The 233,523-nt window shown below is 41.5% G+C and overlaps 1 protein-coding gene across 1 annotated transcript; it reads right to left on the reverse strand.

Moving 5' to 3' along the window:
• Nucleotides 1-10,483: 10,483 nt before the first annotated feature.
• On the reverse strand, nt 10,484-200,030 carry ext1b (exostosin glycosyltransferase 1b). Its single transcript, XM_079570924.1, has 11 exons — nt 198,645-200,030; nt 59,866-59,959; nt 55,649-55,756; nt 53,199-53,318; nt 44,330-44,462; nt 39,627-39,745; nt 33,488-33,583; nt 21,912-22,001; nt 15,221-15,381; nt 12,502-12,673; nt 10,484-11,016 (listed from the first exon to the last, which is right to left on the reverse strand). Exons 1-11 carry the CDS (start codon nt 199,595-199,597, stop codon nt 10,831-10,833), a joined length of 2,232 nt encoding a protein of 743 aa, XP_079427050.1. The 5' UTR covers nt 199,598-200,030; the 3' UTR covers nt 10,484-10,830.
• Between the last annotated feature and the right edge of the window lie 33,493 nt (nt 200,031-233,523).

Genomic DNA, 233,523 nt, shown 5'->3' on the forward strand with positions numbered 1-233,523 from the left:
CTCTTGGCTTAATACAGCCTTTCCAAAGACATTGTTTTAGTTATTAACATGATTCTATGTAATGTCAAAGCAATATCAATGTTTTTTTGTCAAATTTTATCTTGTGGCGCCCTTTCCAAAGTGATCATGATTACCAATACGCACTGTGAATTATCGAGATGCAAAGAATTTTATGGTAATTAGCAAATTTGTCTGTTGATTTTTTTTGGTGCTATGTCAATTGGTCTTCAAGCATCATATGTTTATGCTTCTCCTTGTATCCTGCCTCACTGTGATCAATTGTCCAATGAAGGAATAAGTCTGAATATTAAATTAAAGTGCTTATAACACTTTCATTTCATGTATATTTTTGTAATGATTACTTAAAGTGCACATGATACATTGGACACAATTTTTGCTAAAACATAGTTAACACTAGCCTGGCCTTAGCCATCCGGAAACCCCGGTCAATTATTATTTCCCTACATGTACGTCTGGGTTTGATCTCAGTGGCTGCGTTACTTCGGTTGAATTTCTACCTACCATTCAGTGAGCGGGGGAGGTGGGGGTCAAGCATTTACGCTGCATTTGCTGGTTGTAGTTTGGCAATGGCGGTGGATACAAAAGTAAAGGAAGCTCTTCAATCCGTTCTGGCTCGGCTCCCAAATATCCAGAAATTAAAATTGAAGCCTTGGAATATGCAAGGAATGCTCCCAAGAGTTATGATGGCTGCTTCACTAACTCGGGGCATTACATACGTCACGACCAGCGAAAATCAGATCCAATCGTTTCAAAGGAGTTCACCCGTCCCACCTGATAACGGAGCTCAATTGTGAAGGTCCAGACCCTTGTATGAAACTAAATGAGTACGAGGGTACGGGAAAACCAGGCTAAGTCAACACAATTATATTTAAGATTTTGCTGAAAGTTTCACCCAGCTTTCTTTAGTTTTTTTTGTGACGTTTATAGTTTCACTTCATGATTGGACACTGACAGGAAATGACATAGATCGAGGCGAACAATTTTAAACTTTTGCCATGCCAACCATGTTATGCCAACAGACGGTATCGCGGCATGGAATGGGCTGTGGCCTTTCTCCTGAGGGGGAACGAAGTATCTTTTGAGAAACAATTTTTTTTTACGTTCTCTGGCGGAATATAAACGTATTTATCACACACATATAAAGTCAAGTCTAAATCAGGTCTTTGGATGTTTTCACAGCAGATTGTTCACTAGAAGTAATACAAAAAGCGTTAGCATGTAGCATGATGCTAACATGAAGCATCATGTTAGCATTCTCCGTTATTTAGGTAATTATGAGCTGTTGAACCACTTTGCTCCTCTCCGTGTCTTTGTATCTTTATTGAGTAGAAAACTATATTCATAATTCAGCATTTGTAGTATTGTAGAAAGTTTAGATTTTTCTCCTCTTTGTTTCCCCCTCAACTGCTAATTATTACCTACACCAGATGTTATCCATCTAAATAAGTCATATTTTCAAAAGCATTAAAACCTGTCATGTGCACTTTATTGGAAATAAGCAAAAACCTTAACATTATTGCGTTAATCAACCGTGGCTGTGCTTCCTAAATGTCCTCCCTAATTATCGCAGATGGAGTCGCTGTTCAGCTTCTTCTAAACCTTTTACTATGGAGCAGAAAAGGCACAAACCTGAAGTTGCAGACTGGGGGCTCTCTAAATCAGAAACACACTGTAGCAAAACGCCGAGTCTCTGCACTTGGCTCGAGTTGCTGTGGACATGCCATCTTCAATGCCTTGTTAACCATTCTGTTCAACTATTAAATTTCGCTGTGATTTTTAAACCAGTTATTTTCCGCTCGGTATGTTCTGCACAAAAGCACGCTGGCAAAACAAGAGTAGCCATTCTCTCACAATTACCATCACAAGCGGTAAGAAAAGAAGGAAAGTTCCCACGAAGGATTTGACTCCACTTATTATGTGTAAATAGGACAATAATCAGGGTTTCCGCAGGGCATTAAATGATTTGTGCCAATATCATTCAAAAGATTTCTTACATTATGACATTGTTCAACACATTTTACAGTATATGTTTCTTGAGTATACCAAAATGATGGTCTAAAACATATTCATCTGCAGTTTTGGCGGAAATTGACCACATTTTATTTCAATCAATCCAATCAATCCAATCAATCCAATCAATCAATCAATATTTATAAAGCGCTTTTCATACCGAAAGGTATCACAAAGTGCTTTACAGATTACAACATTTAAAACAATATGCCTGGCACAACCTCCCATATATATATTTTATATATTAGGATTAAATAAATAGTTGAAAGCTAAACTAAACTGTGTGTATAACTGTGTATCATCAGCATAACAGTGAAAATTGACTCCGTGTCTCCTGATGACATCACCAAGAGGGAGCATATACAGATTAAAAAGCACTGGGCCTAAAATTGAACCCTGGGGCACGCCACATGTAATTCCATGGACCTTAGAAGGGCAGGTATCCATACAGTACTTTCCATGAACATCCTGTCTGTGCGGTAGGAAGTAAACCATTTGTGTACAGCACCGTACAGCATTCTCTTCGCTCCAAAGTTGCCGTTTGGTTCCAATTCTCTTTCCCCAGTTTGATGAAATGTTTGCAAATCTTGAGTATTTGGGCATTAAAAAGCGTTAGATTTGACTTCTGCCTTCCTTCCAATTGGAAAAGACCTATTCAAACATCTTTTGTAGGCTTGGGATTTGTGTAGTTTAGCAGTTCATGTGTCAATGCTCCTGGACTTGTTGTGCACAGTGAACTAATTCTTGAATTTAAAACGTAATCAGAAAAATTGCAGAAGAACATTTCCCTCAAATCATTCATTTTAGACAACAATGTGTTTAATAATTCCTAAATGACACTTCCATGTGCAATCCCCGGCGGCCGTGGTCCTTCCTCTCTCCTATTCCATTTAGCATTAGCTCAATAGTTCAAGAAAACATCACAGACAGTGAGATACATTAAACGACTATAAAGTATTTATACTGATCACAGGCTCATTATTTTTTTGAGCGGCTCTTTCAATATCTTGGTACCATTTTCATTTTTAATTAGTGTTAGCCGTTAGCTTCAAGACAAAAACACGGCGATGAGCATGGAAGTTTCCTACGGTGAATTCTTTGCTCCTGACGCCATGTTTTTAACATGATGCTAGTGAATGTCCACCAGTAACTCACTGCCTGCCATGTAATCTTGAGGTGTTTATTTTTTTTAGAGAAGACCTCATGAGGAAATGAGCAAGCGCCGACTGAGGATCCACTCGGAAGTCATGTGATGCTCCTGTGCATATAGCCTATTGTGTTGGTGATGCAGAAAAAAAGACAGCAGTGGCTTTCAGCAAAGTAAAAAAAAAAAAATCAATAGCGTGAGTCAAGAAGCGACTTATCAAGCTCTTCTCACAGCTGTAATGCAGGGTGGGCTTTGTGCTGCTACATTGTGCGACTTTATGACCAAACAAGTCTAGTGGGGTTTCTTTCAGTGGTCAGACAGAGGGCAAATGATCAGGGTGATACTCACAGTGTCATGCAAAACAGATTTTATTCCTGAAGTACATGAGTAAGTTAAATACCACACCCAAAATACATCCTGGACTTAACTAAAGCCCTCTATAAAACACTATCAAAAAGTGACCGACTGTACAAATCCCTGTTTTTCGAGAATACATAAGCTCATCTCTCTCTCCTCCGTGTGTCTGGGGTATTTTTAACTTGCCCTTAACACGTCCAGACCCCACAGTGACAGAACGGCCTCGCGGAAATGAAGCGTACGTGTCGAGAGTAAAAAAAAAAGGGGATTTTTACCACACAATGAATAGACGCATTTTACGAAGTCCTCATGTGACTGTGCAATACAATAGGTTTTTGTTTAGACTCATAACAAGAAGTAGTAACACGATAATGTACCTCATGTAATAGTTATAAGGTTTCATTCATGTTTTTAGGCACCCATAAAAGTGTGTTTGGACTTGAAATGTAGGTAAAAGAAACAACATTGTTCTAATTACTGATTTATTGTTGCTTTTCTGTGCGATACAGTTGCAACAGGAAGGAAATTCCCCCGTCTTCTATCTCACAAAGGACACAGAGAGATGCAGTTATGAAATATGAGTTTATTTTTTATAAATCATTCTTACAAAATTGGCATTTGTCTATTTCAGATGTGACCTCTATAAAAGTCCTCTTGTTAATTACACCCTCGAGGGAAGAGAAGGCATCAGGACAGTCCCAAACCGCAGATAAACAGTTTTTTTTGTTTTATATAACTCGCTGCTGATCGATGTTGTTTTGCGTTCTGTCTGATAAATAATCCTAAACATGCGTCGTCGCCCGTGGCAACAGTGTCCGGACAGGAAGTGAATGAGGAGGAAGGGAGGTGGGCGCGATGGCAGCGGCGGCTGATCCAGTGTATGAAGGCAGGGCTTATCTTTGAAATACTGACAGCTCCACGTTTTAACCACTCAAAACATGTTGATTTCAAGGCACAAATCAAGAACAGACGAGCGTTTATAACGTCCGCAAATACCGGGATATGAACACAGATGATTGGCACGTTTCATAAAAGCCTTTCCTGAAGCAAACAAACACTTGCATAAAAGAGTTAGAATATTTGATAGGTCCCCACAGAGAGTTTTTGGTTGACTTGACAGGTGTTTTTGTTTCTTGGGCGATGTGTTAGCTCAATCATGTTAAATATCATATTCCACTAGCAATAATAATTCATTTTGGCACCAAACAAGTAACTCTGACCTTTGTACTTACAGTAAATAGATGCTAATGACTCTGCATTGTGAAGTGGACATACGTATCATGCATCATTGAGGCTTAAGACATTATTTTTCAGTTTGTATAATGTCTATGAAAGGGTAAAGACAGTAAGGAAGAAGAAACTGAGCTGGTTGGTGTTTCGAACTGGCCTGGAGCACCCTCTGCAGGCAAGAAGATAGGCTTTAAAGGAATAGTTCACCCGTTTTTCCATACTGAGATCTTACCTGAGCTTAGACGAGTTGATGCGTACCTGTCTGGTCTTTGTGCAGGCCCTCAGTCACGCAAAAAGACCAAAGATGTTGTTGGCATTTGGTCTCTCCCAATGTATTCTTATAGCTTCAAACGGGGGTGAAGTTGGAATGGATCTACCAGGCTCTTCCACAGGCACGCACAAAGACCAGACAGGTACGTATCAACTCGTCTAAGCTCAGGTAAGAACATATCTCAGTATGGAAGAACTGTGTGCCCTCAGTCACGCAAAAGGACCAAAGATGTTGTTAGCATGTGGCCTCTCCCAGTATATTCCTATAGCTCCAAACGGGGTGAGGTTAGAAGCGACTCTTCCATGGGCACGCACAAAGACCAGACAGGTACGTATCAACTCGTCTAAGCTCAGGTAAGAACATATCTCAGTATGGAAAAACAGTGAACTATTCCTTTAAAATGTCGAGGAATGGTTTCCCTCTCAAAACCGTGTGACTAAAGTGAAAAAGACACTTTTCCGGGTATGTTTTTGACGCGAGATCAGCGTCAAAAAAATGGTTAAAAGCTCAATAACCAAGTTGACTTTGCGTGATATGTCTTAAGTATTGAATATGAAAGACTGGCAATTAAATAATTTACAAACACTGATTATGATTCTGTGATATTGTCGAGAAAAATGAACTCTCTCTGTTCTAATAAAGATAAAAACAGCTGTCATACCACAATGAACCAGTTGCTCTCCCAAAGATATGGACCAAAACCAGCTGTGGAAACTCCCTCCAGTTGAGATATTCCCCCTGTAACATCTATCAAACTTGGTTACGTCGACACACACAGACTGGCACACATCTTTCCAACTTTATTTGACCAAGCTGCGGAAGAGTAAATTTACCATTGAGCCTTCCTGCTCCCGTCTCCCATCTGCCCCTCTGAATCGGTGCGGCTTTTAGTGGGATTTTTCCAATTTGCCTCCCGCCGCGCTCCAAGATGTCGCGGCTCTATTGAATTTACGATCGCTGCTTGGTCGGTCGGCATCTTTTCCACATCTTTCTCCCAAACCTACAACACTTTGAAATGAGTCTTTCTTTACCGGCGAGCCCGTTAGATAGATGTTCGTAGCTTTTTGCATGTACCTTGGAGTCTTGGCACAGTGGGAGAAACTAAAAAATACATGTTAAAATGATCGGCTCCCATTAGCAATGATCTTGATGTGCACCTCGTGATGATGAAGTGTTTAATAAGGTCTACTGTTTTGCAAAACCATACAAAGAAAGCGGTCTCTAGATAGTGGTAAGCAGTAACTCAAAAAGACATAAAAAGCTTGTATTCCACATTGCGCTCTGAGCATGATAAAGTGCCATATGGGTTTGTGTGCAGAAGTTGTTTGTCTCCGTTATTTGATCATGCAATGCTTCAATAAACTCGGAGTAAATATTCCCAGCCAAAGAACTCGAGAACATGGTCCACTCACAGTGTAAGCGAAACCAGATTAAAGACGTCTGAACTACCAAGGAATAAAGGCGCAATGATGTGGAGAAACTAGAGCTGTGTAATGAGTCACAAAACAGGAGATGGGGTAATTGATGTGTTCTGGACTACACTTCCCATAATGCTCTCTGCTGCAATTTGAGTGCCTGTAATTTTATTTCTATTAAGAGCGCACACCGGGGGTAATTTATCAAGAGCCGTGATAAATGGCAAGTGCAAGATGAAAAATAAAATATGCTCTTTTGTGGTTGCACCAAATGTAGCATTTTATTTCGCCTGTGTCACAGCATTAGAGTCCCACATCTGATGTATAAATGAGAGAATGCAGTGTGGGAAGTAAAATGCACAAATGACTTTGCTGCTGATCTACCTGGAAATTAGATTCATAGTCTCAGTGGGACTGTGCTGGTTAAAAAGGACAAATAAAATAAAGCGAGCAAACGCTTGGTAAATGTGTTTGTGGTAAATGTTTCTTTGTAATATGCTTATAAGGTTAGGGGGTTAAGGACGGCAAATGTCACGTAAGTTATGTTTCACTCACATCGAGCTTACACATATTAGAATCTAGAAGGTCTTGGCTTTCAAATGAGGTACTAAACTGGCATATAGGTTCTCCAGTCAATACGCTTTGAGATTTGGTTGTGCATAATTGGAGAAAAATAACTAACCCTAAACCTTTAAGTTTAAACAATCAACTGTCCATACTGATAAAACCACTTTTTTCATTTACAGTGGGTTCAAGAGGTATTCATACCTGATTATATTATATCTAACTCTGACTAATTGTTCAAAATGCTCCTATTGAAACTTAAAGCAGTACTAAGTAACTCATGCCTCTAGAGGCCATAAGCGCCACTGCAGGTGTTGTAGCATGTTACGGTTTTTTACTCATTAATTGTCCGTGAGAATAAATACTACGCTGACAGAAAAGACAAAGGGAGAGAGGGATATTGTACATCCAATTACACAATGGAGATGATTGTTTTCACTCAAACTTGGCTGTAAATATTGTTTGTGGCACTATCCCGCAGCTAGCTTTGCCCGTTAGCCTGTTAGCGTCTTCTTCGTGATTCCATTAGTGTGTATTGTGCCTCCGGGTCGGAGCAGGGAAAGCTGCAAGTGTGGTTTTCTGGCCAGAGACACCAGGGGGAGATGAAAGACCCCTCAATCATCCCATTAACACTTGTATTACCCCCAGAAGGACTACGAAAATGATTTAAGGTAAACAAGTTACTTAGTTCTGCTTTAAGATTTCCCTTTAAATATTACTTCAAAACCTTTTTATTGTCCATATTTAATATACCATTGTTGCGTAATTGGTTTATATTTCTACCAACATAGAATAAATTAATGATTTTAGTTTTGAACTGCTACATAATACATTTGAGATAGTCTAAAGACGTCCTAAAACTCTCTGATTCTACTTTGCTTGGCTTACAGACGCGCATTTGTATTTTATCCAATGGTATCCATTAGTCCGGGCTAAAACTGTATATGGATTTTTATTTTTGATTATTTTGTGCCTTATGCCACACTAAAACTCAGTTTACACAGTATGCTTTAAACTCCCATTAAAAAGCTCTAGCATCGACCAGAAGCGGCCAAAAATAACGATATGGCACAAAAACCTCCTCTTTGACACTTTAAAAGGCGGGAAATACTTCACATTGACGAGTAAAAAAACACAACTTGACACTTTTGAAAATGACTGATTAACACTCTTCGCTCACAAAGGCCACTAAAAGCGCAGCACTTTCACTGAAGTGTCCAAACAAGTGAACGGGTAATAGCAGCTTCAGCGCTCAGACAAGGAAACAGCCAATTATTATGCGACGTACGCAGTTATTTGCGGGGCATTTGTAGCCGTGATGACCAATGAAGGTCTGTTTGACGACAGACAGCGGCTCATCTGCTGAAAACACCAAATTAAAGGCTGAAGTGAATCTGCGTGTGGCGAATGGAGAACAAATCGGATATGCAGAAGAAGAAATAAAAGCAAAGTCAAACCAATTTTAAGAACTGTTAGCTCTTGTGTGGGAAACGGAAGTCAATCGACCCAAATAGTGTTGAGTTGTTTTTTTAAAGGGAGAGTTTAAAAATGTTAAAATTATGTATTTTCCTCCCCCTACATGTTCCAGCCATGACCTCATTCTAATCCTGCACTGTCACACAAAAAGGTGTTACTTCGGGTCCAATTTACCGTCATGCATGAGCTTAATATAGAAGCTGCAGTTACGCATAAGACCAACTTGCATCTAGTCTCTTTAAATCCAAATAACAATATAAATTAACTTTAAAAACAAAACCTTGTCAATCCTTTCAGTCCATTAGAATCATCCTCTCTGTAATGACTTCAAAGGCATAGTCTGAACTTAAAGGCAAGAGGAGAGCGACTCTTAATTTTACTAAAAAGCGCTCACATTGTTTCCCCAAATGCTAATGTCTGAGGCCATGAAAGAAGTGCGGAGGATTTCTGGAGCTGGAATGAGTTCGGGAGCAACGTCACGCACCATTTCACTCCGAAATGTTCATTTGAGTCGTGCTAACGGAGGGAAAATGGACCCTATGCAGGCTTACGGTCGGATGAGCCAAGTTTGCAAAGCGCTCTTACACGCACTTTGAAAGATGAAAGAAAGAAAGAAAAAAAAAAACTCGAGATGAGAAAAGTACAAGAGCACGAGAGGGAAATGGGATATGAAATTGTGTTTTTTTGGGGGCTATCTTTGTGATAACAGAGAGGCAGATAGAGCGTTATAGCGGCGATATCAGCAGAGAGCAACCAGGCACAGATACAGGGCTGTTTACCGACGTGAGGCGATTTGTGGATAGAGCCGCCAAAGGGAAAGATAAAACTGAGATGTGGACAGCGCCTTGAAATAACAGCACAGTTCACCAAAATAAAAGATTGAAAAGTTTACAGTGAAGACCTAATTTAGTCACAGCCCGGATTCATGCAACTACCCAAAGACGGTGTGGTTCCTATGCCGACAAAGATTTTATATCATTGATGATCCAGACTTTTTATTTTCAATCTACAGCATTAACCAAGGTATGAATTACTGTGGTCTTAAAGGGATATTTCAGGATTTTTGACATAGGGCCTCATTTCCTATCCAGAGTGTTGTTGATTTCTGGAGATATCTATATATATTCAATTCATGCATTCCTTATATTTGAAGAGTGTAGTGGGGCTAGGCTAGTGCTAGGCTAGTGCATGTCTATGGTAACTTGTAGCCTACATTAAAAACAGTCTGACCCAAACACAGTGCACCTGAGGCAAATCACTTATAACACCAGACTACCAATGCAAATGTCTGTGTTGACTGAACAATTTTTGCCTTTAAAAGAACTTATATTTGAGCAGCATCAGCTTCCTGGTTGTAGCTACGCAGCGGCGGAGTGATCTGCTCGGTTACCGGATCTACAGTAGTTTGTTTACCTGCGGCCGGCATTACTACACAAGGAATTCACAAAGAAGCTTTCTACAAATCAGATATGGCAACGTTTGGAGGACTACCCGATGATTTTGAAGAGGTTTCAATTGCGGGCTACTAGTTACTATAGACATGCACTAGCCTAGCACGACTAAGCTCTTAATGTAAGGACTGCATAAATACAAATAAAAAATATCCAGAAATCAACAACACTCTGGATAACTATATAACTAGGAAATTAGGCCCCTGTGTCAAAAATCCTGAAATATCCCTTTAAAGCTGCACTATGCAACCTTTTTATGTAAAAAAAAAAGAAGGATACCAAAAACCCCAAAAAACAATTGATGGTTGCTTGGGCCCACCGTGATGGTAAGTAAAGGCGCTAAGCTAACCACCCAAGCAGCCACTAGGCCACTGACAGGTCAAATATGCACAAATACCTACATTTGTTTCATATAAAAGTTGCATAGTGCAACTTTAACATAATGTGATGATACTGTAATTGATTGGTGCAAAAAGCTGATATGTTCATTTTCGTGGGGTGAGCAAAATTGGCACGAGGCTTTAACGAGGATATTTTTTTATGGAAACATTCTCCTAAAGATTCAACCAGGCTATGGATGTGTGGATTATGGGCTTCACTGTTTCCGATAACGATAAGCTGATTTGTACAGAAATCAAACCAACTCTCATGATTTCGTCCTGATGCGCAGTACATTTTTCAAACTTCCCTCTTTCACGATTCCCGCTCTTGTGCCAAAGCGGGACAGTCATTTTCCTTATACAAAAAAATATTCTATAAGTTCATGTCAGTAGTGTTTTTGTCCAGCTCTTCTTTTTTTTCTTCTAGTTTTGTCCCGTTCGCGGCTGTTTTTTTTCCTCAGTCCGTTTTGTTTTGGGGCGCCCCCGGTGTGGGAGGGGGCCTGTCCCGTCAGAGCCGCTCGATGTCTCTGTATTTCTTGCGCAGGATGGAGACCTGGTCCTTGAACAGAACGGGGTCGAGCCTCATTTGGGAGTGGACCAGCGGCATGGCGCCAAACCAGCTGGCGAACTTGTTCATGCAGGTCTGCCGCTGGGCAAAGTGGTCCGGGTCGGCCCATCGAGACGCCCGTGATGACTGCAGGACAGAGAGGCAGAAAGAAACGGGACATGGGGAAGGTCAATGAAAGTTTAACACATTTACAGTTGATACATTTGTGTTTAGAGTTTAGAGTAACACTATTAAGCATTTGTACAGCAATGGAAAACACCCTGCCTGACCAAAAACAAAGGGTTGGATCTTTTGACATCGCAGAAGCTCATTGAAACAACGCTACAGCAAATGTGTGCTGTAGTCAAATGTTGTGTTCATTTTTCACAGAGATCTAGTATTGACTCCTCCGAGCTCTGTTGTCGGGGACTTTGTGCCCCTGGTAGGGTCTCCCATGGCAAACAGGTCCTCGGTGACGGGTCAGACAAAGAGCGGTTCAGAAGCCCCTTATGAGAGACCAACAGGCCCAGTTAGAACAATGAGGCCGTCCTTCTGTGGACCTGGATCTGGGCAGCTCCAACGGCTGCCCCCGCGACCCCGGGAACGGAAAGTAGAAGAAAATGGATGGATGGATCTTGTATTGATGAGAGTGGGACCACTGTGCAAAGCCTTCTCCAGAACATCCCAAAGATTCTCAATGGGGTAAGGATCTGGACTTTGTGGCGGTTGATCCATGTGTGAAAAAGATGCTTCATGCTCCCTGGACCACTCTTTCGCACTGTGAGCCTGATGAATCCTGGCATCTTGGAATGTGCCCATGTCATCAGGAGAAAAGAAATAATAATAACCTGGTCATGCAGGATCTCATTCACAATGTTGCTGAAACTAAACCTGCCCAACTGCAGAAACCCCAGATTATAGTTAGTTAAATAAAGGTCATGCAGTGCACTGGATTCAGCTTTTTATTATTTTGTATTCATAAAACAAGTGACTAATTGCTGAGAAAAAAAAAATGGTTTCAGAGTTTAGTTCCACTTTAACCAAGAGTGCTGCTTACTCATGAGTGCCATCACTGACTCAATATAGACAAGCTGTCAAACGAAATCGAAAATGTCTCTTGTACTCTGTCCTCGCTGCTTTCCTAAGACCCCAAACCAACTAGAACTATTTCTGACGTGTCTTGTCTGCACTGAGTTGTTCGAATTGCCTGTACTTTGGATGTTTGCAGACAGCACTTGCTCCTCTGTGTCTCTGCTCTGACAGAGACCGGTCCTGTTTACAGCCGCTCCTCCGACCCGACGTTTTAAAAGAAATGATTCATGTTGTTCACAAGCTGCAGCCGCCTGCCCAGACTGAAGACGAAACAAGCGCCTTCAGCGGGAGGCTAAATGTCCACTAGTTTTGATCCAAACAAAACAAGAGAAAAACAGCACATGTGCCCAAGGATTTTAGTATAACTGTACGGAGTGGTTGAGTTTAAAAATGTTAACATTCACCAAACCATCTAAATGATTGCAAAGACACTTAAGAACACAAATGATGTCTCTCTAATAGCATTCATCTCATCCTGTATGAATTAAACACCACTATTAGACACTTTTCCATCATTATACAGAGTGAAGTGCAAGTTACCTGTCCCATCATGGTCTCCTTGTACTGCTTCTTCTGCGTGACTTTGATGGGGGGCAGTTTGGTGACGGCGGACACCAGGAAGTTCATCAGGATGTCCTCGCAGTTGGCCAGCTGGTCCACCATGGCCTTCAGGCTCACTGGCAGAAAATGTGTGTACAGGAAGTGGTAATACCTGGAGCAAAAACAGGACAATCATAAAAAAAAAGGCTTTACATTAATCGTTCACAAATATTGATAATTCAGTGATTCATTCCTAGCTGTCACGTTTCCATATTTGCGACCTTGAACCAGACACTTGACTCATATTGTCTGTATAGTATGAAACAGTTTTTGGTAGGTGGTCAAAACTGAATGAAAGTTGGTAGCCAGGCCTCTGTCAGTCTGCCCCAGGGCCTCTGGTGCACCTGCACAAATCCAATACCTGGCTTTCAATTCTGCTACTGCTTATAAACTCATGGTCAAGGTCAAGGTCAACTTTATTTCTATAGCACATTTACAACAACCACGGCTGCCCATAGTGCTTCACAACACAAACAGATGATAAAAACTATGAATAGAAATACAAACGAGGCATAATAAACTAATGCCTGTGAAGAACTGGGAAGTTTGATCAAAACTTACACGCTTCCTTTTTCATTGTAAAACAGAAAATGTGCTATAGGTCCTTAATCTCTTAATCGCCACCTTCACAGAGCACATTTTCTCCAGTTTTACCCAAATCTACAAGCTTCTCGACTGGTGCTTAAAGAGGCCAGTGTGGTGCTTTATTTGAAAGACCTAAAACGCATCTAAGCTTCTTCCTTGTTTAATCATCACGTTTTTGTTGCGTTTTTATCATCATAACTGTAAAATGTGACCAAAACCTGTCAAATAAGCAACAAAAACGTGATGAAGACGAGCAACAAGGACGAAAATGTGACAATGATAACGAGAAAGAACCTTATATTAGTTTTGCAGGTCGGTTAAGGCGGGGTTTAAGATTGATATAATCTACACAGAAAATAAAATGTATTTCAACTCCAGGGGTTCTATCACAGTGTATGTTCCCTGCAAACCCTCTACAAACATGTCCTGTTACGTTTTTGACTCTTGTATTAGTTGAGCAGGTTATGGTAATGATGCCGGATGCATTTAATTTTGATTTTAAAAAATAAATATCAAATTCCAAGTCACGAGAAAAATGGCAATGAGATATTTTTCCAAAGTTGGGTTATAGCCTAATCATGGAGCGCCAGATTGTGATGGTGCATAAAAAAATATAACTAGTCACAGAGCCCCCCAAAATGCTACAAAAACTAAAAATCTTGGAAACGGGTGAAAAGTGGAAGATATTCAGCAAATTGTAAAAGAAAAGACTCGATCTCACAGTGCTGAGGATGACAGGGTGCTCAGTAAATGCACCATTTCAGCGTGATCATGCTATCCAGATTTGATTGTATAAGAATGCCTGTCTTGGATAATGCCGCGCTACTTTCCAGACTGAAAGTGTGTCTTATTAAAAGTGATCAGCCGTTGGTGTGCAATGATTGGCTGATTCAGATTAATGGACTGTTCCCGTCACATCACACACGGCTGGATTGGACCTGACAGGACCAGTGGTAAAACTAACACGGGCGGCGAGACGCGCTGGAGCCGACAAAGTGACATTTTCGTGGATAAAACCGAACATGCCCAGCGTCAGAGGAGAGTTTCCTCAGGCAGTGCACAACGAGAGCCACAAACTTTTATGTAATCGGCACATTAGTCTTATCAAAACACAGCAAGAGAGAAGACATGGCTGTGAACTGCTGCGGCAAGAAAATACAAGAAAAATGCACAAGTAATCAGCTAATGTTTGAATGAAGAGCGGGTTTAATTAAATTAAGTGAAGGAGAACAATATGCAAATTATACTAGACAATTATTTTGGTCATTAAAAATCTTCTGCAAATATCCTGTCTCCATTGATCCTATTGTGTATGTACAGTACCTTTTTTTATGTATTGATTTTTCTTTTATTTCAAGACTGTTTTACCTTATAGATTATCACTGACGGCCGCCTAAATAATCATAATAATTCATTCATAGTTTGATGCCTTCAATGAGAATCATACAACGTAAATTGTGTTGAAAATAAAGAAATGCCAATAAATGAAATGTGTGTCCAAACTTTTAACCTCTTAACCCCTACCTGAATGAGCACATTTTCTACAATTTGGCTTTACCCAAATCGAAAAGCTTCTTTGAAAAAAGCATCAAAACAGTGTCCAAAATTTGACGAAAACAAGGATGAAAAAGCCACAAAAACACATCAGAAAAGAGACAAAAATGTGACGAAAAAGTGGCAAAAATAAAACGAAAATGTGGCAAAAATATGATGAAAAAGTGACAAAAATATGATGGGAAAAGTGACAAAAAAGTGATGAAAAAGTGGCAGAAATATGACGAAAAAGTGACAAAAATGTGATGAAAATTTTATGAAAAAGTGATGAACAAGCAACAAAAAAGTAACAAAAGAGTAACAGAAAAGTGAGGAATTTGGCAGGTCTTATCTTTCAAATGAGGTGTTAAAGGCCTAAAGACTGTAACATTTTAGATTTGGGTAAAGCTGAACTGGAGAAAGTGCACTTATGCCTAAGATATCCGATAGGTAGATAGATAAGTTACAGAAACTCTCTTGCCTAAAACACGATCCCTCCAGTGTTTTAGTGCCGTTTCCTACTCGACGTCTGAAGCCGTACCTGTGGTAGATGGCTGCCCCGGTGAGGACCATGGAGTAGTCGTTGGTCCATTTGGAGGTGTAGCCCCAGCGCTCCTTGTTACTGTCCCAGAAGTGACTCCGAGCCGGATACCCCACGATCCGCTCCGGGAAACTCTGCCACACGGTGAAGGCGAAGTCCACCTGAAAACACAACATGAGAGGATTTTCATCACCGTGCCTTTTTACTCCCGCTTTCGAGACTTTGCTGCTCACACCAAGAATTGTCTAGTAAATGAGGTGAATCTTTAATGCAACAATTAGGATTTAAAAACACATCAAATGGCTCAGGGACACAGCGCTCTCCATTTCCATTATTTTATGCAGTTTATGAATATATTCACTCTTAACTCGGTTTTAAATCAAATGTATTGCTCTAAAATCTCTCACTACTCAGTTTTTCTACCAAACTTTCAAACTCTCTGATGCGTCCGTGTGATGGATGGAGCTGTCGGTCGAGTCGGTTGTGTTTGGATTCTCCCTTCGGCGAAAACAGGCATTAGGAGATCTGACTGTGATCTGTTCAAAGAGGCATCTGGCTTCCCCTGGTGCGCCGCCAAAAGATGTCCCTGGGAAACAAGAGCCCTCCTCCCCAGTGCCAAACAGGACAGAGTTACCCAGAGGAGGGAACGGAGATTGAGAAACAGAAAGGCACAAGAAAGTATAGGACGTCTTGCAATGGGATTTAAATGAATGATTAATAACTTGATTTGATGGTTCATAAAAGGCACCACTGAGGCAAGGAAGGGGCTCTAGCTTTGCTGACTTTTTCTCTCAGATTAGTTCATTTTTAGTCCTTATTTCAACCCATTTTGTCCTGGCATGAATTGGTTTTACGCAAGTCATGGATGAGTCCTATTATACTGCTTTTCATTTTATCGCAAAAAGGAGATTAAGGATTAAAATGTGTGGACGCAGAGCATTTCACTTTAAGGCCCCTTTTATCCATTCGATCTTATTTACATTCTTGATATTTTCACACCTCAAAACTCCTCGCTTATGCCTAAGTTTTCTTGTTTTGTAAATGCTATTACTTTGTATTTATGTAATTGTATTTCATTTTGTCCAAATTAGTGATGGGATTTACGATTTTTTTCTGGGAGCCGCAGAGTCTTTGGGATCCATTCATTTCAAAGAGCCGTTCAAAAGACTGGCTCTTTTTCATAGAAAATTTGAATAACGCCAGTCAGACAACCCACAATATCTAAAACATGATCGATAACTTAAATCAGGGGTCTCCAACTGGCGGACCTGGGTCCAGATCCGGACCTTCGGAGGCTTTAGTCCAGACCCCAAAGCCTTTTCATCCTCTCAATATACTCAATTTCTAAAGTTGAATAAAACCATATCTCAACAATTTGAATAACACTGAAATCAAGAAATCAAGATGGCCGCACGAGCAACTGCGTGAGCGTTTGCTGAGCTGGTCTGCATTATGAATTAAATTTGCCAAAACTTCATGATCGATCCAGTTGCTGGTCCAACAGCCTGACAGACAACTCTAATATTTGCACTTTAATATACTGGATCTGTAGGCTGATGTGAGTGGTGCCCTTTGTTTTTTTCAACAATGGCCACTGAACAAGTCATCTACGAGTCTCTTCAGCGTTTGAGAACTGATCTGGTCTCTCACTTTGACTCGAAAATGGATCAACTTCATTCGACTTTGAATACAATCCAAGGCTCAATTACCACGCTCGGTGAGCAAGTTTCATTTATGGAACAGAGAGTTGGCGCAAATGAGGACAACATTACCGCTATGGATGCACGTGTGAAACTCTTGGAGAAGGACAATGCTTACCTAAGAGAGAAAGTCGATGATCTTGAAAATAGAAGCCGTTCCGCTAATCTTCGATTTCTGCGGATTCCAGAAAAGGCTGAAGGCCGTGATGTGGTGGGCTTTGTGCAGAAGTTTGTTCTTGAGCTACTGGGGGCAGAAAACTTTCCCGTGCCACCAATCATTGTACGGGCTCATCGTACCCCCACTGCAAGGCTATTCGATTCTAAGGCCGGTCCCAGACCAATACTGGCCAAATTCCTAAACGCACAGGACAAGATGAAGATACTCCGACTGGCCCGTGAGAAGGGGACGCTGGTGTTCGCTGGAGTGCAAGTCCTCATCTTCCCGGACTACAGTGCTGCATTAGTCCAAATGCGTCGACTGTTCAATCCAATCAAAAGAAAACTTCGCGAGAAGGATATCAAATATTCCCTGTTGTATCCGGCAACGCTCAGGATTGACATCGATGGAAAGTTCAGTTCGTTTCACTGCCCCGATGATGCTGAAGCCTTCTTTCGGGACGTCGTGGGATCTCCGTAGCTGGTGATGATACTTTCCTCTCTTTTTTTTTTTGTCTGCCCACCGCGTGAATTGAACATGCTTCGATTAATCTAACAAGTAACTCCCACTGACTCGTTTTTTGTTTTGGACTAACAAAGTGGAGTGATAAGTTGCTTTCTGTTTGACATTCTCTTGCCGGTGATGTTTGCCGTAAACAGTGTCGCCGTCGTAAAGTTGTGACGTCACCTTCATAACTTTCCATTTACTTTTTTCTACATAAAAAATGTGCAGTGCAGAAGTAACCTGTAGCTATATATATCTAAATATATAAATATTTTTTTTTCTCTGCAGTAAATAATTAATTTGAAAATATGTTAAATACTGTTTTGTTTTTTTGCCTGATTGTAGGGTTATGTATCTGCTGTAAAAGACCAGTAAAGAATATTGGCAACAAATTATTTGTTTAATACATTTAATGTGCAGACTGAGCTTTGCTCTTCTTGATTTTGTTTAGTTTTATGTTTGTTTGTTTGTTTATTTATTTATTTGTTTGTTTGTTTGTTTGTCTGTCGTATGTTGGTCCGTTTGTGTGTGTTTGTCCTCTTGCTCCTATCCTCTCCCTCCTCCTCCTACTTAGTCATTTTAGTCATCTGTTTTTGTTTTATGAAACATTGAGACGACCAAGGGTTTGAAAGTCATTCATCTTAATATAAGGAGTTTAGTTTCTAAAATTGATCTTTTAAGAGTCTGGGTCTCTCAACACAAGCCTAACGTCATTACCCTTTCGGAAACCTGGCTGCACAAAAATATTTCCGATGATGAGATAAAACTTGATGGTTATGTTTTATACAGAGAGGATCGAGGCTCAAGAGGTGGTGGTGTCGCAACGTATGTGTCTTCCTCATTAACATCAATGCGTGTCTCACCCACTGTTGAACCCGTTCATTTTGAATGTCTAATTATTAACATACATTTTCATAAAAACAAACAATTAACCATTATCAATATTTATAAGCCCCCATCAGTTCCCGCTGATTCTATGAAGTGCATTATTTCAACAATAAGCTCGATCAAAACGAAAGAACTTATGATCTTAGGGGATTTTAACAGTAATTGGCTCCATCGATCATCGACAAAAGACAAAAATTTAGTTAGAAGTCTCAATCTTACCCAATTAATCACTGAACCAACCAGAGTTGACCAACGTTCTTCTTCACTCTTGGATTGGATATTGGTCACCCATCCAGATAGAATATCTGTCTCAGGAGTTCTGTCAGATTGCTTTAGTGATCACTGTATTGTTTTTTGTGTATGGAAAATTCAACTGTTGCTCCAAAATTCATTACGGTGAGACAAACTAAACATATCAACACTGAATCATTCATTAATGATATAGTTAATATTAACTGGGACAGATATCAGCTTATCCCGTTTGCAGAGGATGCATGGAATTACTTTTTTTCTGAAGTGTCTAAAATAATTGATAAACATGCTCCTTTGAAAACATTTCGTGTTAAAGGCAGGCATCTGCCTTGGATTAATTCTGTGTTGCTTGATTTATTTAGAAAAAGAGATCAAGCTTGGGCTAAATATCGCTCTTCTAAAGATCCTGCAGATTGGGAAATTTATAGAAATCTTAGAAATCACTGTAAGACACAGACTAGAAATGCAAAATCAGACTTTTATAAGGATGGACTTGTGCAGAATTTGAATAATCCGAAACAATTCTGGGGTCAACTTGACCATCTTCTCAATAAATCCAAAAGCAAAACAGATCATGTGGTAGTAAATAATGATATGGTTTCTGATCCTTCAATTATCTCTCAAGCTTTTAATCAAAACTTCTCTACCATCAGTAGCAATACAAATAATTCTTATTCTCTGTCAGGTGGCCTAAACAGACTACGCACTGGTCCCTCATTTTCTTTTTTGAAAATTTCACCTCTTGATGTTTATCATTCTGTATGTGGGTTAAAAACGAATTGTAGTTCTGGTCCAGATGGTCTTGATGTAAAGTTTCTTAAAATTGCAGCACATGTGCTGATGTTTCCATTAGCCGATTTATTTAACTTATCTGTTGAAACATGTTCATTTCCGTCTATTTGGAAAACAGCCAGAGTTACACCGCTTTTTAAAGGAGGTGATCCCACTGACTTAAATAATTATCGTCCAATATCCATTATCTGTACTGTTGCTAAAGTATTTGAAAAAATTGTATTTAATCAACTATATCACTATATTAATGAATGTCACATTTTAACCCCTGTCCAATCAGGATTTAGATCTGGGTTTTCTACTACAACCGCTCTGCTTAAATTTACCAATGATGTATTTTGTTCTTTTGATCACAATCAGTTTGTGGGATCCTTATTTCTTGATTTGTCTAAGGCTTTCGATATGGTAGATCATTATTTACTTCTTGACAAATTGTATGCAATAGGTCTTAACACTAATACAGTTCTGTGGTTTAGTTCGTATCTTCACAACAGAAAACAATATGTTCTTTTTAATGGTTCTCAGTCAGGAAATTGTGTAATTGAAAAAGGGGTGCCTCAAGGTTCAACTCTTGGTCCTTTATTATTTTCTATTTTCATTAATGACCTTCCTCAAGCTATTACGAATTGTTCTATTAGTTTGTATGCTGATGATACAGTACTTTATTTTTCTAATTCAGACCCTTCCGTGCTACAAAATCAGTTGCAGCTTGATTTCAGTAGTGTTCAAAACTGGTTTTATAACAATAACCTTAAACTAAATCTGAAAAAATCATGTTGTATGCTCTTTGGCACTCATCATAATTTACGTTCTTCTCCTGATTTACATATTCAGTTTAATAATGGCTCTACTGTTCATAAAGCTGACGCAGTGAAATATCTTGGACTCTGGCTCGATCCTGAACTCACTTTTAAACCACATATAGATTATATTACAAAGCGAACATACGCCACTTTAAATCCTATTTTTCGTTCAGCAAATTGTTTTACACAGGAAGTCAGAGAAAGAGTGATCACTCAGCTAGTTTTGCCCATCATTGATTATGCCGACACTATTTATCAAAATACATCTGATTTGTACCTTAAGCCACTGAATATTCTTTTCAACACCCTGTGCAGATTTATTTTGAAATGTCCATACAGTACCCATCATTGCATTTTGTTTGAAAAACTCGACTGGTTGCAGCCATACAATAGACGCCATTATCACTGGATTATGTTTATTTTTAAATGTATTTACTTTAGCTGTCCGCAGTATCTGGAACATTTTTTTATTCCATTTACATCCACATATTCACTCAGAAGCACTCACTCTCTTACTTTTACTGTCCCACGTATTAATAAAGAAATAGGTCGCAGAGCTTTTCAGTTCAAAGCCCCCTCTGATTGGAATCGTTTACCTTTATCCATTCGTTCTTTAACATTGTTTGGTTTGTTCAGAGCCTCCTTATTTTCTCACCTAAAAACACCTTGTTTATGTCTTTAAGTGTATTTGTAATTTTGTACTTTTACCTCATCTCTTGGAATTGTTTTCTATTGTTTTCCTTTGACTATATTTCTGTTGTTGTTTTTTATTTTTTATTTATTTATCTTTATTTATTTATTTTTTGTAAATTTTGTCTAAGTATCTTGGAGGGGTTTGGGAGGACTATGGAGCAAGTTTGTTTTGTCTGTGTGACTGTCCTAATGTGTGTTTTATCATGTCTCTGTCCTGTCTTTTACTGTGTAACTAGTGTTTTGTGTTAATGGACCCCCTCGCAAACGAGATGGAACATCTCAAGGGGCATTCCATAAATAAACTTACTTAAATCACAACATTATTGGTTCATTGATCATCTCTGATATGTAAATAGACAACCTGTGCTCATGTCTTAACATTTTCAAGAGCTGCATATGCCCACACCTTGGACAAATGTCGAAAGTTACGAAAGAAAAGTTTGCGGACCTTGAGCTGCTTTAGTTGGGAACCCCAGACTTAAATCATCTAAAATTACAATGGGACCGATATTTACTCTTCGGAAAACATGTTTCACTTTAGTGCAAAAAGCATTCACTTGTGTCGCCTGCTCCATTGTTGGGCGGATTCTTGTGTTCGTGCAGGGGAAAAAAATCTGTCTCTTTTCAGAGATCCGGTTCGAACCGACACCGTTCATAAGAGCCGCTCGGTCATGAACGTCTCATCACTAGTCCAGACATTCTGTTTTGTTACTCAAAATGTTCATTTTTGTTTCATTGTGGCTATATTTGTGTTTTGTCCTATGCATGTATCCTATCCTATTGTATCCTGTTTATTGCAATCTGTGTCTTGTGTTTATGAACCCCCTCGAAAACGAGATGCCGCATCGAAAGGGGCACTCCATTGATGACCCAAACTAAACACAAAGTTAGCCTGTGTGTACCTCTGTGGTGGAGAGCACGGTGTCTTCGTCCAAACTCAAAACGGCATCGGTCACTATGGTCTCGTATGGAAGGAACCGGCTGCTCATCACCTGCAGGGGGCGACAGAGAGAAAACAACATCAGCGTCTAAATTCATATTTATATACAGTTTTACACTTACACACTCAATATACTACCATAATACCCTTGAAAGTGGATTCTCATTGGATAAAACCATAAACCTGCTAAATAAGCCACTTGCAACCTCCAACATTCCTCATCCAAGTCATGTGGTTTCAAGAACATGACAAAAACTCTGCCTTGAAACCCAGATTGTGTCTTTTTAGCCGTTTTCTGGCAGAATAACAACTTATTTATTACACACAAACAAAGTCAAGTCTAAATCAGGTCCATTTGTTTTTTTTTCACAGCAGATTTTTCAGTACAAGTGAAAAAACAACAGTCATGGCTAGCGTTAGCATGTAGCATGATGTTAGCATTGTCCGTTTTTAAGTATTAATGGGCTGTTGAACTACTTTGCTCATCTCCATGTGTAAATATCTTTATTTAGTAGAAAAATATATTCATAATCAAGCATTTGTTTAAGTAGTTTTTTGAAATAGCCTACGTTTAGATTTTTCTTCCCTTTGTTTACCCCTTAACTGCTTCAAACATGACCATATATGGGCATTTGCAAAGGTCGGTGGGATATGATAATAGACATTCACATCAGAAGACAGTGATATAATTCATCTGTGGCTGTCGTCTATTATTCCAGCTCAATTAATTAACGTTAAGGTTGTTTAACGTGAAGTAAAAGATCTCAAGTTCCACACGGTCCCTTGATTGTTATCATTTTTTTGTAAGCAACGTATCCTTTTACTACAGGAGCAAATTTAGAAGTTGACTGCACTAGATGACCCACAGAGGCGCTTCTCACATGTTTGCAACCTTGATCTATGAAAAAAAGACAAAAAAAGCCTGTTGTTTTGTAATCAATACAGATGAAGAAGACGATGACTCATGTTTTCAGCTCCTGGCACAAACAGAGCCTTCCTCCAACACAACCACTGATCATCTAACGCCAAAATGAAAAAATAAATAAAAACAAACATGAATATTTAGAGGAAACGCGGCGTATCCCATGGCTGAGTGGGCGGAGTCAGAGTTCAAACATCTCCGGGACATTTAGACGGTGGCGGCTGGTGAGGAAACCACCCACTCACAAACTCGCTCATCGCCCATGAGGGGAATGTATTCAGTGCAGATACAAGGTCAGGGCACTTCGCAAACACCCGGGATGGGGAAATAATAACATATGATCTGTTTACGGATTTAAAAGTAAGGATGTGCAAAACAAGCTGGGCATAAATATAATCCAATTGAAGTTTTTTCTGTCAAATATTGTGATTGAAATTGGATTGGATCGGATCACTAGGCAAATATAAACAACAGTGGAGTAATCTGAAGAAATATGTGTTTGTGTTTTTTAGAATTTTAAGCTTCAGCCAATTTTATAAGACCTAAAGAGACTGGATATATATATTTTTTTCTAGGATAATTTTAACCCGGCATCTGCAACCTTTGATTCTAGAGCCACATGTCGCCCAATTAGCCAAAGTCAAGTCCTGCTTTAACCCTATTTGAAATTTGAACCATCCGAATTCCTTACACAATAGCATCTATGTCCTGCTCCGAGCTCCTAACACTTAAGACGTGGTAAGGTCAACTGTTTGATCTCTATGCAGTTAGGAACTACACTGCAAAAAGTAAATATCAAGCATTGGCTTAAATGACTTGAATTGAGGAAATGTATCTTGTTTTGAGCGGTTTTCACTCATTTAGACACTTTTCCTGATTGGACCAAGTTTACTTTGCTTGTTTGAGGACATTTCAGACCAGTTCTAGGGTAAATCTCACTTGAAATAAGAAAGTAAAATTGCCAATGAGATAAGACCATTTTTCTTACCCCATTGGCAAAGAAAATGACCTGAAATAAGGACGAAATGTATCGAAACGAGTCAGAAACATCTCAGAACAAGTGAAATAATCTTGGACAAATGCCCAACAACTTCTTAAAGGAATAGGCCACCGTTTTTACATACTAAGATATGTTCTTACCTCACTTTAGACGTGTTAATATATCCCCGTCTGGTCTTTGTCCGTGCGCTCTGCCAGGCAAACGGAGCACATACGCAGCCTCTCCCACATGTCACATAGCTCCAAAAAAGCTCACGATAGAAGCTACCAAGCTCTTCCACGTGTTCCCTATTTAAATAAAGTTACGTGAAGTGTTTTCATGCGAAGTATATTTACACAGAAATGTAACATGTCGATTTTATAAGCAAATAAAAAGGGGGACTATATTGTGAGGCGTAATGATACGAGGAGCACAGCGTCCGCGTAGTAACTCCTAAAGACTTCCCCCGCTCACTTATAAAATTGACATGTTACATTTCTGTGTAAATATACTTCGCATGAAAACACTTCACGTAACTTTATTTAAATAGGGAACACATGGAAGAGCTTGGTAGCTTCTATCGTGAGCTTTTTTGGAGCTATGTGACATGTGGTATGTGCTCCGTTTGCCTGGCAGAGCGCACGGACAAAGACCAGACGGGGATATATTAACTCGACTAAAGTGAGGTAAGAACATATTTTAGTATGTAAAAACGGTGGCCTATTCCTTTAACTAGTCAAAACAGCTCAAATTTGGATTATTGTGCTCAAATTGAGATGTTTATACTAATCTAGTTAATTACTTTTTGCAGTGTAGAGCTTCAGCAGCATTTTCCCAATTCGACCATCCTTACCAAGGGCGGAAAACACAGGGGAAGTGACATCACCGACAGCTGTTTCAGAAAAAACTATGTATAGGACAACAAAAACACTCCTACTACTGGCCATGGACTTCAGTGACTCAAACATGAACCACAATATAAAGCGATATAAAGCCAGACAGAAAACGGACATGTTCAGATCTGCTCTTCGACTGGGCAATGTATGCAAATCAGCCATGTGGCTTCAAGTTTCCTCTAAATGAAAGGAAAAGCACAAACTGCACATAGCTCCTAATCGCTTGTGAGGGACCCTATGCCAAAGAGGTATAGTTAGCATTGAGGCTAACTAGGCTTCCGATCTGACAGCACTATTCGGAGGCTTCTTATCATGCCGGACGCTGACGCACATCCGGTTTGGCGTTAGACATCTTACCAATTTACCAGTTTCGGCTCCAGCCACAGACTTAAAGGGACTATGCAGAGTTTAAAAATGTCAAAATTATGTATTTTCCTCCCCCTACATGTTCCAACAGTGTCCTAATGTAGTGTCCTAATGTGTAGAATGAGCCCAGACCTTTTCACCACAACTGCCTCTAAAATCCTGCACTGTCACTCAAAAAGGTGTTACTTCGGGTCTGAAGGGCCGTCATGCACAAGCTTAATATAGAAGCTGCAGTTACACGTATGACCTGAGGTGGCAGTAGTGAGTTTAAAATGGCTAACTTGCATGTAGCCCTTTTAAGTGCTGCAGTCTAATCTGAAGGCTTTCTTTAGATCTGATTCTGGTCCTGGTTTGTACTGGATTAGCCCTGATTCAGTCCTCATATTCACAGTAAGTATATACAGTTAAAATGTCATTGTTCGCAGCTCCATACAGATAAGGACTTTGTATTTTCGGGGGGGGGGGGGCTCCAAAAGGTTGCAGAGGTCTTGCCCAGCCCCTCGAGATAGTTAATTTACAGTAAATTGCAGCTGGGGCAAACTGTAAGGAGCAGGGGGGGCAGTCGCTTGTGACCAGGACAGTGTGTAATGCTCTCGGAAATGAAGCTTAGCATTGGACTAAAGTCTGCTGTAAAAAACAGAATTGAGACAAGATTTTACATGGTTCAAAATCATACTTTTTGTGCCGGCCCTCAGGAAATAAGTGGAGAAGGCGTAAAAGTAAAACCTTTAGTAAATGCTTAAGGACGAGCAAAGCTAAAGGGAATCCACATGGCAAGTGTTTAGTTGGCAGAATAATGCATGTTAATGTTTGAGCTCATTCTCTGCTGCTGCAGGTGAGAAAATGTAAAGGTCTGTATTGATTCAGAGCCTATAGAATCCACTGACCTTTTGGGAGAGTTTTATTGGACGATGTGCGGCTGCGGAATACAAATGTACGGCGCTGCATAGAGGAGTAATAAAATGTGGAAAGGGAATATACATAAGTCTACATTCTGACATAAAATTGTTGCACAGCTGCTGTAGTTAGGCTACAAGGGTGCAACAGATGCCCTTCCTGATATAACAAATGAATCATCCGCAATGCCTACTGTACATTGTGAATTAGGAAGTGAAATACCTCAAAAAGTAGATGAAAATTAGTAGCAAAAGTCTTCACTATAGCTCGAATTAACACAAGCATTTCCCTTCGTAGTAAAAAAAAACCTGAATTATTTCAACGCATAAAGTTTTTATGAAGCTAAAAAGGCAAAGACATAACCCGTCAGTGCGAGTGTTACATAAATCAGCTTCTATAGCCTAATAAAGTGACTATATTTAGGCCGGGGCTGTACGACTTCAAAGTAACATTTTTCCGTCCTTCTTCCTGTCTCTGAAACATGTCACCTACATTTATAGAAATAGCCCGGCGTTGTTAAAGATGTATGCGAGTCGTCACCGCCTGAAATATTCATGTGCGAAAGGCGGAGGAGGGAGGAGCGCGTGGGCACAGGCTCAGATCGACGCCGCAGACGAGATATGGATCAAAGAGGAGAGGGTTTCAGGACAGGCTGGTGGTGAGGGGCTTATGGGGAAGTTATAGGTTAATCCTCCCGACCCTCAACATCTGGAGAGGACCTCAAACTTCATATTACATAGACTTTTATGGCCATATATCATCAATTCATTAAAAGCTTTGACATAGGGAGCCAATAAGCATGAACGAAACAAATAATTGAAGACTCAGTAAGGTCGACAATCATTTTTGGTTGATCGCTATGATTATTTAAAAAAAAGTTGTAACAGTGACACAACCCTAGGGCTGGGCGACCAAAACTCATATCCCGATATATTTAGGTTGAATGTCGATATACGATATACAGTATATCGCGATATTTTTTCCGCAAAGTGAGAGCTGTGAAATTAAATGTTAAGTTGAAGCCAAATATGATTATTTGAGTAGAGTAGTTTACTGAAAACTCACTATAAAATGTAAACATGAACACTGTATAACAAAGCTCTGTAAGGTGCACGCTTAAATAAAATAATATCTTAAATAGAAATAGCCTAGTAAATAAAATAGGTCAATCTTTTTCTGAGGGCAGGATTTATAAAGTGCTCGGTTTAAGATCAACTTGTTTGAAAATCATCTTGACATTACCTGTTTCTTTTTGTTAAAGAGACTTGATGCAAGATGGTCATTTTGTTCTCACTACTGCCACCTCAGGTCGTACACGTAACTGCAGTCTCTATATTAAGCTAGCGAAGTAACAACTTTTTGACAGTGCAGGATTTTAGAGGCATTTGTGGTGAACAGGTCTGAGCTCATTCTACACATTGGGACACGGCTGGAACATGCAGGGGGATAAAAATACTTAAACTCCGTATAGTCCCTTAAACTTAATAGCTTATCTGAATTTGACATATCCTGATATACGCGATATCGTCTACTTCCATATATCATTTAAAAACATGTTGATTTATCTTAAATATCGATACATCGCCCAGCCCCACACAACCCCGCTGTTATTTTCGAACTGGACCGAAAGTAAGGCAGAAGTTTTGGTTTCCAGGGTGTCAAACGCTCATACAAAAAGGAGCTCTATTTCATAACAAGATCCTCAAAACAAAATCTTCAGTCTGCCTGTTCACGGTTCTCCTCGATGTTTCTCTTCTTTCCCCAATGGGTTTTATGAGGGGTTTTTTCTCGCCAAAAAGACAACTATTCATCTGCTGCTTCACTGTCAATTGTTGGATATTTGGACATTACATTTGTTTGTCTGTTTCACTGTTTGATAACTGCGTAATTGTGGATTTTCAAACTCGTCTTCTGTGTGATCAGGTCAGCCCTGTGAGTGAGTGAACGACGGAAAATACTTCTGTAATAAACAGACTTTTCATGAAGCACTTCAACTTGCACAAACACAAACACCAGTTTTACAAATTTAAATTCCATCCTAATATGTTCCTGAGTAGTTGAGCGACAATTGAAGATGTCAGAATTCTGGAACAAGGGTTTGTGCAAACATTTTTCACAGGGGTGGCCAATTGGAGAAGGGCTGGATATCTGTAAATTAGGTTTGCAATAACTAAACTATATTTTGGCTGAAAACAAACCAAAGTTGTATCCATTTGTAAACTCTGTGTGAATGTATCTGCATCAATGGAAAGGTTTTAAATAAACGGTGTATTAATGTATTTATTTATATCGTAAATTGTGTAGAAAGGCCAAACCAGGGACGTGGGCTGCGAATCAGCATTAGATAGAAGCTCTTTCTTGCATCAGCCACAAACCTGAATGGTAACTATGTTGATTGCATTGTCCCTGATGAAGACATTCGATGAGATCATTTGCAAAAGCAGATATCTCTGTTTTTAATGTTTTTCAGAATCGTTTTGGATATTTCTTTCTCTACTCTTCAGATGACACCTGTGAAGCTTAAAGGAACAGGCCACCGTTTTTACATACTGAGATATGTTCTTACCTGGGGTGAAGTTAAAAGTTGGAAGCGACCAAGCTCTTCCACGGGCACAAATACCAGACAGGTACGTATCAACTCGTCTAAGCTCAGGTAAGAACATATCTCAGAATGGAAAAACGGTGGCCTGTTCCTTTAAGCTGTGTAAATTTGATTATTGTGCCTGGGGTCCTTTGTGCCCCCATGTCTATTTAAAAAAAAAAGAAGAGAAGATGAAGTCCAGTTTTAGCCCAATGGGGACATACTGGATCCAAAGGAACCACCAACGTAACTCTTACAGGAGGAACGCACAAGGGTTATGAACTAGTGACTTTATATTTTCATGGCTCTGAAACAGACCTTGTAATGAAAAACACTGCTTAAAGGAACAGGCACCGTTTTTTCATGCTGAGATATGTTCTTACCTGAGCTTACAGAAGTGATCACAATCTATCACGGGCACGCACAAAGACCAGACAGGTACGCATCAACTCGTCTAAGCTCAGGTAAGAACATATCACAGTATGAAAAAACGGTGGCCTGTTCCTTTAAGATTGAGTATTTGCAAGCATCTGTTGAGTTTTTTTTTTGCAAATGAACTCTTCATTTGCCATCTAGAACCATGAAACAGAGCAATAGTGTTAGTTCATTCCATAAAAGGAACCAACTTTTTTTTTAGTGCTGTCCCTTTACCCAACGGCTTGGACCTTGGAAACTAAAGAAACAAATGTTTTTCTGTACTTGTTTTCGATACTTCCCCCCCCCCCAAACATAATTAACATCCTCATCATTTTATGGCACAGAGCCCGACCAAGGAGGGTCACTTAGTTTAAGGTGGCACCGAGATCAGCCAATGTCTTCGAGGCTAGTGTGTAAAATCAGAATTTCGAACATAAATGTGCGTGCAGTATCCTGGGACCTTAATGTGTTATCTCAGCCTGTCTCAGTGAGTTACCGAATCAGATTACATCTAGAAACTCTCATGACTTGGAAATATCAACTGCATTCACAATAACACTGCACATTGTCAAAGCAGATCATTTTTCAGCAGTTTGATTGATACGAACACCACAATTTCTTATCATTTAAAAAAAAAAAAAAAAATCGTAAACCTGCAGACTACACCTCGGATTTCCTGCCCCGGGCCTCTGTTGGCGCTGGCCCCTCACTCGAGTCTGAATCTCACGCTCGCAGGTTTGATTGACAGCTTTGACAAACACCGCGAAAAACCCCCGGACTATCTCGCTCTGACTGACACTGATGCGGAGCCTCTCAGAGTGATTGGCAGCTTCGGATAAATCCTGGCTGTAAAACACAGGTAAAAGTGCAAAACTACAGATAAACGTTAGCTCACGCGCTGACGCCGCTCCACTCGTCATCCTCGAACTCCGGAGGGGTCGGGTCGCGAGGAAGTCAAAATAAACACAAGAGACCCTTCGAAGTAAAAGCCTGATAATCCTGTCATAATAAGTGCCACTGAAGCATGCTGGGAGCTCGGAGCTACAATTCGCTGGGGGCTTTGGAAAATCTTTTTCTCAAGAGCAGTGTAACTTTATCTGTTTTTGGAGATTTAGTCAGTGTTTAAACTGGACTGCCATAGTGAGGGAGATAAAGGCATGGATTGAAAACATATTACATTTTGCTTTTACTGTATTTTGCCAAACTTAAAGCTCTCTACACATTTGTTCCACCTGCTATTGACTAAAGCACAAACTAATAACTAAAAGTTCCTGATTCATTTATTCATTAACAGTTTATACTGCTCTATAGATGGGACTGCTTCTATAATTATCCCTGGGCCAAGGAAATAGTCACAGTCTCTTCCATTTCGGATTTAAACTATATGTATGGAAACAGGCTTCATTGTAGTCTCAAAACAATGGAAATATAACATCTGCAAAAAATCAAGGCTAAGAAGTTGCATTCACTATTCACAGACTTTGTTCCCTGTGTGATTTTAGTGTGGTGGAGGATGAGTTTCAATTTGTTTTATATTGTCCACTTTATTTTGATTTGCGAAATCTTTTGCTTGAACAAGTACATACACTTAACCTGAGGAGTTTTGGTTACCTGTTTTTTAAAAGGAACAGGCCACCGTTTTTCCATACTGAGATATGTTCTCACCTGAGCTTAGACGAGTTGATGTGTACCTGTCTGGTCTTTACGTGTGTGCTCAGTCACGCAAAAAGACCAAGCATGTGGTTAGCATTTAGCCTCTCCTCCTCTCCTCTATGGGGCCAAACGGGGGTGAAGTTAGAAGCCACGAAGCTCTTCCACGTTTCCCCTGATTAAACACGTTTACATGAGTAGTTACACGATCCAAGTATAACTACACAAAATTAAAAATGTCGATTTTCTAAGCGCATTAGAAGGGGTACTATATTGTAAGGCGTAATAATAATAACACCTTCGGAGCACTTCGACATCCAAGTGCTCCTAAGGTGTTATTAACATGTAACTACTCATGTAACCGTATTCAAATAGGGAAACATGGAACAGCTTGGTCGCTTCTAACTTCACCCCCGTTTGGCCCCATAGCTAACAACATCTTTGGTCTTTTTGCGTGACTGAGCGCTAGCACAAAGACCAGACAGGTACACATCAACTCGTCTAAGCTCAGGTAAGAACATATCTCAGTATGGATAAACAGTGGCCTGTACCTCTAAATAAATCAAATCAATTGTATAACCCAACCCTTCATTTTAAGCAGTGGCAATAATTCTAAAGTTGCGCCTGGTCAAATGGAATAGTTCAGTAGCATGACATAGGCTTACTCTGATTAAAAATGTCTCTGTTAACCTCACAAATGTTACATGCTGGAGTGTATAAACCAGTATAAAGTGCTAAATGAATTGCAACCACCATATTATAGGCCGATTATTCCAAAACCAAAGTAATAATGAGATGACAGAGACATTGGTGGAGGAGGGGTTCGTTCTCTCACAGCAAAAAGGTCTGATTTCTGGTGTGGAGCCTCTGAGTGAAGTTTTCATGCTCTCCATATGTCTCCCATCAACCAAAAACATGCACAATAGGCAAAAAATCTAGATCTGGAGATGAGTCCCCACTGCTTCTGACACAGCCGCATTGGAGGAAAGGTCAAATGCACAAACTTCGCGATAATAAAAGTACACATTAACCTCAAGTAGGGGCTCGAATTAAAACAGCTCGCTACCTAATCTTCAAAACAAATTGCACTTCCTCACGAACTAATTAAAAGTTTGAGCGCGGGGAAACTATATCCTATTGTTTTATTCCTGCACGGATGAGAAAATGCAACTTTTGAGCTTTTTTGTGTTTTTTTAGAGTAATGTGAATTATTGGTTAAACAGAAGGGACTGATGTAATGGGGCCTGTGCCGTCCTCTGGAGAGCCTCTCGCCACTCCTCACTTAATGAGATTTGTGCCGTGATTGAAAACGAGGCAAACAGAGGCGTGTTGGAAATAAATGCGCGTTGCCATATTAGCCGCCGTCGGTCCGCTCCTTATCTTTCAAACCGATGCGCATTAGCTGTTTTCCCGCAGTATTATTCCCATTACCGAGTCTTAATTAAAACCACACAAACTGTCCGCTAATGGGATGAGGGCTGCACAAATCGAAAGCCATTAAAAACTTAAGAGTGGGAGTGGGTGAGCGCGGAGGGATCCTATGGCCCTGTACAGTTTGGGGATCGGGTTGCAATATTGTGTTTCAGAGAAGGCCTGAGCGATGTCTTAGTGTTTAAAAATAGATAGTCAGATCGCAGAGCGCATTTCGAACACATCCCCAAACATTAACAATGGAGAGAAGACGGACATGTTAACTGCTGAACTAATACGAGGATCAGCATTTACAGAAAACACTGGAAAAAGAATCATCATCTTAAGCAAGAAATGGCATTTATTTACTTGAATCTCTTAACTGAGCACATATTCTCCCGTTCGACTTTACTCAAATCTTAGTGACTTATTTGAAAGCTAAGTCTTTTTCCTCGTGTTGTTGCCACATTGTTGTCACTTTTCTGTGCTTTTTTTGTTGCAGTTTCATCTTCGTTTTCGTCACTTTTTTGTTGCAGTTTCTCATATTTTTGTTACATTTTCATAGCTTTTTTTGTTGTGTTTTTGCCGTTTTTTGTTGCGTTTCCATCTCGCTTGTGTCTCCTGTTTGCTGCATATTCAATAGAATAGATGCACATTGGCCACTGTATAAACCTGCTGTCACTTTGCCTCTGCCCAGGGAGTACAGATGGAAATTAGCTTGTAGCTATCTCTGGTCTGTGCAATACATTTGTTGTGCAATGTCCCTGTCAAATAAAGATAATGTGTGCCTAAAGCTCAATATATTGAGGCAGGAATCAACCACGATAAACAAAACTAACTTCAAAGCTTAAAAATTACTGTTAGACTATTTAAAATATCCCACAATGAACATGAGATACAAGGAAACACAAATTACTCTGGGTAAAAAAACACAACATTACATTAGAAAAATGGGCAATAAATATGCTGAAGATAAATATTAAGCCCAAAAACTTATTGTTTATCTGTCATTTATATATATAGTAGTTATTGTGACAGCCATAGATATAATTCCTCAGACTCCCACAGATGACTGAGAAATATATAGTAGATATATAGATTTAAACAGCTGGTAAAGTACAATAAACATCTAGGATGGATTAAATTAAAACTAGTAAAGAGTTCTCCTTCAGTTTTCAGTTTCAGCCGCCCAAATATTGACAAGAGAAAAACAATCGGCCCACACTTTTGATTAACTGCAGCCCGAGTCTTAACTATGCGGTTGGCAGGTTTTATGCACACATGCCTGACGGAGACAATTATTTCGTTGGTTGCAGAGGATGTTATTACACCTAATAAACTGCAGCCTTAGTAATTTGCAAAATACGACCATTGAGATGCAATTAATCCAACAGTCTAATCTCAAAGTGGTGGCTCGTACCTTGTTTTCACCCTCGATGACGATGACCGGGACAGACGTGGCGGGCCAGCGGTGTTTAGCGGGGAGCGGTTTGTCGGAGTTCCACAACACGATTATCTGAAATTAGATTAGCAAAACGAATACAAATGTGAGATGTATTGTTTCATTCGCAGAACAGGAAGTGATAGTAACCAGACATAGAAGCAATACAGTCGACAAACCAAACCCTCCATTGCATTGAAAGTGAACACGGTTTCAAACCAAACACTGCGTTCAATTACCTTCCATTATTTTGCTGTTTCTATAGCTTGTTTTTCTTCCCTCTCCCTTTCGACAGTGTGACATTTGTGTGCCCCGCGGCTGCAAATGTCACCTAATAATGCTCTGATTGAACTTCAAAGATCAGGGCAGGCAACAGCAGCGGTGATAAAGTACCTCACAAAAACAACACGATTTTACTCACAATCCTTTGCAGACATGATTTCACCTCAGCTCCCTCCGTGCGGCGTGTCAATCTAGTCTTGTTTTACGTGATTTAGTCGTGTTTCGGAGGCAGGATAATCGTGTTGTGCATCAGTGTTTGACAGCTGGACATGCTCTGGTGCCGTTACTTAACCTCTGAGCGCACGCAGACGGCAGACGGCATTAAAGTTTCATATGAACACATGTGGAGTGGAGATCTCTCACACATGAGCACAAGGTGAAGTCTGGAAATGACACGAGAGCTTCACTCTGAACATGAAGAGTGAAGGCAACAGACCCGACATATAAGGAGGCATATTTGACCAGCGGCTTTGAGCATTTGAATGACTTTATAGGACTGCTCATATGCAGCTGGAATATAAGTAGTGCACCTGGTAAAGTATTCCCACTGATCGGTTGGCATTTCTAGACCAGCTCTCGTCAGTGCATTCTGTCGTCGTGTCCTTGGGCAAGACACTTCATCCACCTAATCTCTGTGTGTGGAAACCGTGCTTCATTGACCAATCTGACACTGGCAACAGTGCCTCAGTTTCCCCTTCACTAAAACATGTACAATCCCCTTGGGGCCAGGTCTTCCTGGAAAGAGATTTTAAATCTCTGTGGGACTTTCCTGGTCAAAGGCCTTACACACAGAGATAAGTAAGTGCTTTATTTGTCATGGTACAACTGTACAACGAAATTGTTTTCAGACATAACAAAACAAAACAAAACAAAACAAAACAAAACAAAACAAAACAAAAAAGGAGCTATGGTCAGTTTCAAATTATTAGTTGAGGATTGAACTCATTTCTAACCTCAGCAGGTTTTTGGCATCAGTGCTACTTCTGGGTTTACGCTCATATTATGAGCCGACACCGCGCAGCCGCCTCTTTTTTGTTTTGTTTTTGTTTTGTTCAGATGTTGTAAAAACAACATTAAATTGCCATTTGATTTCGATACTAACAAACAGTCTGCACAATCTTGTACAATGTACTAATATTTTTAGATGAAAACATGCACAATATGAATAAGAGTGAGTGGTTGGTGGTGGTCGGAGGGGCCGATGGCACAGATTGGCAGCTTCACTTCCGGCAGTCTACCGCAATGGGCAGCTGTGGCTACAATAGTATCTTACCACCACTATGTATGGTGCGAATGAATAATGACTACAGTGTGGCGCTTTGAGAAACACAGGCCTGTAAATCTTTATACAAGTATAAGCCTATTAATCCTACGTTTTGAAAAATGTGTGTGATTTTGAACAACTAACTATTGTACTTTCCGCTCTTTATCCAAACTACTTAAATTCAGCCTCCAGGAGCAGAGATGACTCCGTTCCTAAAAGATAAGATGCTTGCATTTCAATTTAGCCGCGGGTCGTGCAAAACCATCATTGACTAGAGCTCATAAATCTGTTTAGATGTATGAAGGTGCTCTCTGACACCGAGTATAAACAGAATTATGGTGAAAAATAAGCAGCAAATTAGAACCATCAACAATGTTATTAGTGATGTGATATCAATATTTCAACTCTTCCACATGTCAGCTCTCGTCCGCCTTGCCTTGGAGCTACACTCACTAAATCAACTCGCTGCTCCTTGATGCAAAGCCACAAGAATTTGCTGCCGGGGATCAATAAAGTTTCAGATTATTTTGACATTAGCGACGTCACCAGCTGCAGTTTCCCACAGAGAGCAGCGCCGTGACTGGACATGTTCAATACAGAGCTGACAGGGCAGGCGCAGAGAGAGTTCAGTTGTGTATATAGTGCACAATATATGACAAAGACAGAGTGAGCTGGTGCTTAACCCTTTATAGGGCAAGTGACTATTGGTAATTTCAGCACACTTTACGTATGGCCTCCCTGCTCCACAACAGTATAAGGAAAAGAAGCATGTAGTCTTCACTAAGCCAATCAGAACAGATCACCTAACGTCACAGAGCCCACTACTGTGGCATTTGACCAATCAGCAGAGACCGGTCACGCTCTCAACTTCCTGTTTTCTCCGAAGTCTGAAAAGTCTGGCTAAAATCATGGTCAAACTAACCATGGTAAGTTGATGAAACTCACACATTGTATTGGTGAATAATTGTGCTCAGTGATGATACATGTGTTGGTTTTGGAGGACGTAGTGAAATTACAGCATGAAAAAGGCAGGCACCATATTTGATCATACGCCCTGTTCACTTAAACCTAAAGCTAATTAGTTTTGTCCATATGTGGACATGCCTGTTGCACTTATTATTCATACGGTATTTTCTTGACAAAAGAACCAATAAACCCTAGGACTATGTTTTTATGTGGCTGAAGGTTATTTTTAGTAAAGCACAATCACAAAAGCTTTTGCCAATGACAGGTGTGATCATTCAAACATCAATATCACAAAACACAATGTCTCCTGAGTACCAGCACCCCAGAGATCTGAAAGTACGTTATGCATATTTTACATATAAACCTTTGTATTTTATTTTTTTTAGGGCAAGGAACCAAAGATGATAACTTTGTTCACATTGATATTCTGCATGAAATACACTTGTGTTATGTCCCCCAATAACACTCTTAAGTTGAAATTATTTATTTCAAAGTATTTCAATGAGTGCCCTTTAAAAGCTTAAAGTTGAGCTATCACGCTTTTTCAGGTTTCTGGTTGTCAAACTCATCTTGATCATCATGTTATATTGGTTAGAAAATGTGAAATCTATCTTTAACAGTTATACGTAGAAAACCACAATCTTTCTGACAACTGACATGCACTCCTTAACTGATACAATATTCAGATGCCTTTCAGGAAGTTGTAAATGTCAGAGCAACAATGGTAGGCTCCAAAGGCAAGATGGCAATTTGGTATATGCACCAATTCAATTAGCAATGTGAAATATTTGTCAATTAGCGGATAAAACAGCCAGACATCAACACATTTACCAGATGATTCAGCACATGTCCAGAAGTGCTTTGTCCTTGCGGTGAGTACTACACACTCCATGGCAGGAAACTGTCTATTTTCACCCAGTCAGTTCACAAACCTTTGCTCTCTGCTCCATTATCTCTGAGTAGATACAGTGTTGCTCTGTTGTGTATCAGTCGGGGAAATCTCATCGCCGGACGAGAAGCGCAGGAGGAGCGGTTGCACGAGAGCCACATGCACGCCCGCAGCGGGAGGTCCACAGTCTCCGTGCGGGCCGAGAACCCGCCTCAGAAGCTTTCGAGTGGCCAATTTAGCGTGGTATACCGTCAGCAGCATGCCTCCACTCGCTCCCATTCATTCATTTATTTATTTATACCCAGGCTACTCGGAGCACGGAGGCGAGAGAGAGAGAGGGGAAACACAGGCAGCATTCGACCCGACATCGAGGAACAAGACACAAAGCACGTCAAGAACATAAACAGCAAGCGGGAGTGACAGTCCGCTCTCACACAGACAGTCAGGGTCAGTGGACGTGCAACCAGTGCTGCTCTGCTTTTGGGAGGCAGCTTTACTGAGACATGCAAAGAGGACGGGCACTCGAAAAGATCCGGGTGAAATAGACAATAAAACCCATAACATCTATATTTTAGAGGCAACCGCTATTACAATTCTGCCACTATATCTACCAGATGCACATATTACTCACTGCTTTTATGGACAATTTCAAATGCAAGCCTCACCCGCTTTCATCAATCGGCTCAAAAAATGCATCTAACAAACCCAGTCTGCGCCCTCTCCACCTCACAGAGACTGCACACAGAGGAGTGCCCTCCGGGAGCACATTTCATTTCATTTCCAACTCCAGTAAAAAAAAAAAAAAAAAAAAAAACATCGATCCCATCTCCTGCTGTGAGCTGCTGCCATGGCGACACATGTGACTCACACCCATAGTTTCAACATCAGAGACAAGAGGCAAACACACTGGTACGGGAGACAAAGAAAACTCATGTTGCCTTTCATTTTAACCAACAGTTTAAGCAATTTGTTTTTTCGTTACAAAATGATGTGTAAATCTCAGTTAGATGGAAGATTTCACTGATTTTGCAATATAATGTTGCTTCTTGCAAAATGGAAATTGAGTCACCCAATGTAGAATAGAACAAAAAAATTGATAGCACTTCAGACTACAGCCCGCAAGTTCCATGGTACAGGGAACAAGAAAATCTCACTTTAGATTACACATTAGGTAAGATCTATTTGTTACCCCTAAAAGCTGGCACATCTAAAGGACGACACCTGCAACTACACGATGTACACCTTTATTACAATTTTTACACCTTTGTGACACTTTGCACTCCTCTATTAAGCCTTGCACTTAAACCTCCTACCCTCTGCCTTAAAGGAATAGGCCACCGTTTTTACATACTGAGATATGTTCTTACCTAACCTTAGACGAGTTAATATATACCCGTCTGGTCTTTGTCCGTGCGCTCTGTCACGCAAACGGAGCACATACGCAGCCTCTCCCACATGTCATATAGCTCCAAAATAGCTCACGATAGAAGCTACCAAGCTCTTCCATGTGTTCCCTATTTAAATAAAGTTACGTGAAGTGTTTTCAAGCGAAGTATATTTACACAGAAATGTAACATGTCGATTTTATCTCAGTATGTAAAAACGGTGGCCTATTCCTTTAACCGAGCGCATTTTCTCCTGTTCAGTTTTACCCTAATCTAAAAGCTTCTGGACTGGAGCTCATGGTGCGTTCCAGGCAACTGGTAACTGGTAAATTTACCACTACCCACTTGGAAAAATGCCTTGGAACGTCGCTCGAACTGGTAATTACAACTTGTAAACTCGGAAACCTGAAGACTGCTACAAGTTCGTATAGATGAAGACAGTAATGGCGCCCCCCAGTGGAGCAGCGCAGCTAATGATAGAACCGTAACAAAACCACAGCATCAGTGACGTGAACGTTACTTTTGGTCACAGCTTTCAACATAACGTTATGTTGCATGTTTGTAATTAGATCTGGTTTGAAGAAACGTTCATATAACGTTAGTATCGTATGAGGTAACTGTTGTAGCATTAGCAGTTTTGTTTACATACGACTTCAATCACCTGGAACGCACTGAGGTCGTAATATAATATAACTGGTAACTTTCAAGTGGGAAAAATACCAGTCACAAGTTGCCTGGAACGCACCATTACAGCACACACATTTATTTATTTTTTTTGTAGTTTTTTGTGTTGTATTTGTGTCGTGTTTTTGTTGTCAACTTTTTGTTGCTATTGTTGTTTTATCATCACACTTTAGCCGTGCTTTTTGTCGCTTTTTATTGTGCTATTGTTGCTTTTCCGGCGTGTTTTTTGTCACTTTTTTGCCACTTTTTTGTTGTGTTTTCATCCTTATTTTGTCACCATTTTGACGCTTTTATCGAGAAGCTTTAAGATTTCAGGTTATGCCAAACTGGAGAACATGGTACAGGTGGGAGTAAAGCGTTTAATGTGTAATTACTTTCTTGTGGAACTCGTGGGCTAAAGTGTTACCGAATCATCTTTATTGCCATTTTAAAGTGCAATCCAGTTGGTGTGCCATTAATAAAAACATTAAAAACTTATATTAAAAAAACACACACATGCTTGTACGCTCATCAGTGAACATCATGCCCTTGTTTCATGATCATTCACATTTTACTGCACTCAGTGTGGAACCACTGTCTGCTAAAATATCACAATAAATATAGTTTGGCGATATATATATCACCATCCCAACAAAGATGGCCTCATACCTGAGCGCAGTACTGGGACTTGGCCACTGACACCAGCAGCTTGAGGATGGGCTGGGACTGAGAGACCAGAGGCGACACAGCGTGGATCACTGCGGTGAACTTTGGGTACGGTCTAACACCTGGAAAACAAGCACACAGCACATTAAACAAAGTCAGTTATCACTAGGAGTTATCACATCTGAACACTACAAATTCAAAAAGGAAAAGTGCATTTGTCACAAGCATATAGAGTTTACATAAATGACTAAGCAGAAAGGAAAAAGCAGGAAGAGCCCATCAGCCGCGAGGGAGAAAACGTGACGGTAGAAGATCCTGCCATTACACAAAGAAGAAGAATAACAAGAGGGAATCTTTGCGTGTGTTTTGCAGATTGAACACTTCGACAGCTGCTCACAAATGCGCAGCCCTGACAGTGAAGAGTGCAGTATTTTTGAAGTACTGACAGGATTCGCGCTCCCTCTTGTTTTTGGAGTTTGAGAGCGTCTTCAAAGGGCCTTATCACAGTGATGGCTGACAGTCGGCCGCTGCTGTTGTTTATCGGCTTCGCTAATAAGGAAATCTAAAGACCGGCGCGTGTAGGCGGTGAGATGCTTGTATCAATTAAAGCAGAGGCTCTTATTGTTGCTTGGCTGGTCTCTACAATGTCTCCTATTGTTTGTTAAAGGTTATGTTACATTGTTAAAGCTGTAGCAAAAGATTACATGGATTGCAAAGTGGATACATCCTGCAAACTTGAGGCTTAAAACAGTCTTTTGGATTCCTCTGCATTGATATTTCACATTTTTGATTTGAAATAATGCAAAGAACAGACAGGAGCAAGTCTTTACTCTCAGCTAACAGCATGCTAGCAAATCAATGCCACCATAATGAAGACACTGCAAGCCGAACTGCTCACAATGGGTCCGGTGATGGAAAACAAGCTCGATATGACCCCTTTAAAACGTAGGGCCTTATTGTAGCTCAGCTGGTCTCAACAATGTTTACGTTTGTTTGTTAAAGGCTACATAACATTAGCTTTGGCTCCATATAACACAGTTCTATTCAGTAGGCTCGATCGAATTTTCCACTAAAATAGACCTCAGGATGAGCATGCTAGAATACACAATACTGAAGGAAAAACAGAACGCCGATGAACACTTTTGCGAGCTGCGATGAGAACATTATGTGGACAATTGCTGCCTTTTGGTGAGGTTTATGGAAGGCAGATACTAAAAGAAGGAAGCAGCTTTGAAGGAAAGCTACATGCTAGTCTTATGCTAACGCCAGCTGAAGTTGTGCTAACAGCGGCTAAATACTATCATCGGCAAAATCACTTTTTTCAATAGCGGTATGTTGTTGTGAAATATTAACGTCTTTAACTGAGCATATTTTCTCTGGTTCAACTTTACCCAAATCAAAAAGCTTCTGGAAAAAAATTGTGAAAAAAACACAGCAAAAAAAATCATCAAAGGAGCGACAAAAGTGATGAAAAAAGCACGTAAGGATGAAAAGATAAGAATCAGCTTTTGTAAAATTAGCATTACGACAAAAAGTACAGTTTTCTTCGCCCTTGAGCAGTTTCAGCTTCAGTGTAAAGCTTGTGTTTTCACTCACAACGGTGCAATAAAGATGCAATAACAGCTTTTAAAGTGGGTTTTCTTTTGGGGCTCTTTAGTCAGAATCCTTAAGTAATACAGGCAAAAAACAAAAAAAAAGGAATATACAAGTAGATCAAACAAGCCTGTGGATAAAGTGTGACTTCAACTAAAAATAAAACTGCAACTCAGGCTGAAATTGAGCAAGAAATATCGGGAGAGACAGCTTGTAAACTTTTCCCATTTAAATCTAATCTACGCGGAACCAACAGGCCATGATGCAGAGATGATGGCATTAGCAGCCTCCTCTCCACCCCTCAGCGACTTCCATGATTAGGGATGTAGGCAGTCTTAGTAAACAGTCCTATAGGCTGCAGTATAACGGAAAAGAGACACGGAGCTGTGGCTTTGGATGTACATAGACGACAGACTTTCATCAAACATTGAGCCCAACCTGAAGCATTGTGTAAATAGTAGCTCCACATTCTGTTTTCTGCCTTTCGCACACAGCACGAGTGGGGTTTACAGTCTAATTCCATGTAAAATATTGGCTAATTTGCATTTCTATTTACTTTTACGTTAAATAAACGGAAGAATTGGTGGCAATGCTGTAGAATGATAAGCAGCAAACTGGTAGCATGGACATTTATAGCATTTGAAGAGACAATATATATCATTTTCCATTCCCTGCACACCACCAGGCCATCGATAACCATCATGAGGTTATGCAAAGTCCTACAACAGAAGCAAAGTTGACCTGAATCTCAACCAAACTAGCACAATACATGGAGTCTTTGTGTCTCAGGGTCCTGGACTGATAATACAAACAGCCTCAGCCTCTCTACACAGCTTTGAGTTTAACTTTATTTACTCCACAGGGAAAATCATCCTCTGCACTTTGACCCATCCTTCAAAGCTGCTTAGGCCGTGTGTGAGGAGCATCTCCAGACCTGGGTATAGCTCCGTTATCAGGAGTGCATGTGCATGCTTTGGATGGATGGGGGAAATCTGACCACTCAAGAAACACCCACCCAGACACAGGGAGAACATGTAGTCTCCACAGAAAGGCTCACATAATCCTGAAATCAAACCCAGGACTAGAGGTCGATCAAGGTCTGGGTATTTTACGATATCATGGCTATCGGGGGATCTAACACTGATATCTCTCTTTTTTGCATTGGGCATTAAAACGAGCCCTGGAAGAAATGCAAAGGAGATCCGCACAACTGTATATGCTCACCAATTTTTATTGCTCACATTGGCAGAAGTGACGTTTCGGGGTCTTAGCCCTTCATCAGACAAAAGTTGGTTAGCATATATACAGTTGTGCGGATCTCCTTTCCATTTCTTTTCCCATTGTATTGTATTTTGGATCCAGCTCACTGGTTTAGAACTGTGGATGCCGTCCTACAACTTCCTAGGCCTGAGGGGAACTGAGAAACATTGCAAATAAAATTGATCACAAGTTTGTACACCTCAGATCATATAAAATGTACTGTTTATTGCAGACTTTTGCCTAAAATTTCAGAAACATAAGAGACAGAGACGTTTTTTTGTCTTCAAAACAAGCTCCCTTTGAAGTATACTAAACAGGAACGTCCTGAATAAATCAGCACTTTGCCCCTAATAAAGCACCCCCTGCTGTCACCGTTCAACAACACTGAGACATTTACAGGTTAGAGGAATCATACACAGGATTAATCCCAAAAATCAGCCTGAGAAAAACCCATATCGTTCGACCTCTGCACTTCTTCCTGTGAGTGTTAATAACTCCGCTCCCAGGCCTCCTCTGAGACTCATTAGGACAACACCTATCTCCCTACTATTACCATAAAACATCAAACTACTAATGACCCATAGCTGAGATGACGTACAAGTGGAACTGACACAAAAACGCCTTAGCTTGTGACACTATGATTGGATTTCCTTCTTCTAATATCGTACTTTAGTCAATATGCACAATTAATCATTAACGTATGAAACATTAACACCAGGCGATGCGTTTTTAATGATTTTGAATGTAAAATGCATTCCCCTGTCAGTGAGCTCGTCTCCTGTCCTTCAGTGTGTCTCTCCCCGACAGCCTCGCTCTCTCGCAGCTGTCACACATGAAGCTTGTCGCTGCTCATCCATCCCCACATCACTCCGCCGCACCAGCTCCATCAGTCTGTGTGACGGAGCATCCTTCAGAGGGACGCCCCGGCTGAGAGGGGCGCGACAGGAGGGAGAGATGGAGAGAGGCGCCGGGACAAAGAGGTGCCGCTGAACCAAAGCCAAGACGATGGATACGGGAGTGAAAGTATAGACATATTGGATTCTGTGTCATGATATTTTTCAAAGTACAACTATAAACTCACTGACAGAGGGAAGATAAAGAGGAATGAAGAAGTAGACATTTATCCTTTGGAAACCTGCACTGTCCATTTATATTTAGTTTTGTATTGTTGGTAAGATGACAAGAAGTCTTTGATTAAATTTGGCAGGTGAGTGAATAGGATTCTCTCTTTTTTAATATCTTTATAACAACAGTCGCGACCAACAACGACATAGACGTTGTTGGTCAAATCAACAAAACAATGATATGAAATCTTGAACTGATGAAGAATTCCCCAGCTCTGGTATATGGTTCAGTAGTTTTATAGCGAATAGTATAGGTGATCTGTCAAAAGTGTGTGAAGTTGGATAGAAAAGACCAGGGAGTTCAATCTTTGCTGCTGTAGAATGAAAGGGGAGGTTCAGAGGATGGGACAAAATTGAGTTGCAGCCATAGGAAGCAAGAGAAAGATTCCTTCTATGTTTAAGTGGCACAAGTGACAGTATCGCGATATCTGCATTATTTACTGTGTGTAATTGTATCCCAAGATGGTGTGAACAGCTCATCTCTGTAGTTTTTCAATGAATTCAGTTTGGGTGCACTTAGGGGGGGCCATGCAGGAGCGGCATATTCAAAATGAGCAAGAATACATTGGTCCATCACTATAACGCTGTTCACTTTTTGGGGCATTGTTGTTTCGTGGATTATTTTTAGTACAATTTATCCTTACAAAAAATATCCCACCATCCACCAAAACAAAGAAATCGATAAGAGGAAGTGAGTAAAAAGGCCCAGCAGCTCAGCGTGGCACTGACCTAGCGTGGCGTAGTAGAAGGGGAAGTCTCCCAGGTAGGGGGAGTACTGAGGCAGAGCGAAGAGGCCGCCCGGGTGACTGTTCCACATCAGAGGGCTCCGGGACCCCTGCTCCAGCACGCGGTCCTGGATGATCTGCAACACAACAAAGGTCGGGGTGAATTCACATGTTCAAACTCGAAGAATATGTCGTCTTGTGTTGAATTGAAAATATGTAGGGGTCATTTACAGAGAGACAGAATGATTAAGGTTTTTTTTTTTCTTCACAAAATAGAACTCTGGTCTGGCTCGCCTCGATTGCTAAACATTAAGGGTTCATGACAATTGTACTTCGATACTATTGTGATATTCACTACAACCGTTTCAACACAGAACCTTTAACCTCTTAAACCCCAGCAAGTGCATTTTCTCCCATTCAGCTTTACCCAAATCTAAAAAGTTACAGCCTATTGCTTTTTCATCACTTTGTTGCCACTTTTCTGTTGCTCTTTAGTGGCATTTCTGTCACTTTTTCATATTTTTTTTCACCTTTTTGTCATTTTTTGTTGCATTTTCATGCTCGTTATCGCCCCATTTTTTTTGTTAACTTTATTTATAAATTTTACATTTTACAATTATGCAAAACCATAAACAGACAAAGTATAACTTTAATCAAAACACACTCTACCCCTTACCTAAACCCACTGTACATGCCCAATTAGTCAAAGAGGAAAATTAAAAAGATAAATCAATCAATAAAGGGAGGGAGAACATTGAATAAGAGTGGTAGTTGCAAAGAGACATGTAACCCAGTAAGAAAAAATAAAAATCTTAGCCCAAAACATTCTGAAAAGGAACATTTTCAACATAAAGTAGAAAGGGTTTCCAAATTGTTGAAAATTTGTCCTGAGAACCACCTGCACCGAGTCTGATTTTTTCACATTTAAGAAAGTACATCACATCTTTAACCCATTGAAAATGAGTGGGAGCATGTCGAGACTTCCACCTCAGAAGTATCAGCCGTCTAGCCAGCAGTGTAGTGAAAGCTACAACATCTCGGTCAGAAGAGGAAAGAGAGGATGGAGATGGACATACCCCAAACAAAGCTGGAACAGCTTTAGGAGCAATTCTTGTGCCGGTTAGTTTTCGCCCCATTAGATTTGGGTAAAGCCAAACTGGACAAAACGTGCTAAAAAAACCAAAAATCTCAAATCATTTTGTTTTTTTCAATCAAATTGTGTCCAAACAATTAAAAATAAAAGATCAAAAATACAAAATGAATAAAATGATGACATTGCACATTTCTAGGTTACTATGTGTTCTTGTTTTTGGCTGATGTTTCCTCAGAGATTTTCTTGCAATACGGATATTGGGTCCCTAATATTGCAAAAACGACATTGAGATATACAAGAGATACACTGACCTTCATACAAGAATGAAATTATGAGCATGGACCTAAAACATCATGTACCTCTTGCAACTACGTTAGTTAGATCTCACAGATTTTTCTTAGTATTTAAGTTTGTTGGAAAAGGAAAAACAGGCTTATATAATACGACCATTATATACAAACCTGCATGACAAATCTACATCTGTGTAAAGCGTTTACATCGGCCTTGACTAAACACACAATAACTGCGTTTCCATCACTGGACTAAAATGCGCATTTCGAAGTTGCGCATAATTTACGAGTGATGGAAACACCAAATTTCGCATTTAAACTCTTAATTCGCATAAAAAGTTTATCCGCTCGCTTGAGGTGTTTTTTGATTTGTGCGCATAACTGTTGATGCGTATTTTGCGAGATGGAAACGCAGTTTGTCGAATAAATGTCATGAAGCGAATAAACAGACGCTGGTGCTAGCGTCGTTTCCATGGTAACATGGCTGCTTATGCTGGGTTTAACGCGCTTTAATGGGATTCTTAACAAAACGCATCAGTTCGTGACATGACACGATTCACCCTCTGTTCGTGGAGTTCGCAGCGGAGCGTGTCCTTTCGTGATGAGGAGTGGCGCTTCGTAGTTCAGCGTGAGGGCATTCGTATAGCATTCGTACAGCATTCGTACAGCATTCCTTGAGCAGAATCACTGTTTTCACGCACAAAATTGATGGAAACACACGCTACGCCGAAAAGTACTTTTTCGGACCTGCAGCAGCAAAAGGAAAGTCACATAAACTCGGCCAGTCCGCGCTCCAGGCCCGGGACAGCCTCCTCCTGCGGTCGTTCCTCCTGATGTTTGGGAGCCAGACCCTGCCACCCCTATTGCCCCCCCCGCTGGAGAACCCCACTGTTATATATTTGTCACGATTTTCCCCGCGTTTGTGGGGAAAAAGGGACAGTAAGAAGTGCGCCTTTCCCGCGGTCCCTGAATGCATCTCCCACGCTGCCTCCACTGACCAAAACAACAGCGCGTGGTTCCAGCAGCTACACCACGGAAAAGTTAAGGCTTATTTACAATCTTAGACACGTAAAGCAAGCGGTGATGGGCGCGGGGCAGGTGAAGACAGGCCTGTGTTTGTGGATTATAAAGTTTTTCCAACTGGAGCTGAGACTGACCAGACGAGTGAGAATCATGGATAAAGAGGTTTAAGAGCAGCAAGTTCTCCGACGGATCCTCAGAAGATCGAGTGCACAGTGAGTGTAGTGTTTTTATGTTTATTCTGTGGAGTAAAGTCAGCCCAAGTCGTGCAGCTATTGAGCCCAACGAGTCAGGGGCGCACGGCGGAGCGAGACGTCCCTGCTCCGCCTCCAACCCGGTGTGCGCAGCAGCGATCTTGTCCACATTCGGCCAATTCTTGACAGATTTTTTGACAGAACGCGACAATTCCCAATAACACGCAGCAGCACGCAGCAGTGCGGGACGCATATTCGTGACCGTGCGCAATAATTCGTGCCATTAGGCTAATCGTAACACGCAGTAACAGGTCGCAACAGTTCGTGGCGGCGCGTGAAACCTCTACCCCCAAATCACTCACATTCGTGATCCTCGGCCACGAATGTAGATTCGTGGCATTCGTGACTTGTCGCCGTTCTGTGTAAACCCAGCATAAGAAGGACAGGTTTGTGTGGACAGAGGATGAGATTGTGGCCCGGTCTCCATCTTTGGCTCTAATTTGCCATAGTTACAACAGTGCCTTTATTCGCTAGAACAGCTTGATGGAAACACGTAAAATTCGCATCTGTTATACGCTTTGCTTTAGCGCATTTTGAAAAGATTCGCATTTTGTTTGATGGAAACGCAGTTAATGACACATAAAGTCATTAAAAACATATATTCACCACAGCCTTCACATTTACAGCAGCTGCGGAACATTTCAGTTTTACTAATCAGCTTCAGAATTGCCAAGTAGCGTTGAAATTGAAATGGAAATGTATTGAAGGTTTTACTCTGGTAATGGCCCATACAAATCATTTTCCAAATGCCTCCGTTCGCGCAGGCAGCGGATTTTCATAAAAGCGTCAGGATGAAAAACGTAGCTTAAAAAACATTTTGATTCGGAGCGGTATTCAAAGCCTTGGAGTCAATTGTCATAAAAAGTGAGAACACCCGCATTAGCTCGGAGTTGGAAGGTACTTTTAGCCTTTTTTTGCTTTTGCTTTGTGCCCACTAAAAAGACATTTATCGATTGTGTCAGACAGGGGTGAATTGTCGGCACAAAGCAATAAGAAAGCGGCGATATTTACTGCCGGCATTTTAAAGAGCATTTGGGTTGGGCTCTCCCACGTAAAAAAGAACTTAAAAAGAATATTGTATTACATTTCACTTAATAAAAAGCATAAATAACATGCATTAGGTCCTCTTCTGTATCAAAAGCACACGTCCCGTCTTTAAACAAATAGAGTCAGTCAAGCGGGAGGTTTTTGTCGATGTTTCTCCCCGAAGATGCTCGTCGTTATCCTGTCACTGAGATACTGCCGCTGTGCCCTTGAGCAAGGCTAAATTGCTTCAGTAAAAACCGACGCAGGTTCATGGCAGTGTTTTATGGGGGCTATAGAGTCTGGAACAGCTGCTGGTGTGTGGTAACTCATCAAACAGATATATGGACCCCACTGAAGGTAACTCATGGCAAAGGCAGTGCACTCGAACTCCACAAAAAACAGCAGACCCCGGAGCGTTGGACGTGGGGCGATGCCGAGAGCGCAGTCTGCCGGGTCATACATGGTTTATAACTGTGTAGTAATTCTCCATGGCTGTGTCCCAATGGCCATGTTGTTCTATAGTGCATTATATGGAGTTAACAGCCGTTGTGTCTATGATGCTGATGGACGGTTCCCAGATAAATAACCATCACATGTGTTTGATATGGGCAGGATCTATCCGGTTAACCTCTTAACCCCCGCCTTAACTGAGTGTATTTAATTCCAGTTCAGCGTTACCCAAATTCATAAGCTCACAGCCTGTAGGCCAGTGTAATGCCTCATTTGAAAGCTAAGGCCTACAAAAACTCATCTTAATGGATCTTTTTCCTCACACTGTCATCACTTTTTTTGAAAATGTTCTTCCATCGCTTTTATGTTGGGTTTCCAGCACATTTTGGCCACATGTTCATCGCTTTTTGTCACTTTTCGGTTGGGCTTTTTGTTTGCCACTCACTTTTAGGTCACATTTTTGTCGCTCTTGTTTCTTTTTTGTCCTTGTTTACGTCTCATTTTTGTTGCTATTTTGAGAAAATGAGCTCGGTTCAGTTGGGGCTGAAGAGGTGTTAAGTATAGGGCCAGTTGGAAAATAGGGAAACAATTAAAGGGACTATACAGAGTTTAAAAATGTTAACAATGTTCCAACAATGTCCTAATGTATAGAATGAGTCCAGTTCACCACAACCGCCGCTAAAATCCTGCACTGTCACTCAAAACGTTGTTAATTCGGGTCCAGCTTAACATAGAAACTGCAGTTACGCGTAAGACCTCAGGTGGCAGTAGTGAGTGTAAAAAGACCAACTTGCATCCAGTCCAGTTAAGGCTATAGGAAAATGCTTTAGGGTTAGGTTTGGTTTATTCAGCAATATATAATGACATAAACCATTACCCAGAGGATGACATCTGTTTAAGACACTGCCTTTGTTTATATATATACTTATTTTTGGGGTCCGAACGTGCTGTAGACAACTCAACATTTCCCACAGTGCATTCCTAAAAGTAGCGAGCTGCGATGGGCCACTGTAGACCACAATGCATCGCTAGAGTCGGAGCAAAACAGCCGACGGCAGCAGGTCTTTGAACTAAACATGACACGAATTAATAAAAACAGGTATTTTAATCACGTGTTGTGTATTTCTCATGAAAAAAAAAAAAAAAAACACTTTAATGTAACCCATTACGATGAAAAGTGAAAAATGTTAAAGGGGCTGGATGCAAGTTCGCCATTTTATACTCACTACTGCCACCTCAGGCCGCATTTGTAACTGCAGCTTCTATATCAAGCTTGTGCATGACGGCAATTCAGACCCGAAGTGACACCGTTTTGACAGTGCAGGATTTTAGAGGCAGTTGTGGTGAACAGGTCTGGGCTCATTCTACACATTAGGACATGGCTGGAACATGTGGGGGAGGAAAATACATAATTTTAACATTTTTAAACTCCCTACAGTCCCTTTAACTGCTGACCTTTAACTTGAGCTGCTAAATGATTGATAGCTTCCCCTCTCGGACAAAAATGTTGAATAAAACGTATCTGACTAATATTCATCCATAAACATTAAACTGTCAATTGAATTTCCTACAGAAATCCGTTATTACTGGAGTTTAGTGTAGTAGTGGACATTCAGACAAAGCCCGAGATTAATTAAAGTTTTCTTCAAATAAAATAATGATTGATTGGTTTCTATCAACAATACAATAAGGTTATGTCACGGCGTTTCATCCCACAAATCCAAATGCAAATAAAAGCGAGTACTTTGGTATTCAGCGTTGCGTTTTATGTCCATCTTTACGGCCCTACAATAATGTCACTGTAGTGCGAGAGCGGCTACAACTGTATACACTGTAACAGGTTCATAAATCAGCCTGAGGCACTTCGACAAAACCACATAAAAATTCATCACGAGGAGGCGGGACTGTGAACACCTTATTCCCCCCCCACCCCCCACACCGCAGTCCTTGAGGCCCGTCGATAACCATTCGCCTCGGACGAACGGATTACCTCAAAAATCCTTTCTCCTCGCGATCAAAAACATGGACTTACACTGGTCAGAACTGGCCGCCTTCCCCACCTTTGAAAGGCAGGAGGAGGGTGCTTGGTCCGCTCTGCCGCTCCCCTCCCGCTCCCCCCCCCCCCCACCCGGCCCGGGACGTGATGGACGACTCAATCTCGCCCCCGAACAGCACAATCAACCAATTAGAGCATGATAGATAAATCTGTGTTGGAGCCGGCGGTTTAGGGGCACTCGTTTTATAGGTGGGTTTAATAGCCGCTCTAGTGTAGTATATCTATAAAGGAGAAATGACCTTGTGATTGGTTGACACTCGCGCGCTTCCTGAAGGGGAAATGTAACGTGATTGGTGGAAGGTTTCGGTCGGATTCAGCGCGGTGGAGGTGGTGGGGTTAATAAAGAGAGCTGTATCGAGAGGAAAAAAAAGGATGCAGCAGCTACAGAACACGCCTCGGTGCACTGGATAAAACGCAATAGTGTGCAAGTTCCAAGACTGGTTTGGTAAAGTGTGGACACCAGGAGGCAGAAGATTTGCAGTGAAACCATAAATCCTCAGGTCTAGGTTCAGCAATACTATGTGTCCAAAGAACGAGCTGACGAACTGAACATACTGAATGACCAGGTTATTCCATCAATGGATTTTATCTTCCCTGATGGCACGGGCATATTCCAAGATGTGGTATGTCCGCACTCAGATCTGCTGCCAACACATCTGTAAATACATCCACACTGCTGTTCTGTGCCCACATTGTGAAAGAGTGGTTCAGGGAGCGTGAGACATGGATCGGCCGCCACCAGTGATTCGTCGACTAAAATATTTTTTCATGAATTTAGTCAAAGTAATTACTTTGCTGACTGAAATTAGACAAAACCAAATAAAAAGTGAATGAGACTGAAACTATGAGTAAAACGTCCACATATTTTCATTGACTAAAATATGACTTTATAAAAATGAAAAGAAGTGACTGAAATCATTAGAACTTCCAATGACAGATTTACTTAAATTCACTGCTAAAGTACCAGCTCTGAGCTTTGTTCACGTGGGAGGACCTTGATTAAATATGATTATACTTAATATTATAAATGCAAAGTTGTCTAAATTAATCTGATCTACTAAATTTACCTGTTATTTTCGTTGACTAAAACTGGACTAGAAATGAAGAGAATTATTTGACTAAATCTTGACTAAAACTAAATGACATTTTTGAAAAGACTAAGACTAACGTCAGATCTGAACTCCACTGCAGCTCTTTGGGATGTGCTGGAGAAGGCTTTGCACAGAGGCCACACTCTCCCATCATCAACACAAGACCTTGGTGAACATTAATGCCACTTCTGCAGTCTTCTGACACTGCAGAAGCGTCTTTCAACAATTCCAAAGCGAATGTTTGCTGTAATCAAAGCTAAAGGCGGTTTAACGAAATATGAGTGACATTTTTTTTGCGGCGACTTTTCTATTGGTGACGCAACGTATTACAGGCTGCTAAAATAGTAATTATTCCTTCCGCATAGTTTGGCGGTGACTGTGACATTTCTTTTGAGTTTTATTCAAGAAAGATACAATTATCACCTTTATTCCTTTGGCCTTTGATCGAGATTAATCAGCAGTGGAAATCAGTAACACTAAGAGCAGTTTTTAAGCTTGTACTTTGCTGTTGATATCAATATTACGTCTACTTCCATAAAATATGATTTGATTTGATTATATGAGGATTGCAGTTTCATAATCAAACACTGAGATATCGAGACCAAGATTCAGATGTACATTCCGCCTGTTTAGATTTCGTTAGAGTTGCTCTTTGGCTCGGAGGCTTCACCGTGAAGCGAATTAGATGTGTGAATAGAGAACAGGGCATTTGTATCCACAGCATGAAGCCGGCTCTGAGTCTATCCCTGCATCTGTAAACAACACGCCTCCACTCAATAATAAGGAAAAGGCTCTGTCCCCCAAGACACGGCGCTGTTACTGTTAATAAAGCCAACCTGCACCACAGCGAAGAGATTACTTAATTTGTCAAAGGATATTTCCATCTGCAAAGGGACACCAACAACTAAACAAAACAAATGGTGCTCAATGGGGATTTTAGAGTCAATACGCGGGTGATATTTTGACAGATGCGTCTGACCTTTAGTGTGAGAGATAATAGACAGTGAGTGAATTCTTCCTGCTCTTTACATGTACCAACATCAGTCTTGGTGGAACATACTGTGTACACACTATTTACTCATTATTACTGAAAAGAAAAAGGCAAATGGACATTATGCATAGTTGCCGACATTTGGAGAATCATCCAGTTCTCTTCTTCAAGGGAAAGAACCGTTACTTTCCAACAGACGTTAGATTGGGAAGAGGTAACATACAGGTGTTATTGTTTATTCCTTTTGGGTTGAATCTGGATAATTGAGGACCATTTTTGTTGGAATTATCAGAGTTTGGGAAGTTTTGCTTGGTGACTGTGCAGTCAATAACACCTGTTGGGTTGGAGTAAGTCACCACTTCCCAATCTAACATCTGAGTAACAGCTTTGGCCCTTGAAGAAGGGGCCAAAGCTGGCCAAAGGCCACTTTATAAATGATAAGATGCTATGGAGGTGAGATATTTTGGTGTTTGGTAAAATGGTAAAGTAACTTGGGTGCCATTATAAAAAGTGGTCTAAATTTAAGCCTTTTCCAACTAATGTCTTGTTACTTAAAGCCTCCACAGCTGTGCGGATAGAATGATTTATGGTCCGTGTCTCACCTCCAGTGTGGTCAGCACTATCTTCTCCACAGACGAGAAGTAAGCCTCCCACAGGAACTGGGTCTGCTGCCTCAGAGACAGGATCTTGTCCTGGTGGATGGAGCGCACTGTGGTCGGGATCTGAAAAGAGGCAAAAGAAAAGCCGACAGGTGAGTGCAGGCGGAGCAGGTCTGAGCAGGAACAGACTTTTCAAAAGTAAACAATCAAGCTCCTCCCCCTTCTCTCCTGATTGGACCTGACAGGCCGCTTCACATGAAAAGCTCGTCTCATTGGTCAAAGTGGTATCCTGGGGATTGCGATTAGTTGCTGAAATCAGCGAAGGGAGGGACTTAAGAAAATAATATTATTATCTAATTGATTGACTGCGGAATTCTTCCGCAGTCAATTATTGGTTTTCATGTTCTTTATTATTATTCCTCTTCCATCTTTTTCCCGATTTTCTAGAGCTTTCAGCACCTTCATGCTTTGTGCAATTTATGCAAGTTATGCATCAAAATGTTCCGCATGTTAAGGAGAAGGGTGCTATTACTTTTGGGACTTCTGCAACTTACGTTTTTTCCGCAATCGGACAAAATGTCGGAGATTTTTCCCATTGACTTATAATGGGGCTGCCGCAAATCCATGCTTTTCTGCACTTTTTTCTGCATTTTGTGCAATTTCTGCACTTTGTGCATGTTCAGCTTCTGCAACTTGTGGGTTTTGAGAAAAAATTGGCCTTCTGCAGTTTTCCAGTTTTTTTATACGAGAGTTTGAAATTTTTGCATTGGTGTGTATGGGGGAATCCAGCCAATGGGGAGACTCCAGGCCTTTCAGCCATTTGTGCAGCTTCTGCCAATCAAGCACTGAGGCCATTTCAACAGTTTGACCATTTATGGAATATAAAAGTTTATGCAATATTAACAATGTATGCAAAGTAACCACTTTGTGGGATTTAACCAGTTTATGCATTTTAAAGCATTTATGCAACTTAAGAGTTTATGGCATTTAGGATTTTTGAATTTTAAAGAGTTTATGCAATTTACATAATTTATGCAAATTAACCCATTCATGCATTTTACCACTTTATGCAGTTTATACAGTTTATGCAACATGACATTTTATGCATTTTACCAGTTTATGCAAAATAGATTATGCAAATTAGGCAATTTATGCAATTTGAACAGTTTATGCAATTTCTGCATTCGCTTCCCGCAATTCCGCAGTCAATCGCAATGGCGCAGCCATTGCATTTCTAGTTTTACTTATGCTTCCTCAAATTTCAGACCCAGGCAGTCATGTAGCCACAATCTATTATATTTGTAAAACATTTAAACTTACAGACTATCACTTTAATATGGCGTGTACAGCATAGGATTTGCAGCATTTTTTTATGGATTTCGTGAGAGCATTTTTGCTTTTATTTTTAATGAAAACACAATCATTTCTCTGTAAGATCAACGTTAATTCCAATGTGTGAGAATGATTTGGAATCGAAAGATTGTAAAAGATATTTGCTCTTTTAAGAACATGTCTTTTGTAAATGCCAATACTTTGAATTATTAAACGTAGAAATAAGACATTTGAAACCAGCCAGAGGGGCCTTTCTGTGTGGAGTTTGCATGTTCTGTACTCCGGTTTCCCCTAACACTAAAAACATGTACAATAGGCCATGATGAATATAGTGTGTGGTTGGTGGTGGTCGTAAGGGCTGATGGCACAGACTGGCAGCCTCACTTCCGTCAGTCTACACCAACAGCAGCTCCGGCTACAATAGTACAGAATAATGACTACAGTGCTGCGCTTTGAGAAACTTGGTAACACAGGCTTGTACAGAGCAATACAAAAGTGTAACCCATTATTACTAAATGCTTGTATGTCTGTTACATACAAGTCATGATTTTTCCCAAGTGCTGCGGCTCTGTCACTGAGCCATGTAAAAATCCCAGGAATTAAAGTCTTGCACAAACCAAATACTGAAGAGCTTCATGAGCAGAGTCACAATTCTCAATGTTTGTTTTTTTGTACATAATCTGTTTAAAACCGCAGCCTCCTGCCGTCTGCCTGATGCTTCTCATCGGTGTCACGCTTCATTCACTTCAGGTATAACGTCCGTGTAATTACTTTCTCTCATGCCGCTCTCAGGACAAACAGTTTTCTTACTTTGTTTATTTCTGAGAGAAGCTAAAGTCAAGGACAGGATGTACGGGAAAAAATGTGTTCAATTCACTCCTATCAGTCAATAAAGGAGACCTACAAATGAAGTAGTTCTGCCGCTGCTGTGCTTCAATCAACACGTTTTCCAGAACCGGTGGCAATTTTGCAATATTTTGATAGACTCAGAATACGTAGAGCATCTGTGAGCACTCGTGTAACATATTTTGAAGGCCAACAAATATGGTGACAACCTTTTCGGACCCACCTCGTTGGCTTTACAAATGAAGTTTCTGTAACGCTGTGCACATGTGGTTTACCTGCAGCAGGAGCCTCTCGTCCCCGATGACAGCAGCTGTTTTCCAGTCAATGATCTCAGAAAATGGCAGCTCCCACCCGTTGCTCAGCATCACCGGGACACACGCCGCCTACAACACCAGACATTGCATTAAACAATTACTTCTTCTTCGTGCCACAAAGGCATTGGGATCTGAATAATCAGTTACATCATTGGAAAGGAAAATGTAGGGCGTGGGATTTCATGAAAAGAGTTTTAGAAATAAACTGAGCTGAGAGTGTGACATCATAAACTCATCTCTTGTTTGTTTGAGCTTCCATTGTCTCACTGACATTTAAGAAACTCTTTCTTTTTAGGACGTCCTGGCCCAAAAGGGAACCTAATGTACATGTTTGCAGCGGCTCTTGGTTTGACAACAAAGGCAAAAGGTTATGTTTATGCATTACATTGGTTCTACTTTGAAATGCTTTGTTCCGTGTCCTGCTGAGGGTGAAGGTTCCTCATCCAGGGGTACAGGGACTGGGGGTACTTGAGCGCTTAGCAGGGGGTACTTGGAATGACCTCAGATTTAACCTCTTAACGCCTGAACCAAGCACATTTTCTCCAGTTTGGCTTCACCCAAATCTAAAAGCTTCTTGAAAAAAGTGTCAATATAGTGATGAAAACAGGATGAAAACCCCAAAAAGAAGCGACAAAGGAGCGACGAAATCCTGCCAGAAAAGCAACAGTAATACAACAAAAAAGTGACTTAAAGCAGTACTAAGTAACTCCTTCCCCTAGAGGCCATAAGCGCAACTGCAGGTGTAGTAGCAAGTTACGATTTTTTAACTTATTAATTGTCTTGGAGAGTAAATACTACGCTGACAGAAAGGCGAAGGGATAGAGGGTTACTGTGCATCCAATTATACAATGGAAATATTTTTTTTCACTCAAACCTGGCTGTAAATACTGTTTAAAGTGACGTTAGCCTGCAGTTAGCATGTTAGCTTCTTCTTCGTGATTCCATTAGTGTGTATTGCTTTCTCCGCACCGGTGGCAGTCAAGTTGCAAACATGGTTTTCTGGTCAGAGACACCAGGGGGAGATGAAAGACCCTCCAATCATCCCATCAACACTTGTACTACCCCCAGAGGGACTACGAAAAGGATTTATTAAGGTAAACACGTTACTTAGTACTGCTTTAAGAGCGAGAAAAAGAAGACAAAAATGTAGTAAAAAAAATGATGAAAAAGCGACAAAAACTACAGAAACACGACAAAAAGCGACAAAAACTACAGAAACACGACAAAAAAAGAGACAAAAACGTGACAAAAGTGCTTTTAAAATGTGACCAAAACGCAGCGACAATGCAACAAAAAAGCTAGGATCAGTTTTGTAGGTCTTAGCTTTCAAATGAGGCGTCACACTGTTGCTCTCCAGTCCAGAAGCTTTTAGATTTGGGTAAAACCAAACTGGAGAAAAAGCATTCGGTTAAAGGGACTATACGGAGTTTAAAAATGTTAAAACTAAGTATTTTCCTCCCCCTACATGTTCCAGCAATGTCCTAATGTGTAGAATGAGCTCAGACCTGTTCACCACAACTGCCTCTAAAATCCTGCACTGTCACTCAAAAAGGTGTTAACTCGGGTCTGAAGTGCCGTCATGCACGAGCTTAATATAGAAGCTGCAGTAACGCATAAGACCAGAGGTGGCAGTAGTGAGCACAAAATGACTAACTTGCATCTAGCCCCTTTAAGGTGGGGGGTAAGAGGTTAACCTCCGCCTTACATTTTCTGTAGTTCGGTTTTGTCCCAAATCTAAAATATTCTTGAAAGAAAGAGTCAAAATTGTGGCGAAAATGAGACGTAAACAAGGATGAAAACGCAACAAAAAAGCGTCAAAAACACAACCAAAAACGCAAAAAAGTGCAATGCAAGGTAGGTCCGTTTTGTAGAGCTTAGCTTTCAAATGAGGCGTTACACTGGCCTAAAGGCTGCAAGACTCAGTCAAGAAGCTTTTAGATTTGGGTAAAGCCGAACTGAAGAAAATGTGATTGGTTAGAAAAAAGTGACTGCCTTTTTTTTTTAAACAAAACTAAATACTGAATATTTTGAGTTTAGTTGACCACTTGTAAAAATATTGGCAGGATATTCGAGGTCGAGGTCACTCAGAGTGTGAATGAACGAGTCAAGGGGCGTGTGAGACAAAAAAAAGCTTTTGTTCTGGGATAGACACAAAAAGACAAATTACGCCAACCAGAAAAGAACACAATGACCTGCCGTGTATCACTGTGTATTTACCCTGAATGCTTCACACTGTATTCACTGAGACAAACTACTCCCGCTGTATGAAGAGCAGTCAGACGTGCGTTTTAGTTCAGTATTAGCGGTAAGAGCTCTTGTCTGCAGGCAGAGAAGGGGGAAAGGACAGAGGAAACGAGAGGAGAGGAATTCATGTAGAGAGCTGAGGGAGGGAAGAGGGGGAGAGTCGAGAGAGAGGGGAAAGGTTGTAAAGTGAAGAGGCACTGGAGAGGTGCGGACACTCGGCCATTAGCATGAGGAGCTGATGGACATAAGGGGGCTGAAAGAATATTCATTTAATACAATTCTTCTGCTGGTTCCCATTAGCGCTTTAGAAACAGGCAGCAGCAAAAACTTAACGCTTGTAAACGGCATTTTATTGCCCAATTACTAGATTTTCTAACTCCCACCTTCTCTCCAGTCTGGCTTTACCCCATTCCAAAAGCTTCTTGAGAAGAGCATCAAAATAGCGACAAAAATGAAAAACAATCAGGATGAAACACAAGAAAAGAACGGCAAAAATACGCAACAAAAAATTGGCAAAAACTGCGCTGAGGAGAAATATCACTTTGGTCTTTCAAATGAGGTGTTACACTGGCCTAGAGGCTGTACACTCCAGACAAGAAGTTTTTAGATTTGGGTAACAACGAACTAAAAAAAATGTCCTTGGTTAAAGCAGGGGGTAAGTAAGAGGTTAAAGCAGTACTGGGTAACTTGTTTACCTTAATAAATCCTTTTCGTCGACCCTCTGGGGGTAATACAAGTGTTAATGGGATGATAAGAGGGTCTTTCATCTCCCCCTGGTGTCTCTGGCTAGAAAACCACAATTGCCACTTCGCTGCATCCGGGTCGGAGGCCCCAATACACACTAATGGAATCATGAAGAAGAGGCTAGCAGGCTAACGGGCAAAGCTAACTGTGGGCTAGAGCCACTTAAACAGTATTTCCAGCCAAATTTGAGTGATAAAAATTATCTCCATTGTGTCATTGTCTTTTCTGTCAGTGTAGCATTTACTCTCACGGACAATTAATGAGTAAAAAACCTAACATTCTACGACACATGCAATGGCGCTTATGGCCTCTAGGGGCATGAGTTACTTAGTACTGCTTTAAGCTACAAACGCATATTTAATTTCATAAGATTTGCAAATATTCCATCAAACAGAAGAAAGAGGGTATATGTTGCTATCCTAAAGCAAATTGGATACAACAGGCAGCTTTCGAGCAAAAAAAATTGGAAAATTTGAGCCAAAACCGCAGCCAGATGTGTTTCAGAGCATCGGTTTTGTATTTATGACAAACTTGTGTGTAAATATGCTTCAGCAATGTTATTATTTTTCTAGAAATAAAGATTTACTGCCAGTTGGAATCCAGTTTAATGCTTTTAATGACATTTAAGGCCCTTATTTTTGGCTTAAAGTAATTGAATTCCCCATGAAAAACCCTGAAACATATCATCATGTGCTGTCGACTGATTGCGAGATAAAAAGGCTTCGTAGAATTTATAGAGCCCTGCAAGTTTTGAGCAATATCCCGGAAAGCTCGGGTTAATGAAACGGCAAATAATCGGATTAATAATTCTTCCATTTCAAGTGGTTTTGGGCCACACTTCAAAGGCTTTTTCCTATTTGTAAAGATTTGTAGATGGGAGCAGAAGCCTTTGTAAAACTAAATGCGAATTTTCTTTTATCTTGACACATGATCAGACGGAAACAACAGTATTCAATTTGCCGGCGACGCTTTGATCATTCCCGCTACATCCTGTTTTGACAAAGCCAGGCTCGATTTAACTAAAACTTGTACCCTGCGAAAAGCCCTCCGATGAAAGAGAGAGTTCAGTTTCCTGCGCCGGTGGTGGTCCGGCATGTTGTTATTAAAACTACGGGAGTAAATTATCTAGTGATCCTTTAATATGACCCGAATCAAATCTAAATGAAAACTCGGTGGGAGGTGGGACCGACCTGCAGCGCTTCCAGGAAACGGAAAGAGCCGAGGCGGCGTCCGCGAGGAACCAGACAGAAGGTGGAGTTGTGGAGCATCTCTTTGTAGTCGTATCTGCAAAGGACACAAGAGGAGAATGTGGTTAGATGGATGGAAAACATGCTTCAGTAAAATTAGAGCCACACTGTGAAAAAATGCAATCTGATCTTAGATAAATTGCTTGAAATGTGCTTGATTTCGAGCAGATTTAAACTGTTTAAAGTGATAGTTTGTAAGTTTAACCGCCTGGGTCTGAAATTTGAAGTAACATAACTATTACATATCAATAATATATTTTCTCAAGTCCCTCCCTTTTCTGATTTCAGACGAGACGAGCTTTCCTTTGAACTGGCCTGTCAGGTCCAATCAGGAGGGAGGGGGAGGAGCTTGACCGTTTACTTTTGCAAATTCTGTTCCTGCTCTCCTCATTTTCCAAATGTCACAAGGTCCAAGTTTACTTTCAAATTTCACTCTCTCTCTCCTCACTTTGCAAAGTTACAGACTATCACTTTAAAATAAGACAAAAGTAGATGAGATAAACAATGAGACGGAAAAGGTTTAGGCACAAAAGCCGTTCTTGATCCATTGGCAATAAGTTAGCCAAAATCTAATCAAAATCAGCAAAAAATCTACACTTTTAACCTTCAAACCCCCACCTAAACCGAGCACATTTTCTACCAAAAAAAAGTTGCAAAAAATAAAAAAAATCAGACAAAAAAGAGACAAAAACACAACAGCAATGCTTAAAAAGTGTGACAAAACTGTGACGACAATGCAACAAAAAAAGTCACAATCAGTTTTGTAGGTCTTAGCTTTCAAATGAGGCGTTACTCAGGCCTATGGGCTGTAAACCTCAGCCAAGAAGCTTTTAGATTTGGGTAAAGCGGAACTAGAGACGCTCGGTTAAGGTGGGGGGTAAGAGGTTAAGTCATTTGCTTAACAAAGCTGATGATTTCCAGTTTATGCAACACGCCCAGGTAAAAAAAAACCTAAAACAAATACATTTACTTTATAGAAAATTGACTCTTTAAACACATAAATTGTCACTTAAAGCCACACTGTGTAAACAATTTGCATTGTACTGTTGCCAGCATTGCAAAACATACTCCTATTGACCAGCTAGACGCAGAAAATAGCATTTTTCTAGTGGGTAATCAAAGAATGGATTTGGGTGAGGACCTAACCTACTTAAATCAAATTATGTAGGTGCATTTCGTCAACAGCTCAATGAAGACGAGCAAGAGATGTCCCCAGCTCAAACTACCAAAGACAAATGACTTTCTTCAGATCTAGACCATCAGCATGTTCTATCAACTATTACACATCTCTCACACAATAGAAAAGACATGAATGAAAAAATACAATACCATCGGCACCACAGGACAACATTTGTGATTAGAATGCACACCTTTGTTTATTGTACAGTATGTATGATCTTCTTTTTAAGCCAATTGTAGCGAAGAAAAGCTAAATATTTACTGCTTGCTGGGACCCCTGCTGTTTTATGTGCCACAGTAATTCCCCCCAAATCAAAGGAAGTGCTTTGATCGTTGCAAATATGCAGATCACAAAACAAACCGATGCAATCACCAAAGCGTTTAGGTAATTAGACTTTGTTGGCGGAGTGAGAGAGAGAAAGGCAACAGAGAGGCGCGCAATAAAGAAATATCTAGGATTCAAACAAGTTGCACTTGGGAACGACAATAGGCTGCTTTCCACAATTTAACCACAACAGAGTCAGCCCAGTACTTGATAACAGCGCGGTACAGCAGTGATGGTGGTGGTTCTGTCATGCTTGATAGTAACAGGCAACAACAATCAAGTTTGTCTTCTTTAGCATGATGCCTGGTTGGGTAACTGTGCCCTTTCCAAACCATAATCTCTTTCTTCCACTGTCACTGTTGTTTAGTCAGAGCTATCGCACACACGACGACATGGCCCTTTATCTCCCAGTGCAGGTGTATGTGCTGTGGACGTGCTTGTATCTCTCCAAATGGGACGATCAACCAGGACTGGGCAATGAGCCGCGGGTGACACCTGCCTCCACAGTTGCCACACAAGATTTCCGAACAAAGACAAACATGTAATAGGAAAAAGCGTGTTTTAGAGCAGTGGTTCCCAAAGTGGGGGTCGCGGGACACTGAAGTGAGCGTCGCAAGATGATTTTGAGATAATATTTTTTCCATTTCTGACTAGGCCTGTCACGATAATAAAGATGAAGTTCGATATATTGAGGCAGGAAAGTATCGCGATAAACGATATTATTGACTCTAACGATACTAGATACCGTCAAAGTTGTTCATTTGGGTCCGAAGTGCCATCATGCATGAGCTCAATATAGAAACTGCAGTTACACATAAGACTTGAGGTGGCAGTAGTGAGTATAAAAATGTCAACTTACATTTAGTCCCTTTAAAAAGCAGTTTTACAAAGAAAAATAGGGGGGAAAGGCTACGATAAATATCGAGCCCAAAAATATATCGTTTATGTGTTATTTATTGAACGATAAGTCGATATAGTAATTATCGTGATTTTCTGACATTGAATTTGATGTATTTTTGATTGAATACAGCATATTTTAGTTAAAGTAAAGGGACTAGATGGAGTTTAAAAATGCTAAAATGATGTATTTTCCTCTCCCTACATGTTCCAGCAATGTCCTATTGTGTAGAATGAGCTCAGACCTGTTCACCACAACTGCCTCTAAAATCCTGCACTGTCACCCATAAAGGTGTGTATAGTGAGTATAAAAATGACAACTTGTATCTAGTCTCTTTAAAGCAGTAAGTAACTTGTTAAACTTAATAAATCCTTTTCGTAGTTCCTCTGGGGGTAATACAATGTGAATGGGATGATTGGGGGGTCTTTCCTCTCCCCTGGTGTCTCTAGCCAGAAAACCCCAATTGCAACTTACCCTACTTGGGTAAGTGCCACCAATACGGTGGAATGGAATCCCGAAGAAGAAGCTAACAGGCTAACGGGCAAAGCTAACTGCGGGCTAGCGCCACTTAAACAGTATTTACAGCCAAGTTTGAGTGAAAAAAAAATGTCTTGAGTGATTTTGGGGGTCCTGAAAAGTTTGGGAACCCCTGTTGTAGAGCATCAAATTAACAAGATATTAATAGATTTTAGATTACGGCAAAACACAGATAGGAATAACCAAAAAAAAGGGAGGTATCGCTTTGAAACTGTAGATTACACAAATAAAATAAAATGAATGATGTTTTTCTGCTGTATATACTTTATACAAAATAACAAGAGCAAAAATGGCTAAACTTGCCTATACGTTGAGCCGGGTTTAAATGTATGGGTCTAAAATGATTTAGGGTGAGTAAAATGTGGGACTGTAGGTGCTACTTTAGTGCAGATGTTTTGTCAAGACTGAGAGAAAAATGCATTTTGAGAAAACTAACTTCCCATAGACTTTTTTGCCCCCCCTTTCTGCACAAGGTCGAAAAAAGGCAACCTCATTTCAATAGAATAGTTTTAAAATGACTAAAAGCCAAACGGAGCGGAGCCAGTTTCTCATCTCTTGTCTCTTCAAAACACTTCACTGCTTTGCTACAAAATACATTTAAAGCCCTTTCCTTTTCCTACAGCTTTTACGACAGAAAGGCTCAAACTGATTGTATCCAAGTCCAGATACGTCAAGCAAAAAGAGTTCTGCAATACTTTATCATTGTTTCAGATCTAGACCAACATTTTCTATTAACCGTTACACATCGCTCACACAACAGAAAAGACATGAATGACGACAGTGAAAAAGAGCACATCCCAGCTTTAGAAATAGCCCCATATTGCAGTGCATAGGGTTACTGAGGGGGCTGTGGGTTAACAGAGTGCTCAGGCAGGAAATCATTCATCATTTGGCCACGATCCATCTCTGATCTGATCCTGATCTATATGGGGAAAGGTTACAGTCACACTCCACATGCACAGCCCTGCGCTCGTATTGACCAGAGCGAGGGGAGTGCTGAGGCAGCGCTCTGTGGATGCACCAAGGGCCGGGCGAGTAAACAAGCAAGTGAAGGATAAACCACTTGGAGAGCACGAATCCAAATTCATCATCAAGGGTCATGAAAAGGTCAGAATCGTAAGATCGTTTTGACGTGTTTGATGAGCTTGACATGATGGATGCTGTATAAAGATGGTACATTCAGCCTCCCTGGTTTGTTAAGAGTTGAAAGATTTCAAAACATGTACAATAGGGTCCAGTTTGAGACCAGGAAGACTCGGGCTACAAAAAGAGTAAGAGGATATTCAAAGTACTAATCATCTGCGCACAATCCTCTTTGATGAAAAGGGTATGCTGCTGGTTGGATTTTTGTCAACTGTTTCAATAAGATGAAGCCACAGCATTTCATAATAATAATAATAGTAATAATAATAAAAATAATAGTAATAATAATCAGAAATAAGGCATGAGCACCCAACACCCACTTGACATGGGCGAAGGAAGAGCTCATCACATGTTAAATATGTCAACACTCCGTGGTAATATTGAGTTTCACCTTCTAGGGTTGGGTGATTTTGTAAAAAAAAAAAAATCTGGATTATTTTCCCTATATCAATCAATCAATCAATCAATCAATCAATCTTGATTTTCGATTCTATTTCGTTTTTTCATAATGAATTAAATACATCTTGCTGATTCATAAAATTTGAAACATCTTTAATTCAAACTTCAGCTCAAACAAAAACAAATGCTTTCATCAAGTATCATTTAACACACATGAGTCTCCCATTGTCTCGTCCAAACTCTCAAACTACTGTTTGTGCCAAAGACATGGCTGTAAACCTGTCAATTATAAAGTCCTATGACGATTGAGATCGACCAAAGTAGAAATTGCGATTTCGATTAAATTTCGATTAATTGCCCAGTACTCAAGTACCCCGAGGGTTCTCCATACCCCTGGTTGGGAAACACTGGTCTATAACAGGGGTAGGTAACGTCAGGCACAGGGGACAAAACTGGCCACCGATGATTTTCAAAGACCTGCTAAAGTACTAGACATGTGGAAAAATACTGTCAATTCCTTTCCATTTCTTAGCAGAACCCCCAATTAGGCCATATATGATGTACAACACTGGCATGTGCATTGTTGCGTCAAATTGGCCACAGGCGGCTGTGAAAATCCCACTGATAATAACGGCTAAGAAAATGCTTGTTTAAAGTTGCACATTAGAGGGTGCAACAGTTTGGGGGCATAGATCCCACTCCCTGACTTTGAGTGGCAAAGTTCAACGAGCCATGGATAAAGTGGTGCTTTACTTGGAGGGTCTGGCCCTTTAAATTTGAATGTATTCTATCTGATGAGGGACAATGCACAAAAGTTATACTCACTCAGAGGTTTGCTTGGATAATAACCACTGTTTGTTCAGGTGTTTAAATGTACTATACTTTGTGCATAACATAGTCTAATTTGCAAAAGTGTTCCAAAGGCTTGCTGCTTTATAAGAAAGTGGTGTTTTGACGATGAAGAAAATCGTCCCGCCAAGCAAACTTGCCTACCCCTGGTCGATAGGCTTGCATGACAATCTTCGCACCTCGGTCTCTCAAATATAGCCCACACTGGCTAATCCAGGCTGACGCAGTCTGAATGCCTCTCACTGGAGTTACCTCCAGGTTCGTCTCATGTAGAAGGAAGTGACAGCGCTGCTAAAATCGCACCTACGCAAATGTTTCCTTTTCTCTCTCCTTAGCGAATAAATCTGACAGGTGCGAGCGCTCACACCATCTCTCCCCGTCACCTGTGAAGCCGCGGTGGGCCTATCCCCACACCAGCTGTCAGGCCTGGACCGGAGAGGCACGAGAGGGTATGAATATGAAGATTGCACAGTGAGTAAGTGACGGGTGTTAAAAGACTTGTGTCAAAGAAATAAGTGTTGCTCGACGATGTGAGATCGCAGTGATGCTGGGTCCATAAGATGAAGGGTGTTGCCCCGAGGAGAGAGGGATCCAAAATGGCAGCTGCTATTTCTGCATCAAATGGTGCCGATATTACACAGTGAATTTGGAAAGATTCTTCACGATTGTAGGCGTTTTGTCCTTGGATTTTCTCAAGATTTCTGAAGTGCATGGGTCGGGGATATGATGAGGAATGATTATCCAGTGAGAGTCTTTTTTCACCTTCAAAGGCATTATGGCAGTGGCACAGATGGAAGAGCGGGTCGTCTCATGATCAGAAGCTCAGGGGTTCGAATCCCACCTCCTGAATGTGCACACTGTCATAGTGTCCTCCAGTGTCTGCGTACATTGGTGCATGAATGAGAGTGCAAATGGGTGAGTGGTTCCTTGCTGTAAAGTGCTTTGGGTGCCTGATGTAGGTGGAAAAGCACTATATAAGTTGAGACCATATTACCATTATAATTTCTTTCCAAGCATAGCGTATATTGCATTTTGGATATTGATTACAATGAACATTTTAGGCATTTTATCCTAGTCCATTTCAGGATTTTCACTGTAAAAATTGTTGAGATTCAGTACACTCTGTCAGGTCAAAAATAATTATCATAAACCCTTTCCTAAAGTAGCATAAATGGATAGTGATTGCAGTGGCATGTCCTTAAATTGCCTGTAGCAGCAAACCTTGTATTAAGTATCAATAAAAGTGCGTGTTTTGTCTCTGATGTAAGACACAGCCATTCACAGCGATACCACCATGTGATTGTTCTGAAAGACCAGGGTATTTCAGCCAAACATAGGATTGGACTCTTTAAAGATGGATTTTCATGAATTAGTGAAATCACAGTTTGGACTCTCTTTATCTGCGCACCCTCGAAACCCCCAACAATAAAGACAAATATATATATATATCCATCTGTTGGCTAATACATTCAACGATTTAAGCTTTAAACAATGGTTGCTTTCAAAATGGAAAATGAAATAGCATTTGCCAAATCACAAAGCTCAAAGCACATTTACGTCACATGATTTGGCCAACATAAAATGAAAAATAAAACATTGCCCTAATCCGTCTGTTCTTAGCCGTCACCACAGTAACGACTCCACGCAGTTGCCCTGGAAACCTCCTTCGTTAGTGGCTCTTAATTGCACCGGACACAGCAGTGCGTCTCACAGACAGCGGGAGGTGAGAGAGGCTGTACCTTTAATAATAGCCCCACGAGGAGGTTATCTAGGGTCAAATTCAGCTGACCGCCCAACTTCACATTTCCATAACACACCTACACTGGCCCCCTGTGGTCCCGATGCGTCACACGCCTCATCTCATTTCTAATTTTGTCTTATCGCTCCTGAAGGAAACATCAGACAGATCATAATGCACCCGAGCAGAGGTTATAAGGTCGGGCTGTGCTGTTGTTATTGGAGAAGCTCATAAAAGATTAACAGATCTGATCATCAGACTTGGAATAATATAGGGAAATGGGCCTCCATCCAGTGGTGAGTCAGTCTGCACAATTTTAACGATAGCGAGAAACATCATTGCAAACTGCTAAAACTATAATTGCGTGTACTTTATCTAGAAATGGGTACAAGCTTACCCATGTAAACCTGCAAACCATTTTGTAATTTCAAGAAAAAAGATATAACCTACACTGAATTAAAATGAAACGTGTTATGTCATTAAAGAAGAACTAAGTAACTTGATTGGGGGGTCTTTCATCTCCCCCTGGTTTCTCTGTCCAGTAAAACCACTCTTGCAACTTTCCCTGAACCGGGTCGGAGGCGCAATACACACTAATGGAATCACAAAGAAGAAGCTAAGAGGTTAACGGACAAAGCTAACTGCGGGCTAGCGCTACTTTAGCAGTATTTACAGCCAAGTTTGAGTGTAATTGGGTTGTGGCACAATGTACAATATCCGTCTCTCCCTTTGTCTTTTCTGTCAGCGTAGTATTTACTGTCACGGACAATTAATGAGTAAAAGAATCGCAACATGCTACGACACCTACAGTGGCGCTTATGGCCTCTAGGGGCATGAGTTGCTTAGTTCTGCTTTAAAAGACTTCCAACAAATACAAAATCAGGAGCAAGAATAAGGCAAAAATGGATCTAAACTAGGCCAAGAAAGAACATGGAGGTCATGGTGGAAGGGTGATACTACTCCTCAATGGCTTTTTGAGATTTGTTAGAGGTGAACTGATTTGGGTTTTTCTAAGGCCAATGCCGATTTTTGGGATTTCTACTGGCGGATGCCGATATGCACGGCCAATATTTCAAAATGTCTTGTCTCTAATCCTGTGCATGATGCTTCTTAAAATGTGAAATGTTCAGTGTTGAACTGTGACAGCGCTTTATTAGAAACATAGGGCTGATTTTCATGACATTCCTGTTTAGTTGGTACTTCAGAGATACCTCGTTTTATGGACAAAAATCAGCAGATTCTAAAGCACAAACGGTGAGTCTCTATCTCTTATGGTTCCGAAATTCTAAGCAAAAGTCTGCAGCATAAAATTTATAAAACACAATCCGAGGTGTACAATCTGAAGCTCTTTTCAGTGCAAAAAACAGAACTCTCTAGCATTTTCAGCTCCGGAAATATCACCCTTTTATACCGAAATATCGGCCCAATATATCGGCTGATCGATATATTCGGTCGACCTCTAGATATTGTACAGTTTTATATTTCTAACAGTGTTCAGTAGCGGCCTATAGAAGCTTAACTTCTCCTCTACACCCGGCTCACTGTGCCCACTCGATTTAGTGTCATTAGTGTAGACCCTCTTTCTTTCAGGTTGGTTAAGTGCGCTCCGGGAACAGACAGGCCCTTAACGCAGAGAAAAAAAGGACCATGAGACACTTGGAAACCCTAGATTCACTGTGAGCCGCACCACTCCGGCTAATGTACTTATTTACGGGCGGCTGACAGCTACCAAAAAGGTCTGCTCTTGGCGGGACACTCTTCGCTGAATCCTGGTGCCAAATGCTCGCCAAGGAAGGACCGCAGTGGCTTTCTGTGTCTCGAGTGCACGGACAACAAAAACAACCACAAATTGTCAAGAAAGTCTATACGGGTGAGGGCAAACAGCCGGGCCAATTTAGCGCTTTTGTTGTGGTCACTGCAGCTCCGGGAATGAAGAGGACGACGGCAAATTAGGCGCAATATGGTGAACCATGAAAAACAGTCAAGGAGTATTTACTTAAAGATGCTCTTCTGCCTTCTCCATGACGGTCTCTCTGTCTCTCGAATGACAGCATGAGGTCATTTTGGGATATCCAGTTCACTTTGTAATGGTGAGCTCAGGTTTCCATGAAAAAAAGCAGGGAAAATAAACCTCAACGATGAGTCATTAATTATAGAAAGACAAGCCTGATTCTCTTTATTCCTCGGCCCGAGTTTGAACTTGATGCAAGGCGACTGTGTAAAGAACATCAAAGTTATCGTACGTGGTTTTGAAGCGGGGCGGACTGGGGGTAATTGTGGTCGGATCGTCTATTAGAGGATGGTCAATGCTGTTTTTATCTGAAGGGCAGCTGAGAAAGCATGCTTGAAATACGGCGAGACAGCTCTTAAAGGAATAGGCCACCGTTCTTCCATACTGAGATATGTTCTTACCTGAGCTCAGACGAGTTTTCCGAAGACACCTGTCCTAAGATGTTGTTAGCATTTAGCTTCTCCTCCTTTCCTCCATCCACAATATGGCACCCCTTTTTATCCGCTGAGAAAATCGACATGTTTGATTTTGTGTAACTATACTTGGATCGTGTAACTGCTCACGTAACCATATTTAAATAGGAAAAAAATATGGAGGAGCTTGGTCACTTCTAAATGCACCCCCGTTTGGCCCCATAGAAGAGAGGAGGAGAGGCTAAATACTAACAACACCTTTGGTCTTTTTGCGTGACTGAGCGCACGTGTAAAGACCAGACAGGCACGCATCAACTCGTCTAAGCTCAGGCAAGAACATATCTCAGTATGGAAAAACGGTGGCCTGTTCCTTTAAATAAATTAATAGCCTCTCCAGTTACAGGGCAACACATTATAGTCCAACCTATACAATGGCCGGAGATAGAAGCTAATTTACTAATAGCCTTTTCATCAATGCAACAAGTAAAGCTTTATAGTAAGTATCCTGAAGGCACAGTATATTGCAATATCACTGAGGTCTGACTAAGATTTACATGTTAAGGTAACTTTAAAATGTGCAAAAGATCAGTTTTAGTCATGGTTTTCCTTATTTAGTTCTATTTTAGCCTAGCAAATGAAATAGTTTAGACACATCAAATATTGCAATTTCTTTCTTATATCATAGCCCTACTTAATTGTAGTGCTAACCTTGTGCATCATTATCGACCAAATAGTTGTTCGTCAAACAGGTCCAACATCCTATAAAACGTGAAACATATTGTGGAGTTAATCCCGGGAGATCAGTGCAGATGTGCATGCACAGAGGCTTGCGGATAAAACGAGGCCATGTTTGTCCCGTCCTAACGGTGACGGACTGTGTTTGAAGTTTAAACTCTGGGGGGGACAGTAGTCAACTCCGCTTACGCTGAATATTTATAACGATTCTCGAAATGTGATCGATGCCCCGTGGCCTTCATCTGTCTCCTTAATATTTCACTGAACATCTGCCCGGACCTTTCCAGATGCCGGTGGCTGCCCATTTGTCCCAAAACGCCTCCTCCGCCATCATGCATTTGTAAATCCCGCGTCTAATTCGTTAGCCTAATTAGCGCTCATTAGCCGCCTTATGCTAGCTCCCATTAGCTCTGGAGAATATGGATAATGCTAAGGTCCAGCGCCAGCGTGGCCGAATAAACAACAGCTTATGATCCAACTCATAAAGAAATGTCAACGCTATCGCCCGCAGACCCACAGATGGCCCAGCCTCGTAAGCTATTTATATTCATCGAGAACATGATGAATTACACGAGGGTCGTCACAAAACCGATGCTAATCGATACTAAAACAGTTTGCTCATTTGCTAAGGTATTGATGTCTTTTTTTTAAATGAGGTCTACAGTAAATTGTTTCACAACGGTCTTGACCTTAATCAGTAGCACGACTAAAGAAGGTGAACATCTGCATTATAGAGGGTATGTAAGTGATGTCACAGCATGGCAACAGAAGCATCATCAAAATACTGCACAGTCATTTTCATGCAAAACAGAACTGGACAATTCCTAACTCAACACTGATACATTACCACTGATCTAGAATATGTTAAAAGACAAAGGCAGAAGTACACTAGGAGTCAACATTTCTTAATACTCACTTAATTCATGGACTGAGTATCAACTTTTTACTCAGCCTGGTATTTAAATTGAGCTTTTCCCAGAGTCGGCCCCCACCTCTGCCCACGTCTCCAGGCCTGGCCAGGTTTAGTCTGCTTTCAGAGCTGTGGAGCTAAATGGGGCATTCGTCATAAAAATTACATGGAAACTATGAGGTAATGGCGGTGGCTGCTCTGACTGTGCTTCTTAATAAAATGAACAGAGGGCATTTGGTCAGTGTGAATACCTGAACCATGAGCTCATGAGTTCACGCAGAAACCCCCCAGTTTCCTCAACCTACTGCTGAGAAGAACTTTGCTCTTATATGCAACTTCCCTGCAGTCCAAATGACATTAGCCCATGAGCCATATAAAAATGAAGCCCAAAATAAGTGTATATATTGTGTGTTATGCATCTAGTACAAAGCATTTCTGTCGATTGTGAACGAACAGGCTGGTTGTTGTTGTTGTTTAAGATAAGATTAATTCCTAGTTGCTCTTTTTCATTGTGAAATGGGACCAAAAAACATGTGAAGGATTGGGATGCTAGAAATATTAAGTTGGGAATAAATTTGGACCATTTTAATATAGATATAGGGCTTTGGATTTAATTGGTTGAAATAAGTTGGCTATTCCATCACTAAGCTCGACTTTGTGGAGCGCATAATAGACAGAAATTCAAATCAATATTTGCAAAGCTTCAATAGATAAACTGGCAGATAGCATTACAAAGGATGTGGTATTCACTAAGCTGGAGATTCACTTTTATGAGTATGTTTTTCAGTGGCCAACATACAAACTGACTTGAAGCTTGAATGATAGCCAAGCTGATTTTTACGAAAGAAATGTGCGGGTCAATGTGAAAAAGGAATTAAAGCAAATATTTAAATTGAAACAACATAAAGGAGTAACCAGTACTGAGCCTATCCAGAATGACAGTGTATTATCCATCAGAGCAATCGTGGCCAGATGAGACGGAAAACAATGACAGATGTTCACACAGATGTTGTTCCAGTCGAATATGCTCAGTGCTCGGCGCCATTGCAAATGCATCATATCAAGCATGCTGTGCATTTGGTACAGTGTTTAGTGTTTTAGTTAAAAGAAGGACAGTAAATTAATTAAGTACTGCAGCCTGTGTGTCATTGTTTGAATCCTATGAAGTTCGGTTTGGTTCATTGATATTTCGCAATACTCTCTTTGCCTTGCCCTGGGCTAGAGGCAGGGAAACGTGCAGCCACATATTAATTTGTTTTATTTGCAATTTAAGTAAGTAAATAAGTAAGTAAGTAAGTGCTTTATTTGTCATAGTACAATCGTAAAACAAAAGTGTGTTCAGGTGTTAGTCCTGAGCTGCTGCGACTGATTGTGCCGCCATTGTGGGCCGACCAGCATGTTTTTGGAGGTGGGGGAAACCGGAGCACCCGGAGGAAACCTGACTGGCTGCCTTCAGTCTCCTCTGACCTTCTGAAACAGTGCTCCGCCTCCTGGGGTTGTCCTCCTCCTCCTCCTTCCTCTTCCTCCTGTGCAGCTCCCTCCGCTCCACAACAGTCTTTTAACATCTTCTGGGAAGAATTTAGCAGTTCATCCGTTTGATTCTCCAGTGAACGTCCATTATCCAGAACACTAGTAGGGATAGAAGGCATGTGTGGCTTAGCTGTGAGTCTTGCCCGGATACCTCCTTGTTTGTCCCTTTTTTGCTTCCCGTAGCGCCTCTTGTGACGCCTCCACTGTGCTGCAGGTGTGGGGACTCTTGGTGCCTCTTCAGTGTTTTAGATGAAGAACTGTATAGGTCTCAAATGTCTTTAGCTCATAAGCTGCTTTCTTCAGGACCATTTTGGACTCTTTGCAGTAAAAAAAAACATGGCCAAATATATAATATTCTACTTTTTTTAGTGTGTTCTAATTTTTTGTTTATTTTCTTATTGTTTATATTTCTGCTCCTTAAGATTTTAGCTTTTACTCCTTGTACATAAGATACCACTTTTTACTATTATAACTATTTGCACATTTCCTGTTTTTTGCACACCCTGAATAATGTTTTTGAGAAGGGAATTTCTCCATTGTGAGATCAATAAAGGATTATCTTATCTTATATAAAAAGCATCCAGTAAAATGATGTGGAACCCAGAAACCACAAATGCAGTTTGCAGAAACACAGCTGTACCAAGAGAAAGGGAAGTTACTGCTTGTTCACGTGCCACCATGATACATAGATTTGTAATTGAAAAATATTTTTGATACATATGGGTTCATGAATTGTATCTAAATGGAAATCAGTAACAGGAACGGAAAGCGGACAAATGGAGACAATAAATTCCTTCGAATACATACACATAAAAAACAGCCGTAAGTCCTTTATTTCCCACTGGTTTGATTGGTCCAGCCTTTAGCTCTGCTCTCTGCTCTCTCTCCCATTACAGCCTCTGCAGGGCTAAAGACATGACAGTGCGCTATAGTTTCTTTATGACATCCCTGTGACAAGTGTGAGAGGATCCGCTCGGCCCGAGAAAGCCGACACCGTTTTGACTTGAAGCACTGTCTGCGCTCGGTGTTAACAGGACATGGATATAGCGAGGATCAGATACAACAGGCCCAAATGTGACAGGCCTTTCTGCTCCGTCGAAAAGGATTTCTGGAGGGAAAACGCTGAGTGAAAGCTCCATGTATAATATATATGTTATTCAGTTTCCCACTATATTGCTTGAAGTAAAAAATACATCTTTCATACTGCTTCACTGACCGTAGGGACTCACTGATATCGGGTTGCTATATAAGCTGGACCTAGCAGCCAGTTTTCAAATGGAGAAATTCACAACTAATTTTAGAAAACATATGCTAAGATGTAACATGCCAGGACAATTTACTGTAAATAACAGTTAGAGTTTAGATTTTGTGCTTCACCAGCTTGACAAGTTTCTACACTTCACTACACCTTTGCCATTTCATTAACTCTCCACACTCTGCGGTGGTAAGCTAGTATTGTAGCCACAGCTGCCCTGAGGTGGAGTTACAGAGAAAAGGACTCACGTTATTGGCTCTACTACTTGACAACAAATCAAGTCAAGTATGTGAAGAACTATTCATCATGAGTTAGGCATTAACAGTAGTAGTTATGTAGTTATTAAGTGTTATTAAGTGTTAGTCACACTTTACCTCTTTACCCCTGCCTTAACCGAAGCGTCAAAATAGCAAAAAAAAAAGACAATATGCAAATCAGGATGAAAATGCCGCAATAACAGCATCAAAAGAGCAACAAAATGGTAACAAAAAGCATCAAAAACAGATGACAAAAAAGTGCTGAAAAAGCAACAAAACAGTTACAAAAGAAACGACAAACGCACAGCAAAACAGGCGACAAAAAGCTATTAAAAGGCAACAAAAAAGCGACAAAAACGTAGTCGAGAAGCTTTTAGATTTAAGGTGAAGATGAACTGGAGAAAACGTGCTCGGTTAAGAGGTTAATGATGAATAAGAGTTAACTCATCATTTATTAAAGGCACACTGCGCAACATTTTGAACTATACTGTTGCCGGCAAAACAAAACATGCTCCTAATGACCAGCTCAACACAGAAAGTCCTATTACTGTAATAAAAGAATGGATTTGGATCTGAACCTAACCTGTTTAAATCTCAAATTCTGTTGCCTTTAGTCACATCTCCATGGAAACGAGCTGGAGACGTACCCACTCCCGGTAAAGTTTACAGTCATATACCTCAGGAGGGGTGAGCCTCATAAATGTTTGTTTGTTTGTATATTTATGAGGTATTTTTCAATGATGAAAATATCTGTCAGAATATAAATGCTTGTATTTCAATTTTCTTTATTGGGTAAAATTCTGTTTGGTGTGGCTTTAAAGGGACTATACAGAGTTAAAAAAATTATGTATTTTCCTCCCCCTACATGTTCCAACAATGTCCTAATGTGTAGAATGAGCCCAGACCTGTTCACCACAACTGCCTCTAAAATCCTGCACTGTCTCTCAAATAGTTGTTACTCCGGGTCCCAAGTGCCGTCATGCACGAGCTTAATATAGAAGGTGCAGTTACATGTATGACCTGAGGTGGCAGCAGAGAGTAGCCCCTTTAAGGCTAAATAAGGTGATATACTATGTCTCCGAGCTGGCCTGGTGTCGCCTCGGGGTCCCCCCAGAACAGCTGGAGGAGGTGTGTGTGGATCGGGAAGTCTGGGCATCTCTGCTGAGACTGCTGCCCCCGCAACCCGGCCCCAGATAAAGCGGAAGAAAATGGATGGATGGATGTTATAAAGAGTTACCGTTTTACTTTGAACTTTGATGCCCAGGAGCACTGACATTCAAGCGAAAACTAAAATATGACTTTGTTAAACTAATATAAGAATCGTCTGTGTTTCAAACTTGTTTTTTAGAAGCCAAAGGTTAGAAGGTTTCACATAATTTCATTTGACCTTTATTTAACCAGGAAAGTCCCACTGCCATTACAAATCTCTTTTTCAGGGGAGTCCTGGCCCCAGAGGGGAACAAACAAGATAATAACATCCCATAAAGACAGGATACTTTGCAACTGCGTCCAAGATGTCTTCCACAGGAGAGACAGGTTTGACTGTATCAGCTCCAGCCTCCTCCGACCTCATCAAAGACCATGAGCAATATATACGGTAGAGTTTGCCTTCCAAGAAATTCAAAGACGTCCTTTTCAAAGGCCGCGGAGCTGCTGCTATTTAAACAGGAGCTGTCCAGTGCGCCGGGCTGCAGGTGTGCGGCATAAAAACATGTCCGAGCATATTCAGAAAGATGGCCCTTATAGTCATGCACTCTGCGCTTCACAAAAACTTCAAAATCAGTTTAAGTCAGCATCCTCTCCTCTCCCCGCAGCTACTCACCGTCCCTTCAAACACGAGCGGCTGAATATTTTACAAATACGCCGATAACAAGGAGTCGTCCCGCTGAGATACTAATGCGCTGTGACGCTTTTATCCATGCAATCTTTTCAATTTGTCCGCACAGATTTCTCCCACCGCCGACAGATGGAGGCAATTTTCGGGATACACTCAGTGACTAGAAAGTAAAGTCCCGACAGCCGCACGCAAACAGACTGGTCTCAAGGGAACGACGATGGACGACCAGTGCATACAAGAAACAAAATAACGGAACGGACTGATTTTGAATTATTAACTCGGTAATGAGAGAGTAGAGGGAACAACACATAGACAACAGATTATTTAGCCAATGGTGTTAAAAGAGATTATCAAGCTACAAATGATCTCCACAATTCACACAACACATTTTCAAATGTATTTACCAAAAAAAGTAAATTTCTTCACATCTTTTGAACCAAATTGTATCTTTTCAGCATGTCGGGTGCCATCATTCCAGTCAGTGAAGCCCTTACAGCAGCGACATCTCATAGACGAAGCATTCGGAGCAAGAGATGAGTCCAGAACAGCTGTGGCCCCTTCACAGGCCTCTGGGACACCCCTATTTTTGTATTCTGTGTGAATCCTTCAGTGTAGAGCTGTCAGATTTAGATATATAAAGATGCTCGACTGCGCCTGGGAACATTTAAAACGCGCCGCGGCTAAAAATATCACGCTGACAAATCTGTAAAGTCTTGAATAGCTATATTCACCGTTCAACTCGTGTGACTACAGGGATGTGCCACTGCAATGATCGTCCTTGTGAGGAACTGGGCTGGGTTAGAAATGAGTTTGAAACACAACTAATGGTTTAAAATAGGGCTGCAAGGTTTATCGATATTGAATCAAGATCAAGGTTTTGACCATTGCAATAACCTAACCTCAAGAGGCTGAAGGTTTGTTTTCTCTTCACTCTCTGGTATTTGAGAGATAGATGTTCACCGATCAGAATTGTCGAGCCTTGCGATCTCAGGTTCAACTGCAACAGATAAAAGGTCAGAGTTTCCAAAGCCTATTCTAAAGTGTTTAGATAGATGCTTTGTGATCCCATAGATACAGACGGCATCTTTGCAAATGCCCGTATGGTCATGTTTGAAGCAGTTGAGGGAGAAAACAAAGAGGAGAAAAATCTAAACGTTCTACAATTACACCAAAACTACTTTAACAATACTAAATTATGAATATAGTTTTCTACTAAATAAAGATACAGAGACATGGGGAGGAGCAAAGTGGTTCAACAGCCCATTAATATTTAAAAAACAGACAATGCTAACATGATGCGTCATGATGGTAAATGGTAAATGGTCTCAACTTATATAGCGCTTTTCCACCTACATTAGGCACTCAAAGCGCTTTACAGCAAGGATCCACTCACCCATTCATACTCTCATTCATACACCAATGTACGCAGACACTGGGGCCAATGTTGGTGAAGTGTCTTGCCCAAGGACACAACGACAATGTGCACTTTCAGGAGGTGAGATTCGAACCCCCCGACCTTCCGATCATGAGACGACCCTCTCTACCATCTGTGCCACTGTCGCCACCATGTGGCTACTACTAATAATAATGGCTTACACTTTTATTGTGCTTTACAAGCCTGTATTGCCAAGTTTCTCAAAGTGCTACACTGCCGTCATTATCACTCCACACTTGGTGGCGGTAAGCTATTGTTGTAGCCACAGCTGCCCTGGGGTAGACTGACAGAAGTGAGGCAACCACTCAGTCAGTACATTCGCCCAGGCTTCCTGGTTTTCCCAAACGGTCTCCCATCCAAGTACCGACCAGGCCCTTCCCTTCTTAGCTTCCGAGGTCTGACGGGATCGGGCCGAGCAAAGGAGGCACTCAACAATCTGCTGTGAAAAACATCCATATAAGCCCAATTCAGACTCGACTTTATTTGTGTGTGATAAATGAGATTATATTCCACCAGAAAATAGCTGAAAATTGTGAAAAATTGTGTTTCCCAAAACATACTTACTTCCCCCTCAGTGAGGCTACGCCCCCTCCTATGATGTGTTGCTGTCTGTATCTATCCCGGACTTAATTTAGTCACGTGGCTGTCCCTCAGAGGTACTCTGAATGTCGGGGAAAGGTGGAAGCCGCCTCCAGAAGAGGGTGCTGTTCACATACAACCAAATGCTTATGTGGGGCAATTTGTGCGAGACTGTTTTTTCTTAGTTCACTCATCATTTTAGCAGTTTATGCATTTAATCGTATGAAACATAAAAATCGCAATTAGGTTTTTTGTCAAAATCATGCAGTCCTAGTTTGAAATGTACACACTGCCTCTTTTATTGTTTGTAAATAAACAAAACCGGCGTAGGGCCTCCAATCAATGTTTGGCGAACCATTTACAAAAGAAAGCCTCTCTTTTCTAGCAACCCTTTTTTCCACGACTAAAAGCAGCGAGAGAAAGAGGGCGTCAAAAAACACCCTGACAGGCCTATCAACCTCACAATGATCTCTCCTCTGCCAAAGCGCTCGGAATAAATCTAACAGACAAAGGGATATATTTTTTTCTTCTTGGCGAGCGCATCCCTCCGAGATGTGTATTAAAATGCACATCCTGCCTCGCTCTAACCCCCGCAACTCCGAAGGCAGCGCTGGCATTAGGCTGGTCCCATCTGTGACAAACAAGGGTCCAGCTCTGCTCCAATCGGCGAGCGCTCGCTTAATCAGGGCTAATTTCATGTGTGCAAAATGACTCTAATGTATTCTCCCCTCAAGACGCAGCCGCTCAAAAGACAGAGCGGGTTTGCTCACTGCCACCTGGGGCTCACGGCACAACACTGACGGCAGGCCATGGTCACAGGCAAAGACCTTGCACAGTGTTCTAGGTCAGGGGTAGTTTGGTGGAGGGCCGATTTTCCTGATCGTCAAAAGACCAAAAGTATCAGTGTCTACAAATACCAGTGCTGCCAGGGGTACGTATACACATAACAGGGGGTACTTTATATTAGATATTTCAAATCTAAGGCGAAACTGAGCAGTATTTCAATATTAATTTAAGGCCTTAACCGAGGGCATTTCCTCCAGTTCAGCTTTATCCAGGTTACACACTAAAGGCCAGAGTAACACCTCATTTGAAAGCTAAGACCTACAAAACTAATCTAAATGGAGCTTTTTCGCTGCGTTGTTGCTCTTATGTTGCGTTTCTGTCACTTTCTTGACACATTTCCCATCGCTTTTTGTCACTTTTCTGCTGCGTTTTCCATACAGATGTCTGTCACTTCTTCAGCATATTTGTGGCACTTTTCCCACCGCTTTTTTTGTCACGTGTTTGACGCTCTTTTGTTGCATTTTCATCCAAGTTCTTGTCTCATTATTGTCGGTATTTAGACGCGTTTTTTTTTCCGAGAAGCTTTTAGATTTGGGCAAAGCCAAACTGTAGAAAATGTGCTCGGTTCAGGCGGGGGTTAAGAGGTTGATTTAAAGGAACAGGCCACCATTTTTTACATACTGAGATATGTTCTTACCTGAGGTTAGACGAGTTGATGCGTCTGGTCTTTGTGCGTGTGCTCAGTCACGCAAAACGACCAAAGATGTTCATGGCATTTGGCTTCTCCCAATGTATTCTTATAGCTCCAAACGGAGGTGAAGTTAGAAGCGACCAAGCTCTTCCACGGGCACAAAGACCAGACAGGTACGTGTCAACTTGTCTAAGCTCAGGTAAGAACATATCTCAGTATGGAAAATAACTATGAATGTACAGTGCATAATTATATGTATTCCAAATACAGTATAATCCTTGTCTAAAATGTTACAGAATTATATGTATCCAAAGCTATTTCTGTAGATGTCACTGATGGAGGAAATTAGCAAATTTGTCTGTTCTGTCTCTTGTCTACCACTCTTGTCTACCAGAGTTGTTTGATTAATTTTCTTCTCTTTTCTTTTCCTTTTTCTAACCAAACCTGGACACTAGGGGTGGGACAGAGGGGGTGTGAGTGAGTGTGTGAGAGTGTAGTATCTATGTGTGGTGCTGTCTTATTGTATTTTTGTTTCCTTAAATTGTACATGAAAATGTATTGTGCATAACTGCTCATACTAAAGACCCATTCTCACAAAGGGCGAGGGGGGAAAAACTTTAAAAAATTGTGCTGCATATGGAATTGGTTTGTAACATGATAACATGCACAACTCAATAAAACCTTGATCCCCCCCAAAAAAAAAAAAAAAAAAAAAATGTAGTTAATGAGTCAAGGATCAAACCCATAATATGAGTGTCCGAAGAACCTGAAATTGAGATTTGAGACTTTCCAAATAATGAGGCTTTTTGTTTACTCTTTTGATACACAGTAAAAGCTTTTTTCCAACACACATCTCCACTGCAGCCTGTCATCTGTTTTCTCCCAAGAACAAAGCAGTTGACCTACAGTCTGTGATGTCAGAGCAGATTTTCCCCCGTAACAGTGTCATACAAAATTCATCCGTGTGGCTTTATCAAATATACATGCGGCCGGCGCGATGTATGGACTCTGCTCTCCCCTTCTGCCTATTAAAGAAATCATTTGAGCTTGACAGGGGCATCAAACGCGGGGGTATGTCTGCGTCCCGAGACGATGGGGTAAGACAGTCTTGTCCCCCCCCCCCATTCCTCGCCGGCCCGTGCCTGGGAGGGAGGGCGGGGCCGCTGCCAATCACAAAGCCAGATCTGAGCAGAGACGTGGACTGCCCGGTGAGTCTGAGAGCCGCGGCTGTCAGTCACACCACCTCATCACATCGATTGTCTGTCTGAGCCCATCTGCCATCCGCCGCCATTCCAATATGGAGGAAAAGCATCTCCAGTTTAAGAGGAAAGGCTCACCAGAAACTTGAATATGAGAGAAATGATACGGCAGCCGCTTCCATTGATTTAATAATCTGTAAAAATTAAGAAACACTAATTCTCTTTAATAGCTACAAAATGCTTCATTTTCACAATATGTCCTGACAGGACTCAATCCGGAATTTACAACACTACGCAATCGACCCTCTAATCAGATTAAAGTATTTCATGGAACCTTATGTTTTGACTGCCTGTTGTCAAAGCAAAAACAATCATCTTCTTGGCGATGCCCTTTTCCAGGGAAAGTTATGAGTCAGGACAGGACAGAGACTGGCCCGCTCACAGAAAAGATGCATATTTTGAAGCTATTTTTCACTAAAACCACTATGGAGTTGCCAAAACATTCTTTGGCCAAAGGTTTAAAAAATATATCTAGACATATAGGCCTACACCTTCATTTCACTACAGTTTTAAATGGGGGAGTATTATGCAAAACCAAAGTTTTAGAACTTGCAAGCATGTAACAATACTGTTCTCTCATCCAAACACATGCCTGGAGTTGTGTTTGGAACCACTAGCGCATCTTTGAGCCATTTTTGAATCTTCCACAGTGGCTATTTTCAGCAGCTCAGCGAAAGAGGAGGAGCTTTTGGGGAAAGGAGGAGGTAAATCCTTCCATCGTGGTGTAAAATCTCTCGCCATAGCTTCACAACAGCAACACAAGGCCAGTAATCATTTTTCTCCTTTTTTCTCTTTATTGAAACAGGTGGAGGGGAGCAAGAGGTGGGCAAGTAGGAGGGGCTTTAGGAGGGATCGCTTGGATAATCAGGAAGTGAACCTTCTGGATATTTTCCTTTAGCTGATTTAGATCATTATTGCATTTTCTAAGTAAGACAGTGATAAAGATGTGCTTTAGGTTATTACAAAATGACGGCAGAAAGCGTAATATTTTAAGACCATTTAAGACAAACTCATTTTTGAGAAATTTTTCCAACATTCCATTTAAATCTTTGACATTTTCATCTGCCTTCTTGCTCGTGTATGAATTGTGCTCTACAAATAAACTTGCCTTGCCTACGTGTGACTGCAATAGTGGTCCACATTTCATTTGAGCGAAGGCTGAACACGAAGGACGCCAGGAGAAGAAGAATCGCCCGCCGTGACGCAATTATGCCTCAATTTAGACCATCACATCAATTATGCAAACATTATTCAAAAGCCATGTCAGATTAGAGCCTCTTCAACTCCTCAAACCGCGGTTAGAACAGACCTAAACTTCACCCCCAGCTGTCACTAACCATGAATAGAAGTCAGCTGGAGGTCTGCGTTGAGATTCAGCTCCTACAATACAGAGTCTGCTGTAATGTAATGGGGTTAACTGTGTGTCTACATGTCAAATGCTATCGTGGGACGGCTGGGCGACTGACCCGTCTTGTCCAAACGCAGTCACTGTAGGAGCCGAGCTACTGATAAGAAATGAATGGGAAAAAAGGCACCTTGAGGAAAAGTGAAGAGACTCACTATCGCACTCCGCCCGAAGAGCACGGATAAGGTTAAGAAGAGTGGGTACTTTTATATGTTCGCTTACTCATTTCATTGAAACATATTCAACACAACATTTACAAACTTTATCAGGGGTTTGACATATGTTTTGTGACGTTAAGTGTTACTTTCATAATGGACATATAGCTATAGGAACAAGGCGTGACCAGAGGCAGGCAGGGTATAGTCAAAAGCAGTGACCCAAATAAATACAAGTAAAGTAAAACAAAAAAAAGAGAGAAAATGTTGTGATATAAATTATGAGAAACGAAGCTTGTAATAATGTGGGGGGAAAAAGTAATTCATGTGGCCTTATGTTTTGACTGCCTGTTGTCAAAGCAAAGACAATCAACATCTTCTTGGAGATGCCCTTTTCCAGGGAAAGTTATGAGTCAGGACAGGATAGAAGCGAGAAGGAGGAGAGGAGAAGAGATGCATATTTTTGAGGTATTTTTCACTAAAACTATTAAGGAGTTGCCAAAACATTCTTTGGTCCAAGGTTTGTAAAAAAAAATTATATATACATATACCTTAATTTCACTACAGTTTTAAATGGGGGAGTATTATGCAAAAGCGACTTCTTAAAACTCGCAAGCCTGTAACAATGCTGTTCTCTCATCAAAACACACACATGGAGTTGTGTTTGGAACCACTAGCGCATCTTTGAGACATTTTTTGAATCTTCCACAGTGTTGTGCCAGAAATGATGAGAAACAAAGCTTGTAATAATGTGGAAAATAGAAGAAAGAAAAAAAGAAAGCACTGAAAATGTACATAAAAATGTAGAAAAACTGTACTAATCTTAAAAATACTTTTAATGTTTGCATCATGTGATAACGTCATGGGTATTTAAGCGCACTGGTGTCTTATTGACTCTTTATGCCCTGACAAAGACTTTTCATTTTAGTGCCACGGATTCTTGCCCACTCATCATCTTTTTCGTAAGGGTTTTTAGCTTTTTTTTCATAACACTGTCTCCATCCTTGTTGCTGATGTTGTTACTACTTATGTACATTATGACCCAGCACTCCCTTTTGCTATTTTTAACCACAACCGACACATAGGTCAACAAGAAGCTTTTGTCAAGTTCTTGTACTTAAGTAAATGCAACTTAATAAGCAGAGTTAACATTTTAAATTATTGCAAAAATACTATACATAAGGGCCATGAGCGAGACCCACTTCTATCCTTGCAATGTGGAATTCTCCTTATTCGTGGAGAAGAACGACCAAATATTAAACATGATTAGTCAAATTAAGCAAAAAATGCTGCTACATGTGTGGTTTTGGCAAAGGTTAAAGGCTCAGTGTGGCCGAAATGTCCCATAAATATCAGCACACACTTGGATATTGTTACATTCCAATTCAAAATATGATAAAGTAGTTATCCTTTCACGGATTCACCTCACTTAAATATGCCAGAAGGTCGTTGTCACATGACGCTCTTTTCCCGGGGACGATCCAGGTCTCATGTGACTGAACACAGGGCGGGGTCAAGGCGGGGTCACCCCAGAGTTCACAGGTCACACTGATCCCCTCCCGGACGAACAAAAGGAGGATTAAGACTTTGAGGAAGGGATCTTTGTGGCTCACATTTTGGCAGGGCGGGGAGCTGTCTGTCTGGTAATTATTACGGTCCTAAAATATCAAAGGGGATTACTTTCGCGCTCGAGAGGTTACCACAAAGATAAGTATTGATGCTAACATTCCCAACAAAATGTACTTTGAAGACAATTGTGACTAAGCTTTTAACTGTGTTCAAAGTGATAGTCTGTAAATTTGGAAAGTAAGGAGAGATGAAGTGAGAGTTCCTAGTTTGCAAAATGAGTAGCGCAGGAACAGAATTTTCAAAAGTAAACAATCAAGCTCCTCCCCCTTCTCTCCTGATTGGACCTGACAGGCTGGTTCACAGGAAAAGCCCGGCTCATTGGTCAAAGTGGTATCCCGTAGATTCTGGTTATTTGCTGAAATCAGGGAGGGAGGGACTTTAGAAAAAATATTATAATTTAATAATACCTTAAACTTCAGACCCAGACGGTCAATTATACACAATCTATTAAATTTGTGAAACACTTAAACTTACAGACTATCACTTTAACCTCTCCCTCACTTTCAAAGTAATGCAAATGCTTTTTATTAGATGTCACAATATGTATTTCAACAAAAAAAAATGGTTTATTCATAGGTTTAGTCTTGATTTGATGTTGATCTAGGCCTTGTTGTCCCTGGAAAGTCAAATATTTTTTAAAATGTGAAACTTTTTTGAGAACCGCTGACTTAGGCATTGATAATAGGAGGCTAAAGCACAAAGATAAGTATTGGTAAAGTTCTACGTGGGATTGGGATTACATATGGACAACCAAAGGGCCAAATCCATTGAGATACATAGCAAATTAGCTTTAAAAAAATATGGTTTGGACAAACACAAAGATGTATGAGGAGAAGGATACTGAGATTAGAGCTGGCAGAAAACAAAAGAGATGATTTATGGAGTGAAAGGGGACATGAAGTCAGATGGTTTCAGTGGGACGACCGCTTCAAACTCACAGCAAATATTTAAAAAGTTAAAAAATGTCTGCACTACAAATGTCTCATTCATAAAACACAGAAGTCAATACATGCACAGTAGTCGATCTATGTTACCGTCACTCTGTATATGCTTCAATGTGTGAAAACAAACCGCAAAGTGAACTCTTGAGTTTGAACTTGCTGTCCCCCGCCCTCCCCTCCTCCCCTCCGCTCTCCTCCCCACAGCGCCCCCTTGTGACCCCCCCCCCCCTCACCCCCCAGCTATCACAACAGCTCTGCACCCGTCTGGCCCCGCGTGTACAGGCAACATCTGTTCGGCAGCGTTGCACCGAGAGGTCAGAGAAAGACACGCTCGGACTACAGCTGTGCCCCGGGGCTTGTGGGAACTGCGGTCTTCAACCTCGGTGTGGGAGGGAGAGGGAGCAGTGGGAAAGTGCGAGATAACTCCGAATGGGCAGGAACTCAGTATTTAGCTGTATTGATGATGCTTCACTATTTTAAATGGTCTTTAGAAGAAATGGTACTTTCCGTAACTAGGCTGCGGCACTTTAAAAGGGTTTGTACAAAAAAAAAAATGAGATGACTTCAGATTCCGGGCTTGTTACGGATACGGGGAGATTCGTACCACGGTGTCAGCAGAATGTTAAACGAACATGTTGGGGAACTGTAGTCATATAGTCTTCAGAAGGTCAGCATTTTTTATATTTCAAATCCCAAATGAGCAAAGGCCCGTCAGTACATTTGAATATTAAGGGTGAGTGAAACTATTTTGCATATATTTCATGCATGTATTACACAGATTCGCATATATGAGACATTAAAAATTCAGCACTTAAAGCATCAAACATTGAAAAGTTTGTGGCGAATATGTAAATATTGTGTGATCAAGGACGTCAGTGGCGCAGTTGGTGGAGCGGGTCGTCTCGTGATCGGAAGGTCAGGGGTTCGAACCCAAACTCCTGAAGATGCACACTGTCGTTGTGTCCTTGGGCAAGACACTTCACCCACCCTTGCCTCCAGTGTCTGTGTACATTGGTGTATGAATAAGAGAGTGAATGGGTGAGTGGTACCATATTGGTGTCTCGGTTGTCACCTTCACCTTTAATTAGCTACTTTTGAGCTGCTATGATTTTGTGTGGTCTTAGCCTTTTATATTGTGTGTACTTTCTGATGTTTTTGAACTTTACTTACTTACATACATACTTATTGTAATACTGCGTAAGCCTCGAATTCAGTAAAGTTCAAAATCCTACTTTGGACCTGCCAAAATTCACATAACATGGCTTTGAATACTAAACCACAGTCTCGCTTCATAACAAGGACGTTCTGAATTTACAGCCAAGAAACAAATGATAGTTATTACATGAAGAGGAGACAAAATATCCCTTTGCTCTTGTAATCATGTTGTGCAGCCCAAACCAAGAACGAAAATCAAGTGTTATAGATCAGTGTTTACTAACCAGGGGTACACGGCCCTTAGCATGGTGTATTTAGAATTACCTCAGATTAAAGGAACAGGACACCGTTTTTTCATACTGAGATATGTTCTTACCTGAGCTTAGATGAGTTGATACATACCTGTCTGTACTTACATATTCATATAGCTCCAAACGTTCCTTTAAAAGGTAAAACTGAGTAGTATTTCAATATGACTTTCAAAGGAAAGTTAACCCAATGATACATCAGTAAAACGTTTTAATAAGAGAGTATTTTAGCTTTATTTTAACTCATCACTCTACTAAATACTGAATAATCTGAGTTTATTTATCTGAGATAGGGGAGACCCGGAGTATAAATAAAAAACTTAAGGGGTACGTACACGAGACTAAAACGGTTGGGAACCACTCCTGTGGATGGCCCCGCGGTCGCCCACTGCTACTGACAGGATGTACAATGAGCATTTAATGAAATTCCCCTAAGAACATGAAGAAAACTGTCACAAAACAGCCCATTCCACAACCTTCCACTATTTGTTTGTCTGCCCAGTACTGTACACAGGCACAATCAAACCTGAGCGTAAAGAAAGTCCCTAAAGGCCTTCAGGCGTCAACTGGATCCGCTCTCTGTCCGCCGCGCCTTAACATCCCGACTAAATCCTCTGTGCGTTAAAATTACCGCTTTTATAAGCCCTTAAACAGCTTCGCTTTGAGTAGAAAATGTTCCCGCAGGCTTAAATCTCCCCTTTAACTCAAATAAAGACCCCACTGTTGGAGATAATTCTTATTTTGGGACGGCCCGTAATGTGATAAAGTCTGAGAAATCATTTGAAACGCCACGGCCGCGCTCAGACAGTGGCAGCGGTGAAGTGGGTGACAGCTAAAACTAATAAGCTTTGTGCACGGAGGGCGGCACTGTATCTCTGAGGTACCAAAGAAAAACTATCGGAGACGTGGCGCGCCATTTTCTGAGAACAAAAAAAAAAAAGAAGAAAAGGCTCGCCACGAAATCCCCTTTTGCAGGAGAAGAATAATATCAGCAAAAAGAATAATATTTGCAGCCTACATTACAGGCCGGGGAATACAAGATGGAGAGCGAAACTAGGCCGAAAGCCAATTTGGACTTTTGTGCCAATCCTTTGTTAAAAATTGAATGCAGAAACTTGTCCGAGGTGTTACCTAAAAGCCTCACAGAAGCTCCGCTCATTTTAATTAAACAGTACAGCAGCAATCTGTGAAGCAAAACCGTCAAATTTGTTCCGACTAAAAGCTGGTTTTCAGAAGGAAGTGGTAATGAACGGGATCCACACCACTAATGGGTGAATACAGATCATCATTAAAAATTTAAATAAAAACTGACTTTGGTTAAAAGTTAAACATGATCATTGTGAGTTGTTACAGCAGATGGAATCAAGCATTTGAAGTAAGATTCAGCCCTACAGTATGTGCCTGTCCGTGCATGGGAGTGGATCTCTCCTTTATGTGGTTCTCCCTTAGGTTTCTCTTTTCTCCGACCGAGTTTTAGAGTTTTTTTTTTATTGCTGTGAAGGAGGGGACACCTGGCGCATGTTTCCACAATTGCCGGGACATTACATATTTGTTTCACGGTTATGATGTTTAGTGCAGCCCTGTGAGGCAACTCCAGTTGTGATGTTGGGCTGAACCCATAGAGTGTAAAAAATAATAGACATCGCCTGCTCACTCCTTCCTGTTTACATTAATAACTATTTTCGAAAGGGAATTCATGCTGGATTTACACACTCCTCCTACCCAGCTCTTGACCGAGCATGTTCCTAAAAAGAGCAAAAGGGCGGGTTTCAAGGTAGACTTGGCCATCGTGGGGCGTGTAGTTCGGTTGTAACTGCATCCGCGCCATTGGCTCTCATGCTAACGGTCTGTCAATCAAAGGCAGGCCCTCATTAATATATGAGAGTTCTAAATTGTTCCTTACGAATATCCGCCTGGTCCCTTTAAATGTGCCCAACCCAGTGTTTTCACAGGAAGAATATCTAGCTGTAGAAAGTTGAAAAAAAATTTGGCACCAGACTTTAAAGTGGTTTAAAACGCCTCTAATGTGCAATGCTTTCTAATGGAAAACTAGCTTGTTCTGCCCTCCCCATATGGAGGTATTACAGCAATGGAAGGCAATGGCTACACCCAGCGTCTTCGTCATGAAACTCTGCTACAAGGGGCCATTGGCTATACCAGGGGTCTGCAACCTTCAACATCAAAACAGTCACCGAAGAAAGTCTCAAAGAGCTGCAATATTAAGTAATAGCAAAGCAAATTTTTTATTTGGTAGTATGATGATGAATTAATGAATTATGTAAAATATCAAAAACTGTCCTGATTGTAGCAGAACTGGATGGTCCTTCCCTACACAATTTCAACAAACCATTTGTCACAGCCGTCGTTCTGGCACAGATTTTGCATCATACTATTGCAGATTGTCACTCACATAAATACACATTATGGGCGCACTTTTCCAAATCAACTACAGAGTCCAGACATGACTCATGAACCTTCAGCTCGGATTTTTCCACCAAAGCTCAAAAGAGCGGCATGTGGCTCTTGAGGCAGTGCTTGCCTACCCCTGGGCTGTACAAACACAACTTATAAGCAGCAATTGTCCAATCAAGACAAATGTACTTGAGTAATCATCTGTACTCTGCAGTTGAATCAGATGTTGATTTACTCACCATTTCTGGCCAAAGGTGGACTGTTTCAATGACTGTAAAATAGTGATGGACTAAGTGAGAGTGACTTCACTCGTAGCGTTTAGCGTGGGCCGAAGCTCGTTCATGCTAGAAATTTGTCTGGGTTTCCAAACAGCTCCTAAGGCAAAAATAAAAATAGCAAAAGGAAGATATAGCATGATCTTATGCGTGTGAAGACAAACGCGAGGAGGCAAGAATGACTGTGTTTAATAAGGACTTAAATGGTGAATGGAAAGTCTATTGCAGCAAGGAACGTCCGGAGCCTGCCCTCATATCCTGTCAGCTCATAGCAATGCCATGTCCATGTTTTTCACAGTCTTTGGGCAGACTAAAGGAAGAGGGTTAGCTTCCCTAGTCCCGCCCCTTTTTATTCAAAGGCTACTGTCAACCTGTTAACCTGGTAAACAAATCATTGCAAATCAAACACACTTGAATATTTTTTGTTAGAAAATGCGATATTAAGTTTCACCTTGGCCAATATCTGGGATCAACTTGAGCTGCAAACAGAAGACTCTCTTCTATCCGCTCACCATCAAAACAAACTGCCTCTCAAACATCAGCGCCATAGTATCGGAACAAGCAACAGACTTCAACGCAATTGTTCCTTTTCGTCCCCGTTACACAACACAACAGGATGACTACTTTATTGCCAAACGGTCACAAAACGCTGACTCATCGCGTTCGCAGAAACGTATATCGCCGATTGAAGAAGTAGCATCGACCCTCCGCTCGCTGCTCCGTCGTCATTTTTTTTGGTCTCGAAATGACACGAATCCGTGGTTTATGTCGTGTTTAATCAGAGGCCGTCTCCATGGAAACGTGGGAGAGAGCGCAGAGATCTCCTGAAGCCGATAAACCATCTGTTCCCTCTCATGGTGAAGACGCGGCTCCACATATGAACGTAATAACCGCAATAACTGTGTCAAGAGTCAAAGAGCGGTTTCTGAGCGTGGGCTGGTCTTAATAAGGCCACGAGGAGCATTTAAATATTGAGATTCAGGTGGCGTGGGCAGAGCTGGAAATTGCTCAATGTGTAAAAATAAGGTGTTGCTTCGAGGCTAATTGTGCAACTCTTTGCAACTGAATCAAAATCGCTGTTGGTATGATGGCATTGAACGAATCACAAAGACTGTTCTTGGAAAGCAACACATTTTACAAAGCCTTCTTTAATATAACCTATCTTTATTGAAAAGCTAATTAAGTCTAGCTTTCTGTCCCGGATCCATCAATCTCTGACCACATATTGTTGGAAATGGCTCCCGTTTGATTTGCTCAAGAAGAGGACAGACTTTCAGCTTTCGCCGTGTCTTTAATCACCCAAACAAACCAGTGGGGGCTGCATAAAACGGGATTCTGTTAACAATCCGCCTCGCAGGTAAAAACAAAAACAGTGAGCTAGGAATCAAACCCAAGCGTCGGTGTTTTGTATAACTAGATGTGTCATATGACCTTTGAGCACAGTCGAGCCACATTTCATCCAAACTGACATGTGATGCTCGGTGGGTGTGGACCGAGGACAAACCAGCTGAAAAGATTTCGAGTTCAGTTTCACACATTGACATTTGATTGCGTTACAAAAGAAAAAAAAAAACATTTATGGAGGCGTTCACCTTGAGAAAACACTTTTTTTTTTTTTTTACCATTTCGAATATAATGGCTGCGGGTACGATTACCAAGGACGAGATGGGTTTCGGCGTGTGAGTGGGTGGAAATCTGCGCAGACCTGTAAGCCACTGATATACTTTACATTGGCAGGTGCAGCATGAGGCGCAGCTGGTTCCTGTTTGAAAACCTTGAACAAAATGTCACTAAACTAGAGGGGAAGGATATTGCTTTTAAAATATAGATTATACTAAATTGTAGTCTTCTGTTCTCACCACGTTATAATGTTGGTGCCTTGTCAACAACATACCCTGGAGCATTATCTGTCTTCATTCAAACGGTTCTCCTTCTTGGATAGATCGATGAATGCGTTATTGATCCTGGGGGAAATTCATGTTTCAGCAGTTTTTGTTGGAATGATATGAATCTATGGTTTATGTCCCCTTCTACAGATGAATCGATTGTGTTGTGTCATAGATGGAACACGAAACTACCCTCCACCATTTAAACATCCATAAAGCAGACCCCCTTTGGAACACCTCTGTGCGTCACAGTGCCATAGATTTGCTAGCAGCTGGAAATAAAAGATTGCTTTGTCATTCCAACTACTGCCTGCAGAGGGTGCTCCAGGATCTTTTGAAATCCTGACCAGCCCATTACTTACTCCCTACTGTCTTAGTCTCTTTAGAATTATAAGGTTCTATCTGACATGTTTGTTGAAATCGAGTAATTCACATTTTGTTGTCAAACCTTTGGTACATTTTTGAGGTTTTCATGAGCAAAAACAAACTAATTACTTCCATTTTGGTCTATGAGTGGTTAAATTTGAAACCTAATTATCTCAGAACTACTCAGAAGGAACCTCATCATTTTAAGGGCACATCTTTTCTTGGCTTTCTATCACATCTTTAAATCAATGCTTGGTACTCAAAAGAACGTTTAAGGGCTAAATTATGGATATGATGTCCACTTTAAAGTCCATATAATTTTGCTTAAAGGAACAGGCCACCGTTTTTACATACTGAGATATGTTTTTACCTGAGCTTAGACGAGTTGATGCCTACCTGTCTGGTCTTTGTGCGTGCGCTCAGTCACGCACCACGACCAAAGATGTTGTTAGCATTAGCCTTTCCCAATGTATTCCTATAGCTCCAAACGGGGGTGAAGTTGGAAGCTACCATGCTCTTCCACGGGCACGCACAGAGACCAGACAGGTACGCATCAACTCGTCTAAGCTCAGGTAAGAACACATCACAGTATGGAAGAACCGTGTGCCCTCAGTCACGCAAAAAGACCAAAGATGTTGTTAGCATTAGCCTCTCCAATGTATTCCTGTAGCTCCAAACGGGGGTGAAGTTGGAAGCTACCACGCTCTTTTACGGGCACACACAAAAACCAGACAAGTACGTATCAACTCGTCTAAGCTCAGGTAAGAATATATCTCAGCATGGAAAAATGGTGGCCTGTTCCTTTAAGAGTCTAAAATGCCTTTAAAGCACATATGTCAAAGTCAAGGCCCGCGGGCCAAATCCGGCCCGCGAGAGGGTTTTTTCTGGCCCCTGGGATTATATAATTTTATTATTAGAACTGGCCCGCAGGTCACTGCATGCCAGCAGCATCCAGGTACTTTACACGCACCAACGCACTACATTTCCCACAATGCAACGGTGGCGCTTCGAGCGGGAGGCCACTTCCTTTCATTATTCATCAGCGGGCATTAGCATCACTTCAAAAGTCAACTTTCAGATAGTCTACCCTTAAAAATGGCAAAACGGAAGGTGGACACTGAGAACTGGACTTTTCTGTGTGACATCACGACTCATCTGAATAGTAGTATATTTTTAGGTTTTCAGTCTGTTTAATGGGGATCACTAGACTATATGCGGTCATTACATTTTTTTCAATGAACATTCGATCAGTCCGGCCCTCGGCTTGTTCCTAAATTTTTCATTTGGCCCCCCATCCATTTGACTTTGACACCCCTGCTTTAAAGGATGACAGTTTGAAATAATGTTGTCTGTACATAGTATATACATGCATCCTTGTTACGAGGGGAAGACATTACTGCATGATTAAAAGCTCCTTCTCTCGTGCTTTCTCAATAGCGAAGTGTGGAAACCATTCTCACTCTGGCTCCGAAAGCGGCGCAGGATTAATCGTATCTGGATGCAGTCGGCGTCAAAGCCAAATGTTAATGTTGGCTGTTCACCCAGGGGCTCGCGGCGCGTCTCCCATTGAGAAGTCAGGCATTTCTGCGGTGCACTGGAGCAGGGCGCCGGGGCCTTCTCCTCTTGTACCTACTACAGAGGCATATTGTCGACTCCAGTTCTCACAGCATTCCTACCTCCTCTTCATTTCAAAGGCGCAAACGCTGAGAGCTAAAAGGCAAAGACACATGGGAACCAAATAACAAGGTGCGGAAAGCAAGGGGAGCTGGAAGTATTAGCACAAATTACCAAGACACTTTCTCAGCTCAGATGTTTAGGGGATAATCACAGCGCTGCCTGGTAAACAAGTGCGAGCGGCGACACCTTTTTCCACACAAAGAAGCAAGCTTATCTTAAACACCGCCGCTGCTGAGAAATAGGACTTGGGAAGCATTGTATTAAAACTAAACTACTTCAATTTCTTGCATGTGATCATATCAGTTTAATCCTCTGGCAGCATATATTATGAAACAATTCTATGCCATGGCCAGTTTATTTGTAGAGCACAAACTGGATTGTATTTAAAGTAGGTTAATTACACAGCATTTTCACAATCACTAAGTTTCTGTAGCAAGAAAAAGGCATAAGTAGATTAAAAAACTACAACAGAAGGAAGTGGCTTACTGGCACCATAGCAATACAATTATTCAACTTTCTAAAACTATACTGGAACACTCACAGTCGACTTTGCGAACTTGCAGAACATACGGTAATGCTTGCGTTTATACTTGATTGCGAAACACGTTTTCTCGTGTCGTGGCAGCGCTGGAAGCCGACTTAAAGCCATATTGCGGGAATAGATTTACCTCCAACCGAGCGTCCCATTACCGAAACAATAAATGCTAATTGTGATAACGTTGTGGTTAAACAGACAGAACCCAGTGTTTGGTTTTGTGCTGGCAACAGTGCAGTTCAATTACAACAACAGGCATAAAGCAGGCGCCTCCGTCTGAGCTCATCTGTTCTCATCAACAGCAGTCTGCCCAAGCACTCACCAGATACACATTAAAAAGGGCTTTATGTTGACTTTTCAATCCCCGAAAAGCTCTTTAAAAGTGAAATGTTCCTACTAACTTCACTAACTTTAAAAGCCCCCCCAACACGGGATGACTTTTATTTTAATTAACATAAAAGCATCCAAAGAAACTTGGATTCACTGCCAAATCCTATTTCTTACCTCACAAGATGCATCCATACTTCGTCCTTGCTATTCAAATATAACATAAGCGACTCAGGCAAAAGTGAAAAAGTGATTTACTGAAAACATTCATTACAGAAATTCCACTGCGACTGCCTGTCACAATAATTACTCTATCGACTTATCAATAAATGACACATGAACAATACAATTTTGGGCTCCATATTTACTGTCAATACATGTATTTGCCTTTTCCCCCGTAACTGCAGTTACGAGTAGTACCTGAGGTGGCAGTAGTGAGTATAATAAATGACCAACATTTCATCTAGTCCCTTTAAAGGTGCATTAAGCAACTATTTTGTGTAAAAAAAATAAAAAATAAAAGTTGACAGTATTTGACCTTGCAGTGATGCTTGCCATCCCCAATGGCCTAGTAGGATGCTCCAGGATCAATAGTTTTTTTTTTCACTGCCGATTGAACCGTGTCCATGGTTACACATGCATTCCATTGCGAAGACCTACCAGAAAGCTGAAATTAAATTGATTCTGTAGCATCATAGGAGCCACTAGGATTGAAAGCGAAGTCGCCAAGCTAACCACCCATACAGCTTCTGGGTCACTGAAAGGTCAAATATGCACTAATATGATTTTTTTTTTTTACTACATAAAAAGTTGCATAATGCATCTTTAAATGTAATTTTTAAAGTTAGATTCTGTGGCATTATAAGTTCATAGTTTATCGTGATTTTCCTGCCTCAATACATTGAACTTTAGATTTTGTGACAGGACTAAACTAACATTTCAACTTCTACTACATTATTGTCACTAAGCATAAGGTCTCAGTTGTTCAGGAGCAATCAAAAGTCATCTGGACTCTGTTGGTCAGAACTGAAGACCTTCATGACTACAGGCGAGAGTAGAAACGTTGAGTGACAGGAGATTCTGACTAGATGAAGGCAAAAGGACACTATCATCTACTAACAGCTGAGATGAACAGAATCGCTGACAAAGGCCAGCAATTACTCTATCTATGAAAACAATTTTAAAGAGACACTGTCTATTGTTTGGCATAAAATGCAATTGTCATGTAGACAGGTACTGGCAAGAATTATGATTACTTGGCGAGAAGACAAAATGAAAATAAGTGTTATCAATTGAATTAAGCAGCTTTGATTTTAAAAACAATAATCCACTTTGGGAAAGGAAAAACATTGTTATAAGCACAACCCTCTAAGTCATAAAATCTACATGGCATTATCTCAATTTCAGGCAGACGCTCCAATTTAAACTTCCAATCTGAACTCTAGTGAGACCGACTTGGCTCTTGCTTTATTAGTGATAATCAAAAGACCGAGGTACTTTTGGCAAATTGACAGGGGGCTCAAAGTTTCGCCTAAAAAAGTACATAATCAGCTAAATCTCAGCAGGGCTCCAGTTCAAAGCCCGTATCTCTGGTCATTTGTCCAGCCCGGGCGCACATCCAGCTCGTGTGTGTGCGCCGCTAACCTAACTGGGTCATCAATGGAAGAAGGGGCGAGGCTTTCTCAGGAGACCTGCGCATCACGTTTCTTCAGCCCCAGTAGTTCAAAGCAGCTCAATAAAACATTTACAACACGGTTAAGCTTTTCTCTCTCCTGCGTGCTTCCTTCGGCCTGCGCTCGTATCTTCTTGGCTGTTACTGGTCTTGACTGTAGAGTTTTTCCCCGGCTTTGTGAACGACCTTGGGTTAAACACATTTAATTAGCGCTAGCAGGATCCATACGGCCCCCTCCTATCTCTTTGCCTCCCTCCTGCTGGGGGCTCAGAGCTAGCCTAGCAGACTCACAGGCTAACAGCGCTAAAGCTAAGGCCGGGAAGAAGCGGGCGGGGCACAATTCAACATAATGCATGACTAGGTTCATGTGACACTATAGCAAACTATTAATCATAAAAGAGGCTCAATGTGGATTTTATGCTTGGTTACTGTTCTCAACAGTGAGTTGCCCAGAGAGGGTATGCAGGTGAGGTCACACCAGGGCAAGTCAAACAATGTTAAGGTATGAATTGTATTTGTTTTTTACAAAATTGATGGGGGGGCGTTTTCAAAGAAAATCAATAATTATCAATAGAGGGTAGGCAGCAGGTGATGGGCAGCACGGTGGCACAGCGGTTAGTGCTCATGCTTCACAGCTAGGAGTCCCGGGTTCGATCCCCGTGCCTGCATAAGGTTTACATACCCTGATTTTGTTTGTTTTTTTACTATTTTTTGAAGAATATGAAAGATAACACAATTTAGTTAGTGGTTGTGTACCAAAATGACCCTGATCAAAAGTTTACATACCGGAGTTCTTAATACTGTGTATTGCCCCCTTTAACATCAATGACAGCTTGCAGTCTTTTGTGGTAGTTGTGGATGAGGTTCTTCACTATTTCGGATGGTAAAGCAGCCCATATACTTCTGAGCAAAAAGCCTCTAGTTCCTGAACTTTCTTGCATGAACAGCACGTTTGAGCTCTCCCCACAGTGGTTCAATGATACTGAGGTCAGGAGACTGAGATGGCACTAACAGGACCTTCACTTTATTCTGCTGGAGCCAGTGGCATCAGCAAATCACCTCCATATTACACAGTAGGTATGGTGCACTTTTTTGTTGTCAACAAGGCCAATGTATGTATGCCCAGTGTGTGTAAACCTTTGAGCACAACTGTATATGTTTCCTCCAGGTGCTCCGGTTTGCACAATAGGCCAGTGAAAGTGTGTTTGACAGTGGAAGATGGAAATTAGCCCCATGTGTGTTCATTAACAGGCACTGTCCCATAAACCAAAAAAATAGCCACAGCATAGCAACAACTTGACGACAGAAGCCAAAGGAGTGTGATAAAATTACAATCAATGAACTATGCGTGCTTCAAATGCAAAAGTCCCTCGATATAGGTCACAAATACAACCTTGATCTTTGGTTTGGTGAAAGAATACCTTTGACCGTGAGCCTAACATTTCTCTCTGAATTCCCCTGGTCATCCTAAGATTTTTCCTGAAAACCTCTCAATATAACTCTGGCACAATGGTTTAAAACATGCTGCTTCTGTCTGTCTGCCAAGCGTCACCTTCAGCGCGGGTTAAGGTTTTCCCATTCAAGCCGGTGGAAGCCTATGTACGGCCTTTCATGTGTTTGACAGGGTCCATGCAATATGCTTACAGAGAATACTTAAAGCCACAGCGCCCCAGGGTGCCTTACAGTAATAAGGGACATGAGAGGCTCAATGCTTCAGGTTAGTGTCTGCACTGAAGGCAGGGCACACTTCAAACGGGGAGCAAGAGGAGAGCACAGAGGAGGCCAGATGTCGGAGTGAGGGGCGGCGAGATCTCAAGATCAAAACATTCGACATATGCACTATTAAAGTTACGGCACATCTGGGTTTGGTTGCACTCGTAGCACTGTTTTAATTGGGGACTGCAGGTCTAATCCAACATTGACCAGGGGTTTCAAAACTCAAATCGAGCAGCAACATTTGAAATTGTAAATGGTTTTAGATACTTTGTTAAGCCATGGAAACTCAGTCCTTACTCTACACAGAAAAACAAGAAATAAGCTGATATTTGGCACAGGGTTGAAGATATTTTTGTGACAAGCTATGATATGAAGCACAGCAACGCAGAAAATAACCCATATAAAAACAAATATTTTTGCTGGATAAAGACAATACGAACTCTCCTACAGCTGCCCTTCAAAATGAGAAAAAGTCCACCCGGGAGCGGACAGAGTATAAAGCTGATCCAATCTAGAAGCTCTGAACATCTGGGAAATAAAAAGGTCACTTATATTTAGACGCTGCAGGACACGTTTGTTTCTTAACTCTTGCTCTGAGCCCCCGAAGCGACTCACGACTTAACATCACAAGGCAAATTAATGTGGCGTAAATGACAGCGCACTGTACGGATGATAGGATGAGTCTGTAATTTATGACACAAAATGCAAGAGGAGGCTGGCGACAGACGCTTAGTTAACACAATGCAACGTGATATGGAACTTTCTAAATCTTGAAGCTTCTGGACTGGAGAGTGTGATGTCTCAATTGTCACATCAGGTATTTCTTTAGCAGTTATTTTATATTATTAGGCTAATTTAGGTATTTCTATCATAGTTTCTGACCCAGTCTTGAATTGCTTTTCGCTAACATTAGCATCCGCTAGCTTTAGCATGCTATTGCTAACCGCAGAATTCTGCGCGACGATCCAAAAAAAATTGCAAAGGTTAAAACTAACTTGGCAGTTGAATTCCCCAGGTTCTTAGCTTTACTATGACATACAGCACCCATATTCACTTAGATGTAGGTGGTTAAAAACAAAACTGGTAGCAGATATTTGTAGCCGATACCTGATATCAGATTTTTTCTAGTATCGGCTCTGATATCCGATACCAGTATCACATTGGTGCATCCCTAGAGTTTTCATTCCTTTATTTGTTGCTTTTTCATTGCTTTTTCATCATGTTTTCGTTGCTGTTTTGATGCTTTCGTTCATGTGGGGGTGAAGAGGTTATGGTTGCACAACAGACTCATTTGTAAAAAGCTGCTGTACTCAAAGGTAAGGAGTGCCAACCTCGAGCTTGACCATAAACCTGCAGCTCAAGACACAAGGACACAAATCCAGACAAAATCTCCCTCACCTGCAGAACCCAAATGTCATTTTTAGCACACATTTCCACATCACTTAAGCATCCGGAAATAAAATAAGGCTATTACAGTATGGCCACGTTCTTATACCGACCATTAGCATATTTACAGCCTGCCAATGGCAAATTAGTGGTGAATAAGAAACACTGCAGATGAGGGGTAAACAGATTATCATCAATTCACTAAACGGACTAGATTGGGAAGACATTTAAAGTGTGTGTAGAATTAAGTGCTCTATCGGCTACTTCCCTCCTGCATATTCAAACTGTCCCTTCTGCCGAACGCTGGAGGAGAAATTTTCTGAGCCGCTGATAAGTGACATTTAGGCCTTATTTCGCTGTAGATAAACCATTGTAGCGCAATATTAGCTGAAAGCGCAGGCTGCTGGTAATGTCCCCGGCACCATCAGTCTTCTTTATGACTATTTGTGCAGGAAGTCTCATCTCCCCGGAGGCCCCGACGCTTGAGAAAGGAGGAGAGTGAATGTAAAATAGGACCAAATCCGCGGGGACCCGGCTGAGGAGAACCAAGGAAGATCTGGACTAATTAGGGAGCACCGAAGCACCCAAGGGTTCCTCCGAGGGCGCGCTGTTTTGCTGGAAAAAGCGGGGATTTCTCCACTAAAGAGCGTGTAGACAGAAAGTGATTAATGCATGGCGCTTGCTCGCGGGTCCCCTTTGCGCGTAACATCTAATAGGGCAAACTTTTAACATGTCATAGGGCAATGGAGAGCCAATTCTAATCGGGCAATGAAGGGCGAGTAACCTATTAGCAATGTGTGGCTTAGCTGTATTAACGAATGCAACCAGTGAAAAAGTCAACTGCAGGGAACGGTGGTGACAGAAATGATTATAGCCAATATATATGCAGCCTATATATGGCAAGTGCAGGATAGAACATTGTAGCACATGATTTTACTATGTTCAGTTAGGTTTAGCATCTAATAATCAAGGGAAAATGAAAGACATGAAAGAAGACTCCCCTCAAAATAAAAAAAATAATACTAAAATGTGTCATAGGGAGCACTTTATTATGATTTTAAAGCTGCTTATTAAACTGTTAAAGTTGGAGGTTGTTAAAGGAACAGGCCACCGTTTTTACATATGTTCTTACCTGAGCTTAGACGAGTTGATGCGTACATGTCTGTTTTGTGCGTGTGCCCTTAGTCACGCAAAACGACTAAAGATGCTAGCATTTGGCCTCTCCCAATGTATTCCTATAGCTCCAAACGGGGGTAGAGTTGGATGCTACCGAGTTCTTCCAGCGGCACGCACAAAGACCAGACAGGTAAGTATCAACTCGTCTAAGCTCAGGTAAGAACATATCATAGTATGGAAGAACTGTGTGCTCTCAGTTACGCACAAGATGCTGTTAGAATTTGGCTTCTCCCTGTATATTCATATATATATATATATATATATATATATATAACGGGTAAACTCAGGTAAGAACATATCTCAGTATGGAAAAACGGTGGCCTGCTCCTTTAGGTAAAATCTCTCAGTTGTCACATCCTGATTGTTTATTCGAGTTAACCCCACTACCCCCTACCTCAACTAAAATGTTCTTCATTTTACCCAAATCTGAAAGCTTCTCAACCTGAAGGTTAACAGCCTATAGACCAGAGTGATGCCTCATTTGAAAGCTAAAACCTACAAAACTGATAGTAACTTTTTTGTCGCATTGTCGTTTGTAATTTTTGTGGCTTTTTCATCACTTTTTCAATTCTGTTATTGTTGATGTTCCGGCACGTTTAGTTGTTTTTTTTGTCAGTTTATTGTTTTGTTTTTTTATCAATGATTTCTTCTAGTTTTTGGCGCTATTTTGACGCTTTTTTCAAGATGCTTTTAGATTTGGGTAAAGCCAAACTGGAGAATATGTGCTCGGTTAAGGCGAGGTTAATTAGAAGCACATCTCAGTCGGAGTTCATAGCGAGAAAGAGTTGAGAAGTGAAAAGGGCGCATCACCAAAGCTAACGCTAGGCTAACGTAGCCCTGACTTCCTCATTCGCACAGGAGGACAATATATTTAGACACAGCACATATAAATGCTGCATTTGGAATGTAGATCAATGGCAAAAGAACTTTACTCTACTACAAGAAAATAATTTGATTACAAATGAGGTCCAGCCCAACAATGAGCAGTAGCCATGGATGTATTACAAAAATCTGGTTGGGTGCCGCCCCCATTGACTTTTTGCCAATTTGATAAGAGGCGCAGAAAGAATTCACCTCATAAAGCATAAGGAAAATCATGCTTCAACAAGCCTCTAGTTCCTGAACTTTCTTGCATGAACAGCACGTTTGAGCTCTCCCCACAGTGGTTCAATGATACTGAGGTCAGGAGACTGAGATGGCACTAACAGGACCTTCACTTTATTCTGCTGGAGCCAGTGGCATCAGCAAATCACCTCCATATTACACAGTAGGTATGGTGCACTTTTTTGTTGTCAACAAGGCCAATGTATGTATGCCCAGTGTGTGTAAACCTTTGAGCACAACTGTATATGTTTCCTCCAGGTGCTCCGGTTTGCACAATAGGCCAGTGAAAGTGTGTTTGACAGTGGAAGATGGAAATTAGCCCCATGTGTGTTCATTAACAGGCACTGTCCCATAAACCAAAAAAATAGCCACAGCATAGCAACAACTTGACGACAGAAGCCAAAGGAGTGTGATAAAATTACAATCAATGAACTATGCGTGCTTCAAATGCAAAAGTCCCTCGATATAGGTCACAAATACAACCTTGATCTTTGGTTTGGTGAAAGAATACCTTTGACCGTGAGCCTAACATTTCTCTCTGAATTCCCCTGGTCATCCTAAGATTTTTCCTGAAAACCTCTCAATATAACTCTGGCACAATGGTTTAAAACATGCTGCTTCTGTCTGTCTGCCAAGCGTCACCTTCAGCGCGAACAACCACTGAAGTCCTAATGCTTTTTACACGAGCCTAATGTATGCCTGTAATGCACCACCGAGGGACGAGATTAAAACAATGTATGAAATAGGTTACACGGAAATCCCATTCCACGGCTGCTTTATTTAGCATTAAATTAATTTACTAATCAAGTCAAATAAGGCTCAGAGAAGGCGAAGCGTGAAAGAGTAGACAGTGGGCCGCTGAAAAATTCATTGTGGAGTCCGTAAAGTCAACATTAATCCTGTAATTTATGAAGCTCAGACAAAGACGACTCTGCCTATATAATAATAGCTAATCAGCAATAGCCTTTTATAGACAGGATTTGACCACTTTCTTTGTCTCTAATCCAAACAGGCTTTTAAACAGCGGCCTAATGGAGGTAATTCATCACTGCGTCTCCTTGTGTTAGAGGTTTAGCACCACTTAATGCTTCTCCACTTTAATAGTCTGCTCATTTGTTATAATTGCTTCACGTGTTAAAGCAAGGTCAGACGCAAATCATAAAAAAAAAAAAGTCCCCCAGCTTCGGAGCAATTTAAATAAACCTAAGCGCCAGACATTTGTAATACGGAGCTCGACTGTAGCTTTAGATCGACTAAATACCTATACCTGAATGTAATTAGTGCCGCTAAATGATATTCTTGGGATGACACTTTGACTTCATAAAAGCAGAGTGCAAGAGGTAATATTACTGTAGGGATGGAGAAAATGCAAATCAAATTGGAAGCTCGTTTATCAAAAAATAAATATGACAGTGCTTGGGGCGACTGTGTCTCAATGGTTGAGGCATTGTCCATGTATACAAACATATCAGCAGTTCGAATACTGGCATTGGCTAGTGCATACTGTCACTAAATCCCACATTGTAGAAGAGTGAATGAGTACTTTACAGTGACTGTAAAGCAACTGAGCATCTAGAATCGCGGTAAGCTGTAAAATTAATGCATATGTAACCTCTTAAAGGAACAGGCCACCGTTTTTCCATGCTGAGATATGTTCTTACCTGAATTTAGACGAGTTTATACGTACCTGTTTGGTCTTTGTGCGTGCCCGTCGAAGAGCCTGGTAGCTCCCAACTTCACCCCGTTTGGAGCTATAGGAATATACTGGGAGAGGCCAAATGCTAACAACATCTTTGGTCGTTGTGCGTGACTCAGTGCACGCAAAAAGACCAGAAAGGTACGCATCAACTCGTCTAAGCTCAGGGAAGAATATATCTCAGTATAAAAAAAACAGTGGCCTGTTCCTTTAGCTCCCGCCTGAACCAGCCGCATCTTCTCCAGTTTGGCTTTACCCAAATCCAGAAGCAAATCCAGATCTGTTTAGATCAATTCTGTAGCTTTCAACTGAGGCTGTAACCTTTTAGATTTGGGTAAAGGCGAACTGGAGAAAATGTGAAGAATGTGAAGAATCAGGATGCTTCAGATATGTAAAGTTAGGTATGAGTACACTAACAAACTAACATTTTAGCGTTTTCATTATTTATTTGTCATGAAAAAAGAAAAAAAAAACAGGTATTGGGCCTTTAAGTAATACTTCTTAGACACAACTTATGGTACGAATATTTCTATTCTATTTTGATTTTTTTTTTTCTTGGCACAAACATGTCTTAAGAGAAAGGCTTTGCCCTGGTTTGACTCTACCATCATCAATAAAAGATCTTTGTGAAAAATGAATGCATCACTAGACGGAAACGGAAATCACAAATAATCACAGCTAAAGGCGGTTCAGCAAAAGATAAGCGTGTGTGTTTTCGTTTGTTTTAGTGGCAACTTTCTGTGTTGGCCGGTGCAGTGTTTCGTGCTCTTGAGTGCATCAAGCAGCCAGACTGTGAGCTGAATCCTATTAGACCACAGAGACATTATGACCCAGCGGTGGCTAAGGTGACTTTCACACCTGTGGATCACACTCCAGTGCGTCTTGGCCCATTGACTAAAATGTCGCCGTGGGGCTCGTTCGCCTCAAAAGCTGCTAAGAGACTCCTTTACTTACACTCGACGCACGCAAACTGACAGACAGATGATCAGCCGCAGCCAACTGTGCATCCCATTCAAAGCCAAGACGTCCACTTTGTACAAACAAGAGAGAGCTCCCAAGGACACCATAAATGGATGGTTAATTCAAGTGTTTTCATGCTCAGTAGTTGTAAGAAAAGGGCCTTATTTTCCAGTGTTAGCCAGAGGAGACTTGCTTAAAAGACTCTGTACAAGCTGTTGTTTAGAGAGAAAAAGTGTCATTGAAGAGAATTTGTTAATGACCAGGAAAGCCTTGAAGTAGCAAGGCTTGGGAAACGCTCTTTTGTTCTCATAAAGGAATGGAGGTCAAAGGAATGAAAACAACGAAGAAGCTTTGATACAGGGTAAAATGGGACAAATGTGCTTTTGAACATAACATGGAATATTTGCTTCTCAAATAGGAGAGCTCTGAGAACCGGAAATGAGTTTTACGCACAAGGCCTATGTTGAAGAAGCCAGGACTAGATTAGACCCGAACCACTGAGTCCAGCTGTGATTTATGAAGAGGTCTATCTGCGTTCAGGCTGACTGGCATCTGCACACTGCTGATGCTCGCTCTCCTGTTCTCTGCTGGATTTATCACAGCTTTAGGCTGGATCTCACATCCCTCTCTCTCCCTCTCCCTGTCCCTTGCCTTCCTCCTGTATCTCTCCTCGAAGCGGCGTGTCAGCCATGAGCCCTCCAACTGCGATGACAAATGGCGCCGGTGTTGGCTGGAGCAAAACAAGCTTCTAACGGCGCCTCAAATGCCAAAACAGGAGTAAAGACCATGGTACACGCTTGACAAGATGTTCAGAGTAGATGTTGGATGCCGAGACATGTGTAAGATTAATGACAAAGACCCTCTCCCTCTCTGTCTCCATCTCTTTACCTACTTATCTATTGGTAACTGTCTAAACATTGCGATGAAGATTATTACTATAAACATACTTAATCGGGACCAAAAAACACGCTACGATTTTACTAAACTAGGAAACTCATGACAAAAACTGAACTTTTGCACATGTTTCAGTTTCCATGTGCTTTGTGTGTTAGCAACAAATGTGCATATCTAGTCCAAATGCGGCCCAATCTTTGATGGACCTCAAGCTTCCGCAAATTTTGTAATTCTACACAACTATAGCCTCAAAAAGTAAAATTTCTCTGTGTCTGAGCTGCATTAATCTTCCAAGTCTAAATGAAGGTGTGGGACACAGTTGAAGGTTTCAACTGAATGGGGTCGTCGATGAAAAAGGTTTGGACACCCCTGATCCCTAGTCTCTAAATTGGATCTTGAGATGTGGATTTTGTGCGCCGACAATAATTTAGTATGAGGCTGCACAATATATCGCCAAAAATATTGTATCGCGATATTAAGTGATGCAATATCCGTATCGCGAGAAACAATATATCACAACATCACGTTTATCTGACTGAGATCGACAAAAGTTCAGTTTTAGTTTTATCGTTCAGCCCTAATATTGTCCAGTCCTAATGTCCACATGTGCAGCCTATTCCCTTACATTACTAACGTTTTAAAGTACAATAGTAGTATTTTTAGCTGCAAGCCCCTTTGGAGTGTTGTCAATGGGGCACACATGTCTATCAAAGGCTTGCTCCGATGTGCTGTAGTGAACTAAAGCGTCACGGTTAGAAGAAGAGCGGGGACAAAAAAAGAAAAATGCACTCTGCGTGGCGATGATATGTGCTTGAGAACATACGTGTCCACTCCAGCGGCTGCGACGTATCAGCTTGTGGATGAAAAGAGAGAGCGGGTGTTGGTGGGAGGTGATGAGGGGGCTTGGCTCGCGAGGGGGCTCTTGACTCTGTGGCGGTGTCTTTGAGAACCACTCTGCTCTCTGCAGATAAGTGTATGGGATTTCAGGGTCGGTGGCAGTGACAGTGAAATGAAGGCAGGCGGGTGACTTGGCCTGAAAGGAGCCGGTTCGGTGATAACACACTACCAGGGGAAAACCATTTTTGCGCGTGGTACTTGAGAACCGCTCTCAAGAAGAAAGCAACAAATTTGAGTCTGCTCTGATCCCCAATATCATGTCCGAAAAGCCTGGAAAGTCACACATTTTCCCATGTAGCCAACTGCAATACCACAACAATACATCTGGCCACGTTAAGCACACGCCTCAGCCTTAGCATTGTTCTAAGAGTAATCCCTCTAAACTGAGGAAGCACCACAGTCTCCTCCCTATAGATCCAAAACCAAAGGCGAGTCATTTCCTATTAAACCCACACAGGCCCGAGTGCTGTGCAGTGGAGGGGCAGCGTCTGTGCGGTACAACGGGAGTGAAGGAAGATCAACGTGGCACTGTTTGGAACTGACAGCACCGTCCCTTATGGAGAGGCCACTGAGGAGGTTCAAACAGGATACAATAGGATACAGAGGCTGGCTTCTATCAAATGCAATAGACCTGGTTTCTTTATTATGGTGCAGTATGGTGCAGATGAACTGTGTATACGTTACACTGCTGCATTACAGAAGCCAGAATTTAAGACTGAAATGTTTAAAATGGAATGATACAAACCTTAGAAGAAGAATGAGAAGAATGATTAGGAGGTGAAGAAGGAGAAGAAGGAGAAGAAAAGGAGGAGAAGAAGAAAGAGAAGGGGAAGAAGAAGAATGAGAAGAAGGGGAGAAGAAAAAGAAGGATGAGGAGAAGAAGAAGAATGAGAAGGGGGAGAAGAAGAAGAATGAGAAGGGGAGAAGAAGAAGAATGAGAAGAAGAGAAGAAGAAGAATGAGAAGAAGGGGAGAAGAAGAAGAATGAGAAGAAGGGGAGAAGAAAAAGAAGGAGGAGAAGAAGAAGAAAGAAGAAGGGGAGAAGAAGAAGAATGAGAAGAAGGGGAGAAGAAAAAGAAGGAGAAGAAGAAAGAAGAAGGGGAGAAGAAGAAGAAAGAGAAGAAGGGGAGGAGAAGAAGAATGAAAAGAAGGGGGAGAAGAAGAATGGGAAGAAGGGGAGAAGAAGAATCAGAGGAAGGGGAGAAGAAGAGGATGAGAAGAAGGGGAGAAGAAGATTATCATTCTTATTTTTAGAATAACTTTATTGTCATTACACAATTGTACAATGAAAAAAAAATGCCCATCTGATCTTGGAGACATTTTAGTTAACAGCAATGTTGCGAGAGAGAACCCATGCCTTGGTGGAGGTCAGTACAAAACCAAATCCACATTGGTACATATTTTTGCTCTGAACCTTTACAACAACAAAGGCAGAGCAATAGGGAAGCGTTGCAGAATGAGCTACAAGTTGAATGTAGGGCGGTTATTGCCTTGTCATATTTTCTCATTGGGCTGTTTCTTGAAACCAGAGAAATATATGAAGCAAAACTCGCCTGACAGTTTCATACAGGTGGAATTTATTGCGGAAGCATTATTTTTTTATTGCACATATAAACTTTGCAGGTGTTTTCTTGCAGTGAATAATATTTTCATATGTGGGGATGTGTCTACAGATGATTAATGCAAACAATAATGTGAGGTGTTTTGATAATTGTAGAACACCTTGAAAATCCAATAAAAATATGTCAGACTTTGTTCCTCATTACAATACCCAATTAAATGCAGAGGGAACAGACCTTTGCAAAGGCACTGCACCTTGTCTTGCAATGGTAAAGTAACACTGGGCCTGGTTATGGATTCAAACAGTGATTTTGGTTGCACTTACTCGCCGTAATAACATATACCTATGTTTCCGATGACATCACGCATAGTTCTGTCGGCCATTTTGAATACCGAAGTAGCATTATGCTGTACTACAACCTGTAACAATATCTCTACTCAGGATGAAAATTAAAGACAGCTGACTGACAGTGGCATTTTTTTGTACTTGTAATCATTACTCAAGAAGATAACAGTAAAATCACAGCCCCAGAGACGCACGTTTATGAAGAAACCAGCAAATGTGTCACAGACGTAGCAGCTCTGTCTGTTGAGCTACAGCAGGATTTACTAAAGATCTGCTTCACTATGAAGACTAAATTAACACATCAAAGAGTAAACAAAAAACCTTTCTCTGTGAATTTTAGAGTTTGTCATGGCAACAGAGTCTCAGTCTGAGTCAGTGTTTAAGCTGCTCGAGACGTTAGCATGCTACTAGTTAGCACCTGTCAATCAACTGTCGATGCCTTCAACACGATAAACACGTGTGTGTCTCACATCTATGAACACTGAGGAAATCCTACAGTAACAGCTCAGCTCTGACCTCTGTCACATGTTGTATATAAGGCTAGATGTTTGGAGTGTGGTTCAGGGCTTTCGCTTGGAGAGGTCAGAGCTGAGCATTTGAAGCTAAATGCTAACCGGTAGCATGCTAACGTCTTGAGCAGCAAAAACACTGACTCACTAGTTTCTTCACATAAATGTGCGTCTCTGGAGCCGTGTTTTTGTCGATCAGTTGTCTTCCATTGTCCATCATCCTGAGTAGAGATATTGTTACATTTGTAGTGCTGCACAGTTCTACTTCGGTATTCAAAATGGCCGCCATAACAGCAAAAGTCACATGACTGAAAAGCATGTATAGGATGGAAAGAGGAGTAATTACAAGTAACAATGGGCAAGGCTTCCATATTATTTACTACCAAGCAAATCCAGTCAATTTCTAATATTATAATTAATATACTTTTACGCACCAAACCATTCACTTTCAAGACCAGCAAACTATAACGGCAAAAAACCCTCTTGGCGTAGTTAATAAAGCTGTACTTCGGTCAGTCCGCTTCCACGGCAGATTTATTGTGGCACGAAAGCGGAGTGAAAATTAGCCAGGTGTTCCACGACTTCCAGTTACTCTGCGTCAAAACCAGTGCCAGAAACATCCCCCAAAACATTTGTCAAAAGCCAGATGTTTATAGCATTTCTGTCAGGTAGAAAAAGAAACAATCACTCCACGCGTGCGGCTTGCCAAAAAAACTAAATGATACAAAAGACACCAAAGAACTGTTTGTGCGCTGCAGATTTGAAGATACAAAGAGGCAGTTTGTCTAGGCGTTCGGAAAAAACTTGCACTGGAGGTTTTCTTATCCGCTTTGTCAGCCGTTGATGAATGGGTCTACAGAAAGAAAGGCTGTGTAAATTGACTTGGCTATAAACTAAATAATAATAATTTCCAGCGGAGGGGGGAGGAGATCCGGGAAGACACCTCGAGCTAGTTAAGGCAAGTGAACGGAGACGTGTGCCAGTCGGAGGGACTATGCAAAAACAAAAATTAAAAAAAAGCCCGACCTATTGCACAAGTACACCAATAGTGCACTGCCTGGCCCAATAAAAATAAAAGGGGGCACCAAAAATAAACATGTCATGCGCTTATATTTAGTCAGACGCTGCGGCATTGTTTACATAAAAAGCTTCTGCGATGTCACAAGGTTTATTTTGTCCGGTCTTGCATCAATTTTTCATCTTGTATCGATGTTTCTCCATATCCTTCCTGTTGTTAATAATGCATTGGACAGTTCTTCACCCAATTAGAGCGCAATCTCCCGAGATGCCAGTGGTTTCTCCAACTCCCTTCACCACAATTACGAGATGTGTCTTTCGGCTTAGTTATTGTAGAAATGAGAAGCTACTCATTGCATTAGTTAGAGTAAATAACTGCATTCCTGTCAAATTTCCTATAGATATAATGGGTTAAAACTAAGCTCCGGCCACAATATTCTTTCTTTCTTGATATTTTTTGTTGCCAAATTTGACCATCCGCCATCGGAAGAAAACACGCAATTGAAAAAATCTTAAAGTGACCCTGTTGTGTCCACTCAACAGCTGTTCTCAGACCACAGCACCGGCCCGTATCATGCTATAGGCTTGCCCCAATGAAGAATACAGCGGTGCAGGGAGCCAGTGAAGCGGGGTTAACGCGGAGGAGAGAGAGGCAAATGTACCACCTATAGCACCATTTTGTCTGACTGATGAGTTCAAACAGGACATGGTAATAGCCTGTCTCCAGCATTCCCCTAACCATAAATCTCTGGCTGAGGGAGAAAAAAAAAATGGGAGAGCAATCAGCTGGGAACAAGAAGAAGAAGAAGAAGAAGAAGAGAGTGGTTTGGGTGTGCGTGGGTCGGCGAGAGAGAGAGACAAATACAAAGTGAAATTGGACAATAAAAAAGCGTGTGCATTAAAAACACAGGAGGGGTGCAGTAGACTGGGGAGTCGGAGGCTGTAATCAGAGACGTGGTATGAAGATATGGCTCCATGAAGACTGAGGATAACTATTAAATAAAGGGGGAAATTTCATAGCATCATCTGCCGTTTCTCACTATTATTGTATTGCACAACTACTGCGCTGTACTGTACTGTATGGTGGTGTAATTGCATTATGTCACGTGCCCATCCTGAGGCAGCTCTCCATTTATCCAGACTTGAGACGCCTGGCCTATGACCTACTGTATTTATAGTTTACTGCTGCTAGTGTTGAAGCTCTCTCTGACCAGTGTTAACTTTATATATTCTGTCAGGATTTTAGCCAAAGTAATATATGACCAAAATTAGACTAAAACTAACTTCAAAACTATAATCTCCAGAAATTTCTGTCAACTAAAAAAAGACTAGATCAAAAGAAGGGACTAAAAACATCTGAACTTCCAATGAAACAGTTTGAAAGAGCCTCGCATCATTTAAAGTCACTGCCAAAGGAACAGGTCTGTGCTTTTTCCATGAGCAAGAAGCTCACTGAAGTAGTGGATCTTGATTAAAGATCAGCACATGGCGGCGCGGTGGCGCAGTGGTTAGTGCTTCACAGCTAGATGGTCTTGGGTTCGATCCCCGGTGGAGGGGCCTTTCTATGTGGAGTTTATATGTTCTCCCCATGTCTGCGAAAGTTTCCTCTGGGTACTTCAGTGTCCCCTACCACTAAAAACATATACAATAGGAGTGTGGTTGGTGGTGGTCGGAGAAGCCGACGGCGCAGATTGATGGCCTCAGTCTCAGGGGCAGCTGTGGCTACAATAGTAGCTTACCATCATTGAGTATGGAGTGAATGAATAATGATTAGATTACAGTGTGGCGCTTTAAGAAACTGGGTAGACACGCTTAAAAAGCGCACAATCGTAAACCATTAAATAGGTTTGATAATAAGTAAAATTAATGTAGTTAACTTTACATTTATATTGCTAACCAAAAACGATGTCTGTAAAAGTAAATTACGTTTTTGTCAAAAGATTAAGACTAAATCAAAATAATTTCTCAAAATGAAGTGAATGAAAACGTCCTTTTTCATTCACTCTATACTCTGAGGTGGTAAACTACAATAATTGCCACAGCTGCCCTGGAGTAGTCTGACGAAAACGAGGCTGCTAGTCTGTGCCAACTGCCCCACAACCACAACCAACCACTCACTCAAACATCAGTGAAGTGTCTTGCCCAAGGACACAACAACTGTCTGAACCAATGGCAGCAGTGCCAGTCTTCCAACTATAAGACGACCCGTTCTACCATCTGAGCTGCTGTCGCCTCACGAGAAGTACTAGAGCTAAAAAGTGTTGGGTTCCATTTCCAGTGGCACAGGAGCAGTGTGTAAATCCTCCACAGCTGCAGACAGAGATGGATGTGGGGCAGTGGATGATTTGTAGAGACGTGAGATTCGATTTTGGGCGCATCAAAAAGCGGAGCCTTCGCCCTCGTCACTGCTTCATTTGATTAAAGACTCGCAGACAAAGGGAGGCCTCTGCTCTTCCCTTAATGCAGTTAAACCATTGAGCACGGGGGCTTTTGGCAGCGGCGGCGTGTGGAGCGCGGCCAACGTGTACAGTGAAAGAGCCCAGAGTGGAGCAGAAAGGTGGCAATGGAAATCAGTGGGGGCTGTCCGTGCCAATAACTAATGCTTTTGTGCCGGGCCTGAGAATCGATCAGCCCCCGACCCGCACTGTTTATCATTCAGGACCTTTCCACAGCTCAGCCAACATCCGGCATGAGCAGCGGCAACACTCAGGCCGCAGCAAGAGCCTGCAGGATTGGGTTGTGGTCGTGCTTTATTGTATGGAAAGTTGTCAACTGCATTTGGTTCATCCTTAAGCGTCATGAGAGCAAATTGTTACCTGGTTAGTCCTTCATGATTAACCAGATAATGCAACATTAACTGATGATGTTACTGAAATACAGTATCAGGCTTTAGCCATAGGAATGTGACGCCTATTTAGCTTAACTACTGATCTGATCATTTTCTTGTGAACCAAAACAATAAAAAGGAAACAACTTTCACTTCATGTAAAGAGTTTTTGTAGGAGTGAATTAGTCAGCGTTACAAATGATATGAGTAAAAGGAAAAAGTAGAAGTAGGAGTAGTTTAATAGTCACAAAGACACAAATATATCATGCAATTTCAAAGAACTTCGCCAACAACCCAACATCCTTACTCCTAATTTGTGACCAAAGGATTTAGTTTAACTTATTTTGCCTAAAGCTTCCACAATTAGTGCAACAAACCCCCTTCCAAAGGGAACAATATTATATGAAAGCTGATACTGATATCCACCAAACAATTCAACTTGGTTTGTGAAAGAGCTCTTGGATGCTCCACATCACTGCTGGCAAAATATTCTGTGGACTGATTAACCCAAAGTTAAATTGTTTGGGCGGAACCAATGGCCGCTGGCTGCCCTGCTTTTTGACCACAAACGTGGGGGCCGCCATTGCTCCGCCGTTGCTGCAGTACCTCCATATTGCCGCTAGGCCCCCATTGAAAAGCATTGGACTTTAGACACGTTAAAAACTACTTTAAAGCCTGGTTTCAATTGTTTCAACGCTAGACTAGGCTAGATCTTCCTCCTGAGATAACGCTGGGTTAATAACACTATATGAAACCAGGCTGGTTTTCGTAATATGATTTTTTGAAATCTCGTACTTAATGAGGCTCGGACTGTTAGCATTGGAGCAGCGCGAGCTACACGTCACGCAAGGGCCGAGTCTACGGTGAAAATCCCGCCCGTATGTCCTTTTTAGGAACATGCTTCGTCAGAGCTGGGGAGGGGGAGCCTGTAAATCCACCATGAATTGCCCCACGGCCGTGGTCATTCTGGTAAACGGGGAGGAGTGAGCATAAGACGTCCATTATTTTCTACAGTCTATGGGCGGAACACACAACATCATGTGTGTGGGGCGGTTTTGTTGTCTCAGGGCCTGGACAACTTCCTATCATCAATAGAAAAATTAATTCACAAGTTAATCAAGATAATTTGCAGAAAACCTGAAATTCACAACAGCGTGGAATAAGTAAGTGAACCCTTGTATTAAATAGCTGGCTAAGCCTGTAGTTGCAGATTAGACGCTCACAACAATCAGGATGAATCTTGGACCATTCCTCTTTACAAAACTGTTGCAGTTCAGCGAGATTCCTGGGTTCACTTACTTTGCCCTCCCTGTCCTGTGAATGTTTACATGTTATGGCCATTAAAAATATGATAATGTAATTGTTTGGGTGGTATTACTTTAAGCAGTCACAATTCAAGTTCATATATTGATAGAATCGGGTATTCGAAATAGAAAACACTACCACTAACCCTCCTGTTTGCTTACTTACTTCGCTGACAACTGTTGGTGGACATTCACTTGGAAACAACTCTCAGCTCTGAAGTTTTGCAGTACCAGCGTTTGCGTCTCGTGAATGTAAATGAAGTGTTCTCAGCAGCAGCAGCAGCAGCAGCAGCAGACCCTGTACAGTCAGTCTCTCCTCTGACTCAGACGCACGGCCTGCTCCGAAGCACAATGTGGTCTGTGTGCTGCTCCTGCTGCATCCAACCCCACACATGTCTGCCAACAGCCCACTGCAAGGCTGTGTGGAGGAAGTCTGGACTTTATTGGGCTGGGAACAGGGACTGAAGCCTCGGACAAGGCGGGTTTCGGCACAAAAGATTAAATACCAGGAATGACAGGCGTGTGGAGGATAATCCATAATTGTCAACGTATGGATTTGGATATCAAAGTCCAGTACTTCTTGAGAACCAAAGCGATGCCTTGTTTAAGCATTTTTAAGCTATTTCAAAAGGTTAGCAGTGACGCATTTACATTCAAAACAGAAAAAAAAAGTCGTCAAAAATCCAACATCCCTGGAAGGTTTTCTGTCACGCTCGACGATGTAAAAAGGTCACTGTCAATTCAAATAGCAGCACATACTTTGACTGAAAAACGCTTCTTTAGATGGTACTTTCCAACGCTATAGACATTAATTCAACTGGTTTATGCCACTTCTTTCATTCCCCATTGATACAAAACATGACAAAAAAAATCCCCCCATAATGAAACCTGAATCAGCCGCACTCTCTCGCTCTGCCTGCCCCCTCAGCCTGGTGTCGGTTTGAGGTCGAGATGCCCTGCTCCAGCCAAAACAGTGGCAGCACGTCCGCAACACTGAGGCGAGCCGCGTGGGAGACAATGAGCAGCTTTCAAGAGATTTATGAGAGCCACAGAGCCACCGACACGAGCTGAGCAGGCGAAGGCAGCAGATAAAGGCGGGCTTCAGGCCTCACAGTGCACTTCGGAGCAGATGGAGAGGAGGTTGCAAAGAGAAAATCAAACTATGATAGCGTTTACTCTCAGTGGTTGGAGCGACCGTGGCTCAGATGGTCGGGCGTGTCGTCTTATGACCGGAAGCTTCGCGGTTCGGATCTCAGCGCCTGCATGCACCGCAGTTTGGAAACCACCCCAGAAAATAAAATATGTGCATCAGTAGTAACAGATCGAGTCACAGTGTCACGGAATAAGGCTGAACCATTTTGTGGCGGGTCGTCTCATGATCGGAAGGTCGGGGGTTCGAATCACGGCTCCTGCATGTGCCCATTGCCGTTGTGTTCTTGGGCAAGACACTTCACCCATGTTGCCTCCAGAGTCTGCATTCACTGGTGCATGAATGGGTGAGTGGATCCTTGACGTAAAGAGCTTTGAGTGCCTAATGTAGGTGGAAGTATAATACAATACAAGTTGAGACCATTTGCCAATATTATTTGATTGAATTTTTGTTTCTCATTTAGATTTATTTGTCATTATGCAGGTCAACCCACAGTCAACAATGCATTGAAATGTACTTGGAGAACCTGTCAACTCACTTATATAAGGCCATACCGCCTTTGCTATGCTCGATCCCGTCAGACCTTGGAAGCAAAGCAGGAAGGGCCTGTTTGGTACTTGGTGGTGGTGGTGGTCGTAGGGGGACGATGGCGCAGACTGGTTGCCTCACTTCCATCAGTCTACCCCAGGGCAGCTGTGGCTACAATAGTAGCTTACCACCACCAAGTATGGAGTGAATAAATATTGCAATGTAAAGCGTCTTGTGTCCAGAAAAGCTCTATTTAAAACCAATGCATTATTATTTATATTATTATTATATATATAAGAACAGTATAGTACACGCAATCTTCATTCAGCCACACTCACATATTAACCTTTTACCTTTAACCAAGCACATTTTCTTCAGTTCGGCTTTATCCAATTCTAAAAGCTTTGTGACCTAAGAATTTACAGCCTCTAGGTCACTGAAACACCCAATTTCAAATTGAAGACCGAAGCTCTTTCCTTGATTTGTTGTTAAGTTTCCGTCACATCTTTGTTTCATTTTCGTAACATTTCTGTTGCGTTTGTCATGTTTTAACAGTTACATTACACTAAAAAAAACGAAATGTAGCCGAAACGCTACAAACAAAGCAACGAAAACATGACAAAAATGCAACAAATCGATTAAAACAAAACAAGGAAGAAGCTTAAATGAGTTTTGTAGGTCTTAGCTTTCAAATGAGGCGTTACCCTGGCTGAGAGGCTGTAAATTGTCTAAACTCCCAGGTCAAGAACCATTTAAATATGAGTAAAGCCAAACTGGAGAAAATGTTCTTGGTTACAGCGGGTGGTAGGGTTTAAAACGTGCAAGAAAGAGAGAGAAGGAGTGAAACATGTTGGACAAATAATCCTTTGACTTCCGTGATTCAATTTGGAATACATGTTTTCAAATTTAAAGATTTCACAGCAGGCATTTTAAAGGCACACTAGTCAACATTTTGGATTAATCCGCTCTCAATGCTCTTTTTGCAGTTTGTAACCAAATAATGGATTTGGATGTGAACCTATAGCCTCTAGTTAAATCTCACATTAGTCTGCATTTAGTCGGCATCGCCATGGAGACGAGCTGGAGACGTCTCGCTCTCAGTGAAGTTACAGTCAGGTCTGAGGAGAGATGAGCCATGTCCAGGGCAATCGATACTTTAGAGAAGACTGAAGTGACACAACATGAACTACTCATGCAGGAATCACATGTAAACACAGAACTTTGTGAACCACTAATTGGAACCATTGAAGTCGTGATTTCAAATGTGATTAATCTTGCTACTACAATATGGTAATTGAAGCGCACATCCTTCCTTGTGACTTGGAGGCTTTTCATTTGCACTGCATGAACTGAACAACACGCCGATTCCCGTTTTTGCACCAAGAGCATTCTTCAGCACTCTCATCTCAGCCTGGGATTTCCCTGCATATACTATCGCCCTCTGACTACTTGACATTTTCTCAAGCATTTGAAGCTCACAACAAAGACATCAACGCTAAGCTCTTCAATAAAATATTAATTCCTCTCGGTGCAAAAAAAAAAAAAAGAGAAGAGAAATCACCCAGGTGCTCCCAGTGTTAGCCGTCAGCTGCTAAAGTTACAAGTTTGAGCAGGTTTTATTCGCAGATATCGCGAAATATGTCTGGTGTCTGCTTTTTAAAGATGTGAAAAGCGAGTCGAGGAATGTGAAGGAGATCTTCTCTGCAAATTAAAAGAGGCACATTTGGCCTTTTCAGAACCAGCCTTCACCCATTTAGCGCTAAAGTAGATAATCTGCAGTTTTGGCAAAAGGAGGGGGATTCCTTCCCACAGCTCAAAGCACACCATTAGAGGCATAATGCCGCCTCTTTAGACGGGAATCTGCATCTTATTTAGCCGCGTCTGTGTAAGCAACAGCAGCCTGTGGGATACAGGGATGGGCGACAGGTTATGGAAGCTGGTTTGCAGATATGGATTTTCCCAATCTTGTAGTCCGTATAAATCAAGTTACTAACGCAAAAATAACAACACTAACTATATCGACAAAACTTTGTAATTTTAGTATTGCGAGATGTCAAATTTAGATCTATTTCAGCCCTGTTTTTGTCTTGTTTTGACACGTATGCTTCGTGTACCACAACTTTCCCACAGAATTCTTCTCAAACTTAACTTTTAAACATTTAAAAGAATCCTAAAAATGCTACAGTGTGAAATTCCTATCGACCGAACATTTCTAAACACCGTAATCTTAACAGCGAGTGACAAACTCATTTAGCTGAATCAACACCTAAATAATCACATGTACTGGCACATTTAGTCGTTTCTCGCTCATTAGTTTGCGTTGGTCTTTGTCCCTTCCCGTAACAGACTGAAGTACTTTGGGCCTATGAGCTAAAGCATGTGGGATGTTGTCCCAACAGTGCGGTCTTCGCTCTGCATTTCCTCATGTAAAAAGTATGGAGCACGGAAAGATGTCGTCCGTATTAGAGTATCTTGAATCGCTACGACACAAACTATAGCAACAGTGCTTTGTTATCACCATTATTCTGTGGTTTGGGCGGATATTCAGCTGAAGTTGACACAGAAATGCTTGTTGATTGTAGCGAGCACAGTGGAAATCAATGTGTGATAGGGTTTGTCTGAATATTAGAGATGCACCGTTCCATCGATAGCAAGACTTCCTTAAAAGTGTCATCGCAAGATCAATAAAGTCTGATCTTTTCTTGCAAATGAGATTTTGCAGATCATTTATATCACGCAAGGGCCGAGTCTACAGTGAAGATCCCGCCCGTTTACACTTTTTAGGAACATGCTTCGTCAGAGCTGGGGAGGGGGAGTCTGTAAATCCGCTATGATTTCCCCCTCGACCGTGGTCATTATGGTAAACAGGGAGAAGCTGTCCATTTATATATACAGTCTATGGTTGCCACTAACATTAGCATAATGTTGCTAGCCGTGCAAAATGCCGTGGCTAACAAAATAAAATTGCAGAGATTAAAACTAACCCATGAGATCCAAAACTGGTATCGGTTCAGTATCGGGTATTTGTAGCCAATATTGTTTTTTTCCCCCAGTGTCGGCTCCGAAATCCGATACCAGGATCATATCAGTGCATCCCTAATGAATAATGAGATATGCATGCGTGGTCAGTCAAGCTATTGTTAGCACAATCGGGAAACCAGACACAGCCCTATAATATTTTCCCATATGAAGTCTCACTATATGTTTACAGTTCACAAAAATGGGCCACAAAAATGTGAATAGCAGCCATGTGATCAAGGAGGAGACTTCCTTCTCAAAGCTCAAAGCAAACCATGAGGCAGTAGACTTAAGACGAGAATCTGCGTCTCGTTTAGCCACCTCTGTAAAAACAACACAAGTCTGCGCCCTGTTAATATTCAAGACATGTTCGGCGCGTCACGTCGCCAGTTCCCACGCTCCGACCCTCACACAACGCAGTCACAACTAACCCAATTACTACAAAATTTACAGAGAACAAAGTCAGGGCTGCCTCTAAATCTAGTGTGTTCGGTCTGAAGTCAAAACAGAGCATTTGAACAGACAGCGAACCGCTAAAGAGGACACAACTTAGATGATCTCGATAGCTCGCAAATGTCAATGCTTAATGTTACAAGATAATGCCACCAAAACAGAAGCAAAACAAGGCGCAGAGCAGAGATATGAACATGCAAATACAATGAATAAATACACTTTGCCACTCCACTTTCTCTAAAATAGTAACGCTGTAAATGTATTAAATGTGAGCATTGATCATGAACACACCCATAACGGGCCATCTCTAATCTGGTTGTAAGTCATGTGAAACTGCCTCAAAGCCTGCTCTAAACCCAAAAGTTCAAATCCTTTGCCGTCTAAGAGCGAATTCAAAACCTCGTAAGAATGTAGGCATCAAACAGCCAAAATGAAAAACAAAGGGATTTCTTACCTGAATGTGGTAAAGTGGAGGCAGGTGGAGAGAGTCAAAGCGTCAGGGGGAGAAACCGGGGAAAAAAGACAAAGAAAAAAAAATCATTAGTACAGTTTAAAATACTCAAGAAAGAACCAGCTGTTTGGATGTAATACCTGGTTTATGTTAGTAGCAGTAGTAGTTGAAGTAATGGTGCAATTTAAAGGGACTATACAGAGTTTTAAAATGTTAAAATTAAGTATTTTCATACCATTTTGCATTTAAAATAACTTACAGTATATTTGAGCAGCATCAGCTTTGTGGTTGTACAAGCTACGAGGTGGCGGAGTGATCTGCTAGAAAATAGTCCCTCAAAATGCGATCATTCATGTGATGCAAGGTCAGTTATATTCCAAAAATTATTCTATCGACACAGACATTTATATGGTTAGTCTGGTGTTATAAGTGATTTGCCTCAGGTCCACTGTGGAGCGTGTCAGACTGTTTTTAATGCAGGCTAGCTGATACCATAGAAATACGCTAGCCTTGCACTAGCCTAGCGCCACAAAACTCTTCAAATAAAAGAACTGCATGAATTACAAAAACATACCTCCAGAAATCAGCAACAATCTGGATAAATGAGGCCCTATGTCAAAAATCCTGAAATATCCCCTTTAATATAGAAGCTGCAGTTACACATATGACCTGAGGTGGCAGTAGTGAATAAAATGGCTAACTTGCATCTAGCCCCTTTAAAGTTGTAGGTGGAAAAATTAATAACTTCAGACCATTTGGCAATGGCGATAATTTTGCGTAGCCCTATAACAAAGTAACAGTATATGATGAAATTATAAATCATATAAAAAGGCAAACAAATCGAAAAACATGAAGTCAAGAAAAAAGTAACATTTGTAGCCACTTTTGACGACTCTATTCAAGCTGTTCACTTCATTTTTCAAAGATACCCGAAAGAAACAAATGACCACTTTTCCCACTGAAAAAAAAAAAAGCATAACCTACAAATCTGACATATTTCCAAATGTCAAAATGCTGAAAAGTGCTCATTACAATGCCATTACGAAGTGAAAGCAATTTACACAAATGTCAAATAATGATGAGGCATTCACCGGCCTTCACCGCAGCCCTCCCCTCCTTTTCTCACTCTGACAACCCCCCCACACACACACACACACACACACACACACACTCACTCAGCCGGCCACAGCGGGTTGCCAGGTTGTGGTGAAAACCCCAATTAGAAAGAGTGGAGAGCGGCGGGAGGGCGCAGCTCAAAGCACGGCACATGACAGAGGTGACCCGTAAAAGGCACCGCAGCTCCGTGTTCCCACCGCTCTCTGCCTCCTGCCCGCCCGGGTGGCCACATCAAACACACCCGGGGTCAGGGAGAGGTGGGTCTGGCACGGAATATACATGTACTACGACAGATTGATTGGGAGAACGCACCTTTATTTTCGAGAAGCTCTGACATGAATGTAACCAAAGTAGGAAGCTAATACCGGTTTTCACTGATTATAATTGACTTGAAATCATAACAACGCCGCCCAAGAAGTGACTTCCTGTTTCGATCCCGCACACCAAAATAAAAGCACCAGCTTATTGATTAGTTCAGCAGTTCATTTGTTCAACTTTCTTTCTGCCTAGCTAAAAACAGATAAAACACTTAAAGTGTGTGTTTAATTATATTCTTGTAATGTTGCAAGTACCCGCTAAACTAATTATTGAGACGAGCTGTGTGCTTTTATTTTGGCGTGCTGGATCGAAACAGGAAGTCACGTCTTGGGCGGCATTTGTCCTTATATTGTCCATACAAGCATTAATTATTTATGAGTTATTTTTGGACATGTCGCTCTTACCCTCCGCCTTAACCGAGTGCATTTTCTCCAATTCCGCTTTACCCAAATCTAAAAGCTTCTGGACTGGAGCTTACAACCTATAGGCCAGTGTAATGCCTCATTTGAAAGACCTACAAAACTGATCATTACTTTTTTGTTGTGTTGTCGCCGCATGTTTCTCATATTTTTTCTTTTGTTTTTGTTTGTAGTTCATCGTTCCTTTTTCATCGCTTTTGTTCTTGCCTTTTTATTCTGTTACTGCCTCTTTTCCGGAACATTTTTGTCGTTCTTTTGCTGCATTTTAGTTGTGCTTTTTTCCTCGTTTCCATCACTACTATATCTTCACAAAAAGATTTCTTTACTTATCTAACAAAGTACAGCAATTCATTCATTAATCATAACTAAAGACTTCAACCTTTGAAATTCTAATCACACTCAATGATTCATATGATAATTATGCTGGTTACAGTTTCTCACAACTGATTACTAAATAACTAACTTCTTTATATTCACTGAGTCCTGGCTCAACTAAAGGGTGTTTTGGTGCCAGAGCCAGGGGAGAAGGAGGAGGACAAAACATTTAGGGTGTATTCAGTTTGGTCCACTTTAAACGGACCAGGGTTCGTTTTATGCATGTGTGTTTTCAACAAACGAATCCTGGTGCGGATCAAAGAACCGGACCGAGACCCCCTTTTTCAGGTGGTCTCGGTCCGCTTCCAAACAGACTCTGGTGTGGTTTGCTTCAGGTGTGAATATAAACTGTTGATCCGAAAAAACTCCAGGATAAAAAGGCCTTTTTGGGTTTAACAAGCCACCGTAGCAAGGCACCGTGGGAAAAGTTAGCCCTTAGCTACTGCTAATGCTAATACTAGATGGATGCTACAAACAATTTGCCGTCAGACCTGTACCTCCTGGATATATGGGCAGATGTGCACTAACCCAACAGCTAGAAAAGACGCGTTCATGCGTTCATGTTCAGCATGTTTAGTGAGGGGGCTTCGAGCGGTTTCCTGAACAGAACAAAGTGAAAAAACGTTGCCAAATTTAAATGTGTACGAGATGCATTAAAGAAGAGTGGAGGAACAAGACCAACAGTTTGTCCCGAGGAAATAATAGAAACAGACAGCTCAGCAGACGACCCTTCATCCGCACAAAACACCTCTTCCACCAGCAGCTACTCCAGTGAAGCTGAGGTTAATGGTTAGTGGTTTAGTCTCTTATGTTTCTTTTATCACAGTAAGCATCAAATATTCATTATTATTTCATTTGTCATTGTTGTCCAATGGGAGCATCGCTCGTCACACACGCGCATTTGTTTACAAAATATAGTTCTCTTGCAAAAAGTACTGTGTGAACGCGAACCGCACCAAATGAAAAAAAAAAAAGAGTCAGCTTTTGGTCCAGACCAAACAAGCGGACCAAAGGCCTTTTCTGGTCTGTATATGAGTCTAATGAAACAAACAAGGCAGAAAAATACTGTATTTTAATATTTTTCTTGCAGTTTTATTCGCTTCATAATTGTACCCTGAAATCATAGCAAGAAAACTAATAATAGTGAATCCTTCTCGCGATTGTGTTGAGCTCCTGAAATATGACAAATATGAAGCCATCATTCATGCACAGATCGCCGCCAACTTCTCCTCATCCAACTTTCTGCAAGTTTGAACAAAAAAAAACTTGGAGCGACTTTGGAAGAGTAGATTTGATATGAAAAATATGCAGCAGGAAGTGGCCCTTATCAAGATGGATGAGCTGAAGGACAACGTGAACGTGACACTTTCCGAGTTCACCATCCAAACGACTTATTCTTTTCTTTTATTGTTCTTTTTTTTCCTTTTTTTTCTTCCTTAAGCCATAAAGCTAAAGGTTATACATGAAAGCTAAATGAATATCGTTTCTCTGTTTTGTGAAGTTTGATTCTCACTTCCTGATTGAAAGTCAAAAGCCCATTGTGAATGACTTCTCTCTCTAAGACGTAAAGCCTTCAGTTTCTGGCAGCCAACAGCCAATAATTAAGTTCACTATGTAATCTAAAACAACAGGAAGCATTGAGTGGGAAACAGTTTGATTGCTAAGCATTTTAAAACGTGGTATCAGCCTAAATGGGCTCTCGCCGCTCAGAAGAAGATTACTGCGGCTTGCTCAAACTTGAACCGAGATAAAACTGCTTCAGAACAATAAATGCATTGTGTTTGGCTTCAAGAGGAAATCCATCCCACTCGGAGATTATCTTCTTTCCTTGTTCTTTTGGCTTTTATCATAACATTAGGCGGCACTCAGGCGTAACTAATGTGGATTAATCTAGCCACGGAGGATCACACAAGAGCATTGGGACGACCCCAAGCATGGATAAATATGACAAGAGAAGCATATGAAGACAACAGCCTCCTAAGAGGTCACTAATGTGCTGCCACTTCCAGAAAGGGAAGAACTGAAACTGACTTGCTAGCTGTCCATAAAATATTAAAGCCACACCGCATAGAATTTTACCCAATAAATAAAATTGAAATACAAGCATTTATTTTATGACGGATAATTTCATCTTGAAAAATACATTTAAGAGGCTCACTCCTCCTAAGATATGACTGTAAACTTTACCGGGAGTGGGTACGTCTCTAGCTCGTTGTGATGAAAGGCAGTGGAATTAGAGATTTAAACAGATTAGTTTCTCATCCAAATCCATTATTTGATTACCCACTGCAGTAATAGCATTTTCTATGTTGAGCTGGTCATTAGGAGCATGTTTTGTTTTGCCGCTAACAGTATAGTCCAAAATGTTACACAGTGTACCTTTAAGTGAGAATTGAATAATGGAATATATATTAACTTCTTAACCCCCACCTGAACCGAGCACATTTTCTCCAGTTTGGCTTTACCCAAATCTAAAAGCTCTTTTAAAAAAAACATCAAAACAGGGACATAAAACGAGATGAAAATTAGGATTAGCAACAAAAAAGTGAACAAAATGTGAAAAAAAGTGATAAAAAAAGCACAAAAGAGCGACAAAAATGTGACAAAAGAGCAACAGAAAAGTGGCAACAAAGTGAGGAAAAAGATCCATTTAAATTTTGTAGGTCTTAGCTTTCAAATGTGGTGTTACACTGGCCTACAGTATACAACCTCTTAGATTTGAGTTAAGATGAACTGTAGAAAATGCACTTAGTGGGGGTTCAGAGGTTAAAGGAATCAAGATCCAATCAATTTTGTTGAAAGTTTTGCATATGCTTTTGTTTTTCTGCTATGTTGCTATATTAGTTTTCTTTATACATATAAATCATTCATTGGAGGTGCTTTAGCTTTGATTTCATCTCCAAGATACAGAGATGGAGGGGCAGGAAAACCAAGTCCCTCAACATATTCACTTTTATGAAAATGTAATTAGGACGATCATTACTATATCGACTCACAGATGAACAATACATTTGTCTTCTACACATTTATTTGCATTTTTTCATTTTTTATTTTTTATTATTATTTTTACTTTTTCTAATGAAATACTTTCATTTTTTTACCCAAGTTGTGTCTCATTGTATTTCCTGTTCATCGTGGGATATTTTAAGATTAAGCACTTTTAAAACTCAAAAGTGTCTCTGTGAGTTTCTAAAGCTCTAAAGCTCCAGTTTGGCTTTAACCAAATCTAAAAGGTTCTTTCAACAACAACGACGACGACGAAAAAAAGTTTGAATAGCAACGAAAACGAGGATGAAAATGCAACAAAAATGTGATAAAAAAGTGACTAAAATGTGACAAAAATACGACAAAAATCAACAAAAAAAGAGATAAAAAAGCCACAAAAGAGTGACAAAAAAGCAACAAAACTACAGCTTAACAGTGACTAAAGAGTGACAAAAAAGCAACAAAACTACAGCTTAACAGTGACTAAAGAGCGACAAAAAAGTGACAAAAAACAATGAAAAAGAAACACAAAGGACGAAAACGTGACAGAAATGTGAAAAAATGAGCCGGTAACACGACAAAAAAGTTCGCAGTTTTGTAGGCCTTAGCTTTCAAATGAGTCATTGCACTGTTGCTCTCCAGTCCAGAAGCTTTTAGACTTGGGTAAAGCCAAACTAGAGAAAATGCACTTTGTCAAGGCAGGGGGCAAGAGGTTAAAAAGCAGGAAATATTGCAATAAACAATATTATAGGAAACTATAATGTTGTTTATCGCAATATTTCCTGCCTTAGTACATATCAAACATCAGATTGTGTTATCGTGACAGGCCTAAATGCAATATGAGTTGTTCTAATCCCCATAGCAGGAGGATATTACATCATTCAGCCCTCTGGCTTTGGTCTCTGACTATGTTGCTCTTGTGGTTTCAACAGGAAGCTAAGTGGGGTGACAGGGTGTACAGTTTGCGGGTTACGTTGTAGGAGTTGAAAGGAAAAGGTCGTTGAAATGTTGACGTTTAGAAGAAGAGAGGGATTTCCACACGGCGGTGAGAGCACGGGAGCCGTGATTAGCCGACTGATTCATTTGCCGTCACAAATCCAATCATTGAGATACGTCACTGACCCCATCAATCTCATCACGAATCTGCTAACATGACAAAACACCAGCTACAGTCCCCGTGGTGAAAAGTGCTGAAGTCATGTTTTAGAATCTGAAGTCAGTCCTTTGTACTGCACTATTGGTTAGGTCCTCACATTCACAGTAAACATAATCATTAACCTCATAACCCCCACCTTAAAGGAGCTAGATGCAAGTTGGCCATTGTATACTCGCTACTGTCACCTCAGGTCATACGTGTAACTGCACCTTCTATATTAAGCTGAAGAACCTGAAGCAACAGCTTTTTGAATGACAGAGCAGGATTTTAGAGGCAGTTGTGGTGAATAGGTCTGGGCTCATTCTATACCATTGGATATTGCTGGAACATGTAGGGGGAGGATAATAGTAAATTTTAACATTTTTAAACACTGTAGAGTCCCTTTAACCAAGCACATTTTAAAAACGAGGATGAAAACACAACAAAAGAGCCACAAAAAAGTGACAGAAAAGCCACAAAAAAAGTGACACAAGCTAAGACAAAAACAAGGATGAAAAAGCAACAAAAACATGACAAAAAAGTGACAAAAACAAAATGGAGGAAAAAACATTATAGGTGATGACAACACGGCAACAAAGCGATCCATTTGGATGAGTTTTAGCTTTCAAATGGGCCTGTAGGCTGCAAGCTTTTAGATTTGGGTAAAGCCAAACTGGAGAAGATGTGCTCGGCTCAGGTGGGGGTTAAGAGGTTAAAATAGCTTTGAATCTTTGAAAGGATTCTTATGTATTGGAAGAAAAAGGTGACTCTTTGGATACAAGATAAAGACTTTTGGGCCAACGTGTTTAGATCAGTTTAGATCGTGATGAAAATATTGGTGCAGAAATAAAGTTGCTGTGAGAAGAAACAGAATTTGCCAGGTTTAATCATGAATGTGCTTCTGTTTCCGAATAATGTACGATTGTGACATACCTTATCATTTGCAAAATCCATACAACCTGACAACAATACAGGACAGATTGGCTTTCTAATCCCACGCGATTTGATGAGCTTCATAGTTTGGCCAATTCCTAATCCAAGGTCAACCCAATGCAGTCACCAAAACACTTAATAATGAACCATCACATCCATTCCTTATAACTGGCTCAATCTAGACCCTTTTTCTTCCTCATATACATATCTACAGAGCCATGTTGGGGGGGTTAGAGAAGTCTTGCAGCAGCGCGACTAAAAAAAGAACCTCAAAACCAAAGCTCCCGAGTTGTGACAGAAATTTCATGAAATAAGAGCCGTCTTTTCTTGGAAGCTGCCTGCTCCGTAAATCTCCCCAACAGCGGCACGAACAGCTGCTGCCTAATGATGAACACCCCTCATTCTTCCTCTGCTTTAAATGCCACAGCACCGAGAGCTACCACTAAACATCCCGCTAGGTGCTGTCACTTAGCACGCGGCGGATATATGCGCGAGGAGGTAATGGCGGTCTTTAATAGGCCGCCTGTAAATGCAGGTGAACATGATGAGGTGCAGGGAAAGGCCAGAGAGAAAAGGTCAAAGTTATCGGAGAGGTTTTGTCAAAAAGTGCAGGGCAGCAAAGGTTGATTTAGTCATGACCGGGCATTTTAACTGGCTCTATGCACGCGAGCGACACGTGACTTCAGCGTGAATTCACCAGACGCCACTGTACTCATGCCCCTAGAGGACACAAGCGCCACTGCAGGTGTCGTAGCATGTTGCGTTTTTTTACTCATTAATTGTCCGTGAGAGTTAATACTATGCTGACAAAAAAGACAAAGGGAGTTTGGGAAATTGTACATCCAATTATACCATGGAGATCTTTTTTTTTTCACTCAAACTTGGCTGTAAATACTGTTTAAGTGGCGCTAGCCCGCGCTTAGCTTTGCCCGTTTGCCTGTTAGCTTCTTCTTCGTGATTCCATTAGTGTGTATTGGTGCTCTGACCCGGTGGCAGTCAAGTTGCAAGCATGGTTTTCTGGCCAGAGACACCAGGGGGAGATGAAAGACCCTCCCAATCATCCCATTAACACAGAACTAAGTAACTCATGCCCCCTAGAGGCCACAAACGCCACTGCAGGGGTAGCATGTTGCGTATTTTTTACTCATTAATTGTCCGTGAGAGTAAATACTATGCTGTACATTGTGCCACACCCCAATTACACAAAGGAGTTTTTTTCACTTGCTGTAAATACAGCTAAAGTGGCTCCCCGTTAGCCTGTTAGCTTCTTCTTCATGATTCCATTGTGTGTATTGGTAACTCCGACCCGGTGCAGGGAAAGTTGTAATTATTGTTTTCTTTGTTTATTTGTTTATTTATGTGATCAAAGACACTGCTACTAAATCGTAGGGAAATAACAAGACAGGAAAAGCAGCGTCTCCTGAGAATTCACTAGAAAGTCACGTCCATTTACCTAAGGGGATACTGCAACTGAGACTTTGCAAATGTCTAAACAAAACGGTTAACAGGTTTTATACAAAATAAACCCCCTATAGACTGGATATTATGTTGTTCACAGACGAGGCAACATATGCGGTTTGGTAATTGCAACAATTCGAATTGTGATTTTGATGCGCTTATGTCTCATTTACAGCCTTTCCGAATGGTGGGGACAGCAGGCAGAAACATCATCATTAGTTTTCAGATGTTTCTGAATCCCCGCTTGATGATCGCCAAGTTTGATGTTTTCCAAGTAACTCTTGTGTTTGTGGTCAGTGCTGGCTTCATATTACACGGCGCATACTTTAACTAAGCCCAGAGAGAAGATGAAGAGGCCGTCTCAGAAAAGGCACCCCATGTCAATTTTATGCCAAATGAATATCCAAAATCTCAGCCATGATCTCGACATAAAGGTGGTGGAAAAGGAATATTCAACACATCGTCTGAAATAACATATTGACCTGCAACTATACACTGCCAAACCTATGAAAAGCATTCTGAATATTAGCAATGTTTTGTTCAAACTGTTTATTTGAACAGCAGCACGTGGGTTTTTGCAGGTCCAGGGTGAATGAAACACGAGCTAAAGTCATGTCTGTCAGCGTCAAAACAAATAATTTGATCAGAAAACAACACAAAGGCCACAGAGACCAACTGAGAAAGGTTACAGCGCTACGTGCAAAGTTTGTATTTAAAGGTCCCCTCCGGAGTTCTGACATTACTGACGTTACATGGAATCTATTCTGCCCGATTTGATTTTGCTTTTTGGTCTTCTGTGAGCGAGCTGGAAAGTTGTAAATGTGCTACAAACACACATAAAGAAAGTTTTGACTGACAGCTCGGGCCAGACTGTGGAAAGTACCTGTGATAGATTGAAAGACTAACTTGGCAAGCACTGGATAAACTGAGCAACATTTTTGTGTTAACAGGACATGACGGGGACAGAGTATCTGATACCAAAATGTCAGACTTACATTTTATTATCACAATTTTCATTAAGGGAAAGACCTTTATACCAAAGCCTCCTCGACTCAAACCAGGGTCTAAAGGTCTGGCCACTTCCTTCAGCATATAATTTCATACACACTCAACAGCAGAGAAGATTTTCCATCTCTATATAATATATTTTACAATTACCCCTCATTGACATTTATGGTGGCAGGTGAGGTTGTGGGCTTCATTCCAATACTCTCTAAAAATCACCTCAACATTTTATCATCATGTGCTGCTGCGGGGCGAGAGGCAGAATGTGCAGAGCTTCCTTCCTCCCACCTCTTTTTAGATCATTCTCTCTCTCTCTCTCTGAAACGCCCAGGTGTCAGACCACAGGAGCATCTGCGTGGGCAGCACCGAAGCTCGATCCGACTCAATTCGCCTTGGGTTTAAAGGAAAAGAGGCTGTGCTGCTGCAAATGTCTCTCAAGCTATAAATCAGTACAGATTAAGATTTTCCACTGTACGCTAACGCTCAACAGACTGATTCCGCAAACTGTTCATAATCTTTCCACAAAATACAGTAAAGGCATAGCGACATTTCCCCTCGTCAAAACATTAAGATACAAAGTTGTTGTTGAGCATTTACAGTACGCTCGTTTGGAAAGGTTTCGTGCAAAAGAGTCAAACTTTCTCAGCTGTTTTGGGTGGGTTCTTCTTGCCAGCTTCCTTCCAGGCTTTAATGACATGAAGTAGTTAGATTTAACTCCCAAAGTAGTGCACTGCACACTTTGAGCATTTTCTCAATTGGCTATGACCCATAATAACTGGATTTCTAAAAGGACTGAGTGGCTAAATGCGTTTCTAGCTTTCACAGACACACACCCATTTGAGTTCATTAGAAGCTCGTCTCAGCCGTTCATACCTACAGAGTTGAGTTGTGAACAGGGCGGACCGCCAATGCTAACACTGTGCTAGTGTCAGCCTCTGAACTTCAGGGCTGCCAACTTTTCACCAAACTTTGGAGTGAGACTTTGGTCGGTCCCGAGCTGGGGGCCCTTTTCATGGCAATAGTGTCTCATAATCGTATTAAGTTCTAACCCAAAATCAAGTCTACGTTTTACATGACTGAGCACATCAGGAGCTGCATAATGGATCAGAAGGGCTTTGGCTCCACCCCACATGACCATCAGAACCTATTGAAAGTGTGGGAGGGCACTCTAAAGGGGGGGTTTGGGGGTCCTCCCCACAATATTTTATTTAGAATTCAGATATGATTTCCTGCAAGCTGGTGCATGTTAGATCATAAATAATAATTTTAGCTGGTCTATTTACAGCTGTTAAAGAATTATATTTCTGGGCCCCTTTCAAACTGGGGCATCTCAGCAAATGCCCAGAGGCCCCTTCATGTTACAGCCCTGCCAAAAGGTACAGTGACACAATGTCTCTGTTTCTCTGCTACAGTCATCCCAATTATTACCAACAAAAGCAGGACAAGCTTTCGAAAATATGAAAATTTGATCCCTGTATTTTTCAGTATGTTAGAGCATGTTTGATGATTAAACTTTGAATATGATTATTCATTGTAATAACTACTTTTTCTCTGCCTATCTCTCCCTCGCGCAAAAGGGAAAAAAAAAACGTAAGTAAAAGAGGTCTAGCTTCAACGCGATCTCCTCTGTAACCGTTGTTTATTATTTCAATAGGACTTTTATTTCTCAAACTCGTTGCCTTATGCTGCTCACTTTGAGCTCCTCGTGGGGCAGCAGCAGCGGCGGAGGAGGAGGCAGTAGGCGCGGTGATGTCGCTTCGGAGGCGGCCAAGAGAAGAGTGAGCTGAGCGAACAGGTGGACGATGTTTCGTGTCGGGGCTCCTGTAGCCGCCTCGTCACTCACGAAACCCACGCGCCTTTTTCTCTCCCATGGCCCGGGAGAGCTGGCGCTGGGAGCGTTTGGGCGCTCTCTCTCGCTGTTTCCCCGGAGCTGCGCTCTAACACCCTTTCTCCGCAGGCCGCGCTCACGTCCCGCGCGTCGTGCATTCGAATAATACAAAAAATGAGCCGTTCACCTCCGTGAACCCGTTCATATCACATCACTAGAGCCAGCGACAGACACACAAACACACGCCAGAGGAGCCGTGGACAGGCACACAGACAAAATAAAGCGTCTGCAGCCGCTCACTGCAAAAAGTCAGGGATATTTTTTGGTTGAGCGTGTGATATGAGGAGTGTGGCGTGAGAGCATGTGAAGGCACTCAAATGCGTGTGTCTCACGGTGAAAGCGTGAGAGTTGGCAGCCCTGGAACTTCCTGGTTTGCGCTGGAGGAAAATGTGCTATATTTTGAGACAAAACAGCGCACAGGGTCTGTCACATTTACAACATAGTTCTTTGATGCCAAATGAAGTTCACCCTACCACGAGAAAATAATTTGATTACCACAGCTTTAATCACGACTGCTTGGTGTTTGACAAAGTGCCAATTGATTGACAACATTTCTACCTTAGTATTGTGTCGTAAAGAAGTCATTATACTCTGACTTTGAGCCGGAGGTAGTGACAAAGAGGAGTGAGACCCAATCGTCCCGTCCACTGTGTGGATGGTAATGTCCCGCCGCAGGGCTCAAACAAACTTTTAATGAGAGAAGTCTTATCAGTAATGACACTATACAGGGTATCATTTAGGAAGTAGCTTACTGTGTTCGGTTCTTCGCATTATAGAATCTCATTTCAGCAAAATCCTTACAGTGCTATGTGGAGGAAGATACCTTTGAACTGATTTTAATTGTTCCATCCACATTTTCCGCTTTATCCGAGGCTGGCTGAGACACACAGAACATCCAGCTTGTACATATTGTATTCACACAACAGCGTATTGTCCCAACCCCACTAAATTATGACTGAGGTTAAAGCCATGTTCTCCAAGTGACATGTCAAAGTGATTATTTTGACAGCAGGCTCCTTGTAGCGCAGTCGCGGGACCACACAGACTGCCGCTCCTTACTCTTGACCCCTGGCCTTTCGTCTGCCAACGAGCTATAGATAGTTGAACATGTCACACTTGTCAAAAGCTATGGTTTCCTTCAATTGTCAGACGCCGCAAACCTGTCTGTCGGCTTTAAATATTCTTCCGCCATAAAGTCTGAAGAGAAGACACAAAACTGCAACAGAGTGTAGAAACAAGTCCCTGTGGTGTGGCTGTGCATTATATCAAGTGAGAAGTAGACAGCGTCTGGATGTGGAAGGTGAAATCCAGTCCAACAATATGTTTAAGTAATCCAACAGTTCTGACGGACACACAGATATTGAAGAAGAAGAAAAATGAATATGTCTTAAAGAATGACAACCATATCCTTTTGAACTCAAACCCTTTCTTTGTTGCTCACACAGTTTGATGGCCAGAACTACAAGAAGTAATTTAGAGGTAACTGAGATTTTCGGTAAAAGGAAACAGCCAATGAAAACTTGCGTAAAGCTATGAGTCCACCACTGTCAGCTCATTACAAAAAAGTTCTATGTTTAATGTATTTACCAGAAAGGAAGATTGCCAAAACAAAAATGGAAGCTTACCCGAGTATTTGCAGTGTTTTTGTAGGGTTCCGTGGATTATTTTTTACTATTTTACAGCAGAAAGTCAGTACTAGCCATGAAGGACCCGCCTTTTTAAAAGTAAACAAACAGCTAGCTTATGAGCTAAAGACATTTGAGACCTACAGATACATTATTTACACAGTGGAGGCGTCACAAGAGGCACTACAGGAAACAAAGAAGGGACAAATGAGGAGGTATCCGGGCAAGACTCGCAGCTAAGCCACACACGTGCCTTTTAGTGTCTAGCTTATGTGATTGGATCGGTAACAAAAATTAACGTTCAGTGTGTAAAAGACAAGTTAATCCTGATTCTGAAAACGACTGCCTCAAGTGTTATTGAAGACAAAAATATTTTATCTACACGGGACAATCATGTGTACACTCCCTTATCTCCATGTACACACTTAATCATCCTTTATTTTGTGACGAGATGCTGGCAGAGTCTTATCTTGGCTTCACGCGAACATGCCGAGCCCCAGCCCAAGCCCTCTCCAGAGCACAATAGTCGGGCACAAACAGGAAAACCGAGCAAAGCACTTCCTGCCCGTCTTCCAATCAGGGACTTCCTTTCATTTGTGTTTGCGTTGGCAGCATCCTGTGGGGTCAGTCAGTGCCCGGCACAGTGGAACGCGATGCTATGGAAACATCAGACGGCAGGCAGAGAAACAGAGGAGGGAGAGGAGACCAGACAACAGAGGAAAGTGCCATGTTACACAGTCCAACCACAAACAACTGTATGTGTGTGTGTGTGTGTGTGTGTGTGAGTGCGAGGGGTTTGTCGGTTTATTTCTACAGATCAAGTTTTACAGAGAGCTTTTTGTGCCGAGAGGTGAGGAATTTACCACGGCAGATACAAGCAGCAAGTGAATAACTGTATATTTGTTTTGTGGGACAGAGCATGTTATCTAGCACATATACTGCTGTTGTGCCTGAAGAATGAGATCAGCAGACGACCTGGACATCTGAATGACCAGGTTATTCCCCTTCCCTGATTGCGCGGGCATAATCCAAGATGACAATACCACGATTCAGAGTCCAGATCTTAACCCCATTGAGAATCTTTGGGATGTGCTGGACAAGGGGCTTTGCACAGTGGTTGCACTCTCCCATCATTTGACATAGAGAAGATTATTGACACAATGCCACAGAGCAAATGGTGCAGTAAAATGTGCTGAAAGTGTGCTACCTCTTTTTTGTGGCAATAATTTTTTCATGTTTTTTGTAATCTGGGCCTTCTCTTCTCTCATCATTCTGAAGCACTTTTGTTTTAAATGTGGAATAAATGGTTTCAAGAGCGGCATTTTAGAACGCACTGTATCCAAATAAAGATAATTAGTCACTAAGAACTAAGAACGCCCACACCACTAACTACCATGTACAGACGATGGCTTAAGAGCTTTTGGAAAAACACCTGAATGACTGGGCGCTTACACAAACATAAAGCACAGTATCACAAACAGAAAAACTGACCACAATTGCAAAAACGTGATTAAAAATAAAGAATCAGGCTCAGAAAAATAAACTCCACCGTTGGCATACTGAAAATGCCTGACCCATTTCCCACAGCATTCTTTTACAAACCAAGTCGCTGTGTTGTGGTAAGAAACGGTTAACCTGTTTTGCTTTGATCTTGAATGGAAAGCAAATCATTTTTATGCATGAAAGACAGCAAGAGGGATTTGTAGGTCAAGATCAATACACGACACAGTGCTAACCATGTTACACCGGCTGCATGCTAGGCCTATAGCTCGGCGTTTAAGTCCCTCGCCTAAGTGTGTTGCAACCTCAGAGAATTATCCGCTGATTTTCTAATAAGACACTGGTCTCGAGACAACAAGCCTCCAGCATGATTAATAACCACCTTAGCCCCGTCTGAGACAAAGCTTAATAAAGTCGGGAAAATAAATTGGATGAGGCAATATAATCGAGCGTTTTTACACACATTACATCGAGTGAGTCAGTCAATAAGTCATCACGTCGAGGATAGAGAGCCGGCAAGTGCCAAAACCAGGATTTTTGTAATGAATGCCTCCTATTAAAGTGTGTTATAGTGTCTTAACAGTGTCTTCAGGGAGTGCGCAGTTAATTATTGTGAAGCTAATATTGTTAGTGAGCCGTTGTTAGGAAGTAAACAACATTTCTTGCAAGATGGCCCACGGTTGTCTGACTTAAGGTGATGCAAGGTCACAGACATTTACACATATTTCTAATGGATTACAGAAGTTCACAGGCCAAACAAACTATAGTCAGTGGTGGGCAATGTCAGGCCCGGGGCCAAATCTGGGCCTCCAGCACAAAACTTCTGGTCCCCGAGATGATTTTGAGAAATATTATTATTATGCAAAACAGAGATCAAATACCTGTTAAAAGTACAAGTGCAATACTGTCAGTCCACTGCAAAAAGAATTCAACTAGACTAATATCAATCAAATTTGAGTTTTTTTGGTGAGTTAAGATGTAGTTGGGTTTTAGATCATTGAGATTATTGATTGCTGACTATTCAACTGTTCTGGTATGTTTCTGACTTGTTTCAATACAATTAGTCTTTATTTCAAGAAACGTTATCTTCCGATGGGGTAAGGATATTGGTCTTGTCCCATTGGCAGTTCTACTTTCTCATTTTAAGATTAGTCTGAAATGTAATCAAACTAGCCAAGTAAACCTGGTAAGATGAGGAAAAAAGTGAGTAAAAAACTTTCAAAATGTCCTCAATTTAAGTCATTTATGTCAAATCTCCTCTTGGCACTTGCAGAAAATTGTTCTTTACTTTGAGCTACAATGTTGAGGTTCGGCCCCTGGCGATAATAAAAATCTTCCCCACAATGCAAACTTGCCTACCCCTGGCCCGCGTATAGTTCATCATAAGTTGGATCACTTTCAATACTGAGTGTAAAGGGATCGTGGGTTCTTTCAGACAAGTGGAATTTGCACATAATCCTGCAGATTGCATTGGTGTTCTGTTGTTCTTCTCAACTTGGAAAATGATTGTTTGCTTTATGTATCCATGGGTTCCAGCGACATGTTTTGATTTCCAGTTACTGATGCCAATAGAGCCAATTTGATTCTCGGATCAAAAGTCCCCAAAAGATCTATTACAAGAGTTAACTCACATCTTCAGTCCAATCCATATTCCGTGCGCTCGAAGAAGTTCTGAACAAATGACGGTATTTCCGGCCGCTGTGAATTGCCGTCGGTTGAGGAAGTCGAGATGGGCTCGTATTTTTAGAGCGCATTGATGTAACGTCTCCTCTTAAGTCTACGCGGCGGCGCACTTAAATAGACCTTTGCGGCTCCAATTGAATAAGGAGTGCATTAGCTCTTCCTGTTGTTGGTTTCGCCTAATCGTCTTTGCACTCTCCTCGTCTTCTCAGTAGGACGTCGCCGCCGCCGCATGGGGTTTCCGGCGGTAACAAGGCGAATGGTTTATTAGAAGCACTGCACAATGATCTCAGCACATTTGCTCCACAAGACGCACTGACAAAGCACGCAAGGTTGGCAACACCCGTGTTAACTCAACGGGAAGATGTCGGGACCTGGTAAATATCGGTGCTTGGGGCTGAGTATTGTAGCAGGGAGCCCGTCATCCCTCTTCATGATACAGCCCAGATGTAGACCTATTATCCAAAACCTATTTTTTCCCCCGTGCAGTTGCTCAACAGCTCTTATGCTTACTTACTTACTGTCTACTAATGGACTTTGTCAGCTGCTCACAACAACCATGGCGGTGCTCTGTCCATAACGTTCAATTTATAACCTCACCTATAGACTTGAGTGATACACATTAACAAAAACCATCCATGCAGAGACTCCATAATTGCCTGAAGCAGCCCTCTTGTACCTTCCCCCTGGCAGGTTTCTCGATAAACTCTGAACCGTCTCCAGCTCAGTGCCCTGGAAAAGCCCTCGGATCATCTCGGAGAAAGAGGAAAGAGACGAGATGGTGCGGCGCTCCAGCTGCTGGGAGTTATTAGAGCCCACTGCGGTCCAAACCCGACGCATGACCTGCTCTTCTCTCTCCACCTTTCTCCACAGAGGCCAGAGTTCCTCCATGCCTGGTCAGCATCATATATACCGTCTGCCGCGCTTAATTCCTCCGCTCCATATGCCCGTCCATTAGCTCCCCGCGATGTGCAACGCTTCGGCGAGCAATCACCTCCGCAGACTACTTTGGCCGTACCTGCCAAAACACACTTGAATCCGGAGGAAAATGTCGGGAAAGTAGCGAGGTATCTGCCAGGAGAAACAAACTTAACTGGACATGAACCAAAGAGGCACAGCTGTACTTTCAGCTCAAGTGCAAAAACTTTTTATTATGAGACATTATTCAGACTTTTAAAAGTAGTTGGACAGCTTAGAACTGGTATTTCACATTTTCTAATCTTAACTACACTGGCTGGCCAAAAAAAAAGAGCACCTTTAGCTTTGATTACTATATCTCTATTTAATGTGTGAAAGAGAAATATCACACGTAATTGAGCTTAATAAATTTACACAATTCTGGAATTAATTCACGAAGGGGGACAATGAAATACCAAGTTTTCCCGCTGTAGGTCATAATAATCATCTTCAAATTGGATGCAAAATCTGCTCTTTTCCTTCGAACGGTGAATTGTGGCCACAGCCGAAGCCTATTGGTATCATCGCTCCAGTTGTTGATAATTAGTTTAAATGTCAAGACAGATTTCTCCATCGGGGTTTTAAGTTGATTTATAAAAGTACAGCTCTTAACGAGAGCAGAGAGCTGAAGCGGTAACATATGGTCAGTCTCGGATGAATGCCCTTCTCGCTTTTGATTCAATTAAACTGGAAAACATGACATATTGGCTCACCTTCTGGGCTAAATTTCACTTTTATTTTGTATTTATTCTAATGCTAATGACAGACGAGAGCCAAGGTTGACCAAGTTGGGAGGATTTGATTGACAGTTGTGGTAATGGCTTGTGCTGATGCCTACAAATATCAAAGCCATGTAAAAGCCAAGTAAAAATAGCACATTTAAACATTCAACACATTTCTTTGACTGCTTTCGTCAATACACCTTTGTTTTACATTTCAGTGTTAAGAGGCGGTACCCTACCTTTTTCTAATGCTCGTAGTTTGCCCCCTTGTGTTGCCCCCAAACACAAGTAATGAAACGAACATAGCTGCATTACTATCTTAAACTACATGTGTATTTCTGATACTAAAAGCTGATATTGTATCATACAAGACCGGCTTGGTAAGACCGTCAGTTGTCAGTGAAACACAGTCGCCTTCCAGCTAAAAAATACATACATAATTTAGCTGTAGCTCGAGTTTGCAACAGCAAAGTGATCGATGATTGACAGCACAAACAGAAACAACCATCAAACTCACAACATGTAGATAGTGTCCAACTACTAACAACCTTTTGTGAACCTGAATTTTATCTTTTGAGTAAAATCTTAAGTGGTCATTTACTGCATGTGTAAGCCTATACTATAGAATAACAAATACGGTTGGCATCAGAAGAGTTTTCAGAGTTAAACCTGTGTGAGACGCACCGATCCATCTTTGTTTCAGTCGACACAATATAAATACCAGTGCAGACTGATAGGCTCAACCCGGTGGTCACCAGAGGCCTCAGGGCTTCTATCTGGCCCTTGACAAACCCAAGAAGAAATCTCTTGTTCCATTCTTGCATTCACAAAATCCTTTGGTCATAAATGATGTTAAAAATGCTCCCGTTTATGTCAATGAATATGGCAACCCTGGTGTGAACAAGCAAATATTACTGGATTTAAACCATTTTAGACTGTATTAGACTGTACTCCATGCACCTATTTGTTGCTTCCCTTCCCATAATTTCCAATGAATTTCCCACTTCAATTTGAATAGCAAATAGGTGCCGCTTAGCGAACAAGTGGCCAGTCCTGGGTTTCAATTTAATCCTTGTGAGAAAACAGGCCAGAAATTAAAGACACACATTTATCCATTTCCACAAAACAATAATCACATTTCAACTATATCACTTATTCAATCATTTCTTGTCCTATCAGGAGCAGACAGCAACTGAATCGCACAAAGAAGGAATTTGATTAAAGATTGATACTCCCTGATTGAGACTGTATGGGGAGCCCTCTAGATTAACGTGAAAAATTCATTAAACTTCCCACATTCCATGTGGGAGCCTCTTTATCCTGCGCGGAGAACACTTTGAAAAGCAAGTAGCTTTTCAGCAAATGTAAATCATTTAAAAACGTGTCAAGTCCAAGTGCTAGTGTCTGTTAAAAACAGGGATTGGTGATGAGCAATGTCATCTGCGGGGAGATCAAAGGGGTCTACAGTGGTGTCTTCTGTCAGGGCACGGGCGGCTGTCCCGAACCCCCTCTGACCCCACATTTCACCTTGTATTGAAATAACACTGAGGTCCATTGATGTCCTTGCACAGATCCTGCCCACTCTGGTTTAGGTTTGGCACCAGAAGAAACACACAAGTGACCATTTCAGCCAAAGATGATCATTTAGGGCTGTTTATGTTTTAAAACTCAAAATTCAGTTTGCGGTGCATGTTTTAAACACATCTCACGTCACTTAACTAATACAAAGAACAACATTTACAGAGGTCCAGAGTACATAGTTGGCAGGATTTGAACATAAGAGACTGATAATACTTATTTAGTTGCTATGATACAAAATCTCCAGGGGTTCCCAAACTTTTCAGTCCGCGACCCAAAAATCACTCAACAACCGCCTCTAGAAAAATTTTGAAATGTTCTGTAAAAACCACTGTCCTAAATTCAACTGCAACTGATTCTTGTCTTGATCTCTAGTATCTGCGATCTCACAACTGGCATGAGATGAGGTCCCACAGACCTCCATGCACGGTTCATGTCAGCTCTAGTTTAGGCTGCACTGCAGGAATGTCTCTGGCTCGTATCCAGCAGCCTTTTCCTGGACATGACCTTTCAACTTTGATCCTCGCCCGTCCCGGCTATAGGCAGAGATGGGGGCGGGGGGTGGGGGGGGTTATGGGGTCGTGACCACCTGCTCTGCTCTGATCTAATGACCTCCCCATACACTCCCAAACAAACACACACACACGCACGCCCCAGTGCATTGTGGGTCAGTGTGGACTCTGTCACGGTCTGTGGTCGCGGTAAACACAGCAGCAGAGCCGACCGCACACGTCAGCGCAGCTACCTGCTCCACCGAGGACCCACACAAACAGGCAACTCTCGGAGGAGTTAAGAGGCCTGTCAAAAACTGTGACGCAACAAGTTTTCATCTATTAAACATAGTCACTCCTTAAGGCCCTGAATCGAACTGATTGTTGGAAGTTTAAAGGGATATTTCAGGATTTTTGACATAGGGCCTTATTTCCTAGTTATCCAGAGTGTTGCTGATTTCTGCAGATAAAGAATAATTTTAACCATTTTGCATTTAAAATAACTTATATTTGAACAGCATCAGTTTCGTGGTTGCATAAGCTACGTGGCGGCGGAGTGATCTGCTAGAAAACAGTCCCTCAAAATGCCATCATTCATGTGATGCAGGCTAGCTGATACCATAGAAATGCGCTAGCCAAGCACTAGCCTAGCACCACGGAACTCTTCAAATATCAGAACTGCATGAATTACGAAAAAAAAAAATCTCCAGAAATCAGTAACACTCTGTATCCCCCCTGATGTAAAGTATGTATAGTATAAGACAGCCTCCAATTATTATTTTTTATTTTTACTTTTATTCATTTTTTTAATGTTATTTTATTTCATTTTATTGTATCTCTTACTCTCATTTGTATATTGTGTTGTTTTGTTACATTGTCTGTCCTTAAAATAAAATAAAAAAATTACTAATCACAAAAAAACACTCTGTATACCTAGGAAATGAGGCCCTGTGTCAAAATTCCTGAAATATCCCTTTAAAGGCTCTTTAGCTAAAAAAAAAAAAAAAAAGCTAAACTTGCCAACATTGTAGATAGCAGCCACACTGTAGTAAGAGAAAATACTGATTCCTTTATTGGAGCTTGGCCAGCGTTTCAGCACGCGTCTCATTATCTAAAACCAACCGTGCTAACTTGCAATCTGCATAATATAAATGGAAATTTAAACCAACTGATCCTAAAGCAAGAGCTTGTTTCCACAAGAAATGCACCAGTTATACATGAGCACCGCCTCATAAGTTACATGAGGGAAAAAAAAACTTGCAAAAATGGGCCAGGGTTGTATTTATACACATGTCACTCATGCAGTGGACGTTTACAGTCCTCATCTGGTAGCCACTTACATCACACGTCACTTTCCCCGAAAAACCCCAGTCCTGTATTTTCGTATTCAACCATGTGCCCCCTTTTCCATGTGACCTACTAGAAAAAGCATTACATCATCCGGCCTGTGCTAACCTTAGCCACTTGGCACGACGCGAGGAATGGCCACCAGTGTAAAAAGGGCACTTGGAAGCCTTTTGAAAATAAACATGAGCGGCATAAAACACTGTGACTAATCGGTGCGTGCGGGGGACGCCATGCGGAGTGGCCCAGTGGGAAAATTAGTATATAAACTTATGGCCAAGTCTGGAGATAAATTAGGCTAAACATGTGGCAGACTGCGACAGGAATGATGTCTGGCCAAACAAATAATGCCAAATCGCCATACAAAAGCTTCGCTGCGCTTATGCATTGCTGAGAATATACTGCATCATCATCATCAAACATTTATTGCCAACATGAGGTCCAATTTAAAAAAAAAAAAAGACTGGTAGCTCGTGGCACTGGCTTTGATGTTGGTCAAGCTCAGAATAATTGTATTCTCACAGTTGTTGAGCCAAAAAATAAATCTGTGCATTAGTATTGAAGATATCTGACATCTGACAAGGACATATTGTCTCAAGCGGGATCAGGCCTTTACCATCAGTCCTGTAAATGTAATGTAGTGATGATGAAAATGTATTTGCACTAATCAAACACATAATAACATATTTACACATAATGTAAATAAAATTACATTCTTGGTAAAGTTGTTACCCTGTGTCACGAAAGGTATTAATTATAAAAATTCCATTTGTATTTAAGGAATAGGTATAATGCTTTTTCAAAGCATTTGGTGAAAGACATCTTTATCACCATCTTGCACTTGGTGATAAAAACTCAATATTGATCTAAAACAGCTCAAAGCAACTGACTGTAGTGAAGCTAATGACGAGTCTCTTCATTTCGCGATGAGAGGATTAAGCTTAGCAAGCGGTTGAGATGCGAGGAAAGCTTTCCCTGGATACACAGGATCTCAGGAGGAGTCTTTTTGGGAACTGCCTCTGCGGCGCTTAAGACGGCCACTGGAGAAGATTCAAAGATTACTGAAAGATGCACTAGTGGCTCAAAAACACCGCTCCAGGTATGTTTTTGATGAGAGAACAACATTGCAACATGTTGAAAAGCTCTAGGAAGTCGATTTTGCACAACACTCCCCATTTAAGTAAATAACTGTACTGAACTGTATAAGGCTCACAGTAAGAAACAGCTCCATGCTCATAATAAACATGTCCAAAAGTCCATGAGAATAGACCAGCAGAACAGCAGAGCATACACAACATACAGAGTAATTGGCTTTAGTGCATTTGGACACTATAGCCAATTACTGTCACAGTAATTGGCTATAGTGGCCAATTGCAAACAGCACTCTCATCCTCCCATGGCTCTTTTTCCCTTTCCCCCACTCTTATTTCACTCTCTATGGACACATTTTTGCGCCAATCTACATGTGCGGTGAATTGCATGAAAGCAGCGTTCTCACATTATCTACCGTAAAAAAAAAAAGCACCTTTGAACAAAAACACACGGCTGGAAAAGTGCGGCACCGTTTTTGAGCAATTGGCATAAAAATACACGGTGCGGCTCATCACAGGCACCGGCTCGAATTTCTCCTTCGACTCAATGGAAAAATCGGATGGCAAGAAAAAAAAAAATGAGCAGAGGAGAAAATTACAGATCTCCATGTCGGTGTCTGCTTATGTCATGGGGATCGGCGGACCACGTAGCATTAGCTGCAGCGCTTCAGTGCCCGCCGACAGCGAGACTTGGAATTAGCAGCGTGTGAGCGCGGCTTGGAGCGGTTACATCACCGCGCAGAGACAGAAACATATGACACAGCGGGCCGCCCGGTTTCCGCTAACTGAGAAGTACAGCAGTCATCAAAAAGACTTAAGAGGGAAGAGAGGGGGCAGGGACAGCGGAAACATGAACATCCAGTACAATGCTAGAAGCGAAAAGGTAATTTGGAGATGTGGATATTACTATAGTACAGATGCTGCCAAGTGTTTCTGCAATTCAAGTAGCCAGTATTCAAGCTAATGTTGCTTCTCCACAGATTGACCCATTTTGCTTCCAATTCTTGATTTCTGTGGCCTTTCCTGGACTAGCAAGTAAACAGATGCTGCGGCCAAACTGAAAGCTCCAGCTAACTCAGCAGCAAAAACAAGCCCCACACTTCTCACAGCCCAACATCCCCTTACAGCAACAACATGGCCGTGTCCTGCTCCTCTGACGGCTCCCCGTGAGTTTTCGTTTTGCCCTTTAGACGAGTTAGCGCAACTTTGTAGCTGTTTTTACACATAAAATCACCAGGTCCTCTCCTCTGGCGGCCGCATGTGCTGTCCTGTGCTTCCTGTTTGTTGGGGTCGAGTGATCCCTGGGATTGATCTGACAGGCCTGTAGCATTGCGCTGTTCTTATTTTTTTCTAGAATGTGACAGGACTGGCCAATTCTAATTCTATTCTTATTGCCCAGCCCTATTTAATAGTCAATATAGTGAAGTCAGTTTTAACTTCTGGTCAATCACTCCCTGCCTGATCTCCCTATAGAGCGTGCAGTGTGTTTTGGGAGGGTCTTAGCAGCGCTGTCGTCGCTCCCACCGTGGATCAAGGGCACGAGTGGCAGTGCTCTCCCATGGTCTAAGCCCCGCTAAGCCCAGAGAGAGGCCACAGAAGCTCCGCACATGAGGCAGCTGCTTTAGACGGACAATGGCACAAGGTCAGAGTCAGGCAGACAAGACGGCCCAGGGGGAGGGAGCGCATGAAGGTAAGGTCTGTGTCATAGTTAAGCAGTTGCTCAGACGTGGATTTACGGATCTTGGAAGGAAGATGCAGGATATGTATCGTAATTTCAATGGTCAGGATGATCATATCGCAAAGGAAACAAGCAATGTAAGGTCATCTGCAAGCATAAGAAAATCCATGTGCTTAGTTTGTTGTTGTTTGACATTACATATCATCTGAATAATGGCTACCATCTTGATTCCACAATTGCATTTGCGATGAATCCGAACGCCATCCAAACCAAGCTGATTTCGACTGTCCATATACGAAGTGTCAGCAGCAGCAGTAAGATCAGCCTGAAAGCTTTTCCGCGGACGGGTCAGTGCACACGAGATCCAAATCGTCAACACACAAAAAAGGTGCCAAACAGACAAGGACATCCCCTCTCCACCCCCCACCAGTCTCCCCCGAAACCCCCAAATCCCTACCTCCCCACCTCTCTCCGGTGTCACCAGGCTGTCAGCTGCATGTTAGACACCGCGGCCCGACCACACATTTAGACTTGTTGAACTTTACCTGTCAACGCCGCACTCAACCAGAGCGTAAAAAACAAAAAACGATATTTGGCCCTTCGACTCGGGGGCCTCTAAAAAACATATATATATGGAAAGTGCTTAAAATATCTTGTATGATGAAAGGGTTTTGCACTCGCTGGAGTGGGGGGGGGGGGATGGTGTCCCCTCGGTGAGAGAGGGAGACAGAGAGAGGGACTGGCGGTGGCTGTCAGCTGGTATTAGAATAAACAGTGCCCGATGTGATGTTATGACAGGTTTACTCACTGTCTGCAGGGCACACAGAGACACATCATTAGTGAGAGTGGGAATTAGCATACTGCAAAACCTAATGTTGGCTTTCTTAGTAATGATGCACTCTTAGTAAAGACGGGGGGGATCTGATCTATTCCTACAGCGGAGAGATGGCACAGAGAGCTAAGCATTTGCCCACCGATACCAGGCCAGTTTCGAACATTAGAGCACATTTTGTTGCCATCATGTTCCTTGGATCCTCTTTACGATGCTCAGTCTTCCACATCTGCCATCACTTATGTTCTCCCTCATAGTCTCACAAATAAGGTAACGCAGTACTACCTTGCTTGGAATTTGCAGTCATTACTCCTCTACCGTTCGCAAACGGTTCTTGCAAGTTTCATCCCATAATGGGCCGGAGTTTAGGATTTCCTTTGATGACTCAGCACTTTTGGGTGGTTATTCCCCCAGAGCCATGTCTCCCTCACCCACTGTGTCCTACATTTGCTGTAACTGATCCAGTCAGGTGTGCTCTGTGACTCTGCAGGCAAACGAATGGAGCATATATCGTTTCAAGACATCAGGACAATCATAGCCAGCGGCCCCTGCTTTCTGACAGTATTATGCAGCACAGTCACAAGTAATAAGGCTCTATATTATTAGTTTTGTCCACTATGTACAGCAGTTGTTGAGAACCTTGAAAATACAGCATGCTATTTGGTACTAAAAATGCTACACTTGACCTCTTTTCAATGCAAATATCATATTGTCAACAAAGGATGGGAGTCCATTTCCAGGTATGAATGACCATTAGCCACTTAAATCATGAGTGAGTCAAACAAAAGCTGGATATCCATTGTAACAAAAGATGTTTACCTTATGGCTAAACAATGTGGAAGCTATGAATAGATTTCAAGCCTTTGTAATTCTTAGAAATGCTTTTTTTTCGTTCAACTCTCACCAATGTAATATGTTGTTGCTGTTGCTGAAACATCCGATATGGACAACAAACACATAACATTATCGAGGCACCTGTTAAAAGGAGGGGCATAAACACATTTGGCAACAAGTGAACGTTCTGTTCTATAATGTCTTGGAACTTAGCAGCCGCATGTTGTAAAGAGTAGGCCAGTGGTTCTCAAACTGTGGTATGTGTAGGATGTCGTGGTTTTCTGGTGCAGCCTCAGGATCTTCAAAGTTATTATGACAAACCGCGACCCAATTCATTTCAAAACTTAGAGTCAGACTGCAAAATATGTTTACTCTGTTTTCATTATACTGCATAATATCAATAATATCAATAATAATACATATTCGGCCTATTAAAACATCAGATTGACTATCAAAAAAAAGATGAAGCAAATATATCAACTGCAACCCACTGAAAATGGTCCAGCAGTTGTGAACCACTCCTCTAATACAAGTTTAGACCAGGTTGAGGTCTACTTTAGTCCTGGTTTCACCTTGGATTTGTCCGTGTCTAAATGTTTCCCATTTTTGCATCAAAAAATGTCACTAAACACAGCACAGACGGCAAGTATCGGAGTCAGCAGCGGCAGTTACCTGAGGCTATAAAAGCTGCTATCACATTGTAATTTCAGGTCACACTGCAGCTCAAACTCCTCTGGCACAAACCACACCTATTGTTCCCCAAAGCTCTTGGCCGCTTCCCATTCCTCCCATTCATTCACACATTCCGTATTGTCAGTGTTCAAGACTATTCAGCCGTGCCCCGCCAGGCTGCTTCTATTCTTGTACTGTAGCACTTTCCCATTGACTGGACAAATAAGTGATCACATGGGTCATTTATCTTACCTCAGTAACAAAAACAAAAAAAAATGTCTGCACCTAAACCTCAGCAAGCGCCGTTTGTCTTTGAGTGAAAAATCGCCACAGGGAATCCTCACCACCAACAGAGAGCAGCAACAAAAGCTGCCGTCGGAAGTGTCCAACCGAGGGAGGCTGACTAAATGTTTCCCAGAGGTACTGCCTGGACTTTGACGTGTAACGGCGTATTTGAGTGGTTCTTAAACTTTTCATATAAAGCATGAGAAATCATTCTGACTTCTGAGACCCATCAGAATCAAACCAGGTCTAAAGAAGGTCAAAAAGGAATTTACGGAAGGAATAATAGTGACTTAAATGGAGTCGAGACCAGCAGAAAACCCTGAGTACGACCAGATAAAGCCAGATAATAACCATTGCAGTATTGCTTTTGCATAGAAAATGTGCTTTTAATTACCGTTTGGGGTTGTTTGTCAGTAAAATAATTGCCAAATACAGAACCTTACACTTCGTCCCAATGGCAGGTTTGTCTAAAGTTCACATTTGAGTGCAAAGAAGAACAATAACCACCACAATATAAGACCTACTTGCTGCACAGAGATATCATACCACCACACCAAGACCAGAAACAAAACAAAAATGTTCATGGCTTGGCATCTAGACACACATTGAAGGAACAGAATGCAAGGCACTCTGCTGTTCCAAGAGATTGATCTAAAGGCAGCCCTGAAGTAGCACTGAAGCTTCAGAAACACCAAGTGTGGCCTCCAATGGAAACACAGGAGCAGTCAAATTCAGAAGATCAGAGATGTTCAAAAGCTGGACCATTTTACTGCAGATGAAATGGACACGTTAACAACTGCATTTGTTTCCATGTCACAAGACAGTCTTGCAAATTCCTCAGCCTGCAGAGATGTATTCATCATTGGTTGACCTAAAAATAAAAAGTGAGGTGGGAAAAAAACTCTCGTTTGCTTTGAGGCAACAGAGCAAACCTTGGTAATAAATATCCCTTGGGGTTTTTATACTAAGCTAAGGCTGCACAATATATCACCCAATTATTGCTACAGCAATATTAGGAGACATAAAATAAACAACACAAGGAGCAAAAATATATCATAAAATTACAGGCCCTTCATCTGCGAACACAGCCTAACAAAAACAAATGGCAACTTCGAAATGTGCAAAAGTTCAGTTTTAGTCATGAACTTTAGTGAGGTTTTTTGGACGGTTAAAGTGAGTTGTTGTTGTTAAAACATAGCTAACACAAATATATTTAAGATTTTGCTAAAGATAGTACCCAGCTTTCTTTCTTTTGGCCATTTTTGTGATATTTATAGTTTCACTTCCTTATTGGACACAGACAGGAAGTGACATAGATAGAGGCAAACAATTTTAAACTGTTGCCATGCCAACCATGTTAAGTCAACTGGGAATGAGTCAAACTGCTTTTACCATTATCTATGTCACTTCCTGTCAGCAGCTTAAAAATAAATTAAAAAAAATAACTTTTCTGCCCAACATTTCTTCGTTTAAATTGCTGCTTCACGGATATGAAAAATTAAAAAAAAAAATTGAATTTTGTTTAAATTCAATTGAAAGGTACTGTGTTGAAATGGTTTGATATCACAATAATAATGTTAGCAAAATTACAACTTATCATTTATTTCAAGCGCAAACTAGAAAATAGCATATGTACTGGGAAAAGAATTATCATCTTAAAATAGAAATTGAAAAAAAAGTGAAAAGTGAAAAAGAAAAATATTTTTAATGTAAAAGTGAATTTGTCTGATTTCAAGTTGGATTCACGCGTGTTCCATTGGCATTAGCATCTTATCATAGATCAGATCAAACTGACTCAACATAAAGAAGCAATTTCAAGTCATTTATCTAATTTAAGACTGTCATTTCTCAAGTGTAGCTATTTGTGGGCATGTTGGACCCGATTCAATATTTGAATTTGCGTATATTACAATTCCAGGGCTCCAAAAAGGATATGAAACCAAGACAATGCTGTGTGAGAAACAAAAAAAAGAGGAACTTCGTCTGCTGCTGATATGTTCCTGCGTGTGCTGCCTGTTTTACACATGAGCTCCTTAGTGCAACAATATAGAAATCTTGACACCAAAATTGTTTAGTAAAATCCCAATCTGCAAAAGCGCGGAACTGTTTTGTTTCCAATTCTTTTAGTACTTTCACAAACTTCGTAGTAGTCGCACTGTTGCCAACGATAAGAATGAAGCAGCACGCACTTTGACAGTTTATTAAATTAGAAACACAAACTGCTGCCAAAGTTGCATCCTTCTAACCCAATTTGCATTTACTTCCACTCGGGGATAATGTTATGCATTTTTCCTGTCACTTCTTGTTTCGTGGCGCGCGGCAGATCGAGATTGAGTTACCACTTTGCGGAAATTTGAATCGCAAATGCCTGCAAGGACTGGAGCTGTATACATTTCCAGCAGGATTGGAACAAGCAAAAACTTAATATTGCTTTGAAAATCTTGTGAGGGCGCGGGACTGATTTTATTTATTTTTTTGCATCTCCGTCATAAGCTCTCACCAGAATTAGCTTTCAGGTGGGCCTTAAAGGGATGTTTCAGGATTTTTGACATAGGGCCTCATTTCCTAGTTATCCAGAGTGTTGCTAATTTCTGGAGATTTTTTTTTTTTGTAATTCATGCAGTGCTTGTATTTGATGAGTTACGTGGCGCTAGGCTAGTGCAAGGCTAGCGCATTTCTACGATATCAGCTAGCCTGCATTAAAAACAGTCTGACCCGCTCCACAGTGCACCTGAGGCAAATCACTTATAACAACAGACTAACCATATAAATGTCCGTGTCGATAGAGTAATTTTAACCATTTTGCATTTAAAAGACCTTATATTTGAGCAGCATCAGCTTCGTGGTTGTATAAGCTATGCAGCGGCGGAGGGATCTGCTAGAAAATAGTCCCTCAAAATGCGATCATTCATGTGATGTAAGGTGAGTTATATTCCAAAAATTATTCTATGGACACAAACATTTATATGTTTAGTCTGTTGTTATAAGTGATTTGCCTCAGGTGCACTGTGGAGCGGGTCAGACTGTTTTTAATGCAGGCTAGCTGATACCATAGAAATGCGCTAGCCTTGCACTAGCCTAGCGCCACGGAACTCTTCAAATAAAAGAACTGCATGAATTACACACAAAAAAATCAATGCAAAATGGTTAAAATTATTCTATATCTCAAGAAATTAGCAACACTCTGGATAACTAGGAAATGAGGCCCTATGTCAATAATCCTGAAATATCCCTTTAAGGTAAAGCAGCTCCAGAACAACCCTAACCTTACTTGCTTACAAAGCCCCTCCGTCTTGCAAAATGTAAATGAGCAGGAAGTGAAGCGCTAACCACAACCGCACAAGAGTTCAGCGCGAGCTAATTATATCACCAATGCTGAGAAGATTGCACCCACAAGTACACGTTTATCCGCAATGACCCTTAGCGTGATTTCCCTTCTAATCAACAAGCAGCCAAGTGTGTCAAAGAGCAGCGGGGCAGCACAAAACTATCCCACCCATTACAATCCCTCCTCGGCAGGACTGAGATTTCCCCTGACGTCAATGGGAGGAAGTGGGTTTGATCGCTTTGAGGAGCCGTGGAGGCGTTGGGTAGGGATGGTGGGAGGTTAAGATAGGCTACAAGGAATACCCCGCTGTGCTGAACAAGGTTTCATTTGTCGAACTTTCAGAAGGAGACAATGAAGCAAACGTGGACTAGTAATGAGATGAAGGTCGGACCGTGTTTTTAGTTCTTACTTGGACACTTAAAACGGCAACAGGTAAAGCCTCTGTACCCGATTATTCCCATTTTCAAATCAATGTGTAATCATAGAAGCGTGAAATCCTAGGAGGTCCATCACTAGAAGAAATTCAATAATATCGTTTATTGTGAACTTCTGAACTCCTAAAGCTTAAAGGAATAGGCCGCCATTTTTATATACTGAGATATGTTGATATGTAGCTTCTTTACGCATGTCACATAAACAGAGCACAGACGGCGTTAGCATATAGCCTCTCCCAGCATAGCTCCAAACTGAGGTGAAGATAGTTGCTACCAAGCTCATTCAGTGTTTACATATGGTTACATGAGCCTTTACACGATCCAAGTATAGTCACACAAAATTAAACATGTTGATATACTAGGCGGTTAAAAAGGGGAACTACATTGCAAGGCGTAATACTATTACTACGCCTTGCAAGATAGTAGTGTAGGCGTAGTGATATTACTATGCCTTGCAATATAGCTCCCCATTTAATCCGCCTAGTATATCGACATGTTTAATTTTGTGTGACTATACTTGGATCGTGTAAAGGTTCATGTAAACATATGTAAATAGGGAAAGAGCTTGGTAGCAACTAACTTCAGATGCTATATTATGCGTGTGCTTAATTTGAGCCACACAATTTTCAGTTTTTCAGGGAAAAGGATCCGGGAAATATTAAGGAGGATCCGGCAAAGATTTGATCTGATATAATGGTGTTTAATGAGAGTGTTCCGGCAAATGTTTTGGCCTGTTCCCCGAATCCATCACATCAGACCAAAAGTGTTCCTGAAAAGAGTAATTTACAAATAAGCACTGAAGAACATATCTCAGTATTTAAAAATGGTGGCCTATTCCCTTAATCTCTTACCCCAAGCCTTAACCGAGCGCATTTTCTCCAGTGCAGCTTTATCAAAATCTAAAGGCTTCTTACAAGCCAGTGTGACACCTCATTTGAAAGCTAAGACCTACAAAACTGATTGTAACCTTTTTGTTGTGTTGTCGCTCTATTCAAGTCACATTTTCCAAGCGTTTTTGTCGTGTTTTGGTCACTTTTCCATCGCATTTTTGTCATCTTTTTGTCACTATTTCGTGGCTTTCTTGTTGATTTTTTTGTTGCTTCTTCATCACTCTTTTGTTGTGCTTTTGTCACATTTTGGAAGTGTTTCTGTTGGGTTCTCGTCTTTTTTTAACCGCTTTTTTGTCACTCTTTCATCACTCTTTAGTCGTGTGTTTTTGTTGCTTTTCCTTATTGTGTTATTGTTGCTTTCATGGCTCGTTCTTTTCTATCTTTTTTTGGCTCTTATTCGTTGCCTTTTCGTTGTGTTTTCGTCGCTTTTTGGTCACATTTTTGTTGCACTTTCACCCTCGCTTTCGTCGCTGTATTGACACTTTTTCCGAGAAGCTTTTAGATTTGGGGTGAGTGTGCTCGGTGTATTGCTAAAATCGCTGTAATTTTAGCAATCACAAATCAGGAAGTAGCACTAACGGAAATAACAAACAGTAGTAAAATCACTGGGCAGCTCTACTCCCTAGAGCGTGAAATATGCCAACGTTAGAAAATGGGATATACTGGGAAAAGGGGCTTTAAGCTATATTTTGGGAAACCTGTTACACATTTAAGGTCCCAAAATAAAATCCATCAGTGTAAATTAATGAGAAGGGAAGTCTGTCTATTTTTGACACAGCACTGAGTCTTTCAAATGCAGCCTCCTTTACATTGACATTTGCCATGAACATTCCCATACACACATTTAGTGCAGCCTTCACACTCCTCCGCTACCAGCTGCCTTCATCGCCGCTCCCTCCTCTTCCTCGTCGCCCGTGGGTCCCTAATGAGGCTCGGTGGGAACATGCCCCCAGCTCCCGCTCTCTCTCCCCTCACTCAGCACGGACCTGTTCACTCTCGCTGTTCCCTCCAAAAGCTGCTGGAAAAAAGATTGCCGTGTGCGCGCCATATGGCATCCTGGTACGCAAACAGTGGAGCGAGAAAGAGAGGCAAACACACTTTTATTTCATGCGTTGTCCAGGCATTTGCAATCACACATCTCTGTCATTTTCCTTTCGCTATTTATTCAAGTTTTGAATACGCATTACCTAAGACGCTACAGTGGAGTCAAAAGCTGCGGAAGATACTGTATATACATTGGTCTTAATTCATGTAAAACCTGCTATTCTGTAATCAGAGCCGGTTCTTGCTATATGCAGACTATGTAAGTTGTGTAGGGCCCCCGCAGCCACAAGGGCCCCGTATCTCAGTCAAATTACGGGGCCGTTTCGCTTGTTAATCAACGCGTTGATGCAACTCTGATAGCACTCACTCCCTCTCTGCCTACTTTGCCACGTAAAACCACAACATGGAGCAGTCTTCTGAAGTGGAGATGTTCCAGCCTCATCACCCTCAAGGCGCGTCCTTACTGTCCCACTCAGCTGTCTCCTGTCTCCCGGGCGGGGCTCCCCTCATGTTTCCTCTGCACAGGGCTGCATCGGCCACGCACTCATTTAAACATCATATCATCTTGTTGTCTCAAGCCACTCATGTGAAGACAGTAGTTTGGGAATAGAAGTGAGCAAAGCTGTTTTTGTCTCAAAGGGGAGCTGAATCCACACAGATCTCATGGGGCGGAAAGTTACTTTCAGTAACGGTAGTTCTCTGAATGTGCAAGGTCTTAAATGAATTTCCGTCAGGCTAATTCTCAGTCAGGTGCAGGTTTCATTTAGCATTCATGGTTCCCAAACTGTGGGTCAGGGACCAGAGGTAAGAGAATGTGGCCATTTATCATTTACCATTTTGAAAGTGGGGGTTAAATAGTGTAGTCCTAAACCTCAGACTGACAGGGGCAAATGGTTATAGGTTCTCACACAGTGGGACAGGGCCCGAATTGAGGTAATTGTGTTCTGCCCTGCATACTACGTGTTAATGTTTTTGACCATAAATGGGTTTGTTCTTTGCCGATTGGCCTTGGGATGCGTAATGCAGGGCCCCTTAGTGGACTTTTGCTACTGAAAGGCGAGCACTGCCTGTTGAACCTCTACAAATATGTTCTGAAATATCCTGTAGTAGGGCATGCAAAAGATATTTAGTCTTGTTGCAATGTTGTTTATTTAACAAATCATACCTGTAGTCGGATTTTTGCTTCATTCATGCATGCTTGAGTAATCCTTTTGATTTTGATTTTTTTTTTCATCATTCCTTCCATGATACAGAACGCGCTCCAACACTGTAATTTCTGGATTTCGTTGCATAACAGACTAAATAGAAAAGTATTTTCAAAACCCATGAACCTTCGCTGGACTTTTAGTGCTCCTGGATGTGTTTAAAACTGTGAACCGAGTCTTCATGTTATTGCTATCCTGTGCCCATTATCTGTTTAACTATTGTGAAACAAATCTACCATAATCAAGTTATTTCCCTTGAGGGTTACTACATGTATAAGCCTATAACTCTCACATGACTGCATAAAAGATGATGTGTTCTAGAGCTCGACAACGCTGACTAATTGGGATTTTCCATGTTGAGTATAATCATGTCTTTCACATTAGGGCCAGGCAATGGTTAAAAGGAGCTCATTCCGGTCTGTAATGTAGAGGCGATTGAATTAGTGGCTAAATGTCTACAACAGCTGTTTTATTACCACATTTAGGAGTTTAATGTTTACTCATAAAAGATATATTGAAAGTGATGCCAGGTTGCAAGAAGCGGATTGTATCCCTATGGGGATCTGAACAAGGTATTAAGGAAAAGCACTTGGGTGGAAAAGCGCCAAACATGAATTGAGACCATTTATAATATCATTTAAGGAAGTGAAGATATAAACAGCCACCGGCAGAAACTGTACTTTTCTAATCAGTCATAAATATGGTTGAGAGAGGTGTATTCTGCTGTAGATCTTTGTTTCTAAAGCACATTCAAAAATTAAAAATTAAAAAGATGAAACGTCAACGCAGTCACAAATATTTCTACAGAAACGTAAGTGTCAAGCAGCTGGTGGCACAAATGTGTGAACAGAGACTATTTTTATACATAAGCAGAGCAAAAGTCAGTCATGTGACTTCCTCTTCTTACTCAACAACATCTTTCTCACAAAACATTCACTGACTTATTCTAAAGTATTACTTCAGAGATGAGTCGCAATTAGTCACCTGATGTGATGACGTATTTCGCCCAGATGTTTTCACAATTCACAAGAAATTGACATGAAACGACTGTCTTCTTTACTCCCATGTAGGTTGGCTGTCTCTCTCCTCACGACGTTTTGTTCATTGGCACTTGTTCATTTACAAAACATTACTTGGTTTACTTCCCTCTTATTTACAGTCACACGTCACTCTCAAACCAAACACCGGTTACAGCCTTTGTTCACAGGATCGAATGAGTTTTCGAGAGCTGGTCTCTCTAAACTCTTTTAAATCTAAATTGAAAAAAATTGTACAAAGCCGTGATGATTGCAGTTGTTTCACCTAAGATGCATTTTATATTTTGTACTAGCTGAAACCTCGCTAGTCTGCACATTTGATATTCTGAGATTATGAGTTATTACAAAGAAATGTCCATTATAGTCCCTATAACCAAAAACTATGGCCACCACAAATGTATAAAAGAATGAAAGCTAAAAATAATTTCAAACAAACTGCAATTGGAGTGTTTGATGCACCCGTACTCCTTTCTTATATACTACAACGACAATATGTTTGCTAAACTCGGGGAATAGAAATCAAGAGACAGTGGAATATTTATGGATAAACATTAGGGGTTCAGCTCTCACGGTTTGGTTCGCGGTGCAGGACCCACGGTTTGGTGCATCACGGTGCAAGTGCAATCTAAAAAATAATACAAATTTACATGGCGGCGCCCTTATGGAGCTAAACCCCGCCCTACTCGCGATTGCGTTTTATATTATAGATTATATTTGATGTAAACTGTTTTATGTGTTGCTGCCTCTCGGCCAGGTCACTCTTGTAAAAGAGATTATAAATCTCAATGAGTTTTTACCTGGTTAAATAAAGGTTAAAAACAAAGTTGTACTGAGATAAAGCAGCAATATGACTGAAAGGGAAAGTACAACTATGAAAGCAATATGTTTCTCTTACATTTCAATGACTTATTTGACCTTTATTTAACACGGAAAGTTCCATGAAGTTCAAAATCATTTTCAAACCTCAGCACAAAGAAGGTGAGACCGAGGGGAAGGAAGAACTGTATTTGTAAAGCAGCCCTTCACAGCCATGGCCACAAACATGGGACAATTCACATTCATACATTGTGGTAATAAGCTATGTTGCTATGTGCGTAGCTATGGCTTCCCTCTGGGTCAGACAGACAGAGGCGCGGCTCACACATCTGGCAGACACATCTGAGTCAACGGACTCTCCAACCACTACAATTCATTGACTCACACATCATTCAGCCTGGACTGCTGTACATGTGGTGGGAGGGGAAATCAGAGGAAACGTACGCAGGCACAGGGGGAACATGTAAACCCCATACAGAGAGGCCACCGTCCAGCTGGGGATCCGGCTGGGACCTTCTTGCTGTGGTCGCCCTTATGTTCATGATGTGGATGAAACAAGAAGCCAACATGCAGATCAAAGATGGAGATTTTTAGGATGAAAGAGGATATGAAGTTAGAAGAAGTGGGAGAAATACACAGTGGCGACATTAGAAGATAATAAGTTGAAGAAAAAAAAGTACTACCAAACACAGTAGGCTTTTTCTGAGATATTCAATTCTTGTTTATACCCATTCACTCCAAACGATAACATGACTTTCCAGTATCATTGACAACAGCAGCGTGGCAAATTGTAGCAAAACAAGCCAAACATCACAGTCAAAATCCTCCATCACCACCAGCACCACCACCACCACAGTATCGGTTAGTTACGCTCATAGTACTTTTGGAAGCACAACACATGCTGTTATTGCTATACGCTATTGAACTAAAGCGCAGCATCAGTACCCAACAGTGTAGAACAAATTCAGAATCCAAGAGTCTGGTAGTGGAGTCTGGCAGAGGAGCACAGAGCGAGAGTGCGGCGGCTTAATGAGGAAACATTGGCTCAGCAGTTTGTGAATGGAGCGGCAAAGATGTTTAGCCACGCCGCTTCTTCCGACTATACGCAGTAATTGGATAAGGGACTCGAGGCCTGATGGAGACCAGTGCGAAGCGGCGTGCAGTGGTTTGGCTGTTTTACAATGTTACTGTGAGAGGGAGGCCAGCTATTTGTTCTGATGGGACAAGATTTCCACTTTAATATTAAACGCGTGACCGGCCACTGGTTTGGTGTTTCGACCCCCGATGCAAAAGAGCACCAGAACTGATAATGGTTCTTTCATGTAAAACTACAAAAATGTGTTGATAAAAGACCGCCGGCTATTTGTCAACTTTATAGCACACTTAGTTTTCATGTTTGCCGGAGCTCATGAAGTCAAGTGAGGCTTGCAAAGGAAATGTCCAGACGCTTGTAGAGTAAATAAGAAATTACTCCTTAGTTGTTTTTTTTTCTCCCTCAGATCTGTAAGCTTCAGTTCCTTTTTCTCTCTCATCTCCTGATATCGAGCTGCGAGTTTTGCCCTACTATTTCTGGGTGTCATGCTGCGGAGGAGAGAAATAAGATTAAAAAACACAGCAGATATTTCCCTACGGCTTAAACATCCAGGAAGGCTTCTTTTTTATTAAAAGCGGTGATACTCAGCGAAAGGGATGGGCTGGATACCAAAGCTCAAAAACGCTCAGCGAGACTCTTAAAAAGCCGAGAATATCAGGCGCTTTTCATGTCCCACACAGCGCACTGCTGCTGCCTACAGCTCCATGACTGGACCTGGTAACATTTCACACATTGATTTTCTGCAATGGAGCTTTAAATGGACAAAGGCCACAGAGAAACAAGAGAGGAGCCCCAGCTCAGCTCTGAGGTCTGACACACACGGAGCGGTTTAGACTGCTTATAATGTTAGTGTTAAAGAGGGGGTATTATGCTTTTTTCAATCACATAGCACCAGTCTATAGCACACTACAATGATGACAAAACTTTCTGTTGGTCTGTAAATGCAGTAAATTAGAATAACTGCCTTGTATAAAATTGCTCTTTCAAAATAACTGTAGCGAATGTCTTGAAATAGGCCTCTGTCTCTTTAAGAACCTCTGACCCTTTCCGACACGCCCCCTCCACACACTGTCTGTGGCATCAGTGGGGAGGGGGTTCTGCTGAGGAGCAGTGGTTGGTTATTTGGCTGGTGATGAAAGCTCGGAGGCGTCTCCAGGAGGTGGGGGCGTTCCTAGGAGGACTCAGGCAAACCTATCCCTAAAATGGCCGCCATCAGAGTTTTTACAGATTACTCAAAAATACGTGAATGTGCCAAGGCAACACTTCAGGCATGTTTTTAATGAGGGAATGACATAATAACATGATGTAAAGCTTGAAAAAGTCGATTTTGCATAATACCCCCCCTTTAAGAGAGCTGTAAATGTGTCAATGTGTAGAGGAACATATAACATGTAACAAGGGCTTATCCAGCATTTCACGCCATTGGTTGTTTATTTCACTGTTTTCATGTTTGGTGCAGCCCTGTGAGGCAACTCCTGATGTGATATATACACAACAATTGGATTATATGCAAGACCATTGTCAGGAAAATACATTATAAGGTGGGTCTTGGCGTAAAATGCTGGATAAACCCCTGTTATATGGTCATTCACCTAATGTCAAATGCAGTACGAAATATTTAAATAAATGAATGAATGTAATAGTCTCAATTAAAAATAAAGGATGTCATGCTGCTGATCGTCAAGTGCAGGGCTCTACAACCCTATTTCAGTAATCTAGCAAATATCGATCCATCTTTTTATTTGACCTTTATTTAAAAATGTTAAAATAATGTATTTTCCTCCCCCTACATGTTCCAGCCATGTCCTAATGTGTAGAATGACCCCAGACCTGTTCACCACAACTGCTTCTAAAATCCTGCACTGTCACTGAAAAAGTTGTTACTTCGGGTCCGAATTGGCGTCATGCACGAGCTTAATATAGAAGCTGCAGTTACACATTAGACCTGAGATGGCAGTAGTGAGTATAAAATAGCAAACTTGCATCTAGCTCCTTTAACCAGTAAAGTCCCACTGAGATTAAGAATCTCTTTATCAGGGCAGTCTTGGCCCCAGAGGGGAACCTATTGTACATATTTTTTGTGATCCGGACAAAACCTTTTTCATCCCGTGAGCAACACTTTCATAGAACTAAAGTGTCAAAGGAAGAACAAACTTGTGTAACTACTTGACTTTTTCTTCTTTATCCCTTACTGTATTTACCAACATCTGGCTTTCAACATGTCCAGAACACAAAGAAAATGCATCTGAAATGTAGAACCATTGGTAGCTCCAGAGTTAATCTGTCCTGACAAACACGGTTCTTCACCCCCATCACCCTGTGTTGTCATCAAATAAAGCCTACGAGCCATAAAATCCTCAAAAAAGGAAGGAAAAATAGAAGTCAAAGAACTAGTAGTTGGAGAATTACTGGCAAAGAAACAGTCTTATCCTTTAACTCAATAAAGATTCAAAACAATTTTAAGATTTCTTCCTTCCTTTTTTTTCCTTTTAAATAAAATTGCAGACTGAAACATTGTTTGGACTTGACAGTTCCTGCTTGTTCCTGTTGGTCAAATAGAAAGAAAACAAGGGACAATTTGTGATAGGAGCCGATTTATGTAATTCAGTCCAATTTTAAATTAAACAGTTCAGACCGTCGGGACGATTCCACCTTGAATTGGAACCTCACTGTTCAGTATTTGCACAGTACAATAAGTGCTAGTTTGAGATTGACACTGAATATAAAAAAAAAACAAAGCCACAAGTTGAATCGTGGTGTGAACTTTTGATGTTTTGAAAAGGTTTGAAAAAAAAAGAAAGCCATTAAACCAACACGACTTCTTTTCAACTTTTCAGTTTGAGTTGGAAGCAAATCTTGATCCTTTTAGTGACTCATAGCGAATGTGTCTGAAGAAAGTCTTGTCAGCACCAGAACAAAAAGAACGCTGTAAACAAAAACACTCAAATTCTGCATAAAAAAACACAGGTTTGGAGGGACCTTTTAAAACAGGACAATTTGTTTTCACCGCTCTTTCAACACAGCTCCATTTTTGTTCCTGTTTTTTTTTCCCTCTCCGCACTGGAAACCTGAGTCCGCGTGTCGATCCTTTGATAAATGTCATCTGCTTTGGGCCCAAACACAGGCGCTGGAACAAGAAAAGCCCAGTCACTTCCTCCCACCGGGCCCATAACAATCGCAGTGCACGCGGTTAGATCACTGCTGACCCATATATTCCACTGTAGGACTCTTTTTACAGTAAATTTTCAAAGTTCCCGTCTCTTTGCCAGAGGTCGGGCGGAGTTCAGTCTATCCTCATGTGTGAGCGTAATGGACACTAATCCCTTCACTGACCGGATTCAAAATGACAAACTGGGACACTGAAGATTTACGCTTCAAATAATAACAGAATTGGTTTTGATTTGTAGAAGACATTTCAATCCCCAAAGTGCTTTACATTCACCAGCTGCTTCTGAAACCAGCACTGCCTTGGGGATACAATATTATATCTTTAGAGCCCAAGTTTTGCTGTCTGTTGGTCCAGGGACAGTGTTAAATGGTCAAATAAACAGTATTTTAGGGAATAAAAGAGGAGTAGTTCGATATACGCACAGTGAAGTGAAGATATTACAGCGCGGATGTCGAATTACTCCTGGTAGTATTACGCCTTACAATATAGTTCCCCTTTTAATCTACTTAGAAAATCCACATTGTTTAATTTTGTGTAACCATGCTTTATCGTGTAACACTTCACGTAACTATATTATAGGGAAAACGTGGAAGAGCTTGGTAGCTTCTATCTTCACCTCATTTGGAGCTATAGAGGAGAGGAGGAGAGGCTAAATGCTAACGCCGTCTGTGCGTTGTTTACGTGACTGAGGGCACGGGTGAACACCAGACAGGTACAAATGAACTCGTCTAAGCTCAGGTAAGAACATATCTCAGTATGTAAAAACGGTGGCCTATTCCTTTAAGCTCGTGCATGACAGTGCAGGATTTTAGAACAGTTGTGGTGAATTTGTCTGGGCTCATTCCACACATTAGGACATGGCAGGAACATGTAGGGGGAGGAAAATACATTATTTTTTTATTTTTAAACTCCGTATAGTCCCTTTAAAGTATCGGTATGGAATTTTATTTTACCCAGCCATACAATGTAAAAATATGGCTGTCAATCTGCGCCAACTGCCTCCCGTCCACCACCTGCCACACAGGGTTACAAAACTAAAGTGTATTGTCCAAGTAAATGTAATAGCAGATGTCAAACATCTATATCAACACCTAACCAACATCTATGGTTGGTACTAAAACCATAAACAGGGCACTACCACAACTGTTACTATCAACACAGCTACTGCTCCTGAGCAGTTAGCATCAATTCTAGCATTTCTACCACCGTCATGGTACAACGACATACATCAACAAAAAATGTGGGTCTTTACCGTAATGAGCAGAACTGGTTGGTAATGCATTGTAACGTTGAGTGTCGTCAACCACTAAGCAATAAGACTTGACTGTTTACTTCGAGTTACTTTCATTTGGAGTGGGACATCAGCAGCTCATCTTCATGAACATGTTGCTGCTTTGCTACCCAAAAGTCCTAGTGTGAAATCCATTATTTTGATTATTTTGGTGACTGGCTGAGGATTGGGAGCATTTTTTATGTGTCACTGGCATGTCCATTAACACTTTCTCTAGGAACATATAAAGATAAAAATAGAATGTCCCGCGGTGTGGCTTTGAGTAAAGACATCCGGTCTCCTCTGCCCGAGTGCTGAGCCCAGAAGCAGGGCACTCAGGGGACTTGTAAAAAAAAAAGGTGTGGATTTGGAGGTGAGGTGTTGGGCAAGTCCTGGAGGACAGAACGGTCCCCGAGTCCCACAGAAGCACAGCTAACCGGGCTCCCCGCTCTGATCCGGACTGAAGCCAAAGGAGGATTCCCGGATGGTGAGTGACAGGCCACATAAAGGCTAAGGCTGAGACGGTTACTAGGGCAAAAAAAGGGATTGGGAGTTGAGTGGGAGGGAAAGAGGACATGGGGAAATGACACACATTCAAGGTCTTACGTGATGTCTTAGATATAGAGTAGTGGGAAGGGGGAAGAAAATACTTTTAAACTCCGTATAGTCCCTTTAAACAAAGAATTCTGACTTTAAAACTTGTCATTTTGACATCCTGTTTTTGTTTTTTTATTAAATGAATGAGAAAGTCACCACCACCAAGTGAAAATCTGTTTTCTCTTGGTGTCACTTGGAAAATCTGCATACAATATTATTTAAAATACTATCTGTTCAGCTGTAAATTGCATTTTTTTTTTATCACCATAGTGGATAAGTTTTTAGGAAATAGAAAAATACGCTGCAAGAACGTACTTTAGAGCAGTGGTTCTCAACTGGTGGGCCGATTTCAGTGGGCCTCGAGCCTTTCCCAGAAAACATTTCTTTTAATATTTCTGTACAGAAAAGGTACAGAATCAGTCTGTTTAAATGGCAGCTATAGGGTTATTTTTACCATAATTTCAGCATCTTTAGTTTATTTCATGTTTATTCAACAACATATTATTTGAGGAAAAGACAGTATCCGACATAAGGGCTGCCTTTAAAAAAAGTCTTTATTTTAATTTTTTTTTAAATATATATATATTCATTAATTAAAAAAAAAAACTATGCTGAATATTTTCTGTTTTCTGAACAGTTATAAAAGTACAAATGATTTCAAGTATGCCTCGATTAAGGAGAGGTCTCTGTTTCACACCTGCCCCCTGCTGGCCAGCCCGCACACCTGCGCAAGTAAACTGAGTGTTTTTTTTTTTTTTCAATTATGCTATTTTTGTAATCGTTTAGTGTAATAATCGAAATTGTTGTCGAATTTCGATTAATTGCACAGCCCTATCCGACATTATATTTTACAAGTCGTATTTGGGTCGTGGCTTGCCACCCCGGGGTGATTGTGGGTCCCGATGCCATACCAGTTGAAAACCACTGCATTAGATTGGATTGGGTTGTAAGAAGAACAATAACAGGGCCCTCGGCTGGTAACATTGTCATGAACAATGATGAACTACTCGTACTGAGACGACACAGACAACTAATCACCGTCATTATCGTTGAGTGTTCAGACAGTAGGAGCAAACCGGAAGATGACACAGCAACAAAGGGAGGACACAGACTCCAGAGACATTGAAGTGGGTTGATGTCAGACTCAAAACCACAAACGTCGAGCTGAGACACACAAACCACAACTAAACCGCTCTGAAACTCTAAACTAAAGTCAGATTACACGCTGTACAGACTAGGAAAATCAGGCAAGGCAGAACTGAAGGCTAGAGTAGCTCCGGTCTTGGTGAGTGCTGACTACAAACACAGTGGGACGGATCACGAGACCCGCTGCGAACAATGGCACTGCCACAGAAGAACTAATCAATATGAAAATGCTCCAACAGAGACACAAGCAGCGCAAACTCCCTCCGTGCACCCTGCTCGGCTTCTGTGTAGCTCTGCCATCCCTCCACGCTCTCGCCGGACATCCTGCCAAAGCCAAAAACAACCGGAGCCAGTCCAAGTCCACACCTCGAATTTCCCCCGGAGACCAACAAAAACTAATATTTCCCTGGCACCAAAAACCAGGACTGATGGACGGATAAGAGCTCGCAAAGTGGTCCGTCCGAACGCATTAGAGCACCGCAGGAAAGCAAAACCCAGACTTTGTTTTTGCGAGGTTATTAATAGAAGGAAACTGGCAGCCTGACATTTCGGAAAACATTTGCCAAAGACTCATTTATAATCCTCAAGTTATGATGATGAGCTTCATTTGCACAAGAAACACAGCAACACCTGGAGACGGACTTGAAATAGATGTTGAATCTTCTACGGAGGGAGCCTTGTCCTTCTAAATCTCGCTGTAACATGCGGCAATTATGGAGGCCGACGATTGGTGCGGATACTAACACTGCATAAGAAGGAAAGCAGTACATCACATCACAGCCTCTAAATTGAATAACAACACTAGAGTGAATGAGTTGCAGGAGTGGAAAAAAAATGTATTCCGAATGAAGGTGTCAGGCTTCTGAAACGCAATTCAATCAAAACAGCGGAAACCCACGGATAGCCGCCCCCTAGCGAGATAAAACAGTGAGCGATAGCGATGTCTGTGTAAGAGAGCCGTGTAGCCTTGGATGTATGTAACAAACAGCGTTATAGGACCAAAGGGATTTCTTACCTGGATGTGTCAAAGTGGTGTGGGTGGAGAGCGCCACGGCGAGAAGAAGAGGAGGAGGAGGCCAGGGAAAGAGTGGAAGAAACACAAGAGAAGGAATAATTAGTTAGGGTATCAAGAAATGTATTTTTCATAGCAATAACACAAAACATATACAGTTGCATTAGGTACATGTGTAGAGGACAAGTCGACTGTTGACATAAACTGCAGATGGAATAAAAATAGAAGTTAACGTGCAAACTCCACACAGAAAATGATATATATAGCCTTGTTATTTTCACACCTTGTAACTTCTTGCTTTTTTATCAGATTTATTTTTGTCTACACAGCCTAAAACAAAATAACATTGACAGTTTGTAGTTTACAGCTACTGGTTGCAAAAGCTTCTAGACTGGAGAGCAACAGTGTAACGTCTCATTTTAAAGCAAAGCCCTAGAAAACTGATCGCAACTTGTTTGCCACATTTTTGTCATTTTTCGCTCACTGTAAAGTAGGGCTGACAGATACATCGAGATGTGAACATTAAAAATATTAAAATCGAAAAAAAGCAAGATATAAACAATGTAGATTTTCATCAATAAAACGGCACTCTTTTGTATTATGGTTTAATTTTTCTGAAAAATGCTCAGTTTTCACCTAACCCATAGGTATATCGTTATCGTATCGAGATATCTGGCATGAATATCGAGATATGAAATTTTGTCCATATCGTTCAGCCCTACTCTTTAGTCATTTTTTTGTTGTATTATTGTTGCTTTTCATGCATGTTTTTGTTGCCCTTTTGTAATTTTTCTCATATATATGTAGCTTTTGTTGCTTTATCAACGCTCTTTTGTCACAGTTTTGTTGCGTTTTCATGCTTGTCTCTGTCACTTTTTTCAAGAAGTTTTGAGATTTGGGTAAAGCCAAACTGGAGGTATGTAGATATTCAAGACAGGTATTGAATATATGATTTTTTTCCCCCTCATATTGGGCTGCTCTACTAAGCGGCGGGCCTGTGTTTAAGATTCAAACCTAGGGATAGCTTCTTTGGATGTTGTGATATCCACCAACACCAAACTACCAAGCACAACTATCAGAAGCCACTGATATTACCTCTTCTTTCCATAATGACAAAGAATATCAGACTTCAGCTTAGAAAGTTACACGGCCAGACCATGCGTCTACTGTGTGCATTCAAATCCCAGCCTCTTTATTCACCTGGTGCACACTTACACCACCGCAGCTCTGCTTTTCGCCTCCAGCGCTTGAAACAACAGCTGCCTTCACTCTCCTCTGAGGTAATATTTTCCAATGGGCCTGGCTCTGTCAAAATAGAGGCTGCAATCTCAGTGATTCAGAGGACCGCGTTCAGTCAGGGCCGCGGGCGAAAGCTTTCTGTTGTCAGTACTATTAGCAGTATGGATGGAGTGGTTGTAATGCAGTTAAATGTTATTGATATCTTAATGAGCGCTGGAGGAAGGCTTCCAGACTGGGCTCAAAACAAGGAGACTATAGGTTTTGCTAATTGCTAATTGTTTTAGAGGTTGAGTGACATCAAACTACTATGGGCTTTATATGGGTCCGTTTTAAGGTTATAGACAACAATGCCCTGTAAAACGTATTTACATTCAGATTTTTTAAAACAGAAAACATTAAGCACACATCTTTGAAAATTGGATCAAACGTGTGGGTTGATAGGCTAAGATCGTCGTCACATGACTGGCTGCCGCTATGGCCACTTTCATTAATCACATGGTTACATTTGACCGATCAACACTCTCGTTTTTATGGAGTCTAAAAATTAAAACAAAGAACATTCTATTTTAACTGTGTTGCAGGACCTTAAAGGGACTATACGGAGTTTAATTATGTTAATATGAAGCATTTTCCTCCCCTAATGTGTAGAATGAGCTCAGACCAATTCACCACAACTGCCTCTAAAATCCTGCACTGTCCCTCAAAAAGTTGTTGAGCTCGTGACGTCACTTTGGACTCGAATTAATATAGAGACTGCAGTTACGCGTAAGACCTGAGGTGGCAGTAGAGAGTATAAAAAAGGACAACAACACATTTAAACTGTAGAACTTTAGTCTCCATTTGCCCATTACCCAGCAACTAAAGAACTGCTAACAATTTCCGGCAGCCTCGATCTGATTCAGTAAACAGTCAAATTTGGCTTGGCCTGTTTTAGTCCTGAAATAGTAGTGCAATAATATTTAACCCTCACCCTTCTGAAGTAGGTAAGGGAATTCATTGGAATAGGAGGTTAACTAAGTTAAGCCCTTAACTAAGAGCAATTATCTGTCCCATAGGATCTTTGGATTGACAAGAGGGACCGGTATGTCCTGGACTTTAGGAAGGGCTGGTCTAAGTTAAGCCTTGTATGTAGCCACAGGGTTGTGGGTTGCCCATCTGCGTCAGCACCGTCTGCCCACCGCCATACCCGCACCATTCACATAAAGATGCTCAGCTAATGGTGTCCCATGCAGCCGAGTACCAACAAGGTCCAACCTGCTTAGCCTCAGAGATCAGAAGAGATCAGGCGTTCAGTCAAGAAAAGTTTGGTCAAATCAATGAAAAGTGGGAATGGAAACGTTGAGTAATACTGTTTGCATATCATGACAAAAGTATTTAGTTGACCAAGCAGACTTTTCACAGGCCTCTTGTTCATTTCCCACAGCTGTGCGTCCCCTCTGCAGACCGTATCCTTGCTGTAGGCTGCACTCAGTGTTTGCTCATACATCAACAGCTCTACTGAGAAATCCTTAATTAATATGGGCAGAGCAGAGGTGTCTGGCTCGAGTCGCGAAGAGGCCCCGGGGACGTGAAGTATGGAGCTAAATGAGGTTCCGGAGGTTAGACTCGCTGACCACACTGGCCACAGCAGCTGTTGCCTTCACAAACACACATGCGCGAGTACATATTTATGGAGGCACGGAGACGAGCGCGCTCCACTGTTTTGGTTTGGCCTCTGCGGTGCGGGACGGGGACGGGACACACACGCTGTTGTTTACGCAGTGGTCCCCGCGACGTCCTGTGGTCAGCTCCATCTGTAGCCCACGGCAACATGCGGCGCTACGGGCCGCCGAGTCAAACCATCCATCACCGTCTGGGGTTCAGCGCTTTCCGCAACAATGCTGAACCCTTGAACTCTTTAACCAATACACTGGGCAAGGGAAACGGAAGGAATGAAACAGGGGTTGTTTTTCAGATTCAAAAGCTCGCAAATTTAGGGCATGAGGAAGGATTTCAGCATCAACTGGGGGAAAATGTTGAATCTGACACCTTTGGGGAAAGTACACCTGACCAAAAACAACAACAAAAAGATCTCATGCTCTGATATTCTTGCTGGACCGCCTTTAGCTTTGATTGCAGCATCACCAAGATCTTATATTGATGATGAGAGAGTGTGACCCTTGTGCAGAGGCTTCTCCAGCACAATCCGAAGATTCTCAACGGCGTTAAAATTTGGAGTCTGCGATGGCAAATCCATGTGTAAAAAATGGTGTCTTATTCTCCCTGAACCACTCTAAACTCAACATGAGCCCGAAGAATCCTGGCGTTGTCATCTTGGAATATGCCCGTGCCATTAGGGAAGAAGAATCCATTGATGGAATAACCTGGTCACCAGCTGATCTCAGATTTTTTGGGCACATGGTGTTGCTGAACCTCGACCTGACCAGAACAGTTAGTGGAATCCAGGTATCAACCTTTTTTGGGGTCAGGCAGTATATCTTGTTATCTCCCAACTCGGAAATCTGCATCAGCACAAAAAATATACATATATATATATAATTTGAGCAGCTGAAACAAATCAAGGAGTCCATAGCATATTGCATATAGATAATAAAGAAGAGACATTTAATCCCATCTTATATTTTAGTATTCCCTCAATTCATCTGCCATGTTTCATCTTGTGTCTTCCGGTGTAATCCTGAATTTCTGTGAGGCTGCGTAGGTCGTGTTGATGTTAGCGGAGCGTAACGGATACAATAACCCCCCGCAGTGGAGCAGCCCTGTGCTAAATAACTGCAGTCAAACGCTCCTCCAGCAGCTCTTCAGGGCACGACCAGGGCACGATCAGGAGCGCCACGCCGCCACAGACATTTCCTCTGCCCTTGGTCTTTTCCATTACATAATTGTGCCCCGGCCGCCCGCACTCCTGGAGTCAGCCTTTTTACCGCAGGGTGAGGTATGGTCTGGCCAGCAGGTTTTCTTGTACCTCCTTTATTTCACGTCTTGCCTCAGCCTTCTGCCGTGATTTGGTAAACTTCAATTGGGGCAAGACTTTAAACACGTCATAAAGCCGCATCACATAAAGCCACATCGAGTAAAGCCGTCGTCCGTTATATCAGAGTATGGTCATTTTTAAAGCACTTTTCTACCTTCATTGGACACTCGATGGAACCGTGCACCCGTTCTTTCATCGACACCGAACAGAAAATACAAACTTGGTTATTTTTTCATCCTGTCCAGTAAATCACGTCACCTATGCAAGTGTAAATGGGCAAGATGCAAGCTGGCCATTATATACTCACTACTGCCACCTCAGGTAATACGTGTAACTGCACCTTCTATATTAAGCTTGGACGGTAATTCGGACCCGAAGTAACAACTTTTTGAGTGACAGTTCAGGATTTTAGAGGCAGTTGTGGTGAACAGGTCTGGGCTCATTTTACACCTTAGGACACTGCTGGAACATGTAGGGGGAGGAAAATACATAATTTTGTAATTTTTAAACTCCATATAGTCCCCTTAAAGTGTATCTTGGCCTGATCAGTGCACAATATCTATAAAAAATCATATCATCATATTAGGTGATGCATTATCCGTATCGCAAGAAGCCACAATATATCGCGACATCACTAAAGTCTTCATCTGACTGAGATAAAACACATTTTCGCAAACCCAGCCAAAAGCAAACAATGAACAGAATTAGCCATTTGTGTTTAATTTAAATGAAACATATGGTGTTAAAATGGTTTGGTAAAATATTGTGATAATATCGTTATCGTAATATTGCAACGCTGTATCGCATATCGCAAGTTACTTCAATATCGTGCAGCCCTAGCCTATCCTCGGTTTGTTGACCTCTGCAACAAGCAAAGGAGTTAGGCTTCAAAATCCGGTAGCACTTGTTCACTATTGTTAGCATTACTGCCGCTAATGAACTGGAAAAACAACCTCCATTGTTGCATAAAATTGTGGTTAGCCTCAATACAGCAGCTCCACTCTGCGCTCTGACCACAGACCACAGACCAAGAGCAAAGAGCAAGGTTGTGATACGCACGTGCACTCGCCATACAGGATTCAGACTTTCTATGCAAACGTTACAGGCAGCAATATAAGTCACTACAAAAATAATCACAAATACCGTGATTAATTAGGAAATGTTGTGCCCTTTAAGACATCACATCAGCATTACAATACTTCAAACATTGCAGTTCTATATTGTTCTGAAATGGTTCAGCGCCACCAGACAATGTATCCACTTTCCCCAAATGAAAACCTGAGCCACACCTTGGTCACAGTGAAAAGAATGCAGTTGTCACATATTATGGCTTTTTACACGTTTCCAGATGGAGAATGGGAAGCCTATTGTTTGGGGCTGTAATGAAAGGCTGCTTGCATCCAGCTGGTTTTGGCATTTAGAAGGCAGATTTCCGCTGTTTACTTTGGCGTTCCACATGAAAAAAAAAAAAAAACACAGCGATGTTTGACAGGAGTGTTGACGGGGAAAAAAAAAAGAGTTTAGTTTCATCCAACGAAAATTAATAATAACAAACAGCAATCTGCGTAATGAGAGGCATAGAAATATACACAAACTCCCTCAAAGTTTATATGACGCACAGGTGGAAAGCGCAAACCAAATGTGCTTATATGGAGTACATTATTACATAAAAAAAGTACTTCAGTTGCTTTGAAAGGAGAAAACAGTGATTACTCCAAATACAGTGTTTTGTAAGTAAACGCAGATCATGTAACATGTGACTTACTGAAAAAAGCTTTTGAATACAGTATTTTATGCAACTATGTTTGACTGTCGGTCAATAATGAAGCCGTCTTAAAGCATAACTAAAGTAGCTCCTGCCCCTAGAGGCCATAAGCGCCACTGCAGGTGTCGTAGCATGTAACGGTTTTTTACTCATTAATTGTCCGTGAGAGTAAATACTACAAAGACAGAAAAGACAAAGGGAGAGAGGGATATTGTACATCCAAATACACAATGGAAATCATTTTTTTCACTCAAACTTGGCTGTAAATACTGTTTAAGTGGTGCTAGCCTGCAGTTTGCTTTGCCCGTTAGCTTGCTAGCTTCTTCTTCATGATTCCATTAGTGTGTATTGGTGATTCCGACCCGGTGCAGGCAAAATTGCAATTGTGTTTTTTTTGGCCAGAGACACCAGGGGGAGATGAAAGACCCCCCAATCATCCCATTAACACTTGTATTACCCCCAGAGGGACTACAGAAAGGATTTATTAAGGTAAACAAGTTACTTAGTTCTTCTTTAAAGCCACAGTTTAACCTCTTACCGGGCACATTCTCTCCAGTATGGCTTCGGCCAAAATATAAAAATCAATCAAATCAAAATAGAACAAGAAAACAAGAAGAAAACAAGGGTATAAACGCCACAAAAGAGCACGTGACACAATAGCAACAAAAAGGTAAAAGAAAGCGACGGAAGTGCATCAAAAAAGTGTCAAAAACTCGACAAAAAACATGAAAATATCTAGAATGGTATCCAAATAATAACAATCCAAAACAAAAGTCTGTGTGTGTGATCGCCAGAAATGGCAAATAGCTCACAAAGTTATAGCCTTTAGATATCTACGCACCACTCACTGATATGCAAGTTATTAAATGAGATAAGAAGTAACTTTATCAATTTTACAGCGGGAAAAAAATCCCTTATCTCATTATATGTAGCAGCTCATGATACAAAGTGAAGTGGAGCTGGCAAGGAAAGCATGCATGCACTCAAAAAAACAAAGTTAAGAAGAAAAATATGCGTATGTTGATGTAGGGGTTACAAATGAGCAGGTGAGAGCCATCTGTGAAACTGATCCAGGGTCAGTAGAGAGTCCTGGCAGCGTTCAGACGATTCTGTGTGATGTGAAAGATGAAGACGAAGGAGCCGAGCGCCCAGAGAGTCGCCCCATCTCTGCTCTTTGAGACCTATCTGTGCATTAACGCTGGCCAGGTTTGTACCATCTGTTCCACAAACCAGGAAAGACCAACAATATCGGGCAGTTGAATGCAATAAGAGGTGAAGGAAGAGTGTAGTTTAATAACATCGAATTGGCTAATAGAAAGGTCTGCGATCAATGAATGGTTGCAATTAGCAAGTCATAAAGATGCAGTTAATATTAAGCCATCAAGATGTGCGAAAGTAAGTAATTCATTATGAAACAAGTATCTTGCACGTTTGGGATTGTCGAGATTTATGGCAAGATCCCTTCATTTCAATGCACTTACTCCTGATAAGGCAGGTGTAGGCGTCTCTGGAACCTGGCAAAGCAATGACAGCTAATCATTCTCACTTTCTCCTGGGAGAAAGTGTTGAGATTTTCTCCTCCATACATTTCTTTGGGCGGTGGGAGGAAGCGAGAACACCCAAAGAGAGCTTTTCGTAAGAGGACAGGGAGATAACCAGCGCCATGCCAAGTCAGCAAGCTCCTATGAAGGGATCTACACGGATGTCCACTCACGTCGACACATGGCAATCTTGGCTCATGCTCAAAAGCAGTGAAATGTACTTAGCTTAATGCATGGGGCTGCTGAACAGGAAAACATAGAGGTCTCAATTTGAAACATTAGCATGAATAGAAGAAAATAACGTTTTTCAAGTTTGTTTTCGACCAACATTTGAAATGTGGCATCTCATGAATGAAAATGGCCATAATTGACTGTATTTGCGGCAACAAAATCGCCAGGTTTAAAATGATTTCGTCTTCCTGCAAAAAGCTTCAAATTATCCTTTCTTCTTTATTAGGATCCCCATTAGCTCCCACAAAGTGATTGCTATTCTTCCCGGGGTGCTTCAAAAATATTGTTTAGTTGGTTTCTGTAAATGGAGATGCTGTCAACACAATGTGAAAATATTACATTTCGAGATAACTGCCTTTAAAGTTACACGTTCCTACATAAATCTGTGGGTAAATGTTGAATCGGTGCAATTGCAATGTGCCTTATTGTGCAGATGAGGTGTCAGCTTCCAGGTGAACATTTAAGACACCCTTGTCATGACATGATCCAAAACCTTAAAAAGAAAATTGTATGAAAATCGTTTTGCCGAGACGCTCTCCCTTTAAATATTTAACACAAATGCAATAGGGAGAATGCAATTGCAAACATGCATCATCAAAGTCTCCACAATAACCACACGCTGCCATCCCTATACCATAGAGATCATACCAATTGAAGTGAAATAGAAGTAGAAAATGTTTCCTACTACAGGATTTTAATCCCTTAGAACTGGCCTTATGATCTACCTGCATCAGTCTGGCCCCAGCCGCTAAAACAAGACGGGAATCAGAGGCCGCACGTGTATCTTTCTGTAGATAAAAGTCTGTGTTCTAGCTCTCCCAGTGAAAGCCCCATGTGCCGCGCTGTAGAAAAACCTTATCAGTGCAGAGAGAGGCTGCGAGGCTCATTTGGTCCCGCTTCATACTCCGATTAAAGGCAATTTACTCAATAATGAATCTCCCTCTGCCGCCGTCTGTGGACCTGAGCAAATCCACTCTGAAGATGTGCCTCTGAGGTCAGTCTCCAGAAATAGGAATTATCTGACTGGTCACAAAAAAAAGTCAGGCATTGCAGATGACTGAAAGAGAAAGACGTATCGTGCTAAATCGACTTTGAGCTTTCCCTTCATTCAGTCTTTCCTCAGTTTTGAGTCATCTTTACTTGGGTTGTTTCTTCATCTACTACTGCAGTTACTTTATCTTACTACTGCGATTTGGGCCTGATAAAGGTAAAAAAGCGCTATATAAGTTGAGTCAATTATCAATTCTGTCATTCAAAATTCATATTGTGGATGCTCAAAATGGAGTAGGCTGAAGCAATAAAACTTATATGTGCCTACCCCATAAGTAACTGTTATGATCTGAAGCTGCTGCTGTTGGTCTGGTCGAGGTTCAGCAACACTATGCGCCCAAAGAATGAGATCAGCTGACGACCTGAGCATTCTGAATGACCAGGTTACTCCATCAATGGATTTCTTCTTCCCTGATGGCACGGGCATATTCCAAGATTGTGGAAAAGTTGTTCAGGGAACATTAGACATCACTGTCACACATGGATTGGCCACCACAGAGTCCAGATCTGAACCCCATTGAGATACTTTGGGATGTATCAAAACAAGATCTTGGTGAAAAATGAATTAAACACTGGATCTTTTGGCATCACAGAAGCTTACAGAAACAGCGCCATAGTGAATGTGCACTAAACCAAAGCTAAAGGCGGTCCAATGAAATATTATAGTGTGTGACCTTTTACATTTTGTTGCAACATTTATTTTGGTCATCGGATGAAGCACAAAACTGTCCTTGCTTATTGTTAGCAGAAACCTAAAGTAAGTTTTTATTATTTCGTCCCCACTGATGCCTGCAGACGGAGTCACAGACACAATACTGACCAGCCCCGGCCCCGTGTCTCTGTCAATTCAAATTTAAAACGCATAACTTAAACCAAAAAAGAAGGTTTTTGCTCATTGCTAATAATCAAACATATTAGCTTTATAGAGTTTATTTTGTTGGTTTATGGAAATTCTGACGCTGTAATTTGCATTTTGATTTTCGTCATAACACAATCAAATTCTGACTCAACCCAATCAACAAAATAAACCGCTTCAATTTTGGGGCAATCAAACGCCATAAAAGGAAGATTAGACAAAACCTTGGCCAATCAATCACTTAGCACTAACACAGGCTGCAGCTTCAGATTCATTTGACATTTTTTTGTTTAGTTTCTTTTCAATATTTCATGTCTGCTGTTGGTAAAATATGCCTTGTTAAAGCTTAAGACCAGCTACACGTGTATTTGGAAAAATTCAGCGGCTTCAACCGGCAAAAAAAAAAATCCTAATGGTTGAGCTGCCTGGCTGTAGACGTGCGTGGACATGGTACTTAAAATAAAAGAGGAAAAGCTGAACAAAAAGTGCAGCGGATTTTGAATTATTTATGATTTGTAGCTCCTGGGTGTTCCGCATGAGTGGCTACGGTTCAGGGGAGAGTTAAGTCCAAACAAGACGCTGTGATGCTGAGCGCTGTAGGTAGAGCAGACCGGTCACTGAAGAGAGAAGGAAACACGAGACGGGAGGATGGAGGAGCTCCTCTGAATCAGCATCACGTACTGTGCCGGAACACAGGCTTTTGTTTTAGCAGATTTGGTGACAATTGAAGGGGGGAAAGGCACAGAGTTAAGCCGCCTGGACACAAGGAGAACATGCCACACAGAGAAGAGCTCACAAACGCTAGAGGTCGACTGGTTTTTCTAAGGCTAATACACTTTTTTCCCAATCTTTCCAAACGCCTTGTCTATAATTCAGTGTATGATGCTCCTAAACTGTAAAATGTGTCAGGAGCTTTATTGGGGGCATAAGGCTGATTTATTAAAAACATTCCTGTTTAGTAGGTACTTCAGAGGGAGCTTGTTTTTAAGACAAAAATCAGTCTGTATCTAATGGTTCTGAAATGGTTCTTTGGGCGGCACGGTAACGCAGCGGCTAGTGCCTCCGCTTCACAGCTAGAAGGTCCCTGGTTCGACTCCCACCAGGACGGGGCCTTTCTGTGTGGAGTTTGCATGTTCTCCCCGTGTCTGCGTAGGTTTCCTCCGGGTACTCCGGTTTCCCCCACCACTAAAAACATGTGCAATAGGTGAATCCTCCAGCCAGGTGATTCTGACCATCAGCCTGGCTCTACATCATGGAGATGGGTCCCCGGGCGCGGCACTGCCGTCGACCACTGCTCCTTACGGGTTGCCCCAGCGGCATCGATGGATGGGTTAAATGCAGAGGATGAATTTCCTTACGGGGACAATAAAGTATACAAACAATACAAACAAACAAATTATAAGCAGAAGGAAACATAACAACATAACAACTTGTAACCATTTGTCATTGCGATGTTTCTCAGCTCCCCTGAGACCTGAGACTAGTGGGAGGGCTCATTCTAAAGTCTCTTACTTCTGGTTCAGGAGATATCGGCTTTAATCTGCATTAGATCCACCGATAGCCGATATTGAAAAATACCAAATATCGGTGCCTATATAAAAGATCTTCAGCTAACCAATTTGCCCGTCAGATAACACACAGACTGGCACAAACAAGATTACTAATTTAGTACAATAGACACATTGAGGCCGCGCTGTTTTGGCGATTTAGCTGTTGAGTGCCAACAATCGAGACAATTTTTCATGATATTTGCAGCACCACAGCGTATTTTATGTTATAGCTATGGACACATGCTATGGCTCGCTTGAAAGGTGACACTCTAAGCTCTGTTTAATTCTATGTGCCTCGGTTCCTGAGATATTTAAGCTAAACAGAGTTTTGATCACTGATTTTTTTCTAGAAAGGAGAAACAGGGGTTTTATGCAACACGCGCCTTTCTGATTAACTCCTCTTCTCCAACTCTCTCCTCCTATGTTCTCTCTGGACGGACACTAACATTATGGGAAGAGGCAAATGCCGAAATATCTCAGTTTCAAGTCAATTTTCAACGACAACATTGTTGACACGTTTTGAAACACTGCGTGTTATCGATCACTTTTGGCGTGTGCATTTAAACAGCCTGGTTCTCGGATTGAAGACTTTAACAGGATGTTTCTCAGCCATCCTTGGACCGATTTTAACCATTTAAAAACTCAGAGAAATGTTAAAATTTCAACTTTCGATGGGAAGTGTCGGGTTTACAGCTGTTTGCTACGCAACACCATGCCCCCTCGGACTAAGAAAAGAAAGAAAAGAAACGCAATAATACATATAAAATGTCCAGATTGTGACCTGAAGTTTTTGATCGTCATTTATTTCACTTCTGTTCATCAGAGCTACCAAAATCACACATAAGGTGTATTAGAGTGCCTAGTCTCATAATAAAAAAACAAAACAACGCAAACTCTAGTTTTTGCCACTCATTGTGTTGTCGTCCATTACATTGTAAATGTAACTTAAAATTTAGAACGCTAGTGTTTCAACTAATCAATCATTATGAACTGTTTATATCATTTGTGGCGCAAATCTAATAAATGAATGACTTTGTGTTGTTGCCATTTAGTGTTGCTTTTTGCACTTTAACATAATTTATCTATTTTGCCGATATGCGCAATCACTTAGTAAATCAGGCCCTTATTGTAGACTTAGTTTGAATTACAGTCTGATCACTGTGTTTTTCGTGTTAAGGGCAAAGCTGCACGTTTTGTTCTTTTGTGCTTGTTTTGCTCATTTTTAAATTTAATTAGACCAAAGGTTCTTTCTCTGGTGAAGTGGGAATCTTTTCCATGAACTTGTTAATTTACATGGCCGCACTTGCAGGTTACTTCAACCTTGGGAATGCAGCCTCTCCTTAAGTTCGAACTTCGGGATTGGCTAAAGTGGAAAATTGCAGCCAGGGGTTAACGTTCGTTGTATATTTGTGTAACGGGCAGCGAAGCTCAAACTGCTTTATAAACGTTGCACATGCTTGTCTAAATGCCCGTGTGTTTTTAGCTTATATTGCAGACTTAACACTTCACATTCAGAACAAAAAATCCACAGGCACATTTTCCATAGCGCACAATAAACAACAGGTCGTCCCAGACATTATTAGCTCATGCTTTCCATATGCCGCCACAGTCAGTCAAACACTGGACCCCGGTGGATATAGTAGCACTGTTTATAGATAGCGCGCTATGTTAGAAAGCAAATAGTCCAAGTCACTAGATACTTTACAAATGGCAGACTGGGGCCATGGCAAATATAGGGAGGCTTCTTTACACATCTGTGTCTGGGGCGCCCAGGGGGAGTTTGACCTTTCTCCTCAATGTACAGAAAACTAAACTCAATCTGGAGTGGTTCAAAGGATTAAATGGTGGCATCTGTGCGTCACCATGAGAGAAAGAACCTGCTGGCTTTTTCAACCTATTTGTTATAGATTGCAACATTAGACAGAATATCTAGATTAGAGGCCAGAATACAGTGCAAAATCACTGAATCAGAAGAAGAAGAATCAGAAGAAGAATCAGAAGAAGAGAATCAGAAGAAGAATCAGAAGAAGAATCAGAAGAAGAGAATCAGAAGAAGAATCAGAAGAAGAATCAGAAGAAGAATCAGAAGAAAAAGAATCAGAAGAAGAAGAATCAGAAGAAGAAGAATCAGAAGAAGAAGTTATTTTAATCTTTTTGTCATTAGACAACATTTAAAGCAGGGGTGTCCAAAGTGCGGCCTGAGGGCAAAATGCGTCCCTCAGACAAATTTTTCGTGGCCCTCAGGCTTCTTGTTTTATTGCCAGAGATGGTAATTTTCCTGCAATTTGAATAATCCACACAATTAAAACCTCAAAAATTGACATTTATTGTTAGACTGAGCAAGCATTATGGTTCCAAGCCTATAGATACAAGTTTGGGGAGTGGTTTAAACCTCTCTTAAATACACACAGCTGAATGTTTGAATGCATTGACCACTGATCTGTGGCCCGCCATGCTATAAACATGTCAATATACGGCCCTCGGTGAAAAAAGTTTGGATACCCCTGATTTAAAGGAAGAGTCGTACAAAAATGTACGACTTTAATGTGCCAGAGGCTTGGAAAAGGTTTATACGAATATTACATGTGTGTATCAGTGGTTCAAAAGATATTTTGAGAAATATGGATTAACAGTAAGAGTCCTGCAAACCCTTCTTACTACCGATGAGTCCTTGTTAAGACACTTACACCCACTTTGCTTAGCACACAATCGACATTGATCATTTCATTTCATTGCACCTCCACACTCACTTGACTCCCATATCTGCTGGAAATAAGAGAAAAAACTATTTGATCGCCTTGAGGTAGAGTATTCTGTGGTCGGGCTTTTATCTAAGACTAGTGCAAGCATCCTTGATTTATTACAGATGCGATAAGGACTTTTGAAGTGTGAGGTCAGGCTAGGTTATCTAATACGCATTCAGCTGCACAGTATTGTTCACTCAGTCACCACCATCTTCAATTCTGGCTTGTTACCGTTCATGAGGAACACACAAGAGAACGGAGTTAGTTTGACGATTAAAGTAATCAAATCAAAATGAATATGGGAAAGAAATTGAGTAATGTCAATGTGAACAAACAATCCAATACTTCAAAACTGAGATAGTTGTAATGACATAGCAACATCTATCATAATATACTGAAGCCACCCCGACCATACAGTAAATGTAGCTGTTATTCCGCTTCCTCAGCATTGCCGCTGCCTGTCAGTCTCCTCCACACTGTCAGCCGCACAAGGGCCGGGCTCTGGCCTCTGCTTTAACCTCCCGCTCTCACTTCAGTCTCTGCCAACTCTGCTGTGAAGGCAAACAAGGCGCCGACTCTCAAAACAAAGTGCTGTCGTGTCATAAGTTTCTGGGGAAATAAACACTGGGCTGTAACCCCCCCCCCAACACACACACACACACCCCTCCATCCCAAACTGAGCCGCTAAACAAAGCTCAACGCACCACCGCTCTCTCTCTCTGTCCTCCTCTTCACCGAGACTGCTCTGTAAGCACAGTTCTCTTATACGTTTTTTTTGGTGCATTTTTTTCTTTAGAGTAGGGGTTTCAAAGGGATCATAGGATTCTCACAGTAAAGCTCCTTCCCTTTACGTGTCTCAGGTTTTTGCTTTGATGCCGTAAAGTGGTCAAAGCGAGTGCATATTTGAAAGGGAAACAGTCTCACACACACATAAGTCAAGATAACACGCTGCCATAAAGGGTCGTCCTTTGAGCCGAAGTGGGAAAGCGTTGCATCAAGAGGAACCTTTTTTGGTTAACATGAATATCTTAATAAGGAATCGATACCAGGCAGAAAAGAATGAGCGTGAATGACCTTAACCGAGCGCATTTTCTCCAGTTCAGCTTTACCCAAATCTAGAAGCTTCTGGACTGAAGTTTACAGCCTCTAGGCCCAGTGCCTTATTTGAAAGCTAAGACCAACAGAACTGATCTTAACTGATCTTTTTCCTCCCGTTGTTACTGTTTCTCTTGTTGCTCTTTTATTGCTTTTTTATGGCGTTTTTGTTACAATGTTGCCACTTTTTGATGAGTTTTTGCTGCACTTTTATCCTTTTTTTGTCACATTTTGCTCTTTTGTTCTTTGCTCTTTAGTGTTTTTTGTCAGTTTTTTGTTGTACTTTTTAAATTGCATTTTTGCTACTTTTTTCCCGCTCTTTTATGGCTTTTTTGTCACTTTTTGATGCTTTGTTTGTCGTGTTTTCATCCTCGTTTCCTACTTGTTTTTGTCGCTATTTTGACGCTTTTTTTCAAGAAGCTTTTAGATTTGGGTAAAGCTAAACGAGAGAAGGTTTCACTTTATTTTACACTACCTTGATTCATTGTACCAAACTAAATTTAGTACAATGTAATGTGCAATGTAATGTGCTCTGGAACAATCTGTAACTTGTATTAGTACTTTGTAGGTACATAGTGTACACGAGACCCTTAAGGTTAGGGTTATGTCTTATTACATTATTACAAATACATAGTATTCCATTGTGTATCTAACCCATAGGTAGAACTTAATACACATTGTTACAAAGCCCATTACATTGTACTAAATTTAGCTAGGTACAATGTATCAAGGGTAGAGTAAAATAAAGTGTTACCTAAGATAAAATGAGCTCAGTTCAGGTGGGGGTTAAGAGGTTAATGTATAAAGTTTTAGTGCCCAGTGCGGATGTAGAAAAGTGCTGTATAAATGCGACCATAAATTGTCACCATCAAACACCTCGTGATACTGTATTCCCATAATGAATCATTTAATGTTAACTTTCAACGATAAGTGTAGAAGATTGTTCTTGTTTACTTCAGTCTCAGAAAGTCACCTTTTGTATGACTTGAGTGGATTATTCTTTGTGGGATGCACACTCATTTTCATGAAGGCATCGTCCTTGTAATATCCCGGCACATAATTATTGCATTCTCTCTCCTTGTAACGCCGTGGCTTTCCCCCGAACAGATGAGAAGTTGATGAAGAGGCGTCGGGAAGTGCAGAAGGTGCAGAACAAGAGCGGTGGGCGTTCATTTAAGGAAAAAAAAAAGAAATATCCTGCATCTCCATCTGCAGCTGCTCTGTGCCACCCCGAAAATCAAGCACGCATTCCTCCACTTAGCCTGAAAAGGAGGCCCCTTGGGGCTCATGAATAACCACTAAGACCTGCCACTTTACCAAACAAACTGCCTTGGAAAAGTATCACAATAAACCAGTCAATGATTCCTCGCTTCCTCTTCTTGGTCACTCGCACACCCACGCTTTGGCACGCTAAGGCTCTCCTTGTTGCTACCAGATGCTTCCTTGCCTTTGGATCCTTGCTCATTTCCTCCACCCTCACAGCAGAAGTTTGGCGAAATCCGGTGATCCGTGAAAGGTCGTGAGATCTGCCAAAACCGGGGCCTGGTGGCGTCGGTGTTGGCACAATATGGACCACAGTTGTTGCCAGTCGTCTTGAAAACCAAGAAAATGTCATGCATAGACAGCCATAAAGGAGCGTGACAAACTTTTTCAAATGGAGCAGTGAAGGAAACGTCAGTCTTAGCCAGTTGGTGGGAACTGGGCAAATCTGGCCCATGTGCCAGGAAACAAGGATAATTTGCACTATTTGGTGAAGCTATGCCAGGAAAACCAATCCAAATGGAATAACTTTGGCATCAAATTTCATGCGGTTTTCATACAATTTCTACAGTTTAGGGTGCTGAAAACAGTTACTGCCTAATAGTGAAACAAAATTGCAATAAGGGACAACACATTGGGTCAGTCTCATATCCAAATAAATCAAAAGGAAAGCATCTAGAATAAAAAGCTGCGTTAAATCAATAAAACCAATGTATTTCTACAAACCAATGCAGGACAATCATGGGGCTAAATACAGAGCACTTCACAGCATCTGCGTCAGAATATGAACAGTAAACAGCATTTCTAGTACGTTTATATTATGCCAAAAACCGTTTATGTTTATGATGTGAAAAGCCTGGGATCATGTGTCAAACAGTGGTTGAGAAACAAGAGACATGAAGTAGCAGCCATCTCTGACTGAACCATATGGAGAGGCCTCGCTGTCAACAAGGCTCAAGCACCCTCTCTGTCTGGAAGTGGGGCAAACGCTCGTTCAATAGGCCCCCTTTGGAGAGCCCGAGGGCCGCCCAAACTTTTACACCCCGACAGAGGGAGTGAGCCGAGGGGCATAAAGCAGCGCGACGCAGCCTCCCCGTCAGCGTCTACACCGGGCTGCCAGATATGCCCCGGCAAAAACCCCCTTTCACTGCGCGGAGCCTGGCCCTCTCGCTAACACACATTCTTCACTGACATAATGCTTTTTTAAGCTATTGGCCTGCTTGCACCACCAGCCCCTCCCTCTCCTCAGCACTGACGTCTGCCCCCTTGTTCTCACCCACTTTTGGAGCAATTATGCCTCGGGTAAGAGGGGAAGCAAAGGGGTTAAGGACGTGTGCGCAGGGAAATCAAACTTTTCAATTTTTGCTGCTCAGTAAAGGTAAAGTGATCATCCAAATTCAACCTGGATCGACTCAAAAAGATAAAAGCAGCGATTAGAAAGGTTTATTGACACATCGTTAGCCACATAGCATAATTGCCTAGATCATGTTTCAATATAGATGACTTAGGCATTTACGCTATATGGCTAACGATATGTATGTTTTTAGCGATCAGACCCCGGCAGAAGACATCAGATATGTATGGATGGGCAGGTTAGAGTTGGAGATGTCTTCCCCTGGAGCCTGGACACTGGCAGTAGTATGAGGGAAGGATGCGGCAGGGAGAGCCATAGACAGAAGAGGCGGAAACGGGGTGGAGGTGGGTCGCAGCACAGCTGGGAAGTGAACGAACCATGAATGCCAGAGACTTAAAAGCAGAACCGATCACTGGTAGGCTTCATTTCACCAGGTCACCAAGCAATAGCCAGATATAACAGTGTGAATAACGGGTTAAATTGATTGGGAAGAGGACGGACTTCAAGCTTGGACCAAGTATGACTCGCTTTAGCCAATCACAACCAAGTCTCAACACAAGGAAATGGAAAATGGAAAAACAAGGTGATGGAAAATGGATTATGTAAAGAGAAACCAAAAGCATCAATCATCTTTTTGGACAACACTGTGTGGATTATAGTCAAGGTGAAATGCATGTGAATACAATAAGAACAGTATTAAGTAGTATGTGAATGCGACAATGGCTGCTATGCAGTTCTCATAGCAGCGCCGTATATGTTGGAGTTTGCAGAATGGTCTATTGCCGTCATAAAATCTACCATTCTGCAGAGCTATAAAAAACACTGCCTCTATGTTTCTTTCCATCTCCTTTGCTCTCGCTCTGGTGGAGGTGGAGTCCTTTGGGACACACAGGACACAACAAAACTAATCACATTCCCCCGTATTCATTACTTGGAGATTTCTGAAATATTTGGATTTTATTTGTACTGTTCTCCAGTTTCCAAATCGGGCAACTTTTGGAAAACCCCAGGACAACTGATGGCTGACACAGAGAGTCTGAGTCTAATCTAAATAACCATAGAATTGGGTTGGAGTTTCATCATATGGGCAGGAAAGGCCATACATGGGCAAAGATCCACATAACCACACAGTACAGTGAACATTTGATACTTTTTCTTTCTTTTTAGTTCTAAAGCAAGGATGTGCATCTCCATAAACCCTTCACTCCCAGTGGCGTGCAGAGTACTTCCTGTTCCCACGCCGGACAATGATAATAACAATGGATTACACTTGTATTGCAATTTACAAGCCTGTGTCACAACTTCCCCAAAGGGCAAAGCAGGCAATTGCTTTGAGCGCAAACAGTGGCAAAGTGGTGACAGGATACGTACATCCAAAGACAGTGATAAGTGTCAAAATCAATGAATGACAATCCATCCATCCTCGGTGCCTGTCGTGGATATATGGCTGTATTTTTTTCCACCTCACCGACTTTCAAAGATGAGATAAAGTTGGGGAGCACCTGACTGGAGTTAAGGCCCATTGGACTAAAGGCAAATCCCCACGCTCCATAAACCGCGCGGCCCTAAACTTACTGCGCTTTTGTTGTAAAAAAGATAACCACCTCCGGCTGGATTGACTCACGGGGAAAACCTTATCACCCCAGTTCGCCACGTGAGCAAACGGTCCAACGAAAGCAGCACAACTACAGTCATCAAAGAGGAAATGACCTTATTTAGAGCAGGTTTATGGCACTGGTAAAAGTAGTAAAGATGTGACTAACAGGGCTAAATGGATACTGGAAAGACTTGATACCGTTTTTTATGTTTGTAGTGAGGATAAATGATGGACGTGTGGATTTATTTATGTAGCAGCTACAAGTCTCACTCTTACTTTGCCCGAACTCCCATCGAAAGACCCCCCCAAACGAAGTCCGTACGGCGAACCTCACAACTAATTCCAACTGTCTAAACTCAGGACAATAGCCTCCGCCTCGCCCGGCTCTCCCACCGCGCTGACCCGACGAGCCATCAGTCAAACGTCCGTCCTGATCACCTGAGGCTCATTCACAAAACTGTCTGCTCTAATTGAGTTTGTAAGAGTCCCATCAGCTGCTGCCTCGGCCTCCCATTGTCTGCTCTGTTCTGCGCTGCCAGAGTCTTTCAAAGCCACTTCTCCACCTGTCCGCCTTAACTGCGCACATCACTGTATCCGCTGCAAATGAAGCACATTGTGGAGTGACAGGGACGAATCACAGACTTAATAACTTTTCTGCCCCTATGGATTTTTTTTTTGCCGCTGATATTTCTTTTGTGGTCTTTTATTTTGCTTCCGAGCAAAAAAAAAAAAAAAAAGATTGGGGTCTCGGTATAATCTCTCAACCAGAACCACATTCTCATAAGCCGCTTTGAAAATCTTTAGAGCACCGCATTGTCGAATCTATCTTAATTTTATGTCTGAAGTATATGCTTTAGGAGACGTTGGTGGCGTTGATGGGCTGCATATAAAAAGGGTTTCGATCCTGGATGTGTGTGCACTGCAGTTTGAACCAAATATTGCTTCTAAAACCTACAAATGCCAATCTATTAGCGATCATACCACTCCATAGCAATATTGTAATAAGATATTAAGCAAATGTTGTGCAGCCTAAGTCAGATTCAACTCTGGCACGTTGTTGTTGTGTCCTTGGGCAAGACTCTCCGGTCACAGAAAGTGGCTGGTTCTGACAAGAATGAAATCAGGTGAAAAAAACTTGCATAATCCTCTCTCTTTTGATGACCTAACAGTGGAAGAAAAAGCTGCTAAAATGCTCACAATAATAAAAAAACAATTTTCAGTGACAGAGACAGTAATGAGAAAAATGTTGAGGCCTGTTCTTGAGTCCGGTGAGCAGCAGCGGCAGCAGCGGCAGTGTTGTTCAGTCTTAGTGGAGTAAGCAGGTTGTAATGGAGGAAATGAGCTCCCGGGCCGGACCTCTGCTGTGTTAATACGGCCATTGATTTTCATTTGGGGATCCCTTCTGGCTGATCAATCTCCCCGCTGAGAGAAGCTTCACTTATCCATTTGCCTGGCAACGCTGAGGAAAATACAGTTTTACACCGAATACCGGTATTGCAATATTGTGTTATATTGCTTTCTTGCACAACCTACGAAAACATTTGACTGATGGATGCGGGTTAAGATGGTAGAGATTGAAGGATTGTTGACTGGATGGGGTTGATTCAGTTGATGATGTATCACTTCTGTCTTTAGAAGCCTCTTTTCGCTCTTGTACTCAAATATGAGACTAGATAATCAGACCTGCATGGGTTATAATAAAGGTTTAACCAGGAGGAAGAGGAAGCTTCAGAAGATAAATGCGAAACTACTCAATGAATCAACCCAGTCCAGTCAATGCAATTTAAACATCGAATCATCCTTAGTCATAGTACTGTCTAGTCTTTAGCTGTGCATCCTCCGAGTCTGGTCTTTCTTGCGGCCGAGTTAACGTCTGGCCCATCCCCTCATTATACTCTGTCCGCCTCAGACAGCAGCCCCCCAGCAACTACCGCAGCAGCAGCACCTCAAAGGCCAGGGACAGGAGGGGGGGGGTTCGAGGGGTGTAGGGGACTGCTTGGCTAGTCCAGTAATCCCTGAATGAATGTGGGTCAGCGTGCTTCGGCACTGGGCGCAAGGGAACAGACAGAGAGGTCACAAAGCCCCCCCCCCCCCCCCCCCCACGTTTCAGAAAGAGAACACATACGACGGCGTTCACAGCGACCCGCAGACAAAGATCTGAACACAACCGGTGGGACAACAGAAGAAGAAACAGAGGCAGGAGTTTGTGCTATCACTTAACTCATCAATGGCTGCTTTCTGTGTCAACAGGGGTTGCCACGGTGACCAGCTTTTCATCAGTCATAACTAGGGTGACCACCTTCAATAGTAGTGACGTGAAGGGACAGATATAAGAAATTGGAACTTGCATTACATGAAGATAAGCACTGAAGAGTTTTCTTGGCCCAATTCACACAGATGGAAACAGGTCACAAAATATTTTAATCCGGAAAGTTTAAAAAAAAAACCTTCAACATTCAGAATGTTCAGAATTCACTTTGAGAACCATTCTTGCAGCTGAAATGATGAAAAATGCTGAAAAGGGCACAGCTACAAAATGTTAAGTTGGAAAAACACATCCATTTATACAGACATGTGCATGTGCAGGAAATCAAAAACATCAAAGAGATTTGGCCCAAATTTTATACCACTGGAAGACAAAGCAATATTTAAACTCGACACAGCGAAAGACGAAAACGTAAAAACGCAGTTATGAATCATTTAAAATCAGCATCTCGTACACACCCGGGCACCCAAAAATCAAAGAGCCCCAGTTCTGCCGCGTTGGATTGAAGCTAATTATAAACCGCATCATTAACATTCTCCATCACACGCTGCTACTTAAACCGAGAAGGAGCATCTTGCATAAATATTCATGATTTATTAATACGAGAGCGCAGAAACACAAACAGAGGAGGCTCGAGGAGTGACACAGTTCAAACTGAAGCAGCGCTGGAGGTGGCGAGGTGGTGGCGAGGAGTAGTTTGAGAGATACTATCGGACTGTTGAGCTGGACACGAGAGCTCCAGCTCCTAATGCTGTTTTACCGAGATAAGGCCCAGCGGAAGTGCCTGCTTTACTCACTCGGTCAGTTCATGGTGAGTCAACAAAACTGAAAATACTACCACTATTAGACGCCAACTTATACGGGTAATAAAACAACAGACCAGAAAACAGACGTCCAACATTGGGACAAATATAGACACTGTGGTTTCTTCAAAGGCCTGTTTTGGCTGCACATCTGTAAAGCTGTAATGGCTGCCTGTGGGGATGCACCGATACCACCTTTTCTGAAACCAATACGAGTACTTTGATTTAAGTATTTGCCGATACCGAATACAGATACGAGTACAAGTTGCTTGCTGCTTACAAGTACTACTGCTATTTGGCCTCTTTTTGCTTTACTACAACTCTGTGGATTTTCCCATATGTGTGTTTTGTGGACGAGAGCAACTGGTTAGTTTTACAGCTGAATTAAGTCCCTATGGGCATAAAGCGATTTAAAGGGACTAGACAGAGTTTGAAAATGTTAAAATCATGTATTTTCCTCCCCCTACATGCTCCAGCAATGTCCTAATGTGTAGAATGAGCTCAGACCTATTCACCACAACTGCCTCTAAAATCCTGCACCGTCACTCAAAAAGGTATTAATTCAGGTCCGAAGTACCATCATGCACGAGCTTAATAAAGAAATTGCAGTTTCTGTATTAAGTAAGACCTAAGGTGGCAGTAGTGTGCATAAGAATGACTTCCATGTAGTTCCCTTACAGATAGTCTGTAAGTTTGCAAAGTGAAGAGAGATAAAGTGAAAGTAAACAATCACATTCCTCCCTTCTTGGACCAAAAAGCCACTCCTAGTTTGCAAAATGAGGAGAGCAGGACAGGTCTCAAGCTCCCGCCCCCTCTCTCCTGATTGGTCCTGACAGAACGGTTCACAGAGAAAGCTCGTCTCATTGGTCAAAGTGGTATGCCGCGGTTTCTGATTACTGTCCGAAATCAGCCAAGGGAGGGACTTTAGAGAAGTTATTATTATTTGATATTACTTATGTTACCTCAAGTTTAAGACCCAGGCGCTTACTTGTATACAATCTATTACATTTTGTAAAACATTTGAACTTACAGACTATCACTTTAAGAATTGCAAGAGCCACAAGCCGCTAGCTAGCGACATTAGCTGCTCGTCTTGTAAACACTGCAGACCCAGCGCTGAGCCATAATGAAGACGTTTCACGCTGGCTAAATCCAACATAGGCTTTGATTTAGGGAGTGTAGTCGGTAAAAAAGTCAGCTCGATGTGGAATATTGTATTTCCACTGAAGATTTCTCCAGTTTGTTGCTCTTTGTTTTCCTCAGCTGAGAGGAGCGCCCCATAGAAGTGCTGCACGTCGAGTGGTATTGGTTTCTAGTATCGGGACCACATTAATGAGTATGAGTGCAAGCATGTGATACTGCAATCGATTAAGCCCCCATGGAGTAGAATAAAGGCAGTTTATTGTACTGGAAAGTTTTTGTACTACACTGGTAACTTTTCATGAAATCCAGCCCAACCAACCGGCCAATCGTCCCCATGACCTTGCCAAGCAGCTGCCTAAGTAGCTAAAGTGCAAAGTCAATACCAGTCAACAGAGCTGGTTAAGTATAAAATCAGGGAATGATGACAGTGCTGTAAATCCAGAGAGAGAGAGAGAGACTTAACAAAGACCAAATAAAAGAAAAAGATGTGCCGCCAACCTGTAATGGAGCACTCAGCAGTAGCAGCAATAATGTACTTTAAGCAATTGACTGTAGTCCTGACATCTGCACAGTGCATTACTGAGGATAATGTAGCGTAGGTATGCAGCCACTTTAAGAGTAATGGCAGACACCTGAAGGTCAGTCCACAACAGAAAACTAATTCTATTGTAATATGGATATGAAACGGAAAATAATAATGCAATAAATACAATCACAGCTCATTCAAAGTGTCTTTAAAGAGACGGATGAAGCTGGATTCCTGATTCAGCAGAAGTTGCGAATGCATGCTTTCGATACTGCGGATATTCTGCACTTGTTTAAAGGTGCACTATATAACTTTATAGATATGTAAAAAAAAATATATATATATATATATATTCGTGACCTTTATTTGACCTTTCAGTGACCCGGCAGCTGTATGGGTGGTCAGCTCAGCACCTTTACTTTCCATCCCGGTGTCTCCTATGATTCCTCAGGATCATTTCATTTCAGGTTTTTTAGGGTATTCTGTTGGGTTTTCAGAATGCAATGTACAGTATACGTAACCATGGATACGGTTCAATCAGCAGTGCAAATCTAACAAACAATTGATCCTGGAGCGCTCTGTGCTAATGCTAATCACCCAAACATCTTCAGGGTCACTAAAAGTTCGAACACGCACTTTACGCAACTTTTTTTTTTTGCATAGTGCTCCTTTAACATTAAATTGTAAAAGCTAGACACAAGGGTTCAACGATTTAGTTTTAAACTGTACAAAAAATCTCAAATAATCTCAATAATCTCAATCTGGATTAGAAGATCAAACATAATACAACTCTATGGAGACCGATTACAGTATTACATTATTATATTATATTATTATTATTTTTAAGATGAGATGCTTGTGTCCAGGGTCTACAGCATAAAGCCAGAGTAATACATAAGTAATACAGTAATACATACAAAAGGCAAAAAGAAGAGTAAAATATATAAAAAGTTACATTGTTAGCACTTAGCATCAAACTGAAGCATCACGGGTGAAGATTTTTCACCAGAGAAACTAATCTGTGCCCGAACAAGCTAAAAACCATTCTGAAATCTTTGAAGGATCTAAAGTTGCATTACTTTTTACATGCTTTTACAATACTTTTTGCAAATGCACACACTCATTTCCTTCCCCCTCAAATAACCTCAACCAAAGCCACCAAAGGCTTTAAATCGTACCACTGAGAAGCATTGGCCCAGACAGTGTGAATACATTTTCTGATTCTGATTGTTACCGCTGTGTGAAAATCAATATGGAAGCTTCCGTGTTCAGTGACCTCCTTTTAGTATTCTATAAGATACTGTATAAGAAAACACATCTTCTGCGTTTTCCGATTAATGTTGTTTCCTCCTCTGCCTCAATGAGCTTGTTAACTTGGTTGACAGCACACTATCTTTAATTGTTTCGGTCTGAATTGAACTCATATCGACTGGTGCTCCCTCTCGTCAATATAATGGACATCTGTTTGTTCCTGTGGGGGGCCTGACACAGAGACAGAGTTTCAACGCAACAGAATTCGGGCCCCGAGGCAAAAGGAGCAGGAGCACAAGCTTCCACTTGAAACACTTAACATGACAATATGCCGAGAGGTGTTTGAAGGCTGCCAAATAGCGTCAATTGTTCTTGTAATGCCGAGATGGGAGAGACTGCAAAACCGTACTCAAGCAAAGGAACTGTTAAAGTGATAGTCTGTAAGTTTGCAAAGTGAGGAGAGACGGAGTGAAATGTTTAACCAGAAAGCCCTTCTTAGTTTGCAAAATGAGGAGAGCAGGAAGAGAACTTTCAAAAGTAAACGATCAAGCTCCTCCCCCTCCCTCCTGATTGGACCCGACAGGCTGCTTCACAGGAAAGGCTCGTCTCATTGGTCAACGTGGGAGGATACTAGAGTCTGATTACTTGCTGAGATCCAGGAAGAAGGGACTATACAAAAAATTATACAAATATATTAATACTTACTTTACATCAAAATGCAAGACCATGTGGTTGATTTTGCACATTTTACATAATTTGTAAAACATTTGGACTTCCAGACGATCACTTTAATGATGATGATTGAACGAGAAGCAACGCATCATCGATCGCAAGTGAAACTGAACTGCTAATAATGTAAAGAAAATGAGAATGTTAACACTAAATGCATGCACCATTGCTACAAAACATCTGATATGAACTACCACTTCAAAGACTGCCACTCAAATTTGGGACCGACCGGCTTCACAGAATCAAAAGTACTTTCCAAAATACATAAACTATTGTACTACTGAGAAACCAAAAGCAGAAGAAGCAGATCTCAGAGGGACTTTTCAAAAACCACAAGGCAAAAGGAAAGCATAGACAGTATTAAATAAAATGTTTTTTTTCTTCTTCTTGCTTTTAAAAAATTTAAGACATTTCCCTGATATTAAACGTTTGAATTGTCAGTGGCGTAAAGGCGTTCCAGTCGGGTCTGGCGGCGCCTTTGTCAGCACTCCTGAACCCTGTCTGGATAATGCGGTCGTGAAAGGCTCTTTTCATCAGCGCTTGGCCATGGAAGTACAGCGGACCGACTCCAATTCAAAGCAAAGAAAATCAATCGAATAAGTGCGGTAAGTGAGAGCAGTGTGTGGGTGAGAGACAGTGCACAGATACCTTCGCTTTAGCTGTGCCCTTAATGCTGCATTCCTTTCGCATTCCTCAGAGGTCAGGAAGTCGCGAGGTACGGAGAGACAGATGCGCCGGAGAAGTGTGGCTGTGTGGGAGGAGTATCGATTGTAAACAGCGCTACTTTGTGACCCGAGTTTGTTCGAATGGACCTTTTTCGTTTTCGTTTTCTATGTAGCCCACACCACTGCTGCAAGATAGGAGAACGGTGCTGCGTTACCTCCAGGTTTAATTATGCATTTTAGCTGTAAAATTTAATTAATCACCTGGCACAGCACGAAAGCAACACCTAAGAGCAAGGTCAGTACACAATCTGGAGAATACAGTAGGCACCTGTTCTTAGATATAGTGCATGCATACTGTCGTTGAAATATTTCTCATCGTACTTAACATTTGCAGTTTCTTATTTGTGTTATTTGTGTTAGAAAAAGGGACAGATTATAATTTTTGAGCAAGCTGTAATATTAAAGGGATATTTCAGGATTTTTGACATAGGGCCTCATTTACTAGTTATCCAGAGTGTTGCTGCTTTCTGGAGATTTTTTTTTTGTAAATTATGCAGTTCTTATATTTGAAGAGTTAAGTGGCGCTAGGCTAGTGCATGGCTATGGTATCAGTTAGCCTGCATTAAAAACAGTCTGCACAGTGCACCTGAGGCAAATCACTTAAAACACCAGACTAACCATATAAATGTCCGTGTCCATAGAACAATTTTGACCGTTTTGCATTTAAAAGAACTTATGCCTGAGCAGCATCAGCTTCGCGGTTGTAAGCTACGCGGCGGCGGAGTGATCTGCTAGAAAATAGTCCCTCAAAATGTGGTAATTCATGTGATGCAAGGCCAGTTACATTCCAAAAAATTATTCTATCGACACAGACATTTATATGATTAGTCTGGTGTTATAAGTGATTATAAGATGCACTGTGGAGCGGGTTAGACTGTTTATAATGCAGGCTAGCTGATACCATAGACATGCACTAGCCTTGCACTGGCCTAGCACCACGTAACTCTTCAAATATAAGAACTGCATGAATCTCCAGAAATCAACAACACTCTGGTCAGGAAAATGGGGCCCTAGGTCAAAAATCCTGAAATATCCCTTTAAGTTGTTGAGGAATGGTAGAAGACCCTGCAAATGCTCTCCATTCAGTGGCAGCAGTGGCTCAGTTGGTTACGCTTTTGTATTGTCATCTCACAATTCCTTACTGATTTAGCTGATATTGCAGGAACCACATAGATTACACAGCCCTAATATCCATCTGCGGTTGTCATCGCATTACATTACAGCTGTTTTTGGCGGCGCTCGCTCTCTCTCTCTCTCTCTCGGTGCTCACAGCTGCTCTGACAGGCGTGCACATTCCTCTGTCTGAAGCGCAGTGGCTCCTCCAGGCATGGCTCAGGTCGGCAACAGGTCTGCCCCGGGACAAAGAAAGAGGATCGCTGCCCCAGGGACCTGCCGCTGGAAGGGTTTCATTTCACTGACGGAGCCAGTGACTTGTCCGGGCACAGTTCTCCTGGGGGGGGTGACGCGGTGCGCCTTTGCCACAGCTAAAGTTCGGCGGGTAAAAAACTTTGGTGTTTGTTGCTGCGAGCTGGTTGACATAGCAACAGAGGTAAGGAAAGTGGTAGTTTGGTGGATTTGTTGCTACAAGAGTTACTGGAAATATCGCTGTTGATTGATCAGGGACAGTTTTCTTTACACTTGCTCCAATCCGCGCAATTAACTCTTTCTTCTACACATATTTGCTCTTGGCTATAGCTGTTACAGGCTTGAGCCAAATGGCAGTGCGAGTTCATTCATTTCTTCCTGGCTTTTCCAACTAGGAAGTGCAGGTGTCTGTAGCTTATCGCAACATCTACGGCCAATGCGGATAACTCTGGATAACATTGTAACACGGATGACCATTTCTGACACAATTTATGATTAGCTTTGAGGTGTTCTGCTATAGTCTATTAGGAACCTTCCTGGTTTCTTTATTTGAATTGGGACAGTGCACATTAAAAGGAATAGGTCACCGTTTTTACATACTGAAATATGTTCTTACCTGAGCTCAGACGAGTCGATGCTTACCTTTTTGGTCTTTGTGCGTGCCCTCAGTCATGCAAAACGACCAAAGACGTTGTTAGCATTTGGTCTCTCCCAATGTATTCCTATAGCTCCAAACGGGTTGAAGTTGGAAGCTACCAAGCTCTTCCACGGGCACGCACAAAGACCAGACAGGTACGTTTCAACTCGTCTAAGCTCAGGTAAGAACAGTATGGAAAAACGGTGGCCTATTCCTTTAATCAACATGTGTTTTGTATAACATGTAAATGTGCCGGAGTTAGCCATGTAGGCTAATTTTCATCCGTTCATCTGTGTTAAATAAATAAATACTTAATGTAAAATCCCCACGAGGAACAGGGGAATAAAATACCTAGGTTAACTGTACTTTTACGGGTGTTATTATGTTAGTTAGGCGAATAATGTATAAACAAAACTTAACATGAGAAATGCAGTTACTGGTTGACTCATGGGCTTCTTAGTAGACGAAGGCCAGTGATGGTTATCTTTACTTCTGAGAAACTGCATTTCTTGGACAAGACACAGTAAATCGAATGCACAGAGTGTGACATACGCTGCAACCACCAAAAGTTTCCAAAACCCATTCAAGGTCCCACTATGAGTCAGGCATGATCTGCAGTGGGCTACGGCGGATTTATGCAACAACCCAGGCTGCACTCACGGCATCAAAAGGTGACAGGGTGGAGAGGTAATCAGGTATATTGTGTTTCGCATGTGGAGAAATCACATGCGGAATCAATGTCGGAGATGGAATAACTAACGCGCCGCAGTATTGATCTAAATAAATCAAGCATGAAGGCACTACCGCTGGACGGTTAGAGGAGAGACTGAGAGCACAGGGCATGTGTCAGTCAGAATAAGCAGCCTTATGGTTGCACCTTGCTGTGGTGCTTCAAACGTGGTACCAGGCATAACCACGACCAGTTTGAAGCTAAAATGAGAGTTAGGAAAAGAGCTAAGGAAAAACAACCAGCAAAATCTCCTGCTGATTCAAGCATTTAATTGAGAACCACTGCTTTTATTTCCCACCTTTGGCAATCACTGTATCTGCACATTTATTTACCATGGAACAGTGCATATTCATTAACATAAGGCCATCAAAGTTTGCATGTAAATATGCTAGATTTAGCCTTAAAGCTAAATCATTTGTTGTACCATATGGTTGATATTTATGTAGGGCAACAGTTGCGCTTCGTTGATGGGGCCGGAGGTCCATTTCATTTCATTGTACTGATTCCTAGAGCGAAAGGAGCTTGGTTTAACATTATTCCTTAAATCCAAGAGCGGAATAAGGCAGAGTTGAGATTTATATCCACACTCCTGAGAGAAAAACCTCAGGGAAAGATTATGGAGATGATGACTGTCCTGAAATGAGTGGTATGTCTGATAATGGATGATATCTCTGCGCTGGTGACATGGGGCTAAAGGTATTCAGTGAGTGAGTGAGGGAGATAGAGAAAGCCAGAGAAAGATAGACAGAGGGCATGTTTAAGGGGAGAACGAATGACCGGACAAGTGCATGCATGCAGAAACCATCTCTTTGCATTATTACTTTCAGTGCGAAGTGCTTCTAAAGTTCACTTCAAGTTCAAAGAAAGTGTCTGTGTCTCGACCCCTCCATATTTGCGGTTAAAACATACTTCTTATCTGTCTGATTGATAGGATGGAAATATGCAGGGGTTACCTTTCCTTCGCCCTGGCCCCTTTGACTTATTGGAAGCACAGGCATTCACTCGCTCCCGCACGGGAACAATGCCCACAAGTGCTGTTATCACATGTCGAAGTTTATCTAGGAGTTTTTTTTTAGAGGCAGTGGCTCCGCAGGTAAATAATTGCAGATGAATCGAACGTCATTCAGGGAGAGGTGAAGCTGACAAAAGAAGCTCCTAATCCTGCTATATTATATAAACATCACAATCCTCCACGTGAAGCTTTTTTTGTAGGGGAGAGATTGCCGGAAGGTACCTCTCTGGCATGTATGGGGCATTTCATGCATTCAGAGCAGTGACAGAAGCAAGATGGTGCTAGTTTAATCCACAGAAATATCATTGCAATGTTTGATTTCAGCGTCTGACTAAACGGAGCAGTGGCAATGAGGGTGAAACAAGAAAGTGCATGCTAATCCTTCAGCTAAGAAATCCTGATCAAGGTGCAGGCTCAAGATCCTGATACAGGTCCCCCGGCGCTGCACTGTGGTCGCCCAGGGCTCGAGACATGTGGCCCTGAGGCACAGGCTGAATGACGGGCAGAGACTGATTTCCTAACAGACAATAAAGTCTAGCGCAGGGATCTCCAACCTATAGCCATGGGAGCTACCAGCAACTCGCCAAAGGGTTTCTACATTTCTACACACGCTTTAGATGCATTTTCTTTCAGAACATGATGAACACAATCTACAGACATTTGGGTCAATATAATAACGGACAAAACTGCAGTCCTTTTCTTTGAAATATCATCTTGGAACTCCATCGAAGTCACGTAAAAGTAGCTCACCGGGTAAAAAAGCAGATTATTGTATGGTTCTAATGTGTGGCAATTTGAGCAAGAATATGTTGTTTGACAGTCCATAGCAGTTTATTCATTTAAATGTATTAAATATAAAAAGCACAAATCGAATCACAAGTGCAATATTTGGTCCCCAAAAAAACAATTACTTATTTATTGGTTATTATTAATTATTGGTTTATTGTCAAAATCTTGTATCCCTTAAGAGGAAACATAAAGGTATTCAAAGTGTTACCAAAGGAATCATTCTGTCTATATCGATTTCATTTGTGAATAATTGAGAAATCAACAATTCAAAGAGCTTGGACTGTGGTATTATTTAACCATCCTCAAAGCTATACCCTCACCATTAAAACATGCAGACAGCGTAGCTGCATTCTTAGCCTTTAACTCCACTTGTTGCTCCTGCCTTTTAGAGATTGATAGAGTTAGATCTTTGGCTCAGTTATGCCGGGACTTCGCGTGGCCCAAAAGCCCTACATCCCATAGACGCCGGTTCCCCTTTTAACTAAATGCCGTTACGCTCCAAATTGGCTCCCACTGAAGTGACTTGCCTCGGAGTCTCGTGTCAGTCGGTGGAGTGAAGTGTGCTACATTCAAAACGGTGCGCACAGCTGCTGAGGTATCATTCATTTGCACCTTGACAAAGTTGCGACCTCCGATACGTTTCAAGGTACTCAAAAGTCCCTTGGGGTCCGTGAGCAGACGATGGCGCTAACTCCAAGAAATTAAGAAGATAATTAACGCGCCTTGCGACTGATATATTCACAGCTTGGTAATGCAAAAGTCAGCGCCAGCGAGGAACCTTTTAAAAGCAGGAGGTGAGCATTTAGTCATTACGAGGTCACCCGGTAAATTGGATCTCTATGTTTCAAAGCAAAACTCCCACGGTAAACTTTCACTTAAATTGTGTTAAGTGCAGGGCGCAAATAAGACATGTCTGTGCATATCTGAACACAGGCTGAGGAGCAGCTCCCACTGGGGGCGGCAGAGAGAAGCAATAGTGGGTCATGGAGATGAGAAAGTATTAGAAGATGTAGACAGCTGCTTAGAAAATTATGCAATATATAAGTAAAGGTCAAGGCTCAGTAATTGTACTGAGTGCGCAAGCATAGCAGAAGTTACGCCTACTACCACTTCTACTACACTACACAACTTCTATTACTTCTAGAAGACAGAATCCACAACCGATGCACACTGCTCTATATGATTTCATATATAGGGTATTTTACAATATCGGGCGATATCTTGGGAAAGAGCTCAGTCAGAGCTTTAAAATGTGCCTTCCCAGGACTTCTTAGGTCTCAGGGGGGCGGAGAAACATCATGATAAAAATTGGTCACAAGTTTGTACAACTACTGTATACATTTTATGTTTTATACTTAATAATTTTGGAACCATCAGAAATAGAGACTTACAAACTCCCTCTGAAGTACCTAAGTAGGACTATTCAGCGCCCCCTGCTGTCACAGTTTAACACTGACACATTTATATTCTAAAACATTTGGCCAAAAACCTTTAGTATAATAATTCATGTTTGATTTGTAGCCTATTTGAGAGATAAAAAAGAAATACTGAAAATATTGGCCTATATATCGGCTATCAGCCATGCCAACCCCCTTCACATCGGGACCGTTTACTATTCCATTGCCTATTACTACACTTTTTCTTTGTGACAAGAACTACTGCTACTGTTCTACTCACAAACCGTTCTAAGAAAACCGTAAATTCACTCGCGCTAATCCTGTGCTGCTCGATCCCAGACAGAGTTCAGCATCATCATTTTTGTTGAAATTACACAAATAAATAAATCGCTTTATCCCCAATTGCGCATCAGACAAATCCAAAATATGATTAAAACACAGATTACGTTTACGCAACAAAAGCGTCATTTAGGATCTGCCAATTCCGCCCTCTGATCTCATCTCCATCGGTGGCATGCGAAGCTACCAGGAGGAGCCTTTATTCTTTGACTGACGGCGAGATATTTCGAGCGCGTTCATGTGACGCTGAGAAAAGATGCGAAGGTTTTTACTATGGCATGTCTAAATCTGAACTAATGACCCACCCCGGCCCTGCAATGTGACTCCTGTTTCAGCAGCCAATGGGAGCAGACGGGGGCAAAGACTAGTCGTGTTTATACACAGTTCAAAAGGTCGGGAGGTGAGTGCGATTAAACCAATCATGAGTCCAGGTGGGAGTGGATGCCTTTGGTCAAGAACCATAATCAGTTTCCTTACAGAGAATGAACGCCAGTAAACTAAAGTCGAGAGATGATTCATGAGACATGTCCTGGAGTAACACAAATATTTATACCACCAGAATATCTCTCCGCCCCCTTCCAAGTATCAAAGAATCAAATTCTGTCTTGGCCGACCGACTCCTATGTAAGCCACACATAGATGCACTATTTCAACATCGCGAACGCTCTCTGCAGGCATTTAGGTAACTATAGCTCAATATTAGAAGGAAACTGCATTCATTTTCTTTCTTTGTGTTGAAACATCACCCTGACCGCTCACTGTCCAGAGCGTCTGAGTTCTCTGACATTTCTTTTCTGAAAAGTAACTGCCGATATCTACGAAGCATCTTCTTTAAAACGAGGCTAAATCAGGACTAACCCAGGTCTGAACAAAAGAAGGGAGCAGGGATTAACCTACAAAAATCTAGGCTTACATACCCTCTATTGATCAAGCCCGAAGCAGAGCTAAACCAGGACTAAACCACAACTAACCTCAACAGTTATCTATACCTCGAGTTCAAAATGACTCCATACCATTAACCAGGCTGTGTGATTTTGCAAAGTAAGCCTACAGTGAGGTATGGGAGCTATAACCCACAGCAAACAACCGTCAGCACACTTCCACTTTCTGAAGCTTTGTTTGACATCGGAAAAGTGTGTTTTCTCTGGCTCCATTAGCAGCCAGGCGTTTGCTCCCGTCTCCTCCATCTACTCTGAGATTATTCTGCGTGGCTTACCCTCTCGCCCCACAACAAGAAGCTGCGTGATTCTAATCCCAGACCAGACTTTCTGTGTGGAGTCCGCATGTTCTCCAAGTGTCGGTGCAAGCTTTCTCTGGGTATTCCCGCTCCCCTTACTGTCAAAAACATGCTGGTTCAGTCGTCCCATGGTGCGCAGTGGCAGCAGCTCAAGACTAAACAGCATCTTTTCTGTGTATATTAACAAATAAAGCACTTTCCCGAACAACCTCCAGCATTATAACATTCCTTCCCCATTTCTATTGACCTATAAAGAAATCGCTCCCTGTGTGACACCTTCACTCCTATTCAAGGAATCCCTCTATACTTTTATGAGGTATTTATGGGTGATTTACTCCCAGCCGTGTGAGGGGAGCAGACAGGTGTAGCAGCATGCACAGGGACGGCACACTGAGAGCTTAAGTAACTCTTGTACCAAATTTGTCCTGTTCCCACGCAGCTCTATCACTTTCTGTGCGACCAGTGCCCTTTGACTCAGCAGCGCAAAGTTTAGTTGCCGGCGTTAAGAGGTAAAACTATGAGAGCATTGACCACAGCAAGCGCCGGCTTAATCAGACTATTTTAAAGCATATGGGATTTATGGGGTATTCTGAATGACATAATCTCCCAATGCCCTTATTATGGTTTTGGATTAAGATGGGGGATTTGCTCTCACTCGTTTCAAAACACCAGCCGAGCGGATGGAGCGGTGAGCGAGTTGTCATCAGCAAAATGTAGCCAGATCCTATCTCGAGCGGAGGGACTATTGATAAACTATAACGGGTCTCATAGCGGCACGCGAGCGGGAATGGAAGGAGCGCTGAGAAGGTAAAGGTTTACTGTTACGTTAATGCAGTCAAATTAAAAGCAGAAAGAAGTTTAAAAAGAAGTGCACCTAGCCTATTAAAGACTACTACACAAATGCAAATACCACTATCCCGTGCTAGTAAATAGGAAAGGGCGATATGGCCTAAAACGTATATCACCATGTAAAAAAGAAATGTCTCGATAACAATATATTTGACGATATAGTTGATAATGGACAAATTACTTAAAAAAAAAGATTAATTCAGTGATATTTTATTCTTTTTTTTTTACTAAATACTAAATTCCTCGTAAATATGATCTACTCAAGTAGTGTACATCCTTCATTTCATTTTCATTTTTAAAGTGATAGTCTGTAAGTTTAAGTATTTCACGAATTTAATAGATTGTGTATAATTGACCGTCTGGGTCTGAAGTTTAAGGTAACGCAAGTATTATTAAACAACAATATTTTTTCTAAAGTCCCTCCGTTTGCTGATTTCAGCAACTAATCAGAATCTGCGGGACAACACTTTGACCAATGAGACGAGCTTTTCCATGTGAACCGGCCTGTCAGGTCCAATCAGGAGAGAAGGGGGAGGAGCTTGATTGTTTACTTTTTTGTTAATTTTGCAAACTAGGAAGGCCTTTACTTTCAAATTTCACTCTATCTCTCCTTACTTTGCAAACTTACAGACCATCACTTTAAGCACCTGTCCCCTTGTTCGACAATCAGTGTTTACGATGTTAAAAAGTGATATTGCGATAACGATATGCGATACGATACGGCCCACCCCTACTAGTAATGCTGATCAGATGTGATTATAGAAAAGATCAATTTACTCAGGTGAGAGTGCTTTTACTTCAAAAATGATATTGCTTAAGCTGGAGCAAAATGTACGGTGTGATAAAACCCTATAGATGTAGGCTACAGTGACATCAAAAAGTTACCCATGTACTTGAGTAAATGTCATTGAGTGCTTTACCTACAATGTACCCAAATGGCACTGTCACTATCACCACAAACTCATTCCATACTATTATTTCTCTGCTACCACAATGAACTCCTCAGTCATTCCAATTCATAGGTATATGCAATAATGTTCAGTCAAATGGATAAACCTGAAATATGCATTAATCTGTTCATAAACTGACCCATTCCATACCTGTCCGGCAGTTGCCTAATGAATGGCCACTGTAACTTAATAGCCTAATAAAAGAGAACGCTGAACCAACTTAATCCATAGATGCTGAGTAGTGCCCCTTACTTACTTGTCATACTCGGCGTTGTCCTTGTCACAGCGCGCGTCCTTGTGCTTCTGCCAGTCCTTGCCGTGCTTACACGTAGTGAGCAGCACCACGTCCTCCGCGTTATGGACGTGGTATAAGGCATTCCTGGTGTCCGAGCCGATCCCCGTCAGGTAGCGTTTCCCCTTAAAAACCAGCATGTACTTTCTGAACGGCGGTATGGTGTTGTACTTGAGGAAGCCCCTGTCGCCGCCTGTCCTCGCGTGATCCTTGGAGAACAGCGGGATGGAGACGTCAAAGTTGGGCCTGAAGTTCTCGGTGCTGATGCTGGCTTTGGCCAACATCGCCTGGCCGATGTCAAACCCCAGGTCTTCCGTGTAGTCTGGCCACGTGCCCGAATATAAGTTAAATATTAGGTGGTTCCTCCCGTCGTTCCACAGGGGCAAGTTCTGGATCTTGGTTTTGAGGTTGTGGACGTACTGAGGAGAGAGCTGGTCCCTGTCCAGTGTGTCCAAACTCAAGATAAACAAACACGCTTGCCCTGGGTCGGACGTGTAGAACCTAGAGCTTTCTATTGAGGCTAAAATGTTCTGGTAACTCTCTGAAATCTTCTCCCCTTTTTGCTGCGGGTAAACATAAACTTTAAATCCAGTCTTTTGACACAGCGAGTGGTCGAAACAAGACTCCATGCGGCACCGTCTCCCCCTGTAAACACTCGTGTTGACGTCCCTCTTCTGCCTCGGGGATATGTGCACGTTGTACTCCTCCGTGTCGGTCCGGTCCTCCCAGGGCTGCAGGGGGGATAAGGGGTCCGAGAAGTGCGGCCACGGCTGCTGCTGCTCCCCCCTCCTGCCGCCGCCGCCGCCGCGCTCATGCCTGCCCCTCCGCGCCGGTGGCAGCTCAAAGCCCAGGTAGAACAGGAGCGAGAGGCACGCACCGGCGGAGAGCAGGATCAGGTAGCGTTTTTTGGCCTGCATGTGTCCCGGGAACAGAGGCGACTTGTGTAGGAACGACGGACTGGAAGTAGTGGCCCCCAAGTTTGGCTCTCACTCGCCCCGGCCACTACAGCACCGCTCCATCCTCCGGCTCCCCCCTTCAGAGTATTCGCTTCCCAAATCCGCGAATTGTTCCAGTGCATGTGGGCGATGTTGTTAAAAGTCCTGTCCCTTGCTTCTCCCTCTGGTGAAGAGTCCGATCATTTCTGCTTCAGCCCTCTCCTCAGCGTGGGTACTTTACGCGTCTTTTCCCCCACCCCCCCCACCCCCCAGTCTCATCCACACTCCCGACTTGTGTGTGGCGCGTCTCCCCCCGGGGTAACTCACCGCACAGCAGCCAGCCGCCTTGGGAACTCTCTCCCGCGGCTGGGGTCCACTTTGCTCTCCCAGATGGAAAAGGTACGCCACCCGCTTTTGATGTTTGGGGGGGTGGGGGGGGGGGAGCCGCTAACGCGCTGGAGCAGCAGGAGGTGAAAGCCCCGGTCCGTGTGGTATTCCTCCGCTAAATCAGAGCGATTCCCGGTGTTTCTGCCACTCCATGGTCCCGCGTGAACAGCGCAGCAGAGCTCGGCTTCACAAATGTAACCTGACGAATCCCTGCATTTCGCTTCTTATTTATCACCAGCTCCACGCTCTTGTCTCTTGTGCGTAAAAATGAAATGGAAAAAGGAGCACCCCAAACAGCAGCAAGCCCGTGCGGTGAGTGGATCTGGACCACCGCGCCTCGCGCTCCTCGCCGGGTGAAACAGCGGAAGAAAATGCCCCCAAAAAAGACGAGATTCCTTGATCCCAGTGTCCAATTACCGAGTGCTCAGTTGTTCCGATTGTTAGTCGGTAACATTCCAATCCCGACACGACGGCAGCTGACGTGACGTCCCACCGCTGCGCACCCGCGCCTCTGATTGGCCTTTGTGCGGGAACGGAAGAGGCGGGACGAAGGCGATGCACCCATTCATAACCAGAGTCCTCTACATGTGCAAATCATCTGTTTCTAAAACGGAGAAGAGTTTTGGGGGAGTTAAAGATGACAGCAGCTTGCGTTTCCGTAATTGTGCTTAATTTTGAAGGAACTCCCGTTTGCATTTCTGGCGACGCTAGAAGAGAAAAATCAGATCAAGTTTTGATATTCTTTAGGAACGTTAACCTCTTAACCAAGTGCATTTTTCTACAGTTCGGCTTTACCCAAATCTAAAAGCTTGATCAGTCTAACGTCTCATTTGAAAGCTAAGACCCACAAAACGGATTGACTTTTATTGTTGTTGTTTATTGTTGTCGTCGCGTCTTTGTCACATTTTCGCATCTTTTTTGTGTTTCGGTCATTTTTTTTGTTGCTTTCTGAATGGCTTTTTTTCCCCTTGCATTTTGTTGGTTTTAGACGTGTTTTTGCCGCTTTTTTTTTGTAGTGTTGCTTTTCTGACATATTTTTGTTGCCTGTTTTTTTTTCTTCTTCACTTTTCTGTCGCTTGTTTATTGTGTTTTTGTCGCTCTTTTGTTGCCTCCTTTTTGTTGTATTTTCATCCTTGTTTTCGTCACTGTTTTGACACTTTGTTCAAGAAGCTTTTCGATTTGAGAAACTGAAGAAAATGTGCTCAGAGATTGTTGCAACAATTAAGAATTCCAAATTAAATATTCTCTCAGTGAGACTTTAAAAAATATTAATGTAAACAACTTTAACAAACTTAACTAACTGACATTATTTTGTGCAGTTTATCCCATGTATAAAGATTTTATAAAATGTAGTATTTGTTGCCTATTGGTTGATACTTAAAGCCACACTGTGTAGAATTTTACCCAAAAAATAAAACTGAAATGCAAGCATTTATTATCAGACAGATATTTTCATAATTGAAAAATGCCTCATGAATATACTTAAACAAACATGAGCTTTTGCTGTGAGCGGCTCAGCTCTCCTACGACATGAGCAGCTTTACCGAGAGTGGGTACGTCTCCAGCTCGTCTCCATGGAGATGTGACTAAAGGTTAGGGCCTCATCCAAATCCATTCTTTGATTATCCTCTGCAGAAATGTGTTGAGCTGTTGAGTCATTAGAAGTATGTTTTGCACTGATGGCAACAGTATAGTCCAAAATGTTGCGCAGTGTGCCTTTAACGTAGACATAAACAAACTAAACTTGACTATCAAACCTCATCAGCAGCCTAATATCTCACACCACTATGAATTTAGGAAACGCAGAGGTCAGCTCCAGTCTAAACTCTCCATGCTGGAGGGCTAAACCGAAACGACTCGCATGTATAGAGGGGACCCACTTGACAGGCAAATTAATAGCAGCGGAGTGCACTGGCTGTGTGTCACCATGCCTCATAAGTTCCCATAATCCTCTCTGCTGCCAGTCTGTGCCACGACGCTGCAGCGGCGAAGGGGGCAGCCTCGTTTTTTATCGCCCAATTAGCTCAGAAGAGGGCCAGTAATTAGCAGGGCTGGCTGGGACCGGGGCCAGGATCCACGCGGCTGGCACCTCTCGACGTCGGAGTGCAGCGAGGAGGAGGAGAGGTGAGGGGGTCCGCATCGACTCCTGTCCGGGATTCGGACGATTTTTCCGTGCCGGATGCCCTTCCTGTCACAGCGCCCACTGTTACTTGACTGGACTGGGAAGCAGAGCTAAGCGTGTCTCAGATGTTTGGGCACCATCTGTAATCAGTAAAGAGTTAGATTGTCCAACTCCTCCATTCCTCGTGTTATTTAAGTCTCAGAGCTTAGAGGCACATACCACTGCACAGCTGCCCCACTTTCCAACTTTCCACCACGGTTCTGTCATGTCTGGGGGATTTGTATTTATGATTTATAACTCTGTAGGGTAATGCTAAGATGATATTAACCGAGGTAGCCTAAAGTAACGAAATAAAGTCTTTAAAAATATATATATCCAGAGATAACTCTTGAGTGGCAGTGACTGTAAAAGCATTACCTCGAAGGTTAATGTGCTGTGGCAAGAGACAAAGTTCATGGCTACATTTTGGGTTGTAAAACTAAATATAGGCTTTAGCGCTCGAGAACAATGTGAGAGTGTTGGGTGACAAAGGTTAAAGAGCTGTTTGCAAATAAACCAATAAGTATATTTTTATGTAATGCTTATGAGCGAGCGCTTTGTGCATTATTCTTTATAAAGTTACACAAGTATATGCTACATTTTAAATAACTATCAAGTATATCACTCAGTACACTTCCCACAGCAAGTCAGTCTTAACATGATAGATAATATTTACATGATTATATATAATAATTATAAGCCTTGTTAGTCTTGTTAGTCACTACACATAAATAAAACCTTACACAAGTTAAATGTTGTAGTGAAGCTTAAATCGCCGACATGACTGGGTTTGGTTGAGTTGAGGACGTTTCACTTCTGTACAAGTGCTATTCTAGTTAATCAGTTTTCAACTTGGAGGAGTGTTTTTTACTTCCTCTTAAGTCTTCCTCTTAAAGCAGTACTAAGTAACTTAATGAATCATTTTCGTAGTCCTTTGTAGGGTAAGTATTAATGGGATGATTGGGGGGTCACTTTCACCTCCCCCCGGTGTCTCTGGCTAGAAAACCACAATTGCAGCTTTCCCTGCTCCGACCCGGAGTCACCAATGCACATTAATGCAATCACGAAGAAGAAGCTAGCAGGCTAACGGGCAATGCTAACTGCGGGCTAGCGCCACTTGAACAGTATTTACAGCCAAGTTTGAGTGACAGAAATTATCTCCATTGTGTAATTGGATGCACAATATCCCTCTCTCCCTTTGTCTTTTCTATCAGCGTAGTATTCACTCTCACGGACAATTAATGAGTAAAAAAAAGGTAACATGCTACGACATCTGCAGTGGTGCTTATGGCCTCTAGGGGCACGAGTTGCTTAGCTCTGCTTTAAGGAGAGACTTTGGCTATACCCACCTCTAGAAACTGTCCAGCCTTCAACTCTAATACTGTTGTAAAAGAAACATAACACAGATGAAGTCCTGCTGCCGTCTGCATTGATTTGTCATTAATAAGCACGGTACATAATTCCAGCTCAATGTTTCATACACAGACCAGACTCATTACAGAAACCTCAACACGCTGTGGAAGTCTGCCTGTTTTATAGGTTGTTCATCATAATCACTGACAGGAAGCAGCTCTGTATTTCTAACAAAGGCTTGACTGTTCACTGACACATTCTGGCTTTGTTTATCCACACACCACTGTTTTGGATGAGTCTGCTGCATTTGTGGCTTGTCCAATTTAGAAGGTAGATCTGGGAAACGCAGCTCAGTCCTTCAATTTTTTTTGTGTGTGCAATAAAAACAATCTAAAACTCCTTACCTGTAGTTACTATTCGAAGTGGCATGAAGGGGATGTCAAAACAATAAGAAAATGGGAGTGTAAAAAGATGTTTTTCATCTGTTTGTAGCAGAGACGGCACTTGGCACACTCAATTTCATTAAGATGAGGAGCTTTTGTAAGTTGTAATTTGTGTCACAACAAGACGTTCTGTCAGACGCTGTGGCACAGTCAGAGAAATAATGTCACTGATCTGTCACCTCTGTATGGAACTCCCCATTTCTCTATTTACATTTGAGTAAAAAGGACGAGGCAACTTTATATATTTAAGTGAATACGTGTCATTTTGTATTATTTGTGCTTTTGTCAACACTATGAGAACAGGACTATTTCAAGTAGTTTTTGCAGAAGTAACACTACTATGGTAGTAATAAAGTATATTTTTTTATCTGAAAGCAAGTCTCGTCACTTATCCATCTACTGCAATTTTATTTTCTTGATTGTAACAATAATTCAACATGTGTCATTGTCCGAGATTATTTCCAATGATGCCAATACTATAAACTCCTTTGAGGAGCATGAATTCCTGAGCATGTCAAAAAAAGAATTAGTCACTATAGCCCATTCCTGTGCGAAGTTATGGATTTTTAACACACTAAACACTTTGCTCAATTCAGCCACTAGGGGGCAGCTTAAAGGAAAGAATTCCACAAATGTCCAGCAGAGGGCACTGACATAATAGGAGATCAGGCTATAAACAGCATATTATAGCCATGTGGTAAATGTTCAGTCTTCTGCTCCAGGGTGGCTGTGGCTACAATAGTAACTTACTGCCATCGAGTGTGGAATGAATGAATAATGACTTTATGTAGCACTTTGAGAAACATGTGACACAGACTGATAAAGTGCAATAAGTGTTAACTGTTGTTAACACTTATTTAGGGGCGGCAGAACAAGCTAGTCTTTCATAAGTAAGCATTGCACTTTAGCCACGTTAAAAACAACTTTAGAGCCTGGTGCCTAATTTTCCTAAACTACCTACAGCTAGATATTGCTCCTGTGATAACGCTGGGTTAGGCGTAAGGAACATTTTAGAAATGTCGTACACTAATGAGGGCCGGACTTTGATTGACAGGCTGTTAGCATTGGAGCTAATGGCGTGGGCGCAGTTATGACCAAACTACACATCACGCAAGGAATCTACAGTGAAGATCCCGCCCTTTTGCCCTTTCTAGGAACATGAGAGCTGGGAAGGAGGAGTCTGTAACTGCACCATGATTTCCCCCTCAAATTTAGTTATTTTGGCAAACGGGGAGGAGTGAGGAGACGGAGTCCATTAATATTATGTCCATGGCCTGGCCCCTTATACGTTCCCAAGAGCCAAAACCTCTTCCACTTCATTGGCAGCACACACAGACTTGGGATGTGAGGATTTCTTGCCATCTTGTGTGTTCTTATCTTTCTGTTGAACCTGAAATACCTAAACACATATTGTGATGAGGTCTAGTTGTCAAAGTCCTTGCTCTTGTCACCTCTGGCAGTGAATTAATTCAAAAAAGTGCTCTCTCTGGTGGACCGACTGTAGACAGCGATGCCACAGAGCCAGTTTAGAGCGAGCGGAGTGACTTGAGTGAGTAGGAGTCTGTGCGGACCTCTGCTCTTTCATAGATAGCTGCAGGCGACTGAAAGCTAAACACTGCTGCAGCCTTGGCTTGTCTTTCAAACTTCCACCCCTCTCTGTGTAGGACGTCCAGTGATCCAATACTTCGTTATTTATTTAAACCGACCTCTACACTCCCAAGTTGAAGTAGCTTGAGGGCGATCCGGGCTTTGGGCTTAAACGGACAGTACCGTGGGAGAGAGAAAAGTTGAAACTAGAACATTTTTTTCCCCCCACTGGGAAGCACGAGGCACAGACAGCAGCCAGCCAAGCATTGCAGGTTAGATGTGGCGATAGGTTTTTGTCCTCATTAGAACAGAAAGCCCCACCACTGCTGGCTCATTGGTATGCCTCCACAGTCCGTCCAAGGTGGATCAGGATTTTGGGGCGGTTTTGAGCCACTGAAGCCAGAAGGGAAAGAATGCACGGTGCTCTTTCATGTATCGCAAAGACCCATCCGCTATGCTAGTGTTGTAGTCAAAACAACCAAGTCCAAGGCCCCAGACGTTCAGGGAGCAAAAAGTCAAGGAAATGAGCCGGCAAGAAAATCACGCAACCTCTATCGGCACACATGGTTACATTCTCCCTGAGCTTGTTTTCATTAAGGTTCAGGGTACTTTCAAGGTACTCTTAATGGTAATTATTTAGACAAAATGTTACATTTGTTATATTCCAATTTATAAATGGATCGTTAGCTTCTGCTTCGTGATTCCATAAGTGTGTATTGGGGCCTCCGGGTTGGAAGCAGGAAAAGCTGCAAGTGTGGTTTTCTGGCCAGAGACACCAGGAGGAGATGAAAGACCCCCTAATCATCCCATTAACTCTTGCATTACCTCCAGAGGGACTAAAAGCATTCCTTAAAGTAAACAAGTTACGTAGTACTGTTTTCAGCAGTCCAGTCCCATAGACAATATTTGCAAATCTCTACTACATTGGCATTCTTAAATTTCTCCTCTGCATTTGCCCCATCTTTCTCTCCTGAGCAACTTGTCAGGAGCAGTGGGCCACTGTCTTGAGCAGATCTTGAGCAGGTTTGGGTGGGAGTTCCTTTCTGGATTTGAGCTATTGTACATGTTTGGTTTGTAGAATTGTAGAACACAGAAGGGCCCATGCGGTCTGGAAACCTTCTTGCTAGGAGGCAGGAGCACTAACTTCTCAGCCACTGTGTATAGGCTAAATTATTTGATACAAAGTTAATAAAGTTCCTAGCACCTTTGTCTTGTATGTTGTGTTGAAACAGCCTAAAGAATGTGAACGATGATCCATAGTCCCCAAAGTCGCTAGTCTGGGAGACACTGACATGTCACAGTTTGCCACAATACAGTAAAAATTACTTTATTCATTTAAGTATTGTGTAAAATCAGCAGGAAATTTAAGTAGCACTTTGCTCTAAATGCAGGGGGGTTGATGAAGTTGAATTAAATCTGTGAAGAAACTCATCCCTATAAGCATGAACTGCACAGTCTCTCATTATATTCAACTCCCAAAATAAAAACAAATGAGTAAATATTTTCCCTCGATCTCTAATCAAGTACTTTAAACTAAATTGTCTTCATTAATTGAATTTCCTTTTCTTCTCATCCAAAGCTGTGTGTTGTTCTTCTAACACACATCACCAAACCCGCTCTCTTAAGACTGTCCCACTCACATCAACTCTGCCCCACTTCAGGATCCCAAACCTAATGAACATCAGCATCATTATCCCTCACATTAAACCTGTGTTGTTCAGAAAGGTGCTGCGGCCTGATACCATTACTGCTGAGAGAAGTGCTGACGCAGCGTTGGGACCTCTCGGCTTCAGTACTGCGGGAGTTCGGCTGAGTCCCCCAGGCTCCGTGCTCCTCTGTAATCCACTTAATTCACAATTATAGCACAGGCCGGAGCAGCGCTGAATGATAAACGCACTGAGTAATCCCATAGATAGACCTGCAGAGTGAAATTACACCAGGCTACTGTATATGATATGTGCGATACAGAGAGAAAACAGCTTCCACATGTAGTGATCCTGTGGGGGGGAGGAGGGGGGCTGAGGTGAATCCGGTCTGCGCTGCCTGAATGTTGATGTTTTAACTCAAAGATCAGCCGCCGCCTCCACCGCTGAAACACTTTCAACTTTACTACGACTGTACGATGTCCTGTGAAGCGGCGATTTAACTTCATTGTGTAATAAAGCAACATTTTGTAATACACTCTCAGGCTGTAATGACACCTATAACCAGTTTGTAATGTAAATATCTCATTCATTAAGCGGTTAAAGTGCATATAACACATCAGGCACCATTTTTGCTAAAACATAGTTCACACAATTGTATTTAAGATTTTGCTAAAAGTTTTGCCCAACTTTCTTTCGTTAGACCATTTTTGTGATGTTCAGTTTCACTTCCTTATTGGACACTGACAGGAAGTGACATAGATAGAGAACAACAAATTGGAAATTGTTACCGTGCCGACCATGTGATGTCAATGGGGAATGAGTGAGTCAAACTGCTATGGAACTTTATCTCACTTTATGTCACTTCCTGTCAGTCAGTAGCTTAAAAATTGTAATAAATGGCCAACATTTCTTTATGAAATTGCAGCTTCAATCATTCAATTATTATTCACAACAGATGTAACTCATATTTTTTTTTTGAAAAGCATTAAATCCTGTCACATTAAGGGTTTTGGGTCAATTTGGTCTTTTAATATATTAATATGGAAACAAACAAACAAACAAAATCCCTAATCTTCACAATAGCATGTTTAATCAATTTCTACATAGATTTATAGGAGGGATTTTTTGATATCTAATTCCTGGCCTGATTTTTTAAGTTTTTGATTGAAAAAAAAAAAAAACACCAAAAAAAACAAGGTGATATTTATTTTACAGATTTTTCACTAATTAACAGTTTATTAAACTAAACAAGATATCTTCTGAAAAAGTCTTTGTAACTAATATGTCAACAAAATAAAACCATACATTTAAACCTGGCGTGATCCATTAGTCAGATTTAGTTGCAGAAAATTAGGGGAATTTTGGGTACTTTCAGGCATAAATTCCCTTCTTTTTTTTATTTGACAACATGAAATAACATAAAACTTGCAATCCATTTCCCCCCCTCATATTTATACCAGTAATCTACAGCTTATGTTTCAAATTGATATTTCTCAATTGAAAAACTTTCCCCATTCACCTGGAGTACAAATTAGAGTAAACTGCTAATTTATTCTCCAAACTTAAATATTATGCCAAGCTGATAGTAAGTTCTATTTGCTGTGGAACCATAAAGGACGTTACGTTTTGAACTTTGCCCCAGCAGCAAACAGAAACAAGTGTGTTTTCTGAAGCCGTGTGATTCTGGTCGGTTTGCTGTCACTGATGAGACAGAACAATTACCACCAGAATTACTCAGTTAAAGTCGACGCAACTCCAACAGTTTTGCCTTTAACTGTGCCTTGGAGTGCTGAAAACAAGACGAAAACCCTTGAAATGAGGCCAAGTCAAAGCCAAGATAAACCATTCTTGTTCCACTGGCAATAATGAAGTCCAAACCTACTCAAAATCAGCACAAATACCATGAATTCAAGCACTTTTAAGTCACTTTCACCTAAGCTTAGACAGCATTTTTCCCAGTGATGGTGCTTGGAGTGAAAAGCTTTAGAACCGATGGCCCATAACAGTGAAAATTTACAACCGCAGTCCAAGTCTGCAATTAAGTTCATGTCACGATGTGGAATGACATGTTTCTTGTGGTTAGTCGACCGCACCTTAACAGCACATTAAGAGCAGGTAGAGCGATAACCGGAGCCTCTGATCTCCCTTTTGTGAAGATTAAGTTATGGAAGACGTCATAACTTGCTGTTTCAGTCAGACAATTCAGCGTGGCCATCATAAACCAAGCTTCAGCAGACTGATCACCACTCAAGATTTACCTTTTCCACCTTGTGAATTTATCTCCGTTTGATTTCTAGCTTATCTCACTTGTTCATGCTTTCATTTTTATTGTGCAGCTCGTCCACCTCTGGAATATCAAGCCTCTACTCACACAATTATTGAATGCAAAGAACTAGCTAAAAGTTATCAGCAGCAACACAAAATGTATTCTAACTAAATGCCTTTCATTGATGGATTCTTAGTGGACATTACAAAATTGCCCTGTGGCGTTAGAGTGGCGAGCAAGCTTAATATTTCTTGTTAAAGGGGACACAACATGAAAATCAACCGCATTCAAACACACTCGCTGAAGACGTACCCGGAGTAGCACAGATTTGAGACTGACATGCTCTACATTGTTTCTTCTATTCTATTGCAGACGGTGCTGATCACATTGGATTATGATGATACAATTATGCATATGTCCCCTTTAATATACAGGTTTTAGGTTTTTAAATACATCCTTCTATGTCCTAGACTGTGTCACCATAATAAAACTAATCAAATGATCACTTAATAGGGAAACGTTTTACATTTTGATAGATCAATTTGAAACTTGTGCTGCAGATTGCAATGTGAGAAAAATGCTGTTTATATGCATAGGTTTCATATAAAATAAAGCCATATATTGAGCCAGGTTTAAAATTATGTTTTTGTTTTGTTACAAATAATTTTATTACTTTTTATTGGTTTTATTTGGTCGGGACAGTGCATGTTAATGAACACACATGGGACTCATGCATGTAAACACACCACACGGGATTGTAGCATTGGGCTAATTTCCATCCGTTGTACCTACTCTCATTCATCCTGGCCTATTGTACATGTTTTGAGTGGTAGGGGAAACCGGAGTACCCAGAGGAAACCTACACAGACATGGGGAGAACATGCAAGCTCGACATGTCCGAGTGGGAATCGAAACCCGGGACCTTGAAGCTTGAAGCACAAGCACTAACCGCTGCCCTACCGTGCCGGTAGAGGGGATTTTGGATATTTTGGTTTACTGGTTAAAAAATCTGTAACATTTAAAATTTGACTTTGTTTTTGAAAATTCAATCTCAATAAAAAAAATCCCTCAGAATATTGTTCAGTCCAAAGCTGGAGATATTCTCGAGAAAAATAAATTTTGAGTAAAACGTATAATTTCCCATCTGTGCAATAATTACACATGTTATTGTGAAGATTGTTATATTTTTGTTTATTTCCAAGTGAAAGTTTATATGTTAAGGCGAGACACTGCAGGTGAATAGGGAAAAAATGTATATTTATAGATATCAATTTGAAACTTTTGCTGTAGATCACTGGCATAAATGTAAGAAAAAAATACATTTTTTGACAGTTTTCTGTCATTTTATCTTTTCATATAAGAACAAGGTGTTTTATGCCTAAAAATGCCCCAAATTTCCCATCTTTTCGGCGATGAAATCTGAATAATGGATAGAGCAACATTCAAATTTATAGTTTCATTGTATTGATGAATGAGTTACCAAGGCGTTTTCTGAGGGGGTCTTGTTTAGTTTTAAAATAAGCTGTTTTTTAGTGGAAAATTTTGTAAAAATTAAATTTTTGCCTTATTTTTTGACTCAATAAATGGGGCTAGGGATTAAATAATAAAAAATCCCTCCCTTGTTCAGTCCAAGGCTGGAAAATTCGAAGTCTTTCGTTCCTACTGACGTGGACATAGTGTCGCCACAATGACAGAAAAATGTGTTTTGAGAAAAAGGCCCTTGAAATTGCATTGTCCCATATAAGTCTATGGGCAAACATTGAATCAGCGCAATATTTAAACATGTTATTGTGAAGATTAGGCATATTTTCTGTTTCCGGGTGAAAGCTTGTATGTTCAGAGACCAATTTGGCCCAAAACCTAAAAACTGAAAAAATTTAGTTTTGCCTGCAGTGTCTCCCCTTAAGAGACCAAAACCTGAACCTTTCTGAAAACCTGAAGACTTCTGCCTGTAGTGTCTCCTGTTACGAATCCATTTGTGTCTTTACCAAATAAGTGATACAGCATTCGACTATATCTCTGAGCTCCAAATTGTCCACGAGCGTCATAGTGTTTCCCGCTCCTCCTCAGATGTGGGGATTTGACAGTGTAAAGGTTGGGAGGCGTGTGGGGACATGTTGGGACTGCCTCAGAAATGACACATACTTAGGTTTAGCTACGTGCATGACCTCAGCAGAGCGGAGCAGGGAACTGTCAGCTTTTAGCACCAAAGGGGTTACCGCCACTTTATGTCAGGAGGAGTTTATACCGCTCTAGTTTAGATCGGAGTAGATATAACCTTTGAGGACAAGAGAGAGAAGCAGGAAAGTGAACCTTGGTGCAAAATAGTGCGGTGTGCTATAGTGATAACCTCAAAAAGTCCCAAAATGTAAGCAGTGTTAGATGTCCTTTAGGTTTGCCTGAAACAGCAGCGCACCTGTCAGTACTTATGTCGGTGCTTAGGTACAATACACTTTCTAAGAAGCCCCACTCACACGCACATTCTCAGTTCAGACTTGAGCGAGAGCCGAGGATCTGTACCTGCACTTGTCGCTCAGAGGCAGACCGCAGCTGGCTCTCAAAGTCAAAATCTCCCTGCTGCTGCTCTTGAACGCACCGTTTCAATGAAGGCTGTTGTAAACATGATGGAGGCTCGCGCGTTTGTTCGAGGAGATGCGAAAATTAGCCTCAAAGAAGCGCGGCAAAGGATGTGTTCAAGGACCTTTCTGCTCTGTTTCGGATATTAGATTTTTTGCACATGTGGTTACTAATGCTGGTCAAAAGTTTGGAAAGACTTTTTACTTTTCTTTATTTTCAGCACTATTTACATCGTGTGATTCTCATTGAAGACATTAAAGGGATATTTCAGGATTTTGACATAGGGCCTCATTTCCTAGTTATCCAGAGTGTTGTTGATTTCTGGAGATTTTCTTTTTTTTTTTTTTAATTCATACAGTCCTTATATTTGAAGAGTTTAGTGATGCTAGGCTAGTGCCTGTCTATGGTAACTAGTAGCCTGCATAACAAACAGTCTGACCCAAGCACTGTGCACCTGAGGCAAATCACTTATAACACCAGACACATATAAATATCTGTGTTGACTGAATAGTTTTTGCTATATAACCATTTTGCATTTAAGAACTTATATTTGAGCAGCTTCCTGGTTGTAAGCTACGCAGCGGCGGAGTGATTTGCTCGGTTACCGGATCTACAGTAGTCTGTTTACCTGTGGCCGGCATTACTACACGTGTAATTCACAAAGGAGCTTTCTACAAATCAGATATGGCAACGTTTGGAGGACGACCCCATGATTTTGAAGAGGTTTTTAAAATGCAGGCTACTAGTTAGCATAGACATGCACTAGCCTAACATTAGCCTAGCACCACTAAACTCTTCAAGGACTGCTTGAATAAAAATATCTCCAGAAAACAACAACACTCAAATTTATTATTTTTTTAATTTAAAATCTTGAAATATCCCTTTAAACTATGGATCTGAATGAGCTTCATAAGGTTGTCACCTGAAATGTTTTCAAAGGTCTGTGAAGTGAAAACTATCCTGAAGGTCATTGAGAAAATGTCAAAAGTGTAATCACATGGAAAAGGCAGCTGGAAGAATAGTATTTTGTTCAAAACGTAATTCCATATGTGTTAATAATCAATGAAATCATCAGTGAGAATCTACAATGAAAATTTTGAAATGAAAGAAAAACCTATAACAAAAGTTTCCAAACTTTTGACCAGTACTGTGTAATAAACATATTTAATACTTTACAGGCCATGATGTACAGCTTTATGTGTCAACCGAACATGTCGAGTGTGACACGTTATAAGTCTGACTTGTGGAGACATGGCATGAATGTCTTTTTTATTTCTAGTGGACTACGAGTGCAGAATAAAGTTGAATTGAAAAAGAGCTGCTAACTTTCAGGCGTTTTTGCCATTAGACAATTATAGCCAACTGCCTTTAGGGCCAAACAGTTGCTCTTCCTCAGGCGCCAGTAAGCCCCAGAGAACTGCCATTTTTCCTTGCGTGTTTACTGGACAACAGCTTGACTTTTGCAAAACATGTCCACTTTAAGTTGCGAGCAGAATGGTAGCTCACCAATTAGCCCTCTCGAGTCAGATGAGGCCTTTCTGCTCCATGTGTCCGCCTCGGTTTCTTCTTGCACTACCAAAAAAAGCAAATGAATAAACTAAATGAAAATGTGACATGCCAGTGCGAAAGTGATCAAACATGTGCTACAAAGTCAGGCGGCGGTGTGACTCTCCTCTGTTTCCTGTGAAAGCTGCGGCCCTAAAATAGTGTCTGTTATCATTCCTGAGCCGGTCTGCAGGTGCACACAGACACAGTCTCACTCCTGCCTTGTGTTACATCACCGCGTTATCAGCGCATCGCGGCAGACCCACTCTCTCAAAGCCTGTTTTGTCTCCCTCTTCCCTCAAACTCGCTGAACTCTCCAGATTACTTTCTGCGCCGCGGATCTGTTTACCGCGGCCTGAATTTGCCGCTCTTTATCGGGGGCTGAGAGGAAACGCTGCCCGCTGTGCGCTGGCTCCGAGCTCTACAGGTGATCCAAGACTTTTGCATCAGAATGGTATGGTTTGTTTAGAGAGATGGATGAAAGGGGAGTTATTTATTCATCCAAATAAGTCTTGTGCATCTTAAGTCTTTGATATTGTGCATGGTGACTGGTGATAACTGGAAGCAATAAATAGTACAAATAATTCAGGTGTGTATGGTAAGAGTCAGGCAAGCTGAAAAATAGGAAGCAGCGTGACTGAAAAAAGACTCTGCTGCTGATCCACTTATGCACTGTTTCTTAAATATGCACAGTTTTAGTTGATTTTCCTAATTAAGTTGATAACTAACTAGTTTAAATGTCTCAAATTGAGCGTAATAATTGAAATTTGAGTTGTTTTGACGTCGGATGTTTGACCAACATTATTTCACTCGTTGTGTTTCAGTGCATTTTGTCTTTATTCCAGATACATTTTTTTGCCAAAGGGGTGAGAAAATTGGACTTGTCCCATTTGCAGTTTTACTTCCTTATTTCAAGCGAGGTCACCTTAGAACTAGACTGAAATATCATCAAATGAGCAAAGTGGTCAAAACAAGATAAATATCTCCATTCAAGTGATTTATTGAACCCATTCTTGATATTTACTTTATGTAGTGTATATGGTTTTAATCATCTTTTTTTTTTTTTTACATCTTTTACAATTATGTACTATATTGAAGGCAACATGTCTCAATGAAATTGTTATTAAATTCAAAACAGTCATTTTTTTTTCTCATATTGTGTAAGAAGGACAGAAAGAGTACTGATCATTAGTACAAATGGTAATATTCTTGCTTAAAGGAACAGGCCACCGTTTTTTCCATACTGAGATATGTTCTTTCCTGAGCTTAGACGAGCTGATGAGTACTTGTCTGGTCTTTGTGCGAGCGCTCAGTCACACAAATAGACCAAAGATGTTGTTAACATTTAGCCTATCCTCCTCTCCTTTATGGGGCCAAACGGGGGCTAGGTTAGAAGTGACCAAATTCTTCCACGTTTCCCCTATATCAATGCGGTTACATGAGTAGTTACACTATCCAAGTCTAGTTACACAAAATTAAAGATAAGTTAAGGGAAGATTTTACAGCGCGGACGTCGAAATGCTATTAATTCAATTCATCTTTTTTATTTGAGCATCTGAGCTCCACAAAGTTCTTCATAGGAACAGAGTTCAGCAGAGTAATTCAGCAAAAGAAAGATACATGCGTAGGTGAATAGCCAAATAGATAAATAAATAACGTGGATATGATGCTCAAAAGGAGTAGGCAGAAGCTTCAGCTTGTTAGAGCCTACCCCCTTTCGTACTTAAGAAATAGAAACATTAATTAACTATGCACAAAGAAGATATGACATAAAGTCATTTTATCATATTCCAGTGACTTTGCAATCATCAATATTTATGTTACAACATTCTGCTGGTTCCAAGACAGGGAAAGAAAACTCCATAATTACAATTACCTATCACTGCCAATAACAACGAGTCACCAATCTTAAGTTGAACATTTGTTCCTTGTTGTTTTTAGTTTTTAGTTAAGTACTTTTAATGGACACAATATTATTGATTATATTAATTACGACCACATTATATGATTAAGGTATAATGTGTATTATTACGCCTTACAATATAGTCCCCCTTTTTATCTGCTTCGATAAATCCACATGTTTAATTTTGTGTGACTATACTTGGATCGTGTCACTACTCATGTAACTGTATTTAAATAGGGAAAACGTGGAAGACCTTGGTCCTTCTAACTCCCCCCCCCTGGTTGGAGGTAGAACCATACATTGTTAAAGATAATATATTTTTAAAGCGTATTAATTGTTGTTCATCTAGAGGCAGATATACATTTTTCTAGTTTGCAGATGTTGCTCTATATTCTGGCCCTCAAACGTTTTGGTCACATGTTCCTCTTTGGTTTGAGATTTTGTTCTCACACTTCTATAAGAAATGTCTATAAAATGTCTCAAAGCTCTCAATAAATGCATGATATTTGCTTTTGTCCAGGATGGAAAACTTGATTCAGAGGAAAGCTATGCGTCTGTTTATGTTTTGGGTCAGTGGGTTCAGTTTTCGCCTCGTCATTGGGTGAATTTGCCGACTCATGCAAAAAGAATCTCAGCATCTGGCCTCATTAATCTAACTTTTTTCATGTGGTCACTTCTCGGAGAACATTTTTTTTCTCCCCCTTCTCTCCGTCTGCAGCACTTGTCATCTGCTGCCATTGTATATGTTTACCCTCCGACACCCACGTCTCACCGTGCTCAGTTTGCAAACAGGAAACATTCTGACGGGATTAAAATTTCAAACTGAAGCCGGGTCAGCTCTGGTGGGCATAACTCTATCTATCAAGTGTTATGCTATGTTGCAGTTCAGATTAATAACTAAACTCACTCACTAAAGCCCGGAATCGATTTGTGTCGAGCCTCGAAATGAGAAAAGGTGTGGAGAGAGGACCGGGAAGTTTTGCAACAGTTTAACAGTTTTTCATTGTTCAAAGAGATCTGAGTCACACCAAAATCCCGGGGCTAAAAGCGCATGGATATCAGCAACAGGAAGTCGGCACGTCACCAATGAGCTGGAAATTACCAGAAACCTTTGTGCAGGTCGTGGGAATAATCATTCTGCTGTGCTCAAGTCAAATGAGGCAGGCATCATGATTAACTAGAAATACGACTATACTGTGGTTTTACTTTCATAATGACGTTTGAAATTCATTCAGTACCAGTCTTAAACCTGTCCACAGTTATACAGACCGTGATAGTATTTCTACAGCAAGTTGATGTGGATGGAGCCGAGTGACTGAATGCTGTCTTTCAGTCCACATTTTGTAACAATTTACAGAAATGTCCATTTAAAAACACCCCACTGACTCTGCTTCACATTTAACCTCTTAAAGGAACAGGCCACAGCTTTTCCATACTGAGATATGTTCTTACCTGAGTTTAGACGAGTTGATGCGATGTTGTTAGCATTTCGCCTCTCCCAATGTATTCCTATGGCTCCAAACGGGGGTGAAGATGGAACTCGTCTCAGCTCGGGTAAGAACATATCACAGTATGTAAAAATGGTGGCCTGTTCCTTTAAGTCCTGCCTAATGAGATGCAAAAAAAGTGACAAAAACAAGATGAAAGCAGAGATGAAAACGCCACACAAAAGCGTGTTAGAAGCTACAGACAAAGAACAAAAACAAGATGACAACATGATAACAAAAGCAATGAAAAAGTAACAAACTTTTGACTTTTGTTGCTCTTTTTGACAAAAGAGCAACAAAATTAGCGACAAAAACGAGGATGAAAACGCACCAAAAAAGCCCCAAAAAATGTCAACAACACAACAACAACATGAGGAAAAAGATCAGCTTTCAAATGAGGCACTGGCCTAGAAGCTTTTAGATTCAGGTAAAGTCGAACTATGTGAAAATGCGCTTGGTTTTAAGGTGGGGGTTAAGAGGCTAAAGGGGCTGGGTGCAAGTTGGCCATTTTATACTCACTACTGCCACCTCAGGCCATATGTGTAACTGCACCTTCTATATTAAGCTTGTGCATGGGGCAGTTGTGGTGAACAGGTCTGGGCTCATTCTACACAGTAGGACATTGCTGGAACATGTAGGTGTAGGAAAATACATAATTTTAACATTTTTAAACTCCCTATGGTCCCTTTAAGACTCCCAAGATATGCCTTGTCTCGTATGTCTATTAAAGTAGTGTAAGTAGTAGCTAAAGTTATGCTAATTCTATAGAAACATGTGAAAAAATGTAACTCCCGCACACTGTGGAACTTGCAAAAAGTTAGGTTTATTACAACGTTTCGGCCCTAGGCCTTCTTCAGGCAAATGGCTATAGAGTGGTAAAGAGCCACCTTAAAAGGGGGGTGGCCGATGACGCAAAAAATGACCCCAAAATAAAAGGTACACAGGCACACACTATATACTTAATCTAAGTAGGATGTAGTATACATATGGGAAACAAATATTACAGTCAGTCTGAAGAGGGAAAACTGACTATGCGTATATTCATATCACTAAATGACCGAATAGGCCAACAACACACAATACTGTTCGTCTTCATTGCTTGTTCCGTATCTGTTTGTTTATTCAGGCCTACTTGCGTGATTTGACATTACAAGTGAGTCATCTCTGCACGTTCCCCTGTGCGACAGTTTTAGGAGTTTCCAGCAGAACCAGTTGGACGCAGAGCTGACGCACATGTTTTGATTCCCTCATTATTGCGGTTCATCACTCAGGGACAAACCCACAGGTGTTGGCTGCTGTTGAAAGGGAGGTGATGGTAGCATGACAGATGTATCCGCAAAGACTTGAAAATAATTGTTTCGCTTTCATATGTTTGTTGTTTTTGAGAAAACAGTTTATCAGTTTGATTTCCGAAAACACAGGACCGGGTTTCACAGCGATGCAAAGCTTAGCATTAAAGGGATGTTTCAGGATTTTTGACATAGGGCCTCATTTCCTAGTAGGCCGGAGTGTTGTTGATTTCTGGAGATTTTTTATTTATTTGAAGGGTTTAGTGGCGCTAGGCTAGTGCGAGGCTAGCACATTTCTACGGTACCAGTTAGCCTGCATTAAAAACAGTCTGACCCGCTCCACAGTGCACCTGAGGCAAATCACATATAACACCACACTAGCGATATAAATGTCTGTGTCGATAGAGTAATTTTTGAAATGTAACTGACCTTGCATCACATGAATTACCTCATTTTGAGGGACTATTTTCGTGCAGATCACTCCGCCACTGCGAAGCTTACAACCAGGAAGCTGATACTGCTCAAATATAAGTTATTTTATATGCAAAATGGTAACTATTCTATCGACACAGACATTTACATCGGTTGTCTGGCCTAGCGCTACTAAACTTCAAATATTTACCTTATTCGCTGTGTTAAAATGAGCGGGCTTTGCACTCGACCGGAAGTGTCTGTACAACGGTGCCGAGACAAAGCAAAAAGTGGCAAAAGTGGGCGGGGCGGAATAAGGTGAAAAAGGTCTGCATGAATTAAGAAAAAAATATCACCAGAAATCAACAACACTCAGGATAACTATGTCAAAACTAAGTCAGAAATTTGTCCATCAGTGCTTGTTTAGAAATGCACGCACACACAAAAAACATATATTTTTTAAAGGTTGTTAATCCGTTGGTCTACGGTCCATTCATATCCAGCCGTTAACAATTCTCGCTTGGTCATAACTTCTTCTAATGTTCGCTCTGTCTCAGTTAAAGAGCACAAAGGAAGAATATGGATATTTTGTTTTCTCCACAGAGCACTGTTTTGGCTTCTCTATGTGTCCCTTTTCACAGAAGTTCACGCTAACTAAACCATCAGTCTTTAAAGGAATAGGCCACCGTTTTTACATACCAAAATATGTTCTTACCTCACTTTAGTCGAGTTAATATATCCCCGTCTGGTCTTTGTCCGCGCGCTCTGCCAGGCAAACGGAGCACATACGCAGCCTCTCCCACATGTCACATAGCTCCGAAAAAGCTCACGATAGAAGCTACCAAGCTCTTCCACGTGTTCCCTATTTAAATAAAGTTACGTGCAGTGTTTTCATGCGAAGTATATTTACACAGAAATGTAACATGTCGATTTTATAAGCAAATAAAAAGGGGGACTATATTGTGAGGCGTAATGATACGAGGAGCACAGCGTCCGCGTAGTAACTCCTAAAGACTTCCCCCGCTCACTTCCGTCAATAACCTTTAGGAGTTACTGCGCGGACGTTTTACTCCTCGTATCACTGGTGCTAGTTTCTGATGCTGCCTTCATGTGGTCTCGTAATTACAGTAAATACCACTTGCCGGGGAGATAATTGCACATGAACGTCACCTTGTCTTGTGTTTTCCACTGGGAAACTGGGAAATAATTTTGATGAGATAACCTTTGACCTTTCAACACAACAGAGCGCAGCAATAATACATGTTCATGCCTTTTAGCTGATTGTTATTAAGCCTACACTATGCATTTAGCTTCTCAATTATAATATTGTTTCTTTTTCCACTTATCGTTACATAAAAACAGCCAAACTTAAGCCCAGGGGTGGTCAAACTTTTTTCACTGAGGGCCACATATTGACATGTATACTGCATGGAGGGGTACAGATCTGTGCTCATAGCATTTAACGTTCAACTGGGTGTATTTATAGAGGTTTAAACTGTGCCCCGCGCCTTTATTTAGGCTTGGAACCATAATGCAAGCTCTGTCTCATAATAAATGTGACCCATCATGAGAACGGGGGACACAACTCGGTTTGGGGGCATTTGGAGCGGGACATGGCTTGTAAAAAGTGTAGTCTCCAAAGTTTCCAACAAAGTGTGGTCCTGTCTGGGGAGCAAAGCAGCGTCTCTGTCCCGCTGTCGCTGCTTTGCTATCGAGGCTCTTCATGAGGAAGCGGCGCCACATAATCCGTGATTAATAAATCCACTTCCAAACATGTTCGTTGTAACGTCCACGGTTCAGCTCGTCTGCTACAATCTTTACGGCGTCCATGCAATACAACCCGGTGTTTACCCAGTCTGTAAATACACACAGACAAAGTCACGCCCCCTACTGGACGCTCTGAAATCTCCCTAAACAAGCAGGTTTCAACCTAAAAGTTTACGCTGTTAAATATACCAATACTGCTAGCTTAAACATGTATAGGCTTCTTCATGGCTTCAACTGAACAATTCTACAAAGAAGCCAAAATCACCAATTAATTTGCGATTTTCTCAAAAAAACACCTGGTTCTGGTGACTGGGCACGAATGTTAAGATTGCAGTAAAAAGTACCATCTCAGGTGATGTGTGCCACAAAAGCAAGAAGCCACAGGGCCACCAAAAATTGTTCTGAGGGCCACATTTGGCCCCCGGGCTGCACTTTGGACATGCCTGCTTAAGCCCATATGTTTTACCGAATCAAAGAGTAGCAGCGGGTCAGCGGTGCGTAGTAGGTTTCACGTGAATGTATTTGTTTATAGTGTATTGTTATATATATGATTATATTTTGTTACGACACAAAAGAACTTGAACACAATGCGCTTCACAACTGGGAAGGATCGTCTTTACCAGGGGGCACATGAGCAGCTGTTAACTGGCTCCAGTTTTTTGGGACCAAGGGCCAGCATTTTTTTTTTTATTGCGTAAACAAAACTGGAATCGATTCAGATCCAGCACCAGCTTGGCAGAAAAGGGCTAAAATATAACAAAAGGCAACAAAAATGCATTCCGAATTGGAAAAAGCTTCTTGCGTTAGAGGTGAAAGCTCTTCAAATGAAAACAGTTCAGTCCATTTTATTACTTACTTTTGGAAGTGGACAAGTATAGCGCTCTTAAGTAAGTGCGGTTTCAGTCTGCTCCATGTATTGGATCTGTTGTTCAGTCAGAGCAGTGCCTTCTTCCCCGCTCCTTGCAAACATATACTTGTTGAATCCTCCTGTGTTTCCATGTGAACAGACTGCGTGTTTGATAAAGGTTGGCTCTAAATCAGGATCTAGCTATTCCAGTCACTGCTCAAAGGAAGAAGACCAGCCACAGAAAATTATATCGCCCCTGAATAAACACTGGTCTATTGTCGAGAATGTGAGAACGCTTTGTTAGGACTAATAAGTCCCGTAAGCTCATTCGGATTTTGAAAACGTTAAATATGAATAAAGTTAATAGGTTAAGTATATTTCCACGAACAAAGTGAGAGAAGCAGAAGAGCAGGAGGAGTGGAAGCAGAGAGAAACTTGGATAAACTGTGCCGAATGTGGAGCCAAATAAACATCTTAACAAGGTTATTTCATTACTTCATTAGTGTTGATATAAAGCCTCTGATTCACACGAGGCGGATTCCAGCTAAAAGCTCTTCAATCAAACCCGAAACAAACACTTCAGCTAAACCAAAACATTTTACAAGGAGGACAACTCAACCTCCTCGCAAATGTTTAAATATCCACAGAGTCCCGTCTGTCAGGGGTAGGTCTTCTTTAAAGGGATTTGTTGTTGATAAAAGGGGATTCATTAAAAGCCCACAGTACGACTTTCAATGCAGTGTTGGTTCATAGATACTGCTTGTTGACCTTCCCTTCAGCTCTTCCTCTTCAAATAGATTGAAACGTTTTACTTCCGTTTACAGACACCGTTTCCCTGAATTATACCCTGAGCTTCTTCCACGTGTAGCGCTGATGAGTGTCCTGACAGCGTTTCTCTTTTCTGTTTTCTCTTTCAGCCAAAACCTCTGACTGACTCCACATTAAGTAATTAGAGCCTGACAAATCGGGCCAAATCACTTGAAGGAAAAGTGGCTCCAGATCTTGTTGAATGAAACACTTGATTTCATTTTTCCACAGTATTGCAGCTATTAATTTTCAACTCTAGCTGAAAGCTTGGAAGTATTTGAAGGAACGTGTCTGATTTATTGAAGTAAATTACGTGCCGTGCCAATCAAACAATGGTCAAGGAGCTTAGGCCCTGTCCACACGAAGTCAAGCTGAGGACCAAACGCAAAGATATTTTTATCAATCCAGTGTATCGTCCATACGAGCCCGACGTTTTGGGGGTCTGTAAATGAACATTTTCCAAGCTAGTTCCCACAGTGGAAAGATCTCAAAACGCCGTTTACGTGGCGCCGTTGTTAAGTCTCCGCAACTTTTACTAAAACGATGACATCACAGCGCCAGAGTGGTGTCTGTTAACCACAATCTACCTTATAAGGAGTTTTACTCATGGATCTATGATGATTTTGTTCCGCACCTCTTTGCTCCACTGCAGTCCACAAGCCACAGGTGACAAGTCAAAAAACGGCCGAGTCAGTCTGTGTTTTTGGACTAACAGTAAAAGTCCGGTCACTGACAGGTTTTTCTTCTTCAGTCCCGTTTCGAAGAATAAACTCGCCTCCTCGTCTCTTCTGTAAATCGTAAATCCTTGGATCAGTTTCATTTTCACTGTTTCACTGTTGGCATCACTGTTTTCACAGACCTGAGTCGACCCATGTGGACGCACACATTTACTAAGCTGGCTTCGTTTTTACAAAGTTTTTGAACACATAAGCGTTTCGTCATCGTGTGGATATAGCCTTCTTCATCTGGAGGCCATCAATCCATTTCAAGTACAATATGTGTTTAAAAAAGGAACATCCAGCTGCAGCATTTCATCTCCGTGAGGTTTTGTCCCCCACGATCAGTCGTATCTCTTTAACAAAACACACCAGGCTTTTTAACTGCGTTCTTTATGGAGGCCATATATTTTACACAGCTTTCTTAACCCGAACGCGTCTTTCTAAAGTATTTGTCTGTGAAAAAAAAAAATAGTGATGCCAACCATGCGAGACCAGACTACCTCCTTCTGGGATTTATAGTCTGGAGGAAAAAAGTTTTGCTTTCTTTGTATCAATTTCAGATTTTTTTTGTGCCTCACATTTCAAAGAGATTGTCTTTGGTCAACAAAAGAATAATTATAAAGTTCGGTAGCGATAATTATAAAGTTCAAAATGGAACAAATAAAAAGTGAGTGCATTTTCTCTAGTTTGGAAGTACTCAAGTCGAAAAACCGGAGAGCAACAGTGTAATGCCTCATTTGGTTCAGGTTTTGGTTGTTTTTTTTCCCGTGCTTTTGTTGCTTTTTCATCATTTTCTGTTGCTTTTTTTTTATCATGGTTTCATCTTCCCACACACCTGCTTCACCCTGAGCTTCATGAACCTTTAGAGTTTACAGGTTAAACCTCTTGTTTGTTGAATGCATGACTTCATCACCATTGTCTCCCCATCCTCATTTCAAAACCTCTTTGCGTCTAACGTAATCAGCATCTTTTTGACATGTTTTTACTTCACATTTGTTATGAAAAAAGAACAGACTGACCCAAATATGATTGCGCTTCTTTACACTGCAGACGCTGACGCAGTAGAAAAACTTTTGGAACAAAAATCTTTAACTTCAAATCCAGGTGCAACGTTAGCCGAACGCATTTCGCAGTAAATAAAGCATGAAAATCAAACTTTTGCATGTTTTGGGCACACGTGTTTTTGCCGTATAATGCCTAAGTAGGTACAGGCTGACCTACTTGCAGGAAATAGAGCAGCTTGGTCTATCGGCAATTAATCAAAGTGAGTGGTAACAAAGTGGTGCTGTCCTGAGCGGTTAGATAAGAGAGGCAGAGGAGGTGCGAAGATGCCAGGCCTGTGTCCCACTGGGGGGCTGTCTGTGTGGGGGGTGGAGGAGGGAGGCCGAGGGTACCACAGAGTTTAACAGAGAGATTAAAGACGGGTTTATAATGCTCCGTAGTGACAGACTGAGAGTGCATCGATCGTTGTCAGTAACTCAGCTCAAGTTGCAATTACAAGATGAAAGTCACATGTGCATTTCTCCCCTGGGGAAATGAGAGCAGAGCAAGTGTTGTATAAAATAAATGAGACTTCTTCATATTTTATTCTGAGTTTGCAAAAATGTCGAGGTGTTGGCAAAGATTTTTTACAATATATAACAAACAAACAGGCCTTTGTATTTGATTGCTTGCATATTATTAATTCTGAATGCTAGCTAAGATGCTTTATTTTAATTTTCTGAGAGTGTAATTAAGCGGCACCACCAAACAGGGAAACAATGCCATGCTGTCAATGCTTCTAACCACAATCAAGTTTGCAGCCATGGTATTAATTCTTCTTCATTGTTATTCCCAGCCTTTGGCCAAAGCACACAAACAGAATTAAAAAGGTGAGAGAGTTTATCGCCTGATGGGTATGAGAAAAGACTTTTGGTGCAGAATGGAAGCCATATTTACACCAGTGTACCCCAGGGCAGTTCTGACTTCAAACGTAGCTTACCACCGTGACTGTGTGGAAGCTTTATGCCATGTCTTTTCATTGTTTTTCAAATGTATGATGGTCATAAATTGAGAAGATGAAGTTAATATCCAAAAACGCATTGTATTTCAAATGCTCCAAATCTTAATTCTGCATTTTGGATTGAAAGAATATTTACTTTGTGTATAACTAATATGTTTAGCTTCCCTTTTGCTGCAATGCACTTCATGCTGTTTGTTCTTTTAATTCTGTTTTAAAAAGTTGCAGTGGCACATTTGTTCTGGTGTTGTACACAGCGCAGGAGGTGGTGAGAGAGAGCGCGGGCGGCTGTGTGAAAAATGGATGTCTTTTTAGATGCGTGAATGCCACTGAATGAGAGGACCTATCATTATTATCATGGGACGTTTGTCTAACCTTGTGCCCCGGCTTTTCTTTAATTCCATATTCAGTACAGATTAATATTGAGGAACTGTCTGATGGCGTATTGGTTTTGTGTTGATGGTGACTCGGCAAACTTACTGGAAAGGTCAATGCACCAATGTAGCTGTTCCAATAAAAGTGAACCACCAGTTATCTGTGGAACATTAACCAAGTATTGTAGTTCCGCTTTTGCTGTTGGATTTCCCCTATTCCTCCCCCTTGGTAATCATTAACACCAAATGAACCAAAGCGCTTGGAAGTACATCTGAGAATCCCACAAGGTTCTGCTTTAGGTCCTCTTTTATTTCCTATTTTTTATCACACAAAGGTTGCTCAGAGGAAGTCAAAACCAAATGAATTAAAAGTCCATGACCTGCTATTCAAGTACTCATTTAATGTTTTTGTATAAATATTTTTTAGACTTTTGTAAGTGTAAGTAATACTATAATCAACTAAGGACAGGACAGGCGACTTAGTATAAAGTAATAGTGCAAATGGAAATAAGCTAAATGATTAGGCCTTGGCTCCATATAGTGCACTTGACTGTGTTTGCTACTCATTCAATGCACTTCTTCCCACATTGATTCAATTTAATTTGGCCACTAACATGCTGCACCAGCTCCCCACAAAACCGCAACACGCATAAAACTCAATAACCATTTTATAACACAGCGTTTCCACAGTCAATATCATCTGCTCCCTTTAACAAGTGGATTGCCTGTCTCAAAACACCTGTGAAAGCTTCAAATCTGTCTTCGAAACCTGCTTCTTTTTCAAATCCCTATCCGACATGATTTCATACTGCAGTTTGGAGTGTTTGAAAGGTGCCATAAATAACAGGCACTATTATATACGCAGACCCCATTGCTAGAACTAAGTGTTTTGACACAAGAGTCAAACTGTATTGGACTGTTTAACTTTGCGGCGTGCACCCTTCGCAGGTAGCCAGGCGTAACAAAGTGCTTGGACAAATGAGCCGTGCCGTCCCTCTGTGTGAGTGCAGGTGAAAAAAAAAAAGCCTCAACGGTTCTTGGTTTCTTCCCATTAACCTCGGCTGAATCTCGCGGCACTGTTTGACCTACGAGGCTTCACTTCAGGCCCCACTCCGAAAACCTGGTTTAGAGACTCCCTGATGCACGGGAACACAGCCAGAAGAAGTGGAAAAGAAAAAGTACAGAGATGGATGTAGATAAAGTGAATAACTCACTTCTTAATTAGGGATTTTGTGATGCTAGAAGAGGACTCTGTAAGAAAATCCACAAAAGTACAGATCTTGTAAGGTGTTCCCAGGATGAAGGGGTCTGTACTAAAAGTGTACAAGGAAGGAATAGGGTATATTCATAGGAAATTTTGTTAGCATTTTACCCATCCTTCAAAGCAGCTGGGACCACCTGTCAGGAGCAGTGGGCGAAAACACAATGCATTGCTCGACTAACCTCAGTAGGTGGAGGAAGAGTCTTTCTGCATGTTTTAGGTGGTGTAGTGGGTGATCGGTGATGAATGTAAAGAGTGAGGGCCAGCCTGAAGGTCTGTTTTTCCAACTGAAAAGCTTTTGAATAGTTTAAATTGATGAATAAGTCACTATTGGTTCTATAGAAACTTTTCTTCTGGTTGCATTCAGACTGTACGCATTATCTTGCCTGGGCTTCTTGTTGACGCCTGTGAGGTGTTTTATCTTTATTTTATATTTTATATATGGTAAGAATGCCCAGTGCTCACTGTATTAACCTGCTGTCTGTACATCTGCTCAGAGACCACAGATGAAAATTAGCTGTGCAACACATTTGTTGTGCAAAGGTGACAATTTCAACTTCCTAAAATGTATATCCGCCCCGAGGCCTACTGTATACTGGAACAGGCAGAGAGTCATGTGACACTACATACAATATATAAAATTATTATTGGCATACAAATGCACATTGTCAACTGTACTAGTTTGTACTACTTGTATTGATTACAGAACCCACTGTGTTACTGTGTAAAGAGGACATCAATCTGTGCTTATATTATATACATACTATTCTATATATAGACATGTGGAAAAAATTACAGTAACAAACTGAAGCAAGCAGTATTGCTATGACTGTATAATTGCATTGACCATTCATTGTTTTATCACTCTTGGTGAAAGCCTATTACAGTGCAGTAAAAAACAAACAAACAAACAAACAAACAAACATGTGAATGTGCCTGTCTTCGATCAATGCAATCTGCAAGCTGATGGATTTTAGAGTTTTGCAGAATGAGTTGATATATTAAACGTACTGGCCAATGCATGTTTGTGCAAACAGGCTAGTATTGACCAAACACTGCATTCACTCAAGTTGTTTGTGTCTGTGAGAGAGCTGTGTCATTCATTCACTGACACATCATTCATCCTGGGCTATTGTACATGTTTTTAGAGGTAAGGGAAACCAGAACACCTGGAAGAAACTTTCATGAACACAGGGAGAACATGCTCCACACAGAAAGACCCCGTCTGGTCCGGAGACCAACCTGGGACCAACCACTGCGATACTGTGTTGCCCTGCTGAAACAAACAAAACAAATACAGCATTTTGTCATAATGTTGGACCAAGTAGATAATCTTTAAATGCACTTGTTGTAAGGACATGTTTGATGAAGGCCAGTCTTTTTTCCATATCAACTTGTAATGCTAATGTATTTATTTATTTTTAACCTTTGTCCTCATTACAGCGTTACTTCGATTCAAAAGCATGTAGCTTTAATTGGGAATATTTGCAAGCATTCATCAAGAAATATGATATTAATAAACCTCTGAAACAAGGCTTTTCTCTGCATATGTGCGTGCATACTATGACCTTGTACTGCTTGTCTCCTCTCCAGCTCTGTTTCATCTGCTCATGCCAGTTGTGTCTTTGCATGTCGTGTCGGTTGGCACTGGGGTCCCAGCTGCTGTCTCTGTGGAGGGGACTATGCGCCAATACCCCGCGGACCTATGACGATCCAGGGGCTGCCAGTTGGCCCATTCCTTCATGTCACATAATTACCCACAGTCCTCCGCTGCCTCTCACCCAGACGCCTCTCCATTGACCCTGGAACACACTGGTCTTGGCAGGAGCCGTCGTCGGGGTTGTAAAGGCGACCGAAGTGTCAACACCACGAAGCGCCTGCCACATAATCCCCCTCATCTCCCCGCGAGCGGCCGCAAGTTCACAATCGATTAATCTTTCCAGCTCCTGAAAGGAAAGGAGGAGAACACATAGTCTGAAAATTGCCTCTTAATGTTTTCCAAGACAATAGTTTGAGATCCCCCAGTCACATGCCTATCAGTTGACTTGCCGCTTCCAAGGCAACGATTAAAAATTAAACATGCAATCTGTGAGCGTTGTGGCAAAGTCAGCGAAGGACAATGTGACATTTTTTATAACCCAAACTCAAAAGTACAAAATATGCGTAACAAGCTGCTCCCTTTGCTTAAATCTACATCCGAATCACTCTCCAGTTTAGGTTCGTGACTCTCCGTCTCCGGTGATTGCTTAAGTGTGCAGAGATTGTATCAGAAGGTTAAGCAGAGCCCACATACTGGCTTACATAATGAGGTAGGAGGAGGTTTGTTTATTCCTAGAATCCATCTATTACCTGGAGCGGTTTCTGTTTTGGCACTAGAATGTGTGAAAGCAGCCAATTTTTGTTTTGCTTCTTAATGGCGATGTAACAGTGAAATTTCCGAAAGACCGTCACCTCACGAGGCCTTAATAAACTGATGTGTTTTCCTGGATGGAGAGGTTTGCGGTGTACGGAGCAGCTCAGGACACTGGCATTAATCATTCACTTAAATAAACAAGAGGCATGCAAGACCAGTGTGTCCAAAATCACAGACAGTTTCCAAGAATGAGCAAACGGCCAGTGCTGAAGCGTGTGCATATTTTGTGATGTACAAAAGTATATGAAAATGGTGTTTTTACAGTCCCTGTATAACTATGAAAAGATGGATGAACAAAGGATAACATTGGCACAACTGGACCACTTGACACGGCATTGAAAATGATGGAAAATGAAAACTATGTTGTTGAATTCAAAAGTATTGCGATAATGTTATGTCTCATATACTCATTAGAGGCTTGATCTTTTGGTTTACAAACTGTGAAAGAGGGAGTGAGTAAAACTTGAATGAATGCCTTACTTTCCTGACAAATTTCTAAGATTCCAGTTATTCAAGGATGAGTTTATGTGCACATTTCACAACTTTCAGGGTGCAGAGCGTAGATTTACTCTGAAAGTGAATAAAGACAGAGCCAGGACTCCATCTCACAACGACAAGGCCCGAATGGTGTCTAGCATGGGAGCTACAGTCTTATGGGGCGACAGTGGCGCAGTTGGTAGAGCGGGTCGTCTCATGGTCTGAAGGGTCGAGGACTTGAATCCCGGCTCCCGCAGGTGCACACTGTCATTGTGTCCTTGGGTAAGACACTTCACCCTACTTGTCTCCAGTGTCTGCGTACATTGGTGTATGAATGAGAGTGAATGGGTGGTTGGTTCCTTGCTGTAAAGCACTGGGCCTGATGAAGGTAGAAAAGTGCTATATACAGTAAGTTGAGGCTATTTATCCACTAGGCCAGGTGTAGGCAAGTTTGATTGATGGAGGGCTGATTTTCTTCATTTTCTCAAATGGGGCCAGATCCTCCAATTGTAGGCTGAAGTAAAGCATCACTTTCTTCAAATGTCAGTGTTGTACATCATATGCTCTTAAACAAGTGTTCATTTTGACTGTATTTTTCCACATTTCTGGAATACTTTAAGCCATTCAGATCTCTCCCTCCATCCATCCATCCACCCACCCACCCATCCATCCATCCATGGTGGTCGGTCATGAAAGAACGGGATCACAATTCTAACCGGGCTTGTTGGTCTCTCAAAAGGGGCTTCAGAACCGCTCTTTATCTGACCCGTCAACCAGGACCTGTTTGCCATGGGAGATCCTACCAGGGGCAGGAAGCCCCCGACAACAGAGCTCCCAGGTTCTTTCAAGTGCTCAAACCCCTCCACCACATTCAAGGAACAGGCCACCGTTTTTCCACTCTCAGATATGTTCTTACCTGATCTTAGACAAGTTGATGCGTACCTGTTTGGTCTTTGTGCGTGCCCGTGTCAGCTTCTAACTTCACCCCGTTTGGAGCTATAGGAATATACTGGGAGAGGCCAATGCTAAAAACATCCTTGGTTGTTGTGCGTGACTGAAGGCACACACAACGACCAGACAAGTACGCATCAGCTTTTGTCTAAGCTTAGGGAAGAACATATCTCAGTGTGTAAAAACGGTGGCCTGTTCCTTTAAGGTGGAAGTTCGAGATGGGCCATTTGATTAATTTTCCTCCAAATTATCTTGAGGGTCAGAGCTTCTATGTTGGAGGGACGTTTTTGGCCCCTGGGCCTGATGTTGCCTTCTCCTGCACTAGGCTAGAGTGGCACACTCTTATTGAGCACCAAAAACAAATCTCACCCGATAATTCCAGCCTCATAGCGTATTGTTTCCATCTGGAGATTGTTGAAAACATATTTCTGTTTGCACACTGACTTGTAAAAACCCTGCTATCAGACACGCCAGGCCCAGGTACACAGATTGAAAAGGCTCTAATGGATATTGACTCACACACAGCAGATGAAAGCAAAGACACCATCAAACACTGGTACAGCCTGCACCCCTGAGGTTACGGCGCACTGTAACATCTGTCCCGAACGCTGAAACATAAACACAGTTTTTCTTTCCAAAGACGTTACATCAGTCTTTCTTTTGTTCTTACTTTGTGTTTCGTTTTCTTTCACTGTGAGGCCATCAAAACAGACAGAGACAAAGACCAGGCATGGAGATCAAGCGGATACAAGGCGGCCATTTTGGCTCAGTTGGGGCAGCGGCATGCAGAGCAATAGCTCATTAGAAAGACAGAATGTGACTGAGGATCTCCAGCCCAGCATCAGTTACAGATTTTGATTTACTTGCCAAAAACACCTGGAGGTGAAACGGAAATCCCACTTGTTTTCGCAAAGCCTTAACATTTAGACTGTTTTGTACAGTCTTTAAAGTCACCTTTGAAAAGAAAACTCCAGGATGAAGGTGAATTTATTCAACACGATGCAATAAAAACTCTTCAGCAGTCATGCAAATCAGTAAAAAGGAAAGATTTTATGCAACCTATATGCAGTACAAATATATTTTACATGTGACCTTCAATTGCTGATGTTTATCACTTTTCATAACAGGAAACAAAACCAACTGGAAGGTTTTTATGGAAAGCATACACAGATGAGCATATCACACACTGCCTTTGAGTAACAATGTTAGTCTTCATTTTTAATTAGTAGTAATATTAATAATATTAATAATAATAATAGTAAAAACAACTTAGCAATTTTGTCTAAATATGTTGAATGGCCCCAAACACTGACTCTGTATGTACTCTGAGTCTCTGTGCAGAAAGAAAACAAACGTATTTTGTGCCCGTTGACCTTGCTGCCGGATGAATCCACAGGTGTGCTATATCATATATTTCTACCGAGATTAAAATAGTTGAGGACAGATTCCAGTGGGCTTCTGAACTTTAAAATAATCTTGTTTGCCCGCTTTAACAGCATATGCATTGAAAGTATGTGAGTGTGTAAACAAACGGAGCAAAATAGACCACTTCATGTGAAAGGCTGTGGAGTGAAGGCAAATGGCAGCGCACAAATGACGGATGAAAGTGCAGCTATTGAGCAGTGAGGCTGGATTCACAGAATGATACTGGTATAAAATAAGCGTGAAGGGACACATGTAGCAAAGAATCAAAAACACAAAGCTGTATAGTGCCTCTCAAATATGGTACTTGTACAGCTTTGGCAAAACAAATGACACAAGACACACCCCATGTTATGGCAGGCATTGAGAAGTCTGCTACCGGAAATAAAGGAAATAAAGCCCATGGATGATGTGGGTTTACTTACTGATTACACATGTTCAAGACGTGATCTTTGTTTAGACCATGTTTTACATCTGCCTTTAGAAAAGTCTAAAACTAACTGCTATATCAAAAACAATAAAGACACATCGGTAACGCTTTGCATGAAGATGTGCTTGTCAAGGTATTAACCTCTTAACCCCCGCCTTAACCGAGTGCATTTTCTCAAATCTAAAGGTTTACAGCCTATAGGCCAGAGTAACACCATATTTGAAAGCTAAGACCTACTTTTTCCAACACTTTTTCCCCCATCACATTTTTGTCACGTTTTCAACACTTTTTTGTCAGTTTTTGTTGGTTTTTTTTAACGTTTTTATCCTCGTTTTTGTCGCTATTTTGACACTTTTTTCGAGAAGTTTTTAGATTTGATTAAAGTCGAACAGGAAAAAAATTGCTTGGTTCAGGTGGGGGTTAAGAGGTTAAAGGAACAGGTCACCGTTTTACCGTACTGATATGTTTTTACCTGAGCTTAGACGAGTTGATACGTACCTGTCTGGTCTTTGTGCGTGCCCGTGGAAGAGCGTGGCAGCTTCCAACTCCACCCCCGTTTGGAGCTATAGGAATACACTGGTAGAGCCCAAATGCTAACAACATCTTTGGTCGTCTAAGCTCAGGTAAGAACATATCTCAGTATGCAAAAACGGTGGCCTGTTCCTTTAAAAAGCAATATAGTATTGATAGGCCATTAATAATATGCTTGTAAAGATATCAATAACAAGCTTCTCTACTATTATCAACAAGCTAATAATAAGCCGTGTATAATATGCTTTTCCATGACCTACTCTAACCCACTAACATGTCTTCTCCACTTTGTCCGTTGCAAGTGAAAGATGTCAACAGATGCGATAACCCTGTGGTCTTACATGACAAAGACAGCGGTGGTCGTAGTCCTGGAGCTGCTCCTGACGCTCAAACCAAACTCCTCTCTCGCTCTTTTCTCTCTCCCATGTTTAATTCACACAGCCCTGGTCCACACAGGCTGACAGCAGAATGGACAGTGCGCCCAGGGTGACGCTGAGAAAAGTAGCAGAGCCGTGCAGACGAAAGGTGACAACGAGATCAGGCCCTTTATTCAATCGTGACACGGGCGGCTACACATTTTTCGTTAAACAACTTCACTTTCGTAATAATATCCGAAGTCTAAAATAATTCAAAGCACACAGTTTCCATGATGTTTAACAGTTTATTGTATACACTCATGTTTTCCACATCAGTTACTGTTTATATCCATCATATGTAGGCACAGTATAAGTCCATAGAGAAGACTGGTCTGCACGGCATGCCACACGGAAGGTGCTGTCCTCAAAACAGATCAAACAGGAAGTGGATAAAGTGTCAAAGGTCAGAATATCAGCAGTTTTTCACACATCATTGATC

This window comes from Gobius niger (assembly GCF_951799975.1).
Source record: "Gobius niger genome assembly, chromosome: 14".
Classification (NCBI taxonomy): Eukaryota; Metazoa; Chordata; class Actinopteri; order Gobiiformes; family Gobiidae; genus Gobius; species Gobius niger.

Bases quoted from the DNA above. Each gene is read 5' to 3' on its own strand.
- ext1b (XM_079570924.1), bottom strand. From the start codon at position 199,597: ATGCAGGCCAAAAAACGCTACCTGATCCTGCTCTCCGCCGGTGCGTGC. The intron at 44,463-53,198 runs GTGAGACACGGA...GTTGTGTTGCAG, and splicing joins TAGTGCTGACCACACTGGAG to ATCATCCAGGACCGCGTGCT. The intron at 39,746-44,329 runs GTCAGTGCCACG...CTTGTTTTCCAG, and splicing joins CTTCTACTACGCCACGCTAG to GTGTTAGACCGTACCCAAAG.